The 264,574-nt window shown below is 44.0% G+C and overlaps 3 protein-coding genes across 3 annotated transcripts; 2 read left to right on the top strand and 1 right to left on the bottom strand.

Moving 5' to 3' along the window:
• Positions 1–11,849: 11,849 nt before the first annotated feature.
• lancl1 (LanC antibiotic synthetase component C-like 1 (bacterial)) lies at positions 11,850–52,763 on the bottom strand. The gene is made up of 9 exons (XM_078403775.1): positions 52,498–52,763; positions 47,494–47,611; positions 39,749–39,956; positions 34,691–34,838; positions 28,992–29,135; positions 20,462–20,644; positions 17,598–17,774; positions 16,159–16,231; positions 11,850–12,328 (listed from the first exon to the last, which is right to left on the bottom strand). The coding sequence occupies exons 1-9, from the start codon at positions 52,579–52,581 to the stop codon at positions 12,252–12,254; spliced, it is 1,212 nt and encodes a 403-aa protein (XP_078259901.1). The 5' UTR covers positions 52,582–52,763; the 3' UTR covers positions 11,850–12,251.
• Positions 52,764–91,139: 38,376 nt separating this feature from the next.
• On the top strand, positions 91,140–235,177 carry cps1 (carbamoyl-phosphate synthase 1, mitochondrial). The gene is made up of 38 exons (XM_078403776.1): positions 91,140–91,395; positions 122,521–122,630; positions 129,814–129,958; positions 135,126–135,215; positions 136,035–136,091; positions 139,809–139,901; positions 141,037–141,126; positions 141,851–141,979; positions 142,568–142,674; positions 144,199–144,340; positions 152,051–152,128; positions 155,600–155,698; positions 156,237–156,332; positions 161,123–161,312; positions 165,857–166,014; positions 169,297–169,425; positions 172,656–172,800; positions 174,157–174,367; positions 175,469–175,667; positions 182,150–182,326; positions 189,900–190,018; positions 204,917–205,058; positions 206,274–206,339; positions 206,429–206,492; positions 208,984–209,165; positions 212,500–212,694; positions 214,658–214,725; positions 218,194–218,269; positions 220,457–220,534; positions 222,065–222,172; positions 222,880–222,969; positions 225,260–225,430; positions 227,266–227,340; positions 228,713–228,811; positions 230,410–230,469; positions 231,823–231,935; positions 232,921–233,050; positions 234,965–235,177. The coding sequence occupies exons 1-38, from the start codon at positions 91,270–91,272 to the stop codon at positions 235,064–235,066; spliced, it is 4,509 nt and encodes a 1,502-aa protein (XP_078259902.1). The 5' UTR covers positions 91,140–91,269; the 3' UTR covers positions 235,067–235,177.
• Positions 235,178–250,174: 14,997 nt separating this feature from the next.
• LOC144596360 (ecto-ADP-ribosyltransferase 5-like) lies at positions 250,175–260,077 on the top strand. Its single transcript, XM_078404617.1, has 4 exons — positions 250,175–250,202; positions 250,527–250,661; positions 253,440–253,556; positions 256,407–260,077. Exons 1-4 carry the CDS (start codon positions 250,175–250,177, stop codon positions 257,336–257,338), a joined length of 1,212 nt encoding a protein of 403 aa, XP_078260743.1. The 3' UTR covers positions 257,339–260,077.
• Positions 260,078–264,574: the final 4,497 nt, after the last annotated feature.

The following is a 264,574-nucleotide window of genomic DNA, read 5'->3' on the forward strand; positions in this document are numbered from 1 at the left end:
CACAGGGTGAACGTACAAACTCTGTACAGACAGCACTTGCAGTCAGGATTGAATCCAGGTCTCTGGCACTGTAAGGCAGCAACTCTACCGCTGTGCCACCATTTTTCCTTTTCCCTCTCAGATTTTAGGCTCCACAAATGCTGCTTAACCCACTGAGTTCTTCCAGCATTCTGTTTTTTGCACGCTATCAACAGTGTAATCATAGCTAATCTAATTTTCTTTCTCAACCCGATTCTCCTGCCTTCTCCCCAAAACTTTTGACGCCCTTAATAATCAAGAATCTGTCAATTCCACTCCAAAAATACCCAATGACTTGACCTCCACAGTCGTCTGTGGCAATGAATTCAACAGATTCGCCACCCTCTGACTAAAGAAATTCCTCTTCATCTCCTTTCTAAAGGTACAACCTTTTATTCTGAGCTGTGTCCTCTGGTCCTAGGCTCTCCCACTAATTGAAGCATCCTCTTCACATCTCCTCTACCCAGGCCTTTCACTATTCGGTAAGTTTCAATGAGGTTCCCCTCATCCTTCCAAACTGCAGCATGTACCGTCAAAGGCTCATCGTATGTTAACCCAATCATCCCTGGGATCAAAAGCCTATTCTGGACCCTCTCCCATGCCAGCATACCACTCCTCAGATATGGGATCCAAAACTGCTCAAATACTCCAAATGCGGTTTGACTAGTTCCTTATAAAGCCTCAGCATTAAATCCCTGTTTTTAAATTCTAGTCCTCTCAAAATAAATGCTAACATTGCATTTTCCTTCTTACTACCGATTCAACTTGCAAATTAACCTTTTGGGAATCCTGCATCCTGTTCCCAAGTTCCTTTGCACCTCTGATTTATGAACCCTCTTCCCATTTATCAAAATGTCTATGCCTTTATTTCTACTACCAAAGTGCATGACTGCACACTTTGCTACACTGTAATTCTTCTGCCACTTCTTTGCCCACTCTCTCAACCTGTGTACGTACATCCCTCTACTGTCTCCCTACCTTGTCTACACTAACTGCCCCTCCACCTATCTTCGTATCATCCACAAATGTGGCCACAAAGCCTTCAATTCCGTCATCCAAATCATTGATATACAACGTGTAGAGTAGCGGCCCCAACACCGACCCCTACGGAACACCACTAATCACTGGCAAACAACCAGAAAAAGCACCCTTTATTCCCACTCTTTGCCTTCTGCCATCCATCAACCGTATAACCATGCGAGTATCTTCCCTCTGATACCATGGGCTCTCATCTTCTTTAGCAGACTCACGTGTGGCACCTAATCAAAGGTCTTCTGAAAATCCAGATAAAAAACATCCACCAACTCTTCTTTGTCTATCCTGCTATTTACTTCCTCAAATAATTCCAACAGATCAGTCAGACAAGATCTCTCCTTCACAAAACCATGCTGACTTCAGCCTATTTTATGCGTTTCCAGGTATTCGGAAACATAAAAATGGACACTAAAATCTTACCAAGTACTGAAATCAAGCTTACTGACCTATAGTTTTCCCTCTTTTGCTTTGCTTCCTTCTTGAACAGCGGAGTAACATTTGCAATTTTCCAGTCCTCTGGGATTCTTGACTCCTCCTGACTCTTGATGTGGCTGATGCTGGCAAGGCCACATTTATTCTGTTGAGGCCCCGCACTGGAAGTGCCTCATCTTGAACTTTGGCTCAGCCACAAATAATATGAAGTACTTTGAACCAGTTTGAAGATGTGATCAGCTCTATATAAATGAAAACTTTCTTTTTTCCAAAATAAGGGACAGGACATTGTGTACGCAGGAAGTGAGAAATGTTTCTAAATGGATGTATCTGATATAGATGTGTTTAATCATGTGTACAGCGTGGTTGGTATCTCATCTGTTAAGGGAGGGAACAGGAGGGTGAACATATGTTGGTGCAAGTTACTCTCGAGAGAACTAAATGTCAGAAAGATTTTGAGCTCTTGCAGGCTTGATGCACTTATCTACAGCATTCCAGAGATTTTAAAAGATAAATTCAATCCCCACTCCAATAAACTGAGCACTAAACACCTGTTAAACCATATGTCAGCAGTAACACATAGTGTACAAATCAGCCAATGCAGAATCTCCCTACACTGCTGCTTAGATTGAGAGCCTATTCTGGACTTAGAAATTGCTCAAGGTGATAGCATCACATGCTTATTTTTTTGTTTTAGCAGGTGTTTAATCTATTTTAAACAAAGGAGCTAGTCTGAATGAAAACAGAAAATGAAGGTCATGAGCACAGGTTAACTCTTTGATAAATTACTTAAGAATAACATAAGTAGATTAAAAATAAAGAAATTAATGAAAAACAGAACTCTTGAAGAGTGGCAGACATTTTCCCGCATATGTTCAAAGGTCAGTTTATTATCGCGTGTACCAAATAAGGTACAGTGAAACTCGAATTACTACACAGCCATACTAAAAAAAGCAACAAGTCACACAACTACATAAAAGTTAACAAGCATCCACCACAGCAGATTCCCCACATTCCTCACAGTGATGGAAGACAATAAAGTCTAATCTGCTTCCGCTTTATTCTCCCACGGTCGGGGCAGTTGAACCTTCCACAGTCGGGGTGGTCGAAGCTCCCGCAGCCGGCGATCGAAACCTTCGTGTTGGGGCTATCGAAGCTCCCGCGTCGGGGCGTTCAAAGCTCCCACGTCGGGGCGTTCAAAGCTCCTACGGCTTGGTGCTCCCGAAGGTGGTCTCTAACCAGGGTAGGCGAGCTCCATGATGTTAAAGTCCACAGGCTCCTGCGGTTGGTGCTCCGAGGTCGATTCCTGGCAAAGGGAGCTCCCCGAAGTCAGTCCCCAGCAGAGGCCACCAGCTCCTTGATGTTAGGCCGTAGTGCAGACGGAAATACGATACGGCAAAAAATCGCATCTCCGTTGAGGTAAGAGATTTTTAAAAAGCTTCCCTCAACCTCCCCCCCCCCCCCCCCCACCCCCACATAAAACAAGCTATAGAACACTATAACATACATTTAATACATACTAAAAAACAACAAAGAAGGGACGAGACACTGTTGGCGAGGTACCCATTGTATCTCACCTTTTGAGAGTTTCCAGCATTTTCAATTTGTATAACATGGGAAAAGAACTGGACCATGAGTAACCCCGTGCCAACTCTGCTACTCAGTAAGTTCATTGTTGATCCTTTGCCTTAGTGCCAATTTCCTCAACTAATTGCATATGCCTGTAAGTTTATTAGTTGATCTGAGAGTGGCTGACTAAGTGGGTTCCTATTCATCACTGCCATCTTGTGGAGAGTCTGAATTCAGTGAAACATAGATCTGCAAGATACAGTGATTGAATGTCTCAGCTGCCGAGCCTCATGACTTGGCCAAATGGCAAAATTAATTATTTGTGGATACTAGGATTTCAGTTTCTGAGTTATATGGTTTACTGGGAATTGGAAATGAGATACTTTTACTTATACTTTCCTGCATAGATTTCTCTAGTAACTGAATAATTCTTTCAGTTTAATATGGTGCACCATCCCACAGGAGCGTACGAAGGGATAATCGTAATGTAGAGAATGATTCACAATCTGGAAATACACAGTGGGGAAAGGCAGTATAAAAACATTGCAGCCTTAAAAAAAGTGAAACAGATACCAATAAATGTCAGAAAAAGACAAAGTGCTGGAGTAGCTCGGCGAGTCAAACAGCATCTCAGGAGAACATGGATAGGTGTGTCCCCGTACACACATGACTGTGTGGCCAGGTTCAGCTCCAACTCCATCATCAAGTTTGCTGATGACACTGTGGTGGTGGGCCTGATCTCCGACAACGATGAGAAGGCCTACCGGGAGGAGGTGGCTGATCTGGCACTCTGGTGTCAGGACAACAGCCTCCTATTGAATGTCACAAAAACTAAGGAGCTGATTGTAGACTTTAGAAGGGCTCAACATCCGAGGACGTACACGCCACTGGAGTTAAATGGGATTACTGTGGATAGGGTGAGCAGCTTTAAATACCTGGGAGTCCACATCACAGAGGATCTGACATGGCCGTACTGGTGAGTAAGGCAAGGCAGTGCCTTTACCACCTCAGATAGTTGAGGAAATTTAGAGTCTCTCTGAGGATCCTTCAGTGCTTCTACTCTGGGGTTGTAGAAAGCATCTTGTCTGGGAACATCACAATCTGGTTTGGGAACAGCTCTGCCCAGGACAGGATGGCTCTGCGGAGAGTAGTGCGTTCGGCTGAACGCACTATGGGAAGTACACTCGCCCCCCTGCAGGACCTATACATCAGGAGGTGCAGATCCAGAGCCAGCAACATTATGGGGGACCCCTACCACCCCAGCAACAGACTGTTCCAGCTGCTACGGTCAGGCAAACGCCTCCGCTGTCACGCTGTGAAAACAGAGAGGATGAGACAGAGTTTCTTCCCACAGGCCATCAGGACTGTTAACTCTCATATCACCAGGGACTAATTTAATTTACTGTATTAATTTATTTTTTGTGTTAAAAAATAAATTGTCTATTCTGTTTTGTAGTTTAGCACAATCCGCAGACGTTGCCACTTTCATTTCACTGCACATCTTGTGTATGTATGTGACAAATAAACTTGACTTGACGACTTGAATTGGAACCCTTCTTCAGACTGATTGTAGGGACAGGGAGGAACCTTATATCCCGATGTGACCACACCTCATATTCCACATAGGTAGCTTACAACCCAACGGTATAATCATTGACAATAGACAATAGACAATAGACAATAGGTGCAGGAGTAGGCCATTCAGCCTTTCGAGCCAGCACCGCCATTCAATGCGATCATGGCTGATCACTCTCAATCAGTATTGAATTCTCCAATTTTAGGTAACTACATAACCCTCCCCCTCTTCCCCCCTCACATGTGCCCCAAGTCTTGCACTTATTTTCCCCATCTTCTTTACCTTTCACCTACATTCCTTCCTCTAGCTTCATAATTCACAACTCTTCAATCCTTTTTCTTTTCATCTCTGGCCTTTGTCCAACCATCTGCTTATCAAATAACCCTTCTCACCTCTGTCAGCCTATTACCTGCCTGGCTTTGTCGTGCCCCTCCTCTCTTCCATCTTTCTTCATCATCCCTCCCCTTCCTCCCCCTGCAACCCACAATATGTCTGAAGAAGGGTCCCGACTCGACCTATCCACATTTTTTTGAGATGCCGCTGAGCTACTCCAGCTCCGTGTCTTCTTTTGTAAACCAGCATCTGCAGTTCCTTGTTTCTACCAATAAATATCAATGTGCCACAGATTATCATATTTCAATCAAAATCTTTATACAAAATCAGATAAATTGGGAATATGTAATTTTCTACCCAAGAAGGCTGCACACTGAGAATATTCAGAATAGATCAATCCATTTTTGGGCATTTAGGAAATGAAATGATACAGAGGTAGTATAAGACAATGTGTTTGAGATAGATCAGCCATGATCTGACTGAATGGCAGAACAGGCTCTAAGGGAGAGGAACGGCCCATTCTTGCTCCTATTTCTGTTGTTCGTATGCATTATTTTTCACAGTGGAGATCAAGGATACAGGTACTTACGTAATAGGCGGCTTATGTAAATTCACATTTACGTAAACAATTTGTTAAGCCTACTGCTGAATATCTGAATTGTGCGAAAATTTATGTTTCGGTAGCAGTGCACTCCTGCCATCCTATGAGACTTACGAGGATGTGGCAGATAAAATCGTGAGCCTTGCTGAGCAGCTGAATTTGGAAGTTGATGACAACAGAGCTATTTAAATCACACAAATTATCTAATGATCTAATGGAATTTGAAGCAGCAAAGGTTCAAGGAGCTGCTCAAACTGAAGCCTCTGATGAACCAGACTGCTTCATGGCAAAGGAAATGGCTCTTGCTTTCTGCGTCATTGGTACGGCTATGAGGTGATTCGAGAAAATGGATCCCGACATCTCTCACTTAAAAGTCTAGAGGGGTGGGAGATGTGATAGTCTATTATAAAGAGATCTACGAGGAGAAAAAAATGGCTACCATACAATTATCTCTTGATTGCTCTGTCCGGATGATCGAAAGGCCAGGACAAGCGCATTACAAGTGCATTATCAGCAATTTTTAATTCTAATCTACAGATTTTAGGACAGGTGACCAAAAGCTGAATCACAGTGTTTTGCTTTAAGGAATGTCTCAGAGGAGCAAGGGGAGGCAAAGAGTCAGAGATTGGCATCGAGAGAATTCCAAAACTTAAGGCCTCAACAGCTGAAAGCACAGCTGCCAAAGGCCAGATTGTGCAAACAACCAGAACTAATGGAGTGCAGACATCTTGAAAGTAATAGGGCTGAAATTGTTATGAGAATTTGAGGGATGCAGGCGTATCAATAGCAACGGTAAAACGATGTCATTTTGTGACTACGGAACCAAGTAAAACAGGAACCACAGTGGTAATGGGTAAATTAAAGTATGGGTAGTGGTGTTTCGAATCAATGTCTGGATTTACAGAAGGTGCTCCATGGTAGACTAGATAGGAGATCTCTGGAATGTTCGAGAGCAGTGGTGTGAAATGTACCTCGCTCGTTTCAACATAACTTTTAAACCAGTAATTGCCAATTATTTTGCCAAACAATATGCAGGTAACTTATATGAGTCAGGTTTGAATGAATAAGCAATGATCATTAAAATGATTAATAATTTAACTAATTCCACAATTAACCACATTTCATAACACTATTAAAATAGATATAACAGAAAAAAAAGAGGATGTTGCTAGGACTTGATGGCCTGATATATAAGAACAATTGGGCTAGGACTTTATTCCTTGCCGTGCAGGAGGCTGAGGGGCGATGTTACAGAATTGTATAAAGTCATAAGGTGAATATAGTACATGCACAGTCTTTTACCCAGGGAAGGGGAATCAAGAAACAGAGGATAGAGGTTTGAGATGAGAGGGGAAAGATTTAATAGGAACCTGAGGGGCAACTTTTTCAATCAGACGGTGGTGAAAAAATGAAACGAACTGCCAGAGGAGGTAGTTGAACAGATACTATAAAAACATTTAAAAGGCACTTGACAGGTACATGGATAGGAAACCTTTGGAGGGATATGGGCCAAATGTGGGCAAATGGGACGAGTTTAATTGGGACATCTTGATCGGCATGGACAAGTTTGCTGATGGGATTATACTACAGGTTTCCTGATAGACAGCAGGTTTCAGAGGAACAGATAAATAGACTGATTATGGAAGCAACTGGAAGACTTTAGTTGTCATAGTGGGTGACTTTAACTTCATCAATATTGACAGGGAGTTTACTCAGTGCAAAAGGCTTTTACAGGGAAGAATTTGTTAGAAGTATCCAAGAAAGTTTGCTGAAACTGTAGCTGGATAGTCAAACTTGAGGAGGGACCACATAGAACCTTGTACTGGGATCCGAGTCCGGCCAGGTGAGTGGTGTTTCAGTGGAGAGTATTTGGGAACAGTGATGATAAAACCATATGTTTTAAGATAGTTATAAAGCAAAGGATTAAAATACCAATACAAAATTTATTTAGATCAAAGAAACAGCACAAATCAGCGCTGTAACTGACAACCTGCTAGTCCATTTAAATGGATTAGCGTTTTTGCAATCTCTCGAAGGCAACAGAGTTAAGGGATTCCCCGAGTGCAGGGGATTTCCCCTTGCTCACAGGAAATCACAGGTACAGTGAGCACAATGCCAGGAAACAATAGCAAAGCATCCCTTTTGTCCGGAAATTTGGTAGATGGGGCGGCCTGCGAGTAAGACTGAAGATCAGGGGGCTAGGACCCGCTCCTCCTAGAATCCAACTGGCCAATTTTCAGTCCCTAAAGAATAAAGTTGAGGGCTTAATGGCAAGACTGCTTTATTAAAGAAATATGTGTGCTCTATTTCACAGAGACATGGCTCCCCACCCCCCCCCCCCCCCCCCCCACCACCACTGCTCAGACGTGCAGTCCTGTCCAACCCCTGATCTCCGGAACGCCTGGTGGTGAAGTGCCATCTCTTCTACCTCCTGAAGTAAGTCATCCCCATCTTAATGACCACTCCAGGTAAACGTCTGTCTTGGACTGGAGGAGCTGCACGCTGGGGTGGACAAACACCAAATGGCGCGCCCCAACTCCTGTCCTTTCTAAGCCAGGAATGTCAACACGTGTGCTTCAGCACCAGAGGGTCAAACACCCTCGGCCACTGGTATTCCACCATCAAAGATGCGTACCGCTTCCTCTCTCATTCTCACTTTAGGAAATCCAAACACTTGTCTGTGCTCCTTCCTGCACATAGGCAGCGACTGAAGAACGTGGCCCCAGTGATGGGGACTGCACAGAGCTGGTCAGGTAAGGCAGTGAAATGACTCTGGGATTGCTTGAAGTCATTAGACTGGATGATGTTCAAGGACTTGCCAATGGACCTGAACAAATACACCACAGTTGTTAGCGGCTTCGTAAGGAAGTGCGTTCCCACGTAAACCATCCGCGTGTTCCCTAAACAGAAGCCTTGGATGAATGTCTGCAATCTTCTGAGGACCAATCTTGGGCATTCAAGTCTGACGACGCAGTCATATAATGAGTCCAGATATGACCTCATTAAGGTCATCAAAAAGGCTAAAAAGGGACCCGCTCTAAACTGGAGGGCAAGACGGATGTTCGGCAGTTATGGCAGGGCTTGCAAGACATCACTTCCTACAAGGCGAGATCAAGTGGCAGCTCAAGTGACAATGAGGCATCACTCTAGGATAAACTCAATGCATTCTACACATGCTTTGACAGGGAGAACATTGATGTGTCTTCTCATGCCCCCATTGCCTGCAATGTTATTGCAATCTCAGTCATGGGGACCGACGACAGAAGATCCTTCAGGAGGGTGAACCCTCGGAAAGTATCTGGACCTGATGGTGTATTTGGTGATGTTCTCAAAATGAGTTGGAGTTTTTCAACTTCTCATTACTGGGGTCTGAGGTTTCCACCCATTTTAAAAGGGCATCAATAATACTGGTGTCCAAGAAGAGTAAGGTGACATGCCTCAATAACTACCAACCAGTCGCACTAACATTCGTCATGATGAAGTGCTTTGAGAGGTTGGTTATGGCGCACATCAACTCCTACCTCAGCAAGAACCTGGACCCACTACAATTTGCCCATCACCACAATAGATCAATGAGGGGTGTAATCTTGCTGGTTCTCCACTCTGCATTAGTCCACTTTAACAATATCAACACGTACGTCAGACTACGTGTACACGTACGCCATTAACTACAGCTCAGCTAATCCGGGCAGTGTTCTGGTAAACCTCCTCTGCACCTTCTCCAAAGCATCCAAATATTTCCTGTAATCGAGCAACCAGAATTGCATGCAATACTCCAAAAGCAGCTTAACCAAAGTCTTCATTTGTAAACCAGCATCTGCAGTTCCGTGTTTCTACTTTAAACATTCCCCCTCTCACCTTAAAGCTATTCCCTCTAGCATTTGGTATTTCCACCCTGATAAATGACTAACCACCCTGACTTATGCTTTTAATAATTTTTACTCACTTTTGTCCAGTTGTCCCTTAGCCTTTGGTACTCCTAAGAAATCCAAATTTGTCCAATCTTTCCTAATATCTAACATTCTCTAATCCAAGCAACATCCTTGTGAACCATTTTACCCTCTCCAAAGTCTCCTCAACCTTGCTGTAATTCAGTGACGGAAACTGCACACTGTATTCCAAAAGTGGTCGAACGATAGTTTTATTTAGCTTCACCATGGCCTTATGCAATAATGAAAATTAAACTATCAATACATAATTTCATAAAGAAGAATCAGACTGACTGAGAAAAAAAAGAGACATAAAATTATGAACAGAATTTCATTGCAGGAGCTCCCATGTGTCTTAGATGATCAATTGTGTTTTCTTATTCATATAGTTAGATGTGATTGTTCGGTTTGTCTGATAATTCTTTTGATAAACAGGCAACATATGAGATGACATTGATTGGCCAGCAACATTCACATGCAGCAATTTATCCGAATGAATTGGCATAACCAGCAAAGAGTCAATGGCATCCTACTACATCACAAGGAAATGTGAATAGTCTGCATGAACTTCAGCAACATTAATTCTGAATCCTCCCCTCAACATCCTGGATTAATTGGAAGTTGAACTAACCAGCTACATCAATGTTGTGGTTACAAGAGGGTAGAATTTGGGCAATCTGCAACCCATCTCATCTCTGGACCCCTAAAATATCTGCATTGTTTACAAGGCTCATCAATAGTGCTACAATACAATTTCGCTCAACACCTTCGCTCAGTTCGCCTTAACCAACCTGATCTCCCGGTGGCTGAGCACTTCAACTCCCCCTCCCACTCCCAGTCTGACCTTTCTGTCATGGGCCTCCTCCAGTGCCATAGTGAGGCCCAACGGAAATTGGAGGAACAGCACCTCATATTTCGCTTGGGCAGCTTGCAGCCTAGCGGTATTTTTTTTAGATTTTTGATTTAGAGATTCAGCGTGGAAACAGGCCCTTCGGCCCACCGAGTCCGCGCCGCCCAGCGATCCCCGCACATTAACACTATCCTATACACACTGGGGACAATTTTTACATATTACCCAGTCAATTAACCTACATACCTGTACGTCGTTGGAGTGTGGGAAGAAACCGAAGATCTCGGAGAAAACCCACGCAGGTCACGGGGAGAACGTACAAACTCCGTACAGATGGCGCCCGTAGTCAGGATCGAACCTGAGTCTCCGGCGTTGCATTCGCTGTAAGGCAGCAACCCTACCGCTGCGCCACCGTGCCGCACAATGAACATTGACTTCTCCAACTTTAGATAGTTCCTCTGTCCCTCTCTTCCCCTCCCCTTTCCCAGTTCTCCCTCTATCTTCCTGTCTCCACCTATATCCTTCCTTTGTCCCGCCCCCTGACATCTGTCTGAAGAAGGGTCTCGAACCGAAACATCACCCATTCCTTTTCTCCTGGGATGCTGCCTGACCTGCTGAGTTACTCCAGGATTTTGTGAAATAAATAGTGCTACAGTAATCACTGGTCACATGGATGGGAATCACTGAGACAAGACTTTAAAAACTCAACACAACTCAATAAAAAAACGATTTTGTTTTGATTTGTACCCTTGCTACTGGACTTAATATCATCACCACCAGCACTGACTGCAAATAAAGGATGGATGAGAGCATCAGCGGAGAATCCATCCCACATGGGGTGGGGAGGTGAAGGGAATTTGGAAGCATTAGTGATGCCACTGAAGGAGTTCACAAGCAAAGTGTCCACAACCCAGGATTTGCCAACATTGGATATCAAATATAATAGGTGTGGGAGCGGGTCTTTATGTCTTTGGCAGGGCTTGTCCATATTATTGGGAGAATCCTGGACATAGTTGCGGGTGAATTCCTCTGAGGCATCTTACTGTTAATTTTGAGATCAACATAGAGCTTCAGAGTCATTTTGATTTGGGCTAGCTCAGGACTTGATCCTTGAAGGATAGGGCCTAGTTTGGGACAATTTGAGGAAATGCTTGCCCAATAATATCATACCGAAGGGGAATAGGGGAATCCTATTCATCATGGGACTGAGAAATCTGCTCTCATATTAGGATTTGTGACCCAAATATTGCAAGGAACCACAAAAAGGTGAAGATAAAGAAAGCATTTTAATAAAATGTGTAAGAAGGAACTGCAGATGCTGGTTTACACCGAAGATAGACACAAAATGTTGGAGTAACTCAGCGGGTCAGGCAGCATCTCTGGAAAAAAGGAATAGCTGACATTTCGGGTTGAGACCCTTCATCCTTCAGTCTGATGGTCTCGACCCAAAGCACCACCTTTTCCTTTTCTGACGTGTCCCTACAATAACTTGCCATCGGAGACAACTGATTTTCAAAATAACTTTAATGCCGCCCGATAAATGGTAACAAAAACATTTCTTAAACATAGAAAATAAATTGTGCACTGACACTGCAAATGGTTTAATATGGAGCACTGTCAGAAATCATCCTAAACATTTGAGAGCTTATGGGATCTCTCATTGGCAAATCATTTTGTTTCAGAACAAAAGCATTTCCCTAGTTTTATCATGTAATAATAAATCCAAGATACTGTATTACAGAAAGTGATTTTTTTACTTAAGCTACATTGGAGTTTACCAGAGTAGGACTGCTTGGTTAAGCAAATCTCTCCATCAGCACTATGTTCCACATCCAAAATTCTAAACAGAAACATGCAACTTGCAAAAGAAAGTAATACATCACATCCAACGTTGATGTCATGTTCGAATTATACTTCAAATGCTGGGAACTTCGCCTTGGTAGGTTGCAACAAGTCAGCAAGGAAGTAAATAGTTCCTGCCACCCCTGAAATAAAATTAACAAAGTGATTATTTACATTTAGCAATCGATATTCAGATAAAACTAGATCGTTTATGTATTCTTACTTTTGTCCACCGACTTGAATTAACCAAAATAAGTTGTAAAACATTAATTTCTTAATTCCTTTTTACACAAATTACCATTATTTTGGGGGTCCATGCCTTCTTTTAACCTTGTGGGATACTGAGAGGAACATGCAGGTACAACAAGCAACTAGGAAGGAAAGAGTATGTTGAACTTTATTGCAAGAGATTTTGAGAACAAGAATAGAGATGTTTTGCTCCAACTTCATATGGTCCCAGTCAAGTCTTTAATTGTCATATGTACTGACAACAGAACATTGAAATTCTTGCTTGCAGAAGCATAACTGGCTTGCAAACAATATACATAGATAAACTATAATAAACAAAATTTCAATAAATATTCAAGTGAGACTGCTTCTGAAAAATTGTGTACAGGTCTGATCACCTAACCTATGGAATGATATACATGTGGTAAAAGGATGTAGTGAAGATTCACTGGGTTGGGGAGGCAATGGGAGATATCCTGAGCTCCAAGGAATAATGTTGTAGCCCGTTCAACCAGCCCAGACCCTCAAGTCCTAGCACCATCCTTGTAAATCTCTCTGCATCCTTTCCAGCTTAACAACATTTTTCCTATAACAGGGTGAATAAAAGTGAACACAATATTCTAAATGAAGTCTCACCAATGTCTTTTACATTTGTAACATAATCTTCCGATTTATATACTCAATACTCTGATTGATGATGGCCACTATGCTTCAAAGCCTTCTTGTCCACCCTATCTACTGTTGATGCCACTTTAAGGAACTATGTACCTGGACTCTTAGATCCCTCTGCTCTACAACACTCCCCAAAGACATGCCATTCACTGTGTAAGTCCTGCCCTAGTTACACTTTCCAAAATGCACCACTTCACACTTACTTGTATTAAAGTCCATCAACCATTCCTCAGCCCACCTGCCCAACCGATCAAGATCCTGCGGCGACAATTTTTGACAACCATCTTCACTATCTACAATAACACACACTTTAGTGTCATCTGCAAACTTATTATGCATGCCTTATCTGTTCTTATTCAAATCATTGATATAAACATAGCACAAAAAGTAAGGAAATTTGTGTTTGGTAGATTATTTCTTTGTTGTAACAATGCTTCTTGGCAATAAATCTTATACCGTTGGAAAGCCTGTTTATTTCCCTTTTAAATGGTGCCACATTTGTAAGGAACATGCATTTGTGGGATGAGCAGCAGAGCTGAGTATATGGGTTGCGCCCATGAAAAATTTGCCAAATCTTCTCTGCCAATGCCAAACAGCTTATTCTGCCATTGACTCTTGTTCGGTGTTGTTTGGTGGATTGGATGATTGAAGTCTGAAGAAACAAGACATATTGGCAATTTAACAATTTATTCATTTAATGAACAGGAGCCACAGTAGCGTGTGGAAGAACCATACACAGCCATAACAGCCAGGCACCTCCTCCTCATGCTGGTCACCAGCCTGGTCACACACTGTTGTGGGATGGCATCCCATTCTTGTCAGCACCTGGGGGTACCAGAAGCTCAAAACAAGAGTCAATAGCAACAGCAGAATAAGCTGTTTGGCATTGGCAGAGAAGATTTGGCAAATTTTTCATGGGCGCAACCCATATACTCAGCTCTGCTGCTCATCCCACAAATGCATGTTCCTTACAAATGTTGCACCATTTAAAAGGGAAATAAACAGGCTTTCCAACGGTATAAGATTTATTGCCAAGAAGCATTGTTACAACAAAGAAATAATCTACCAAACACAAATTTCCTTACTTTTTGTGCTATGTTTAGATGACAAACAGCAATGGGCTCAGCATTGAACCCTCAGGCACATGACTAGTCATAGCCTTGAGTCTGAAAAACAACCCTCCACTATTACCCTCTGCTGGAAGACTGGAAGGTGGCAGAGATATAGACATTGTATATGTGGATTTTAGGAAGGCATTTGACAAGGTTCCACGTGGTAGGCTGCTCTGGAAAGTTAGATCGCATGGGATCCAAGGAGAGCCAGCTGATTGGATAGAAAATTTGGTTCATGGACGGAAGAAGAGGATGATGGTGGAAGCTGTTTTTCAGACTGGAAGCCTGAAACGTGGTATGGGTGCTGGGCCCATTGCTGTTTGTCATCTACATCAATGATTTGGATGAAAATGTACAAGGCATGATTAGTAAGTTTGCAGATGACACTAACTTGTAGATAGTGAAAATGGCTGTCAAAAATTACAGTGGGATCTTGATGGGGTGGACAGGAGGGCTTAAGAATGGTTAGTGAAGTTTAATACAGAGAAAGTTTAATGCGAGGTGTTGCATTTTGGGAAGTCAAACCAAGGCAGGACCTCCACAGTGAATGCCAGGGATCTGGGGAGTTTTATAGCGCAGAGGGATATAGGAGTGCAGGTACATAGTTTCTTGAAACTGGCGTCACAAGTAGATAGGTTGGTCAAGAAGGCTTTCAGCACATTGGCCTTCAAGAGTAAGCGTTTTGAGTATAGACATTGGGAGGTCATGTAACAGATGTACAGGACATTGGTGAGGCCACATTTAGAATATTACTGGACCAAGTGGACCCGTTGGGCCCAAACTTCTCCTGCATTGGTGCAGCACCCTCTCCTCCCCCCTCCTCCTCCCCTCTCAGTATCTTTGGTGTCATAATATAGTTGCTCTTTGAAAACTAAGGATCTGGTTACATAGTGTAAGTTACTGACTATGTTTCAATTCACTCAATTCACTGTCGCACCGAACACCACAGCCCCACCCGGCTCAGACATGCCCCGCAAAGAGTGGGTCGTCCTGAACCGGCTCCGCACAGGGGTCGGCCGGTTCAATGCCAACATGCATCATTGGGGGTTGCGTCCATCAGCAGCCTGCGTGTGTGGAGCAGACCAGCAAACAGCGCAGCACGTCATTTTCGACTGCACTGTCCTCCGTCCCCCTGGTGAAGGGGTAGACCTCACGGCCCTTGACAACACCACATTGCACTGGCTACAGCGCATGGAGGGCGTTACATAATTTCTGTTGCCTCAAACGCAAGAAGAAGAAGAAGACTATGTTTGATCCATGCACCTGCACATTTCTGATGAATGGCACAAATAAATCATTATATGCTCGCACCAGGAAGTTGGCACTTGATTTCATTGAGTGGGTGTAGGTAAACAACATATTCTGTTCCCTGTGCCTGTTTAAGGGCTATCCAATTTAATCTTCATCTTGTGTTAGCAAAAATTCTGAAAAAAACACTGAGTGGGAGTGCATAATAAATATTTGTAACAAGACTCGTAGCACTCAACTTCTGGTCCATCCTTCAAATCCAACCTTGCACCAAGATCTTGTTTGTTACAATCTCTCCCAAATAAATTGCAGTTTGTTCCCTTATTCAAAGTGCTAAAATAATAACTTTTGTCCATATGAGCGTCAATTAATTCGCATCAGGTTTTTACTTTCATTTCATTTCAGAGACATAATTTAGTCAGTTATTCATTGGCAATATGTGCATGTATGAATAAACCTGTTGTCTTTGCGATGTACCCTGCAAATAGCTGTCATTTCTGAAAAGAGTACAGATACAGTGAGATAGTAGTTATGTATGGAGAAATCATTACGAGAGGTTAATTTGGCATATCATGACATTTGGAGATGGGATATATTCGGCAACATTTTAATTCCAAAATCTGTCATAATGAGCATAAAATAGCATTCTCAAACAAAAACAAAAACCGCAGAACAAGGGCTTCCAGTAGAAAGATATTCTAAATGCTTGTTACCTTCAAAGAGAGAGAAAGGAGAGTCCGGTGTTCTACAGCCATGTTTCCCAAAATCAAGACACCATTCTGCAAACTTAAAACCAAAGATCCTCATTTATAATAAATCCATCAGATATGAAACAAAATACACAATGCTTAGCAGTTGTTTCACCTCTGTTAAAACATCCTCTAATGCTGGTGATGTTTGACCGTGACCTCAAATCCCAGCATCCTCTCAATTTGCAGCATGCTCCAGGAAAATTGGGATCCTCAGTAGCAATTCATACATTGAGCAGTATGTGTAGAGCATTGAGCTGTACCAATTCCCTTGAACTAACATGTTACTCACATCTCATAGATGATAGTTACTTTAATAAAGAATTGCAGATATGAAAGAGTCTTCTATGCTCAATGAAAAGCAGATGCTTTTAAAACAGGGCACGTATAAAGGTAAACTTTCACTGCTTAACCACAAGCCCAGAACTTAATATACCAAATATCTCCTCAATTTACAATTCCCAAGAAACTCAAGGAACAAAATAGCTTGCTTTCCTGTCATTTTTCCCTCCGTTCCAAATTGACCAATTCTCATTAAACTTTCACCAGTGCAATTCTTTATTAATTATTCATGAGAGAGTGTAACAATGATAGTCCAAGGGATTTGGTGCAAGCACAATGCTCTACACATGCTGCTCAATGTATGAATTGTTACCAAATATCCCAATTTTCCTTGAGCAAGCTTCAGAGTGAGAAGCAAGTTTCATTGCTTCCCACTAACATAGTATGCTGTACAAAGCAGATCAAAGTGTGCCACATTTAAATAATGTTAACATGCCAATGAGCAACATCTTAACATAAGATGGTGCATTTGGCATATTGTCCTTCACCCTGCTGGAGAAAGGGTGCCATTAAGTTGGATAGAGTACAAATAAATTTTACAAGGACGTTGCCAGTACTCGAGGGCCTGAGATATAGAGAGATTGGGCAAAGTAGGACTTTTTCTTTGGAGCCAATGAGGCTATGGGGTGATCTTATAGAGATCTATAAAATCATGAGGGGATTTGATAAGGTGAATGCACAGTCTTTTACCAAAGGTAGGGGAATCCAGAGGACATAGGTTTATGGTGAGAGGGGAAAGATATAATAGGAACCAGAGGGGCAGCTTTTTCATTCTGAGGATGGTGGGTACATGGGATGATCTGCCAGAGGAGCTAGTTGAAGTAGGTACAATAACGACATATGAAAGTCATTTGGACAGGTACATGGGTAGGAAAGGTTTGAGGGATGAGGGCCAAATGCAGGCAAATGGGATTAGGGGATTAGTTTAGATGGGGTATCTTGGTTGGTATGGATGAGTCGGGCTGAAGAGCCTGTTTGCATGCTGTATGGTTCTATGACTATAATTATGAAATGTAAAATGTGTGGTATAGCGTCTCTAACAAATAGACATTGTTACATACCTTGCAGGCTCTGTACAAATACTTCTTATCTTGAGTAAGATTGAACATGGCTAAAAAACCATAGGCATTCCCAGAAGGACCGTGGCAGAGTCCATATCCTTTTTTTAACAACCCTCTTTGCCAAATTACTTCAGTGCAATCTACAGCGTCTTTCAGATAGTTTTCATCCTTGAAAATCTATTGCCAAATAACAGATTAAATAAAAACAGATGGATTTATAATATAACATCTGAACATAATACAAAGAAACTGAACATAAAACTCTTCCCATACATGTATTACGGCCAGCTTCTCGGCTTACTTATCAAGTCCCAAAGCTACCGTTCACGTAGGATAGTTGGAACAAGATTTTCTTGATGCAAACAATCAACAACAGAGATCTCCACAACGTTTCATTTGAAGTTAGTAGTTTATTTGAAGTCGCAATATAACATATTGGCATATCTCTTGTCATCAACTTGTTATTGATTAGTTTGGTAAAAATCTAATGTCCTACTGTATCCTACGTGACTTATACAAACTGCCAGATCTTATCTCCAGCAGATATTTCTTGCTGATCTTCTATCAGCAGGTTCTTTTAGCCGATATATCGGCAGCTTCTTCTGGCAGATCTTCTATCAGCCGCTTCTTTGCGTGAACTGCACAAATACGTCGGAGCTGGAAGCTCTCTGGCTCCGCCCAGCCCATACGTAAGCATAGTATTAACCTTTTGGTGTCCAAAGTAATACAGCAGGAAACAAAATAATATAATAAACTAAAATAACTAATAAACGCGAAATGTCTCGGACACACCGGCCCCTAATTGTTATAAGTGTATAACGCAACAATTACTAATAAACATTAAAAGCCATAAAACCATACATAATCAAAAAAGCATGCACTATATATTGGCATCTAATCTACTATAGCGATTCTTCAATCTTTAAGGCCACCAGTCCTTGCTGTACTCAGGTATCAGCTTCCAGTAGCAGACATATCTTGGTTATCGGTCTTTCCAAGGTGTTGCTTTTAGTCTGGAGCCGAACTGTACGCACATACCCTTGTTCTTCCGGTACAGTCACCAATATTCTGCCCATTAGACAGAATCTTCTTCAGTCTTCTTTTCTTCCAGCTTAAGAAGCAGTCTGCTGTCAGTCCTCTTGATGCTTCACCTGTAGGATTTTCCTTTGTGCAAACATATCTCCATTGTGATACGTCAGTAGCATCCCTTACGAAGGAGATTCTGTTTGCCATGAATGTTTGAAAGCGTTTGGTTTCCTTGTTGTGGTACTTAAGCACCATTGTGTTATCGGTCCAGAAGATGGATTTGTCTAGTTGAAGCTGTAATTCTTTTCGCAGCTTTGTGTCAACTCTGGATTTTCCCATTATGAAGTTGTGGTTGTATTGTTTGACCATTTTGTTTTCCTTAACTAATTGTCCAACTTTCCCCTAAAATGCAACTATGCTATTTGCTCCAACCATCATCCAAAAAATCCTGTCATCCACAGACTTCCTTCGTGACCATCGTTCTGATATCCTCTGATTATAATCATCCCACATTCCATCTGTACCCACTCTGTCAAAGCTTTCCATCATTTTGAAGCCTTCTCTCAGGTCACCTGAGTTTCTTTTTCTCAATCTGGTTGTCCTTTACTGATTGGCGTCCCCTCACCATTTCCCCTCATCGCTGTACCTTTCCTCTGCACCTTTTATGTCAATTTGATAATGTAATGATCGGAATTATGTGCATTATTTTAAGTGTAAATTGGCGAAGGTGGATATAGCTTCATCATGACCTCCTTACATTTCAATTCCATTCCTCCAGAAATGCACCCCAGTGCTTAGTTTGTTTTTTTGTGGCCTTGCCGATCTGTGCATAACTGTGCTTTGTATATCTTTGTGTATCTGTACTTTGAGATCTCTTTGCTCCTCTAAACCTGCTACCACATCTTCTAAGATGTAAGTCTTTTTCCTACTAAATTGTACTAATCAGATTTATATTTACCGTATTTAGAGTCAAGAGTGTTTAATTGTCATAAACACTCCCATCTAGCCCTGTGGATGTATCCATCTTAATGTTTTTCAAAAGACACACCACCATCTCCTTGGTCTCAATCTGGTTTAGCATATTCCATCCACACTGATCCCACTCTCCTCCATGTCCTCTCCTTGGTGAATATAGATACTTATTTAGTACCTCGCCTACATCCTCTGACTCCAAACGTAAATTCCTTCTCAATATTCACCCTGTGTTGTGAATGCACACTTAAAAAGCCCTGGGATTTTTGTTTCGGTTGTTCTAATTTCCTGCTTTTTTGATCTGTTCCACAAAAGTTTTATTCACATTTCATTCTTCCTTTTTTATTGATCTTTCTGTTTGCTGTCATTCTGTCATTATCCATAGGAAGCTTGAGTACTTCTGCTCCTTGTCCCATATAAATTTCCTAATCTGGTTAGGCAACTTGGACAAGCTGGATCAGAGGGCCTATTTCCGTGCTGTATAGCTCTATGGCTCGAACTCACTTACTTTTTTATTCTATGAATCTATTTAATGCTTCAACATCTATCTGTTCTTGGATAGAGGCTTCTAAAATTTCACACCACTTTTCATCTAATTTAAGTGACCCAGACTACACTCTCTAGTTCTACACCCAATAGCCAAACAAAACAGCATCTCAGCATCCATAATATTGAATCTACTTAGAAGCTCTTTTCAACCATCTGCATTTCATATACCAGTAAGTGATGGTTCACTTTCTAACCCCAGAAAGATCAGACAGCAGCAGTTTGTACATTGCAGATCTGCCTCTACCAAAACTGTAAAGATGTTAAATGTAACCAAGAAAAATGTAATCCATACTACTTGCAGGTATAAACAAGAATACCTTATAAGCCTGAATGAGCATGTAAATTACTCCAGGTGACCCATGGCACCAGTGAACTAGATTATCTCTGGATTCGCCTATAGATGGAGGATAATTGCCAGATGAAAATTTCTGTTGACAAACATAATCCACACTGGGCTTCACCATTTTAAGAAGTGTATCTTGATCAATCCCGAATTCTGGCTAAAGAGAAAAAGGAACAACAATGGAATAAATATTTTCTCTTACAATGAAAGTCAAGTCTAATTTCAAGACTGCATGCATAATATTGGATAAATCACTAAAGCATTGCCTATTGATAAGTGAACAGTTGACAGCACAGGTTCAGAAAAGGAAGGTGTGAAAAGCAGTGGGAATGCAGCTGCAAACTTGCAGCTATTCATGGGAGGACATGTCAGCATCAGATACTGCTTTCATTTACATATTAATACATTCTATGAGTGGCAGTCAACAAAATAAAAGTTTGTTACCTCTGAGTCAGAGCTCCACCTTTCCACCACTCCCCTCTGTCTTCTCTAACTTAGCCAATTTTGATTCCAACATACCATGGATACTGCAGTACTTAATCTTTTCAATCAGATTTCGGCTGAGATTTAAGAGTTGTCCTGGCTGAGATTTACGAGTCTTCATTAAATACTGGAGAGGTGCTGGAAGACTGAAGGGTGGAAAATATTCTGCCTCTATTCAAGGAGGGATGCAGGGAAAAGACTGAAAATTGCAGACCAGAAAGCTTAATATCTATGGTCGGAAAGTTACGAGAGAGTATTCTGAGGGATAGGATATAATGGCATTTAGATGGACAATGGCTGATTAGGAATAGTCAACATGATTTTGTATGTGGGAGATCGTGTCTCATGAATCTGATTGAGATTTGAAGATGTGACCAAAAAGGTCGATGAAGGAAAAGCTGTAGACGTGGTATACATGGATTTCAGTAAGGCATTCAACAAGGTTCCGCATGGTAGGCTGCTCTGGAAGATTCAAGAAGAAATAGCTGAATGGATAGAAAATTGGCTTAATGAAAGGAAGCAAAGGGTGATGGTAGAAGGTTGCTTTTCGAACTGAGCGCCAGTGCCTCAGGGTTTGGTGATGGGCCCATTGCTGTATGTCATTAATATCAATGGTGTGGATGAGAATGTACATGGCATGAAAGTCTGCAGATGACATTGAAGTGGGTGGTATTGTAGATAGTGAAGATGGTTGGCAAAAATTGCAGCAGGATCTTGATCTGTTGGGTAGGTGGGCTGAGAAATGATTGATGGAATTTAATACAGAAAAATGTGTTTTGGGTGCACTAACATGGGCAGAACATACACAGTGAAAGATAACGCTCTGGGGAATGTTGCAGAGCAGAGGGATCTAGGAGTACAGGTACATAATTGAAAGTGGCACCACAGGTAGTTAAGATGGTCAAAAAGGCTTTTGGAACATTGGCCTTCATCAGTCAGAGTATTGAGTATAGAAGTTGGGATGTCATGTAGCAGTTGTATAAGACGTTGATGAGGCCGCATTTAGAGTATTGTGTTTTGTTTTGGGAACAATGTTATAGGAAAGATGTTGTCAGGCTGGAAAGGAACCAGAGAAGATTTACGAGATTATTGATTTATTCACAAAATGCTGGAGTAACTCAGCAGATCAGGCAGCATCTCGAGAGAGAAGGAATGGGTGACGTTTCGGGTCGAGACCCTTCTTCAGACTGATGTCGGGGGTGGGACAAAGGAAGGATATAGGTGGAGACAGGAAGATAGAGGGAGATCTGGGAAGGAGGAGGGGAAGGGAGGGACAGAGGAGCTCAGTTGCTTCAGATAGCTCCTCTGTCCCTCCCTTCCCCTCCTCCTTCCCAGATCTCCCTCTATCTTCCTGTCTCCACCTATATCCTTCCTTTGTCCCACCCCCGACATCAGTCTGAAGAAGGGTCTCGACCCGAAACGTCACCCATTCCTTCTCTCCCGAGATGCTGCCTGACCTGCTGAGTTACTCCAGCATTTTGTGAATAAATCGATTTGTACCAGCATCTGCAGTTATTTTCTTATATTACGAGATTATTGCTCGGACTCAAGGGTCTGAGCTTTAGGGAGAGATTAAGCAGGCTAGGACTCTATTCCTTGGAGCACAGGAGGATGAGAGGTGATCTTATAGAGGTGTACAAAATCATGAGAGGAATAGATTGGGTATAGACACAGAGTCTCTTGCCCAGAGTAGGGAATCGAGAACCAGAGGACATAGGTTTAAGGTGAGAGTGGAAAGATTTTATCGGAATTAATGGGGTAACCTTTTCACACAAAGGGTGGTGGGTGTATGTAACGAGCTGCCGGAGGAGGTAGTTGAGGCAGGTATTATTTTTAATTACGTTTAAGAAACACTGAGACAGGTACACGAATAGGACAGTTTAGAGGGATATGGACCAAACACAGGCAGGTAGAACTCACTAGTTTCCATGACCTTCTCCACAGAAAATACAGGTGAAAAGTATAAATTTAAGACCATGCCCATCTCCTATGGCTGCACACATAGATGACCACACTTGTAGATGGGACATGTTGGCCGGTGTGGGGAAGTTGGGCCAAAGGGCCTGTTTCCACACTGTATGATGCTATCAGCCTACCATGGGAAACCCTATTAAATGATTTACTGAAATCCATGCAGACCACATCCACTGCCTTAGCTTATCAATCTTCTTCATAACCACCTCAAAAAACTCAATCAAGTTATTATGGGTAACTCGCAAAGAGTAATCCTTAAAGTTCAATGTTGCACATTAAGGGCAAATGTGGTCATCTATGTGTGCAGCCAGTGTGGGGATGTACTTAAATTTATACTTTTCACCTGTATTTACTGTGGAGAAGGCCATGGAAGCTAATGAGTTCAGATAAGAGAACAGTGATGTCCTGAAACACACCAATATTATTAAAGAGTCTTCTGGGACATTCAGGTAAATAATTTCACAAAGCTTAACCAACTATATTCTGGGACCGTGTTTGAAGCAAGGGTAGAAATTGCCCTGGCAGAGATTCCTATATCTTTGTTAGCCATGGGTAAGGTACTGGATAGCTAATGATGTGCATTTATTTATGAAAGGCTGCAAGGACAAGCTAGGAACTACCAGCTGGTCAGCCTAATATCAGCCTAACAAAGTTACTGGGGAAGTTCTGACAAACAAGATCTATCTGCAATTGGAAAGGCAAGGAATGATTAGGGTTACTCAGCATAACTTTTGACATGGGAAATCATGCCTCACAAATTTGAATGAGCTTTTTGAAGATATGAACAAGGGGATTGATGGTGGGGGTCACTTAAATAGTGGGGGGGGGGGGGGGGGGGGGTCATATTTACTACCTTCCAATGAAATGGGATCCTCTTCACAACTAATGCATCCTGTATCTCTGTAACACTTCAATCAAATCGTGGGATGCAAGTTATCAGATCCTGGGATTTATCAACATTTAGTTCTATTAACCTCTTCAATAACATTTAAAAATTATATATTATTTTCTTTCACTCCTTCATTCACGCTGTCCACTACTTATAGATTTTCCGTGTCTTCTTCCATGGAGTCAGATGCAAAACATTTAATTTCTTTGCTATTTTCTTACATCTCATTTTCTTACTGATAAGGCTTCCACATTAACTTTGTCAGTTTTTTTTCTTTTTGCATACCTATAGAGGTTTTACAGTCTGCTTTAATTGCTTGTTACAATACAAAAGGAAGCTACTCAGCCTGGTGCATTCACGTCAGCTCGCAAAAGAACTACCCTGAGTCTCACTTGACTTTTAACATGCTCAACAATTCCCCTTTGATTCTTTTGCAATTTACCTATATCAAGCAGTAATTTATCGTAACAGATTAACCTACCAGCAAATCTTTGAGATGTGTGAGCAACTGAAGCACTTGGAGAAACCCATGTGGGCACAGGTAAAACATGCAAACTCCAATCAGACAACTTTTGAGGTTAGAATTGAACTCGGCTCACTGCAGTTATGAGGCAGCAGCACTAACTGCTGCGCTACCCTGTAGTCTATTTTGGTTTACGTTAATACAGTGACATGTTCATCCTATTTACAAAACAACATTTTTACAAATTTAATCCTTGATAGGGTTACGACTGTTAAATAGAGTTAATTTAATAATTCCAATAAATTTAGGCTCCACTGCAATTTAGTGGGCTGATGCTCTGTTCTTGCCACACTTAGAAAAACAATACTAACCTTTAGATTAGTTTAGAGATACCATGTTGGAACAGGCCTTTTGGCCCACCGAGTCTGCGCCGACCATCGATCTCCGCACATTAACACTACCCTACATACACTAGGAACAATTTTTTAAAATATTGATACCGACAATTAACCTACAAACCTGTACGTCTTTGGAGCATGGGAGGAAATCGAAAATCTCGGAAAAAACCCATGCAGGTCACAGGGAGAACGTACAAACTCCATATAGACAACCACCCGTAGTCAGGATCAAACCCGGGTCTCTGGCGCTGTAAGGCAGTAGCTCTACTGCTGCACCACCGTGCCGCCCTCTGCATATAACTTTCCTCAATGAAAAACTAAAAATATCATATGGCAAACATTGAGACCATTTCCTGTTAAGCCATCAATCCAGTCAGTAGGTGAATTGACCTCTGTAAAATGCCTGTGTGTAGTGAGTGGTGGAATCTGGGAGAATTGATGAGAATAAAACAGGATAATAGGATTAGTATACACAGCCAAAGAACCTGTGTCTGTGCTCTATACCTCGAAGACTATGAAAATATGACAAGAGGAAAATAGTTAAGAGGAAACATGAAATTAGGCAGCTTTCTCTATTTTTCAAAGAATTTAAAAAACATTTTTACTTCAATTCCCTTTGTTCAATTAACTTCAAATTGCATTTGATACAGTCTGTTCCACAGCATGGTCTTGCTAAATGAAAGACATATGACCCATGCCTTATAGAGTTTTATGTATACAAATAATTAAATTGTGGTAGGCAGAGCAAAAAACATTCAAAGCACACACACCTTTAGGAAGGATTGAGGGAGGTGTTGATTTACCAGAATAATAACTTGAGTAAATTTCAAAAACTTGAAAGAAAACCAAGGCCTTTCCCTAGTGAAGTAAAAGTACATTTATGTCCACAAAACATCTACCTCAATTGTAATTAATGCAATGGCAATTGCTAATTTTAAATCTGAAATGTTAACCAAAAGGTTAACCAAGATATAACAAGAGAGGAGACTCGATATAAAAGTATGAGAAGTATAGATAAAGTGGATGACCACAGCTCTTTTCTCAAGGCAGAGGATTCTAAAACTACAGGACATAGATTTAAGGTGAAAGGGAAACGTTTTAAAAGGGACCTGAATCTAGCCATTGGGTGTGGGATATGCTTATTCTGCACCATTGTAACTATGCAGGGGAGGACAATATTTTATTTTAATCAGTCCACATTGAGACTCTCAGGAAGAGATCTGAGAAGATGCAAGTGGTCACTTCCTGTATTCCTGTCACTTAAAACATTGTTCAAGATAGACAAAATGCAGGAGTAACTCAGCGGGTCAGGCAGCATCTCTGGAGAGAAAGAATGGGTGACGTTTCAGGTCGAGACCCTTCTTCAGACATTTTTTAAGATATACTTGTTTTGTCAACTATGATTCTGGATGTTTGTATTTCCAGGAAGCCACCCTTCAACACTGTTATAAAATAATACTATTCTGGGTGACTGGGTTTTGTGCCCACAACCCCTTGGATCATCCACTGTTATTGATCTGTATCTGTTCTTATGATGATGCTTTCTGCCACAATATCTGAAGTGTCCTTCTGGAAACATGTTTCCCCTCTACTATGTTTGATGGAGCCCTCATTCACATTTCCTCCAACTCCCAGATTTCTGCTCTCATTCCCCTCCACCAAGACGGCACAGAGACCCCTTGAGCCTTAACTTTCACCCCAATAGCCTTCACATTCAGCATGTGACCCTATACCATTTCTGCCAGATGCAATGTGATCCTTCTACCAGTTACATCTTCCCCATCCCACTTCTTTCTAATTTCCGCAGATGTGATTCGTGTTGTGGCGGCACAGTGGCGCAGCGGAAGAGTTGCTGCCTTACAGTGCCAGAGACCCAGGTTCAATCCCTGTAAGGGTTATCATTGGTCGGCGCAGACTTAGTGGGCCAAAGGGCCTGTTTCCATGCTGTATCTTTAAACTAAACTAATCTTGTTTGCTAACCCCTACACTCCCACTCCTCTCCATCCCACTGCACTTTTCCCTGCAAGCACAGGAGGTGTAACACTTGTCTCTACACCTCCTCCCTCACTACCATCCAGAGATGCAAACAGCCTTTTCAAGTCAAACAAAGATTTACATGTCCATGCAAGGAACTACATATGCTGGAATCTTGGAGCAAAACACGAAGAGCTGGAGGAACTCAATGTCAATCAGCAACTGTGGAAGGAATGGACATTTCGGGTTGGGACCCTCATTCAGACAGATTTACATGCACCTTTTCCAATATCGTCTATTGCACTTGGTGGTCTCAATATGGCCTTCTCTACATTAGCTAGACCAAATGTAGATGCGGTGTCCATTTGGCGAGCACCTACACTCTGTCTGCAGTGCCCATCCTTAGTTTAGTTTATTATTATTGTCATGTGTACTGAGGTACAGTGAAAAGCTTTTTGTTGCGTGCTACCCAGTCAAAGAAATGACTATACGATTACAATCAAGCCGTCCAAAGTGTACTCATACAGGGTAAACATCACTTTCTTTACTGATCAGATTTCAGCAACTGCAGGCTCTTATGTTTCCATCCATCAGCTTCCAGCCTTCCCTCCATCTCTACTCTGCTCCACCTGTCTCTTTCCCTTTTCTCTTTCTACATAATTCTAACTTTCACCCACCAGCCACTGTCTCTGACTCTGCCTGTCCTCCTTCACTTGGCGCAATCTTCCCATCATGTCCTCCTCACTTGATTCCATCTGTCACGTTTTGAAAAATAAACCAAGAAGGTTCACGAGGACAGGGCCAAAGGTGTAGTCTATTTGGACTTTAAAAAGATCTTTGATAAGATAACACATGGTAGGTTTAATTTAGGTAAGTTTGGAGATAAGGCATGGAAACAGGCTTTTTGGCCACTGTCCACACTACCATTGATCACTCTTTTACACCAGTTCAATGCTATCCCACGTTCTCAACTCTCCCTACAACACTAGGGGCAATTTACAGAGACCAATTGATCTACAAACCTACATGTCTTTTGGGTGTGGGAGGAAACTGGAGCACCTCGAGGAACCCTACACGATCAAAGGGAGAACATACAAACTCCACACAGACAGAACCCAACCAGGATCGATCCCAGTTCTTTGGTGCTGTGAGGCAGCAGCACTACCAGCTGTGCCACTGTGCCTTCCTAGATAAGCTGCTCTGCAAGGGTAGATCACATTGGATCCAAGCAGTGCTAGCTAACTGGATACAGAATGGTTTCAAGGTAGGAAGCAGAGGGTGGTGGTAGTGGAAGGTCGTTTTTGGGCTGGTGACCTATGCCTAGTGGAGTGTCTCTGGGATCAGTGCTGGGTCCAATGCTATTTGTCATCTATAGCAACAATTTGGATGAGAATGTACAAGGCATCAATTGTAAGTTTACAGATTGACACTATAATAAGTGACATCAAGAATTATAGCGAGATTTTGATCACCTGGGCAAGTGGGCTGAGGAATGGAGTTTAATTCAGATAAGTGTGAGATTTTGAATTTTTGAAAATCAACCCATGATAGGGCCTTCACAGTGAACAGTAGGGTCCTGGGGAGTATTTGTAGAGCAGAGGAATCTAGGAATACGTAACATTATTCCCTGAAAGGTACTCCACGTAGATAGAGAGGATAAGGAGACATTTGGTTTCCTTGGAGCCCAAGAGGATGAGGGGGTGATAGTATAGAGGTATATAAAATCATGAGCATAATAGATAGGGTGAATACAGTCTTTTCTCTGAGTAGGGGTATCAAGAACTAAAGTGCATAGGTTTAAGGTGAGAGCGGAAAAACTGATAAGGAACCCAAGGGTAGATGTCCCCCAGACATGCTACCTGACCTGATGAGTTACTCCAACACTTTGTGTTCTCTGCAAGACTCCAGCACCTGCAGTTCCTTGTGTCCATATTTGGAACAAATATATATTTTTTCAGGATTCTGGCTAATGATTATATTAAGTTACAAGCAACCAGGTGCTATTATTTAAATATATCTAACAAATGAACCTAATTTGGCTCAAATAAATATATTAATATTTACAACAGTCTTTACAAAGCATGTTCCTAACATTCATCAGACTGTTTACTCAGATCTTTGCCGTTACCAATTTCACTGTCATCTATGACAACTAAAGCAAAACCTCAAGGACAGCTTAAAACCGTAAAAACATAGAAATATTAAACAAAGAATGGCATATGCACTGCTGATAATGTACACTGCATTGATATTTCTTTACTTCACTGAAATTTTATTATTTGAGCATTCACCCACTTCAAAAGATGAGGATTTAGCCACATACCTGCATCAGGAAATAATAGATTCCTGCCAAACCATGAGCTGCTCCAACGTAATGCTCCTGGTACCACTCATACATCAATGGACTTCCGGGAAAACTTTTTTTGCTGCCCAGTTTTTTTCCAGATGTTACAACGACACTACAAATCTTGAAAGATTCAAATAAGTTTTACAATATGTTTTTTGACTTTATATTTGCTGTTAATCTGTCAGCATAAGCAAAAAATTAGCAGAAAAAATACGATCAATGAATTAAAACTTTTGATTCGGTGTTTCAAGCTGAAATGGCTTAGAGACAATTTTCATCTTCTGATTGCAAACAGGAGAATAAAAAAGGCATCACTTAGGCAAGTACTGGGACTGGCATTGTGCTAAGGGTTTGGATGGGGGCGAATCTCTTAAGAGTGTTCAGGAAAAAATTATCTCCAAAGAAGTACAGGGATGTAGATAAATTAGCTTGGTAAATGTAAAAATTGTCCCTCGTGTGTAGGAAAGTGTTAATGTGCGGGCATCGCTGGTCGGCGCGGACCCGGTGGGCCAAAGGGCCTGTTTCCGAGCTGTATTTCTAAACTAAACTAAACTAAATCTATCAATGTGGAGATGACTGTACTAAAACCCAAACCAGATCTTAGGAAATATGGCAGGGCAGGTGATGGAAATATTAGTTGGGAATACTTTAGAACCAGCTACCAAAGTTCCTTTAGTTTTAAAATACCTTTGGAAAAGAATAGGACTGTCTGCAAGTTAAACTAAATTGGGGTAAGGTCAATTTTAATGATATTAGACAGGAACTTTCAACAGTTGATTGAGGGGGAAGTTGTTTGCAGGTAAAATGATTTCTGCCAAGTGCAAGGCCTTTATAGTGAGATAGTGAGGGTTCAGGGCCAACATGTTAGAGTGAAGGGCAACGTGGCCGCAAGAGAGGGGGGGAGATATAAAATGTATATTTTTCATCAGTTTCTATGTGGAGAAGATCATGGAAGATGAGGGATTGAACATATCAACTGAAATGTCTCAGATCTTATATAAATTACCACAGAGGAACGATTTGCAGTCTTATAGTGCATTAAGGTGGATAAATTGTCAGGGCCTGACCAAGTACATCCTCTGACCTTGGGGGAAGTTGAAGGGAAATTGTAGAGAAATGTGTATCATTTTTAGCCCAGGTGAAGTTCCAGAAGATTGGAGGGTACTAATGTTATAACATTTTTAAAGACAGGCAATAAGGATAAGCCAGGAAACTATTGGCTGGTGAGCCTGACATCAATGATGGGAAATTTGTTGGAGGTGATTCTGAGGGATAAGATCTACCAACATTTGGAAAGGCAGGGATTGATTAGTCAGCATGGTTTTGTGTGGGGGAAATCATTTGTCATGAATCTGATAGTTTTTTGAAGAGCTAACTAAGAGAACTCATGAGGACAGGGAGTGGATGATTTATATTTGGACTCCAGCAAGGTTTTTGACAAAGTCCGACATGTTAGATTAGTCTGGAAGGTTAGATCACATGCAATCCAAGGGGAGTTAATTAATTGGATTCAAAATTGCCTTGGAAGAAGGAAGCAAAGGGTAGTTATTCAGCGCTGTCTTTCAGATTGGAGGCCAGTGACCAGTGGAGTGCCATAGGGGACAGTGCTAGGTTAACTGTTGCTTGCTATGTAAATTAATGGTTTGGATAATAATGTAGTTAACATTGTCAGAACATTTGCAGATGACCCCAAAATTAGTGGCATGGTGAAAGAGATCTTAAGTTTATAACAATATCAAAATCAGTTGAGAAGATGGGCCAAGGAATGGAAAATGAAATTTAACTCTGTTGAGTGTGAGGTGTGGCAGGGCAGCACTCAAACTGACCAAGCAGATGTCAAGCCAGGGCAAGACTCGCACAGTAAATAAAAGAGCCCTGAAGAGTGTGAAAGAACAGAGAGATCTGGGAGTACAGGTTCATGGTTCCCTGAAAGTGGCAATTCAGGTGGACAGGGAGGTGAAAAAGGCATTTGTGATGCAACTTGACAGTATATGGAGACCTGGTTGCAAGAAGGACAGGACTGGTAGTTTATCATTCCATGGTTTCAGTGTTTCAGATGTGATAGAGAGGGAGGTCAAAGATAGGGAGGAGTTGTATTATTAATCAGGGAGAATGTCACACAGATAAGAGGATCTACTGAACAGGGTTTTGCCACTGTGGCAATAGGATCATTGTAAATAACAAAAATAAGAAAGGCGTAATCATTCTAATAAGGTTATATTATAGACTTCCCAATAGTCAGCAGATGTAGGAACAGATATGTGGACAGATTACAGTAAAATGTAAAAGCAACAAGTTTGTCACAGGAATTTAAATTTCCCGATATTGATTGGGTCTTCCTTCATGCAAAATGTCTAGGGGGAGTAGAATTTGTTAGGAGCGTTCAATAAGGTTTCTTGAACCAGTAAGTGAAAAGTCCAACTCACGAAGGGGCCATACTGGACCTTGTATTGAGAAACGCCTGGCCAAATGACTTCTGTGTTGCAATGGAGGTAATTTCTGCTCATTCAAAACTAAATATCGATAAACATAGAACAGTTCAGCACAGGAACAACCCTTCGGCGCACGTCTGAGCCGAACATGATGCCTGCATGTGATCCATATCCTTTCCACCCCTGCATATTTACGTGCCTATCAAAAGTCTGTTAAACTAGACCATTGTAATTGGTACCACCACCACCCCTGGCAGAGCATTCCAGGAATCCACGACTCCCTGCACATCTTCAAAATTTGCCTCTCTCACCTTAAAGCTATGCCCTCTGGTCTTTGACATTTCCATCCTCAAGGTTTCAAGGTCAGTTTATTGTCACATGTATCAATTAAGATACAGTGAAATTCAGATTACCATACAGCCATACCAAAAAAAAGCAACAAGACACACAACTACATCACAATCGTAATTTATTAACCAAGTATGTTTTGCAACATACGAGGAATTTGGTTTGCTATACAGTCATAACAAAAAAGCAACAAGATACGCAACTACATAAAAATTGACATAAACATCCAGCACAGCGGCTCCTCCACATTCCCCACTGTGATGGAAGACAATAAAGTCTTATCTTCTTTCCTCCTGCGGTCGGGGGAGTCGAACCATCCGCAGCAAGCGATCGAGCCCCCACACCGGGACGATCGAAACTTCTGCGGCCTGGAGTACCCGAAATCGGTCGCTAACCAGGGACCGCGAGCTTCACGATGTTAAAGTCCACAGCTCCCACAGGTTGGAGCAGCAAAGGCCGGCCCCTGGCAAAGGGATCGCCCGCTCCAAGATGTTAAAGTCCGCTGGCTCCATGGATTTGGAGCTCTAGAAGTCCCAAACAAAAAGGCCGCCAACTCCACGATGTTAGGCCGCAGTGCGGACGGAGATACGACACGGGAAAAGTCGCATCTCAATCGAGGAAAGAGATAAGAAAAAGTTTTCCCACCCCCCACCACATAATAGAAAACTAAAGATAAACTAAAACATACATTTTACAAGAAACTAAAAACACAAAGAATGAAAAATACAAAGACAAACCGTTGGCGAGGCGACCATCGTGCGGCGCCCCCTGGTGGCATGCAAAGAGGGTTCTGATTGCTTACCTTATCTATGCATTTTAAAATGTTATGTACTTCTAAATCCTCCCTTCAAAATCTGATGTTCCGGAGAAAACAATCTAAGTTTGTCCAACCCCTCCTCATTACTAATACTCTCCAATCCAGGCACCATTCTGGTAAAGCCCCTTCTACATCCTTTTCAAAGCCCTCACATCCGTCTGTGATTTGGCGATCAGAACTGTAAGCAAATCCAACCTAACCAAAGTCCTATAATGGTGTATCATGATTTCTTGACTCTTACACTCAATGCCCAACTGATGAAGGCAAGCATACCATATGCCTACTGTATCACTCTATTTACTTATATTAACACTTTCAGGGAATAAAGATTTGGATCCCAAGATTCGTCTGTGCATACTTTATCCTTACATTTGACCTTCCAAATTGCAACAACTTCCACTTGTTTGGATTACCATTACCCATTTCATTACTCTTATCTGTAACTGATCTAACTCTCGCTGTATCTTTTGACAACTTTCCTCACTGTCCGCAACTCCGTGTTGTCTGTAAACTTAATATCCAATTCATCTATATTTATGCTCAAATATGGAACACCACTGGTCACAGAGTTCCAGCCAGAATAATACCTTCTAACACTGCCCTCTGTCTTTTATGGGGTCTGAACCCAAACTATCAGGATCCCATGCATCTTAAGCTTCTGGATCAACCTACCACGAGGGAATTTATCAAAGGCCTAAATAAAATCCACTGCCCCAGCCTCATCAATCACCTTTGTCACCTCTTCAAAAAACTCAGTCAAGTTAGTAAGACATGACCTGCCGCAGACAACACCATTGTGACAGTCCTTAATTATCTCATTCTCTTTCAAATGGGAGTAAATGCAATCGCGGAGAATCCTTTCCAATAGTTTCCCTATCACTGACGTGAGTCTCACCTGCCTACAATTCCTTGGATTATTTCTACTTTTCTTACACAGAAGAACAATTTTGGCTACCTTCTGGAACCTCACCTATGGATAGAGAAGTTACAACAACAAGGAATCCTGCAATTACCTCTCTCAATGACCCAAGATAAATCCCACCAGGCCATGTGGGTTTATCCACGCTAATAATTTGAGCTCCCTACACCATCTCCTTCTTGACCTCAAACTGTCCTAGATGTCACTGTCCTCCATGTCCTTTTGCTTGGTGAATGCAGATGCAAAGTACTTGTTTAGTCCCTCACCTATATCCTCTGAACCCAAAACATAAATTCCTTCACCAACCTTCTTCATAACCACCTCAGAAAACTCAAGTTATTGAGCGAAAATGGTAACCCAATAAGAGCTGCTTCCAATTTACTCTCTCTAGCTCCTGCTTAATAATGTTGTAATTTTCCATCTCCCAATTTAATATTTTTCCCAAAGGTCCAACCTTATCCTTATTCTTAAAACTTATGGAGATGTGATCACTGTTCCCAAAATGCTCTTCTGCTGAAACACTGATCATCTGGCCAAGCTCGTTCCCCTATACAAGGTCCAGTGTTGCCCCTCCTTGAGTTGGACTATCTAGATACTGTTTTAAGGTTTTGACAATGTCGTGGATAATGTAGAGCAAAATGTAGAGGGATCATGAGAAGTATTGATGAGGTAGAGCATGGTGTTATCAAAGTGGAACTTTGAGTCATTTATTGGATGATGTCGCTAAATGGCAGCAATAAAAAATACAAATTGTATTGTAAGAAAAAATCCCATCTTGGTCGATCTTTGGACTTAGTTTAGAGTGCAATAGAACATTTGTTCAACACCTGAAATTCTATTCATTCAAACTTTTGAGTTTATTGCCCACTGGTCCAGATCCTATTTAGCCCCCATTAATGCAAATGATTAATGCTTGAGTGACTTTCAAAAACATCAGAATGGAACTGCAAGATTAATTTCTTCAAGAAATGTTCTCTATATAATCGGTATAGATCAAAATGCGGTCAAGCAGCATCTCTGGAGAATGTGGACAGGTACATATCATGCACGTTCGACACAGTAAGTCTCTTATTTTTAGAATACATGCGAGGAAAGGTAATAAGTGAGAAAGATAAAATGCTTTATTGCAGAATTACTCATTACATGAGAAGTACACTACCTCTTTCATGTGCTGCAAAGGGATCCTCTCACTGCCAAACTGTTCATTAACAAAATATAATGCATAAAGATAACCAATCCGACCATACAGCAGCTCATCAGGTAGTCTTGAATTTGATTTCACCACAGATTGATGTAGACGGAGAAGTCTGTAACAAGTATATGTTTTTTTAAATGGCAACATTTAAGAATTATAAATAAGAATGATTATTGACTTTATTTCAAGATAAGTCTGCTCAGAAGTCATGATGCATACCGTATCCATTGAACATAGAACATTATAGCACAGGAACAGACACTCAGCCCACATTGTGTATGCCGACCATGATGCCAATCGAAATTAATCCCATCAGCCTGCAGGTGGTCCATACCCTTCCCTCAATTCCCTGCCTATCTATGTGTTGCTCAATGCCTCTTAAATTATGCTATCATATCTGCTTCCATCACCTCCCATGGCAATGCATTCCAAGCACCTGGCCTCACAAACCTCTTACACTTTCCCCCTCTCACGTTAAATCTATGCCCTCTAGTATTTGACAGTCCACCCAAGGAAAAAAAAACTGACCATCTTCCCTTTGTATGCCTCGTCTAATTTTATACTTCTAACAGTTCGCTTCTCAACTTTTGACCCAGCAGAAAAAAAACAATGCACATTTATCCAATCTTAATCTGTCATTACAATGAGTCTGAAGAAGGGTCCTTACCAGAAACATCGCCTATCCATTCACTCCACAGATGCTGCCTGACCCACTGAATTACTCCAACACTGAGTTTTATTCACTTTCCTAATAGCTAATACTTTTATTCATTCCCAATACTCTCCAATCCAGCCAACATCCTGATTATACTTTTCCGCGCACTCTCCAAAGCCTCCGCATCCTTCCTATAATTTGACAGCCAAAACAGCACACTATACGCTAAATATGGCTGAACCAAAGTTTTATATAGCTGCAATATGACTTCCCACTTCTATACTCAATGACTGATGAAGATATCAATGGTATCTGACTGTATAACTTCTTTATCCTCTAGGCACGTGTTCTCACTTTCAGAAAAGTATGTGCTTGCACCAGAAGACCTCTTAAGACTTTTCTTTACATCAATGCTCTCCAGGGTCCTTGCATTACACCTCCCAGAATGCAGCACTTAATTTCCACATTAAACTCCACCAACATTCTTTCAAAACAAATTGGCTACATTTTGGTTAACGACTGCTTCTTAGACCAAACTACATTTGATCTACTTTGGGAGAACTAACATGGGCAGCACAATGAGTGGTACAGCTACAGGGAGTACTGAGGGTCAGAAGTACCTTGGTATGCAAATCCAAAAATCCCCGAGGTTGTGACATAGGCAGATATGGCGATGAAGAAGCCATATGTTTACCTTCATAGGTTGGGTTTTATAATACCAGGTAGAACTTCAGAAAACATGGAAATACTGTGTACAGTTCTGATCACCACAACAGAGGAGATATGCAACCCAAAAACAAAAAATGCTGGAAATACTCAGCAGATCTGATCTGAAAGATTGATACTGTTTTTCTTCCCACAGATGCTGCATGACCTGCTGAGTATTTCCAATATTTTCTGTTTTTGTTTTGTAATTTCCAGCATCTGCAGATTTTTTTTTTTTAAATCACTATTGGAAATACACGATTGCACAGGAAAGGGAGCAGGGGAGATTCACCAGTTTGTTGTCTGGGATTGAATGAATAAATTGTGGGGAGAGATAGATGGTTTGATTTAGTTTGAGTTGGGAAGGCTGAGGGGGAATCCAATTGAGTTACGCAAGATTATCTTATAATGTTAGACAGTAGGAAACTTTTCTCCATACAACAGGTGTTTAAAATATGAGGGCACGGGTTTAGGGTAAGAGGCCGAGATTTGAGGGGGACCTGAGGAAGATTTTTTAAATCCAGATGGTAATTGGATCTGGGACATACTGCCTGTGTGCATGGTGGAAGCAGGCACTTTCACATTTAACTCAAATTGTTTATGCATAGAAGGCTCTGAACAAGAGCTAGTCAATGTAGACAAGGTGGGTAAAAGAGCCCGTTTCCATGTTGCATGACTCTAAGTATAGAGTACAAAAATAAACATTTGGGCAAGATCATCAGGCTGCTTCACCAACAATTTAATTTTGGGAATAAAATGTCTTTCTCTCCAGTTAGCAAGGAGGGGGGGAAGGTATTTCTGCAATATCTTCAGGGCTCTGAAATAAGATATCCCAATTAAAGCTGCACCTGAAATCAATATCCTTAGCAAACAATGGGAATGAAATCTGTACAGCTATATATTCTTCACAAGAAACTTTATAAATCCAGAGCAGCTCCCTGATGCAAAGATAAAAATACAAACTTTGAAAGGCATTATATTATCAATTTACTGGTGATCTTAAATATTTTAGATTATGGGAATGGAAGTACTACTTCACATTGAAATAAATACCTTACCTTTTCTTTTAACAATGCTATTTTAATAAATACTTCAAAACTGAACAAAGTGCAATGGCCGAGCAGGCAGTGCGTAAAAGGCAGAAAGTTGTACAATTGATGTTTCTCAGAAGCTAAAGCCACAGCTGACCCTTTGTTAAATCAGAAATCTTTGAACCATTCATATTGCACCACTGCTAGAAAAGATTAACCAAATAGTACACAACCATGCAATAGTGGCACTGAACTTTCAACATTGTAAGGATTAAATCAACCAAAATCAGTTTTTAAAATTCGGATCTTTAATTCACCAAAACTAATTAAGCAAGTCACCTGCATTTTATTTAAGTCATACTGATATGGATGCCATCACGGCATCAGTAACATTGCTTATATTGGTCACCATAGATTTTAACATAGTAAAACTCACTCTTTAACTCTGGTATAGCTTCTTTAGCAATATGATAAAGTTTGTTTGATTAAACTAACATTAAACAAGTAAAGGGTTGTTGGCTTCATGAAATTAATTTTGGTCCAGGCAAACGTGGCACATAATGGGATATACAATATTTACAAGTGTTTTTAATGGTAAGGTGTTACAAACACTTGTGGAAGGGCACTAAGAAATGTTGATGAACAGAGAGATCTTGGGGTTCCAGTCCATAGTTCCCAGAAAGCGGCAAAATAGGTCCCTGGATTGATGAAGACAAATGGCATGCTTGCCATCACAGGTTGAGGCATAGAAAAGTTGGGACGTTTTTCTGCAACTTTACAAGAGGAAACAGATTTCAAAAAGTGACCGGAGAGGCAACTTGACCTCAGGTGCTGTCAGTGTAGAGTTTGCACAATCTCCCTGTGACTGCGTGGATTTCCTCTGGGTGCTCCAGTCCCACATCTCAAAGATGTGCAGGTCTGTAGGTTAATTGGTCTCTGCAAATTTCTCTTGGTGGATGAGTAAGTGCATTAACATTGAACTGGTGTGAGTGGGTGATCGCTGGTCGGTGTGGACTCTGTGCCAAAAGGCATGTTTCCATGGTGTACCTCTAAACTAAACTTTTTCCACACTAAGGGTGGATTGTATATGGAATGAGATGCCAGGCAAAGCTGTAGAGGTGGGTACAATTACAATGATTAAAATATATTTAGACAGATACATGGATAGGAGAGGTTTTGTGGGATGTGGGACGACTCCAATGGACAACTTGTCTAATATACAATATCAATAGATAATAATATCAATAGACAAGGTCGGGATGAATGAGTTGGGCTGAAGGGTCTGATTCTGTACTGTATATCTTAAAGACTCTCTAACACGACGGCATAGGCTTAAGGTGAGAGGAAGGAGATTTAAAGAGAATCTATGGGTTCATTCCAACCCCTCTCCCCCCGCGCACACACACACACACGCACCAGAATGGGTGATACCCTGAGGCAGTGGAATCAATTACAATGACTAAGTTTAAGAAGCATTTACAGATACAAATACGCACGGTGCAGAGGACACCGACCGGCCTAATGCTGGAAAATGGGTGGTGTAGTTAGGAAAAAAGGTTGGCATGGGCATGGTTGGTTGAATTACCCATTTGTGCTGTGTGACTCTGTAACTCTAAAACAAACCAACGTAGATGAATTATTCCTAAACCTACCATTTTTTGGAACAGTCATGCAAGTAGGGCTTGGCTTGAGTCCTACTTTGTAAGAACAGCACAGCTGTTATTGAGACCTTACATGGCATATCCCAAAATCTATCTGAGCCTCTATAGCCCTCTGGGGCAGAGAATTCCAAAGATTCACTATCCCATATTTTCAGCTCCAAATGACCTCTCCTTTATTCTGAAACCGTGACCCCCGATTCAACATTTCTGAATGAAGGACACTACATCCACCACTTTGGCTTATGCTGTAGGGATACAGCATGGAATTGAGCCTTACGGTCCACCGTCTAAACCATCCATCGATGAGACCATCCTTTACTTCTAAACTTTTTGCAAACAATCTACAGTAGCATGACCTCTACTCAGTAAGAGCATACCCAACGTTCCTTTTTTCCTAACTACACCACCCATTTTCCAGCATTAGGCCGGTTGGTGTCCTCTGCACCTTGCGAATTTGTATCTGTAAATGCTTCTTAAACTTAGTCATTGTAATTGATTCCACTGCCTCAGGGTATCACCCACTCTGGTATGTGTGTGTGCGTGCGCGCGCTGGGGGAGGGGGTTGGAATGAACCCATATATTCTCTTTAAATCTCCTTCCTCTCACCTTAAGCCTATGCCATCGTGTTAGAGAGTCTTTAATCATCATTCCCTCTTTAGCAAGTATATAATTTTTTACACGAGGATACCAAAACTGCTTATTGTACTTCAGAGGTGGTCTCACCAGGGCCCACCTGCAGGTCTGTAGAGTTTCAGAGAGATTATGGGTGTTAGACTGAAGATAGAAATATATGGAGGCATGGCCAGGAAGAAATGTATGCAAGATGCTGAGAATTTTTAAGGCATCAGAGGACTGGGAGTCAATGTTGATCTGCAAGGACCCAGGTAACACTGCAGATTAGGAAAGACGTCCTGGTGAAGAAAAATTAAGAAAAATCCAAATTACGATTGCCTATCAAATCGTTACTTACTGATTGATATAATTGTCCGATTCTTGTATTTGTTGCAATTTATGGTACACAACTGCAGCTACAGCCAGGGGTCCTGCATCACCGCACAGGAAGGTCACTACACGCCCAGTAAGGCATTTCATGCTTTGATTTATGTATTGAACAGCTTTTTGCAGATAATTTTGATCACCATAAACATTGTGCAGGTGCAGGTACAGCAAGGCAATCCCTGAAGGAATAAATACATTGTTATGTACAAGAAGACATTAGGCAATTCAATGGTAAAACAATCTGGCATAACTATTCCTGTGTCAGAGTTATTGGCTTAAACAGAAACAACAAACTGTCCTAACCCTTTTCATGAAAAGGGATCTTTCTCAGATAGGGTCAATGAACTTGATCAATTGTCAATCTCAGACTTTTCAAGTTTGGTACATTAAAATCTAAAGGATGATTTTTCTGCAACTTTCACACTCTTATCAGTAGTTAAAAATATTTGAAAACACGGTTTTGATTTCTGTTTTTAAGGACCAATTAAATCAAGTTATTGACAAACCCATCGATGAAACCTGAATTACAGTAATAATTAGTTTGCCATAAAAATGAATGAAATGAAAACTATTAGCCAAGAGGCTTTGTTGGTACTCCAAGGTTTCATCAACTGCTGTTAATGAATGGATTTACACTATTTAATAAGATACGATACGATTTACACTATTTAATACAAACAATAATTTCCTAACAGCATGACAGAACACATAATTAACTTGCAAGACTGAATCAAGTCATACTCGTACAATATCTTGTTAACGGCAATATTGCATCATCTAGACAGAATGGCTTTACTGAAGATGTGCCTTGCTGCATTTGCGAGCACTCAAAACCATTGGTAATGGGTTTGGACCCCATTCCAGTACTAAAAACATTTATCTCAAAAACAGCCTAAAAGCAATATTCTGAAAAAATTCAGCGTCATCTGGATGATAGGTTTTTGAGGATGCTTGGGGAGGGGGTAGGTTTTGAGAGAGAAAAATAATGAATAAACAAAGTAACACAGGGTAATAAAATGAGGGCACTTATATAGAGGGAAAATGTGTATACAAAAACTGCCAAATGCAGAGCTGTAGGAAATACCTAGGAGGTCAGGCAGTGCCAATGTACAGAGAAAGTTCAGTGTACTTGAAGCTGTAAAATTTGATATTAAGTGGTGAAGGCTGCAACATGCCCAGATGAAAGGTGAAGTATTCCTCAAGCTTAAATTGGGCCTTATTACAGTGCAGACGGCCAGACTGAATAGAAGTGGGGTGGATAATTAAAGTGGCAGGCAGCAAAAAGCTCAGGGTTACTTCTGTGAATTTATACACAGGTGCTCCACAAGCAGTTAGCTAATTTGTTCTTGGTTTCTAATATCATGAGCACAGGAACACATCATGAGCACTGAATGTAATGCACAAGACTGAAAGAAATGCAACTGAACACTGGAAGGACCGTTTGGGTCACTGGATGGTGGGAAGGGAAGATGTGAAAGGATGAGTGTAGTATATCCTGTGATGCCTTGGAAAATGCTGACGCAACAGCAGTAGCTGATGAGGACAGAGGAACAGAATGGGGTGTTGCAAAACAAAGTCCCTTCATAATGCTAAAAGTGGAGGTAAGGGGAAGATTAATGTGGTGGTGGAATCTTGTTAAAAGAGCACAAATTGTGAAGGATAATCCATTGAATGTAGAGGCTAGTGTGTTTGGGGGAGGGGGAATGCAAGCACCAGGGAAACAGTATTCTTTCTCTGTCCATCAATCCAGAAGTGGTGGTGAAAGCAGAACAAGAAATTGAAGAAATGCAGTCAAGGGTGGTGATGCTGACCAAGCCATCTCATCTAAGCTAGCTCTATTTACCCTCATTTGGCTCTTATCCCTCTCAATCTTTCCTATCGATATACCTCTCCAAATATCTTTTAAATGTTGTTATGTTCAATCCTTACGTCTCACTGCTTTTTTTCCATCTGTGGCCTTTGTCCAATCATCTGCCTATCAAAAACGCTCCTTGCCTGGGTTCACCAATGACTTGCCATGCTCTATCCTGCCCTCCTCTTCTAGCATTCCTCCACCAACCCCCCCACCCCTGCCAAAGAATCAGTCTGAAGCAGGTTCCCAACCCAAAATGTCACCTGTCCATGTTCTCCAGGGATGCTGCCTGACCTGCTGAGTAATTCGAGTACTTTGTCTTTTTTTATAGAAACCAGTGTCTGCAGTTACGTCTTTCTAAGTACAAGTGCAGTCTCACCAGCATTTTGTACATTTGTAACATAATGTCCAAACCTCTACATTCATTTCCCAGACTGTTGAGAGACACATTCTAGCCTTAGAGGGAGTACAGAGAAGGTTCACCAGATTGATCCCTGGGATGGCAGGACTTTCATATGAAGAAAGACTGGATAGACTAGGCTTATACTCGCTGGAATTTAGAAGACTGAGGGGGGATCTTATTGAAACATATAAAATTCTTAAGGGGTTGGAGAGGCTAGATGCGGGAAGATTGTTCCCGATGTTGGGGAAGTCCAGAACCAGGGGTCACAGCTTAAGGATAAGGGGGAAGTCTTTTAGGACCGAGATGAGAAAACATTTCTTCACACAGAGAGTGGTGAGTCTGTGGAATTCTCTGCCACAGAAGGTAGTTGAGGCCAGTTCATTGGCTATATTTAAGAGGGAGTTAGATGTGGCCCTTGTGGCTAAAGGGATCAGGGGGTATGGAGAGAAGGCAGGTACAGGTTACTGAGCTGGATGATCAGCCATGATCATATTGAATGGCGGTGCAGGCTCGAAGGGCCGAATGGCCTACTCCTGCACCTATTTTCTATGTTTCTATGTTTCTACATGCCAAAAATATTTTTTACCATCCTATCTATCTGCGATGCCAGCTTCTGGGAACTATTATTTGTACTCTTAGATCTCCCTGCTCATCAACACTCGCCAGGACGCTGTGAAGGTCTGCCCTGTCTGACTTGCCAAAATGCAACTCCCCACACTGCCGGGAGGAAGGCAGGAGAATGGGGTTCAGAGGAAAAGATAGATCAGCCATGATTGAATGACGGAAAAGACTCGATGGACGGAGGGGCGGCACATCGGCGCAGCAGTAGAGTTGCTGCCTTACAGAGACCCAGGTTTGATCCTGACTATGGGTGCTGTGCGTATGGAGTTTGTACATTGCTCCTGTGAAGGTGGGGGTTTCCAGTTTCTTCCCACATTCCAAAGATGTACAGGTTTCTAGGTCAATTGACTCTATCAATTAAAAAAAATTGGCCTTGGCATGTAGGATAGTGCTAGTGTACAGGTGATCGTTGCATGGTGCAGTGAGCCGATAGGCCTGTTACCACGTTGTTTATCTGAAGACCAAATGGCTTAATTCTTCCCCTTATGAACTTAATCCTGGTAAGTAGGTGATTTTTAACTTTCCTAATATGGACTGGGACTGCCCTAATGCTAAAGGCTTTGAGTGGGTGGAACTTGTTAAGTGTGTTCAGGAAATTTTCCTAGGGCAATATATAGAGTGTACAATCAGGGAGAGGGCCCTCTATATATTAATTTAATTTTGGGAAATAGTGCTGGGCAAGCGACTGAGGCATTAGTGGAAGAGCAGTTTGGGACCAATGACCATAGTTCTGTTATTTTAAAATAGTTACGGAAAAGGGCAGAACTAGCCATGTTATAGCTCTAAATTGAGGCAAGGCAAATGGTATTAGATAGGAGATTGCAAAGGTTGATTAGAGTAGGTTGTTTGCAGGGAACGCAATGTCTAGCAAGAGAGAGGCTTTTAACAGTGAGAAAGGGAAAGTTCAAGGTCTGCATATTCCATTTGGAGTGAAGGGCAAGACTGGCAGGAGCAGCAAACCCTGGATGACAAGAGAAATTGAGGATCTGGTCAGACAAATGACAGCATGGTCAAGTACATGTGGCTGGGATAAGGTGAATCAATTTCTCCCCAGGGTGGAAATGTCCAACGCTAGAAGGCAAAGCTATAAGATGAGATGGGAAAAGTTTAATGGCGATGTGCGGGCCAAGTTATTTTTACATATAGAGAATAGTGGAGGCCAGAAAAGCATTGCCAGAGGTGGTGGTGGAGGCAGATAGGATAGTGGCGTTTAAGAAGCTTTTAGATAGGCACATGGAAGCACAGGCCATAGAAGGATATGGATCATACAGGGAGATGAGATGTTTAACTTGGCATCATGTTCGGCACCAACATCGTGAGTTTAAGGGCCTTTTCCTGTGTTGTACTGTTCTATGTTCTGCGAAATCAGGAAGCCAAAAAGAGGGCATGTGATAGCTTTGGCAGAGAAGACCAAGGACAATCCAAAGAGATTTCATAAATATATTAAAGGAAAAGGAATAACTATGGAAAGAATAGGGCCCCTCAGAAACCAAAGCAGTCATTTACATGTGGAGATGCAGGAAATGGGCATGGTCCTCAGTGAATATTTCTCTTTCAAGAAACCACTCCCTTCTGCCTGCACATGATCAATGTCTGCTTCCATCACCTCCCCTGGTAGCATGTTCCATGTGCCTAACACTGTAAAAATCTTGTCCCACGTATCTCCTTTAAAAAATCACCCTCTGACCCATACCAATCCAGGTTTGCCCAACATCTTTATAGCTAATTCCCTCTAATCCATGCAGCATCTTAGCAAACCTTGTCTGCGTATTGTCCAAAGTCTCCAATCCTTGCTGTAATGGGGCGACCAGAACTGGACACAATACTTGAAATGCGACGTAACCAAAGTTTTATAAAGTTGCAACATGATTTCCTAATTCATTTTCTCATTTCCCTGACTGATGAAGGCAAACATACCACATGCCTCCTAGCAAGCTTACCACTCAATCTACTTGTGCTGCAACTTTCAAAGATCTATGGACCTAGACCCCAAAATCCCCCTGTATATCTATGTTGTTAAGGGTGCTTCCATTAACATCTTTTTGCTTTTATTTTGGGGTAGTAACAAATGGATAAAACACCAAATAAGGTAACTAATTCAGTATTTCCACTATGCCAACAAACACGGTAACTAATTGACCACTAGCAAATAGCTAATGATCTACAGAACCGAAAATTAGCGTCCTATTTTTTTAATAACAATTCTTATACTTGAAATTATCTATTAAAGGTCTTGTAAATCTAGTGCGTAACCATTGTTTGGTGAATGGCTGTTAATTAATGTCATCACAAACCAATTCCAAGGTTATCAGAAATACAGATAAGAACTAATCACATGCTATTCTTCCATCAATTTTGGGGTTATCTGAAACCTACAGCAAATAATAATGACACAAACAGTTCTCAACACTGGATCAAACTGCAGTACCTTCCAACAAGTTCCCTTACGTCCATTCATATTGACCACTGTCCTTACCAAGGCCACTGATAGTTACTGGTACTTTTCCATATAAACACAATCAATAAAATCTCAAAATCAGCAACTCTAATGAAACACTAGAGCAAACAGTAACGTGGACAAACAAATTGTGATGTTCGTAAATGAATGTACTATTCTTGAAAAACAATTCTGGAAAATTTCCATATTCAGTTCAATTGGACACAGCAATGCCCATCCATGTTCAGGTTTTACGGCACAGATTAACATAGTAGCAAAAGTAGCATTTGCTACGGGCCCTGTGCTAAATGTTTCAAATCGGCATCCCTAACTGCTTGAAATCAGCAGGGACGCTGTATTGCGCGCGCTGCTCCCCAACCGCCGCGGTTTGAATGTATTGGTGGGGCTGCGCGGACCAATGGGCAGCCGGTGCGTTACCGCTCTGCTCCGCCGGTGGCGGCTGCCCCGGGCCGGGAGGTGGGTTGCTGCGCGGCCTCCGTTGGGGGCTCCAGGAGGTCACAACAAGGTGTGGTGGTGGTCAGCGAGGTCTTGAAATCCCGGGTTTGGATGTATGGGTTTGGGCTGACTCAGTGTGGAGTTCGGCAGAAATGCCACGGGAAAAAGCTCAGCAGGTCAGAAAGAGAAACAGAATTAATGTTTCGAGTTGGCGACCGATCGTCATTCCCAAATCGCTTTAAGTCGGATAATGGAGCATTGTGACTCCTTGTGTAAAGGTCGGAAGGTGGTTTCTAAAGTACAAGTGGGGATCTCTGCAGAGTATGGGAAGGAAATACATCACGCCCTTGCATTGGGTGGCGATTGCAGTGAGGGCGAGTGCGGCCAGCTCCATGTGTATGGTGGCGCTGGAGACATCAAGGGCAGCTCTCTCGGTGTTGGTGGCGCCGGCTGCACACCATGTTCCCATCGGGGCGGCTCGGCCCCTTGGTGGCCGGCGCCTTCCTCACCCGTGAGCCGGGCTCGCCCGCTTCGACCCTGGGATCCATCGGCATCATGTGCAGGTTTGCCGGGGATGCTGCCTTAGTGTGTGGGTCCTGGGGAGGGGAAAGGAATCAGGGGGCCCGGCGGCTTCCCGCCCACCCTGTGAACCAACCAAACATGCCCTCCAGGACAGCAGAGTCTGGCTCGGTTTGCCGGTTGCCGCAGGGAATTGAGCCGGATTGTCAATGGAGGGCGATTGGTGTCTTGGATGGCAATTGGTGTCAGGGAATGGCTCGGTTTTTGACTGTTTTTTGTGGATTGGACGAATTCCTGCGGGTTTGGGCTGTTTGTGGATTGTGGCCCGCTGCGTGACTTGGAGGCACTGATTTAATGTTGCTCCCTCAGAGGGAGCGGCATTGAATCGGTGCTTCCGGGTCACGCAGCGGATTGCAGTCCACTTGGATTGCTTGAACCTGCGGGAATTCATCCAATCCACGGGAGCGGTCAGGGACTGGGTCATTCTTTGACATTGGTCGCGGGTTCCACATTGACAGTCCGGTTTGGTTCCTTGTGGCAGCCGGTGGACCGAGCCGGACTCTGCTGTCTTGGAGGGCATGTTTGGTTGGTTTGTTGGGTGGGCGGGCAGTCGCCGGGTTTTTTTTATTCCTTTCCCCTCCCCAGAGCTTGCAGGCTGGGGCAGCGTCCTTGGTAAACCTGCACACAATGCCGGTGGAGTTTGTGGTTGAAGTGGGCGAGCCCGGCTCGCGGGGATGCGCCGGCCATCGGGAGGAATGGGGGGGCGGAAAGGCCCCGATGGGAACATGGTGTGCAGCCGGCATTGTTGACACTGGGAGCGCTGCCCTCGGTGTCTCCAGTGCCATTGTATGTATGGAGCGGGCGCTGGCCGTACTCGCTCGCACTGCGGTCGCCGCCCAATGCAGGGGCGTGATGTGTTTCCTGCCCATACTCTGCAGAAATCCCCGCGGCATTTCTGTTGAATTTTGCACCGTGTTGGCCCAAGCCTGTGCATTTGAACCCTGGATTTTAGGACCTCGCTGATTGGTGCTGCATTCTGTTGCGATTTCTGCGAGCCCGTAACATAGGTTGCGTAGCAATTGCGTACTTAATTTCTGTGCTCAAACCTTTGAAAAGCAACGGACCTTTGACTCAGGAGCCTATCAACTAAGCTATAGCTGGCAAAAAAACGGTTTACTCCAGAAGAAAAAAAACATGAAGATACAGATTGTTTTCAAAATCTTTATGCAATCAGACGATTTGAATAGAAGAGAGTGTCAACAAAACTAGAAGATTGTATTGGACAGCAGAACTTTTTGCATTATATGGGTCTGATTGAATTCATTATAGTTTCTCATTTCTAAAATTACATGTTCCCTAGTTTTTGCATCTTTTTTGATAACACAATTTATCTATTTATTCTTTTCTGATATTCAGTGCTCACAGTACCTGCAATTCCATTGTAGGTGCTGCAATCAGTCCGATCAGCTTTTGAAAGCCCATTTTCCATATACTGCAGCAAATCACTGATCTTGCTCTTTAGATGCTGAATGAAGCCACTTGTTAACTGTAACAAATTAATAAAAGATGTTTTCATAGACAAGATCACCAGAATTGGAAAAAAACGATGTCGATGGTTCTTGAGAACAGTGTCAATATCAGTCTTGACACACTCCATAGCCTATAATGGAGGTCCCAGTCTCCACCCTGCCCCTTCATGTGACATCCACACGTCCGAACAACTATTTTCCAATTGACCCTCATCACCTCGCAGTTCTTTTCACTGTGCATTTCACTTTCCTGTATAGCTGAGACCAGGCCCCAGTCTTCCAGTGACCTTTACTAACCCCCTCTCAGCTTGGTCCAGTAAAGAACATTTTCAACAATGGAAGTGCTCAGTGATGGGCCCCTGACCGAACTGGCCATTAGTGCAAATCTGCGATGACTAGTCAACATACACATCTGAATACACCATCAGTTCCAAGCCATATTGCCTCTCAGTATTATTCAAAGCCCTTTGCAATAAAACATTTTCTTTTGAATGTCGAGGTTGGAATAAGAGTAGACGCCAAACTGCACACAAGTTCCCAGACACAGAGATGTAATAAATGATCAGTTGGTTTTTAAAAGCTTCAAAATCTTCTAGCTTCCCTCCAATCTTTGCAATATTGTATGCCTTCTCTTTTACGTTTATGCTACCTTTGACTTCCTTTGTCAGTCACAGTCGCCTCATTCACCCCTTGGAATCTTTCTTCTTCTTGGGGATGAAAAGATCCTGCATCTTCCGAATTACTCCCAGAAGCTCCTCCAACGTTATTCCTACTAAGGTTTCTTTCCGATCAACTCCTCCCTCATGTCTCTGTAGTCATCTTTACTCAACAGTAATACCGACACATCTGATTTAATCTTCTCCCTCTCAAACAGTAGGATAAAATTTATCAAATAACTAGACTAAGTGGACCCAGTGGGCCCAAACCTCTCCTGCATTGGTGCAGCACCCTCTCCTCTCCCCCTCCCCCTCAACACCCCCCTTATCCTCCCTTCCCCTCCCCTTTCCCCTCTCCCCCCCCCCTCAACCCCCTTATCCTCCCCCTCCCTCCCTCCCTAGGAGATAGATTTAAACTTTAAAATGTGAATAACATAAAAAATATAACACCGATTTCAATGAAACTTCTTCCATTAGCACCAAAGGGACGTGAGTAAGGTGGGCCTAAAATTGGCGCGCTATCGTGCACCGTTTTGGCTGTATTTCAGGAACAAACAAACGAGAGTTTTGGTATATAGATGGTCACTACCTCATTGGGATTGTTTTACTTTAAGCTCCCTAATCAAATCCAGTTCATTACACAACACCTCGTAGGCTCAACCACAAGCTGCTCCAAGAAGCCATCTCGTAGGCACTCTACAAATTTCTTCCCTTGGTATCCAGTACCATCTTGATTTTCTCTGTCTACCTGCATATTAAAATCCCCCATGATCACTGTCACATTGCCTTTCTTACATGCCAATTGCATTTCCTGATGTAATTTGTACCCTGCATCCTGGCTACTGTTCAGAGGCCTGTATATACAGTACAGTACCTCCCATCAGGGTCTTTTTACCCGTACAGTTTCGTAATTCTACCCACATGATTCTACATCTTATGATTCTATGTCACTCCAAGTTAAGGACTGAATTTCAATCCTTACCAGCAGACTTGTCCCACTCCCTCGCCCACCTGCCTATCTTTTCAATAAGATGTGTATCCTTGAATGTTTAGTTCCCAGTTCTGATCCTCTTTCAGCTATGTCTGCGTGAAGCCCATAACATCATACCTACCAATTTCTAACTGCGCTCTAAGCTCATCTACTCTGTTCCATAAACTTTTACACCCTACAACATCACTCCTCAGCCTCCTGAGCTTCGAGGTCCTAGCCTACCCAACTTCTCCCTTGAGGGCGCAGGCTCTCGAGTCCTAGCAACATCCTTGAAAATTGTTTCTGCACGATTTTATCTTAATTGCATCTTTACAAAAGTAAGGTGATCAAAACTGAACGCAATATTCCACGTGTGGCCTCTCTATTGTCTAGTACAACTAACATAACATCCCAACTTCAGTCTGAAGGGTCTCGACCCAAAACGTCACCCATTCCTTCTCTCCAGAGATGCTGCCTGTTCCGCTGAGTTACTCCAGCATTTTGTGTCTACCTTTGATTTAAACCAGCATCTGCAGTTCCTTCCTACACATCCCAACTTTTATACTCAATACTCTTACTGATGAAGGCCCATGTGCCAAAACCTTCTTGGCCACCCTATCTACTTGTGATGCCACTTTTAAGGAACTCCTAGAAACTTCTGCTCTACAACATTCCTCAGAGCCCTGACATTCACTGTAGAAATGATCAAGATCCTGCTGTAATTCTTGACAACCATCTTTACTGTCTACGTTACCACCACATTAATGCTATCAAGCCTTCTATATTCTCATCTAAATCACTGATATAAACCACAAACAGCAATGGGCCCACACTGATCCCCGAGGCACATCACTAGTCACAGGCCTCTAGTCTGTTAAGCACCATCACTCTCTGCTTCCTTCCCTGATGCCAATTCTCTATCCGGTTAGCTAGATCTTCCTGGATCCCATGTGATCTAACCTACCAGAGCACCCTACTATGCGGAACCTCATCAAAAGCCTTATGGACTTCAGCAAGGCATTTGATTAGGTTCCACATAGTAGGCTGCTCTGGTAGGTTAGATTGCATGGGATCCAGGAATATCTAGCTGACTGGATAGAGAATTGGCTTCATGGAAGGAAGCAGAGAGCGATTACGGCTTTGACTTCACCAACCTTTTTGGTTACTTCTAAAAAGGCAGGCACAATCTTAAAGACTCGATCTTCCATGTACAAAGGAGTACATGGGAGATTTTGATTATTTGATTATTCCAAATTAGCCCCTGCCTATCCAAATGCATATATATCTTAGAATTCACTGCAGTAACTTGCCTACCATAGATGTTATGCTCACTAGTCTATAGTTCCCAGGCTTTTCCTTGTAGCCCTTCTTAAATCGAGGCACAGCGTTAACAATCATCCACTCTTCCGACACTTCACCCATGACTAATGATAATTTATAAATCTCAGCCAGTGCACCTGCAATTTCTTCTCTAATTTTGTTCAAGTTCGTAAAGTTCATTCCCACAATGTCTTTGGATATTATCTGATCAGGCCCCAGAGATTTATCTACCTTCATATTTTTAGGATGTTCAGCACCTCTTCAATTGTAATACAGACTGTCCTCAAGACATTTCCATTAACTGTTCAAGTTCCTCAATCTCCATGTCTTTCTCCATGGTAAAAACAGAGGGGAAATACTCGCTGAGAGCTAACCGCTTTGGCTTCTGAGGGGCTCTATTCTCTCTAGTTACTCTGTTTCTCTTAATGTATTTATACAATCTCTTTGGGCGCCAGAGCCATCTCCTGTCCCTTTTTTGCTCCCTCATTTCCTTCTTCAGAATGCTCCTGTTCCCGAATGTCCTCCAGCAATACATGGTAATAATCAAAGGTTATTACAAAGGTAATAATCTCTAATCACTAATAATAAGGTTATTACAAAGGTAATAATCTCTGGACATGGAAGTGCAGGAATAGAGGGACATGAATCATGTGCAGGCAAATGAGATCAGTTCAGCTCGGTATCCTGTTCAAACATTATGGGATCTATGTCCCCATAAACTAGCCTATAATCCTGATATTCGAATCTACTTCCCCATACTTTGGACTTCTTCTCTGTAACATAATGCTGCAACACTATTCTGTACTCCATTTTTTGTTCTCTTTGCAGAACTTGTACTTTGGTGTTTACTTTGGGGATCTTATTGAAACATATAAAATTCTTAAGGGGTTGGAGAGGCTAGATGCGGGAAGATTGTTCCCGATGTTGGGGAAGTCCAGAACCAGGGGTCACAGCTTAAGGATAAGGGGGAAGTCTTTTAGGACCGAGATGAGAAAACATTTCTTCACACAGAGAGTGGTGAGTCTGTGGAATTCTCTGCCACAGAAGGTAGTGGAGGCCAGTTCATTGGCTATATTTAAGAGGGAGTTAGATGTGGCCCTTGTGGCTAAAGGGATCAGGGGGTATGGAGAGAAGGCAGGTACAGGTTACTGAGCTGGATGATCAGCCATGATCATATTGAATGGCGGTGCAGGCTCAAAGGGCCGAATGGCCTACTCCTGCACCTATTTTCTATGTTTCTATAAGCGTTTTACTGTATCTTGGTGCACGTAACAATACGAATAATAAACCAACCGACTTTGGATTCAACATCAATTTTTCACAGATCTGGCATTATATTGTGCAATTTGTATGTTGTCAAAACTCAATTTTTAACTATTAATTCTTGGGTCCATCCTCTTCCTCTCGCTCTCTGCAGTACAGAATGCCACACGAGACCCTTTTTTCCCTGTGACTATCAAACTGTACAACTCAACTCCTCCCCCTTCTGTCGAGAGGTAGATTGACTCCCCCCTCCTCAAATCTGTGCACCTCCCCAATCCTTTCCACTCGTCACTTTAACTTCATGTATCTTGTTGTGTTTTATAACTGTAGGCAGTTAAATTTTCCTCCTGGGATAAATAAAGTTTTATCGTATGGCGTCCGCCCTCCACCCTCTCTCCCTCCTCCCTCTCTCCCTCCTCCCTCTCTCCCTCCTCCCTCTCTCCCTCCTCCTCTCTCTCTCCCTCCTCCCTCTCTCCCTCCTCCCTCTCTCCCTCCTCCCTCTCTCCCTCCTCCTCTCTCCCTCCTCCCTCTCTCCCTCCTCCCTCTCTCCCTCCTCCCTCTCTCCCTCCTCCCTCTCTCCCTCCTCCCTCTCTCCCTCCTCCCTCTCTCCCTCCCTGGGCCCCTTTTCACCCCCCTCCTCCTCCTCCTCCCTTGCCACCGTTCTCTTTCCGATCTCCCCGCTTCTCGCACTCACATGTCCTGCGGAGTCGAACAACCTCTCCGTCGACGCCGGGCCCTCATAGTCCATGTAGGGGTTTTTGAAGGATCGCGATTCCATCCTTCCTTCCTGCAGATTACCGCTCTGACAGGATGCTCGGTTCCACTCGAGCTCGGGGCTGGCAGGGCGCGGCCGAACACCAGGCCTCAGTAACCACGGCAACCAGCCCCAACCGCCCAAAAGGCAACGACCCCAACGTGTCGATCACATCGACGGCTCTGCCCATCGCAGCGATAGACCAGCCCATTTGCAGGCGGGACCCATCTACCACAATGAGAAAAACAAAATAATTCTCAGTGGGGGGGGGGGGGTTAAAGGTGGAGGAACTGCAGGCAGGTGCTGATTTACACCGAAGAAAGACACAAAATGCTGGAGTAACTCAGCGGGACAGGCAGTATCTCTGGATAGAAGGAATGGATGACGGTTAAGGATGTTTATTTGCAAGCACAAGGAACTGCAATTGTGCAGGAAGGAACTGCAGATGCTGGTTTAAACCGGAGATAGACACAAAAAGCTGGAGTAACTCAGCGGGTTAAGCAGCATCTCTGGAGAAAAGAAATGTGACATTTGGGGTCGAGTTACTTCTTCAGACTCTGTGGGAACTCCAATTGCCAAATTCTTGAGCAAAATGCAAAGTCCAGGATGAACTCAGCGGATCAGGCAGAATCTCTGGAGGGAAATGGACAGACAAGGTTTCGGGTTGAGCCACTATTCAAACTGATGGAGTTGGGGGGAATAAAACCGCAAAATAGATGTGGGGGTCAGGCAAAGTCTGGCAAGTGAAAGACACAAAATGCTGGCGTAACTCAGCTTGCTAGGCAGCATCTCTGGAGAAAAGGAATAGGTGACGTTTCCAAAAACCTTCTTCAGACTGAGAATCAGGGGGAAGGGAAACTAGAAGTATGAAAAGGTTCAGAACATATCAGAGCCGGCACCGATGAGCAAGGAAAGGCGGAACTCACAATGGTCCATTGTTGGCTGTGGAACAGGTGATAACAAAAGAAAATATGGATGTGAACTGGATAGAGGTATACAAAATCATGAGATGAATAGATCGGGTAGATGCAGAGTCTTTTGCCCAGAGTAGGGGAATCGAGGACCAGAGGACATAGGTTCAAGGTAAAGGGGAAAAGATTTAATAGGAATCCGAGGGGTTACTTTTTCACACAAAGGGTGGTTGGTGTATGGAACAAGCTGCTAGAGGAGGTAGTTGAGACTGGGCACATCGTTTAAGAAACAGTTAGACAGGTACATGGATAGGACAGGTTTGATGGGATATGGACCAAGCGCAGGCAAGTGGGACTAGTGTAGCTGGGACATTGTTGGCTGGTGTGGGCGAGTTGGGCCAAAGGGCCTGTTTCCATGCTGTATCACTCTATAACAGCTAGGGGAGGGGCAGAGTGAGAGGGGATGCAGGAGTTATTTGAAATTAGAGAAATCAATATACCGCTGGGTTGAAAGCTGCCAAAGTGAAGTGGCAAAAAAATGCAGAGATTTGTGGATATCACCCTGAATAGAAAAAAATCACATATGGTTAAAGTGCACATTGTCACATTTTAATAAAGGCCATTTTTTATACATTTTGGTTTCACCATGTAGAAATTACAGCTGTATTTATACAGAGTCCCCCCCATTTCAGGGCACCATAATGTTTGGGACACATGGCTTCACGGGTGTTTGTAATTGCTCAGGTGTGTTTAATTGCCTCCTTAATGCAGGTATAAGAGTGCTCTCAACATCGAGTCTTTCCTCCAGTCTTTTCATCACTTTTGGAAACTTTTATTGCTGTTTGGACCAAAGTTGTGCCAATGAAAGTCAAAGAAGCCTTTATGAGACTGAGAAACATGAATAAAACTGTTAGACATCAGCCAAACCTTAGTCTTACCAAAATCAACTGTTTGGAACATCATTAAGAAGAAAGAGAGCACTGGTGAGCTTACTAATCACAAATGGGACTGGCAGGCCAAGGAAGACCTCCACAGCTGATGACAGAAGAATTTTCTCTATAATAAACAAAAATCCCCAAACACCTGTCTGACAGATCAGAAACACTCTTCAGGAGTCAGGTGTGGATTTGTCAATGACCACTGTCCACAGAAGATTTCATGAACAGAAATACAGAGGCTACACTGCAAAATGCAAACCATCGGTTAGCCACAAAAATAGGATGGCCAGGTTACAGTTTGCCAAGAAGTACTTAAAAGAGCAACCACAGTTCTGGAAAAAGGTCTTGTGGACAGATGAGATTAAGATTAATTTATATCAGAGTGATGGCAAGAGCAAAGTATGGAGGAAAGAAGGAACTGCTCAAGATCCAAAGCATACCACCTCATCTGTGAAACTCGGTGGTGGGGGTGTTATGGCCTGGGCATGTATAGCTGCTGAAGGTACTGGCTCACTATTCTTCATTGATGATACAACTGCTGATGGTAATAGCATAATGAATTCTGAAGTGTACAGACACAACCTATCTGCTCAAGTTCAAACAAATGCCTCAAAACTCATTGGCCGGCAGTTCATTCTACAGCAAGACAATGATCCCAAACATACTGTTAAAGCAACAAAGGAGTTTTTCAAAGCTAAAAAATGATCAATTCTTGAGAGGGCAAGTCAATCACCCAATCTGAACCCAATTGAGCATGCCTTTTATATGCTGAAGAGAAAACTGAAGGGGACCAGCCCCCAAAACAAGCATAAGCTAAAGATGGCTGCAATGCAGGCCTGGCAGACCGTCACCAGAGAAGGCACCCAGCAACTGGTGATGTCCATGAATCGCAGACTTCAAGCAGTCGTTGCACGCAAAGGATATGCAACAAAATACTAAACATGACTACTTTCATTTGCATGACATTGGTGTGTCCCAAACATTATGGTGCCCTGAAATGGAGGGACTATGTATAAACACTACAGTAATTTCTACATGGTGAAACCAAAATGTATAAAAATGGCCTTTATTAAAATCTGACTGTGCACTTTAACCACATGTGATTTTTTCTATTACAAATCTCAAAATAAATAAACGATGGGTCTTTGTCCCAAACATTATGGAGGGCACTGTATGTGTAGTATATAATTTAATTGGATCGCACGAAAACAAAAGCTTTTCATTGTATCTCGGCACATGTGATGTTTGGCATATCCCCGACAACTTTCACCAATGTCTACAGATGCGCCGTAGAAAACATTTTATCGGGATGCATCCCAGCATGTTTTGGGAACAGCTCCATCCAAGACTGCAACAAATTGCAGCGAATTGCGGACGCAGCCCAGACCATCACACAAACCAACCTCCCTTCCATTGACTCCATTTACACCTCACGCTGCCTCGGCAAGGCCACCAGCATAATCAAGGACCAGTCGCATCCTGGCCATTCCCTCTTCTCCCCTCTCTCAATCAGACAAGAGGTATAGAAGTGTGAAAACACGTACCGCAGATTCATGGACAGTTTCTTCCCAGCTGTTATCGGTCAACTGAACCATCCTACCAACTACTAGAGAGCAGTCCTGAGCTACTATTTCCCTCTTTAGAGACCCCCGTACTATCTTTGATCAAACTATACTGGATTTTATCTTGCACTAAACATTTTTCAAGTTATTCCCTTTATCATGTATCGGTACATTGTGGATGGCTCGATTGTCGTCATGTATTGTCTTTTCAGTACATCTGACGATAAACTAAACCAAACTAAACTTCCCTCCACACCTGTAAAAACTGACCTTGCCAGGCTTTGCCCCACTCATACCGTTACCAGCTTCCCCCACCCCCCCCCCCCCCCCCACCCCACACACCACTCTGGCGGCACATCTGGTTGAGCTGCTGCCACAGACCTTGGATACCCGAGTTCAATCCTGACCTTGGGTGCAGTCTATGGAGTTTGCATGTTCTCCCTGTGACTGCATGGGTTTCCTCCTGGTGCTCTGGTTTCCTTCCACATCCCAAAGACATGCAGTTTTATAGGTTAATTGGCCTCTGTAAAATTGTCGCTAGTGTGCAGGCAGTGGATATGAAAGTGGGATAGTGTGAGTAGGTGATTGATGATTGGTGTGGCGCCAAAGGGCCTTTTTCATGCTATGTTTTTCAACTAGTCTCCATTAGTCTGAAGAAGAGTCCCGACCCAAGACATTGTCCATTCCTCCACAGATGCTGTCTGACCCATTGAGTTTCTCCAGCCTTTTGTTTTTTGCTCAAGATTCCAGCATCTGCAGTTTCTTTTGTCGACAATGAAAATCTTATTTTCTGTAGCTTTACAGGGAGACTAGATGCAACAACAAAATATAAATATGCAAAATAAATATCAGTTACTTCAAGTAAACTAGACCATGTTTGTGCAAAAGCTAAAGTAAATAGCACAATCATAAATCTCATCAATAGAATCCTCATGGTGGAAAGAATCCCCTTCAATGAAAACTATACCCATGTCAATTAGTGATCATATTGGACCCCAATTTCCCAGGGCTGTTAGATGTCCTGGCAGGGCGGGAGATGTGCTGCAGCTGCAGTTTGTGGTAGTTGTTGAAATCCATGGGAACCTGTAATTCAGAGTGCAGCAAAGAAGGAATGTGTTTACCCAGAGGGTAGATGAACCTTTGTAATTTACAACTGTAAAAGGGTGCAGATGTGCAGTTACCTAAAATATTCTGAACAAACATTGATACTTTTTGAAATATTATGAGAATCAACTGCTGGAAAGTGAAACCGATTTTTTTTTTTTAATTGCCTGTCATATTATTGAAGGATAGAGAAAACAAGCCTAATCCAATTTTTATGTTCTTCTTGTCATCACAGGTTCAAGTCAAGTCAATGATTTTATTGTCATATGCACAAGTCTGGTGAGGTGCAGGTTCAAAGAAAATCGTGCTTGCAGCAGCAACCCAAGCACATAAATCAGGACATCACACAAAAACATAAATTCTGCATGAATTACACATATATTTTACAAGACAGTGGAAATAAATAGATTGCAAAACATGATATTAGTGCAAAACACCATTAAACAACGTTCATGGTAGTGCAAGAGGTGGAACATTGTGTTCTATTGCCATGGGAGGATTAGGGTTCAAGAACCTAAACATTCTAGAAAGGTAGCTGCTCCTGAATCTGGTGAAATGAACCTTCATGCTTTTGCACCTCCTGCTTGACGGGAGCAGCGAGAAAAGGGGAATAGCTTGGATGATTAGGATTCTTGGTGGTAGATGCCACTTTCTTGAGCAGTGCCTTATGTAGATGCCTCAGGTTCTCTTTAATATGTTCACCTCTCACCTTAAATCTGTGCCCTCTAATTTTAGACATCCCTATCCTGGGAAAAAGACTGTGACCATCAACCTATAATATAAGAAAATAACTGCAGATGCTGGTACAAATCGATTTATTCACAAAATGCTGGAGTAACTCAGCAGGTCAGACAGCATCTCGGGAGAGAAGGAATGAGTGACGTTTCGGGTCGAGACCCTTCTTCAGACTGATGTCGGGGGTGGGACAAAGGAAGGATATAGGTGGAGACAGGAAGATAGAGGGAGATCTGGGGAGGAGGAGGGGAAGGGAGGGACATCCTTATCTACTCCCCTCAAGATTTTATATACCTCTATTACGTCACCCCTCAGGACTGTGCTGTAGATGTATATATATAGATTTCAGCAAGGTTCCTCATGGAAGGCTGTTCTGGAAGGTTAGATCACATGGAATCCAAGGAGCGCTAGCTGACTGGATTGAAAATTGGCTTCATGGAAGGAAGCAGAGGGTGACGGTGGAAGCTTGTGTTTTGGATTGGAGGCCTGTGACTTATGATGTGTCTCAGGGTTCCTTTGCGGTTTGTCATCTATATCAATGATTTGCTTGAGAATATACAAGGCATGATTGTTAAAGTTCGATTCTACTAGACAGACAACAATACCATAAAGTGGTAAAACATTAGAGTCTTTATTACGCCAGCAGGAGTGGGAGAGCTACAACTAGGGAGTGGGAGAGCTACAAGCAGACAAATGAAATATCCAATATGTCCTCCTTCAGTTCATGTATTTTCCCACTGCTTTTAAAGATGGATCCCTCACCTATTTATCTTTGGTAATTCTGCTGTTGCTCTCATTCCTCTCAGATGGAACAAGAGTAGAATGCTCCTGGTCCCCACCTTTAATCCCTGCAGGCTCTGCATCCAACACTGTTCTCTGACATTTCCAATACCTTCAACGTAACCCCAACACCAGTCACATCTACCCATCCCCACCTTTCCATTTCCTGTAGAGATCACTTCCTCCTCAATTCCTTAATTCATTCATCCCTTTCCACCTAACCCATCCCCTCCACAGGTATTTCCCCCTACAATTGCGGGAGATATATGCCTGTCCCTTCACCTCCATCCTCATATTCATCCAGGCACAAAAGCAGCCTTTCCAGGTGAGACAAAGGTTCACATGCACTGCTTCCAACCTTGTCTACTGCATTTGGTGTTCTCAATGTAGCCTAGGCGAGACCAAAGGTAGATGAGACGATCATTTCACCAAACGCATGCGCTGCCAAGGCCTGCTGAATCTCCCGGTTGCTAACCATTTTTAACTCCCCTTCCCATTCCCATACCAACCCTTCTGCCCATGGCCTTCTCTATTGTCAGAGTGAGGCACATGTAAGTATGGGGAACAGCACCTGATATCCCACTAGGTCAATTTAGACCACAAAAATATGAACAAAGAATTCTCCAATTTCCAGTTATAACCCTCACCATCTGTTTCCTATGCCCCCCTCCACCAGGTGTGCATATATTTCTCCAACAACCCCCAACCACCCTGCTCCTTTTCTCTCCTCTATATGCTTATTTCCCATTCACGTCACCTATTTGCAGACTTGAATTAATCTGCAAAAGGCAAGAAAGATTTCCAGTGTGATCTGTTTCATGAAACACAGGAGCATCATGGACCCTGGAAAATCTCAGAAATAAGGTGATCAGCAAATTCTGGGAAATGGATATAAAATTAAATAAATTGTAAATTCTGTCTGTAAATTCCGATGTTATACCTGAATATTGAAAAACGTGCCAATGGCAAAGGCAGAAATGTGCATTGAACTCATTTCCAGGTTAACGAGAAATGCCTCTCCAATCTTAACAACTGATCCCGAGCTTGATATATTGAAGATAATTTCTCATCCAGATGCCCTAAAAGCAAGCAACAAATATTTATGTAACATCACATCCTCAAGGTTGTTGGATAATAGCTGGATGATGAACAATCTTTAACCTGCTTCAGATTGGCAGAACTAGAATTGCAAGAAATGTTCACCAATGTGCAATTCAGCAACAGAAACCAATTTATCGCACATTTGAGTGATGTGAGGCGTGGCAACCTTCCCAAACCCACACCATTCAAATAATATAATTCAGCACCCCATAATACTGGCACACTCTGGGGATGTCCTATGTGCACAGATGCACAGGAGCAGCACAGTAGCATAGCCGGTGCCACACAGTTCCAGGGACCCAATCTGATCCCAATCTTGTGTACTGTGTGTGTGGAATTTCTATGTTCTCCCTGTAACCCATAACTTTATTCGAAGTGCTCTAGTTTCCTTTCACGTTCCAAAGACAAGCAGTTTAGCAGGTTAATTATAGTCATAGTCATAGAGTCATACAGTGGAAATAGGCCCTTCGGCCCAACTTCCCTACGTCGGCCAACATGTCGCATCTACACTAGTCCCACCTGCCTGCATTTGGCACACATCCCTCTAAACCTGTCCTATACACGTACCTGTCTAATTGGCCACTATAAGTTGCTCCCAGTGTGTGGATGAATATTGGAAAATGGGGGATGCTGATGGGAATATGTGAGAAGTAATTTGGGATTAGCGTAGAATTAATATAAAAATGAATGCATAGATCAAAGGGACTATTTGCATGCTTTGTGACTTTATGAACTGTCACCTATGGTGAATAATAACATTCCTAGGACACCCATTGTGAACACTCTTGGTGACCTTTTGTGAATATTGACACACTCCTGGACTATGTCCTGTGAACAATGACACACTCTGTGAGGTGGAGGTCTTCTGATAGCAACCGAGGGATGAATGCGAGAGTAGCAATAGAAATAGTCCCTGTGGGATCCTGAAAGGAGTTGGCAGAGGGAGATTTCTTGTGACACTTTGCGTAAGGTTTTAGAACTGACAGAGGATGATTGGTTGAACCAGGGGGCTGGTGGGATGAAAGGTGAGGGCAAGGAGATCACTATTATGGTTCTATGTGAGAAAGTGATAACAGGTGCCAAAAATGGACCAAATGTGGTTTACAGTCCAGCGTGGAGAGAAAGGCACAGTTTAGGAAAGAAGAAAAACATCTCAAAAGTTCTGTAGCAGATAGACAGATCATTAGATGCAGGAGAGTCAGAGAAACTGGGAGAATGGAGTGAAGCCCTTCCGGATGGCGCCGACGATGGCTACCACGGTGTACTGCTCCTTGCTGTTTTGTATGTGTTTGTTCGTTTGTTCGGAGGAGGACCCGTGGAAAGCGCGCTGGAGCACTCACCCGACTCCGACGACGAGGATTACGCACACCGCTCCCGAGTATATTCTTTGCAAATCTATGTTCCCTCAACCACAAAGTGGACAAACTGCAACTCCTGCGCCATACAAATAAAGACTTCTCAAGTCAAGTCAAGTCAAGTCAAATTTATTTGTCACATACACATACACGATGTGCAGTGAAATGAAAGTGGCAATGCCTGCGGGTTGTGCACAAAAAGAATTACAGTTACAGCATATAAATAAAGTTAATAAGTTACTATTAATGTCGACAAAAATTTAGTCTCTGGGGTTATAAAAGTTGACAGTCCTGATGGCCTGTGGGAAGAAGCTCCGTCTCATCCTCTCCGTTTTCACAGCGTGACAGCGGAGGCGTTTGCCTGATCATAGCATCTGGAACAGTCCGTTACTGGGGTGGCAGGGGTCCCTCATGATCTTGCTTGCTCTGGATCTGCACCTCCTGATGTATAGGTCCTGCAGGGGGACGAGTGTAGTTCCCATGGTGCGTTCTGCCGAACGCACTACTCTCTGCAGGGCCATCCTGTCCTGGGCAGAGCTGTTCCCAAACCAGACTGTAATGTTGCCGGACAGGATGCTCTCTACAGCCCCAGAGTAGAAGCAATGAAGGATCCTCAGAGACACTCTGAATTTCCTCAGTTGTCTAAGGTGGTAAAGGCGCTGCTTAGCCTTACCCACCAGTACGGCAATGTGCGTTGCCCACGTCAGATCCTCTGCGATGCGGACTCCCAAGTATTTAAAACTGCTCACCCTATCCACAATAGACCCATTTATCTCCAGTGGCGTGTACATCCTTGGATGTTTAGCCCTTCTGAAGTCCACAATCAGCTCCTTTGTTTTAGTGACATTCAAGAGGAGGCTATTGTCCTGACACCAGAGTGCCAGATCAGCCACCTCCTCCCGGTAGGCCTTCTCATCGTTGTTGGAGATCCGGCCCACCACCACAGTGTCATCAGCAAACTTGATGATGGAGTTTGAGCTGAACCAGGCCCCACAGTCAAGTGTGTACAGGGAGTACAGTAGGGGGCTAAGGACGCAGCCCTGGGGGGATCCTATGTTCAGGGTGAGGGAGCTAGATGTGTGTTCCCCCATCCTGACCACTTGGGGCCTGGCAGTGAGAAAGTCCAGGACCCAGGCACACAGAGGGGTGCTAAGCCCCAGTTCCAGCAGCTTCTCAACCAGTCTGCTGGGGACTATTGTGTTGAATGCTGAACTAAAGTCAATGAACAGCATCCTCACATAGCCTCCCTGTCTGTCCAGATGAGAGAGAGCGGTGTGTAGAACCTGGGAGACCGCATCATCCGTGGACCTGTTCGGACAGTATGCGAACTGTAGTGGGTCCATGTTGCGAGGAAGGAGGGCGCAGATGTGCTTCTTGACTAGCCTCTCAAAGCATTTCATGACAACCGAGGTGAGGGCCACCGGTCGGTAGTCATTTAAACACGCTGGAGAGGCATTCTTTGGCACCGGTACAATGGTGGATCTTTTGAAGCATGCAGGGACCATGGACTTTGCCAAGGAGAGGTTGAATATTGTGGTGAGCACTGGAGCAAGCTGAGTAGCACAAGACTTTAGTACTCGCCCAGATATACCATCTGGGCCTCCAGCTTTCCTCGTGTTCACACGCGTCAGAGCCCACCTCACCTCATGCTCGGACACCGAGAATGTGTGCACATCCCCGGCGGTGGATCCCCCTCCAGCCTCGCTAGCCAGCGCCCCTTCGGTGCTGTTTTTAGACGGCGAGCTGGTGGTGTTACCCGTCTCAAACCGTGTGTAAAAAGAGTTCAGGTCATCAGCTAAGGAGGAGCCGGCACTTCCGGTTGAGGGGGTGCTGGACCTGTAGCTAGTTATAGTCCGTAGCCCCTGCCAAAGGCGCCTGGTGTCCTGCTGCTCCATCTGTGACTCCATCTTGTCCCGGTACCTCTTTTTTGCATCCTTCACTGCCCTTCGCAGTCGGTAGGACTCTCCCTTGTAGTCGTCCATGTTGCCGGATGCCAGGCCGGCGTTGTAAGCAGCGGTGCGAGCATTCAAGGCCACGCGAATAGACCTGTCCACCCAGGGTTTTTGGTTAGGGAAGATACTGACCCTTACCGTGGGGATGATGGTATCGGCTATTGTGGCAATGAAGTCCGTAACCGCTTCCGCAAACTCATTTACGTCTCTCGAGCCTCTGCCCTATGCTTCACCGAGACCTGGCTGTGTGTCGACCCCGGACAATGCGCTCCAACTGGCTGGCTTTCAACTACACAGAGCGAGGCAGAGGCAGCGGGAAAATCAAGAGGAGGTGGAATATGCTTCTATACTAACCAGGACTGGTGCAGCGACATCACGATACTGTCGAACTTCTGTTCCCTAATCTAGAATAGACAATAGGTGCAGGAGTAGGCCATTCGGCCCTTCGAGCCAGCACCATCATTCAATGTGATCATGGCTGATCATTCTCAATCAGTACCCCGTTCCTGCCTTCTCCCCATACCCCCTGACTCCGCTATCCTTAAGAGCTCTATCTAGCTCTCTCTTGAATGCATTCAGAGAATTGGCCTTTATTTTTGAAAGGCCTTTCTTTTTTAATCTTTCTTTTTAAACTGCAAACCCTGATATTCTCCAAGGGAATTTACCTCTTTTATTCTGGCTGGAGTTTACATCCCCCCCCAAACCTGCGTACGTGAGGCGCAAATGCAACTTGCTGACCAGGTATTGAGGGTAGAGAGTGACTCAATGGTCATTGTTTTGGGGGACTTTATCAAGGCTAACCTCAGTCGTGAGCTCTCAAAGTACAGACTTCATGTTACCTGCCGAGAGAACACTTGATCACTGCTACACTTCAATCAAGAATGCATATCGCTCTGTTCCCCGGGTGGCTCTGGGTCTCTCTGATCATTGTTTAGTTCACCTTATTCCGACCTACAGGCAGAAACTAAAATCTGCTAAGCCTGTGGCCAGAACAATGAAAAGGTGGACAAGCGAGGGCATTGAAAAACTACAGTCCTGCTTTGATTGCACTGATTGGATTGTGTTCAGGGAAGCAACCACAAGCCTCGATGAGTATACAGACACTGTGACATCCTATGTCAGCTTTTGCGAGGACAGTTGAATTCCCACTAAGACCCGGATCTGGTTCAACAACGACAAGTCCTGGTTCACAGCAGAACTCAGACAGCTCCGCCAGTCAAAAGATGAGGCCTACAGGAGCGTGGATACAAACCTCTACAGGCAGGACAAGTACAAGCTGAGAAGAGGAATCAGAGCTGCCAAGGAAAGATACTCTGAGAAGCTGAGGAGCACGTTCTCAGCTAATGACCCTTCTTCAGTTTGGAAGGGCTTGCAAGAAATCACCAGCTACAAGCGGAAAACCGTCCTTGGACAATCGTCAGCTGACCAACAACCTGAACGAGTTCTACTGCAGGTTCGAGAAACAGAAACATAATCCTGGGACCCCCCTCAATCACCACTTCACACGTACTCACAGCCTGACTCTGTTCTGCAAAGACTGGACCCTTCCCCACCCACTCCTCCCCAATCACCACTTCACACCTACTCACAGCCTGACTCCAGTCTGCAAAGTCTGGTCCCTTCCCCCCCACCCCTCTGCAATCCACTTCACACCCACTTACAGCCTGACTTCAGTCTGCAAAGACTGGGCCCTCGTCAACTAGAATTGGCCCTCGTTGCTGCCCAACATCAGTCTGGCCACTTCTCCATTTCCAACAATAGAAATTGAGGAGATGGAGAGGCTATTCAGGAGACAGAAAAGCCGGAAATCTCCAGGACCGGACATTGTTTCCCCATTGTTACATATGCTACATATTCATTGTAGCAGTCCCAACCTCCTGCACTACTTTGTATCAGGCACACTCACCACACACACACACACACTGTGATTAGGTATGTAAGCACTTTTCAGTAACACTACGCCACACAGGCAAGGAGCTGAATAAGGGAGTAAATTAAGGCAACTGGAACAACCTGAATTGTGTCGTTATTATCAGGACATCAAACCCGAAGACACAACATGGTGGCAGCGGTGACTTTCGAGTAAAAACCCGCGCTATTGTGAATCGCTATTGTGAATTAGGAACAGCGGCTGCAGAGAAATTGATTTTTTTTGTGCACCCGCCTAACAACACAAGATGGCGGCCTCCACAGCAGCAATGAGCCTCCACCCTACGATGAACTGGGACGCCGATGATGTGGTGGAGGCGTTCAAGAAATTCAAACAAAAGAGCCAGCTGGCATTTAAAAGCTTCCTGAAAGGAACTGCAGATGAAGAGAAGGTCAGTTATATTTTACTATGGCTCGGGGAGAAGGGTCTAGACATTTTTAACAGTTGGAGCTTAACAGAGCCTGACTGCAATAATCCGGGAATAGTCCTTGAAAGGTTTGCGAACCATATGGAGCCCAAATCAAACCACAGAATCCATCGGTATGAGTTCCAAGGGCTAAGACAAGACCCACAAGAAACAACCGACACTTTCCTTTCGAGACTAAGGAACGTGGCCAAGAAATGCAGATTTGGTGATGAAGATGACAGAATTGTCGACCAGCTAATATGGGGGTGCGCCCACCAAGAGGTCCAAAAGTCCCTAATAGGGAAAGACACCCTCAACCTAAAAGACGCCGTAGATGCTGCCAGAGCTTTCGAAGCCACAAGGAAACAAATGTCCTCCCTCTGCCTTCAAGTTGGCTCATCTCAGAGCAGCACCAGAGTGAATATAGACGCTCTCTCAAAACGTGACCCTGGCTCCACCTTAAAGGCTCCAAAGCAGACATTTTCTAGGCATGCAAACAAACAAGCAAGCCAAAGAAGCTGCTGGAACTGCGGTACAGAGCATGCATTTGATGATCGCAGGGCGTGCCCAGCATACGGGACTACCTGCAACTCATGTGGGAGGCCTAACCACTGGAAGAAAATGTGTAGGTCAACAAAATCATACAGCACCAAGCCAAAGCAGCAATGGTCAAAGAACGATAGAAATACGAGAAGGAAACAAATACACGCACACGTCCAACAGGAAGAGGAGATAACCTCAGATACCTCTGAGGAAGAATTCCTTTCCGTTGGGACCATTGACGTCCACGAAATGGGAAACAGCAAAACACATAGCAACAGAGAGGAAGCATATACTATAATACAACTACAGAAAAAAGTGGGAAAGAAAAGAACAACGATTAATCTAAGGCTCAAAATTGATACTGGAGCCCAGAGCAATATCTTACCAGTCAATCTTTACGGAAAGATATTCCCTGAACACATGACAAAAGATGGCAGCGTCAGGAAAGGAATCCTTGGAAGTAGCGATGTAGTCCTAGCTGCATACGGAGGTTCCATAATCCCACAGCTAGGCAAAATAATCATAGCAGGAACATACAAAGGGAAAGAAGTGAAATGCCCCTTCTTCATCACTAAATCGAAAGGACCTGCTATTCTCGGCCTGAACACGTGCCAAAGACTGAAGATTGTGTCAATCAACTATGAAATCAAGACAAACTCCTGCAGAATTGACAGAAACATACCCATCAAAAACCGGCCGCCCATCAGGAACAAAGAAGAATTGATGGACATGTACCCAGAGTGTTTTGACGATACCGTTGGTTGTTTTGAGGAATACGAATACCATATCACAGTAGACCCCAGTGTGAAGCCAGTGATCCACCCACCCCGCCGTGTTCCCCTTGAACTGAAAGAGAGGCTAAGGGAACAACTAAACGAAATGGAAGAAAAGGGCATCATCACAGCAATAACTAAACCAACTGATTGGGTAAATTCAATTGTTATCAAAGAAAAGCCAAACGGAAAACTAAGGATATGCCTTGATCCCAGGGATCTGAACAATGCATTGAAGCGCGACCATTATCCAACTCCAACCCTTGAAGAGATCACACCCGCACTAGCCGGTTCCAAGGTGTTCAGCAAGCTGGATGCTAGCAATGGATATTGGAACGTCAAAATAGACCGGAAGTCATCAATGCTCACCACTTTCAACACGCCATTTGGCAGATTCAGATTCAACAGGCTCCCATTCGGGCTGAAGGTGAGTCAAGATGTCTTCCAGCGGAAAATAGATGAAACATACAAAGGCTGTAAAGGGGCAATCGGGATAGCAGATGATATCCAAGTATACGGCAGAGATGAAAACACGCATGATTACAACCTCCATGAGGCTATGGAAAAAACTCGAAGAGCCGGCATAAAGCTCAATGCAGACAAATGCATAATCAAAGAAAGGGAGTGCAAATTCTTTGGACTGATTTACTCTGCAGAAGGAGTGAAACCGGACCCTACAAAAGTGGATGCTATCAACCACATGGAGGAACCCAAAGACAAGAAACAGTTAAGAAGTTTCCTAGGGCTCATACAATACATGGGAGTCTTCATACCTAAGCTTGCTAATCATACAGCAAATCTCCGTGAATTGATGAAAGACGACGCTGAATTTGATTGGTGTGCTTCACATAGCCAAGATTTTGGGAAATTAAAACAACTCATCAGCAAAGAAACGATCCTGCAGTACTATGACAGACAGAAACCTGTAACACTCCAAGTTGATGCCTCCATGAGAGGAGTTGGAGCAGTACTGATACAAAATGGCCGACCTATTGCGTATGCATCCAAAGCACTCACTCCTACAGAATCAAGGTACGCAAACATAGAGAGAGAACTCTTAGCAGTAGTCTATGGCTGCGAGAAATTTCACACTTACCTATATGGAAGGTATTTCGACATCGAAACAGACCACCGCCCTCTAGAACAAATCGGAAAAAAAAACCTCACCAAAGCACCAGCCAGACTACAGAGACTATTACTGAGGCTACAGAGCTACGACTACAACATCAGATACAAGCCAGGAAAAGACCTGCTGCTAGCTGACGCCCTATCCAGACTATCAACACATGACAAACAAGAGATGGAAGGGCTGAGCATAAAGATCCACCACATTGTGAGTGTGACAAGCGTGAAGCTGGAACAGATTAAAGAGGAAACAGCCAGAGATGAAGAACTCCAGCTCCTCACCCAAATGGTAATACAGGGGTGGCCAGAAAAGAGACAACAAGTTCAGCCTATCCTCCGCGAATACTGGACCATCCGTGATGATATTTCGGTAGAGAATGGAGTCCTGCTGGCCGGATCACGAATCATCATACCCAAGTCCATGAAAAAAGAAATCCTCGAAAAGATCCACCAAGGACACTTAGGAATGGAAAAGTGCAGACTCCGTGCTAAATCCGCTGTGTACTGGATAGGCATGTACAAGGACATAGAAAAGCTGGTATCTACATGCCACATATGCCAAAAATACAGGAATTCACAACAGAAGGAGGAAATGACACCCAGTGATATCCCAAGCCGGCCATGGCAAACCATCGGAGCAGACCTGTTCACAGAGAACCAGCAATGGTATTTGATTATGGCCTGCTACTACTCCAAATTCCCATTTGTGAGAAACATAAAGGACTTGAAAGCTAAAACAATTGTGTCAATTGTTAGAGGGTTGTTTGCAGAGCAAGGAATACCTGAGCAGATCGTATGTGACAATGGAACCCAATTCACATCTCGGGAATTCAGAGAGCTGGCCACCGAATACGGGTTCAAAATCACAACATCTTCACCACATTACCCAAAGGGCCATGGGTTTATTGAAAGGCAAGTACAGACAGCCAAGAAAATACTAATAAAATGCCGAGAGGCAAAGGAGGATCCAAACCTGGCACTATTATCCTTACGGGCAACTCCACTAAAGGCTGACATGAAGTCTCCTGCAGAAATGCTAAATGGCAGGAAATACAAAACCACCCTGCCAAGCAAAATCCAACCCCCTATCGACCAAGAAGAAACAAGGGCAAAATTGGCAGCTGCCCAGGAGGAGGGGCTGAAACAATACAACAAAAATGCACAGTACTTGCCTGAACTATTTCAAGGCCAAAACGTACATGCTCAGGATCCAATAACAAAGAAATGGACCCCAGCACAAATCACCAGTAGGGCTGGAACCCCAAAATCATATATCATAGAGACAGAACCGGGCAGGCAGTTGAGACGAAACAGAATTCACATCCGCCCGACACCTGAAATGTCAACACCTGCAACTTCAAAGACAACACCAGCAACTCCTAGGACACCACCCACAGCAACAGCAACACCTGCCATTGATGACAACACATTCTCACAAACTGCTACCAGTGAGTTATATAGTCAACCAGCACCAACCAATGGCCAGGAAACGACTCAACAAGTCACCAATACATCGAGTGCAACACTGCAGGCAACAACCAGATCTACTAGATCCAGGAGCAACATCTTACCCCCAGCGCGTTATCGCTAGCACTGGAAGGGACAAGTCACAAGTCACGCCAAGACATGACTCTTGACTGGCTACGCACTACCTGAAAGAAAACAAGCTGCCATTATATATTTTGTTGTGTAGTATAGTAGAAAGCAGAATGCCATGAATGTGGGCAGAATAATCCCACGGTATCTGCTACAGGATTGCCACCCTCGCTCTGGAAATCCTCTAGTGTCACTAACTTTTATTCTTTTCTTTTGAGAAGGGGGGATGTTACATATGCTACATATTCATTGTAGCAGTCCCAACCTCCTGCACTACTTTGTATCAGGCACACTCACCACACACACACACACACTGTGATTAGGTATGTAAGCACTTTTCAGTAACACTACGCCACACAGGCAAGGAGCTGAATAAGGGAGTAAATTAAGGCAACTGGAACAACCTGAATTGTGTCGTTATTATCAGGACATCAAACCCGAAGACACAACACCCATCTACCCTTAAGCTTTGTGCTGAACAACTGGCACCGATCTACACAGACATTTTCAACTAGTCCCTGCAAACCTGCACTGTCCCTGCTTGCTTCAAAGTCTCCACAATTGTCCCTGTACCCAAAAAGACAAGGATCACTGGTCTTAATGACTACAGGCCTGTCGCATTGTCTTCCGTAGTCATAAAGTCCTTTGAAAGACGTGCTGGCCCAGCTGAAAAATATCACAAACCCTCTGCTGGATCCTCTGCAGTTTGCATACTGGGCCAATAGATCGATGGATGACGCAGTCAACCTAGGCCTGCACTTCATCCTCCAGCACCTAGACCGCAAGGGGACCTATGCCAGGATTTTGTTTGTGGACTTTAGCTCTGCATTTAACACCATTGTGCCAGAGCTACTATACTCCAAACTCTCCAGTTGACTGTGCCTGAACCCCTCTGTCAGTGGATCATCGACTTCCTGACAAACAGGAAGCAACATGTGAGGCTGGGAAAGCACATCTCGGACCCGCAGACCCTCAGCATAGGAGCACCACAAGGCTGTGTACTCTCCCCTCTCCTTTACTCTCTCTACACCAATGACTGCACCTCCTTAGGCTCTTCTGACAAGCTTCTCAAGTTTGCGGATGACACAACCCTAATTGGACTGATCCAGGATGGGGAGGAATCAGCCTACAGACAGGAAATGACACAGCTGGAATTCTAGTGCAAACAACCTGGAGCTCAATGCTCTTAAGACAGTAGAACTGATTGTAGACTTTAGGAGAGCTCCCCCTCCCTCCCCCCACTCACCATCAACAACACCACAGTCACATCTATGGAGTCATTTAAGTTTGCTTGGAAGCATCATCTCCAAGGACCTTAAATGGGGGGCCACCATCGACTCCACAGTCAAAAAGGCCTAACAGAGGATGTACTTCCCGCGGCAGCTGAGGAAACACAATCTGCCACAGGCAATGATGGTCCAATTCTATACTGCCATCGTAGAGTCCGTCCTCACCTTCTTCATCATGGTCTGGTTTGGCTCAGCCACCAAGCACGACATCCGGAGGCTGCGACGAATCGTTCGATCAGCTAAGAAAGTTGTTGGCTGCAACCTTCCCCCCATTGACGAACTGTACACTGCAAGGGCCAGGAAGCGAGCGGGTAAGATAATCTCTGACCCCTCTCATCCTGGCCACAAACTCTTTGAAGCACTTCCCTCTGGAAGGCGACTCCGGGCTGTCAAAGCAGCCACAGCCAGACATAAAAACAGCTTTCTTTCTGCGAGTAGTAGCTCTATTCAATAACCAAAAGTCTGTAGTCTCTTTTTGCTCTGGTTTATTTCACTCACATGTTTAAACCGTAATGTTGTATTCTTAATGTTTTCATGTTTAATGCTTTATTCTTAAATTTTTACTGTATGTTTGTGTTGTTACTTGCGAGTGGAGCACCAAGGCACATTCCTTGTATGTGTACATACTTGGGCAATAAACCTATTCATTCATTCATTCATTCATTCATTCATTCAGTGGACAGATGAGATGAATGGTGGTCATGAAACATTGGGAAATTGCAGGCTTGCAGTGGATCTTAGAAGTTAGATTTTCCGCAGATTGTGAGAAGGTATTGGTGGACAATGTGGAGGTTAGAGCTGGGTGGAAACCGGCAGTGAAACAGTGAATCAGAACGCATCCACGTTGGGGATTTGGAAATGGGATTAGAGCCATGGTCATAGAGTTATAGTCATAGACACCCTTTGGCCCAATCCGTTCCATGCTGTACACAGATATCTGTCTGAGCTGGTCCCATTTGCCTATGTTTGGCCCCTATCCTCCTAAACCTTGTGCAGGAAGGAACTGCAGATGCTGGTTTAAACTGAAGATAGACACAAAATGCTGGAGTAACTCAACGGGACAGGCAGCATCTCTGGAGAGAAGGAATGGGTGACGTTCCAGGTTGAGGTTTAGAGATGCTGCCTGTCCCGCTGAGTTACTCCAGCATTTTGTGTCTATTCTCCTAAACCTTTCTATCTGTCCATCTGTACAAATATCTATACATTGTAATTGTACCTGCCTCTACCACATCCTCTAGCAGCTCATTCCGTAATATGCACTATCCTGTGTGTGAAAAGTTGACTCCTTGTCACTTTTTAAATCTTTCCTCTTCCACCTTAAATCTATGGTGAACTACAGTGAACTATCATAACTTCCTGAAAGTGGCACACGTAGATAGAGTGGTAAAGAAGGCATATGGTAGGCTTGCATTTATAGGTTGGGCATTGGGCATAAGAGTCATGAAGTCATGTTGCAGCTTTAGGCCATTAGGTTAGGCTGCATTTGGATTATTATGTGCAGTTTTGGATGGCCCATTCCAGGAAGAATGTGGAGGCTTTGGAAATGCTGCAGAGGTAGTTTATTAGAATGGTGCCTGAATTAGGGGGTTATTAGCTACCAACCTGGGAGAGGTTGGACAGACAGATTATTTTCTCTGAACTGCCAGAGGTTGCGGGGAGACCTGATAGCAGTGAGAGCCTGGAATGTGCTGCTGGGGGTCGCAGTTGAATCAGATTCTTTGGTGGCATTTAAAAGACTTTTGGATAGGCATATGGATATGCATGGAATGGAGGGATATGGGTTGTGTTATGTGTTATGAGTTATGTGCATGTAGATATGTAATGGTCTTGGCATCATGTTCGGCATAGACACTGTGGGCTGAAGGGCCTGTTCTTGTGCTGAATAAGAACTGAAAAATAACTAGTTGAGGCAAGTACAATAACGACATTTAAAAGAGTTTGAACAGATACTTGGATAGGAAGGATTAGAGGGTTATGGGCCAAATGAAACTAGCTTTGTTGGGGCATCTTAGACAGGGCAGCACAGTGACATGGTCGTAGATCTGCTGCCTCACAATGCTAGAGACCCAGGTTCGATCCTGACCTCTATGTGTGGTTTGCATGTACTCCCTGTAACCCGCATGCATTTCCACTAGGTGCTCCTGTTTCTTCGCACATCCCAAAGATGTACGTATCTATCTGTTAATTGGCATCTATAACATTGCCCCTAGTGTGGCTGAGAAGGTGGGATTACACAGAATAAGTGTGGCCATCAATGGTCGACATGGACTCAATGGGCCAAATAGCCTGTTTCCATGCTGTATCTCTAAACTAAAAACAAAATCTTGGTCAGCATTGACAAATTGGAAGGAACGGGCCTGTTTCCATACTGTTCAACAAACCAATTCACTGCTGCCATGACACCACGAGGGCGATGTGCTGGTAACATCTGGAGCAACAGGTAAGTTCTGGGGCAATGGGAAAACCTGGAAGAAAACAACTGTGCCTAGGGCACCCTCGGATGTTCGGCCGTTGGTTTTGGGCATGGCAGAGCTAACATCTCATGAGATTATCCTGGGATCCATGGGATGAAGTGGAATCCCAGATCACTGCTGTGGCAGTGAATTCTCCACAGCATGAGGGAGTGATTCTTTCTAATTTGCTTTAAGTGACATACAAGGGATCACGGAGAGTAATGGAAGGGTTGTGGGGAGTAGGAAGTAGGATTCATGGAGGGTCAGTGGTTATGGCAGGGAGGGTGAGAGCAATGAACGCCATGGAGGGACACGTCAGTGGTAGGAGGAGAGAACGGGGAGGATGGTCAGTGTAGGGGTGAAGCAGGGGTGGTGGGAGCAGCAGGAGCAGGGAGGATGGAGACAGTCATGGTGTTCCACTCCTCTCAGATTATTATTAAATACTAGACCAAGTGGACCCATTGGGCCCATTCCTCGTAGAGGGGGGACAGGGAAGGGGAGAGGGTGTCATCACTGAGTGAGCCCTATTCCCCCCCTCCCCCTCTCCTGACCCCCACCTTGCTCCCTCCCTCCTCCCACCCCCTTTCCCCTCCCTCCCCCCACCCCCAGTTTGCCCTCCCCACCCCCACTCTCTGCTGCCCCCCACTGTCCCCCTTCCCCCCCACCCCTACTGTTCCCCCCAACCACTCCTCCCCCCTGACCCTACTGTTCCCCCCACCCCCACTCTCTCCTCCCCCACCCCCACTCTAATGCTCCCCCACCTCCCCTTTCCCCACGACCCCCCCTTTTCACCACTCTCTCCTCCCCCCACCCCCCCTCTCTCCTCCCCCACTGCCACTCTCACTCTCCCCCACCCCCCCTTTCCCCACCACCCCCTTTCCCCCACTCTCTCTTCCCCACACCACCCATTCTCTCCTCCCGCAGCCCCACTCTTACTCTCCCCACCCCCCTTTCCCCACCACCCCCCTTTCCCCCACTCACTTTCCCCCACCACCAATCCCCCTCCCCCTCACCCCCACTGTCCCCCTCCCCAGCCCCACTCTCCCTCCCTCCCCCACTCGCTCCTCCTCCCACCCTCCCCGTCCCCCCACTCTTACTCTCCCGGAGCGGCATACTACTGGAGACGGGCAGCGCGGTGGCGGCTGTGGCCTAGCTGAACTGGGATTACTCGCGGCGGTTGTGGAGGAAAGAGGAGAGAGAAGCGAGGGGAGAGTGACGAGAGAAGAGAGAAGCGAGAGGAGAGGGGAGCCCCTGATTGCGGGCGGGTGGCTCCGCTAACGGCGTCCATCTTGTTTGTGCGAGTGAAGAGAGAGTCCGTGCGTGTGCTATGGTGACGTCATACGCATAGCAGCCCTTGGAAAAAGGTGTTTAGAAATTAGATTTTTGAACTTTAAAATGTCTCTAACTTAAAAAATATAAGACCGATTTAAATAAAACTTGTTATAAACAGTCGCTGCGAGAGTAGTGATTAAGGTGGCGTAAAAATTGTGGCGGTATGGTTTACCGTTTTGGCAAAATCACAGAAATACATATATTTACATACGGATATATATATATATATATAAATATATGTATATATACAAGATCTGTTTTGATAGATAGATAGATAGATAGATAGATAGATAGATAGATAGATAGATAGATAGATAGATAGATAGATAGATAGATAGATAGATAGATAGATAGATAGATAGATAGATAGATAGATATAGAATAGATAATAAGTGAATACAGATGTCTCAGTTTGTTTCATTTTGCTTCTGCCTCCAGCTGCTGGTTTTTAAAGTAATTGTTACTTTGGTAACTCGGCTCTGAATCCCATCACAGAAATCTCTCCTGTTTGTCCAGTTCTTTATGCATCTTAAATCATTGCCTGTCTTCATACTTTCCCAGCTCTGAAGAAAGGTTTTCGACCCTATTTCGCTCTGCACAGATGCTGCAGAGATCAAGCATTTCCCCAGCATTTTCTGCTTTCATTTTGGATTTCCAGCATTTGTAGTTGGTTAATCCAGTGAGTGGTATAAATCTGCTGAAAGAGCACATTCATACCACTGAAATTTGAAACTACTGTGTACATACAGCCCCTTCCGCGGGACATTTCATCAGCTGGTCATGTTTTTGCAGCTTACAATAGAAAGTTACAAAACTGACAGTCCAGAGTTATCCAATCAGATAATGCTAATTTTACTATTGGCTGGTGAGGGGGATGGGCAGATCAGGCTGGAACTAGTGTGAACAGGAGATCAATGGTTGGTGTGGAGTCAGTGGGCCAAAGGGCTTGTTACCATGCTGTATCATTCCATTTCATTTAATTCAGGATCTGGCCTGCTTGGTCTGTGCAGTACTCATACCACATAATCCAAGTAGCCAATAATACCTTTGACTTCAGTTTAGTTTAGTTTATAGATACAGCGTGGAAACAGGCCCTTCTGTTTCCACGCTGTATCTATAAACTAAACTAAACCGAGGTCATGCCGACCAGCAATTACCCCGTACACTAATTCTATCCTATACACTAAGGACAATTTGCAGAAGCCAATCAACCTACAAATCTGCATGTCTTTGGAATGTGGGAGGAAACCGGAACACCCAGAGAAAACCACGTGGTCACAGCGAGAATGTGCAAACTCCACACAGACAGCGCCCGTAGTTAGGATCGTAGTCAGGTTGGTGAAGTTGTTCGAATATTTCCCTCTTTGGCTTACACTAAGCTTTTAGTTTTTTTCCTCTGATACTGTATTTACTTTGGTGGATATCAATGTAAGTTATTGTTGCCACTGCGATAGGCTGAATTTCAAGGAAGGTACATTTTTGACAGGAGTCTGTGGCCAGATATTTCTGTTGGCCCAAATGTTAATCTGCTCCGACACTATATCTGTTTCAGTAACCTTATCCATTCCAAATCAAAGAAAAAAATATTGGGCTTCTATTTCCCAATTAAAGGAGCCCCTGGGTGTGAATGAATTGGATCACTACTTTTGAACAAAGTCCAAAAAATCTGATTTATTTTGAGGGATTTTGGCCTGACAATCCATTCAAGAAACTAAAAAAACTCTATGGAAAACTGCTGGAACGCGGAGATAAAAACAGAGGGTGCTGGAAACATGGCAAATTAGGGAGCATGAGTATAGAGGGAAAAAGAGTTATGAAGGCAGGTCTTTAACCTGAATAATCAACTCTGCATTGCCCATTCCACAGATGCTGCTCATCCAGCTGAATGTTCCAGCATCACCTGCATTTATCCCATCCATTTTGGTCTTCCTGACTCTTTCACTTTAAATATTTTGTTTTGTTCTATTAATATCTGTAATATGATAAAGCTTTTTATATCTTGAAATATTATGACACCAGATATGAATGCTGATGAAATTATTTCTGCCATCTGAATTCCAGCACCCTAAAGGAACTTCTACAACAACACTCTGTTCAATGACATTCCCAACAAGTGACACATACATCTGGCTTGGACACATAATCCAATTTGACTCTTCAGTGATTCTTTAGACTGAGACAGCTAGGTCAAGTAGACAGGAAAACCTTACTGCATTAATTCTGAGAAGATAAGAGATAAAAAATAAGAGGCGGAGACCATTTGGCCATTTTACCTCAGATAGACATTTACCTCATCATCATTTTCCTGCACTAACTCCTTGATTTCCTTAAAATATAAAAATTTGGTCTCTGACTCAAACATACTTGAATCTTCTGGACAATATTTCACTCTCAAACACCATCCCTAAAAGTGAACCATTGGCCATTTTTCTTTGTCTGCAGGATCTGGCGTGCTAATTGACTACCATGTTTTTAATAACAGTGAGAAGATTTGAAATGCATTGTGAATGTGAAGTGCTTTGGGGTGATCAAATCTTGTATGAATGCAAGTATGACTGTTTTGTATGTTCAATTTCATTAATAATTTTGCAGTGAATAAAGCAGTCATGTCTGCATTCAGCATGATCTGATCAATATTCTGTCATGGGCTGATAAATGGCAAGTCACATTCGTGCAAGAGAAGTACCAGGAAATGACTATCTCCCACAAGTGAGCCTTATCACTCTTTATTCGTTCAGTGGCACCATGATCTCTGAGGCTCCCACCATCACTCTACAGTGGTTATCATTGCCCAGAAACCCAACTATTAAATATTGTGGTGACATGAGCAGGCCAGAGATTAGGTTGTTTCACCCTCTGACACCCCAATGTCTTTCCACCATCTACAACGCACAGCCAGAAATGTGATGGCATTCTCTCCACTCGCCTGGATGAATGCAGCTTCAGCAACTCTAAAAAAAACAACATAATACTATGCAGTTCATTGCATGGTTTGGCACCTCATCCAACGCCATAAACATTTATTCCCTCTGAAAATTGGCACACCATGCATTGCTATTACTATTAGTCTGTAGAAAGGTCTCGACCCGAAACTTCACCCATTCATTCTCTCCTGTCCCGCTGAGTTACTCCAGCATTTTGTGTCTACCTTTGCTATTACTAACTCAGGGTATTGCCACTGTGCCTCCCAAACCTCCAACCTCTACTACCTGAAAAGACAAGGGCAACGGACACATGGGAACACCACCACATGCAAGTTCACCTGCAAGTCACCTGGAATTCTCTTCCCTTGCAGCACAAAGAGAGCTTCAGCGCTTCAAGAAAGTGGCTCACCATCACCTTTCCAAGGGCAATTAGGGATGGGCAAGAAATGCTGGTTCTCCAACAATTAACTCTTCTCTAAAAATGAATGAATAAAGAAAAATACAAAATAACCTCACTCTTTGTTGTTTCCCACTTGGCAGAAAGAATATTTAATATATTTTATCTTGGATCTTTTGCAATTGGTCATCACAGGTTGCCCTGAAACAGTGATCATTTCAAAGGCAGTACGCACAGGACTGGAGTCCAAGGTCAGCCTAACCTTACCCTTCCAAGTCTCATTTTCAGAGCCATTCTCGAAAACTCCCGCTGCATCCAGCTCTGAGGGAGTCGTGCCTGAGTGGGACACAATATTCCAGTGGAACATGGCCAACAGCTTTTACTTCAGTTCAGCTAGGCACATGCACTCTCTGCCTCTATTTATAAGGCACGGGATCCTATATGCTTTCATTAACTCTTTGGTTACCCGTCTTGGCAACTTCAATCTTTTATACACCTGGTTCTTTCCTTCTTATTTTCAGCATGGAATGTCACGTAGTCTTCAGAGGAAAACATAACACATACTTCCATGTTGGGGGTGGCACCCTGGTGCGGTGGTAGAGTTGCTGCCTTACAGTGCCAGAGACCCTGGTTTGATCCTAAATATGGGTGCTATTTGTATGGAGTTTGTACGCTCTCCCTGTAAAAGCATGGATTCTCTCTGGGTGCTCCAGTTTCCTCCCACACTTCAAAGACGTTTGTAGGTTAATTGACTTCGGTAAAATTGTCCCTAGTATGTACGATAGTATTAGTGTACCCTTGGAGTGATTGCTTGCCAGTGCGGAATCAGTGGGCCGAAGGGCCTATTTTCACACTGTATCTCTAAAGTAAAGTATAGGATTTTCTGTTATTTTGCAATGTATCTGGTCACTCCACTTGCTTTATTTCTTGTCTTTAAAGTCTAATATTAGTTTTCTTGCTGTTATTATCTCTGCATGTTCAGGATCATCTGCATGATTTGAAACAGTGCCCAGTACCACCAGCCAATGTTGTATATGGTGAACTAGTACAAAACCCTGGGTGATGACAACACGTATCCTCCTCCAGTATGGAAACAGCCATTTACCACAACTCATAATTGTCTTTTAATAAATTTTGTCTCCCTGCATTTACCCTATCTCTTCCTCTCATGACCTTATGCCCCTCTTTAAGATCACCCCTTATCTCCTTATGCTCAAAGGAATAAAGTCCTAGCCTGCGCAACCACTCCCAATAGCTCATGCCCTCCAGTCCTGGCAAACATCCTCATAAATCTACCCTTTCCAACCTAACAACATCTTTCCTACTGACTGATGAAGGTTATTGTGCCGAAAGCCTTCTTGACCACGTGTCATTATAAGTAAATATAAACCTGTCATAGTCTTGCTCAACTCTTGACCATTCTCCATTTCATCTCCTGGGCTCCACAGAATACAAGCTCAACTTCTCCAATGGGACCTTCTGCTGAAATCTCTCATTTCCAGACCCCTTCTGATAAATTCCCTTTGCCCTCCCTTAAAGACTTTCACATACTCCTGAAATTAGTGAATAGAATGGGGGATGCTTCTCTGGTTGTGGTTCAACTTGTATATTGAAAGGTTTAATGTAATTTCCCTGTTTTTGGTCTCAAACGAGAGGCACTGCTCTGTTTTAATGTGCTATCTGACACCCGTGCCTCACCTCACGTGCCATTCAACGTGAGGATCGCATGGTGTCCTTGGGCAAGGTTAAGGGTGGAGACATCTGTTTTGTAATTAAATCTGCATGTTGCTCGTATGTGGTGGTCCTGACAACCTGCTCCCGCGAACTGCAATATCTTACAGTTAAGTGTCATTCCTATTACCTGCTGCAGGAATTCACTTTGGATATACTGATAGCAGTCTTAATCCCACCCAAGGCTGATGCTAAGGTTGCACTTAAGGAACTACCCACTATCACTAATAGCCTTTAACCAAAGTACCCCAAGGCCTTGTTCATAATTTGACCACCCTCAGGAGTGTGCAGCCAAAATACTATCAGCAAATAGAGAGAATCCAGGGAATTATAGGATGAAGCCCCTCATGTCAGTGGTAGGGAAGCTATTGGAGAGGATACTCTGATAGGATTTACTCTCATTTGGAGCAGAATGGGGCTGTGAGGCAGCAGTTCTATCCTGGCATCACTGTGCTTCTCATAAAGATATCACTGGGACTGACTGTTATGGATGGTAGCAGTGAGATGAGAGCATGGCCAGGGTTGTATGGGTCTTTGATGGTATTAAGTGCCTTCTTGAGGCAGAGTATCCTGTAGTTCAAGAATGAGATGAGGAATTTGTGATAGGGATCAGAATGGAGTGGATGTGGAGGAAGTTCGGTGCAGGCTCGAAGGACCGAATGGCCTACTCCTGCACCTATTTTCTATGTTTCTAAGTTGCAAGCTGAATAAGGCACTTGCATGGGTCTTAGTGTGACAATGCATAACTAAAACATGGTTGTTGTGGGAATGATCAATGATGAAACAAGTTCCTCTCAATACTGAAATAAAGGAATATTCAATGGGGATTGGCGTCATCTCATGCCCAACTAACATGGAAGCATGACAACTCAAGCTGGTAAGTGTCCCATTGAATTTCTGAGAAACACCAAATTGTCTCCATTAAACCCCTGTCCCACAGGTGATTTTGTAGGTGACTAGGCTGTCGCCACATGGTCGCCTGTATGGTAGTGAGTAGTCTCCTCAGTTGCCAAAAGAGTCGTAATGTCTTTCTGGTCGCCGCTGGATTTTCAGAATGTTGAAAATCTTTCAGCGACAGTTGGTTTGACGCCAATGAGCGTAGCTTGACGTCTCCTGACGTAGGTGCTGCCGTAGGTTGTCGCCAGGTGACGTAGGTTGTCGCTGACTTTGGTGAATTCCATTAATGTATGAAGATATTGTATTTCAGAGTAGTGTCTCATGGCATCACTTTCAAATATTTTAATTTCATATATTTTGATCAATAAAACAAACACAAACACAAGCATTGTACTGCATTGAAAATTAAACTCTTTTGGTTGGATGTGGGCGGCCCTGAAAAGGGGCTTTTCTTATGGTCTGTTGTGGGCTCTCTCCTGGAGTGGTGGACTTCTGTTTGTGGTGTGGGCTGTTTGCTGCTGGTCTTCAGATCATGTCATTCTGCCATGGTACACTGCCTAGTTCGGAGTTGTAGTAAGTGCAGAGAAGGTCTCTCTGGTCCTTGGCTCTCGTTGGAGGTGTTTCCTGGCAATATCTCCAGTCCCACCATCGGTGCAGCCTGTCCTCCAGTTCTCCATGAGCCTGGTGCAATGTTGCCTGTCTGGTTGTCCACTCGGTCACCCTCCACCATGGCTGCTGCTGCTGCACTTCTGGTATGGATCAGGTTGTGGAGGACACATGCTGCGTAGGCAATGGTCTCCACATTCTTGGGCTCCTGTTCCATCGTAGTCAGCAAGCATCTGAATCTGCTGGAGAGGATGCCCCATCTTGCTGGAGTTCAGTCATCCGGTTGTCATACTGGCCCAGCCTGGGTCTCCTCAGGGACAAGAGCTTCAACCACACAGACCTCTTCTTGGGCTTCTTCTTCCCCATTTTTGTCCTTCTGTCTTGCTGATCTTTTAGCATGAGGGCCGCTGCAAGCAGCAGGGCTTCTTCTTGTGAGAGCAATGCCCTCAGATGTTGCTCCATGGTAGTCATGATGCAGAATGATTGGAAACCCAACCCTACACCCCACCCCCTTTTATAGGGAAACTGGGTGATTCCATTGTTTTGGAGGCCAAAAGGACGTGAATTGTCTTCAGTTGTGGCCGACAGGGTTGTAGCTTGTCATAGCTTGTCGCGGGTGGACGTAGGTTGACTTCGGTTGTCGTAGGTGTCGTCATAGGTTGTTGTAGGTGCAGTTGTAGGTGGACATCCTAAGTCGCAACGATTGGGTCGCCGGTTGTCGGTAGCTTGCCGTAGCTTGACGTCGACTAAGTGGTAGGTTGTTGTAGCTTGTCGTAGACATTGTCGTAGGGGGATCCAGTCGCCGGTTTTTCAGCGACCTGCTACGACTATGACAGTCGCCAGCAGTCGCCTAAAAAATGGTCTAAGTTATGACATTTCACTGGCATAATGCATATGCAATTGCATAATTGAATTTCCCAAAAGCTAAAAGAAACTATTTGAAATCTGCCACCAAATTGCCATGTGAAAGAGAATTGGAGAAGAAATGCACATACAAGTTAAAAAAATTGGTAAATGAAATGGTTTACTCCTGTTCAATGCTCCAACAGAAAGGAGAAAAAATATAATAAACACCGGAGATTTCCCAAATGATCCATGAGAAATACTTGGTAAATAGAGTGGCGGGACAAATGTTCTGAATGTAAGGATCCCACCAAGGAGCTTCTGTTGCTGGCTCTAGGAATGTGGAAAAAGCCTGCTGAGCAGAAAATTGCAAAAAACCCCATCTTGTATGCACCTAAACTGTTGAAGGCAGCTAGGGTAGAAGCTGTGTCTATGTTATTCCCCAAGACTAATCTGGAGCAATAAATGTTAGTTCAATTTAAGGATCATTAACCAGTCGAATGCTCTGAATCCATTGGAAACTGTTTATTTGACTACAAAACCTTTCCCTGAATAGGAAACATATTTATGTAGTGTTATGCTGACGTTTGTCTCGAGGGCAGACTATTGTTACACAGTCCACCTAGGTTAACGCACCCACATTCTACAGTGTTCCACACTGACTGTACTCCTTCACTTCCAACTCAGAGCTGTCCATGTTTTTTTTAAATGGGAGACCCAAAGTTGGAGCTTATGTTGTTGGGCCATAAAGATGTAAGAAGTAAGAGTAGGAGCAGACTCTTCGGCCTGACATGCCTGCTCTAGCATTCAATAAGATCTTCTACTAATTTTCTACATCAGCACCACTTTGCGGCGGAGGTGGGGCCTCACGGCGACGGTGGTGAAGCCTCGCCGGTTGACCCAAGGCCGGCAGTCAATGAGGGCGGGGGGAACCACAGTGAGGGGGGGACTGCTGGGAGGGGGGGAGAACAAAGGGGGGGCACTTTGCAAATTTGTCTGCGCCGTTTATGTGGCAACTATTTGCATACCTTGGGTATGCAGCAAAGAATTTCACTGTGCCTTGTCACATGTGACAATTAAGTATTCCACTTTCTCTGCTAACTCCACATGGCTTGATTCCTTTACATTCAAAATCTATAAATTCAAGGGAATTACGATTAGAGAACTCCCTCTGAAAATTCAGCGCCCAACCCTTCCTAGCAAGGGATTGGAAAATTGCAATAATCTCTGATCAAAAAAGGACTGAGGAGTGAAAGAGGGTGGGGAAGCTTCTGGTAAATGGTGGCATCGGTTGATAAATGAGAACTAACATGGATTTGTTAAAGACAAGAAAACATCTACCAATGCTTTCTTGGTGATAGATTTTGTGGACTTGGGGTACTTTCAGAATAGCCGAAACAAGCAACTGGAGTACATTTTATAGATGGTACACGGTGCACCAGCAGTGGAGGGAATACACCTTGAGGGTTGTAGATGGGGTGCCGAATGTGACCAAAGGGATTTGAGATGTTTTGATGAAGAAGCATGATTTTGATGCAATTGACATTGGATTTGTGGGCTTTCAAACAACATTTTACAGTTGGCACCTACAAAATAGGTACAAAATTTCAAAGAGTTGCAGGTTGTAAGTTAATTGGCTTCGGTAAAATAGAAAATTGTCCCTAGTGTGTGTAGGATAGTGTTGGTGTTAGTGGTCGGTGCGTACTCAGTGGGCCAAAAGGTCTGTTTCCATGCTGTATCTCTAAACTAAAGTTAATCCCCGCTCAACCGGATTTGCTGATTGGATCCAGGCCACGATCTTGAGGAGAGACTGTTGTACAGAACAGTCCCAGATAGTAGGTTCCCTATGTCTATATTTCTGTTTGAATACTTAAGAGGCTGCTGTAGTGGCCTGGCAGAGGCCAGAGAAAAGGCAGGACGCCAGGCAGTTTTCAGTAAGGTTCTTTATTAGGCTGTGAGCTCCTGCTCACAGCGTAGTCCACCTAGGGATGAGCCACGCCTCCCCAACGGGCTGGCTTTTAACCCCTTACGCCTGTCCGTCACGTAACGAGGGGGCTGACCCAAGGAGTGGCCTGATCTGCCACAGGACCCCCCCCCAAGAACCGGAGGTACAAAACGGACAGGAGGGCGCACGAGGCGACCAGCCCGGGTGCGCACCATGAACGGCGCAGGGACCGGCGACTGACCGACAGGTGGAGGGGTCTTAGCAGATACTGGCGGGGGTAACGTGGACGGGGGGCGACCGCGCGGGCGGGGCTGCGCAACCGGTACCGGCCGATCAATGTCCACGTGTGCCGGCTTCAGCCGTGCGACCGAAACAGTCTCTCTGCGACCCCCCATGTCCAGAACGAATGTGGCCGAGCCGTGTTGCAGGACCCGGAAGGGGCCCTCATACGGTGGCTGGAGAGGTAATCGGTGTGCGTCCCTGCGCAGGAACACAAACTGGCAGTCCTCCAGAGCGGCAGGGACGTGTGGCTGGAAGGTCCCATGACGTGACGTGGGCACAGGTGCCAGCCTGTCCACCGTCTGCCGAAGACGTTGCAGGGCGTCAGAAGGCTGCTCCACTCGACCCTGCGCCGGTGGGATGAACTCCCCGGGAACCGTCAAGGGGGCCCCGTACACCAACTCGGCGGAGGAGGAGGCCAAGTCCTCCTTGGGTGCGGTGCGGATCCCCAGCAAAACCCACGGCAGGGCGTCCACCCAGTCTGGGCCCGTGAGCCGAGCCTTCTCGGCGTCGCTGAGGCCGAACCTCCTGATAAGGAGTTCTTTAAGGCCCGCATATTTGTTAGCCGCGGGGGGGTCGTTTAGGTAGGGCTTTATTCGCCTTGCTGTCTCCTGGTCCAGGGCGCCGACGACATATAAATACTTTGTTAAGTCAACGGTTACCCCTCGCACAGCAAACTGTGCCTCTGCCTGCTGGAACCAGACCTCAGGCTCTTCGGTCCACAGGGTCGGGAGTTTGAGGGAGACGGCATCGAGGTCGGCAGGACCGGGTTGCGCATTATTGCGCGACATCACGACGCGTGATGTATGTCGAGGTCACCAATGTAGTGGCCTGGCGGAGGCCAGAGAAAAGGCAAGACGCCAGGCAGTTTTAAGTAAGGTTCTTTATTAGGCTGTGAGCTCCTGCTCACAGCGTAGTCCACCTAGGGATGAGCCACGCCTCCCCATGGGCTGGCTTTTAACCCCTTACGCCTGTCCGTCACGTAACGAGGGGGCTGACCCAAGGAGTGGCCTGATCCGCCACACTGCTTCTTTTCTTTTTTCACTTTAGCCCCACGCACTTAATCTTTGGGCACGGTGCAGAAGGTGGTCAATTTGATGGGAAACCTCCATGTCAGACTGCTCCTAGGTCTGACCAGAGTGGCCATTCATGAGACCAGGCAGCAGGCCATTGAGGGGGTCAGCCAAGCCATGTACTTGACCTTTTCTTACCATATGCCAGAGGTATATGGTATTGGTAATGTTTCATTATTGTCCTGTGTACCAAAATATAGTGAAAATATTTGCTTTATATACTCTCCAAGAACATAACACCATGCATAATGCAACAGGTAGTGCAAAGAAGAAAACAAAGAGTGTAGATATATAGAGTTACAGCTACAGAGAGAGTGCAGATTAAAAAATGCAAGGAGCACAACGAGGTAGATTGGAAGATCGGAAATTCATGCTGGGCATATGAGAAGTCCATTCCGAAGTGTTGATAACATTAGAGAAGATGATTTTGTTAGCTCACTTGTAATCTTGTAAATAACAGTCAGGATACTTTCTGGGGCTCACGTTGTCGACCTCCCCGTGGTGAGCCCTGTCAACTGACCTCAGTCAGGCGAACGACAACAAACAGAGACAGCAGAAGCAGCTTCATAACTTCTGCTGCCTCAAATGCAAGAAGAAGAAGAAGAAGAAGAAGAAGAAGAGGAAGAAGCAGAAGAAGTAGAAAAAGAAGGATACTTTCTACAATAGATAAGCACACAATGCTGGAGTAACTCTGGGACAGGCAGCATCTCTGTAGAGGGATGGGAAGGGTCTCGACCCGAAACATTACCCATTCCTTCTCTCCAGAGATGCTGCCTGTCCCGTTGAGTTACTCCTGCATTTTTTGTTTATCTTTGGTATAAACCAGCATCTGCAGTTCCTTCCTACACATATTTTCTACAGTACATCTGTCTAAATTTGCTGGAGTATTTGGACAAATAGTCATATACCACAGAAACAAACCCATCAACTCAACTTGCCCATGCTGACCCAGATGCCCCATCTACACTTGATCCACCTGCTGACATTTGGCCCCAAGCCCTCTAAACCTTTACTATCCGTGTCTATGTGGAATCTATTTAAACTTCTAAAAAAATTGGAGGCATGCATTCTTCATGATTACATTTATGTGCAGGGTCCAGGGCAAGTCATTTGAGATGTTAAGACCCAGGAAGGGAACATGCTCCACACTGCCAGGTTAACACAGGCAGTTGGGAGAGGAGGAGAACGATACGATAGAACTTTATTCATCCCCGGAGGGAAATAGGTCTGTCAACAGTCATAACACACAACAAGGTACACTAAATCAAAGGAACATGTAAACACTCTAATACAGGTCAATGTGACACATTTTTGCAGTTGGCAGAGTTGCGGCCACATACAGTGCGCTCCATAATGTTTGGGACAAAGACTCATCTAATTATTTGTCTCTGTACTCCACAATTTGAGATTAGTAATAGAAAAAAAATCACATGTTGTTAAAGTGCACATTGTCAGATTTTAATAAAGGCCATTTTTATACATTTTGGTTTCACCAAATAGAAATTACTGCAGTGTTTATACATAGTCCCCCCCTCCCCCCATTTCAGGGCACTATAATGTTTGGGACACATGGCTTCACAGGTATTTGTAATTTCTCAGGTGTGTTTAATTGCCTCTTTAATGCAGGTATAAGAGAGCTCTAAGCACCTAGTCTTTTGTATCCTGCTGTTATTTTTGGATACCAGGGGGTTGTCGTGAGAAATACTCTTACGTATATGGACTGGGAGGAGCCATGGGAGGGGCCAGAATTATGAGTATAATTCACCCAGCACTGACGTAATGCTTAAGTGACACCAGGAGTCTGCTAGACATAGGGTTCTAGCAGGCCATACAAGAGAAGCCAAGCCTACTAAACATGGGGTTTTAGTAAGTCAGTAGTGAGTCAGGATACGAAGGAGTGACAGTGAGGTACTAAGTTCTTACCAAACAAACAAGTTAACGACGGGAGATATACTAATCTGTTTGTATTTTTACTTCAATAAATGACTAACTAAACTGCAACATCGTGAAGATCTCTCTGTTGTTGTTTTTGCGTCAAGAAATATTGCTCCCCTCCTTCGTGAATGGTAAGCTTTGGGACATTATTGGGAAGACTAAAATTGCCGCTACATGTGTTAGAACGTATCTTACATCTTGGAATGGGTTGCTACCCTGAAAGGACAGTGTGAGATTGAAGAATAATAAAAACAGATAAACTCAAGATATAAACAAGCTACAAAATTGAGCTTCAAATCTCGTTCTTCATCTTGTGCATCTTGGATGCACTCTGCTCGTATGAAGGCTAAAGCAGACCTGGCTGTTCTCGCAGAACAGGCTGCCTTCATGGAAGACAGGCATAAGATTGAGGCATAGGAAGAAGAAATACAAAAGGAACGGAACAGAAGACAATTGGAAGAGGAAAAAGAACAACTGAGAAGAAAGGAAGAACAGAAAAAACAAGATGAACAATTGAAAAACAAAGAATTGTCAATTTAACTGAAGAGAAGTCAATTGGAAATGGAGCTCGAATGGAAGAAGAAGGAACAGCTGAGAAGACGGAAGGAATGATTGGAACTAGATGCTGCAATAGCAGCAGACAAGACTCAAGGTACTTGAGGCTAGGAAATCAAGATACTGCTCGACAGTAGCTGATGAAATGAACTCATATGAAAAGAGGAACTGTCAAAGGCCCTACCTTTGCTAAGGCAAGAGAAAAGCCGCAAACAGCCAAAAGCAATTTGGCAACTACAGAACCTGTAGAATCACAGGTGCAAGATCATCCTGAAATACTTCATATTGAACAAAAGGACAAGGAAAAGAAACCAGAACATACAAAACAGAATGAAAAGCCAATTGCGGGTGATGCTGCTCTCCCATCTCAAACGTGTGGGCATATCGGGCCGGTGATTAAACCTGCATCTCCTCCAAAGGAGTCCAAGCTGATCCATTGGCTGGAGAATCTGGTCCTGAAAATACTTGTCTGAGCACAGAGATGACTTAGACAGACTCTGAACTAGCACCAGAAGATCATGAATCTTCAGATCAAGAAATGATAGAACTGGTAATTTCAGGGGATCCTGCACCAGAAAACCCAGCACACCTTGAAGACGTTTCAACCAAAGTATTGCCAAAAAAACTAGTTCCACAGAGAACTCTACAATTTTTGTCTATGGTGGGAAACTAAATGAATCCATCACCAGCAAAACTGAAGATGACCATCCAGAAATAGACAATAGGTGCAGGAGTAGACCATTCGGCCCTTCAAGCCAGCACCGCCATTCAATGTGATCATGGCTGATCATTCACAATCAGTTGTGATTAGATCAGATCCACAATCATTCATGATCAATCAATAAATCTGTATTACAAATGGAACTACCCTGGATCGTGAACTGAGAAGAGATCACAGGAGGGATGTGAATGACTTCCCTGCCGCTGCTGTCAATCAAATATCCATTGCAAGCCAAGAGGAGCTTCTGGTCAAGCAATACAATCACGACTTCATAATGGGAAAATCCAGAGTTGACACAATGCTGCAAAAAGAATTACAGCTTCAAATGGACAAATCCATCTTCTGGACCGATAGCACAACGGTGCTTAAGTACATCAACAACAAAACCAAATGCTTTCAAACATTTGTAGCAAACAGAATCGCTTTTGAAAGGGATGTTACTGATGTATCACAATGGAGATATGTTAGCACAAAGGAAACTCCTGCAGGTGATGTTTCAAGAGGACTGACAGCAGACCGCTTCTTAAGCTGGAAGAAGATTGAAGAGGATCCTATCTAATGGGCAAAATATTGGAGACTATACCAGATGCACAAGATTTTGTGCGTACTGTTCGACTTCAGACCAAGAGCAACATCTTGGAGAGACCAATTACGAAGATATGTCTGCTCCTGGAAGCTGATACATGAGTACAGCAAAGACTAGTGCCCTTGAAGATTGAAGAATCACTGTAGTAGATTAGATGTCAATATCTAGTGCATGCCTTTTTGATTATGTATGAAGGTTTTATGGCTCCTTTTAATGTTTATTAGTAATTGCTTTGTTATATACTTAGAACAATTAGGGGCCGGTGTGTAGGAACCATTTTGTGCATATTAGCTATCTTAGCATATTATATTTGTATCCTGCTGTATTATGTTTGGACACCAGGGGGCTGTCGTGAGAAAATACTAGGTTTACATATATGGACTGGGAGGACCCAGATTTATGAGTAAAATTCACCCAGCACTGACGTAATGCTTAAGTGACACCCGGAGTTTGCTAGACATAGGGTTCTAGCAGGCCATACAAGAGAAGCCAAGCCTACTAAACATAGGGTTTTAGGAAGTCAGTAACAGGATACGAAGGAGTGACGATGAGTTACTAAGTTCTTACCAAACAAACAAGTTAACGACGGGTGATATACTAATCTGTTTATATTTTTACTTCAATAAATGACTAACTAAACTGCAACGTCGTGAAGATATCTGTTGTTTTTGCGTCAAGAAATATCGCTTCCCTCCTTCATCAACGGTAAGTTTTGGGACTTTAGTGGGAAGCCTAAAGTTGCCGCTACACTGCTAAAGCAACAAAGGAGTTTTTCAAAGCTAAAGAAATGGTCAATTCTTGAGTGGCCATGTCAATCACCCGACCTGAACCCAATTGAGCATGCCTTTTATATGCTGAAGAGATAACTGAAGGGGACTAGCCCCTAAAACAAGCATAAGCTAATACAGGCCTGCAATACAGGCCTGGCAGAGCATCACCAGAGAAGACACCCAACAACTGGTGATGTCCATGAATCGCAGACTTCAAACAGTCATTGCACGCAAACGATCTGCAACAAAATACTAAACATTACTCCTTTCATTTACACGACATTGCTGTGTCCCAAACATTGTGGTGACCTGAAATGGGGGGACTATGTATAAACACTGCTGTAATTTAGACATGGTGAAACCAAAATGTATTAAAATGGCCTTTATTAAAATCTGACAATGTGCACTTTGACCATATGTGATTTTTTTCTATTACAAATCTCAAATTGTGGAGTACAGAGGCAAATAAATAAATGATGGGTCTTTGTCCCAAACATTATGAAGGGCACTGTAGTTCCATTGAGCTAGGTTCAATACTGACCTTCTGTGTGGAGTTTGCACTTTTTTCCCTGTGACTACATATGTTTCCTCCGTCATCCCAAAGACAGCCTGATGGGTCATTGGCAACTGTAAAATAGACTTTGGTGCAGTTTAACGGCAAAAAAAAATTTAAAATGGAGTTGATAGACATGTGTGAGGAAATAGGTTACGGGGTTTGTGGAAAATATGATAAGGAGGACCTCCGCACCATTAAAAGCTGGCATGGGCTAGCTAGGCTGAATGGCTTATGGTAATGTGTACCGATATAATAAGATTGGAGATTTGTCACAAATGTAGTAAAATAACTGATAATTAAAACCTTTGGAAATTTTTTTTCTAAAGTTAGTAAGATTTTAATCTATAAGAAAAATCACTCTGGGACATAAAAGTGAACTTTCAAAAGATGCCGCCCAACCAACCACACCACGCCCCCTCTCCGACTTTTAACATTACGGTGTACGCATTTGCGCAGATTTACTCTAGCACCAGACTGAAGAAAAAATCGGATTAATGTTAATTCTTTTCTGGAGCTCTGGAAAGACTTTGTAATAACGCTGTCGGTTTTGTTTCATGGTGTTCATATGGTATGAATTTATTTACGTGCTCTCGCAGGTCAACAACGGTTTCATATTTCCAATGGAAATCTCCACAGGTAGAGTAAACCTGCTATTAAAAGCGCTGCTTGATTAGGAGAAATACGCTGCAGACATCTCAACGCGTGCCGAATGTCTGAACGAATTGATGTGCTCTCCGCAGCTGATACGATTGCATCTGTTGACAGGAGAACCCCCAGATCGAAGTAAAGTGAAATAACCCAACGAGACACGAGGTCGCTGCTGGTCAACTTTTAACGTCACCCGGTCACCAAACACAAAAGTACAAAAGAGGCCGGATCCTAACTTCAGTCATTGGGAGCCAGCCTGACCGTGGCTGAGTTCTGCATGGGGCGGGGCAGAAAGAACTTTTAACGACAATAAAGTAAATTTCACACGCAATTGAATCGTTTGAATCCCAAGAGTCCGATAATGAGCAAGATACTAAGAGCGGGCAACTTGTTGAAATCTATCAAGCATGGCATTACAACATGCAACCCTGTACAGCGGCCAGTCTGGAGTTTGGAAAAATCAGGAGTCAGAATGTACAGCATTAAGGTAACTATACTTAACTTGCAGTTTAAAAAATATTGCGAATAACTACTGTCGACACAGGGGTTACTTCATCCACAGCCGACTTGGGAGTAAATATCAGAAAGGAATTGACTTTTCTCGCTGCATTTTAAACTCGCCTTTTCTCTGAGAGACAAGTCAAGCCACGTAATACACAATTGGGTGGAAATACAACATCAGAGTGAGATGGGGGAGAGGGTGATTTAATCCGCCGGGTTTTGCTTTGTATTTCCATTCTGAAAGGGAGGTAATGTCTGGAACAGATTGCATTTGCCGAGCCTGGTCGCAGCGCTGAGCCGGCTTCAGTTTGCAACCCCGCCTCTGTACAGAGCGGTGACCGACCGGGCTGCCCGGAGCCGCCTGTACGCATGCACCATGGATGGCAGGCAGGCCGGCCGGCTGGCAGGCAGCAGCGCATGCGCCATTGGCCTGAGGTGTGAGGATCCCCAGCAATGGGTTCGCTGCACGTTTCATTTGTACAGAACAAATGTGTTTTTTTATGGTGCATATGCAGAAGTTTGTAAGAGACATCAGAGATATGTCTAAGAAAATAACTGTAGATGCTGGTACAAATCGAAGGTATTTATTCACAAAATGCTGGAGTAACTCAGCAGGTCAGGCAGCATCCCAGGAGAGAAGGAATGGGTGACGTTTCGGGTTGAGACCCTTCTTCAGTCTGAACCGGACCGAGCGCAGGTGTTGAGCGAAGCGATCTGCGCTCGGTCCGCGTTCGCCAATCTGATCTCCTGGTGGCCGAGCACTTCAACTCCCCCTCCCATTCCCAGCTGACCTCCTCCAGTGCCATAGTTTCTTGCGACACTAAATGGTGGTGTGTGTTGTATTTTTTAAAACAACCTTGTCTCCTCTAATTCTTAATAATAGATTCATAAAGCACAGAGTCAGGCTCTTTGGCATAACTTGTCTGTGCTGCCAAGATGTCCTGTCTAAGCTTGTCCCATTTATCCGCATTTGGCCCATATCTCTTGAAACTTTTTGTACCCATGTACCTGCCTAAATGTCTTGTTAAATATTGTTATCGTACCTGCCTCAACTATTTCCTCTGGCAGCTCGACCATACACCCACCACCCTCTGAGTGAAAATGTTGCCCCTCTATTCCGGTTGTCTTTATCTTCTCACCGTAAACCTATGCCTTCCAGTTTTTGATTCTCCTACACTGAGAAAAAGGCTCTTTGCCTTCACCCTATCTATTCCCCTCATGATTCTGTCATCTCTACATGAGCACTCCTCAGCCTCCTGCTTTCCATGGAATAAAGTCCTAGTTGGCACAAACTCTCCACGTAGCTCAGCCCTCGAGTCTTGGCACCATGCCTGTAAATCTTCACTGCATTCTTTTGTGTTTAATGGCATCTATCCAATAGTTGTGTGACCAAAACTGAACACAATACTCTAAGTATGGCCTCACCAATGTCTTGTACGACTGCAACCCAATGTCCCAACTTCTATACTCCATTCGAGTTATTGATTGCGGATGATCACAATGAATGGTGGTGCTGGCTCAAAGGGCCGAATGGCCTCCTCTTGCACCTATTTTCTATGTTTCTATTCCCTGACTGAAGACCAAAGTGCCAAAAGCCTTCTTAACCACTTTGTCTACCGTTGACTTCTCTTTCAGAAACTACAGTACAGTACTATCTATCTGCTCCACACACTCCTTTAGGTCCTATTGTTCACTGGAGGTCCTGCCCAACTTTGAGTTCCCAAACTGTAGCACTTGCATTTATCTAAATTAAATCCATTAGCCATTTCTCAGCCCACTTGCCCAGCTGATTGTGATCCCTCTGTAATTCCTGGTAACCATCTTCCCTTCGACAATACCACCTATTTTAATTGAATCTACAAATTTACTGATCATGCCTTGTACATTCTTGTCCAAATTGTGGACATAGATGACAATTAGCAATGGGCACAGCACTAATTGCGTGCCTTCAATCCGAAATCAAACTTCTTCCACCACCACCACCACCATCTGCTTCCGACCATGAAATCATCCTTGCATCCAGTTATCTATCTCTCCTTGGATCACTTTAAATCTCTGCATTTTTATTTTCATTAAGATTCATCAGTAAGAGTATTGAGTATAAAAGTCGGGAGGTCATGTTGCAGTTGTATAAGATATTGGTGAAGCCACATTTAGAGTATTGTGTTCAGTTTTGGGCACTATGTTATAGGAAAGATGTTGTCAAGTTGGAAAGGGTGCAGAAATTTATGAGGATGTTGCCAGGATTCGAGGGCCTGAGATATAGGGAGAGGTTGAGCAGGCTAATGTTCTATTCCTTGGAGTGCAGGAGGATGAGGGGTGATCTTTATAGAAGTGTACAAAATCATGAGAGGAATAGATCGGGTAGATCCACAGAATAATTGCCCAGAGTTGGGGAATCAAGAACCAGAAGACCTTTAAGTTGAAGGTAGAAAGATTTAATAGGAACCTGAGTGGTAAGTTTTTCACACAATGGATATATGGAATGAGCTACTGGATGAGGTAGTTGAAGCAGGTACAATCGCGACATTTAAGAAACATTTGAACAGATACATGGATAGGACAGGTTTAGAGGGATATGGGCCAAATGCAGGCAGGAGGGACTAGTGTAGATGGGCCATGTTGACCGGTGTGGCCAATTTGGGTTGAAGGGCCTGTAAGACTCCAACTCTTTTATTTTATTTTAATCACGTATCAGATTTCTATTCAAACAACAACAGATTTTCGGAGAGAGTATTTCCCCCCAGTCCTTGCCTTTCACCCTATTAGCTTCTGCATCCTTTGTCATTTCTGCCATCTGTAATGAGTCCCACCACTAAGTACATCATCCTCTTCCCACTCCTTTCTGCCTTCTGTAGGGACTCCATTATCTGCTTATCTCTCCCTGACCCCTAGCACTTTCCTCTGCAACCACAGTAGGTGCAACACTTATTTCTTACCCTTCCTCTCCCGCCACCATCCTGGGAACTAAACAGTCCTTAGTAGTGCGGTAAAGATTCCCATGCATCTCATCCAATTCTGTCTTTTCCATTGTGCTCCCCACGTGGCCTTCTCCACGTCAGCAAGATCAAGCATGGACCAAATGACCAGTTTCCAGAGTGCCTGCACTTTGTTCACAAAGACTATATCCAACTCCTGGTTGCATGCTATTTCAACTCCCCTTCTCATTCCTACACCAACCTGCCTGTCGCTGTGTTCTCCAGTGTTCGGATAAACTAGAGGTAGAAACACCTTTGTTCTATTTGGTTACTCAACAACCTAATAGCATGAACATTGAATTGTCCAATTTCAGGTAAACCTTGCCTCCTGTCTTGTTTCCTTGCTCTGTCCATCTGTTCAATCTTAGGTCATCTCATTTTCTTCTGCTTTCCCATACTCTGCCCACTCCAATCCTTCATCACTCATTTCATCTCCCTTCCCTCCTGCTTCCATCGAACTATTACATATTTTGCCCTCTATTCCTCCCTTATCCATCTGATTCCATCTGGCCTTCACCTCTCTGTTAAAACAGTTCTCATTATCAACTTCCTAACTTATCAGATTTCAGTTCTAGTCTCCTTTGTGATCCTGCTTATCACCCTCCAGCAGCTGACTTTTTCACCTTCCCTTGACTTGGTTCAATTTGTCCTTTTATTTTTGCTTGCACCTACCACCCATCTGCATCTGTCTCCCAACTCCACTCCCTATCTGATCATATCAGTCCATATTTTTTCCCTAAAAAAAACTTTATTCAGAATTTTTTAAAGATGAAATAGAGTGCATGGGGAGAGGATATTTCTACTAATGGGAGAGTCTAGGAATCCAGCTTCAGACTAAAAGGATGATCATTTAGTAAGGAAGTGAGGAATTTCTTTAGTCAGAGGCCGGTGAATCTGTGGAATTCATTGCCACAGACGACTGTGGAGGCCAAGTCAAGTTGATAGATATTTTTAAGGCAGAGATTGACAGATTCTTGATTAGTAAGGGTGTCGGGGGTTATGGGGAGAAGGCAGGAGAATGGGGTTAAGAGGGAAAGATCGATCAGCCATGAATAAATGGTGGAGTAGACTTGATGGGCCTAATGACTTAATTCTGCACCTAGAACCTATGAACATATACCAAACGAGAACAGTGCAAGAAAACTCTTCTGACCTTCTTAGTGTTTAGACATTAATGTGTTATATTCTATCGTGTTCTCAAACTATACATACCAAACACCCTCACATGTGCCCCCATGGGTTAATATCCATTCCCTTGTTTGAGGGACATCTTCACCATACCTTGCTCCCCAATGTCCCACCAGGGAAGGGCTCTGCACTGTGGTCTTCCCCCTAAAGCCTTGGTGTTCTTTGCACCAAGCTTCAGCGAGTCCCTCAGCACGTACTCCTGCAGTCTGGAATGTGCCAGTCAGCAACATTCCCTGATGGACATCCTTCACCTATTAGATTATTAGATCCGCACCCTCCATGCAAGAACAGCCCATCACCTGCACGTGGGGGATGACAGACTGCCTTGCTTGCGATTGCGGATATCCAGACCAGACCATCCCACACATCGTGAATGACTGCTCACTGAAGCTTTTTCCTGGAGGCATCAAGGCCATCCACCGAGCAACTGATGCTGCCCTGGCCTGGATGTTTACCCTTGACCTACAACTTTAGGCTGTGCACGCCATATGCAAGAAGAAGAAGAAGACCCTCAGTTCACCTATCACTTAATGGTTTCTGTCTCCCCCCCCTCCCCCTCTCCTCTTTATACTGACTTCCCTTTCCAGTTCTAATCCTGATTCAGGATCTCAACTCAAAACGTTGACAATTCCTTTGTTTTTTAACTCCTTTTTGTTTATGGGTAATTACACCCTGTGAAATATTTTCATAGTTTCCTTTAGGACATTTGTCAAAGCCTTCATGTTCTTGCCATAACATAGTATCTAGAATGGAGCACAGTACACCAAGGCGTATAGCACATACACAAGTACAGCATTACATTCTTGCTTTTGTATTCCAGTTGCTGTTGAGAAGGCCTGGGATCATGTTACTTTAACTTGCCTTGCCACTCCCTGAGATATATACATCTATGCTTCATGCTTGTTTTTAAATCATTTTTAGAATCTGGGTGTTGCTGATTATTGGCCTTGAGCCAGTGGGGTTTGGTCACTGCCTTGAATGGTTGCAGTCTTTCTGGTGAAGGTGGTTCTGGATTTGGGCTTGGGGAGGGAGTTCCAAAATTTAGACCCAGTGATGATTAAGGACTGGCAATATTTTTCCAAATTTAGATGGTTGCTTGGAAGGATCTTGAAGATGATGTTGTTCTTGTATGTCTGCTGCCCCTGTTCCTTTTGTCAATGGAGGTCGTGGTTTTAGAGATACTGATGGAGTAGCCTGTTCAAATAACTAATTATTTTGTGAATGATGCACACTGCAGCAGGTGGTGGAATGAATGTTTCAGGTGATTGATGGCCACTAGGAGGGTTGCCTTGCCTTGGATAGTTTTCGCCTTGAGAATATCTGGAGCTACACTCATTCAGGAAAGTCAGTAGTGTGCCAATACATTTCTAATTTCTGTCTTGTGGAAGATGGAAAGACCTTGGTGTGTCAGAAGCTGAATCAATTGCCACAGATGCCCAGTGTCTGATCTGTTCTTGCAGCTACAATGTTTATATGGCTGATCCAGTTGAGTTTCTCGACAGTAGGGACCCCCAGTAATTTGATTGCAGGTGAGGGGTAATATTGTAAATGTTAGTAAAGCATTTTAAATATATATTTTCTGAAAGGCTTGGTATTTCCGGGAACTGGCTTTAGGACATTGAACAATACAGCACAGGAATAGACCCTGTGGCCCATGCTACCCATGCCAAACATGATGCTGTTAAACCTGTCTGCATGTGATCCATATCTCTCTGTTCCATTCATATCCATGTGCCTCTCCAAAAGCTTCTTAAATGCCACTATCATATCTGCCTCACTCAGCATCCCTGGGTGCACGTTTCGGGCACTCGCCACTCTCTGGGTCTGTGTTTGTGTGTGTGTGTGTGTGTGTGTGTGTGTGTGTGTGTGTGTGTGTGTGTGTGTGTGTGTGTGTGCGCGCGCGCGCACGTGTGTGCCTGTGCGCATGCGTGCACGCTGGCCCCTCTCACTTCAAAGCTATGCCTTCTGTCTTTCACATTTGCACTCTGGGGGAAAAGGTTCTGACCGTCTACACTAGCTATGCATCTCATAATTTCGGCTCTACTCTCCGCCACTGACACTGTAGACAAAACAGTCCAAGTTTCTCCAACTTCTCCGGGTAGTTAGCGCCCTCTAATGCAAGCAGCATTCTGGTAACTACTTTTAAACCCTCTCCAAAGCTCCACATTCTTCCTGTAATGAGACGACCAGAACTGGACCAGAACTCCAAATGCAGCCAAGTTCCTATAAAGCTGCAACATGACTTCCTCACTCTTGTACTCAATGGCCCAACCATTGAAGACAAGCACACCATACCCTTTCTTTACCATTCTGTCTACTTGTGCGGTTATCATATCGTATCATATATATATACAGCCGGAAACAGGCCTTTTCGGCCCTCCAAGTCCGTGCCGCCCAGCGATCCCCGCACATTAACACTATCCTACACCCACTAGGGACAATTTTTACATTTACCCAGCCAATTAACCTACATACCTGCACGTCTTTGGAGTGTGGGAGGAAACTGAAGATCTCGGAGAAAACCCACGCAGGTCACGGGGAGAACGTACAAACTCCTTACAGTGCTTTTACTTTCAAGGAGCTTTGGACTTTGACCGCAATATCCCTATCTATCGGAATGCCGCTCATTATTTTATGTACTTCAATAAGGTAGTCAACCTCTGGCGTACTAGAGAAAACAATCCAAGTTTGTGAAATCTCTCCTAGCTAAAACCCCCTAATCCAGGCACTAGTCTGGTCAACCCTTTCTGTTCCCTCTCCAAAACTACCACCCTGTCCCTCTAGATAAATCCCCTAATCTAGGCAGCGTTTGGGTAATCCTCTTCTGCACCCTTTCTAAAGCTTTTGCATCCTTCCTGCAATGGGGTGACCAGAATTGTTGTATGTGTTATGTACATCTGAACTCCAATTCTCTTTTTTCTTTGTTCTCATTCCTATTCCTTTATTTACACCTCCAGATAGATCAGCTGCAGTTAACAAGCCATCACAACCCTTTCTCAGCACGCACCATCTCTCCTTGTCTACTTGTACCATAGGTTTCCACCCTAGGTGCAGGAAACCTAAGTTTCCTGAAGGTTTCCACCCTAGCGCAGACATTCCATTTTGTTCCTTCCCTCTTCCCTTGAAACATTTAATTTCTAATTTTTTTCAGTTCTGATGAAGGTCATTGCCCTGAAACATAAACTCTGTTTCTCCTTCAGTGCTGCCTGACCTGCTCACTATTTTTGGCATTCTTGATTTCAGATTACAGGATCTATAGTTTGTTGCTTTTTTATCATACTCTCTTGTTATCTGGGTTGTGGTCCCTTTTCTAGCCCATGATATGTAATGGTTTCCGAATCACCAATATTGGAGTATCTTATCTATGGTTTTCAGGTTTATCCTTCACTCAAACAAACCTTTGGAATCCCCTGGCACCATGCTGGTATCTGTGGAGCAGTGGACTCAATCACTGTGGGTCAATCACATCAGCATTTTCTACCCTCACTACTTTTAGCAATTTAAGACAAGATGGCAAACCTACTTAGTCACTTGCCTGACGACATCTCCTATATCTCTCTTTATCTTGTCGTATCCCAGCAATTCCTCAGACCACAATTTTGCACAGTTATTGTCTTGGATAACTATGTTAGAGAGAACTTTAGTACCTCATCAACACCATTCATTTCAACCCCAATGTATGAGGTGCACACCTGGGGACTCCAGCGGTTTGAACATTGACTTCTCCCACTTCAGGTAGTCCCTGCTTCCCCTCTCTATCCCCTCCCTTTCCCCGTTCTCCTACTAGTCTTCCTGTCTCCGACTACATCCTATCTTTGTCCCGCCCCCCCCCCCCTGACATCAGTCTGAAGAAGGGTCTCGACTCGAAACGCCACCCATTCCTTCTCTCCTGAGATGCTGCCTGACCCGCTGAGTTACTCCAGCATTTTGTGTCAACCTTTTATGATAATAGGTCTACAAAGACCTTTCTGTCAATTTATTCACATTCTATTTTTTCTTTCTGTCAGCTTCTCTGACCTTTTCAGTCTCTGACTGATTCCCCTGTGTCTCATTATGGCATTCATCAGACCTTTCAGCCTACTCCTTACCTTGGATTGAGCGATCGATACCTTCATTGCATCACAAGGGAAAACATACTTTTCTGATTAGAAGAAAAGGAATGTATGCCATGATCATGAAAATATCTTAATAAGTTGCAGTTCATCACTTTGTTTACTTATGTTGAGATTTTTCTCTTATTTAGACATGCCTTTTGTGGGCAAGCAAGTGATTAATGTTTAATTGGAAGTCAAATAAGATTGCTAATATAGAGATGGTCAGGATAACACAACATTATTTTCAAAGTTATGCATGATGAAGTGTGTTGTTGATGCTGATTTAATGTTAGTTTCGTTTTTTCAAATGATTGGGAAAATAATTTCAGTCCATGTCACAAAGAATTTTCTTTATTCGTGTTTGGAACAGCTTTCGTTTTGGTTTCCCATGGTTGTTTCACAGGCATCATGCCAAACTGTTTAGTTTAGTTTAGTTTTGGCAAAGCCAACATACAATGGCCCGCAGTAGCCTCTTTGCTTCACCTGGTAGGGGGAACACAGTTGTGCAGGGAGTTCTGTGTCTTAGATCCAGGGATGCTGAATGAATCTCCTCGTGGTTTCACATCAAGATAGGGTGTGCTCTAAAGGTGAGATTGCCAGCTCTCCTATAAAGGTGAAGGGCTTGGGAAGTGTAGTTAGGTGAGCCTGAGAGTGTAATTGCAGTGAAGTTTATTAATGTTGTATGTTCCAGCCATAATTGTTGGTGAAAGTGCTTGGTTAATGTGGTGCGAGTATCAATGGTTCAGTTCTCTTCCTTCTGCCTCAAACCTAGTAGTGTTTAGTTTAGAAATATAGCACGGAAATAGGCCCTTCTGCCCACCTGGTCCACGATGAGCGATCCCCACTCATTAACACTATCCTACACATACTAGGGACAATTTACATTTTTACTAAGCCAGTTAACCAACAAACTTAAACCTGTATGTCTTTGGAGTGTGGGAGGAAACCGAAGATCTCGGAGAAAACCCACAGGGTCATGAGGGGAACGTACAAACACCGTACAGACAGCACCCGTAGTCGAGATTGAACCCTGGTCTCTGGCACAGTAAGGCAGAAACTCAACCGATGCGCCACCATGCCATCACTAAAATTACCTTTATTTATAAAGCCTTTCTATCTGCATGCAAGTGCAGTACTAAAAAATTTAAAGGGTGAATGGATTCCTGTGTTATCTCCAGAGCTGAAAAAAAACTAGACTTAGAAGTTTCCTCCGCCTTGAATCTCTACTGCATTCAATTTTGGGTACTGTAAAATTTTGAAACATAGATGGAATAAGTATATCTTTTTAAAAAGGAACAGCAAAGTGGTTCAGGAAACAAAAGACCAATTAGCAATACTTGCAGTAGAAAAATAAAATTCTCACTCAAAATTGCATGTAGTAATTTAAAAAAATGCTGTCAGTAAGGATTTCGAAAGGGAATCTTACTCGTGATCAATCCATTGAATTCTTTGAAGAACCAACACATGGGAGATAAGGGTCATGTTGTAGATGTAATATATTGGATTTTTAAAAGGTCACTTGATAAAGTGCTGAATAGACTTGTGACCAAGGTCAGAATATATTTACTCAGGACAAATACCGGGATCAATAGTACTTTGGCCTCTAAGCAGTAAAGAATGAAGGAGAAACACTGCTATGCAAAAGGGATGAAGTATTCTGAAAGAATTGGTATAAAGTCTGCTATTCACCTTTTCAGAGTTGAAAATCTGCCATGTAATTTCACAACTTGAGGAGAACAACAAGTTGGGCAATGTAATTAGTGAGGAGACTCTTTGTGCTAATACGGCACCTGATCCTGTGTGAACTCAACTAGATAGCCTTGGGTAGGAAAAAAACTAGATACTGGTTAAAATCGAAGGTAGACACAAATGCTGGAGTAACTCAGCGGGTCAGGCAGCATCTCGGGAGAGAAGGAATGGATGACGTTTCGGGTCGAGACCCTTCTTCAGTCTGAAGGGTCTCGACCCGAAATGTTACCCATTCCTTCTCTCCCGAGATGCTGCCTGATCCGCTGAGTTACTCCAACATTTTGTGTCTACCTTAGATAGCCTTGGGCTTAGTTTGTGTTTGAATAGAAGTCTGCCCAGGATTGACAGTCATACAGAATTAAGAGAGGAATACTGTGGCAAAATACAGTTGCATATTAATAAACTTTCAGAATTGCTGTATATTACAGGTCCACCACTGATTTTCCAGCAAGTGATGGTCCAGCACCTCCTTTAATCTGGGCAAAATTACTAGAGTGCACTTGAAATCCCTCCCGGAAGACCTCCAAAAATGTGTTGCCTAGGCCGGGTAAGGCGGCTGATCTCTACCTCATTGGGATTTCAATGGACGATTAGTGGGTCAGATTTGACCCCTGCAGCCAGGGTTCTGGACTGGAGCTGGCAGTTCGCTCCCAGAGCCGATTTCAGAGCCTGACTTTACAGCTAGTATCTCTGCTCTCCGGCAGCCTTGGTAGATCGTTAGACTTCTCTGAAGCTATGACCTCTGTTGGTCCACAAAGCTGACATTCCTGCAAGTCTCTGGAATGAAGTGCAATGGGAAATTGGTGGTGCACCTGTACCAGTGAACTTCAGAGTAGATAAATGCAATGTGGCCATGTTGGTAGGCTGCTAAGTCCTTTTTAGAAAAAAATAGACTTCAATGGCAGAACAGCAGGATCTAAACACATTGGTTCACACTTTACAACATAACTTTTAAAAAAGATTTAATGAGTATTTTACTGGAGCCTTTAAAGCCAGGCTCTTCTCTCTAGGGGGAAAAAAAAGGGAGAGGGTGATGTTGTGGGTGGCTGTTTTGAGCATGGCCAATAAGAATAGTTTTAATAGAGTGAACATGAAGAAAGTACTTTAAGCTTTTTAACATAAGTAATAAATTGATACATAAAATATTAAGACTGATTAATTAGTACCTGTATGGTAGGTTGGTCTGGAAGTTGAGATTATATGGGATCTAGGGTGAGATAGCCAATTGGATAAAAAATTGGCTTGGTGGAAGGAGTTAGGGTGGTGGTGACAGTTATTATTCAGATTGGAGGCCTGTGGTGTGCTGTAGGGATTGGTGGTAGGTCCATTGTTGTTTGTCATCTACATTAACAATTTGGATGTTAATTCTGTTAACATGGTTAAATAGGTTTTGGATGACACCAACATTGGTGGTATTGTGAAAAGTGAAGAAGGTTACAACTGAATGTAGAACAACTGGGGAAGTGGGCCAAGAGATGCCAGATGGATATGAACTCTGTGCTTTATGTTGCACTTTGGTAAGTTAAATCGGGGCCGGACTCGCAGAGTAAATGATAGAGCCCTGGTGAATGTTGTAAAACGATGTGGTTGCCTGTCAGTGGTGACAAAGGCAATCATGTTTGGTATGCTTGCGTTCATCAGTCCAGGCAGTTGGGATGTCATGTTACAACTGGACCAGTAATTGATGAAACCATACTTGTGCAATTCTGGTTGCTTAGCAGAAGGAAGCATGCCATTAAGCTGGAAAGGGTGCGGAAAAAAATAGTGATAATATTACTGGGACTTCAGGGCATGTTATGAGGAGAGGCTTGGGTTTTCATCCTCTGGAGTGTAGGAGGTTGAGGGGATGACCTTTAATGTATAGTAAATCTTAAGGTGAATGGTGAGCTTTTTTCCCCCAGGGCAGCAAGTATAAAACTAGAGAGCATAGTTACCTCATCTATTGCGTTCTGTGCTACTGAAGTGACCTCCTTTTGCATCAGTGAGACGAGGCGACTGCTTCGCCAAGCACTTGCCCAGTCCTCCTCAACCTTCCGGGTTCCTAACTGTTTTAACTCCCATTCCCATACTAACCTTTTGGTCCTGAGCCGCCTCCATTGCCAGAGAGAGGCAATTCATAAGCTGGATGAAAATATCTCACAGGTAGGCTTGGGTAGTTTACAACCCATCCATATGAACATTGAACTTTCCAATTTTAGATAACATCACTGCTTCTTTGTCCACCCCCATCTTTTCTGTACCCCATCCTGGTGTGCTCTCATTTCTCCCACTATACTACCTGTATTATGCACACTGTCCATGTTACAGATATCCTGCTGGATAAGCATCCATTGAGAGCTTAAACCATAATTGTATGTTGGAAATAATTCTTTCAATTGTGTTTACTGTCCCTCCTATTTCACCTATTTCTATTCCTGAGGACAGAAATGGTTGACTTGTCCAACCTGTTTGTTCATGTTAGAATGTGGGGAGGGGGGTGGTGTCGGGGGAAACCTTTTTTCAATCTCTTACCTTGGCGGAGATGCGTTTTCCCCACTGCGGCCTAACATCGAGGAGTTGGCGGCCTTTCCTGGAGACTGGCCCGGCGCTTCATGCCACGGGCGTGGCGTGGACTTTAACATCGCGGAGCTTGCGATCCCTTTGCCGGGGATTGACTGGACAGCTCCAATTGCGAGGCCTATGGACTTTAACATCGTGAAGCCCGTGGTCTCTGGTAAGAAGAGGCCGACTCGTGAGCTCCATGCTGCGGAGAGTTTCAACTGTCCTGATGCCGGAGTTTTGATCATCCTGACGTGAGAGCTTCGGACTGTCAGCTGCGGGGCTTTGATCAGGGGCCCCGACTGCGGATGGTTTAACAGACCCAACTGCGGGAGAACAGAGGAAGATGATTGAACTTTATTACCTTCCATCACAGTGAGGAATGTGGAATTTGCTGTGGTGGATGTTCATGATATATTTTATTTTATGTAGCTGTGTGTCTTGTTGCTTTTCACTTGGTATGGCTGTATGGTAACTCAAATTTCACTGTACCTTAATTGGTACATGTGACAATAAATTGATCTTGAAATCTTGAAACCCACTTGTGTTGTCTCTTTCTTTCTAGTTCAGATTGGCCTTTTAAAATTTGAAGGAGTACTGAACTCTACTATTAGTCAGAAACCTGGACCATTGATCCAGAGAGTATACTCTAAGTCCGTTCACTGCAGTTAGGGAATTGATGCTGGGGGGAGTTGATGAGAATGTGGGCAGAAGGAAAATTGGGATTAATAAAGGATTAGCGTAATTAGTTTTGGTACAGAGGCAGAAAAGCCTTTTTCCGTGCTGTTTCAGTGACTAAACACTTGTCATGGCAATGTAACCTTGGAACTCCACTATCTACTTCATTTTGGGGTGGTGGGGAGGGAAATAAACACCTAATCCAGTATTGTCCCCTCTATGTGATTTCAGACCCATCACTGATGTGATTGGCTTTCAATTACCATCTTAGTTTAGGGGCAATTGAGAATGGGCGGTAAAAGTTGGCATTGCCAATAATGCCTGCCTGTGGTGAATAAATTAAACAAAACAATTCAATTTGTACTGTTTCCTTTCAAAAGGGGCAACCTATTTGTCTCCATCAACTTTGTTAGTGCCCAAATTCTCTTGTTGCTCTCTATGGTAAATTCTCTTGTTGCTCTCTATGAATTGTATTGTATAAGATATGTCACTGGGTTGAATGGTGAGATTTCTTGACATGTGACTAAACAGTCTAGCACAATTTTAAGCAGTGTTATAAAGGATGCAGACTAAATGTGCACAAGTTCAGGTTTTATATTGTCCCGGTTGTTCCCAAACCAAGCTGTGATGCAACCCGACAGTAAGCATTCTGCGGAGCATTTATAGAAGTTTGTAAGAGTTGTGCATACAGAATTAGAGGCATTGGTGTGTTTTCTTTGCGGTCAGTTAAATCAGGTTGGTTCATGATAAATCATTGGCAATATTTATACCAAGGAACTTGATACACTCAATGATTTCCATTTTGGCATCATTGATGCAGATTGGGGCATGTACTCCACCATGCTTCCTGCAGTTGGTCACTAGTCTCTTCATCTTGCTCATATTGAGAGAGAGGTTGTTGTCCTGACAGCATGCTACTAAGCTCTCTCTGTCTCCTTCCTGTATTCCATCTTGATATTATTTGTGATGTGACCCACCATAGTGGCATCATCTATAAACATTTAGATGGATTTGGAGCAGAATTTGGACTACTATCCTCCCTGAACACGCATAGTCATGGGTATGTAGGGAGTATAGTAGGGGACTGAGAACGCATCCTTGCGGGGCACCAGTATTGAGAATTACTATGGTGGATGCGTTGTCCCCTATCCACACTGAGTGTGCACTATGGATCAGAAAGTCGAGGATCCAGTGGCAGAGGGAGGTACTGACTCCTTGGTTCAGGAGTTTGGAGATATGTTTGGAAGGGGTTATGGTGCTGAAGGCAGATTTACAAAGAGGAATGTAGTGTAGATGTCCTTGTTGTTCAGGGCCAGGGAGATGGCCTAGCTGTGGAGCTGTTGTAACAGTAGGCAAACTGCAGTGGTTTATGGCTGTCTCGGAGACTGGAGTTTATATGGACGATTACCAGTCTCTAAAAGCACTTCATGAAGGTGGGTGTCAGAACCAATGGATGGTAGTCATTTACGCATACTCCTTTACTGTTCTTTGGCACTGTGATGATAGTCGCCTTAAAGCAAGTGGGGACCTCGGGAAGGAGTGTTGGGAGGTTAAAGATGTCTGTGAATACCACTGCCAACTGGTTCACACAGTTCCTGAGGACATGGCTGGGAACTCCATCTGGGCCAGTTGCTTTCTGCAGATTCCCTCTCAGGAAGGCCAATCTTCGGTTTGCCCGAGTAGCCATTAGTACAGGTACAAGCGAGGCTGATGGGGCGGATGACGTTCTTCCATCGACCTCTGTTCCATGCAGATGTAGAATGCATTGAGCTCATGAGGGAGGGAACCGATATTGCTAGCAGTGATGGCTTGACATCACTTTGTAACCCTTTATAACATACAAGCCTTGCCACAGTCTATGGATGTCCTTGTTGTTGCCTCAAGAATCCAGCTTGGTCTGGCATTCTCTCTTGGCATCCTTAACCTGGGAGTGGTCCTTTGGGTTCATCCATGGTTTCCAGTTGCAAAATGCGCGCATCAACTTCTTTGGTACGCAGTCCTCTACACACTAGATGATGATGTCTGTGACTGAAATATATTCATCTAGATTAGCCACAGAGTTGGACCATAACGCAGAGGAGCAGAATTGGGCCATTCAGCCAATCGAGTCTACTCTGCCATTCAATCATGGCTGATCTATTTTTCTCTCTCAACCCTATTCTCCTGCATTCTCCCGATAACCTTTGACAAGTTTACTAATCAAGAATCTATCAATCTCTGCTTTAAAAATATTCAATGACTTGCTCTCCACATCTGTCTGTGGCAATGAATTCCACAGATTCACCACGCACTGACTAATTAAATTCTTCATCTCCATTCTGAAGCTGCGTACTTTTATTCCGAGGTTGTGTTCTCTCTAGACTCTCCCATTAAGGGAAACATCCTTTCCACGTCCACTCTGTCTAGGCCTTTCTTTATACGGGACGTTCTGATGAAATCCCCCTCATTCTTCTAAACTTCACTTTACATAGTCCTTGAATATGCAGCAGTCCTGAAGGGTCTTGTGTGCTTGGCGAAAACTGCAGTCAAGAAGACCCTTGTTTGGAATACAGCAGTGTATCCAGGATGAATGCAAGTTGCACAGTTTAATGTGGCATATTTTGGTATCCTATGTTCTAACAATTTTACAATAGATACACGATTTCTATAATTACGGCTGATGTGATGCCAGTCTATTGGTAATCTGTGTACCATTTATAAATACAGTAGCAATGTTCAGGCTTCTGCCACCACTGTTGGGGTATTGGACTTTGAAAAATGGCATTGTTTGAGATATCTGGCTGGACTAACTGGTTCTATGCTCATCTGCCTTGCTTCTCCTTTCATTTGTACTTGAGAGTCCAGGCATTCAGCCGGCAAAGTATAAATTATGAAGTTGTATTCTTCCAGTTACCAGTCTTCAGACCCTCAACAATTACAACATGGGGCATAAGAGACTGCAGATGCTGGAATATTAGGCAAAAAAAAAACATTGATGGAGAAACTTGACAGGCCAGGCAACCCTATGGAGAGAAAGGTGATATTTCAGCTCGAGACTCTTCATTGGGTATGCGTGTGTATATTATCCTGGGCCTGTTTTAAGAAAGTAGGAATGCATGATCATCTTAGTGTACATCCCTGGATGGATTATCTAGAGTGTTTTATTATCATTTGTCCCAAAATGGAACAATGAAATTCTTGCTGGCAGCAGCACAATAGATATGTAAACACAGTAGTTGGTAAACACCATAATAAATTATAAAAAGTTCAGTGTATTCAAATAAAACAGCCAATATGCTTGCTCCTGAAGTACACCTGTAGACGTTCAAGAGAGTATTCATTGACAAGCAGAAACAAACGGGCGTTGATAGGCTTTCTTTTTGATTGCATCAATGCTGGGTCCAGGACAGATCTTCAAAGATATCCACCATAGGAATTTGAAGAGTTGATTCTCTCCACCATTGTCCCATTGATGCAAATAGGTTTGTTGATCCTCTGCCTTCCTAGGTAAGACCTCCCTTGCCATGTTCCTGGTAAATAATATTTTGATTTAAACAAATGTACAAATACTACATCTGCTAGTGAAATAGCAGTACAATCCCATCCCATCCCTAGCTTCAGGGTGAGGCTGTCCAAAATAATATAGTGCACTGGGAGGATGCACAAAACAGATGTTTTGGTGTTTCTGAGCCAGTATTTTCATGATATTGGGTAATTATCAACTAAATTGGGCTAAAAAATGTGAGGATGTATCGGACATAAATATTCCTTGTCAAAAGTAGAATAGGAGAATGAGAGATTACTGTCAACCAGTAGTTTAGCAAGCCCAACTATGATGTTCACTCAATAGCTACTAATTTAGGCAAAAAGATGAGTCAAACCAAACATTTTCATCTCCACAATTGCTCCAATTTTCCAATGTGGCCTTGAGTACATTGGCGAGACCAAACATAGACTCAGCTACTGGTTCACTGAACACTTGAGCTCGTTCTGCCAAGGCCTGCCAGATCTCAAGGTTGCTTACCTTTTTAACTCACCTTCCCATTCCCATGCTGAGCCTTCAGTTCTGGGTGTCCATTGCCAGAGTGAGACCACATGCAAACTGGAGGAATAATACCTCGTACTTCGCTTGCGTAGTTTACAACCCAAAGGTATGGATGATGAATTCTCCACTTTTAGGTAGCCTCTAGCTATTAACCCCCCCCCCCCCCCCCCCCCCCCCCGCTACTTTCTTCACAATTCTTCAAACCTGTCTCGCACCTTGGCTTCTTATCTCCGCTTTATTACAATTGTCTGCCTGTTAAAAACTCCCCCTTGCCTGTGTCGACCTACCACCTACCATGCTATTCCCTGCTTCTCCCCTCCTCCAGCTTTCCTCTCCCACCCCTCTACAATCAATCTCAACAAGGGTCCTGTCCTGAAACGTCAGCTATCCATGTTCTCCGGAGACAAGTTACTCCAGCACTTTGTACTTTTGTGTATTAACTAGAATCCTCAGTTGTTTGTTTCTCCAGTTGTCAGTGTGCAGTTCCCAAGCTGAGTGTGGTTAACGAGTCTCGTCTTGTTCTCTTATTTTGACCTGTTAGGGCACTTGTTCAATGAGCAATAACACTACCCATAATTAAATGAATGTAATATAAACTTTACCCAGTCATTAATGAACACTCCAAACCATTTTATTCCAACCACATCATTATTATTAGCTTGAAATATGCTTTTAAAATTGTATTGGAGGTTTGCATAGCGTTGGATTTTCGTACGTCGGCTCATTGATAATGAAGGGAGTACCTGTATATTATTAACAGTAAAGACAGGGACTTGCAAAGATTGGCCAGAGCGAGACCCCACACAAACTGGAGGAACATTAGCTCGTATTTCACTTGGATAGCTTACAACCTGTATTTGATCAGATTTAATCTACCTAAATCCCCCTTCCCCACACCCCTGTGCCCCATCAGACCCATTTCTGCCCCTCCTCCTTTCCAGCTTTCTCCCATCCCTCCCTGGCAGACAAGGTAAAGGAGGATCCTAACATATAACAGGTATAACAGGTATAACAGGTATAACAGAGCTTTATTTGTCGTTCGGTACCGAAGTACCGAACGAAACTACATAGCAGTCATAGAAAGAAAAAAAAGAACACAAGACACATAACCCCAACACAAATGTCCATCACAGTGACTCCAAACACCCCCTCACTGTGATGGAGGCAACAAAACTTCCACTATGCTATGTATATTAAGAGCAATAGGCAACCACAGAAAGAATGTGGGGTTGGCTATGTGTGGAACCACGGGAAACGGGTGAGGTGTCGAATGAATACTTCCCAACTGTATTTACATGAAGAAGGACAATAGACAATAGGTGCAGGAGTAGGCCATTCAGCCCTTCGAGCCAGCACCGCCATTCAATGCGATCATGGCTGATCACTCTCAATCAGTACCCCGTTCCTGCCTTCTCCCCATACCCCCTCACTCCGCTATCCTTAAGAGCTCTATCCAGCTCTCTCTTGAAAGCATCCAACGAACTGGCCTCCACTGCCTTCTGAGGCAGAGAATTCCACACCTTCACCACTCTCTGACTGAAAAAGTTCTTCCTCATCTCCGTTCTAAATGGCCTACCCCTTATTCTTAAACTGTGGCCCCTTGTTCTGGACTCCCCCAACATTGGGAACATGTTTCCTGCCTCTAATGTGTCCAATCCCCTAATTATCTTATATGTTTCAATAATATGTAGGTTAATTGGCTGGGTAAATGTAAAAATTGTCCCTAGTGGGTGTAGGATAGTGTTGATGTACGGGGATCGCTGGGCGGCACGGACTTGGTGGGCCGAAAAGGCCTGTTTCCGGCTGTATATATATGATATGATATGATATGATATGAAGATCCCCCCCTGAAGCTAGTGTATTCAGGAAAGAGAACAATGATATCATGAAAAATCTCAAAATTACAAAAGAGGTGTTGGCAGTCTTGAAGCAGGCGGTTAAATCCCTGGTCTGCGTAACAGTTGTGGGAGGTAAGGGACAGATTGTTGGGATCCTGGCAGTGATTTTCTTTTGTTGTATTTTCATTAGTCATTGGTGAGGAAGACTGAAGGGTGTCAAATGTTGTGTCTTTATTTAAAAGAGGTTACATGGACAAACCAGGGAACTACAGGCCGGTAAACCTTGCCAGTGGTGGGGAAAGTTGCAGGAAGGGATTCTGAGAGGCCGGATCTACCCACATTTGGAAAGACTTGGGGAAAATCATGTTTTACAAATTTGTGTTTCCTTATAGTGGCGACATTAGAGGATTGACATTTGGTGATGAATTCTATGCATATTGTACTCTCGGATGGTTCACAGTTTCCGATCAATAGAAATCAAATATAAAAAGAATCACTTACCCCAAGTTATCCCATGTTCCCTGGTGCATGGATTGCAGAGGTTTAGAGTGATATGGGCCAAACGTGGGCAAGTGGGACCATCTTAGATGGAGCATCTTGGTTGGCATCGACAGGTTGGGCCGACGGGCCTGTTTCTGCGCCGTACGAATCTCCTGAGAAGTTCTTGTGTCAAGAGTGTTTTATTGTCTCGTGTCCCAAAACAGAACAATGAAATTCTTGCTTGCAGCATATGTAGTTCAAAGACAAAAACAATGCCCCCCAAGCTTTTGTAGTGCAGAGCTTATTTGGAGGTTATTGTGTTTAATAGCCTGATGATTGTATGGAAGAAGCTGCTCCTGAACCTAGGCAGTTACAGTTTTCAATGGCAGGAGTGAAATGAGAGTGTGGCCTGGGTGGTGTGGGTCTGTGGGTGGTGTGGGTATCTGACAATGTTGGCTGCCTTTTTGGGGCAGCACAATTTGTAGATCTCTTCTGTGGTATGGAGGTCAATACCCATGGTCTGGGCAAAATTCACTACATTTTTTGTAAACTTCTTTCCTTTTGCTGAACCATGGCATGATGCAACCAGTCAATACGCCCTCGACTCTAAATCTATAGAAGTTCAAGAGAGTATTTATCGACATACCAAATTTCCTCAATCTTCTAAGAAAGTTGATGGGCTTTCTTTATGATTGCATCAATGTGCTGGGTCCAGGACAGATCTTCAGAGATGTGCACATCCAGGAATTTGATGTTTTTGTCTGAGTGTGCGTGTGACAATTGACGCAGTTGTTGCTGGTGATATTATTCTGGGACAATGAAGAATTGAGAATCTAAAAGGTTGCCATTTAGGGAATATGACTCATTGAAGCATGGAATGACGAATGTGTAAGTTTGTATCCTCTTTTCATTTGTTATTTCAACACTTGTGAAGGCAGTTCATGTGTGCAAACTAACCTTGTGGATTTTGCTGAACTTCAAGGAGAGACAGAACACACTGTAGCTGAGATAATATGAATAAACATAGAATTAAAAAAATAAGGTTGCGGCAATGTCAACTGATAGCAAAAGCATGGGTGACCTACACGGATTTGGAAAGAAAAATGTACACAAAAGAATTGATAGGACTTCAGTTTCAGTGATCAAACAAAACAAAGATGCTGTTTAGAGGGAGAACATTTGTTAAAGTTTGGGATATTTTCATGCATTTACTGTTAGCATGAAAAGATGAAAAGTTTTGAGCACATGGGGCAATTTGTCCACTAACTTTGCTTCAATGCACAACTTCAGACTTTGAATTCTTAGTGATTTTGCTTATTTGAGTAAAGTGCCAATATTAAAGAATATTTCAAGGTCAATGTGCTGAACCCTGATGGCTTTATCCTTGCAAACGTGATACCTTATCTTATTGCAATGATTCAATATCATGAATAAGTTCAAAGAAGCTGGATTCAAGTTTGAAGATTTTATTCAGGACCTGTTTTAGTAACAAAACAATGGAAGATTCACACGAAGTTAGGGCTGTGGCATTTCATTGTGCTAAAGTGATTCTTTGATAGAGGGGGTTATTTAGAAAGACTGTGTGTTGTGTGTTGTGTGGTTGTGAGTGGTGTGTGTGCATATATGAGGAAACCATGTGGATGATTGAAGAGAACTGAATCGGAGCTTGGATCCGAGGCCATGAATTGGATCAGGACACTGACATTTTTATATCCTTAATAGAAAGATGGCTGAGAAAAGGGCAGGAATGGCAGCTTAATGTTCCAGGTATATATGAGAAATAGGAGGTACCGTTCCTCCAATTTAGATGTGGCCTCACTCTGACAGTGGAGGAGGCCCAGGCCAGAAAGGTCACTATGGGAAGTGGAAGGGGAGTTGTAATGTTTGGCAACTGGGAGATCGTGTAGGCCAAGGCGGACTGAGCGTAAGTGTTCAGCAAAATGATTACCAAATCTACACTTTGTCTCTCTTTAAGATAAGAGGAGTTTTAAGGGGTACGTTTTTTTAACATCACGTGGTTGATATCGGGAACATGCTGCCAGAGGTGGTGCTGGAGTTCAATGCAATCACTGGCTGAGAGACATTTAATCAGACACTGCAAGTTATAGCAAGGTTAGAAAACTTTGGTATTTAGGAGTTTTGAGTTGCCGTATAATTGAGCACATTCTGAAAAATATTGAGTGGTTAAAAATATGAGTCATTTGAAGTTGATCAGCTTGTAGCACCTGAGTGGACATTCTCTTCTCATTTTTAGTTGCAGTCATTGGCCTTGGTCACAGATATTGTGTGCTCTTCAATTTCTGGTTGAGGAGAGTGACTTCTAAGTGGCATCCTTGGTGCTAGTTCTCTCTGGCACTTCTAATTTCCTGACACCGACTAATTCAGAAGTCTCCTTTTTTTCCAGGGTAGTGGAGGGATTGGTCTTGTACATCTGTGTACTTAAGATTTTGTTGAGGAGGCATGACTCATTGCCTCTGCTATTCATCAGGTAACTGAATGTGTGAGTGCTGAACTGGGATATTAAAATATGAATGTAACCCATAGGACTTTGGCGTATTGCGTGTGGTTCTGGTCATTCCATGACAGGAAAATGTGGATGCTTTAGAGAGGGTGCAGAGGCAGTTTACCAAAACGCTGCCTGGATTAGGGAGTTTCACCCTCAGGGAGAGGTTAGATAGACTTGGATTGTTTTCTCTGGAGTGTCTGAGGTTGAGGGGAGACTTGATAGAAGTATATAAAATTATGAGAGGTATAGATAGGATAGACAGTAAGAACCTTTTACCCAGTGTGGACATGCCCAACACCAGCAGGCATCTGGCGAGAGGGGGAAGGTTTAATGTAGATGTGCGAGGCAAGTTTTTCACTTTGGAGGGTGGTGGGGATCTTGAACGCATTGCCAGTGGTGATGGTGGAGGCAGATACTACAGTGACGTTTAAGAGGCTTTTAGATGGGCTCGTGGAAGTGCAGGGAATAGAGGAACATGGATCATTTGGGGGCAGTTAAGATCAGCTTATGTTCGGCACAAACACTTTGTATCAAAGGGCTTGTTTCCAGACTGCACTATTCGATGTGTTCTGAGTTGTAATATAGTGATATGAAATTGGTGTGGAAAAGTGGCATTGAGGTGGAGGATCAGCCATCTTCCTTCTGAACGATGAAGGAACGATGCTTCCCTTTATGGAATAGTTTTATGTTTTGTAAATTCAAATGGGTCCCTCCTGTTCGTCTGCTCTTGCATTCAGTGCTATTTACTTGAGCAAAATCCACACCCATGTGCGTATGCTGCTGTAGTTGTTGAGTACCAATATTTGGTGTCCTGTACCTTGAATCACCCTATGGCCTCCAGCAGGCATAAATGCAAGAAATTAAATATGGGATTTAAACACTGGAACACCAGAGGTTCTCATAAAAACCATTTTAGTTTGCCTTTTGGGGAAGGAAATCTGTCTTTCTTGCTCAGCCTGGTCCACGTGAACCCAAATCGATTAACATGGTTTCAAGAGAGTGAATAGTCAGAAGAAGGGACTCGACCCGAAACGCCACCCATTCCTTCTCTCCTGAGATGCTGCCTGACCTGCTGAGTTACTCCAGCATTTTGTGAATAAATACCTTCGAAGAGTCAACAGTGTTTGATTGTCATAAGCACTGGGAGCTGGACAATGAAATTCTCATTGCAGCTGTATAGGCATACTAGATGCAACAGCACAACAAATAAATATGCAATTAATTATCAGTTATTTTACGTAAACCAGACCATAATAGTGAAAGGCAACGCAGTGCAAACTCGATAGTACAAAGCCCATTGTATTTTGATGCTGAGGTAGGGCTGTGCAGGATGGTTCAAGATGGTTGCTAGGAAGAAGCTGTTCTTAAACCTGGAAGCAACGGTTCTCAGGCTCTTGTACCACCTTTCCGATCATAGCAGTGAGATGAGAGCATGGCTAGAGTGATGCAAGTCTTTGATAATAACTGCCTTCTTGAGGCAGTGCTTCCTGCAGATCCCTTCAGGAGGTCAACACCCACGAAGGACCAGTGAAAGGTTCACCACTTTTCTGCAGCCTTGTTTGTTCTTGGCCATTCGAACTACTGAATCTGGCAGCGATGCAATGTGCTTTCAGAAGTTCAGGAAGGTGTTTATTGACATGATAGTTCTCCTCCACTTTCAAGGAAGTAGATGCATGGTGAGCTTTCTTTGTAATTACATCAAGGTTTCAAGATCAGTTTATTGTCACATGTACCAAGTAAGGTACAGTGAAATTCAAATTACCATACAGCCATACTAAATAAAAACAACAAGACACACAACTACATAAAAGTTAACATAAACATCCACCACAGCGGATTCCCCATGATCCTCAGTGTCTTATTGCTTTTTTTTTAGTATGGCTGTATGGTAATTCGAATTTCACTATACTGATGAACAACAGCCTGATATGTGTGCTCCTGTTGTCCACTTATTAACTGCTCTTTGAAATAACTCTCAAGTTCCAAGTTTTATTTTTTAAAAAGCTTGAGGCTCATTGTATTAGTGTTATTTGTAATGCAGGAGTGCTGTAGTTTTTTAAAATACTGTCTTTTGGATGAAATGTTGAATGGCTATTACCTGACAATATATAGCGCGAACCACTGTCACAAAGACAGAATATCTGCTTATTATAGCACTGTTTGTGGAACTTGCCAAGCAGCAAATTAATATTGGCGCTTCTAATTATACATTTTATGAGGGAATGAAACCAAGTATGAAAAACTACAACATCAGCATAATCATCCACTGAGTGTTGATTTATGATATTGTTAGGCGGCACGGTAGCGCAGCGGTAGAGTTGCTGCTTTACAGCGAATGCAGCGCCGGAGACTCAGGGTCGATCCTGATTACGGGTGCTGCACTGTAAGGAGTTTGTACGTTCTCCCCGTGACCTGCGTGGGTTTTCTCCGAGATCTTCGGTTTCCTCCCACACTCCAAAGACGTACAGGTATGTAGGTTAATTGGCTGGGTAAAATGTAAAAATTGTCCCTAGTGGGTGTAGGATAGTGTTAATGTACGGGGATCACTGGGCGGCACGGACTTGGAGGGCCGAAAAGGCCTGTTTCCGGCTGTATATATATATGATATGATATCAGGGTATATAAGAAGAAATTTGCATGGTGAATAGTTGGGTAACCAGATCCTCAGGTAATGTAGGTTATTTTTGCAATGTTTTATAATATTCTGGAATGCACTTCCCAAAGGCGTTGCTTAAGATAAATAGCACTGTTTGGTGAAAGTATATTGTAACATTTGGAGGGGGGAAAGATTAAATGGGAACCCAAGGGGTAATTATTTTACACAAAGGGTAGTGGGTGCATGCAACAAGCTGCTGGAAGAGGTAGTTGAGGCAGGTATTATAGCACCATTTAAGAAACATTTAGACAGGTACATAGATTGGATAAGTTTAGAGTGAAATGGGCCAAAAACAGACAGGTGGGACTAGTGTGGATGGGGCATGTTGGTCGGCGTGGGCAAGTTAGGCTGAAGGACCTGATTCCATGCTGTATGACTAGCTTTAAGGCGAAAGGAGCAAATTTAAAGGAGATGTGCGGGGCAACTTTTTTTTAAACAGAGTGTTTGTGCTCTGTAACATGCTAACGATGGTAGTGGTGCTGACAGATGCGATAGTGGTGTTCAAGAAGCCATTGGATAGGCACATGGAAATACACGATTTTGAGGGATATAGATTATGTGTAGGCAGATTAGATTTTCTCTTGACATCCAGGTCGGCATTGATATTGTGCACTGAAGGGCCTGCTTCTGTGCTATACTGCTCTATATTCTAAGTTCTAAGAGGCCTATGTTCTGAGAGTAATGAGCAGGAATGGGCCACTTGAGCCTTCTCTGTCATTTAATAAGATCAAGGTTGATCCATTGTGGCCTCAGTTTGATAATATGCTGTCTCCAGATTAATAACCACATGTGACTAATAACCACATTATTCACAAAATGCTGGAGTAACAGCAGGTCATGCAGCATCTCAGGAGAGAAGGAATGGGCGACGTTTCAGGTCAAGACCCTTCAGACTGATGTCAGGGGGGCGGGACAAATCCTTCCTTTGTCCCGCCCCCCTGACATCAGTCTGAAGAAGGGTCTCGACCCGAAACGTCACCCATTTCTTCTTCCTGAGATGCTGCCTGACCTGCTGAGTTACTCCAGCATTTTGTGAATAAATACCTTCGATTTGTACCAGCATCTGCAGTTATTTTCTTACAATAACCACATTAAGCTATCCTGACTTTCTCTATTGTCCTTTTGTCCATCTTCCCTTGGTACTCCTGGTGTGCAAATCTTATGGCTATAATTGTGTTCTAAAGTAGTTTTCAAGCATGCATTCCTACATTGTAACTGGGATTAATGGATGCTGGAGGTTTTTGATAACGACATTGCATAAAATTTCATGGTTAGTTTTGGCAAGATGTTTGACTGGAAGATTATGTAGCCAATCCAAGTCATGAGGAGAAGATCATAAGGAAATAATAAAAACTGAACAGGTGTAGGCCCTCATCCTCTGAAGCCTGATCTGCTATTCAATATAACTTTGGTTGATAATCCTCAACTCGTGTATTGTTTTGCTTCCTCATAGCTCTCAATTTCCTAATTTTTCAAACATTTATATAAATTTCAAACATTTGTGTATATTTTTCAAACATTTTTATATACTTGCACTTCAAATACCTCCAATTGCCTTGACAACCCAACAGGATAGAAAATTCCAGAGATTCACCAACTTCTGAGGAAAGTTCCTATCAGTCAGTATTAAACTACCACACCTTATAATTGTGTCCTGTCATTCAAGAATCGCCCATTAGTGATTAAAAAATCTTGACATTTACCCTGTCATGCCCCTCGGGATCTTGTAGATTTCATTAATCTCTCCTACAAGCCCATTCTTCGAAACTCTAACGAATATAGAACTAGTTTAGAGTATAGTATTGTTTAGAATATAGAGCTATAGGGTGAGAATGGGCAAACTAGGCCTTTATTCCCTGGAGAGCAGGAGGCTAAGGGGTGATCTTATAGAGGTTTGTAAAATCATGAGGGGTAGATTGTGGTAGATTGCTTCCTTACAGCACCAGAGACCATGGTTTGATCTTGACTACGAGTGCTGTCTGTATGGAGTTTGTACCTTCTCCCCGTGATATTTGGGGGTTTTCCCTGGGTACTTCTTTGGCTTGGTAAAATTGTAAATTGTCCCTAGCTTGCAGTGTTGGTGTGTGGGGATCATTGGTCAGCGTGGTGGACCAAATGGACTGTTTCCATGCTGTATCGCAAAACTAAGCTAAACTAAATAAACTAAAATTGATTAGGTGAATGCACAGGAGTCTTTTACTAGGGGATATTAAGAACCAGAGGATGTAGTTGAGGTAACGGTCTGCATTTAGATCTTCTTACCTAAGTATTTATTCACAAAATGCTGGAGTAACTCAGCAGGTCAGGCAACATCTCAGGAGAGAAGGAATGGGAGACGTTTCGGGTCGAGACCCTTCTTCAGACTGATGTCGGGGGGGCGGGACAAAGGAGGGATATAGGTGGAGACAGGAAGATAGAGGGAGACCTGGAAAGGGGGAGGGGAAGAGAGGGACAGAGGAACTATCTAAAGTTGGAGAAGTCAATGTTCATACCACTGGGCTGCAAACTGCCCAGGCGAAATATGAGGTGCTGTTCCTCCAATTTCCGGTGGGCCTCACTATGGCACTGGAGGAGGCCCATGACAGGGAGGTCAGACTGGGAATGGGAGGGGGAGTTGAAGTGCTCAGCCACCGGGAGATCAGATTGGTTAACGCGGACCGAGTGCAGGTGTTGAGCGAAGCGATCGCCGAGCCTGCGTTTGGTTTCACGGATGTAAATAAGTTGACATCTGGAGCAGCGGATGCAATAGATGAGGTTGGAGGAGGTGCAGGTGAACCTCTGTCTCACCTGGAAAGACTGTTTGGGTACTTGGATGGAGTTGAGGGGGGAGGTAAAGGGACATGTGTTGCATCTCGTGCGGTTGCAGGGGAAAGTGCCCGGGGATGGGGTGGTTTGGGTAGGAAGGGACGAGTGGACCAGGGAGTTACGGAGGGAACGGTCTCTGCGGAACGCAGAAAGAGGAGGGGATGGGAAGATATGGCCAGTGGTTGGGTCCCGTTGTAGGTGATGGAAATCTAAATACCTTCGCCAATCTAAATACCTTCGATTTGTACCAGCATCTGCAGTTATTTTCTTATTCTTACCTAAGTATATGACTTCACAATTTCCCACATTAAACACCGTTGCCAAAAATATCCGTCCACTCACTTAACCTTCTGTAACCTGAGTTGGTCAGGATGAAAATGTCCCACAGCTAAGCACCCCATTTTTGATTTTTGTATCATTGGCAAACTTGTATTATACACTGTTCTTCTTGATCATTAATGCAAGTTGTATACAATTGAGGGCCAAGTACTGATCCTTGGAACATTCAACAGTAAACCCTCATTATAATGGACCATAGGGCAGGGAATAGTGTTTGTTATTGCTGATTGCCGCCATAACTCAGTAGTCTGAAGAAGGGTCTCAACCCGAAACGTCACCCATTCCTTCTCTACAGAGATGCTGCCTGTCCCACTGAGTTACTTCAGCATGTTGTGTCTGCCCAAGGTATTATCACTGCATGCAGTTGAAACAAAAAACTGCAGATGATGGTTAATACACAAAAGAACACTAAGTGCTGGAGTTACTCAGCGGGTCAGGCAGCATCTCTGGAGAATGTGCATAGCTGATGTGGGACCCTTCTTCAGACTGATTCAGTTTGCTGAGTTACTCCAGCATTTTGTGTCGATTTGCCTTAAAACTGGGTGGCGATGCAATTGGTCTTGACAAGTGAACCCTTCTTCACCAGTTAACAAGGTTGTTGTTGCGGCTCACGTTGTTGACCCGACAGGACGTGCTTTCACAGGCCGCCACTACCGACAGGATGCGCTCGGACACAGCGGCTTCCTCCCCTCTCGCCTGTCTCTTCATTGGTCCTGCCTCCCTCCGCCACCTCCTTCTTCCCTGCAGTGGCCGACATCTTCCAAGGTGGAGTATGTCGGCGACTCCAGGGGAAAAGGAGGAGGAGAAGGAAGTAGGGGGAGGAAGAAGCCGAGTGGACAGTGACGGGAGAATGAGGGGTAGGAGGATGTGGTTGTGGAAGAGAGCGGCAGAATGGACAAAGCAAGGGGACAAGGAGGAGGAGGAAGGGGGGGGGGGGGCGAGGCTAAGTGGACAACGCGACAGAAAGAAGCAGTAGCTGGTGAGAGGGGAAGGAGCCCCACCGTGAAATAGCACGTGCTGTTGGTGTCGGCAGGCTGAAGAAAGCGCTGCCGACCAGGGCTACAACGTCAGCCGCAACAACAGCCGTGTCAACTGGACTGTGCGGTGGTTGAAGAAGGGGCAGCTGGTGCACCTTGCGAGCCGGGGCTGGGGTGGTGGTGCGAGTCTGGGTAATGCCGGCAGGTCCATACGCTATAAATGATGACTGGTATAAAAGGATGAGGCAGGCATTGGCAGGCTATAGGTGAAACCAGATGAGGGGAATGATAGGCAGAGGCGACTGTCTCTCTGCTCTTTGAGCATTTGACAGCACAGGGCCCGGACTCACTGGAGTTTAGAAGAATGAGGGGGTCCTCATTGAAACTTACAGAATAGTGAAAGACTTGGATAGACTGGATGTGGAGAGGATGTTTCCACTAGTGGGAGAGTCTAGGACTAGAGGTCATATCCTCAGAATTAAAGGACGTTCTTTCAGAAAGGAGATGAGGAGAAATTTATTTAGTCAGAGGGTTGTGAATCTGTGGAATTCTTTGTCACAAAATGCCTTGGAGGCTGTCAATTAATATTTTTAAGGCAGAGATAGATAGATTCTTGATTAGTACGGGTGTCAGGGGTTATGGGGAGAAGGCAGGAGAATGGGGTTTGGAAGGAGAGATAGATCAGCCATGATTGAATGGCGGAGTAGATTTGATGGGGTGAATGGCCTAATTTTGCTCCTATCACTTATGACCCTTATGATCCACAAATGCTGCTTGATCCGCAGAGTTCCTCTAGTAGATTCCTCTAGTAGTTATTCAGCGTCAGCAGTATCTCGTGTCCTAATTTATTTTGACTCTGTGACTTCTGTGTAATGATTAGTTTTTAAGCCACATTAACCCACATCCCTCCAATACTATGTTCTTATCTCACTCACCAACCTTTTATGTGGTACCTTGTCAAAAGCTTATGAGAAATCCATTTCTCACTAGGCTAGATCTTTGTGTTCTTTCTCACTGCCAGGCCCCAAGTGGTCAGGATGGGGGAACACACATCTAGCTCCCTCACCCTGAACATAGGATCCCCCCAGGGCTGCGTCCTTAGCCCCCTACTGTACTCCCTGTACACACATGACTGTGGGGCCAGGTTCAGCTCAAACTCCATCATCAAGTTTGCTGATGACACTGTGGTGGTGGGCCGGATCTCCAACAACGATGAGAAGGCCTACCGGGAGGAGGTGGCTGATCTGGCACTCTGGTGTCAGGACAATAGCCTCCTCTTGAATGTCACTAAAACAAAGGAGCTGATTGTGGACTTCAGAAGGGCTAAACATCCAAGGACGTACACGCCATTGGAGATAAATGGATCTATTGTGGATAGGGTGAGCAGTTTTAAATACTTGGGAGTCCGCATCGCAGAGGATCTGACATGGGCAACGCACATTGCCGCACTGGTGGGTAAGGCTAAGCAGCGCCTTTACCACCTTAAACAACTGAGGAAATTCAGAGTGTCTCTGAGGATCCTTCATTGCTTCTACTCTGGGGCTGTAGAGAGCATCCTGTCCGGCAACATTACAGTCTGGTTTGGGAACAGCTCTGCCCAGGACAGGATGGCCCTGCAGAGAGTAGTGCGTTCGGCAGAACGCACCATGGGAACTACACTCGTCCCCCTGCAGGACCTATACATCAGGAGGTGCAGATCCAGAGCAAGCAAGATCATGAGGGACCCCTGCCACCCCAGTAACGGACTGTTCCAGATGCTATGATCAGGCAAACGCCTCCGCTGTCACGCTGTGAAAACGGAGAGGATGAGACGGAGCTTCTTCCCACAGGCCATCAGGACTGTCAACTTTTATAACCCCAGAGACTAAATTTTTGTCGACACTAATAGTAACTTATTAACTTTATTTATATGCTGTAACTGTAATTCTTTTTGTGCACAACCCACAGGCATTGCCACTTTCATTTCACTGCACATCGTGTATGTGTATGTGACAAATAAATTTGACTTGACTTGACTTCTCCTTTCCCTTCTGCTGCCCATACACAGCTACATCTGAGCGTGGTCCTTGGTGTATGAGTGCTGAACTTAATTTGCAATTCACCAACTTTGCATAGATTAGGAAACCAATCTGCTCTTGCAAGTTTGTTGCTGGGCACTCGTGTGGTATCTTTATATACAGAAATTTCAGACAAGGGCAGATGTTATATTTTTTACGGCATTCTTTTCTGCATGTTGTAACTGTATTGGTTGACATTTCCAGGCACAAACAGCACAACTTATTCTTGACGATGGAACAAAAATGGAAGGATTGTCTTTTGGGTACCCTCACTCAACTGCGGGAGAGGTCGTATTCAACACTGGTTTGGTTGGGTGAGTACAGCATAACCTTACTGGGTGGGCAGGACATTTAGCTTCTGCTTTCCAACATCCACGTGCATGGTTGTCTTCCTGTGGCGGAGACAAGGTTAACCTTCCACTTCATTTTCTTTAAGAAGTGGAATGGTGAATGCATGAGAAAGACATTGACAAGAGTATTTAATTGTCATATGTACTGACACCAGAACAAATAAATTCTTGCTTGCAGTTGATTAACAGGCCCATAAATGGATTAACACATAATCAAACATTCAAATAATTAAAAACTATAATAATGCAAAAAAAAACTGTCTTTAGTGCAACCAAAGACAGTCTATAGAAAATCATAGTTGCTGAGATTAATGTTGTGTAGTGTTCACAAATCTGATGGTTAGAGGGAATAAGCTATTCTTGAACCTGGTCGTCATTGTCTTCAGGCTCCTGTACCACCTTCCCGATAGCAGGAATGAAATGAGAGAGTGGGCAGGCTGGTGTGGGTCTTAGATATTGACTGCCTTTTTCAGGCAGCACCTCCTATAGATTTTTTTCAATGGTGGAGAGACCAGGCAGGGTTTACCACCCTCTCTACTCTCATATGTTCCTGGGCATACGAGTTGCCTAACTAGGCTGTGATGCAAGAGTCAGTATGCTCTCTACTGTACACCTGTGGAGGTTCGATAGAGTATTCATTGACATACTGAAGCTCCTCTATTCTAAGGAAATAGAGACATCAATGAGCTCTTTTGGTTTTGCTTCAACGTGCTGGGTCTGGTTGAGATCTTTTGAGATATGTACGGCTGTGAACTTGAAGTTGGTGACACTGCCTGCTGTATGAAGAGGGGGGGGGGTCATGGATCCATGGCCTTCCCTTCCTGAAGTCTCTCTGGTTTACTGAGGTTGAGAGCAAGATTGTTCTTCCAGCACCAGTCAGATTTCAAGTCACCCCTATGTACTGTGACTTGTATACACCTGACAACCGTGTCATCATTGGTGAATTCAAAGGCGGCATTGGAGCTGTCTAGCTGTACAGTCTTGGGTGTAATAACCAGAGAGTAGAACAGGTGACTGAGCACACAACCTTGAGGTGCTCCTGCTTTGATGGTTATTGAAGAGGACGAGGTGTTGCCAATTGGTACTGAATGTGGTGTGCACATGAAGATGTAGAGGATCCAATTGCATAGGGATGAGCAGAGATCCAGTTCTGAGTTTGATGTTGAACACAGAGCTGTAGACTATGATAGCTTGATGTATGTTTTCCTATTGACCCAGAGCAGAGAGTGAGAAAAGATCATATCCCCTGTTGAAATATAGTGGTGGTAGTCGGATTGTAGCGGGTCCAGATCATTACCAAGGCAGGAGTTGATATGCCTCATAATTGACCCCTCAAAAACATTTTGTTGCCACAGACATTAGTGCCACCAGTCATTGAACACTATCAGCTCAACACTTCTTGGAAACCAGTATTGTTGATGCCCTTTTAAAGCTGGTAGGAACCTCAGACCTGAGTAATAAGATTTTGGAGATGTGCACAAACTCCAGCTGTTGGTCTGTGCAGGTTATTAGACACCATCGGAGTCGGACACTTTCCGAGAGTTCACCCTCATGAACAATCTGCTGACATCAATCTCAGTAACTGAGATTACAGTATCGTCAGGAGCTAGGGATGTCTAAGAAGATACATTTATGTTCTCCCTTTCGAAGCAAGTGTTGAAAGCTCTTGCTCCAACATCTGGAAGTGATGCCTTGTTGTTTTTGAGCTGCTACTTGATTTGGTCTTGTAGGAAATGATGGTATGCAACTGGTGCTGGTGTTGAATATCATATCATATCATATATATACAGCCGGAAACAGGCCTTTTCGGCCCTCCAAGTCCGTGCCGCCCAGCGATCCCCGTACATTAACCCTATCCTACACCCACTAGGGACAATTTTTACATTTACCCAGCCAATTAACCTACATACCTGTACGTCTTTGGAGTGTGGGAGGAAACCGAAGATCTCGGAGAAAACCCACGCAGGTCACGGGGAGAACGTACAAACTCCTTACAGTGCAGTACCCGTAGTCAGGATCGAACCTGAGTCTCCGGTGCTGCATTCGCTGTAAAGCAGCAACTCTACCGCTGCGCCACCGTGCCGCCCCCATCTCATCCTCCAGTTTTGGTAAAAAAGTATGTCTGATTTTTTGCTCACCTTAGTTGTAGAGACATTGATATATAGCATGACAACTGGTGCAACTTGTCCACGACTACCAAAATGCCACATTTACATTAGTCTCACTGTATGGGTTAGGCCCATATTCCTCTAAATCTTTCCCATCCATGCACCTGTCAGAGTCATACTAGTCACAGGTCTCTAATCTGAAAAACAACCTTCCACAATCACCCTTTGCTTCATTCCATGAAGTCAGTTTTCTACCCAGTCAGCTACCTCCCCTTGGATCCCAAGCAATCTAAACGTCCAGAGCAGCCTTGCATGCAAAACCTTGTCAAATGCCGTGCAAAAATCCATATGTATAATAGTTACAGTCTGCCCTCAACCTTTTTGGTCACATCTTCAAAAAAACTCAGATTTGAGAGACACCATCTCCCGCTTACAAAACCATGCCAATTATCCTCAATAAGCCCCTGTTCATTTCAGTGCAAATATGTCTTATCCCTCAGAATACTCTCTAGTAACCTTCTGACGTTAGACTCACAAACCTGTAGTTACCAGGTTTTTCCCTGCAGCCCTTCTTAAATAGAGGCACAACATTTGCTACCCTCCAGTCTTCTGGCACTTCACCTGTATTTAATGACTCATAAATCTCAGCCAGGGCACTTGCAATTTCCTCTTTAGCTTCCCACAGTGTCCTCTGATATATTCGATCAGGCCTGGGAGATTTATCAACCATCATAAGCGTTAGGGCCTTGAACACCTCCTCGACCATCTTCCCCCAACACTGCCCCAGTTTCCCAGTCCTCGTGTCTTTCTCCACGGGACATAGAGGAGAAATACTCATTAAGGACATTGCCCCTCTCCTGGGACTTGACATGGAGTTGACCGCTTTGACTCCTGAGGGGCTTGCGGCGTTGGGGACTACGGCGGGTTGACAATAACTACACTGACACTCTTATTTGGGTAAAGTTGAGTAATATGGTTTATTTCAATGGATACTTCCAAGGTGGAGATTGATAGGTTCTTGATTAGTACGGGTATCGGGGGTTATGGGGAGGCAGGAGAATGGGATTGCGAGGAAAAGATAGATCAGCCATGATTGAATGGCACAGTAGACTTGATGGGCCGAATGGCCTAATTCTGTTCCCATAACTTATGAACTTCAAATGACAGACAATAGTGACGAGAAGGTCGGGGTCCCTGTGGGGTCACAGTCCCTCCTCGTCAGTGAGAAGGCACAGGCTCATATCCCTCTAAACCTTTTCTATCCATGTACCTGTCACAGGTCTCTAGTCCGAAAACCAACCTTCCACAATCACCAGCAGCTCACTCTGACCTTAAGAGGAGGAGATGGCAGTCTTGGGCTTCTTTGAGCCTGTGAAAATGCAGTTAGTAGGGAGTCTTCCAAATTCTCCCCCTTTGTTCCTGTCCAGCCTTCTCTCTCCCCCCAGCTGCAACTCCCAGGGTTTATAATGAGTAGGGATGATGAGGTGTAGTGAGTTGATCTGGTTTTTCCAAAGTAATGTGAAGGTTAGAGATGGGCATTTATGATGGTGGAATAGCAAGAGTCAAGAGTATCCTTTGGTGCTGCAGGAACACTTGCTAGTGATAGTTAGGAAGTGACTTCCTCAATAGCCCTGTTGAGATTCTAGGCTATGATGCAAAATGAGCCAGGGTACGCTGTCTGGTGTTTGTTGACCGCTGCATGCCCCTCCTCCCATGCTAGTTGAATGCCTGCCTGAGACTTGGATTTCATTCTCCTTTCCAAAAGCAGCTGGTATTTTTCCTTGATCACAGATGCAGCAACTGGAGTTAACAGTGTGGAAGCTCAAGTTACGTCCCCTCTCGCGTGATACAGTGACAGTCTCTTGTATTGCATGGTGGATAAGTAACCCTGCTGAAAGCAAATGGTCACTTTTATATTTGGCACCTGAGGTACTGGGAGAAATCACATCCGAATCATTGCCCCTCCTTCCCAGAGCAGCTGATAGGAACTTGTGAGAGGATCTTTCAGTTGTTTAGTTTAGAGATACAGTGCAGAAACAGGCCCTTCGGCCCACTGACCAATGGTCCCCGCATGCTAACGCTATCCTACACATACCAGCGACAATTTACATTTATGCCAAACCAACTAGGTCTTCGGAGTGTGGAAGGAAACCGAAGATCTCGGAGAAAACCCACGCAGGTCACAGGGAGAACGTGCAAACTCCGTGCAGACAGCACCCATAGTCAGGATCGAACCCGGGTCTCTGATGCTGTAAGGCAGTAGGTGTCAGATCAGCACTAGGGCAGGAATTGTTGATTTGCTTCTCCAAATCTTTATTCTCCCATTGGTGCCCTAGGTCTAGAATGCAATTTTCTCATTTTCACCATTCTAAAGTGTGAATTATAGAACTGTAAAATTGTTACAGGGCACTGGAGGCTTTGGGGACTTATCAAACTGTGGCAGCACCTTGTATAACTATCCCCTACCATAGTTATATTCCCCTACCCTACACGCACGAGTGACAATTTTACAAGCCAATTAACCTACAAACCTGTGCGTCTGGAGTGTGGGAGGAAACCATAGATCTCGGAGAAAACCCATGCAGGGTCACGGGGAGAACGTACAAACTCTGTACAGACAGCACCCAAAGCCAGGATCGAACCCAGGTTTCTGGTGCTGTCAGGCAGTAGCTCTACCGCTACACTGCCCTGTTGTATTCTGTGCCCTGACTAATGAAATCAAGTATCCCCATTTGCCGCCTTCATTACCTTGTCCCTCTGTATCTCAACGCTCTCTGAGACCCTTCCATACATGCGTGTATCCTGCCATAATTAGTCCTTCCAAAGTGCATTGTATTTATCAGGATGAAGCTCCATCTGCCATTGCACTGCCCATCCTGCCCATACCCTGTAGCCTGTGACTATCCTCTTCACTATCAACAACACTACTTAAGCAAGACGAAAGAACTGGGTTTTGATTTCAAAAAGCATGGTGGAGTACATGCCCCAATCAGCTTCAATGGTGCAGATGTTTAAATGGTTGAGAGCTTCATGTTCCTTGGCATTAATATTACCAATGATGTATCGTGGGCCAACGACATTGATGTAATAGCCAATGACTCTACTTCCTGAGGAGACTCAGGATATTTGGCATGTCACCAGTGACCTCGGCCTCCTCAATCTCCCAGTTGCTAAACACTTTATCCCCCTCATCCCATTCCCACACTGACCTTTCTGTCCTGGGCCTCCGCCATTGTTAGAATGAGGCCCAACGCAAATTGGAGGAACAGCTCCTCATATTTCGCCTGGGCAGCTTACAACCCAGCGGTATGAATATCGATTTCAAGTAACCCTTGATTTTGCCTTCTCTCCGTCCCTCCCCCACCCTAGTTCTCTGACTAATTTCACTGTCCATCTGGTTAATCTACCGTTTATGTGCCTCCTTGTTACCTTCCCTCAGCTAACAATGAACTATTCTACACTTCCTTAGCATTGTGTACTTTGATCTGTCGTTTTCACACTTTACCTGTCCATATCTCTAGACTCCCTCTCCACTGACTTTCAGTTTGAAGTAGGGTCTCGACCCGAAACGTCACTCTGTTCCTTTTTTCCAGAGATGCTGCCTGACCTGCTGAGTTACTCCAGCATTTTTTGTTTGTCTTCGGTGTAAACCAGCATCTGTAGTTCCCGTCAAGCTACCTGCACTCCTAGATCCCTCCACTGTACAACACCCCCAGGACGCTACCGTTCACTGTGAAGGTTCTGTCTTGGTTTGACATCCGAAATGCAACACCTCACACTTGTACGCATTCAAATTAACCACTCCCCACTTGCCCATCTGATCAAGATCCTTCTGTAATTTCTACATTATGTACAATAACACCCACTTTAGGTGGCAGAGAGGTAGATTTGCTGCCTTGCAGTGCAAGCGACCTGGGTTCAATCCTGACTATGGGTGCTGTCTGTACAGAGTTTGTGTGTTCTCCGGTGACCACGTGGGTATTCTCCGGGAGCTCCGGTTTCCTCCCACACTCCGAAGACTTACAGGTCTGTAGGTTAATTGGCTTCTGTAAAATTTGTCAATTGTTCCTCGTGTGTAAAATAGTGCCAATGCATGGGGTTTGCTGGTTGGCATGGATTCAGTGGGCCGAAGGGCATGTTTCTGCACTGTATCTCTAAAATAAACAATATTAGAGTATCATCTGCTAACTTGCTAATCATGCCTTGCTCATTCAAAGCCAAATCATTAATATAAACCATAGATCAGCAATGGGCTCAGCACCAATGCCCGAGGCATACCACTCGTCACAGGCCCTCATTCCAAATAACATCCCTCAAACATTACCCTCTGCTTCCTCTGGTAGATAATCAAGCCAAGTATCTATCCAGTCAGCAAGCTCTCTTTGGATCCCATGTGAGCAGCCTACCTTGCAGAACCTTCCACAATGCTTTCAACAAGTCCCTATAGATAATGTGATGTCTATGGCTTTGCCCTCTTCAACCTTTTTGATTATTTCTTCAAAAAAACTCAATCAAATTAGTAAGACAGTCTCCCACACCCAAAAACATCCTGATTATGCGAAACCAGTCCCTTTTATATCTAAATGCATATTTGTCTTATTGCTCTGAATCCTCTCCAGTGATGCCTGTTTGAAGAAGGGTCTCAACCCGAAACATCACCCATTCCTTCTCACTTATAGTATTAAGGTTATAATGAGTCATTATATGAGTTTCTGTCATACGAGTTACCTTCGTGTTCCCACGAGTTACCTTCAAACGTTTATTCAATTATGTTTTGAATGCCAGAATGAAATTTGCGTCCATTACATGAACAGGTAGCACGATCCAGGGTCTTACCAGCTTGTTGCATTTAAAAAAATTAATTTGAATTTCCACGACATCCCAGACTCTTCTGCCAATTCTGATAAATCAATATTCATTAGAGTACCCATTAGTTTTTCTGTATTTCCTGAACTAATCTGTCATGGTTATTTATATCTGAATACCTCTCCATTAAATATGTTCTTTTGTTTGAATTTTTTTTTTTCATTGTTTTTCAGCTATCCCGAGACCTTGACAGATCCAAGCTACAGAGGACAGATCCTGACTCTCACATCCCCCATGGCAGGAAACTATGGGGTCCCAGATACAAAGAAATTGGATGAATTGGGTTTAATGAAATACGTAGAGTCTGAATTTATCCAGGTAAAATTTATTTGCAAGTGAATGATTACTTGATAATGATGCCCATTCATTGATCTGCTGAATGAATTTTAACATTGAGAAGTTCAGTTTTTTTGATTTGCTGTTGGGTTGGTAAAGCTGAGCTTGAAATGTGAATTAATTTACAAAGATGTTACCAGAAAAGGAGGGCTTGAGTATTAAGGAGAGACTAGATAGGTTGGGGCTGTTACTCTGGAGCATAGCAGACTGAAAGGTGACATAACCAAGGTATATAAAATCATGAGGTAAATAAATTAAGGATAGTCAGCGTGGCTTTATGCAAGAGAATTTGTTTCTCACCAATTTGACCAAGAGGTGATCTAACCTTCCAGGCCAGCCAGCTGTTGGGTAAATTGGTGAGGAACACATTCTCAAGCCCAAAGCCATACTGACCATACCCCTAATCAGTCCTTGCCTGCCTAAATGCACGACATGTCCTTTCACGAGTGTGGTGTCGAGCAGACATGATTTGGTTAGTATGGGTGTCAGAGGTTATGGGGAAAAAGGCAGGAGAATGGGGTTAGGAGGGAGAGATAGATCAGCCACGATTGAATGGTGGAGTCGACTTGATGGGCCGAATGACCTAATTCTATTTCTATCACTTATGATCATGATATGCCCTGCACAATAGGCAGATTTGGGAGTAATTTGGGTCAATCCTGGGGAGATGAGAGTGATGTTGTCTCCCTCTTCACAATATTCAATTCTTTTCACAACTGATAAATGTAACAATGTGCCACAGAATTGTCAAGTAATGACTGCCTCCATATCTCCTCCCACTCCACATCCTGGAAAAACTCCATTCCATTCTTGTGATGCATCTGACTTTGTGTAAGTGATCTTTAGGCACTGCTTTGAGGCACTGCATGGTAGGCTGTTCTGTAAGGTTAGATCACATGGGATCCAGGTTGAGGTTGCCAATTGGATGCAAAATTGGTTTGAAGGTAGTTGATAGACTGGAGGCCTGTGACAATGTTGTACCACAGGAATCAGTGCTGGGTCACTGTTGCACGTTATTTATATTAACAATTGTGAAGATAGATGGCATCATTATAAAGTTTGAGGATGAAGCTAAAATTGGTATATGATTACAACAGAATCTCAATAAACTGGGCCAAAGGGCTGAGAAATGTTGGAGGAAGTTTAATCTGGATTAATGTGAGGTGTTGCATTTTGGTAAGACAAACCAAGGCAAGTCTTGCACAGTTATTGGTAGAACAGAGACCTAGGGGTGCAGGTGGCAGATACAAATTAATCTATTGTCATATCTGGTAGGGTGCAATGAAATTCCTTGAAGCTCACAAACTAAACAGTGTACACACAGTTATGAGTCATACGCATGGAAACGGGTCCTTCAGCACAATTCGTCAATGCCACAAAGATAATCCATCCAAGCTTGTTTCAATTGCCTCTGCCTGGCTCATATCCCTGTAAACCATTCCTGTCTATGTACTACTGGTCCTAAATATTGTTATTATACCTGCCTCAAGTGCTTCCTCTGGCAGCTTATTCCATGTACCTATTTGCCTCTTTGTGAAAAAGTTGCCCCTCAGTTTACAACTAAATCTTTCTTCTTTGACCTACTCATGATTCCCCAACTCTGGGGTAAAAGATTGCGTATGCATTTAACCTATCAGTTTCAATCTTTCCAGCTGAATGGCATCAGTTAATGATGTATACAAGTGACTTGCACATAAATGTAGATGAGTTGGTGAATAAGTTTGCTGACTTGGAGGAGTTGCAGACAGTGTGGAAGGCTATCAGAGAATAGAAAAATAGGTGCAGGAGTAGGCCATTCGGCCCTTCGAGCCAGCATTGACATTCAATATGATCAAGGCTGATCATCTAAAATCAGTACCTCATTTCTGCTTTTTCCCCCATATCCCTTGATCCCTATAGCCCTAAGCTAATTCTAACTCTCTCTTGAGAACATCCAGTGAATTTGCTTCCACTGCCTTCTGTGGCAGAGAATTCCACAGATTTACAACTCTCTGGGTGAAATACAGTGGGATACAGATCAGCTACAGGAATGGCCTTAGAAATGACAGATGGAGTTTAATCCGAGCAAGGGTGAGGTGCTGTACTTTGAAAAGTTGAATGTAAGGGATGATTATATAGTTAATGGCTAGCATTAACAGCATTGATGTGCAGAGGAATCTTCGAGTCTAAGTTTATAGCTCACTGAAGGTGGCTGCACAAGTAGATGGGGTGGTAAAGAAGGTGCATGGTACGCTTGCCTTCATTGCTAGGGTATTGAGTAGAAGAGACAAGAAGTCATGATGCAGCTCATTAAGACGTTGGTTAGGTCCCATTCGAACTATTGCATGCAGTTCTGGTCATCCTGCTATAGGAAGGAAGTTATTAAACTGGAAAGGGTGCAAAAACAATTTGAGGAAGTTACTGGGTCTGGAGGGTTTGACCTATAAGAGGTGGCTAAATAGATAATTTTCCATGGAGCGTCGGAGGTGGAGGAGTGACCCATTCAAGTATATAAAATCATGAGGGACATAGATAAGTGAACAACCAGACATTTTCCCAGGTTAGAAGAATCTGAAACTAGAAGGCATAAGATTAAGGTCATAGATGAGAGGAAAGATTGACAACTCTTCACTGAGAGGATAATGTGTGTACGGAATGAGCTGCCCTGTGCCCAGAATGGCACATTGGCACAACGATAGAGTTATTGCCTTGCAGCTCCAGAGAAAGGGGTTCAATCTTGACTATGGGTGCTCCCTTGTATCCCACCTGTACTCGCACCTATTTCTAGTATAAATGGGGTATCCTGTTTGGCATTGGCAAGTTGGGCCAAAGGGCCTGTTTCTCTGCTGTATAACTTTATGACCTTATTCTCTTGGTGGGGCTCTCCCATCTTTAGGTTTTGATGTCTGTTATATACTTCCCTTTGCCTGTACCTAACCCTTGACATCCAGGGCTGCCAATACTTGGCACCTTTGGTATTTAACCTTACATAACTTTGAAAGCTCTGAATTTTTGTTATTTATCCTTTGTATGCTTCCTGTAGGTGTATACTCCCAAATTGATGCTTCTAGTCGATGTTTGCCACATCCAATCTTCTTTTAACAAAATTATCTTTCCCCAGATTTAAGACCTGTTGTTCCTGGTCCTTCCCATTCTTTTTTCATAACCACTTAAATAAATGGATATTGGCCTTGTCACTTGGAAAGCCTCCACACTGGGGCATCGATCCCGTTCTAGTTTAGGTGCAACCTATCCAACCAAGTCAACATTCAATAATGCTCCTTTGCTCGTTGTTCCAACTGCAAATTGTGTCAAAATCTCTCATGATCACACCTCAAAAATTTGCCCCTTGTGAGTCTTATAAAACTGTCCTATCCATGTACCTGTCTAACTGTTTCTTAAATGTTGGGGTAGTTCCTGCCTCAACTACCTCCTCTGGCAGCTTGTTCCATACATCCACCACCTTTTGTGTGGAAAACGTTACTCCTCAGATTCCTATTAAATCTTTTCCCCTTCACCTTAAACCTATGTCCTCTGGTTCTCGATTCACCTACTCTGGGCAAGAGACTCTGTGCATCTACCCAATCTATTCCTCTTGTGATCTTATATACCTCTATAAGATCACCCCTCATCCTCCTGCACTCCAAGCCTACTCAACCTCTACCCATAGCTCAGATCCTCTAGTTCTGGCAACATCCTTGTAAATCTTCTCTGTACCCTTTCCAGCTTGACACATCTTTCCTATAACACTGTGCCCAGAATTGAACACAATACTCTAAATGTGGCCTCACTGACGTCTTATACAACTGCAACATGACCTCCCAATGTCTATACTCAATACTCTGGCTGATGAAACCCAATGTCCAAAAAGCCTTTTTGATCACCCGATCTACCTTCCACTCCACCTTCAGGGAACTATGCACCTGCACTCCTAGATCCCTCTGCTCTACAACACTACTCCGAGCCCTACCATTCACTGTGTGGGTCCAGCCCATGTTAGACTTTCCAAAATGCAACATCTCATATTTTTCTGCATTAAATTCCATCAACCATTCCTCAGCCCACTTGGCTAATTGATCAAGATTCTGCTGCAATTTTTCACAACCATCTTCACTATCTGCAAAACCACCCACTTTTGTATCATCTGCAAACTTGCTAATCTTGCCTTGTATGTTCTCGTACAATCATTGATATAGATGACAACCAGTAATGGGCCCAGCACCGAACCCTAGGCACACCACCAGCCACAGGCCTCCAGTCTGAGAAACAACCTCCCACTATCACTCACTGCCAATTTGCTATCCGTTCAGCAATCTCTCCTTGTATCTCTTAGTCATTAACAAACTCTGCAGTGCCATCTCCTCTTTAACATCCCCCATCTGTCTTGTCTGAAAATTCTGTACTCTGGGATAGCAGTTGCTGCTGCTGCCCATCTTTCAACAATGTCTTAATGATAGCAAAAATATTGTTGTTCTGTGTGTTCATTAAAGCTTTGAGTTCAAATACCTTTCCAGTTAGACTACTTGCTTTAAAATAAATTTAGCTCTGCATTCCCCTCATGTGCATTTATCCATCTGCTTTGCCTACTGGATTTACTATTATTTTTCTCTTCTGGGTGGTTGACCTCACCTACTCTGATCCCCATTCCCCTACAAATTCAGTTCCCCAGTATCACTAGGAAGGCATCCCTACTTAGAACATTAGTCTCGTCCTCGTTTTGGTCAACATGTTCCTTTTGAACAAGTTTCAACCTCTCTAGAAATGGTCCCAATGATCCAGGCACTAAAGTCCATTCACCTGCATGAATTAATCTGACCCACCTTTCTGTCCTATACTCATTAACTCGTGGCACCAAAAGCAATCCAGAGATGACAACCTTTTGAGGTCCTGCTCTTTAAAAAGCCACTTAGTTCCCTAAACTATGTTGCAAAATCTCATTCTTTCTACCCATGTCATTGGGGTGCAGTTTAGAAGTGGTGCAGTGGGTGGAGGTTTGGATGTGGGGTGATGATGCGGGGTGAGGATCAGGTGTCGGAGAATGGGGTGGGGCTGTGGGCTTGGGATAGAGATGCGTTTTTTCTTAGTAGTTGAAGTGAAAAAAGTAATCGGAGGTTACAACAATCACACAAGCAATGTGCGAATGGACTAATATCTTGTTCTGGGATTACAGGTGTCTGGATTACTTGTGCAGGATTATAGCCATGAATACAGTCATTGGAACTCTGTTAAATCACTTGGCGAGTGGTTAAATGAAGAAAAGGTATGTTTCGCATTCCCTCATTCTCAATCTCTTGTTGCTGTCAACTTCTCATGCATTCTTCATATAGCCATTCTCTTTTTTAGACAAGAGCCTCACTTTTGTTGGGAGGTTTTACTTCCCAATCTAACTCTAATCCTAAAACTGTCCGATGAGCAGAAATTGGATTATCCACATTGACACCCTCTCAAAAGGGAGGAAAGGAGACTACTTGGTGCCTGGCTGAAATCAGTTCACTCAGCTTCAAGCTGGTGGTTCATTTGCTTTTGTGTTTATCCATGTGCCATCAGAGGAACCTGTTGGTGCTGTGTGCCAATGCCTGCCTGTTAAATGGCACGAACTGAATGTGACCATGCATGGAAATCTGGAACATGGGCCTTGGAAGTTATTTTTCTTGCATCTGGGTTGATTGCTTTTTTTGAATCTGGGTTTATTGCTTTTTTGGTCACAAGCCTTGGTGTGAAGGGAACGTTGGGGTAGAGGCCTGAGGCCAACCTGGTTGGGGGATGTCTGTCTGCACCAGGACTGATCCAGAGATATGAGACCAGCTTGATCTGCATGGTCTATTGCACAATGACAAAATTAGGGTTTTGAAGGTGATGACGGTAAAATTTAGAGTATTGCCAAGATATTGTACATTGCTTGGAGCTCTGCAGTGCAAGAGCTTCATTATTCAATGCTTTATCAACAGTACTGCAGTGATTGGAGTATCCATTTGAGATTAAGGGGTGGAGTTGCAATTAGAAAGGAGACTTGGTTGGAGCTGTTCTTTACTGGTGCCATGAGTTGTTTTGTCATGGAATGTGCTTTCTTTTTGAGTAGATCCCAGCCCTTTATGGAGTAGACACCAGAATGCTTACAAAGATTGTCCGAGATAAGGTAAGTCATAGTGAGTAAGTATCATGGTGTCTGCTTTAAAATGATTTCTCATTATTTCAACCCAATCCATTACACCCTGAAAGTGTCAGATTATCGAATAATGAGGCATTGTAAAAAGGCATGGGAAATTCTATTAACTTTGGACAAAGGTGGAGCTTTTATACTTTATAGTGGATTGAATGAAAATACTTCAATAATCATTGAAAATCATAAATAGTGAAATAAAAACTAAATTAATCGTTATAAAAGAGGTAAAATGCAAGTGGAGCACCCTGGGCCACATTCCCCAGTAATGATGAATCAGTAACGAGAAAGCAAGATTTGAATGAATTGCCTGCAGAGATATTGAAGTTTAAATTGTGGCATTCCAAAGTTACCTTGACTCTAGAAAGATCCCAACTGTAGGGGAAAATACTTAATCAACAAAGCAGTGCGTAAAACCTTGGTCAAGACAGTCCAGAGAAAGGTGTCACGGTAATGAGGTGTTCTATCATTAAAGAAGATGCAGCCGGATATTGAGAAAATAAAAGATTCTGCTCAATGAACAAATTTAATGTTACTGAGAATCTAAAGATCTGTTATAAGTATATTAAGGGAAAAAAGGGTAACAAGAAGAAAAGAGGTCACTTCAGATGGCGGTAGAGCTACTGCCTTACAACGCCAGAGACCCAGGTTCGATCCTGACTACGGGTGCTTGTCTGTATGATGTTTGTATGTTCTCACCGTGACCTGCATGGGTTTTCTCCGAGATAGAGTCATCGAATGATACAGTGTGGAAACAGGCCCTTCGGCCCCACTTGCCCACACCGGCCAACAATGTCCCATCTACACTAGTCCCACTTGCCTGCGCTTGGTCCATATCCCTCCAAACCTGTCCTATCCATGTACCTGTCTAACTTTTTTTAAGGATGAAATAGTCCCAGCCTCAATTACCTCCTCTGGCAGCTTGTTCCATACACCCACCACCCTTTGTGTGATAAAATTACCCCTCAGATTCCTATTAAATCCTTTCCCCTTCACCTTGAACCTATGTCCTCTGGTCCTCGATTTCCCCCACTCTGGGCAAGAGATTCTGTGCATCTACCTGATCTATTCCTCTCCTGATTTTGTACACCACTAAGATTCCCCCTCATCCTCCTGCTCTCCTTGGAATAGAGATCCAACCTACTTAACCTCTCCCAAGAGCTCACACCCTCTAGTCTTGGCAACATCCTCAAATCTTTTCTGAACCCTTTCAAGCTTGACAATATCTTTCTTATAACATGCTGCCCAGAACAGAACACAATATTCTAAATGCGGTCTCACCAACGTCTTATACTACTTTGGTTTCCTCCCACACTCCAAAGATTTACAGGTTTGTAGGTTAATTGGCATGGTATAAATGTAAATTGTCCCCATTGTGTGCAGGATAGTGTTAGTGTGAGGGGATCGCTGGTTGATGCAGACTCGGTGGGCTGAAGGGCCTGTTTCCGTGGTGTATCCTTAAACCAAACTAAAAATATGATCATTTATGTATGGAGCTGCAAGAGGTAGGCAGTGAATATTTTTTACCATGGAGGAAGACATGAGGACGAGGGAAAAAACCCCCACAAAGTGCTGAAGTTAGAAAAATTGGGACAGTGATGGAAGTGTCTTGGGGACAGTCCGTATTACAGTCAAGGAGGTACAGGAAGTCCTAAGATGTATGAACATAGATAAATCTCCCCGGCCTGAATAGGTATATCCAAGGATGGCTGTGGAAAACGAGAAGAAATTGCAGTAGTTGTTGGCTGAGATACATGAATCATCGTTAGACACGGGTATAGTACTGGAAAACTGGAATGTGGCTAATGTGCTTGTATTTAAGAAAGGCTGCAGAGACAAAATATAGACATCTGTATGCCCACCATCAGTATGCCCAACATCTGTGGTAAGAAAGTTACTGGAGAGGATTCTAAAGGATTAATTTGGAGACAGGGATTAATTAGGGATAATCAGAATGGTTTTATACTTGGGAGATTATGTCTCATGAATTTGAGGTTTTTGAAGAAGTAATCAAAAAGGTTAATGAGAGCAGAGCAGCAGATATGGTCTATATGGACCAGGCAGGCCTTTGATAAGGTTCTGCATAGTAGACTGCTAGAAGGTTAGATCGCAGAGAGCATGTTAACTGGATACAGCATTGGCTTCATGGAAGGAAGCAGAGGGTGATGGTGGAAAGTTGATGGTGGAGGGTGGTGGACTAGAGGCCTGTGATGAGGGATGTGCCTTAGTGATTGATGCTGGGTCCATTGTTTGTCATGTATTGGTTGATAATGTAAAAGGCATAATTAGTAAGTTTGCAGATAACATTAAAATAGATGATATGGACAATGAAGATGGTTATTATGAAGTACAGCAGGATCTTGATCAACTCGTCATGGGCTGAGGAATGACCCATAAGTTTAATTTAGACGAGATTTTGGAAAGTCAAACCAGGGCAGGACTTTTACTGTGAACAGTGTGGTGGAGCAGAAGAATCTAGGAATACAAGCGCATAGTTTGACAGTGGCATCGCAGGTAGATTAGGTGGTGAAGGAGACTTTTGGCACTTTGGCCGTCATCAGTCAGGGAACTGAGTATAGAATAAGAAAATAACTGCAGATGCTGGTACAAATCGATTTATTCACAAAATGCTGGAGTAACTCAGCAGGTCAGGCAGCATCTCGGGAGAGAAGGAATGGGTGACGTTTCGGGTCGAGACCCTTCTTCAGACCCTTCTGAAGAAGGGTCTCGACCCGAAACGTCACCCATTCCTTCTCTCCCGAGATGCTGCCTGACCTGCTGAGTTACTCCAGCATTTTGTGAATAAACTGAGTATAGAAGTTGGGATGTTCTGTTACATTAGTACAAGACTGGTGAGGCTGCCCATGGAGTATTGTATTCAGTTTTATCACTGCTGCAGGAACGGTGCCATTAAGGTGGAAAGAATGCAGAGAGGTGGAATGTGTGCAGGGGTGGGGAAATTGAATGAGCACCCTGGGCATGTAGTTGATGCAACTATGGATAGGAAAGGTTTAAAGGAGTATGGACCAAAAGCAGTTAAATGGGACTAGCTTAAATGGGTCGTCTTGTTTGATGTGGACGGGTTGAGCCAAAGGGCCTGTTTCCATGCTGTCTGATTATGACTCTAAATTCTAATTTGTTCAGAGAGAACTAGAAAGGATGATTAAAATAGAAAACCAGGGAGATGAGACACGCTAATAAATTGTCAGCAGCAACTGGCTGCTGGAAGGTTTCATTGGTCCTTTGAGGGATGACATTGCAGGATTTGGAATAGGCAACTGGGAAATTACATTGATTTTGAACAAATGTATTGCAGTTGTGATCCTGTGGAATGAACTTTAATAATCGTGGATTATCATGGATAAAAAGTGAAATGAAAACTAAAGTGATATGTCCTATATTTAAAAAACACATTGTTTATAAAACACACTGTGAATTGAAGTGGCTTAAAATGTCTGTTTGGAAATGTAATGTTAAAGTAACAATCGATTTAGAAAAAATACATAATTGTGTTTGAATATGAATTGTCAGATTAAAGCATATGTTTGTACTGTATTAAGATCTGTTACATACCAATTAGTGTCATACACCGGATATTCTGGAATAACAAGTGTTCGATTATCAGATTTATTTGAAATTGTACTCTTATTTAATAAATCTGTTTCATGCAATTTTAAAAATAAATCTTCACAGGGCACAATTCTCGGTAAAATTGAGTTTGAAGGCGATCCAGTAGAATTTGTAGATCCCAATGTACGAAACCTAATGGCAGAAATATCAACCAAAGTAAGTTCTATAAATGTGTATTTGATGAATATCCTTTGTGTTGTATTAACAATCGTGCACAGTTTAAATTCCCTGCTTTGGGAAATGGAGGTTGCAGTCTGGGTAGAACCCTAATTGGGATTCAGAACTTTGTGCATACTTGTCAGCATCTCTACTGAAAGCTGGGATATTGTTCTTGGGAATTACTGAAGTTTACTCTGTTCCTCGGGTGACAAATCAATGCAAATTAAGGAACACATTTTTTTTCAAGTGCTTTCCTGGGATGGGATAATCAGCAGCTGGGCTATTATTTATGTTCCATCTGGTCGGCATTGTGGTGTAGCTGGAGTTGCTGACTTACAGCGTCAGAGACCCAGGTTCGATCCTGACTAAGGGGACTATCTGTATGGAGTTTGTACTTTCTCCCTGTGATCACGTGGGTTTTCTCCGGGTGCTCCGGTTTCCTCCCACACTCCAAAGACATACAAGGTTTGTGGGTTAATTGGCTTGGTATAATTGTAAATTGTCCCTGGTGTGTGTAGGATTGTGTTAGTGTGTGTGGATTGGTGGTTGGAGCAGACTCGGTAGGCTGAAGGGCCTGTTTCCGCATTGTATCTCTAAACTAAACTAAATGAAACGATAGTTCCCCTTGGTCAGGTTGAGGTAAACTGCTGGCTTGTCATGCTGCAGTACTTGTGGTGAAGTACTGTGGCACGGTGGCGCAGTGGTAGAGTTGCTGCCTTACAGCGCTTGCAGCGCCGGAGACCTGGGTTCGATCCCGACTGTGGGCGCTGCCTGTACAGAGTTTGTACGTTCTCCCCGTGACCTGGGTGGGTTTTCTCCGAGATCTTCGGATTCCTCCCACACACCAAAGACGTACAGGTTTGTAGGTTAATTGGCTTGGTATAATTGTAAATTGTCCCTAGTGTGTGTAAGATAGTGTTAGTGTGCAGGGGTCGCTGGTCGGTGCGGACTCAGTGGGCCGAAGGGCCTGTTTCCGCACTGTATCTCTAAAATTAAAAACTAAAAAAAGTGTATCTAGAGTGCTGTAAGGCTAACTTATTGAATGTGATGCATCTGCAGGGTGTGAGGTGTGAGAATTTTGTGGTGACATGCAATGTGTTGAAACACATTGTGTTTTTCTGTCCTTCAACAGGAAATAAAAATCTATGGCAAAGGGAATCCAATCAAAGTCATTGCGGTAGACTGTGGTATAAAACATAACATCATCCGACATCTTGTGAAGGTATTTACATATAACCTGTTTCTCAATCTTGCGCAACAAATAATCTGCTGGAGGAACTACATGGGTTGAGCAACATTTGTGCGTGTACCAGATACCAGCATTTGTGCGTGTACCAGATACCAGCATTTGTGCGTGCACCAGATACCAGCATTTGCAGTCTCCCTTGTATCTGAACCTTATTTCAATCATTGCTGTCTGGAAACCATCTGGGAGCCGTCTGGAAACTCCTGTTTCCTCAATTCTCAGGAGGATTGTAAATGGGCTCCAATATCTATCTGTAGGCATGGAATGTCAGCGTAGGATTATGAGTTGACCTGTTGACCGCAGAGAATGCTTTAGAATTCCAGCATAATTCAGAATTCCTCAATTAATGCATTTTCAAAATGGAGGAGTTTATGATCTGCCCAAATGACTTCTGTTGTGTCAGATTCCCATGAATATTCCATAATTCCTGGTACCTATCCTTGAGACAAGGGCTGTGAGTAGTGAGGCAAGGAATGATTGGATTGTGGAGGATCTTGCTACAATATCCCAGAGAGCTGAGATCATCCAACATCACTCTAATTCACACCACTCCAGTGGCTAGGCTGAAGGGAAGTGATTGTTAATGTCAAGTCAGGGAAAAGCCTTGCTTTTTTACATATGATTTGAATGTCTACACCAATTTTCAAATCGGACTCTGTCCGAGAAGTCCAGTAATGAATGATGCATTTTCTTTTCCCAGAGAGGGGTTGAATTACACTTAGTTCCGTGGAATTGTGATTTTATTAACATGGAGTATGATGGACTTTTCCTATCCAATGGCCCAGGAGATCCCACATTGGCTGGACAACTAATTGAAAACTTGCACAAGGTGAGGTCTCATCCCATTCTACATGCATGTTTTAAAGCTGTATGAAGATGTGTAAATGTTGGTGAGGATTAACAAACTTATCAGAAGGCTGGCTCTGTCCTGGGGGCGCAGTTGGATTAATGAGAGGTGGTCTTGGAGGGGAGGATACTCCTCAAACTGCAGGACATCCTGGACAATACAGCTCATCCCCTCCATGACACACTGGTCAACCTGAGGAGTACCTTCAGCAGCAGACTGGTTCCACGAAGATGCAGTATAGAACGCCATAGAGGATCCTTCTTCCCTGTGGCTATCAAACTGTACAACACACTCTGTCATGGGGGTAGACTGACTTTCCCTCCCCCCCCCCCCCCCCCTCAAATCTTTGCACATCCCCAATCCTTTCCACTCATCACTTTAATTTCATGTTTCATGTATTTTGTGTTTTATGATTGTTGGCAGATCAATTTCCCTCCTGGGATAAATAAAGTTGTATCGAATCGTATCGTTATGGTCATGTTTCTGTATTGTACAGGAGTGTGGGTTTGCCAGAGGTGGTTTGGTTCTGGAAGTGCATGTCAGGTTGTGCTGTGCTTGCTTTTTGTCTAGGTGATTAAAAGCAATCGTCCAGAGCCAATATTCGGGATCTGTATGGGGAACCAGCTGACTGCACTGGCTGTCGGCGCCAATTGCTATAAACTGCCAATGGGAAACAGGTACTGGAAATTATTTCTCTTGGATCAAACTGAAGTCTCTTGACTTTCTCTCCTCCCATTGTTCCTGTGCATAGTCACAGTAGGGTATGGCAATATAGTGCTTGTGTAGGTGAACCTTCAACCTCGCGATTAAATTTGGAAGCAATACCTGAAAATAAATTGAATATATCTGACATTTTGTGTGGAGGCAAAAATACGATTGCGGAAATATTACAAGTCATCTGATTCACTGGTGCTCACTAGAGAAGGGACCCTGCCCCCCCCCCCCCCCCGACCCAATCTAACCTCCCAGCATTCAGCCGTACATTGTGGCACTTGGTCTCAGGCTTACGGTGGCACGGCGCCAGAGACCCACGTTTGATCCTGAATACGGGTGCTGTCTGTACGGAGTTTGTACGTTCTCCACGTGACCTGCGTAAATTTGCTCTGAGATCTCCGATTTTCCCCCACTCTCCAAAGATGTACAGGTTTGTAGGTTAATTGGCTTGCTATAATTGTAAATTGTCCCTAGTGTGTGTAGGATAGTGTAAGTCTGCGGGAATCACTGGTAGGCATGGACTCGGTGGGCTGAAGGGCCTGTTTCCATGCTGTATCTCTAAACAAAATTAAATTAAAGATTACTCTCCTCATCTGTCCCTTGAACCAGACAAGTTTAAGCTTTAAGCCTCTACAGAGCCCTGACCAATTCCTCATGGAAAACTGCCGGCTCATCCTGAGCCTTCTAGGTTCACAGCTCCTTGTGAAACGTCTCTTTAATATTTCTGTGGGGTAGTGGCTCCCCATTTCTGGACAGCTCCAGCGCAATTCCACTTCAAGTCTCAAGAGGTTCATCCATGTTCCAAATTATTTTCCTACTGGCCATGTGACACGGTGGGATAGTTAGACAGTGGAGACTTGAGATTGACATAAAATAGTTATGCCTTAAAACACTAGAAAGTACTGTCTGATTTGGGAATGGGAAGATTATGAACAGTTTATTGGACCTAGCACTTGTTTTCATTTGCACATGATGGGGTGGCATAGTTTAGAATTTAAGAAATACCCTGAAACTGTCCAAAACTGCATTTAATTCAAGGTTTTTACCGAGCAAAACTCCAGGCACTTGGCCCATCCCAATCCAATGGTTTCCTCCCACATCTCAGACATGCCGGTTTGTAGGTTAATGGGCCTCTGTAAATTGCCCCTGGTGTTTTGTGTAAGTGGGATAACATAGAACTAGTGTGAACGGGTGATTGATGGTTGGCGTGCACTTGGTGGGTTCAAAGGTCTGTTTCCATACTATCAATCAATTCAGTAAATTATTCAAAATCCTGCCATGGCTTGGCCTCTTTATTCAGGAGGTTGAATCTGTGCCTTTAGTGGCCTTGTAACAGTTCGGTGTTGCCCACTACGCCTTAGGAACGGAGTAGGCAACTGTTCCAAGCAGTTTACATACTAATTGGAAAATAATATTGTTGTGAAGTACTTGGATTTTCTGATGGATATTACGTGCCTGCCTATCAAACTGTTGGTTGCTTTCCACAGAGGACAGAACCAGCCTGTGGTGAATGTAATGAATGGCCAAGCATTCATTACAGCACAGAACCATGGATTTGCCATTGATAGTTCAACACTTCCGGATGGTTGGAAGCCAATGTTCGTTAACGCCAATGATGGCACCAATGAGGTAAGCATAAATTCCGGAGTGAACATGTACTAATGCAGAAAGTGTTGTCTTACTGTTATATAATATGTTATTCATGTCATTCTGCACAGCTGGTCGGGCTTAAAGCTTCAAAGAGGTAACTCGATATAATGGGTGCAGGGATGAATTTTCCTCTGCACTCATCAGGAATCACAATCCTTGAATAAAGGGCAGACCACTTCAAACTGAGATGACGAAAATCTGTCCCCAAAATCTATTGTATTCACTGCCTGTGGAGGCTCACGCATTGCATTTGAAACACAATTTAATAGATTTGCTGGAATTAAAAGAATGAAAGGATATAGGAATGGTGCAGGAAAACAGTCGTGATTTTTTATTACCCATGATTGTGAATGGCAGAGCAGCCAGGATTGGTACCCTGTACACAGGTGTGAGCGGGCCCACAGTGCAGTGTTCTTTTGTTATTGTGTGTTGGGTGGACCTTCTTTGCTCTGTTGTTCTTTTCTTCCTTTTTTGTCCCCAGCTGTCCTCCCAACAATTCTAACTGTTCCGTGCTGGCACAGCTCTGTATTCTCTCGACACGGTCTTATCTCCAGCTGATCACTTTACCATTTAACCATAGTCTGTTCAGAGGGTGTATCTATTCTCTGGTGGTTTCGGGCTGATGGAAGTTCAAGAAATAGTTTGGGTTTTGGTCTTGGAAGGATTTGAAATCAAGAACAATAATTGAGGCATTGCCATCTTGGACCCCAAAACAGTGCAGCCATCTCAATCTATAAATTCATGGTCTGGCATATCCCTTTCTCAGTCATACCAACCGAGACAGGATCAACCCTGGCTCAATGAGGAATGCCAAATGATTTGATTGGAGCAGTACCAAGCACATCTTCAATGTGGTGTTGACAAACTACAGAGAAGCTGCAATGTAGATCTACATGCATGCTAAAAAAACAGCATGCAATAAACAGTGCAATTCATGGGTTAGATGAAGGTTCTGCATTCTATCGCCCTGAGTCATGGTGAACAGTTGGACAATTCATGGAAGAAGATCCCCATCCTCAGTGATGAGACAAAGGTGAAGCATTTGTCTAGACAGAGACAAAGCTCAAACATTTACAACCATGATCAGCAGGAAGTGCCGAATAGATGATCCATCTTGGTTGCTTCTTGAGATCCCCATCATCAGAGAAGCAAGTTTTATACACTTCACTTGATGTCAAGAAATAGCTGCGATCATTGGATATAATAAACGAGACAGCATCCCGTCTATAGTACTGAAGGCCTATGTTCCAGACTAGCTCTACCTCTGACCCTGCCATTGCAAAACACCGCCATCTACTTAGCGATGTGGAAAATTGCCGAGGTATATAATGCTCACAAAAAGCAGGTCAAATCTATTCTGGCTAATTACTGTTCAATTTCAATCATCAGCTAAGTGATGGAAGCCATAGTCACTGGTGTCAAGTGGCATTTGCTCACCAATAATTTGCTCATTGATGCCAAATTTGGCCTCGTAGCTCCGGTCCTCATCAAATCTTGATCAAATATAAAGATGAGGTAAGAGTGATTACATTTGACACAAAGGCAACATTTGACAGAATGGCAACAGCACCAAGTAGCCATGGTAAAATTGTATTCATTGGGCAGCAAAGAGAAAATGAACCCATGATAGGAGTCATAACTTGTACAAAGGAAGATGATGTAGTTGTCAGAGTTCAACTGTACCAGCCACAGGGAATTGCAGGGGTTCATTAGGGCAGTGTCCCAAATCCAATCATCTTTCACTGCTTCTTCCAACTTGAGGTCAGAAGTGGAAATATCCACCGATTGCATAATGTTCAATTCCATTCAAAACTCCTCAGTAGCTGAAGTAGCCCATGCCTCCATGTATAACAGAACAATCATACATTGGCTAACAAGTCCTACACAGAAGTAGCTCTGTATCATATATATCTTGGCAGGCAGATTTTCTTGTGTAGCGAAGGAGGGTTTAAATTAGATTGCTAAGGGTGTGGATCCAAAGCAATAGTGAAGCAGATAAGGGACGGGAACGTCAGGTTCAGTAGGTAAGACAAACAGGAACATGACAGGGAGCGAGGAAAGGCTGTTGGATTAAATTACAACTATTTCAATGCCAGAGGCCTGACAGATATGGGTGTGGATAGGTATGTGGGACTGGGAGGTTATAGTCATAACAAGGTAATGTCTAAAAGAGGGACGGGAATAGGCATCTTAATGTTCCACGGTACAGGTGCAATAGGCTGGAGAGTGGAGGAGGAAAGAGAGGAATGGGGGGGAGGGGAGGATTGCATTTTTCCATTAAGTCCATCATGGCGGTTGTCCATGATCAAATTTTCAAAGGATCATTTGGTGAGGCTTAATGGAAGGAACTTAGAAATAAGTCGATGAAAATCTTGTTGTGAAGGCAAAATTGAGGAATCGAGCAGTCGATGGGAACGAGAGGAGTAAATATGCATGAAGATTACGGAATGTTGCAAGAATAATCAGCTTGTATTTTAATAATCGCACGGTAGCGCAGCGGTAGAGTTGCTGCTTTACAGCGAATGCAGCGCCGGAGACACAGGTTCGATCCTGACTACGGGTGCTGCACTGTAAGGAGTTTGTACGTTCTCCCCGTGACCTGCGTGGGTTTTCTCCGAGATCTTCGGTTTCCTCCCACACTCCAAAGACGTACAGGTATGTAGGTTAATTGGCTGGGTAAATGTAAAAATTGTCCCTAGTGGGTGTAGGATAGTGTTAATGTACGGGGATCACTGGGCGGCACGGACTTGGAGGGCCGAAAAGGCCTGTTTCCGGCTGTAGATATATGATATGATATGATATGATAATCAGCTTGTATTTTAATAATCAGCTTGTCATAGCAAGGTATTTTAACCTCCTAATAGGGTGGGGCTACTCTACTGTTGAGGATGGAACTTTGAGTGTGTTTGGGTAAGTTTCTTCAGGCAATATAATGAGGGACCACAGTAGACACAAAATGCTGGAGTAACTCAGCGGGTCAGGCAGCATCTCTGGAGAAAAGGAATGGGTGACATTTCGGGTCGAGACCCTTCTTCAGACCCGACCAGAAACGTCACCCATTCCTTCTCTCCAGAGATGCTGCCTGACCCGCTGAGTTACTCCAGCATTTTGTGCCTATCTTCGATTTAAACCAGCATCTGCAGTTCTTTCCTCCACATAACGAGGGACCTACTGGAGATGGGGCACACCTACTCCAAGTCATGCAGTACCTCTACTAACTCCTCTGGCAGCTCGTTCCATACACCCAACACCCTTTGTGGAAAAAAAAGTTACCCCTCGGGTTCCTATTTAAACTTTCCCCTCTCTCCTTAAACCTGTGTTCTCTGGATCCCAATTCCCGTACTATTGGCAAAAGACTGCGTATTTACCCATTCTATGCCTCATGATCTTGTGCATCTGTATGAGTTCACCCCTTAACCTACTGCGCTCCAAGGAATAAAATCTCAGCTTGCTCAACCTCTCCCTATGGGTCAGGCCCTCGAGTCCTGGCACCATCCTCATCAACCATCTCTGCACCCTTTCCAGCTTGACAACATATTTCCTGTAACATGGTGACCAAACCTGAACACAATACCTTAAATGAGGCCTCACCAATGTCTTATATAACTGTAAAATGACCTCCCAACGTTGATACTCAGTACTCTGACGAATGATGGCCAATGTGCCAAAAGCCTTTGTGACTACCCTATCTACCTGTGATGCAACTTAAGGAATTAAGTTGAACTCTCAGATCCCTCTCTACAAACACTCCTCAGAGCCCTACCATTCATGGTGTAGGTCTTGCCCTTATTAATTTCCCCAAAAGGCAATACCTCACATTTCTCTGTATTAAATTCCATCAATTATTCCTCAGTCTACCTGCCCAAACGATCAGGATCCTGCCGCAAAGTTTTACCACCATTTTCACTAGCTACAATATCACCCACTTTTGTGTCAACTTGTTAATCATGTCTTGTATGTTCTCATCCAAATCATTAGATTACAAGCAGCAATGAGCCCAGCACCGAACTCTGACACACACCACTAGTCACAGGCCTCCAGTCTGAAAAGCAACCTTCCAAAATCACCCTCTAATTCCTTCCATGAAGCCAATTTTTTATCCATTCAACTGCCTCTCATTGGATCCCATGTGATCAAACTTTCCAGACCAGCCTACTATGCGGAACCTTGTCAAATGCCTTGCTGAATTCCATACATACAATGTCTGCAGCGCTACCCTCATCAACATTTGGGGTTGATGAGGGTAGATCTCATACAGATTGTTGATGAGGGTCACATATTCAAAAACTTCAATCAGATCATGAGACATGCCCTACCACATACAAAACCATGCTGACTATCTCTAATCAGCCATTGTCTATCTAAATGCATGTATATCTTATCCCTCAGAATACTCTCTAGTAACTTTCTGACCACAAATGTTGGGCTCACTGGCCTATCGTTCCCAGGCTTTTCTCTGCAGCCTTTCTTGGATAGAGGCACAACATTTGCCACCCTCCAGTCTTCCAGCACCCCACCTTTATTTAATCATGACTCGTAAATCTCAGCAAGGGCACATGCAATCTCCTCTCTAGCTTCCCAGAGTGTCCTGGGATTTCGCTGATCATGCCCGAGAGCTTTGTCTACCTTGTTACGGGTCAGGCACTTCAGTACCTCCTCAACCATAACACTGACTGTCCTCAAGATATTTCTATTGACTGCCCCAAGTTCCCTCATCCTCATGACTTTCTCCACAGTAAAAACAAAGGAGAAATACTCATTGAGTCGACTGGTTTGATTACTCAGGATTCCATCCTCTCTCTGGTTACCCTTTTTCCCTCTATGTACTCATAAATTCTCTTGGGATTTTCTTTACAATTATCTGCCGGAGCTATCTCCAGTCCCCTTTTGCCCTCCTGATTTCCTTTTTCAGCGTGCTATTTAGTTCCCGAAACTCCTCCAGAGAAACACTTGATCCCAACTGCCTATATCTGCCCTTCTCTTTCAGAGACTCTTAATTTCTCTCATCATCCAAACTTCCTTACAGTCTGAAGGGACCCAACCTAAAATGTTGCCTGTCCTTTTTCGCCAGAGATGCTGCTTGACCCATTGAGTTAGTCCAACACTTTGTGTCTATCTTCTTTATGCCTACCTGCCTTACCCTTCACTCTAACAGGAACATGCCTGTCCTGGACTCTTGTCAGCATACTTATAAAAACATCCCACTTTCCTAATGTTTCTCTTCCTTCAAATAACCTACTCTAATCTAATGCTCTGTATTGTATTGTATTGTATAATCAACGTGAGCGAGATCCCGTCTAATACAGTCAAAGTTGCCCTTGCTCCAATTTATAATTTTAACGAGAAGATAGACACAAAATGCTATAGTTACTCAGTGGGTCAGGCAGCATCACTGGAGAAAAAGCTCTTTGCACCCATTACATGGTTTTGTATGTGGGAGGGCATGTCTCCCAGTCTGAAGAAAGGTTCCAACCCAAAACATCACCTATCATTTTTCTCCAGAGATGCAGCTTGACCTGCTGAGTTACTGCAGCATTTTGTATCTATCTTCAGTATAAACCAGCTTTTGCAGTTCCTTAGAAATTTAACTCGTGGGCCTGCCCTGTCTCTATCTATAACGATCTTAAACCTCAGAATAGCAGTCGCTGGTCCCAAAAGGCTCATTCATGACACCTCGTCCACTTGCCCCTCCCAATTTCCCAAGACTAGATCAAGTGCTGCCCTCTCCCATGTGGAGCCCTTTACATATTGCCAGAAGAAACTTCCCTGAGGGGAAAGGGGAGCAGCTGGAAGTCATTGACACAAATGACATGCGTAGGAAAATGAATGAGGGTCTGCAATACGAGTTGGGTAAAAGGCTAAAAAGCTGGATCTCCAGGGTAGTGATCTCTGGATTGCTTCTAGTGCCACATGCTAGTAAGGTTAGGTACAGAAAGTTACGGGTAGATGAATGTGTAGCTAAGGAGTTGGGGCAGGAATTCAGATTTCTGAACCATTGGGATCTCTTCTGGGCCAGAGGTGACCTGCACAAGAGGGATGGGTTGCACCTTAACTGGAGGGGAACCAATATCCTGACAGACAGGTTCACTAGTGCTACACGGATGGGTTTAAACTAGATTGGCAGGGGGTAGGATTTTGTGCATGACCAAGGCAGGCGAGAAGTTGGTAAGGAGGGTGATGAGAGAAGGTATAGTGGACAGAATAGGCAGGAGAACGGCAGGGAACAAGAAGAACTGTTAGTTTCAATTGCATTTATTTTAATGTACGAAGCTCTGACATACAATTCAATTGCCTAGACCTGTCCACGGACTGGCTTTCTAAAGTTCCCACCCCTATAATGACTTGAAATTCACTTGCTGCAACCAATCAACATAGTTGCTGCTCCAACCTGCTGCTTCTGCCGTTAAATTCCCAAATTGGTAGTGGCTGAATTATTTATACTTATTCAGGAAATGAGACATTTAGTGCAAGACCAATGGTGTTCTCTCTAGACCAATTCTTCCCGTTTGCAAATTGCAAGAGTTCTAGATTGTCTGCTGTACTGGTGCAGATATGGGCCATTCATTACCAGTCTCCCGAAGGACTTCATTACAGTTGATATTTGAGCTACTGGGTTGTAGACATGAAGATGGGTTATTTTATTTTTCTTGTGGACTGGAATGGTGGCAGTATCATTGAAGTAGATGGGGACTAGACTATTGGAGTGAGAGGTTAATGATATAATTGAACACTGTGGCCAGTTGATTGGTGCACGTTTATGTTGGACGCACACTGGAACCCATTTATGGACTCCTTTCAGGCTATTGCTTTCCGAATGTTTAACTCCGTAAAAGCTGATCTGACATCTGCTGCCAAGATATATAAGACCGAGCCAACAGGGAATGGGAGGGATGTGCCAAGATGTAACTTTGGGTGCATTTAAATATGGGCTTTGACGGAATTGCGCTCATCCAGTAGAAGCATATTGCTTCCTAAGATTGCCCCCCCCCCCCTCCATTTTTGGCTCATAGCCCATGATGATAGTCAGGCCCTGACAGAATCGCCTGCCATCCGCTTGATTGAATTAAGCCTTCATCCTGTTTTGGAAATCTCTCTTGCCATCCTTGCTACCCTTAGGGAGTTCATTTATTTGCATCTTGAATAGTGTGGGATCATCCTCCATGAAAGTCTTGTATTGGATTTTAGCAGGGACTTAGTCTTCTTGTTCATTCAAGGTTTCTGATTAGGAGAGACCCTGTTGTCCACCAACTCAAGCCAGTATTGAAGTAAACTCTTGTCCTTGTCAGATCATTGCTTTTCATGGATGCCTTGTGCTCTAATCATTGTGTCTGCCAGCAGGAACAGCAGATGATCCGCTGTAATGAGCGTGAGGAATAGAGTGATAGGCTTTCTTGATGGTGGTGTTGCAAAAGTCGAGAATGTTAACACCCTTCGTTGAGCAGGATAAATGCTGATAGTTTTTGGGGAGTGTGTTCCTGAAGTTAACGATTGAAGTCACCACTGATGATGAACAGGGCATTGGAGTTTGCTGTCTCAAGAAAATAAGGTCCTTTCAAAGGGAGGTGTTCTCTCAACATATAATATGGAGGGAACTAAGGAAAACTTGTGAGTAAATTATGTAACATGTACTCAATACTGGAATGCAAATTCCATAAATGAAAACCAATAAGTTTAATTCTTCTCTTTCAGGGAATCGTTCATGAGAGCAAACCGATCTTCACTGCACAATTCCATCCAGAGGCGAAGGGTGGGCCAACAGATACTGAGGTATAGAAAACCTTTTCATTGCAGTTAGGAAGTCAAATAAAATTGCTTACTGGGTTTCAGAGTTTCAATTGTGAGTGAGAGGAAACCAAATACAAACAACTGCATGTCTTTCAGACTAACTGATGGGAAGACAAATTGACCAGCATCAGGCCTTGCCAGGGTAATCCAGCAATTTGGCTCTAAAATTAGAGCTTTAATCTTGCAGCCCAAGGAACAACTTGAGCATAGTACCAGTAGCACTGGGATATAGTACTTATAGTACTTGTATAAATAAATAAACTGCTGGAGGAACTCAGCAGGTCATGACAAACACACATTACCTGATCTTCCAGTTACGGCTATTGTCAAACTTGACCCGATACATATAATTATGTATTCTCACATAACAACTCGTTTCCCACTGACGGCACTGGAAGCTGTACATTGTCAGATCTGTCCCCACTAGTATCTGTCTCCTCTGCATCTACGGAGGGAAATAGAAAGGTGATGTTCTGGGACAGAGACACTTTGGGAAGCAGACCCTTTTTCAAGGCTTGTCACGGGATAACACTTGGATAAAGTACTTATTGCCATAACTCGAAGGCCTGAGCTATAGGGAGAGGTTGAGCAGGCTAGGACTTTATTCCTTGGAGCGCAGGAGGATGAGGGATGATCTTATAGAGGAGTATAAGCTAATGACTCAACTTCAGTGTGGAAGGGCTTGTAAGAAATCACCAGCTACAAGAGGAACCCCCCCCCCCCCCACTCCGTGGACAATCATCAGCTGACCAACGACCAATGACCCAGTGGTATGAACATCGACTTCTCCAACTTTAGATAGTTCCTCTGTCCCTGTCTTCCCCTCCTCCTTCCCAGATCTCCCTCTATCTTCCTGTCTCCACCTATATCCTTCCTTTGTCCCACCCCTTGACATAAGTCTGAAGAAGAGTCTCGACCCGAAACGTCACCCATTCCTTCTCTCCCGAGATGCTGCCTGACCTGCTGAGTTACTCCAGCATTTTGTGAATAAATACCTTTGATTTGTACCAGCATCTGCAGTTATTTTCTTATATTAAACGACCAAAATGAGTTCTACTGCAAGTTTGAAAGACAGAAACATAACCCAGGTACCCCCTCCTCCCTAATCAACACTTCACACCTACTTACAGCTTGACTCCAGTCTGCAAAGATAGACAAAAAGCTGGAGTAAACTCAGCGGGGACAGGCAGCATCTCAGACTGAAGGTCTCGACCCAGAACGTCACCCATTCCTTCTCCCCAGAGATGCTCCATGTCCCGCTGAGTTACTCCAGCTTTTTGTGTCTATCTTTGGTTTAAACCAGCATCTGCAGTTCAATAGACAATAGGTGCAGGAGTAGGCCATTCGGCCCTTCGAGCCAGCACCACCATTCAATGTGATCATGGCTGATCATTCTCAATCAGTACCCCGTTCCTGCCTTCTCCCCATACCCACTGACTCCGCTATCCTTAAGAGCTCTATCTAGATCCTTCTTACTTATCCAGTCTGCATAGACTGGGGCCTTCCCCACCCACTCCTCCCCAATCACCACTTTGCACCCACTTACAGCCTGACTCCAGTCTGAAAAGACTGGGCCCTCCTCCACTAACCACCCCTTCCCTGCTGCCCAACATCAGTCTGGCCACTTCCATCACTAACAATATAAATTGAGGAGGTGCAAAAGCTATTCAGGAGACAGAAAAGCTGGAAATCTCCAGGGCCGGACAATGTTTCCCCCTCTATCCTTAAGCTCTGTGCCGAACAACTGGCACCAGTCTACACTGACATTTTCAATCGGTTCCTGCAAATCTGCACTGTCCCTGCTTGTTTCAAAGTCTCCACTATTGTTCCTGTACCCAAAAAGCCAAAGATTACTTGTCTTAATGACTGCAGGCCTGTTGCACTGACCTCTGTAATCATGAAAACCCTTGAAAGACATGCTGGCCCACCTGAATAGTATCACAAACCTCCTGCTGGACCCCCTGTAGTTTTCAGATCAGTGGATGACGCAGCCAACCTCAGCCTGCACTTCATCCTCCAGCACCTGGACCACCAGGGAACCTATGCTAGGATTCTGTTTGTGGACTTCAGCTCTGCATTCAACACCATTGTGCCAGAGCTACTACACTCCAAACTCTCCCAGCTGACTGTGCCTGAACCCCTCTATCAGTGGATCATCATCTTCCTGTCAGACAGGACGTAGCATGTGAAGCTGGGAAAGTACATCTCGGACCCGCAGACCCTCAGCATAGGAGCACCGCAAGGTTGCGAACTCTCCGCTCTCCTTTACTCTCGACACCAACGACTGCACCTCCACAGACTCCTCTGTCAAGCTTCTTAAGTTTGCGGACGGCACAACCCTGATTGGACTGATCTAGGATGGGGAGGAATCAGCCTACAGACAGGAAGTGGCACAATATTGTTAGTAAGCCAATATTGAATCCATATGTCGTCGTGGCTATCTGTCGAGGATGATGGTCTACGTCCCAATGTCAGAACGAAGACGCCTGTGCGAGTGTTTGTTTAACGTATACTTGATGTTGCACTCCAAGAAGCACACGGTCCTTCACAAATCAATCAACTAATTCCAATGGCAAGGGAACCAAGACGATTGGAGCTGATAGATCTGTTGCAGCCTTCATCCGCCTTCACAGCCGTTGAATTCAAGATAACTGCGCCTGGTCCACCGTTCAGGTCTTGTACGTTGGATCGTTCTTCGTCTGGACCCTCATCCTTGACCTTAACGCCATGGGTGGCCCTACCAGAAGCCAGTGCTTCTGACAGCATCGCTCTCGGAATCATGGGGGCACACAAGCCTCTTCACCACAACAAGGTGAACGATCTGAAGGGAGAATCCATATGACCAAGTTGGATTAAGGAAAATCACAAGCTTTTTCACACAAAGGGTGGTGGGTGTATGGAGCAAGCTGCCAGAGGAGGTTGTTGAAGCAGGTACTGTCACAATGTTTAAAAACAATTGGACATGTACATGGATAGGAAAGGTTTAGGATATGAGCCAAACACAGGCTAGTGGGACTAGTGTAAATGAGGCATCTTGGTCGGCATGGGCAAGTTGGGCCAAAGGGCCCATTTCCAAGCTTTATGGGTCCATATCCCAAACTTTGTATATGTGGTGAAAAATGAAAAGTATGGCAACAGATGACTTGGGATGCCGTCTGGTGAGATCAACGTGGCAGATATAGTTTAATGCAGAGAGTGTGGGGGAGTTGCAATGATCTGAGGGCACAGGTTGCAAGGATGCCAAATGTGAATTTCACAGCAACGTTCTGAATGAAGTTCAATAAACAAAAGCAAGAGGATTTTGTGATGACAACATGGGACTGGGGCTAATTGGATTTGGACTGTAAGTAGGCAGGATCCATGTCAGGCTGGATATAGGATATTCAATTGGTTTTGCTCTTGTGAGTTTGCATCTGGTTTCTGACATACTCATCCTTTATCTCTCTCTTTCAGTTCCTGTTTGATGCTTTCATCTCGCTGATAAAAAAGGGTAAAGGTACCAACATTGCTTCAGTTATGCCACCAGTGCATCCTGCCCCCAAGAGATTGGAGGTAAGTTTCACTTAATTAGTGATATCATTGGAAATTAACTCATAGATTACAATTGAACTGGAGGGGGGGCGGGGGGGCAATATCCTTGCTGGAAGATAGGCACAAAAAGCTGGAGTAACTCATTGGGCCAGGCAACATCTCTGGAAAGAAGGAATGCGTGACTTTCGGGTCGAGACCCTTCAGACTGAAAGTCACGGGAAAGGGAAACGAGATATATAGACGATGATGTAGAGAGATATAGAACAATGAATGAAAGATATGCAAAAAAGTAACAATGAAGGAAACAGGCCATTGTTTGCTGTTTGTTGGGTGAAAACGAGAAGCTGGTGTGACTTGGGTGGGTGAGGGAGGGAGGGATGGAGAGAGAGAGAGAGAGGGAATGCCAGAGTTACTTGAAGTTAGAGAAATCATTATACCACTGGGCTGTAAGCTGCCCAAGCAAAATAAGAGATGATGTTCCTCCAATTTGCATCCTAATCAATGTTCTGTTCTTTCCCTACCCCTGTGATGTTTCATGATGATCTTTTACTGGTTTCAGATTTCCAAGGTCCTGGTTTTGGGCTCAGGTGGTCTCTCCATTGGCCAGGCCGGCGAGTTTGATTACTCTGGATCACAGGCGGTCAAAGCTTTGAAGGTAATGCTAATTCTATCTGCTTCAGCTGGCATAATTCAGGGCCTGCAGCTTCCAATGGCTTGCTCAAGCAGCGCCTTGTTATGTATGAGCCCAGACACGGGATGAAGGATGGAGGCAATGGCACTCACTGGGTGGAAGTGCAGGTTAAGAAACCCAGAACTTTGAAGTGTGATTATAGAATGTAGAACCATAAAGCACATAAGGTTTGTGTCAAACATGATGCCAAGACCATCTCATCCACCATCACATATCAATATCCCTCCATTTCCTGCACACCCATATGCCTGTCCAAGAACTGATCTAATCTACCTGTACATGATCCATTCCCCTCTATTCCCTACATTTCCACACACCTGTCTAAAACCTCTCCCTCGTCCCTTATTTACTCCATTACGTTTTGAAATATTTCAACTGAGGATGACATTGCTCCACATGCAGAGACCTCCTGTGGCCCCATCACCGTTTCAGATTGCTGACATAAGAAGTGGGGTAGGAACCACATGAGGCCTGTATAAAGGCAGTGGCTTAGGCAGTTGGCCCTTTGACTATTGTTACTGCCGCAACTGTTTTATTCCTGAGGACCAAGCAGTGTTCCTGGCAGTGAGCAAGAGGTATACCGTGGATATTCTTGCCAGTGGAGCCTTGGAATGACTCTTGGACCTATGCAGAGGGCTGCACTATCCAATGTCTGGCCCTGTGTTGCACATGAGCTGTATGTCACCTACGAGCACCTTCTGAGTGAGGTGAAGTTAGGGATCACCTCAATCCCGCTCTGTGCAAGCGCAGCCTCCATCAAGTTTTCTCCTTTTACACCAGCTGTTAATGCAAGGGGGAGTACGTCCTTCGACTCCAAGCATGGATTCCTTTATATCTGAGTGGCCCTGCCTTCTCCATGGTCACCTGCTTAGAGGTGTGATTGCAAAGTTTGGGTCTTTCACTGTGATTCCACCAGACAATAGACAATAGGTGCTGGAGTAGGCCATTCGGCCCTTCGAGCCAGCACCACCATTCAATGTGATCATGGCTGATCATTCTCAATCAGTACCCCGTCCCTGCCTTCTCCCCATACCCTCTGACTCCGCTATCCTTAAGAGCTCTATCTAGCTCTCTCTTGAATGCATTCAGAGAATTGGCCTCCACTGCAGTGAATTCCACAGATTTACAACTCTCTGACTGAAAAAGATTTTCCTCATCTCCGTTCTAAATGGCCCACCCCTTATTCTTAAACTGTGGCCCCTGGTTCTGGACTCCCCCAACATTGGGAACACGTTTCCTGCCTCTAACATGTCCAACCCCTTAATAATCATATGTTTCGATAAGATCCCCTCTCATCCTTCTAAATTCCAGTGTATACAAGCCTAGCCGCTCCAGTCTCTCAACATATGACAGTCCCATCATTCCGGGAATTAGCCTAGTAAACCTAAGCTGCACGCCCTCAATAGCAGTGCAGAGGCAACAAATGTTGATCTCCCTGATGAGAATTCCCCAGATTCCGGGCCTGTGGCCGGCTGCAGGGTAGAGCTATTCCTATCTACCTCGGTACCTGGGTCTGACTAGATTTCAAGAGCAGAAAATAGTGGGGTGACCCAATGACTACGCAGAAGAGACCGAGGACTCTGTGTGGGGGACGTTTTATAATTCTCACCAGAACAGCTATAGAGTAGCAGAGGGTTGATCCCACCGACTCTCCTCTGGGCCTCATGTGGTGGGACCTGGGGTTGCAGCTGTGAAGTCTAGCTGGCCATCGACCTGTGGTTGAAACTGGTGCTGTTCACGTGTTTCCTTACCTCTGTGCTTCCCTCACAGAGATAGGGAGCGGCACAAATGTGGCTCTGAATTAGTGGCTCAAGGGTCCCCACAGGGTATCACTGATGGGATTTAAAGTATTCTTTGATGTGAATGTGAACAGAGCCAGCCTCAACATCAGCAGCAGAGGGTCTTTGCACAGATTTGGCAATCACATGGCCCTCGTGGAGGAGAGGTACATATAACTACATACAGGAACTACATACGTATGAGCTTCCTGCAGAGAGGCGGCATAGTGACCCAGCTGGGGAGCATCTGCCCCATCTGTCAGCGCCCCCGATTCCATCCTGACCTCTGGTGCCGTCAGTGTTGAATTTGCATGTTCCACCTGTGACCGCGTGGGTTTCTTCCGGGTGACTTGTTTTCCATCCCTGCAGGTTTCTAGGTTAAATGGCCTATGTAAAATTTCCCCTTGTTTAGGGAATGATCAATGCGATATAGATAAGCGTAAACAGGTAATCGATGGTCGGCATGGGCTTGGTAGATGAAGAAGGGTCTCGACCCGAAACGTCACCCATTCCTTCTCTCCCGAGATGCTGCCTGACCTGCTGAGTTACTCCAGCATTTTTTGAATAAATCGACCTATATTCTATGCTCTGAACTAAACTAAACTAAATACTCTAGGCGACAGAGGCTCTAGGAGTGGCGAGGGGAGTTGTTTCCTTTCAATTTCCAGCAGGGTGCCCTCACCTGGGCATCTGGAAAGAAGACTCTTGAATCAATCATATGTATCTTGCATTTCCAGCCTCTTGGTGGCTCCGTGCGGCTGGTGCCATGCTTGGAATATCACTTGTTCATCCTGTTATGCACGTGGATAGAGTCTGAGTACTGGCCCTTTAATGAATGTCTGTCTGTTGGAGAACGAGCAATACCAGGATTAGTTCTGCCAATTCTGGGCGGAGTGCAGAGGAAGCAGGAGGACATTCCCTCCTTGAGGCTTGTGACCAGGGCATCTGTTTCTTCCGTCAGGCATACACAAAGGGCTTGACCATGAAGTGGGAGACTGAGATCGGGTATCTCGTGACGGAGATGCTTGCCCTGAAGTCCTATCTGAATTATGCCATTGAGGGTGTGGCTTTATGGCAGGCATAGAAATTGAAGAACGGCATACTGAGGGACAGCAGCACAAGGACCCCAGGCATGTAGATGCACTGCTGGCCAATGATAGTTGCTCTGTTGAATGTGGAGGGAATAGGCAGTTGAGGGCACCATTGGCTCTGAGTCCATCCAGCAACAATTCAGCAAGATGGTGTGCGTTGGCAGAGAAGGGAACTTTGACTACCCAGGTGGCCAGATGAAGGGCTAGGTTGGATGGGGGAAGAGTGAACTGCATGTCTCATGAATTTGTGGCTGAGATTTCTCCCAGTCCTGTCACAATGGACGTCAAGTGGGCCTTGTTTGTGGGGACATTCCACTAGAATTGCTCATCAAATAACTTCCTTGGGAGCTGGTCACACAGCTGTCTGACAGAAATGTGCTGTGCTATTCCATGCCTCGTGAAGATGTTTTCTTATGGGCTACTTGTGCACTTTCTTCATTTCCTCATCTTCATCTATGATCTGGGCATGCTGTAGCTGTTCATTGTGCTCTGAGGCATAGAGGGAGCTCCCTAAAATAGGTGCAGGAGTAGGCCATTCAGTCCTTCGAGCCAGCACCGCCATTCAATATGATCATGGCTGATCATCCAAAATCAGTCCCCCGTTCCGGCTTTTCCCCCATATCTCTTGATTCCCTTAGCCCTAAGAGCTAAATCTAACTCTCTCTTGAAAACATCCAGTGAATTGGCCTCCACTGCCTTCTGTGGCAGAGAATTCCACAGATTCACAACTCTCTGGGTGAAAACGTTTTTTCTCATCTCAGTCCCAAATGGCCTGCTCCTTATTCTTAAACTGTGACCCCTGGTTCTAGACTCACCCAACATCGGGAACATTTTTCCTGCATCCTCTAAGAAATTTATATGTTTCTATAAGATCCCCTCTCATCTAAATTCCAGCGAATACAAGCCCAGCCAACCCTTTCTGTTATCATACATCAGTCCCACCCTGGGAATTAACCTGGTGAACCTACACTGCACTCCCTCATTAGTAATTATGTCCTTCCTCAAATTAGGAGACCAAAATTGCACACAATACTCCAGGTGTGGTCTCACCAGGGCCCTGTACAACTGCAGTAAGACCTCCTTGCTCCTAAACTCAAATCCTCTCGCAATGAAGGCCAACATGCCATTGGTTTTCTTCACTGCCTGCTGTACCTGCATGGCAGACTGCCTGCCATTGCTGCAGCGTGAAAGAGTCTTTTTCCATGAGAAGTGTGAGAGGTTTTTGGTTATTTGAAGGACCTGTTCGTCAAGTTCTGGTTGCAGTTTTGCTCCCATTCTCCTGATCTTTGGGCGCCCAGTGTAGTGAAAGGATGAGGTTGGTGGTGGTGTGGTTGACTGGGTCAAAGGACCTCCTCGTCAGTCTGCTCCAGTGCCATCCGAGCTGACTGCTTGCCCCTCGTCTAAGGACATATCCATGCCTCTGTGTGACTGGAGAGGCAGCGTGCAGAGTCTGCTAACCGTCAGACTGGTGGTGGTGGCTGGTGGATGCTACAGACGCTAGTATCCTGGACACTATGGTAATGATGCATGTTTGTAAATATTTAACTGAAAATTACGTCAATATTACAAATATATAAATGTCTTTTTTTATATATCAAAGTCACAGAATTGACCTCCCTCTCTGCTGTCCCATCATACACCCCCAGAGCAGGAATAGCATTCACCCCAACCCGAAACATAACCTATCTATGTTCTCCAGAGATGCCTCTTGACCGCTGTTACTACAGCACTTTGCATCTTTTTTTGTAAACCAGCAGCTGCTGTTCCTTGTTTCTGATGGTGTATGTGCGTACTCATCCTTTTCTTTGTAGGATTGAACAAGGAAGCTCTTGGTCAGTTTCCTTTCCACTGTTGCACTGTTCTAACCTTTGCCTGTCTTTTCCAGGAAGAAAATATAAAAACGGTATTAATGAACCCAAACATTGCATCGGTGCAGACAAACGAGGAGGGAACAAAACAAGCAGACACTGTTTATTTCTTACCGGTCACGCCAGAGTTTGTGACTGATATTATTAAAACAGAGAAGCCTGATGGAATACTGTTGTCCATGGGAGGGCAGACTGCTCTGAACTGCGGTGAGTTGTTTGTAGGGAATAGCACCGTTCTCTTCTAAGATTATCTTCTTTCTGTAGACAATCACATTTCCCTGTCCCTTCCTTGTGCTTCACCGATCCACGGCTTCGGGAGTCTGGTTCAGTGACTACTCCACTTGTGTGCATGTAAGACAGTGGAGTATTGGTAGAATATTTGACACTAGGACAGGTACATGGATAGTAAAGGATTAGATAGAGATATAGGCCAAATGCAGGCATGAAATTAGCATCTTGGTCACTATGGGCTAGTTGGGCCGAAGGGCCTGTTTCCGTGTTGTACGACACTGTGACTTGGGCTTCAATTTCCTTTCACCTAGTGCTCACAGACACTCATACTTCTTACTGAAATCATTCACTAACAAGCTGGAGAAGGAGGAATCCAACCAGGCCATCCCTCTTCTTGACCAGCCTCAAATCCTAGCCTCGATGCCTAGCTGAAGAATAGAGTAAAAAAATAATAACGGCACCAAACACATCCATGTCACCCAAGGAACACCACTGATCTAGTCCCAATTGCTCCCGCCCACCTTACATTCCTCTAAACCTGTCTATCCATTCACATGTCTAAATGTCTTTTGGATGAGGAAGAAACGCTAAATGAATTGGTCATAAATGTATAAGAAGGAACTGCAGATGCTGATTTAACTGCAAGCTATAGAGAGAGGTTGAGCAGGCTAGGACTTTATTTCTTGGAGCGCAGGAGGATGAGGGATGATCTTATGGAGGAGTATAAGCTAATGACTCATCGTCAGTGTGGAAGGGCTTGCAAGAACCCACCAGCTACAAGAGGAAACCCCCCCCCCCCCCCCCCAACTCCCTGGACAATCATCAGCTGACCAACGACCTGAATGAGTTCTGCAGGTTTGAAAGACAGAAACATAACCCAGGTACCCCCTCCCCCCCCCCCCCACCCACTCCTCCCAAACACCACTTCACACCTACTTACAGCCTGACTCTAGTCTGCAAAGACTGGAGCCTTCCCCGCACATTCCTCCTCGATCACCACTTCACACCTACTTACAGCCTGCCTCCAGTCTGCAAATATAGACACAAAAAGCTGGAGTGACTCAGCGGGGACAGGCAGCATCTCTGGGGAGATTCTTTGTCTGAAGAAGGGTCTTAACCCAAAACGTCACTCATTTCTTTTCCCCCAGAGATGCTGCCTGAACCGCTGTAACTCCAGTTTTTTGTGTCTACCTTCAGTTTAAACCAGCATCTGCAGTTCCTATATACACATCCAGTCTTCAAAGACTGGGCCCTTCCCCACCCACAAGATGAGTTATTAGCTTATACACCTCTATAAGATCATCCCGCATCCTCCTGCGCTCCAAGGAATAAAGTCCTAGCCTGTTAAAACCTCTCCCTATAGCTCAGGCCGACATCACTGTCTATATCTCTCGTTTCCCTTATCCCTAACTTGTCCGAAGAAGGCTCTCGACCCGAAACATCACCCATTCCTTCTCTGTAGAGATGCTGCCTGTCCCGCTGAGTTACTCCAGCATTTTGTATCTATCTTTGGTCATAAATGTTGATGGGTTAGTGAGTACGTTTGCTGACGCCACCAAAATTGGAGTTGTGGATGGTGAGGAATACTGTCAGAAGTTACAGCAGGATGCAAATCAGCTGCAGAAATGGGTAGAGAAATAGCAGATGGAGCACAATCGAGCAAGTGTGAGGTGTTGCACTTTGGGATGGTGAATGTAAGGAGAGAAAGTACAGTTAATGTCAAGACCCTTAATAGCAGTGATGTGAAGAGGGATCTTGGCATCCCCGTTCATAGCTCACTGAAGGTGGCAGTAGATAGAGTGATAAATAAGGCACATGGTATGCTTGCCTTCATTGCTATGGGCATTGCATATATCAGAAAGTCCTGGTGTAGGTCAATTAGGCCGTATTTGGAGTTTTGCGTGCAGTTCTGTTTGCCTCATTACAGAAAAGGAGTCTTTGGAGCGGGTGTAGAGGAGATTTGCCACAATGCTGCCTGGATTAGAGGATTTCAGTTACAGGAAGAGGCTGGATAGGGACGGATTGTTTTCTCCGGCATGTTGGAGGTTGAGGGGAGGTTAAATAGAAGATTATGAGAGGCATAGATAGGATATACGGTCGGAACATTTCCCAACGTGTAATGTCCAACACTAGATGACATAGCTTTCAGGTGAGGGAGGGAAAGTTTAATGGAAATGTGCATTTTTACACAGAGAGTGGTGGGGGCCTGGAACACATTGCGGAGGGTGGCGGTGGAGGCAGATTCCTGATAGCAGTGTTTAGAGGCTTTCGGGTAGGCACATGGAAGAGCAGGTAATCGAGGGATACTGATCATGTACAGGCAGATGAGACCAGGTTAACGGCATCATGTTGGGCACATTGCGGGCCAAAGGGCCTGTTCCTGTGCTGAACTGACCAATGTTCTGAATATACTAAGGGGAGAATGAGTCGACCGTGGCTGACAAAGGTAGTCAAAGACAGCATTAAAGCAAAAGAGAAGGCATATAATATGGCAAAGATTATTGCCTCATCTTCCTTTGACAAAGCAGCCTTTTCTTTAAGTCCTCCACTTTATTCTCTAGGGACTGTACATTGGTCAGTAGAATGGTAGGGAAAGGAGCTCATTGTCCCTTGTTCAGTCCTACTTGCAAGCGTGCTCGCGGGCCATGTTTATAGGCCTACGTGATGTTTCCTCGCACTGTATTAACTGTAGCAGCGATCTTCCACGATTGTCTTGCTATGAGGTGTTTCTCTTACACCCTGCAGCTCCATTACTGTCACCACATTGTAATAGCACAAATCCGTTTAAATGGACTAGCAGCCTGTCATTTACAGCACTGATTTGTGCTGTTTATTTTATCCAAGTAGGTTAAAAACGGCTACATTTGATAAATTGCTGTCGGGCTGCATGCAAAATGTTACCACAGAAAGGCACCATTTTGGGGGGAAAAAAATATTATAGGCCGGTTAGCCTGACTTCAGTGGTTGGTAAGATTTTAGAGTCCATTATTACGAATGAGATTTTGATGTAGTTGGAAGCACTTGATAAAACAGGCCAAAGTCAGGATGGTTCATCTTAGGGGAGATCTTGCTTGACAAATCTGTTGGAATTCTTTGAGAAAGTCAAAGATCTTTCTTTCCCTCTCAAATCCATTCTCCCACCTTCTCCTGTCCTTCTATCCTTCTAGACTAGAAAGGCGATGGGAGACTGTCTAAAACATTCAGGTCCATGGGATCCGGGGAAAATTGGCACATTGGAAACAGAAGGTGGAGGATTGTTTCAATGATTAGATTCCTGTTACAAATAGTGTCACTTTAAGATCAGGGCAAGAACCTTTGCTCATTATAATAAACAAATGATGTGGATGTAGGAGGCATGATCGGTAAATACGCAGGTGGCACAGAAATTAACAAAGTCATGGATGGTGTGGTGAGTAGTCTTAGGCTACAGGGTGATATTCATGTGTTGGTGAAATGGGCTGAGAAGGGCAGGTGGAGTTCATTCCAGATAAATGTGAGGTGGTGCATTTAGTAGTGCAAATGAGACTAAGACATGTGCCATAAATCATAGGATCTTAGCAAGCAAGGATGAACTAGTCATTGAATGTGACATTGCAAGTACAGTATATAATGTGGTTATAAAGGCATATAGAATATTGCCCTTCATTGGGTAGACACAAAATGCTAGAGTAACTCAGCGGGACAGGCAGCATCTCTGGAGAGAAGGGATGGGTTTTGGATTGAGACCCTTCTTCAGTCTGAAGAAGGGTCTCGACCTGAAACGTCGCCCATTCCTTCTCTCCAGAGGTGCTGCCTGCCCCGCTGAGTTACTCCAGCAGTTTGTGTCTACCTTTGATTTAAACCAGCATCTGCAGTTCCTTCCTACACTTTGGCCTTCATTTGTTGGGACAATTAATATGAAAGCAGGAAGGTTACGCTCCAGCTTTATAAAATTTTGGTTTGACCTCAACTAAAGTACTGCTTGCAGTTCTGGGTACAACATCAACGTCAGAGAGAGGATGTTGAAGAGAATCACATGGATGTTGTCTTGGTTGCAGCAGTTCAGCAGTGAGGAGAGACTAGAGAAGATACGCAGAGTAACCTGCAATAAACATTTCGCTATATCAAAGGCAGACGAAACAAAAGACATAGCTTTAGGATAAGGTGGAAGAAATTCAGGAAATATGAGGGGGACCATTTTTACCCAGAGAGTGGTAAGTACTTGGAATGCATTACCCGTGACAGTGGTGGAAGACGGATGACTAACAGCATTTAACACGAGATGAGTATTTAAATTGCTTAGTTATAGAAGGCAAAGTGCCAGGAGATGGGATTGGTGTGCAGGGAAACCTGCTGGTAGGCATGAATGTGGTGGGCTGAATGGCCTGTTTCCATGTCGTCAACTCTGATTTTATATGCTGCATCACTGTTATTTCATTGTCTTTATGGAATGATAGCTGGGAGTGATTCCAAGTAGTTGGTGTGGATGGAAGTGATTCTGAGATAAATGCTTAGTGTGATTTGTTTTCCTTTTGCGACAGGTGTTGAGCTTTACAGGAAAGGGGTGCTGGAAAAGTATGGAGTCCATGTGCTGGGAACCCCCATCACCTCTGTCATGGCCACCGAGGACAGGCAGCTGTTTGCAGACAAACTGCTGGAAATCAATGAGAAAATAGCTCCAAGCTTTGCAGTTGAGACGGTGAGAAGCAGATAGAAATCACTATCTACCTCCTCTGTCATCTCCTTGCTCCGAATCCTTTGCTGATTCTGTCGCCCATTTAACTGTTTAGACAATAGGTGCAGGAGGAGGCCATTCGGCCCTTCGAGCCAGCACCACCATTCAATGTGATCATGGCTGATCATTCTCAATCAGTACCCCGTTCCTGCCTTCTCCCCATACCCCCTGACTCCGCTATCCTTAAGAGCTCTATCTAGCTTTCTCTTGAATGCATTCAGAGAATTGGCCTCCACTGCCTTCTGAGGCAGAGAATTCCACAGATTCACAACTCTCTGACTGAAAAAGCTTTTCCTCATCTCAGTTCTAAATGGCCTACCCCTTATTCTTAAACTGTGGCCCCTGGTTCTGGACTCCCCCAACATTGGGAACATGTTTCCTGCCTCTAACGTGTCCAACCCCTTAATAATCATACGTTTCGATAAGATCTCCTCTCATCCTTCTAAATTCCAGTGTATACAAGCCTAGTCACTCCAGTCTTTCAACATATGACAGTCCCGCCATTCCGGGAATTAACCTAGTAAACCTACACTGCATGCCCTCAATAGCAAGAATATCCTTCCTCAAATTTGGAGACCAAAACTACACACAGTACTCCAGGTGCGGTCTCACTAGGGCCCTGTACAACTGCAGAAGGACCTCTTTGCTCCTATACTCAACTCCTCTTGTTATGAAGGCCAACATTCCATTGGCTTTCTTCACTGCCTGCTGTACCTACATGCTTCCTTTCAGTGACTGATGCACTAGGACACCCAGATCTCGTTGTACATCCCCTTTTCCTAACTTGACACCATTCAGATAATACTCTGCCTTCCTATTCTTACCACCAAAGTGGATAACCTCACACTTATCCACATTAAACTGCATCTGCCATGCATCCGCCCATTCACACAACCTGTCCAAGTCACCCTGCAACCTCGTAGCATCTTCCTCACAGTTCACACTACCACCCCGTTTTGTATCATCTGCAAATTTGCTAATGGTACTTTTAATCCCTGACAAAGCTCTGATCTGCCTTAATTTTGCTCAGGAATGTTGTTTTATCTCCCGCTCATACATCGTACCAGGCAGGTCAGAGTGTGTGAGTTGTGATATATAAAGCCTCTTGCTCCCGAGAAGGCTTCCATAATAAATATCCTGCATGGACTGAACTACTCGGGCACAGAGAAGACACAGGATCTTTTCATCAGTTTCAGCAAGGTATTTGGCATGGTATACTGCTATAGAAGGGTTAAATTGCATGGGATCTAAGGAGAGCTAGCTGACTGGATAGAAAATTGGTTTCATGGAAGGGAGGTTTCATGATGGTGGAAGGTTGTTTTTCAGACTGATGGCCTGTGATGAGTGGTGTGCCTCGGGGTCTGGTGCTGGGTCCATTGCTATTTGTCATCTAGACCAATGATGTGGATGAGAATGTACATAGTATGATTAGTAAGTTTGCAGATAACACTAAAGTGGGTGGTATTGTAGATAGCGAAGATGGTTGTCAAAAATTGCAGCAGGCTCTTGATTGGATGGGCAGGTGGGCTGTGGAATGGTTAATGGGTGTAATACAGAGGAGTGTGAGGTGTTGCATTTTGAGAAGTCAATCAAGGGCAGGACCTACACAGTGAATAGGCCACCCCTTGCCCCTCCCCCATCCCCTTCACTCCTCTCTCCCTGCCCCATCCCCTTCACTCCCCCCCTCCCCTCTCCCTCCCCCATCCCCTTCACCCCTTCCCCATCCCTCTAAAATTTTAGAGTCCATTATTAAGGATGATGTTTCAAGGTACTTGGAAGCACATGACAAAATAGGCCAAAGTCAACATGGTTTTGTTCAGGGGAGATCTTGCATGACAAAACTGTCAGAGCTTTTTGAGGAGGTAAAAAAGGACGATAGATAAAGGATAATCAGTGGATGTTGTTTACTTGAATTTTTAGGTCCTTTGATATGGTGCCCCACGAGAGCCTGATAGATAAGATAGGAGCCCATGGTATTAGAGGCAAGTAGTAGCATGGATAGAAGATTGGCTGACTGGCAGAAAGCAAAGAGTGGGAATAAAGGAGGCCTTTTCTAATTGGCTGCGGGTGACTAGTGGTGTCCCTCAGGGGTCGATGTTGGTTCCATTATTTTTCATGTTACATGTTAATGATCTGGATAATGGAATTGATGGCCTTGTGATTGATAGTTTCTTGATTAGGGCATCAACGGTTACAGGGAGATGGTGGAAGAATGGGGTTGAGAGGGGTAAGTAGATCAGTCGTGATTGAATGACGGAGTAGACTCAGTGCGCTGAATGGCCTAAGTTTGCTCGTATGTCTTATGGTCTTAAGGAGTTCCTGGTTGCGAGTCATTCTAATTCCCTTTCCCTTTCCCATACTGACCTTAGCTTGCACTAGGCCACATGCAAACTGGAAGACAACACCTGATATTACGCATGGGTAGTTTACAACCCATTGGTATGAATATTGAATTCCAGAATTTTCAAGTAATACCCCCACTATAACCCTATAGTGCACACATTCCTCCTACCAACTCCCTTTACTCCAGTAACCAGGCTATTTTCCCTTCCTCTGTACACTCCTCTCCCATCCCTAGTCCCAAATTTTCCTTTTATTCCCCTCCTCCGTCTCCCCTTCCATCCACATCCCTCTCTCCAGATTAACATTTCACTCCACCTCTGTTCTTTTCAAACATCCCTCTCTCCAGATTAACATTTCACTCCACCTCTGTTCTTTTCAAACACCCTATTGTCTCCTTTTCATGTCTCACCTTGGTCACTTACTCTACCCACCTACCAATCACCACCCCCCTCACTTGTATCTGCCTATTACTTGCCAGGTTATGCCTTCCACATATTTTCCAGCTTTCTCTCCCCTGAAATCTGAAGAGGTTCCTGAGCGGAAACATTGTCTATTCATTCCCACCAGTGTTGCTTGACCTGCTGATGTTCCCTAGTATTGCATTTTTTATTCAAGATTCTAGGATCTGCAGTTTCTTGTGTCTCCAAATCATTCTGTTTGATTCTTTAAGGCACTGTGTACAATAACTGCACTGTTTGCAGTTCAGATGGCTGCTGTGAAGTGGATTGATGGTGAGATACAGTGGCAAACATGGCTTTTTTAATAAGACTAATGTGTAACCTAGGGACTGTCAGCTGAGTATGGCTTGTTTTTTAGAGTTAAGCTGATGCCATACAATGAACGAGTTGTATCTAAAGGCAAAAGGCAACTATTTGGTTGACTAAAAACTCTCTAAACTTACAGCTGGAGGATGCCTTCATAGCAGCAGAGAAGATTGGATATCCTGTCATGGTGAGGTCTGCTTATGCTCTTGGTGGCCTGGGCTCCGGTTTGTGCAATGACAAAGAGAAACTCAAAGATATTGGTGGAAACGTAAGTAAGAATTCTTCATATTGGGTGATCAAAATCTGTCCTGCGAGCCTGCTGGTGAACACTCTGTGTTTGGGGAGGAATGGTTTGGGTGGGAAGGGATGAGTGAATCAGGGAGTTGCTGAGGGAACTGTCACTGCGGAAAGCAAAAAGGGGTGAGGATGGGAAGATGTGGCTAGTGCTGGGGTCCCATTGAAGGTGGCGAAAATGTCGGAGGATGATGTGTTGTATGCGATGGCTGATGGGGTGAAAGGTGAGGACTAGGGGACGCCCACACCAACCAACATGCCAGTCTCTACATGCATCTCTACCCCCAACTTCCTAGTCTCTCCCTCTCTCCCCCAGTCTTTTGCTCTCCACCCCATGTCCTCGCTCTTCCCCCAGGCTCTCCCACACCCACCCACCCTGTCTCTCCCTCTCCACCCCCACGCCTCTCTGCTCATCCCCGTCCCTCCCCCCAGTCACTTTGCCTAGCTGTTTTGGCTCCTCCCCCTGTCTCTCCTCCCACGTTTTTGTGTGGGGCCATGTCCTGTACTTGGATGAATTTTTTCCAGTGCATATTGTGTGCAACCATGCCACAATGGCTTGAAATGTTGGGATTGTTACATGTGGGTTGGCTGGTAACTCGACCGTGAGCAGCAGGCTTACTTGTTGTGCCATTTGTGGATAGGCTGTAATATATCAGCTTCTCCTCATGTGCAGGAACATTTGTTTAAAGCTCCCTGAAAATGTAGTTTATCTTGTCACATTTACATATTTGTTGCTGAACTGCATTCTTTGTGGCAAACTTTAACCAGGGATTGAGGTGCAGTAAACATGGGCTAAGCTTTGAGCGAGTTTTTGAGCTGTTAGCTTGACAGTTGCTGTAATGGATTGGAGTTGCAGTCTCACTGTCTCGCACTTCAGTGCAATTCAAACCACATACTGAGAGAATCATGAGCATAGATATTTGCCACATTATCTGAGAACTACTGGGGAAACTTTCTCTGGAGCAAGGCCTGTGTAATTAATGTACTGTGTATGTGCTAGTCATTGAGATGTGGACAATGGCACAGCCAGGTGGCGCATGTTCAAACACTTTTTTTCCGCGGCCTCAAATCTCAGTTTTGAACAGTGAAATAGACAAAGCACATGTAAGGCAAAGGATTGCATAGTGATAAATGAGAGGCAACTCAAACTAAATAGCCAAATTTTAAATTGTGCAGGAATGGAGAGCAGTGACTTGGATAACTCTTTTCAAAATGGGATGTAAAAGCTTTGGTTTTATTAACAGAGTAAAAAAGCCTTTGGTTTTCTTCAGAGACGCTGAGTTATTCCAGCTTTTTGTGCCTGTCTTCGATGTCAACCAGCATCTGCAGTTCCTTCCTACACAAAAAAGGAAGAATGTTATGTGGAATTGTGAAAATCATTAGAGTAGAAACGAAGAACTGCAGATGCTGGTTGACAGAAAAAGTAAATCAGCAGGTCAGGCATGTCATCTTTGTAAAATTCATTGGTTAATGCACTGCTGGAGTATTGCTGGCCAATTGCTGGCAAATTCCAAGTGTTGGGATGAATAGCAAGCCCTTGGAGATACATGACATTTCGGTGCAGAGGGTGATCATTCAATCCGTCGTTCATTTGAGCTCCGTGCAAGAACAATTCAGCCAGTTCCACTCCCCTACCTTGTCCCCAAAGCTGTGAAAAGCTTTCCCTTGCTGATATTTTTCCGGATCTCTTTTGAGCCAATCCACCCCTTCGTGATTTTAAACACCTCTATCAGATCCCCTTGTAATCTCCTTTGTTCCAAGGAGTATAGCTCCAGTTTCTCTAAACTCTCCTCATCAACAAAGGCCTTTTATCCCTGGAATCTAAAACCTTCCATTTTTCTCTAAGGTTTGGCTTCCAGAACTGGCCGCAGTCCTCAGATGTAGCCGAACCAGTGTTGTATAAAGGTTCACAGGCTTTTATGCTCTTTGCCTCTACTTAACGCCCAGGATGCTGATCACTTTCCCAACCGACTGTGCCATCTTAAATGAACCATGTGTACATAGGCAGTCCCAAGCTCACAAAAGGGTTCTGTTCCCGAGAATTGTTCATAATCTGAATCTTTTGCCGGTTGGAATGAACTGATTCACTGAAATGGCTGTGAAGGGAGTTGTAGTGGGAAGAGCAGCAGCCAATTAGCCTCAGTGACTCAGTGAGCGAGTGAGTGAGTCTACTCACCACGCCCACCCCTGCTTGGCTCGACCCAGTCCTGAATTGTAGTGGTTGAGTGGTGTGGGGATGGTACAAAGAGGAAACAAGGGGAAATGCCCGTTCCCATCTGGCAGGTAATGCCTGCAGCCTGGCGGCAGCTGACACTCCATCCGGTGGGTCTTTCGAATGCGAGAGGAGATGACCTGAAAAAAGACAACTTGAACACTGTAAAAGACCCCAAATCCATCCCCATACAGTCCTCTGAATAACCAGCATAGCGGCTCAAGAATTAATTTAATTTATTGCAGAAAATATCATCTCAGTCCTGTCAGCATATGACTACAAAGTCAGGCTCCGACCACACAAGCTAACTCAAACTCACTTGATTCGACTCACAGACCTGCCTGTGAAGCTGAGCTATAAAGTTACGTAAGCTTAATTTGTTTCAAAAAATGGTTTAAAAATTCATCAAAACATAGTTAGACGAGATTAGCCTTTCACAAACCTGTGCTGGCTTTTTCTAATAATTATACTATTTTTTTTCAAATAATTTACGTTTTTTTAAAACTCTGGACTGATTTTTCACAGAAATAAGTTCAAATCCTTGCATCATGCAATTAAATAATGCTGGAATCAAGAATAGTGATCTTGAGATGGAAAGTATTGATTGTCATAAAACCCTATCTGTTTCACTGATGCCTTTTATGAAAGTGCTGTTTATGCACATCTGATTTATTTGTCATTCCAGACCCACAGATAAGTGAATCTGTGTTAAGGACAATGGGAACATGCTCCCCAGAGCCATTGCCTTCTCAAGAACAACTGGGGATGGGTAGTAAATGCTTATCTTGGCAGTGAATCTTATGTTATGTGAATGAACTATGGATGTATGATCCACCTTCTCTCCCCAAAAGTCAGAGCTTGATGCAGTTGAAGTCTGACCGATGATTTTGAAAAGTTGGTATGGTTCCCTTGCTTTAGTAAACCCTGCCTCAGGTTACAAAGCCAGGTGTAGTTTTGCTGCTATACATCGAATGGTGCTTTTCTTTCACCAGGCTTTGGCAATGACGACTCAGATCCTGGTGGAGCAGTCACTGCTGGGCTGGAAGGAGGTGGAGTATGAGGTTGTGCGAGATGTTGTTGACAACTGTGTGACTGTGTGCAATATGGAGAACTTTGATCCCTTGGGAATCCATACAGGTAAACCTATCTGAGAGATTTGTTGTGAGTCAAGAGAGCTTAATTGCCATATGTACTGGTAACAGAGCAATGAAATGTTCTATTTGCTACAGCTTTACAGGTCCATTAATGCAATAAGATACAAATAAATATACAGTAATCCGTAATACAATTAGTTAATAATCAGTAATACTTGGTAACAAGACCATGACAGTGCAGAACCAAGTACTTAGTGCAACCAAAACAAAGTCCAAATTTGACGAGGTAGAGTTGTGATTCGTGTTGTGCAGTTTTCAAAAGCCTAATAGTTGCTTGGAGGAAGCTGTTCTTGAACCCGAAGGTTATGGTTCTCAGTCTCCTGTACTTTCTCCTTAATGGTAGTTGGGGAGATGAGTGCATGATCAAAGTGGTCTGGGTCTTTTAAGATATTAACCGCCTTTATGAGGGACCGATTCTTGTAGATCCCTTTGATAGTGGCGAGGTTGGTATCTGTGTGGATTGGGCAATGGCTACCACTTTCTGCAGCCTCCTTCACTCCTGGTTTGAGTTATTGAACCAGGCCATGATGCAACCTGTCAGTATGTTCTCTATCACACATCTGTAGAAGTTCAATTGAGTATTCATCAACATACTGAATCGTCTCAATCTTCTATGGAGTGGAGAGATGTTGATGAGCTTTCTTTGTGATTGCATCAACATGCTGAGCCCAGGAAAGATCTTCAGAGATATGCACACCCACGAATTGAAGCTGTGGACTCTCTCCACTGCTGTCTTGTCAATGAATACAGGTTCAAGATTCAAGATTCAAGATAGCTTTATTGTCATCCAAACTCAGACTCTGGGATGTTGCCTGATGTTTTCCTTTGCAGCATGTTTTCTTTGGTCTTTTCACTCCTCTGTGAAGACTCTGTGCATTCAGTCCATCTATTCCCTCGTGCTTTGTTATAACATCACCCCTCAGCCTCCTGCACTCCAAGGACATTCCAATTAGGGACTATTAATGCTGCATCCTGCCTGATAGATTCAGCAAGAGGCTTAATACAACTCACAGATAGTGGATAAAGGGCCAGATTCATGAATCAAGAGGCATTCCATTTCTCACATGTCAGTTAGAGTTTTGCTGCTGATGTCCGTGTGGAGCAGTTGTTATCCAAACACCAGCTTCTCTCCTCGTATCTCTATGCAAAAAAACATAAACTTGGGATAAATACTGCTGTGGAACCAGGCTCAGATTTGAGAGGATGTGGCTTCCATGAGGAACGAATGAGAGTGGGTGTCTCTATTATGAGTAAAGATTCCTTGGACATGCTGTACATGAGTTGTTCATCCTTGGATTCTGTGATATTCATTGTCCATCTCCTGTGCCTTGTGTTTTAGGAGACTCTATCGTCGTAGCCCCAAGCCAGACCTTATCCAATGAAGAGTACCACATGCTGCGTGAAACTGCTATCAAGGTGGTGCGTCATTTGGGCATTATAGGAGAGTGTAATATCCAGTACGCCTTGCACCCTTTATCCCTTGAGTACTGCATCATCGAGGTCAACGCCCGATTGTCCCGCAGCTCAGCTCTTGCCTCCAAGGCTACAGGGTAAGGAGGGAATGTACTGGTCATTGAGCCCCACATGTGATGGCAGAGTATCTACCTCATCTGTGTTGCCTCTTCTAGTCCTCCTTTTCCTTTCCACCTCATTTTCCTCCAGTTTCTCCTTAGCTGCCCTTTTTCTTCACCTCAGAAACTATTCCTTCCAGTAGCTGTTCCCAACTGTGCCAGTTAGTGACTCTTTTTCAGGCGCAAAGTTCTGGATGCCACTTCGTGGAATCATTTTTTCAACATTTTACATTAACTGAGAAAATCACCATTGCCTCACCCTCACAGTGCTGTTTTCTAGGAAAAATTGGCCAGCTTGTTGTCAGATGAGTAAAAAAATATGACCTTGTCAGCAATGGTCTGATCCCTCCAAAATATGAATAAATAGAATATTGTGAAGTGCAATACCTTTGCATCTTCAATGAGCAGAGGTGTTGACTATGCTCCCAAGTGTCATCTTCCGAAGGTCCTACACAAGCTCAGTGTGCTTCCTAATTTATGAATTCCTTCTCTTTAGATGTACAGAATAATGTTTGTTTTGCTTCATTCATGGCATTGTTAATCTGTGCTGCTTCTTTACTCTGGTAAAGGGACACTTTACTTTATACCTCTGTACTCTCAGATTTTTCTATTTGGATAATTGTTTTCTCAGATTCTTGATTGTGTAATTAAGATTCTAGACAAAAAAGAGCGAATCACTGCAGGATTTTCTATAGAGAAGGTGTCAAGGATCAAGAGTGTTTAATTGTCAAATATACTGGCAACAAAACAATGAAATTCTTCCAGATTGGAGAATATTAGAACAGAACAGCGCAGCACACTCTTGTCAACCTTCTCTGGACCTTCTTCCTGTTATCCATCTCAGCATTGGTTGTATTTCGGCCCACCTCAGTGGTGTCATCTGCAGATTCGTAGATGGAGTTGGAGCCAAATTTTCCACCAAACCATAAGAATGGTTTCTCTACATTGATGAGCTATGCAGGCTACTGGCTCTTGTTTGAGTGCATGCGTCTGTGCATTGTCACCTCGTGGCTGGGAATGAAAGCTCCTATTCTCTGTGTTGGGCTCACAAGCCACTTACTCTGATCTGTTTCTCTGCAGTTATCCACTGGCCTTTGTGGCTGCTAAGCTGGCCCTGGGAATTCCCCTGCCGGACATCAAGAATGCAGTTTCTGGGAAGACCACAGCATGTTTCGAGCCCAGCTTGGACTACATTGTAACCAAGGTTCCTCGGTGGGACTTGGACCGTTTCCACGGGGCTTCTCGTGAGATTGGCAGTTCCATGAAGAGTGTTGGGGAGGTGAGAGGCTGCACATTAACTAACTACTTGGCAGGTTTTTACATGTCTACTTTCCACGGGCCTTTGCAAAAGAAGAACTGTTCATTCTGGATAGACTTAACATTTACTTTATGGTGCTAGAGGGCCTTTCTTATGAACTCAGGCTCAAGAATGATGATTATTCAGTTGATCCTTATATTTGAGTGAATATAACTTTATAGGTAGTCCCTCTGGTTCAAGGATGACTCACTTTCCACTCCATTTCTATGATTTCTGAGGTAGCTAATGAGACTAGTGGGAACCACTGGCTTCACTACTGATTGGGCATGAGGGTCCTGGGTGGAGGTGTGAGATGGTGTGTTCCTGCCATTACTTTCACAATGCTTGCATGTGTTTCTGGTGCTTGGACAAGATACCAACTGAGGAGTTATGGTGGAGGGGTGTTTCTCTAACCTGAGGTTTGTGATCAGTGGTGTTCCGCTGGTCAGTGGTGGGATCTCTCTCTCTTTCCCTATAGACATTGACGAAAATGTAGATGGGCTGATTTGTAAGTTTGCAGATAGCACAAAAATTGGTGGTGTTGTAGAAAGAGAAGAAGGTTGTAAGCGGGAAATTGATCAGTAGGAAATTTGGGCAGAGAAATGGCAGATGGAGTTTAACCTGGACAAGTGTGAGGTTTTGCACTTTGGGAGGTTGTATGCAAAAGAAAGTATACAGTAAATGACACAACCCTTTGGAGCATTAATGTAGAGCGAGATCTTGGGTTGCAAGTCCACATCTCTAAAAATCACAACACAGCTAGATAGTATTGAAAAGAAAGCTCACCGCATGCTTATTTTTATGAGGGAGAAGATGTAAGGAACTGCAGATGCTTGTCTACAAAAAAAAGACAAAGTTCTGGAGTAACTCAGTGGGTCAGGCAACATTTTTCTGGAGAACATGGAAAGGTGATGATTTGGGACAGGACCCTGACCTGAAACCTCGCCCATCGTTAATAATATGCTGATTTTCATGTTTGGGGCACGAGGTAAAAAATCAGGGAATCAATGTTGCAGCTGTACAAAACTCTGGTTTGGCCACATTGGTATATTGTGTGCAAATCTGGTTACTACATTACAGGAATGATTAGCTTTAGAGAGGGAGCAGAAGGGGTTCAGCAGGATATTGCTTGGATTGGAGAGTATAATGAGAGGTTGGACAAATTTGGATCGTTTTCTCCGTAGCTTTGGAGGCTGACGTGAGAATAGGAATTGGTGCTGTTGTTTGTTATCTATAGTAACAATTTGGTTAATTGCAGATAACACCAAAATTGGGGACAGTGAGAAATAGTATCACATAAGGAATGATAAATGGAATGTAACATGGAGTGACAAACCAGGGCAGGACCTACACAGGTAGACCCCTGGAGAATCTTGCAGACAGATCTGGAAGTACAGGTGCATGTTTCCCTGAAAGTGGTGAGTCAGGTGGGCAATGTGATGAAGAACGCATTTGGCATGCTGAATTTGAAAAGTCCGGGAGCAGAGCAAGGACGCCCGTTGGCTGAGCAGAAAAGTAAGTGCTAATTACAGTTGAACAGGCAGTTTAAAAAGAGCGCCAAGAGGAAGCTAGTAGTCAATTTGAAAAGTCCGGGAGCAGAGCAAGGACGCCCGTTGGCTGAGAAGAAAAGTAAGTGCTAGTTTAAGTGAGAAGTCAGGTAAATTGGACAATCAGGCAATTTAATTGGTGATATAAGCAATACTTGCAAAGGGGTGCAGCCCAGTGAGGGAAGTGCCCAGTGAGGGAAGTGCCCAGTGAGGGAAGTGCCCAGTGAGGGAAGTGCCCAGTGAGGGAAGTGCCCAGTGAGGGAAGTGCCCAGTGAGGGAAGTGCCCAGTGAGGGAAGTGCCCAGTGAGGGAAGTGCCCAGTGAGGGAAGTGCCCAGTGAGGGAAGTGCCCAGTGAGGGAAGTGCCCAGTGAGGGAAGTGCCCAGTGAGGGAAGTGCCCAGTGAGGGAAGTGCCCAGTGAGGGAAGTGCCCAGTGAGGGAAGTGCCCAGTGAGGGAAGTGCCCAGTGAGGGAAGTGCGAGTCTTTGGCTGCGAGTCAGAAAAGTGCGAGTCTTTGGCTGCGAGTCTTCGGCGAGGAGGCTGAGGTGAGGAGGATACAATTGTTTTAAGCCAGAGCTGGTTATAGGCACAAGGTGATGGTGGAAAAGTTGGTGCAGTGTGTTTCCTGCAGGATGTGGGAAGACAGGGACGTCGCTGGAGCTTCTGGGAGCTACACCCGCAAGAACTGTGTCCAGGTGCAGCTCCTGAAGGGACGTGTGGTGGAGTTGGAGAGGCAGTTGGATGACCTCAGGGCCATCCGGGAATGCGAGAGTTTCCTCGACAGGACCTATTGTGAGGCTGTCACGCCAAGGGTCCAGGTCGAGCGAAGGTGGGAGACTGTTTCAGGGGGGAGTGGACGTGGACGTGGACTACAGGAGACCCCAGTGGCTGTGCCTATTGCAAATAGGTATACCCTCTTGGGAACTGTCGGGGCAGAAGACGTTTCCAGTCCTGCCTCCCTGGTGCCAGGGTTCAACACATCACAGACCGGCTTCAGAAAATCCTAGTGAGGGAAGGCGATCAACCTGAAGTCGTTGTGCACGTGGGCACGAATGACGTCGGGCGGAAGAGGAAGGAGGTGCTACAGCGGGAGTTTAGAGAGTTGGGAAAAACACTGAGAAGTAGGACGTCGAAGGTGGTTATCTCTGGACTGCTACCGGTACCTCGTGCTGGTGAGGCCAGGAACAGAGAGATAGAGGGTATGAATTTATGGCTGAGGGACTGGTGCAGAGAGCAGGGATTTAGATTTCTGGACCACTGGGATCTCTTCTGGGCTAGGGGTGACTTGTACAAAAGGGACGGGTTGCATCTTAACAGCAGGGGGACAAACATTCTGGCAGGCAGGTTTGCTAGTGTGACACCTGTGGCTTTAAACTAAGTAGTGGGGGGGGGAGGGGTTAACAAATTGTGAATATGAAGATGAGGTAAAAGGGAATACAGGAGATATTGCAAAAGACTCTCGGAAGAATGGGAACAGAAGTTCTAGAGGGGAAAAGAAATTAAGGGCAGGGCCAATTGTGAACGATGTGAGAGGGGAGGTAAATACAGAAGTTAAAGTGTTGTACTTAAATGCGCGTAGTATAAAAAATAAAGTGGATGAGCTTGAGGCTCAGTTAGTCATGGGCAAGTATGATGTTGTAGGGATCACTGAGACATGGCTACAAGAGGACCAGGGCTGGGAACTGAATATTCAGGGGTACACAACGTATAGAAAAGACAGACAGGTGGGCAGAGGGGGTGGGGTTGCTCTGATGGTAAGGAATGATATTCATTCCCTTGCAAGGGGTGACATCGAATCAGGAGATGTTGAATCAGTATGGATAGAAATGAGAAATTGTAAGGGTAAAAAGACCCTAATGGGAGTTATCTATAGGCCCCCAAACAGTAGCCTCGACATAGGGTGCAAGTTGAATCAGGAGATAAAATTGGCGTGTCAAAAATGTAATGCTACGGTGGTTATGGGAGATTTCAACATGCAGGTAGACTGGGAAAATCAGGTTGGAAATGGACCCCAGGAAAGAGAGTTTGTAGAGTGCCTTCGAGATGGATTCTTAGAACAGCTTGTACTGGAGCCTACCAGGGAGAAGGCAATTCTGGATTTAGTGTTGTGTAATGATCCTGATCTGATAAGGGGACTAGAGGTAAAAGAGCCATTAGGAGGCAGTGATCACAACATGATAAGTTTTACTCTGCAAATGGAAAGGCAGAAGGGAAAATCGGAAGTGTCGGTATTACAGTATAGCAAAGGGGATTACAGAGGCATGAGGCAGGAGCTGGGCAAAATTGACTGGAAGGAGGCCCTAGCAGGGAAGACGGTAGAACAGCAATGGCAGGTATTCCTGGGAATAATGCAGAGGTTGCAGGATCAATTTATTCCAAAGAGGTGGAAAGACTCTAAGGGGAGTAAGAGACACCTGTGGCTGACAAGGGAAGTCAGGGACAGCATAAAAATTAAGGAGAGGAAGTATAACATAGCAAAGAAGAGTGGGAAGACAGAGGATTGGGACTCTTTTAAAGAGCAACAAAAGTTAACTAAAAAGGCAATACGGGGAGAAAAGATGAGGTACGAGGGTAAACTAGCCAATAATATAAAGGAGGATAGCAAAAGTTTTTTTAGGTACGTGAAGAGGAAAAAAATAGTCAAGGCAAATGTGGGACCCTTGAAGACAGAAGCAGGGGAATTTATTATGGGGAACAAAGAAATGGCAGACGAGTTAAACCGTTACTTTGGATCTGTCTTCACTGAGGAAGATACACACAATCTCCCAAATGTTCTAGGGGCCGGAGAACCTAGGGTGATGGAGGAATTGAAGGAAATCCACATTAGGCAGGAAATGGTTTTGGGTAGACTGATGGGACTGAAGGCTGATAAATCCCCAGGGCCTGATGGTCTGCATCCCAGAGTACTTAAGGAGGTGGCTCTAGAAATAGTGGAAGCATTGGAGATCATTTTTCAATGTTTTATAGATTCAGGATCAGTTCCTGTGGATTGGAGGATAGCAAATGTTATCCCACTTTTTAAGAAAGGAGGGAGAGAGAAAACGGGTAATTATAGACCAGTTAGTCTGACATCAGTGGTGGGGAAGATGCTGGAGTCAATTATAAAAGACGAAATTGCTGAGCATTTGGATAGCAGTAACGGGATCATTCCGAGTCAGCATGGATTTACGAAGGGGAAATCATGCTTGACAAATCTACTGGAATTTTTTGAGGATGTAACTAGGAAAATTGACAAGGGAGAGTCAGTGGATGTGGTGTACCTCGACTTTCAGAAAGCCTTCGACAAGGTCCCACATAGGAGATTAGTGGGCAAAATTAGGGCACATGGTATTGGGGGTAGGGTACTGACATGGATAGAAAATTGGTTGACAGACAGAAAGCAAAGAGTGGGGATAAATGGGTCCCTTTCGGAATGGCAGGCAGTGACCAGTGGGGTACCGCAAGGTTCGGTGCTGGGACCCCAGCTATTTACGATATACATTAATGACTTAGACGAAGGGATTAAAAGTACCATTAGCAAATTTGCAGATGATACTAAGTTGGGGGGTAGTGTGAATTGTGAGGAAGATGCAATAAGGCTGCAGGGTGACTTGGACAGGTTGTGTGAGTGGGCGGATACATGGCAGATGCAGTTTAATGTAGATAAGTGTGAGGTTATTCACTTTGGAAGTAAGAATAGAAAGGCAGATTATTATCTGAATGGTGTCAAGTTAGGAGGAGGGGGAGTTCAACGAGATCTGGGTGTCCTAGTGCATCAGTCAATGAAAGGAAGCATGCAGGTACAGCAGGCAGTGAAGAAAGCCAATGGAATGTTGGCCTTCGTAACAAGAGGAGTTGAGTATAGGAGCAAAGAGGTCCTTCTACAGTTGTACCGGGCCCTGGTGAGACCGCACCTGGAGTACTGTGTGCAGTTTTGGTCTCCAAATTTGAGGAAGGATATTCTTGCTATGGAGGGCGTGCAGCGTAGGTTCACTAGGTTAATTCCCGGAATGGCGGGACTGTCGTATGTTGAAAGGCTGGAGCGATTGGGCTTGTATACACTGGAATTTAGAAGGATGAGGGGGGATCTTATTGAAACATATAAGATAATTAGGGGATTGGACACATTAGAGGCAGATAACATGTTCCCAATGTTGGGGGAGTCCAGAACAAGGGGCCACAGTTTAAGAATAAGGGGTAGGCCATTTAGAATGGAGATGAGGAAGAACTTTTTCAGTCAGAGGGTGGTGAAGGTGTGGAATTCTCTGCCTCAGAAGGCAGTGGAGGCCAGTTCGTTGGATGCTTTCAAGAGAGAGCTGGATAGAGCTCTTAAGGATAGCGGAGTGAGGGGGTATGGGGAGAAGGCAGGAACGGGGTACTGATTGAGAATGATCAGCCATGATCACATTGAATGGCGGTGCTGGCTCGAAGGGCCGAATGGCCTACTCCTGCACCTATTGTCTATTGTCTATTGTCTTTTTTCCAAGGCAGAGGGTTCTAAAACTAGAGAGCACAAGCTTAAGATGAGACTTGAGAGATTGAAGAGGAACCACAAGGGTAACTTTTTCACTCAAAATGTCATCCATTTCTTGAAAGAGCTGCCAGAGAAAGCCATTGAAAGACAATTTTGTCTTTTGAAAGTCGTATTGTGTCTGCTTCTGTAGCTTTTTCAGGCAACTCTTTCCTGATATGAATGACCCTCTGAATGAAAAAAGTTGTCCCTGAGGTCCCTCTTTTAAATATCGCAGAAGGGATTAGGGGAATGTGGGCCAAATTCAGGTAAATGTAGAATGCCAACTTGTTTGGCATGGACAAGGTAGGCTGAAGAGCCTGTTTCCATGGTAGGTTCAAAATCTTAAATGGCATTGCATAGATAGACAAACAATCTTGGTGTGAGTTCATTTAGCTGTGTTCTCTAAACCATGTGCTTTCATTGTCCAGGTGATGGCAATTGGTCGCACGTTTGAAGAGAGTTTCCAGAAGGCCCTCAGAATGTGTCATCCATCTGTGGAAGGTTTTGTAGCCCGCCTCCCAATGAAGAAGCCTTGGTCTGATGATTTTGACCTGCAGAAAGATCTCTCTGTTCCAACCATTAACCGTATCTACTCCTTGGCAAAGGTAACGTCTTCTCACTGAAACATGTCTACAGCATGCCATCTGGAAATTGTAACACAGTTAGATGTTTGCGGTTTTCTTTGTTCTGATCCCCGGAGCCGGATTTTGGTGCCTATAAAATCTGAGACATTGTAGGAACGATCTGCCAAGCCGGTGCCTTCAAATAAACTGCAACTGTGGTCAATGGTTCTGGATGCACTCTTCCAACTGGGGGTGGATGGGTGGTGCTAACGTGAGTGCTCCCTGCTATCCATCGTGAAGCTTAGTATCCATTCCTCCAGGGGAGACTGGAAATCTGTACATTCTCTCCTCAAGAAGCTGTGGCAGCTAATGGTTAATGAACATTTTAATCGGAGACTGATAGATTATCGTTGTGCACGAGTATTAGATGATTACAGAAACAAGTCAGTGAAATCCATGTGCATCAATCAAATTCCAGGCAGTGGCTGCACCAGGTGCTCTGGTTTTCCACATACACTCCAAAGACGTGCTTGCTTATCGGTTAATTGACTGGTAAAAATTTGTATCTTGTCCCAAATATGTAGGTTAGTGTACGGGGTGATCGCTGGTCGGCACGGTCTCGATGGGCTGAAGAGCCTTTTTCCGCGATGTATCTCTAAAGTCTAGTCTAAGTAACAGATGATTTGATGATTCACTTACTACCTGGACAGAATGAACAGAAAAATTACTTTTGTGTGTTTGCCACTGCGATCGTTGCCAAAGGCCATCTGTACCTTTTCATTAAAAAAAACATGAACTGCTGGAGTAATCTTGCGGGACAGGCAGCAACTCTGGAAGACATAGATAGGTAACATTTTGGGTTGAGACTCTTGAAACTGTGCAAAATGGTTGCAGTTCGCTGCAGTTACAGATGATTGCACTTTCTCTCTTCAGTGAGGCTGCTTACATGTTCAGATTAGACTTAATTCCCTGATAGAATGACTTGTTTTGGAGGTGACGTGGTAAATGCAGAATTCAGGCTAACTCCTTCCACTTTCCCACAGTCATTCCTTTAAAGAACAGCAATGCTAATTGAATCACCTTTAATTACACACTTGTTGTAGCAAGCTGGCTTTCTCTCACTCAGCATGTGACGCACATGAGTTCCTCCTTCTCAGAAATGCAACGCTGCTCATGTGGTCTCCCGTGTGGCAACAGCAGGGGTCAGCCATTCTCCATGTGAAACCTTCCATTGCACATGTCAGCTCAGCCACAGCCTTAAACTTTTATTCTATTGTCATAATCTATTGCACTCTGTGCAATAAGAACATAGAATAGTACAGCACAGGAACAAACCCTTCAATCCACCATGTCTGTGCTGGTTACAGTGCCAGTCCAACTAATTCCATCTGCCTGCACGTGGCCCATATCCCTCGATTCCCTGCCTGTCCTGTCTGTCTAAATGCCTTTTAACATTGCTATCGTATCTGCTACAACCATCTCCCCTGAAAGTGTCCCTCTCACTAAGTGTGTGTGAAAATAGCAAAACGTGCCTCGTACATCTCCTTTAAACTTTCCCCCTCTCACATTTGAACTTTTGCCCTCTTGTATTTATCATTTACTCCCTTGGAAAAACACTCTATCTACCCTATGCATGAATCTCATAATTTTATAAATTTGTATCGTCCCCTTCACCCTTCGATGCTCCAGAGAAAACAATCCACGCTTGTCCAATCTTTTCTCACAACTAAAAAACTAATCCAGACATCTTGGTGAACCTCTTTCTTTTGCACCCTTTCCAAAGCCACCACATTTCCAAAGAACTGCACACAGTATGCTAAATGTGGCCGAACCAAAGTTTTGTACAGCTGCAACATGACTTTTATACTCAGTGTTCCAACTGATGAGGGCAAGCATGCCATACAGCTCCCTTACCAACATACCTACTTGTGTTGTCACTTCCTGGGTGCTATGGACTTGCATCCCAAGATCCCTCTGCACATCAATGATTCTGAGTGTTCTGCCATCTCACACTTGTGTGGATTAAACTCTTATCTGCCATTTCTCTGCCCATATCTTGAACTGATCTTTATTTGTCCATATTCTTTGACATCAGTTCCACCCTCAGTTTGCTCTGTCTGTGCTGCTGAGATTGCTTGTTCTGTTTAACCATGTATGCTCAAAGCTGTTTGCGATTTGCATGAAGTAAAGGGCCTGGATTTCAGGGAGATTCCAATGTGAATGCTTCCGGTGACCAGTTGATTCTTTGTGGTTTTCTTTTCAATTCTCATGACCAGGAAAGGTTACATCTTGGTATTATTGGTTTATTATTGTCATCTGTACCGAAATACAGTGAAAAGGCGATTGTTTCTGTGCTATCCAGTCAGTCAAACCATACAATATATGAGTACAATCCAGCCATACACAAATACAATAGGTAGTGCAAAGAGAAACATACCAGTGTGCAGAATATAGTGTTACAGCATTACAGTTATGAAGAAAAAGTCCAAGACCCGCAATGAGGTGGCTTGGAAGATCGGGACAACACGCTAGAATAAAGGAGGATTAAAAGATGAAACGCTACTTTTCTCACTGATAGAAGTCTAACAGAAAACTCTAGAAAAATCTGTTTGAGCCATTTCCATTAATTGCAGAATTCCTGGATGGCTTGACTGAGGAAACTTCAATTCATCTTTTAAGCACCACTGATTTGACTGTTCCCCATAAGAAAAGATGTGAGGATATCTTGGATGCTCTCTGGAAAGGGATGTCCACTACAACATCAGCTACAGAAATGGTAGAGAAATGACAGATGAAGTTTAATCTGAGCAAGTGCCAGGTGTTGGACTTTGGGAGATAGAAAAAAAGGGCAAAGTATAGAGTTCATGGCGAGACCCTAAACATCATTGATGTACAGAGGAATCTTAGGGTCCATGTCCATATCTCCCTGAAAGTGGCAAGCAAAGTAGATGATTGGTTAAGAAGGCATGTGGTATGCTTACCCTCATCAGTCAGGGCATTGAGTACGAGTCATGAAGCCATGTTGCTGTTTGGGTAAGGACTTCGGTTCAACCTCATTTGGCATATTGTGTGCAGTTCTGATCGCTCCATTACAGGATGGATGTGGATTCTTTGGAGAGGATACAGATGAGGTTTACCAGGATACATAAGATGTTTACCAGAATGCTGCCTGGATTAAAGGGATCTACAAGGAGTGGTTGGACAAACATGGTTTATAGTCTTTAGAGTGTTGGAGGTTGAGGGGAGATTAGATAGAAATATATAAAATTACGAAAGACATAGTTAGGGTAGACACTTTTTCCCTGAGTGGAGATGTCCAAGACTAGAGGTGCGAGCGGCAAAATTTATTGGAGATGTGCGGCCCAAGATTTTTTACTCAGAGGGTAGTGGGTTCCTGGAATACACTGCATGGGGTGGTAGTGGAGGCACATACAATAGTGGCATTTAAGAGGATTTCAGATAGGCTTATGAATATGCAGGGAATGGATGAATATGGATCATGTGCAGGCAGAGATTAGTTAAATGTGGCTTTATGTTCTGCATGGACAGTGTGGGTCAAAGAACATGTTCCTGCACTGTATTCTATGTAGGAAGGAACTGCAGCTGCTGGTTTAAACCAAAGATAGACACAAAAGGCTGGAGTCACTCAGCAGGGCAGGCAGCATCTCTGGAGAGGAGGAGTGGGTGATGTTTTGGGTCAAGACCCTTCTTCAGATCTTCCACCTCTATCACACCTGTAGCATCTAAAATGTGGAACATTGAGCTGCCAGTCCTGAACATCCTTCAACTATATATCCATAATAGCCGTGGTACCCCAGAACCTACCCATGCTCATCTGCCTTAACAGTTAGGGTTTTGGCATTAAAATAAATGCAGTTTGGATTATCAGCCCTTTGATATCTATCCTGTTCCTCCGTGTACTGCCAACTGAATTTGCTTGATTTAACTTTGGTACTTGTCATAACTTTCTCATCTCCATACTATTTGATTGGGTCCCATCAGCCTGCAGTGCCCAAGCACAGACATCAAGTAGGAGCAGATTCTGAATGGTGGGGCGGTGGGCGAAAGTGCAGAGTTTAGTAATTAGCTGATGATGTGGCTGTTTTCACTTTCATTTGTTCCCCTTGCCTTGTGTTTTAGAAGTAGTTGTTCCATGAATGAGTTCAAGTGAAAGAGGAAGTATTTCAGTCTTTCGGCTCAAAAGCTATTCCTCTTTTCCAGTTCTATTTCACAGGGTGGTCATTTCACTTCTCTTCAGTTTTCAGGAACTGTGTGAGATTTTCTTTCTGCATGGCTATCTAATTCCTGACTCAGAAATGTTCATGTTCATTGGTCGTGGGAACAGAATTAGGCTTTTCGGCCATTGAGTTTGCTCTGCCATTCAATCATGGCTGTTCTATCTTTCCCTCAACCCTATTCTGCCTTCTCCCTGTAACCTTTGACACCCGTGCTAATCAAGAACCTATCAAACTCCGCTTTAAAAATATCCAAAGACAGACTCTACAGCCACCATGCAATGAATTCCACAGATTCACCAACCTCTAGTTAAAAAAATTCCTCCTTGTCTTCAATCTAAAGGTATGTCCTTTTATTCTGAGGCTGTGGTTTTAGACTTTCCCATAACTGGACACTTCCTTTCCATGCCCACTCAATCTAGGCCTTTCATTATTCTGTATGTTTCAATGAGATCCCCCTTGTCCTTCTAAACTCCAGCGAGTACAGGCCCTGAGCCTTCAAACGCTCATCATACATTAATCCAATCATCCCTGGGATTATTCTCGTAACTTCCTTTGGATGCGTCTCCAACGGCAGCACATCCTTCCTCAGATGTGGAATCCAAAACCACTCGCAATATGCCAAATGTGGAGTGACCAGTGCCCTATAAAGCCTCTGCATTACATCCCTGATTTTATATTCTAGTCCTCTCAATAAATGCAAACATTTATTTTGCCTTCCTTACTACCGACTCAATCATCAACTTTTTGGGATTTCTAAATCCCCATCCCATTTAGAAAATAGTCTGTGGCTTTATTCCTACAACCAAAGTGCATGACTTTGTTGCTATGTTGTATTCCATCTGCCACTCTCTTAACGTGTCCAAGTCCTTCTGCAAACTCCTTGCTACCTCTACACTCCCTGCTTCTCCACATCATCTGCAAAGTTGCAGTTTGTACCCTATATCCTTGCTACTGTTTGGAGGCCTGTCGGTAACACCCATCAGAGTCTTATGCCCTTGCAGTTTCTTAACTCTACCCATGAGGATTCTACATCTTCTCATCCTATGTCATCTCTTGTTAAGGATTGAACTTCATTCCATACCAGCAGAGCCACCCCACCCAACTGCTTGTCTTTTCAATAAGATGTGTATCCTTGGATGTTCAACTGTGATGCTCACTACGTCGTACTTACCAATTTCTAACTGTGCAAGAAGCTCATCCACCCAGTGCTGTATATTGTATGCATTCAAATATAACGTCTTTATTCACCACATCTCTTCTCAAATTGGTCCCCATTTTGCCTGACATTTGACTCTTATCCATTTATTTAAATTTCAGAACTATTACTTTTTCCGGAGGCAAGTGACCTCTCTAAATGTTATAGCATACAAGGAGGCCTGGGGCTGATCAAATCTTTGCTTGCTCTTTGTCACTCCCTTCAATGCTTTTTTCCCAATGGTCCATCAATTATTTATATATTTCCCTTCTGAAAGCCCAGTGGAATCTGGATCCATTGCATTCTCAAGTAGTGTGTTCTGTATTGCTGTGCAGGTTTTTTCTCACAATACTGCTGCATCTTTAACCCAACGCTTTAAAGCTCTTGCCTCAATCTCCCTCTGTTTACCTCAGACCAGGCATGATGAGCTTGTACAAATTCATCAAATCTATTCCCCACCTTCCAAGCCAGGGAACTGCAGGCCGGTGAGCCCAATGTCTGTGTTGGGAAAATTACTGGGGAGGGGGATCTACCTGTTTTAGGAATAATGAGGGATGGCCAGCATGGCTTTATTCATGGGAATAGGGAATTGTCTCACAAATTTGATTTAATTTTTTGAAAATTAAAAAAAGTGCTCGGCAGTAGGTGATGTTGTCTATATATGACCCTTAGCAAGTCCTTTGACAAGATTCCACTTGGTAGGGTGGTCTGGAAGATTAGATTACATGGGATCCAACCTGAGCGAGCCATTTAGTGGAAGGCTATTTTTCAGGTTGGAGACTGTGACTGGGATTGGACAAAGATAGCTGTTTAGACTGTGGAGGCATTAGTAGTGATGTTGAAATGAGAGTCAGGAATGATTCCAGAAGATAATGGGTTTTACAAAGTAATATGTTTACTTATCTGTTTTGCTGCTGCAAGTAAGAATTTCATTGTTTCGTTTGGGGTAGATGACAATAAAACATATTGTCTTGAAATGACTTGAAATGCATTGCGGAAGACTTTTGCTGCTTGATGGTCCCCATTAAGGTGGATTCCCCTGTGATGACTGCATTTCTACCCTTTGTTTTTGCATGGTGGCTCAGCAGTAGTGTTGCTGCCTTACAGTTCCAGAGACCCGGGTTGGATCCTGACTACGGGCGCTGTCTGTTTGGAGTTTGTACATTCTCTCTGTGACCTGCGTGGATTTTCTCCGGGATATCCGGTTTCCTCCCACACTCCAAAGACGTATAGTTTTGAGGTTAATTGGCTTTGGTAAAATTGTAAATTGTCCCTAGTGTGCAGGATTGCATTAGTGTTTGGGAATCGCTGGTCAGCGCGGACTTGGTGGGCTGCAAGGCCTGTTTCCGCGTGGCATCTCTAAACTAAACTAAACCCTTTATCCCATGGTGCCATGTTTTGGACTAAACTATCGCTCCTTGTCACTAATTATTTGGTTCCGAGAATCCTGCACAACCTGAGGATCCCTGTATTTATCCCCATTCCTTTTCTTCCAGATGGTCTTCACAATTACTATCCTCAGATTTATTTGACTGCCGGTCACTTCATAAAATAAATCATCCAGAGAACTCTCAACCTTCCTGATGTCCATGGTGACACCAGTTGCCCTTCAAGGTCTGAGGGCAGCATTGTGGTACAACAGTTTGTACTACTCCTTCAAATTCCAGGGACCAAGTTCAAACTGGAGCGTGCTGTCTTTGTGGCATTTGCGTGTTCTCTGAATCTCCGTGGGTTTCCTTGTGTGTTCCAAAGATCTGCTGGCTACTGTAAGTTACCTATTAATGTAGGTAATGACAACAAATAAGGTGCGGTTGATGAGCATTTGAGAGAGAGAGAGAGAGAGAATAATTTGCAGGTGTACATGGAAAGGAGAAGATTGGGATTGATGAGATTGCTCCCTTGGGGCTGGCATGGACCTAATGGGCCGTGACCTCCCTGTTACATTACAAGTCCTTGAGCCTGATTACACGTGACAGTCCCAGCATATGTAAAACATCATGAAGTTCCCACATGGCACAGGAATTGCAGGCAATAAGACCCAGAACGTTGCATCTTTCCACTACTTTTAAAATACTGATTATTAATCTGTTATCATGAGCCTTCAGTCATTCTCTTCCTTCTCATGCTGTTCTGACTAGGCCGTTTGCTTACCATTGTGGTCTTTTTCTCCTTCTGCTGCCAGGCATTGCACAGTGGTATCTCGGTGGATGAGATTTATGACCTGACTTCCATTGACAAATGGTTCCTCCACAGACTTTTGCGAATCGTAAGAATGGAGCAAGAGCTCAGCAAACAAAACAGGTAAGTGCACCATTGATGCCATATCTATCAGCTAGTGGCGTCTGCTGACGTGGAATTTAATGCATTGTAATGACTATTGATAGAGGGTAAATAATGATAAGATGACAAGACGATATAATGATCGATCACAATATGGGATTTGTCGGGATCACTCCGTCTAGGTCTCATTATTTGATCCAAATATTGCCAAAGAGCTGTTCCAGAGGTGAAATCTGGATTCCTCCCTTTGTTATCAAGACAGTGTTCGAGTGTGTTTTAATATAGAGCTGTGGACCGGCAATATATTCCCAAGTCAGGGCGTTGGTCATCTTGGTAAGGGACCTGCAGATTGTGGTATTCCCGTGCACCTGTAGCTTCTGTCTTTCTTGTTGGGAGAGGTCACGGGTTGGGAGGTGATATTGGCGTAGCCTGGGCAAGTAATTGCGAAGCATTTTGAAAATGCCATCATGTGCCAGTGGTGGTTGATACGGTGTCAGTAATGCAGTTGTTACGCTAGGATGGTGTCAAACGCTGATGGGGCTGCACACTTGCAGGCAAATCAGACTGGAGGCCCGAGACTAGTGGTGTGCCTTAGGGATCAGTGCTGGGCCCATTGATATTTGTCATTTTCTATCACTAATTTGAATGAGAATGAACCAGGCACATTTAATAAGTTTGCAGATTACACTAAAATAGGTGGTACCATAAGACAGTGAAGGTGGCAATCAAGAATTATAGTGAGATCTTGATCAGCTGGGCAAGTGGACCACGGAATAAATTAAATGGAGTCTAATTCGGCATGTCTGCGGTGTGGCATTTTGGGAAGCCACACCAGGGCAGTACATTCACAGTGAACAGTAGGGCCCTGGGAAGCAAGCAGGTGACTTGCAGAGCATCGAGATCTACGAGTACAACTACATAGTTCCCTCAAAATGATATTGCGGGTAGATAGTGTAAGAAAATAACTGCAGATGCTGGTACAAAACGAAGGTATTTATTCACAAAATGCTGGAGTAACTCAGCAGGTCAGGCAGCATCTCAGGAAGAAGAAATGGGTGACGTTTCGGGTCGAGACCCTTCTTCAGACTTCAGACATTGCGGGTAGATAGGATGAAGAAGGCTTTTGGCACACTGGTCTTCATTCGCCAGTAAATTAAGTATAGAAGTTGAGATGTTCTGATACAGTTGTGCAACACCTTGATGAAGTTGCATCTGGAGTACTATGTTTGCTATTAGTTAACATAGTACTCCAAATGCGACCTTAACAGCTGTAGATAAGATGCTATTAGATGGAAAGGGTGCAGAGGATTTACAAGGATGATGCCAGGACAGTATAAAGCCACTGACTCGCACAGCTATCTGGACTACACTTCTTCCCACACAATCCCCTGCAAAAAGTCTATCCTCTACTCCCAATTCCTCCGTCTACGCCACATGTGCGCCCGGGATGAGGTGTTTCACACTAGGGCTTCAGAGATGTCCTCGTTCTTCAGGAAACGGGGCTTCCCCTCCTCCATTATAGATGAGGCTCTCACTAGGGTCTCTTCTACATCCCGCAGCTCCGCTCTTCCTCCCCCTCCCCCCACTCGCAACAAGGACAGAATCCCCCTTGTTCTCACCTTCCACCCCACCAGCCAGCGGATCCAACAAATCATCCACCAACATTTCCGTCACCTACAACGAGACCCCACCACTGGCCATATCTTCCCATCCCCTCCCCTCTCTGCGTTCCGCAGAGACCGTTCCCTCCGTAACTCCCTGGTCCACTCGTCCCTTCCTATCCAAACCACCCCAACCCCGGGCACTTTCCCCTGCAACTGCACGAGATGCAACACCTGTCCCTTTACCTCCCCCCTCAACTCCATCCAAGGACCCAAACAGTCTTTCCAGGTGAGACAAAGGTTCACCTGCACCTCCTCCAACCTCATCTATTGCATCCGCTGCTCTAGATGTCAACTTATTTACATCGCCGAAACCAAGCGCAGGCTCGGCGATCGCTTCGCTGAACACCTGCGCTCGGTCCGCATTGACCAAACTGATCTCCTGGTGGCCGAGCACTTCAACTCCCCCTCCCATTCCCAGTCTGACCTTTCTGTCATGGGCCTCCCAGTGCCATAGTGAGGCCCACCGGAAATTGGAGGAACAGCACCTCATATTTCGCTTGGGCAGCCTGCAGCCCAGTGGTATGAACATAGACTTCTCCAACTTTAGATAGTTCCTCTGTCCCTCCCTTCCCCTCCTCCTTCCCAGATCTCCCTCTATCTTCCTGTCTCCACCTATATCCTTCCTTTGTCCCGCCCCCCTGACATCAGTCTGAAGAAGGGTCTCGACCCGAAACGTCACCCATTCCTTCTCTCCCGAAATGCTGCCTGACCTGCTGAGTTACTCCAGCATTTTGTGAATAAATACCTTCGATTTGTACCAGCATCTGCAGTTATTTTCTTGTACTATGATGCCAGGACTCGAAAGCCTGAGTTGTAGGGAGAGGTTGGGCAGATTAGGGTTTTATCCAAGGATTTTAGGAGGCTGAAGGATGATCTTATAGATGTGTATAAAATCATGACGGGAATAGATAGGGAATAGCCTCAGGGAGTGGAAATCAAGAATTAGAGGAGTTAGGTTTAAGGAAAGAGGGAAATTTTAACATTTTCACTCAGAGGGTGAGTATATTGAATGAGGAAATAATTGAGGCAGCTTCAATAACAACATTTAAAAGGACATTTGGACAGGTACATGGATAGAAAGGGTTTAGTGAGATTTGGGCCAAATGTGGGCAAATGGGACTAGCTTAGAGGGGGCATCTTGGTCGGCATGGGGGAGTTGGGCTGGGCAGTCGGGCCTGTTTCCAGTCTGTGGGACTCTATGATAAAGAGCCTCCCTTCACACTACTTGCAAATGGTAGAAAGACCTTTGTTGTCGGGAAGTGAGTTACCCAGCCCGCTCTTGCAGCTTCAGTGTTTGTGTGGTTAGTCTCTCTGAGTTAAATGAGTTGCCCAGCCTGCTCTTGCAGCTTCAGTGTTTGTGTGGTTAGTCTATTTGAATTTCGGAACAACAATTAGTTTACTTTAGTCACATGTTCCGAGGTACAGTCAAAAGCTTTTGTTGCATGTTAGCCAGTCAGCGGAAAGACAACACATTATTACAATTGAGGCATTCACAGTACAGATACATGAAAAAGGGAATAATGTTTTGCATAAGATAAAGTCCAGGAGAGACCGATTATAGACAGTCTGAAAGTCTCCAATGAGGTAGATAGTAACTCAGAACTGCATGCATCAGTGGCATAATTGCTATTCTTCATCCCATGCCTGAATGTCGTTACATGAACGTAGAACTGTACTTCACTTGAACAGGCCCAATGTCTGCCGAGCATGAAAGTGGGTGGTAACGTAGACAGCGAAGACTGTTATCAAAAAGTTTATATACTTCTGTCGGGTCTTGCCTTGTAACTCATACCCCCTTATTCAGGCATCATCCTGGTGAACCTCTTCTCCACCCTCTCCAAAGCCTTCACATCCTTTCTGTAATAGGGGCAATAGAACACTAAGAGGAGGCACAGTCTTGCAGCTGTAGAGTTGCTGCCTTACAGTGCCAGAGACCCGGGTTTGATCCAAAGGGTGTTGTCTGTATGGAAATTGTCTGTTTTCCTGTGACTGCCTTTATCTCTAAAGTCTAGAAGTATAAGTTGGAATGTTATGTTATAGTCATACAAGACATGGGTGAGGCCATAGTTGGAGTAACGTGTTCAGATTTGGTCCCTGTGATATAGGAAAAATGTTGTTAAACTGGAAAGGGTGCTGAGAAGTTTTACGAGGATCTTGACAGGACTCAAAAGGCTTGCAGGCTGAGGAGGTTGAGCAGGCTAGGATTTTATTCTTTTGAGTGCAAGAGGATGATGGGTGATCTTGTAGAGGTGTAAAAGATCATGAGGGGAAAACCTAAGGTAAATGCACAATCTTTTACCCAGAGTAAGGGAATCAAGAACCAAAGGACACAGGCTTAAGGTGAGAAGGGAAGCATTTAATAGGAACCTGATGGGCAACTTTTTCAATACAGTGGATGGGGAGTATATGGAACCAGAGGAGGTAGTCAAGGTAGCTATTATGACAATATTTACAAGACATTTGGACAGGTACATGAATAGAAAAAGTTTAGAAGGATATGGGTCAAAGGCAGGGACTAGTGTAGATAGGGCACCTTGGTCGGCTTGGGCAAGTTAGGCCGAAGGACCTGTTCCATGCTGTACAACTCCATGATGATCAGAACTGCATATGGTACTCCAAATGTGGCCACACCAATGTTTTGAACAGGTGTAACATGATGGTTTGTACTCCTGTACCCAATACCCTGATTGATAAAGCTAAGTGTGCCAACCTTGTTCTGCACCACCAGGTCAACCTGTGTTGCCACTTTCATGTAACTATATACCTGCATCCCTTGATCTCTCTGTTCTGCAACATTCCCCAGGGCACTAACATTTACTGTGTATGCCCTGCCCTGGTTTATTGCTAATAATCACCCCGCTCTGACTTTCACGGGGGGGTCATCTCTGACTTTTCTGTTTTGCAATTTTGCTGTTGCCATCTCAGGGAGTAGATTAGCAACCAGAATCTACAAATTCAAGGGCCAGCCGAGTATCATCGCCTTCACCCTGCCTCCAAATTTGACTCCAAATGTGGCTGAGAAAGGAGAGGGATTGAGAGCAACAACACAAGAAGTGGAACAGACCTAGCCGAGATGCCTCTCAACAATGGTGCCAAAGTAAATAAACCCTGTTGGAGGTAAATGGAAACCATCTTAGAGGCACTGAGCTCAGGTGGCATTATCAGCATTAATGTAAGAGAATGAAAAGAAGCACCATAAGAGGCAGGGTGAAGGAGTGTTTACATGATGCCCTTGAACCTGTAGATTCTGGTTGCAAATCTACTCCCTGAGATGGCGACAGTGAAATTGCAAAACAGAAGAATCATAGATGATCCACTTGAAAATCAGAGAGGAATAAATATTAACAATAAAGTGATGACATTTCCGAGGTGAATATGAGAGCTGGAAGCAGCACTTTTGCTTTTCAAAATACGGAAAAGGGTATGTGGATGGGGATCCGAGGAGGACTGGAGCTTACAAACCCGGCAAAGAGATGGGCCATCTGTGACCCATCTATAGGATCCCCTACCTTTGATTTGGAGTAAGTAAGTACAGTACAGAAGTTGTTGAAAGTGAGAACAGGTTCAGCCAGGCCAAGAGGGGTGGTGAAGCAAAGAGCATTGCAAGAGTTTCTGTTCAAGTTGCTTCTTATTAAGTATCTGAAATGTTGAGCAACTGTTTGTTGACATTGCCAATTTTGGATTGTGTCACAGGCTGATTCCCTGGAATAACAACTTTACAGAATAGAAAGTTAACGTACATTATCTCATACATGGCAAGCTTGCAAAATAGTTTTCACTTCTTCATCTTCTTACTCTGCCTATTTTTACATTTCCTTTTTTTCATTTGCACTTCAATGGTTTTGCAGCTTCTAGTCCTAGAATTCAGACTCATAACTAATTGCTTTTGGTAATCGTAAATGAATGTTCCGTGAATACCATCTCTTATTTTAAGGTCATAAGGAATAGGAGTAGAATTAGGCAATTCTGTCCATCAAGTGTACTTTACCATTCAATCATGGCTGATCTATCTCTCCCTCCCAACCCCATTCTTCTTCCTTCACCGCATAACCTCTGACACCTGTACTAATCAAGAATTTATCTATCTCTGCCTGAAAAATATCCATTGACTTGGCCTCCACAGCCTTCTGTGTCAAAGAATACCACCGATTCACCACCCTCTGAGTAAAGAAATTTCTCCTCATCTCCTTCCTAAAAGAACTTCCTTTAATTCTGAGGCTATGGCCTCTAGTTCGAGACTCTCCCACTTTTTTCCTTTTTTTATTATCAAAAAATAATTTATTCAAGAAATAAATATATACAAAACATGTTCCTTCCAAAACTCCATCTGACATTCTCGGAGGCTACACCAACATTGAATACAGATATTCAATACACCAATTACACAAAATTTCCCCCCACCCTTACCACTCATGTGGCCCACTGGCATGGAATCCCTTCCCTTATTTTGAGGGGCGTCTCCACCACATCTTGCTCCCCATGTCCGGCAGCGGAAGGACCCTAGACTGAGGTCCTCCCCCACAGAGCTTTGGCCTTGGCTTCACCAAGCTTCAGTGCGTCCCACAGCACATACTCCTGCAGTGGACCAGTCGGCAACATTCTCCGACAGACAACAAAGCTCGGGCAGACCAAAGAGCTTCTTTCACTGTGTTGATGACCTTCCAGCAACACTTGATGTCAGTCTCTGAATGCGTCCCTGGGAACAGTCTCACAGAGTCCTCTGTGATGGAGCTGCTCGGAATAAATCGTGACAGGGACCCCTGCAAACCTCTCCAGACTCTTGGCAAATCCACACTCTGCGAAGAGGTGGGCAACCGTCTCCTCTCCATAGCAGCCATCCCGAGGGCAGCGTGCGCTGGGAGTGAGTTTCCAGCGGTGCAGGAAGGATCTGACTGGGAGGGCTCCCCTCACCGCCAGCCAAGCCAGGTCTTGGTGCTTGTTGGTGAGTTCTGGCGATGAGGCATTTCGCCAGACAAGCTGGGCAGCCTGCTCTGGGAACCACAGGATCCATGGAGTCATTTCCCTGCAGTGCCTGCAGGACGTTCCGTGCTGACCACTGCCCGATGGACTTGTGGTCAAAGGTGTTGGTCCGGAAGAACCTTTCCACAGATGGTGTGGCAATGTCCAGCTCACTGGCACATTGCGTGGTATCTGCACCAGGCCCATCCTTCGCAACACCGGGGACAGGTAGAACCTCAGCAGGACGTGACACGGTGTCCACGTGCCTTGGCCCTATGCTCCGCCTGATGCAGCCACACATGAAGGTGGCCAAACCTATACAAACCTTTCAGTATTCTGTGTGTTTCAATGAGGTCCCCCCTCATTCGTTTAAACTCCACTGACAGCAGGGGGACCAACATTCTGGCAGGCAGTTTTGCTAGCGCTACAAGCGTGGCTTTAAACTAAGTAGTGGGGGGGAGTGGTTGACAAATTGGGAATATGAAGATGGAGTTAAAGGGGAAGCGAATAGAGGAGAAACTGTAAAGGACTCTCGAATGAATGGGAAGGGAAGTTCTAGAAGGGATATGAGAGTAAGGTCAGGGCCAATTGTGACCGGTGTGAGAGGGGAGGTAAATACCGAAGTTAAAGTGTTGTATTTAAATGCGCGAAGTATAAAAAATAAAGTGGATGAGCTTGAGGCTCAGTTAGGCATTGGCAAGTATGATGTTGTGGGAATCACTGAGACATGGCTACAAGAGGACCAGGGCTGGGAGCTGAATATTCAGGGGTACACAACGTACAGAAAAAACAGGCACGTGGGGAGAGGGGGCGGGGTAGCTCTGTTGGTAAGGAATGATATTCACTCCCTTGCAAGGAGTGACATAGAATCAGGAGATGTAGAATCAGTATGGATAGAGATGAGGAATTGTAAGGGTAAAAAGACCCTAATGGGAGTCATCTACAGGCCCCCAAACAGTAGCCTCGACATAGTGTGCAAGTTGAATCAGGAGCTAAAATTGGCATGTCACAAATGTAATGCTACAGTGGTCATGGGAGATTTCAACATGCAGGTAGACTGGGAAAATCAGGTTGGTAATGGACCCCAGGAAAGAGAGTTTGTGGAGTGCCTCCGAGATGGATTCTTAGAACAGCTTGTACTGGAGCCTACCACGGAGAAGGCAATTCTAGATTTAGTGTTATGTAACGAACCTGACCTGATAAGGGGGCTTGAGGTAAATGAGCCATTAGGAGGCAGTGACCACAATATGATAAGCTTTACTCTACAAATTGAGAGGGAGAAGGGAAAATCGGAGGTGTCAGTATTACAGTATAGCAAAGGGGATTACAGAGGCATGAGGCAGCTGGCCAAAATTGACTGGAAGGAGGCCCTAGCAGGGAAGACTGTGGAACAGCAATGGCAGGTATTCCTGGGAATAATGCAGAAGTTGCAGGATCAATTTATCCCAAAGAGGAGGAAAGATTCTAAGGGGAGTAAGAGGCACCCGTGGCTGACAAGGGAAGTCAAGGACAGCATAAAAATAAAAGGGAAGAAGTATAACATAGCAAAGAAGAGTGGGAAGCCAGAGGATTGGGACTCTTTTAAAGAGCAACAGAAGATAACTAAAAAGGCAATACGGGGAGAAAAGATGAGGTACGAGGGTAAACTAGCCAATAATATAAAGGAGGATAGTAAAAGCTTTTTTAGGTATGTGAAGAGGAAAAAAATAGTCAAGGCAAATGTGGGTCCCTTGAAGACAGAAGCAGGGGAATTTATTATGGGGAACAAAGAAATGGCAGACGAGTTGAACTGGTACTTTGGATCTGTCTTCACTGAGGAGGATACAAACAATCTCCCAGATGTTCTAGTGGCCAGAGATCCTAGGGTGACAGAGGAACTGGAGGAAATCCACATTAGGCAGGAAAAAGTTTTGGGTAGACTGATGGGACTCGAGGCTGATAAATCCCCAGGGCATGATGGTCTGCATCCCAGGGTGCTTAAGGAGGTGGCTCTAGAAATTGTGGACGCATTAGTGATTATTTTCCAATGTTCTATAGATTCCGGGTCAGTTCCTGTGGATTGGAGGGTAGCTAATATTATCCCTCTTTTCAAGAAAGGAGGGAGAGAGAAAACGGGAAATTGTAGACCAGTTAGTCTGACATCAGTGGTGGGGAAGATGCTGGAGTAAATTATAAAAGACGAAATTGCGGAGCATTTGGATCGCAGTAACAGGATAGTTCCGAGTCAGCATGGATTTAGACAATAGACAATAGACAATAGGTGCAGGAGTAGGCCATTCAGCCCTTCGAGCCAGCACCGCCATTCAATGCGATCATGGCTGATCACTCTCAATCAGTACCCCGTTCCTGCCTTCTCCCCATACCCCCTAACTCCGCTATCCTTAAGAGCTCTATCCAGCTCTCTCTTGAAAGCATCCAACGAACTGGCCTCCACTGCCTTCTGAGGCAGAGAATTCCACACCTTCACCACCCTCTGACTGAAAAAGTTCTTCCTCATCTCCGTTCTAAATGGCCTACCCCTTATTCTTAAACTGTGGCCCCTTGTTCTGGACTCCCCCAACATTGGGAACATGTTATCTGCCTCTAATGTGTCCAATCCCCTAATTATCTTATATGTTTCAATAAGATCCCCCCTCATCCTTCTAAATTCCAGTGTATACAAGCCCAATCGCTCCAGCCTTTCAACATACGACAGTCCCGCCATTCCGGGAATTAACCTGGTGAACCTACGCTGCACGCCCTCCATAGCAAGAATATCCTTCCTCAAATTTGGAGACCAAAACTGCACAGAGTACTCCAGGTGCGGTCTCACCAGGGCCCGGTACAACTGTAGAAGGACCTCTTTGCTCCTATACTCAACTCCTCTTGTTACGAAGGCCAACATTTTATGGGGCCTTCATTTACGATGGGGAAATCGTGCTTGACTAATTTACTGGAATTTTTTGAGGATGTAACTAGGAAAATTGACAGGGGAAAGCCGGTGGATGTGGTGTACCTCGACTTTCAGAAAGCCTTCGACAAGGTCCCACATAGGAGATTGGTGGGCAAAATTAGAGCACATGGTATTGGAGGTAGGGTACTGACATGGATAGAAAGTTGGTTGACAGACAGAAAGCAAAGAGTGGGGATAAATGGGTCCCTTTCAGAATGGCAGGCAGTGACTAGTGCGGTACCGCAAGGCTCGGTGTTGGGACCGCAGCTATTTACAATATACATCAATGACTTGGATGAAGGGATTAAAAGTACCAGTAGCAAATTTGCCGATGATACAAAGCTAGGTGGCAGTGTGAACTGTGAGGAAAATGCTATGAGGTTGCAGGGTGACATGGACAGGTTGTGTGAGTGGGTGGATGCATGGCCGTCACTGGACCCACATCAATTTGCATACAGGGCAAATAGATCCACAGAGGACGCCATCTCTCTGGCTCTTCACACTGTCCTGACTCACCTAGAGAGACAGGGCACGTACGTGAGGATGCTATTTATAGACTATAGCTCCGCCTTCAACACGGTCATCCCCACCAAGCTCATCACCAAACTCCACCAGCTAGGCCTCAGCTCGTCGTTATGCAACTGGATCCTGGACTTCCTGCTGGAATGACCGCAGGCAGTGAGAATGGGCCCGCACCTGTCCTCCACTATCACCCTGAGTACCGGCACACCACAGGGCTGTGTTCTGAGCCCCATGCTCTACTCCCTCTTCACACACGACTGTGTTCCTGCATTCAACACCAACACCATTGTCAAGTTTGCAGATGACACAACGGTGATCGGGTTGATCACCAACGGGGATGAAACAAACTATAGAGCAGAGGTGCAGAACCTAGTGGACTGGTGCTCGGATAACAACCTGTCCCTAAATACCACCAAGACCAAGGAGCTGATCATCAACTTCCGTAGGTCACATAATGGGGAATATGCCCCGATCTCTATCAACGGGGACAGTGTGGAGAGAGTGTCCAGCTTCAAGTTTCTGGGCACTCACATTTCGGAGGACCTAACATGGTCCAATAACACTGCTGCGCTGGTCAAGAAGGCACAACAAAGACTGTTCTACTTAAGAACACTGAAAAAGTCTGGTCTACCCCAACAGCTGCTGACGACCTTCTACCGCTGCACCATAGAGAGCATCCTAACGCATGGCATCCCTGTGTGGTACCTCAGCTGCACGGAGGCAGAAAGGAAAGCTCTACAGCGGGTAGTCCATAGAGCTCAGAGGGCCATCGGAACACAGCTACCAGACTTGGAGGGCATCTACAACACACGATGCCTCAGAAAAGCCACCAGCATCCACAAAGACTCTTCACACCCCTGTAACAGTCTGTTCGAACTCCTTCCATCGGGCAGACGATACAAGGCCTTCTACGCCCGCACCTCCAGACTCAGGAACAGCTTCATCCCCAGGGCCATAGCTGCTATGAACCGGTCCTGCTGAGCCGGATGGCCACAACGCATAGATCAACTTGCACTTTACCCTGTCCAAAACTGTTACAACTGTTTCGTTTCGTTGGGTTGCTGCTGTCTAAATTACTTAAATTATTGCATCGTATGGGAGGCGCATTCCCAATCTCGTTGTACCCCTGGGTACAATGACAATAAAGATATATTGTATTGTATTTAATGTAGATAAGTGTGAGGTTATCCACTTTGGTGGTAAGAATAGGAAGGCAGATTATTATCTGAATGGTGTCAAGTTAGGAAAAGGGGACGTACAACGTGATCTGGGTGTCTTAGTGCATCAGTCACTGAAAGGAAGCATGCAGGTACAGCAGGCAGTGAAGAAAGCCAATGGAATGTTGGCCTTCATAACAAGAGGAGTTGAGTATAGGAGCAAAGAGGTCCTTCGGCAGTTGTACAGGGCCCTAGTGAGACCGCACCTGGAGTACTGTGTGCAGTTTTGGTCTCCAAATTTGAGGAAGGATATTCTTGCTATTGAGGGCGTGCAGCGTAGGTTTACTAGGTTAATTCCCGGAATGGCAGGACTGTCATATGTTGAAAGACTGGAGCGACTAGGTTTGTATACACTGGAATTTAGAAGGATGAGACGGGATCTTATCGAAACGTATAAGATTATTAAGGGGTTGGACACGTTAGAGGCAGGAAACATGTTCCCAATGTTGGGTGAGTCCAGAACCAGGGGCCACAGTTTAAGAATAAGGGGTAGGCCATTTAGAACAGAGATGAGGAAAAACCCTTTTAGTCAGAGAGTTGTGAATCTGTGGAATTCTCTGCCTCAGAGGGCAGTGGAGGCCAATTCTCTGAATACATTCGAGAGAGCTAGATAGAGCTCTTAATGATAGCGGAGTCAGGGGGTATGGGGAGAAAGCATGAACGGGGTACTGATTGAGAATGATCAGCCATGATCACATTGAATGGCGGTGCTGGCTCGAAGGGCCGAATGGCCTACTCCTGCACCTATTGTCTATTGTCTATACAGGCCCAATGGCGACAAATGCTCTTCATAGGTTAACCTACTCATTCCTGGGATCATTCTTGTAAACCTCCTCTGAACCCTCTCCAGAGCCAGTCATTCTTCCTCAGTTATGGTGTCCAAAATTGCTCATAATATTCCAAATGTGGCCTTGCCAGCGCCATATAGAGTCTCAAAATCACATCCCTGTTTTTCTACACAAGCCCTCTGGAAATAAATACTAGCATTAAGTTTGCTTTTGTGGATTACTTGTGGCATCATTTATAAATTAAATATTTCCATTGTAAAGTATGACTGCAGAGGCTGCAAATATGGTGAAGACGCAAAATGCTGGAAATGATCAAGAAGCCAGGCAGTGTCTGTGGAAAGAGAAACCGAGTTATTTCATGTTGATGCCTCGCAGCAGACATTGACTTTGTTTCTCTCATTGACATTGTGCTGTGTGCTTCTAGAAATTTCTGTCTTAACATAGAAACGTTGAAAGCATAATAAAGTGCAGCACAGTAATAGAAGTTTTGACCCACCGTGTCAGTGCCGACAAAATGTCAATCACACTAATCCCCATCTTTTGCACATAGTCTGTATCCCACTATTCCTTGCCTGGCCTGTCTAAATACAACTCAAACGTTGCTTTTGTATCTGCTTCTACTAAACCTCTGGCAGCGCGTTCTAGGCACCGACCACTCTCTGTGTTAAAGAGAAGAAGAGCCTTGCACATCTACTTTAAACTTTCTCTCTCAGGTATTTGATAATCTCCCCTGAACTCGCCTGGTTCTCTTGGCTGTGCTTTCTTGCACTCATCGGAAAGGCTAAAAGGGACCTTCGCTCTAAACTGGAGGATGAGGCTGCCGTTCAGCAGCTGTAGCAGGGCTCGCATGCCATCACTTCCTACAAGGCAAAACCAGGGGGCAGCTCATAACAGCGAAGCATCCTCCCAGACGAGCTCAATACATTCTACGCATGCTTTGAACGAGAGAGTACTGATGTGCCTTGCCGGGCCTCCATAGCATAGTATGGTATTACAATCTCAATCACAAAGGTCGATATCAGGAGGGTGAATCCTTGGAAAGCATTTGGACCTGGTGGGAAACCTGGCCCTGTTCATAAAACCAGTGCGCACCCATGGCTGGAATATTTGCAGACATCTTCAACCTCTCTTTACTGCGGTCTGAGGTACCCCAATGACTGTGGTGATGAAGTGCTTTGAGAGGTTTTTTAGGCGCATACAACTCCTATTTCAACAAGAACCTGGACCCTCTACAATTTGCCTACTGCCACAACAAGTCAACAAAGGATACGATCTCGCTGGCACTCCCCTCTGCATTTGACCATAGAGTCATACAGCGTGAAAACATGCCCTTCAGCTTCACTTGCCCAAGCTGACCAATATGTTCCAACTACACTAGTCCCACTTGCCTGCGTTTGGCCCCTATCCTTCTAAACCTATCCTATCGATATACCGGTCTAATTTTTTTAATGTTGTGATAGCATCTGCCTTGACTACCTCCTCTGACAGCTTGTTCCACAAACCTACCACCCTTTGGGACTCGTGGTGGGATCCCATTGGAAGTGGCGTAAATGTCAAAGGATTATAATCACAAGTCACATCTTCCCATTTCCACCCCTTTCTGCCTTCCGCAGAGACCGCTCCCTGGTTAACCCATCCCTTCCCACCCAAACCACCCTCTCCCCGGGTACCTTCCCCTGCAACCGCAGGGGATGCAACACCTGTCCCCGTACCTCCTCCCTTGACTTGGTCCAGGGACGCCGACAGTCCTTTCAGGTTAGGCAGAGGTTCACTTGCACCTCTTCCAACCTCAGCTACTCTTTCCGTTGATCAAGATGTGGACTCTTTTAGATTGGCAGGACCAAACGTAGACAGGGCGATCGTTTCGCTGAAGACCTTCGCTTAGTCCACCTGGACCTGCCTAACCTCCCAGTTGCCAAACACTTTAATTCCCCTTCCCATTCCCACACTGACCTTTCTGTCCTAGGCCTCCTCCATTGTCAGAGTGAGACTAATCATAAATTGGAGGAACAGCATCTCGTATTTTCTTGGGCAGCTTACAACCCAGTGGTATGAGTATTGTTTTCTCTAACTTCAAGTAACCCCTGCACTCCCTCTCTCTCCATCCCTTCCCCACTCAAGTCGCACCAGGTTCCCATTTTCACCTAGCAAACGGGTAACAATGGCCTGTTTCCTTTAATATCGTTACTTTTTTTGCATATCTTTCATTCGTATGTTTTATATCTCTCTACATCATTGTCTACATCTCTCGTTTCCCTTTCCATTGACTAGTCTGAAGAAAGAGCTCGACCCGAAATGTCACCCATTCCTTCTCTCTAGAGATGCTGCCTGTCCCGCTGAGTTACTCCATCATTTTGTGTCTATTTTCGGTGTAAACCAGCATCTGCAGTTCCTTCCTGCACATAGACTTGGGGGCATTGTTTTGTCTTTGCACTATCATTGTTTTTATGTACTCCATTTTTCTTGTTGTTTATTATGATGTTTACAGAGTACTATGTTTGCATATCTGTTGTGCTGCTGCAAGTAAGAATTTTACTGTCCCATTTGGGACATATGATAATTAAACACACTTGACGACTTCTGTTGGCTCACAATCTCCTGGTTGCACTCTTTTGAACTCACTTGGTTCTCTTCGCAGACTCTCTTGGCTGAATCTTGAAATGACACTAAAACTTTTTTTAAAAATTGAACTAGAAGTGTATTGGAATGAAATACATTCCCACTCTGCCTAATAACACGGGCATGGTGATGGAAGGTTTCATCAACAGAGTGTGTGTGGTTTAGGAGTTAATGATAGACCTAGCATGATGCAACCACTGTGATCTCTCTCCCACCAGTGAAACCATCACTGATGCACTGCTCTTAAAGGCAAAACAAGATGGGTTTTCAGACCGACAGATTGGGGACTGCATTGGCCTAAGTGAACTAGATGCGAGGAAACTGAGGATAAAGAGGAACATCAAACCGCAGGTTAAGCAGGTCAGTGACTCGACGTTGTCTGCTGCAGCAGAGCTGTATCTTTCACTGTAGAGTATTGTTCTCAACATTGCAGAGTCATAGAGGTAGAAGGCTCTGGTTTCAATGCACTCCAGCCAGCCGATCCCACAAGTGGTAATGTATGGAGCCCAATGAAGGAGTCCTTCAGATATGGTCCAGACTCCCAGTTTATCACCTTTTGACTTTTAAAGTTCATACCATGGATTTATTCCATCCTATTTCTTTGCTTCTTCCATCCGACAAGCTGCCAAGACCCTTGCCCGTCACTATTCTGACCTGCATAGTCAGGATTTTAAATGTTTTTACTCAATTCCTGACCGGTGAAGACAGGAATGCCGTACACATTCTTCACCATTTTATCCACTTGTATTGCCACTTTCAGGGAGCCATGTACTTTTACCCTCAAGATTTCTCTGTACATGAATGCTCTAAAATGTTTTGCCATTTACTGTGTACTTTCCTCTTGCACTTGACCGCCCAAAATACAGTCCAACACTTTATATATGTCCAGATTAAACTCCCATCTACCATTACTCCATCCAAAGTTGCGACTGATTTGTATCCCACTGTATTCTTTGATAATCTTCCCGGTTACACCAAACTTACTAATGTCTAGATTTTCATCCAAATCACTGAAATATATTATAAATATCACCTTGTGTAATTGCACCTAATTAATGGATTGATATTGGGGGAGCACATCAGCACACAATATTGTCAATGATTGTGCAGATTTAAGCATTCATGGCATCTCCACTAGCAATTATTGATGATGCTGGTTGATGGGCTTGAATATGGGAGGTTTTACTTTCGTGGTCAGGGTAGCAATTTTCAGGTTAAACTAGAGTGCAGTTCCACCTGGGACAGATGGGTTAGTTTGCAGAAGATTTGGGTAGAATATTACTATTACTAATGATAGTATTAATGGAGGAAAACGATGTGAAACCAAAGTTTGAATGATGAGGAATTACTGGTAAAGTGTTTTTTTAAGTTTTGAAAGGATGTGATGTTTGGCAGTTTCATGCTGGCCAATATACTAAAGCTGGTGAAGGTTTGGAAGAAGCTACACACAGTGATCAGCATCTTGTGGATAAGTGATGGAGGCACTTAACTTAGACTGATTCCAAACAACCACAACGCTGTACATGACTGCCCATTTCTGGTTTATTCACTCCATGTTCTTCTCCCCTTTACTAGATTGACACACTAGCTGCAGAGTACCCAGCTGTCACCAATTACCTCTATTCCACTTACCACGGACAGGTGAGAATCATGGAGGCTCTATTGGTTTTTATTTGTGGCGTTTCTCTAAACCTGTGACCAAAAATGGCTGAACTCTATTTCTCTTTCAGGAGCATGACTTGGATTTCAACGACCATGGAATAATGGTGCTGGGCTGTGGACCATACCATATTGGTAACTCAAACAGAGTTTAATTGCCATTCTCACAGCTCCATACTTGACCTGATCCCCTCGTGCTTCTCCCCTTATCACAATAGTAAAGTAGCTTAATAACCACTTGACAAATGATGTGAAGGTGATAATGCAATATCCCCTCTACTCATATCTCTTTTAAGTTCAGTGCACCCAATAATATGGTCAAGCACACACTGCACGACTGGCACCTCTCCTACTGTGTCTAGTCGTGCAGCGTTGTGGTTGTTTGGAATCCATAATGGCCAGCGGTGCCTTCTATTCCCATCATTACCTCTGGAAATGAAAGGGAGAGCAACTGGAGGAAGTCATTAGCTCAGGCTGCATTGATGGAGGGAAGTCGACAATTTGGCTTGGGATCCTTTATCTTGCCAGAAATACCTCTGGAAGCCCCAGATACTGTCCTGCTGTCCATCTCCTAACAATCCCTCACCAATATCATCTTAATGGTTATGACCAATGCTCCCAAGCGCTAGCTTCTCATTAGCTTCTAAAACATTTCAGCTTTCGATCACCTATATTTTTGAATCCATTCTTGTCAGTCCCTGCCACAACTTTCATTCTCTTGTCCTACTTTTTTTACGTAGGGATTGGATGAGCCCAACTGGCAAAGGTAATGTAGAAAAATAATTTGTGGAGTGCATCAGGTATTGCTTTTTAGCAGAGTATGTTATGGAACATACCTAGGAACAGTCTGAAGAAGGGTCCTAACCCGAAACGTCACTTATCCATGTTCTCCTGGGATGCTGCCTGACCTGCTGAGTTACACCAGCACTTGGTGTCTTTTCTTTATACATCGAACAGATGATTTGGGGTTTTATCAACAATAAAGATGGATTAACAGGATATCTTAGAACATTGAACAGAACAGAAGATGGCCCTTCAGACCAAAATGTTTGTGCCTAACAAAATGCCAAGTTGAACTGATTTCATCTGCCAGTAAATGATCAATATCCCTCTATTCCTTGGACTTCCCTGTGCCTATTTAACAGCCTCATAAATGCCACTATCATATCTGCCTCCACCATCACTATCCAGAATCTCCTGTCTGTCCTCCTAATTGACGAGTCTCCTATCACTATCGATCTCCGTGACTTCACCCTACCCCGCTGTGCCTCAGAGCTTGGCCCGGTGTCACATACCTGGCTGCTGCTGCTCTCCCCTGAACAGTCATCCCACCTCAACTAGTAGCTAAAGGTGTGTAGCTGTTTTGCAGTGGAATGGCCACAGGAGATTGCTGAACTCTCTGCCTACTCCCATTCCTAGTGATCACCAATCTATTATCTGCCTGCACTTCGGCGTGACCACCTCTCTGTAACTCCTATCTATGACTTGCTCACTCCCCTGGATGAGCCCGAGGTTGTCCAGCTGGACAAGGATGATGTTCACTTCTTGGGTAGTACCTTATTGGCACCCCTGGTGGGTTTGGCAGTAATTTCTTATTAGCTGCCTTAAGCAACCCCCCCCCCATCACATATACACTCTCTACGCATATGAAGTATCTGCCTCGGTTTCAGCAATATATAGCCATACAGAAATAAAGTACAGAAGCAGCCCCTTCTCATCGAGCCTGCACTGATCAACAACTATTATTTACTAATGTTACGTTACTCCCATACACCCCCCCCCCCGTGATGACGTCACTCCATCCTCCTGCTCCACTGAGGACTGCCCACCCACCATCTCCCTGAGGACATAATTCCCTCATTACATGAAGAGTGCTCTTCTGCCCATCCCTCCCCCACCCTGGTAAGGACATCTCTCACCTCACCATGTTCTACACTTCACACATCCCTGTCCTGCCCGAGCGTACACCCCATCCCTGTCTGAGGACATCCCCCCCCCCCGGGACTTCATCCCTATCTTGTTCCCCATCCGGGGACTTCGCTTCCACCCCAGCCCACCCTCCTGAGAACTTTGCTGCCTAATTTCCCCTCAAGAGGACTTTGCCTCCACCACCCCCCACAGTTTCCTGAGGACATCATTCATCCTCCTGCCCCCTTGTCCCTCTGAAGTCTTTATTTCCCCGAGGACATCACAATCCCGACTATTACCCTGATGGTATCGCGCATCATTCCCCAACCCACCAGTGTTCCATCCTCCTACGGTTTTCACGCTGTCCTCCTTGGCCTTTGCATCTTCATGCCACTGTGATAAGGACTTCTGTTTTACCTCATTTATCTCAGCCAGTTTTCAGCGATAGTTGGTTGATCTCTTGCCTTTAGCACAAGTAAAAGGATGTTCTGGGTAAACCAGCTGAAGTCTTTGTAGGGGTATCTTGTTGCAGATGAAGTATTTAGTTAACATGGCTTGTAAAAGCTTATAACGGTCAAACTGACAGCTGAATTGGGTGTATTATTTTGGAGATGGAATCTTCACCCTAGGTTCTTGACTATAATGTCCTGATTGGTGGTGCCTCTGTGTGCACTGACTCCAGTGATTGCCACAATACATCAGGGTTTTTTGTCTGCAGGTAGCAGTGTGGAATTTGACTGGTGCGCCGTTTCCAGTATCCGAACCCTACGGCACCTTGGAAAGAAGACGGTGGTTGTCAACCACAATCCCGAGACTGTCAGCACAGATTTTGATGAGTGCGACCGGCTCTACTTTGAGGAGCTCTCACTGGAAAGGATCCTGGACATTTACGAACAGGAGGTGAGACAGTAACTCTTCTTTCACAGTGTTGTCCCATGCGACTCTTGTTGCTGCAGTTGATCCGCACAGTCTCAAAGAGTTCCAACATAAGCTTGAGGAACAACACTTCACCTTCTCTGGACTTGCACCTCATCGTCCACACACATCGTCAGATTCTCCAAATTAGGCAAATCGCTCTTCTCTCTGTATTGGTCATTTCTGCAATTGTTGGGTCAGTTTTTCTATCTCTTTTTGTTGGTTAGTCTGGCTAGTTGGTCATATCCCACCGCTCTGCTGTTAGCAACACAATACAAAAGCAAAGCAACATAATTTAAATCTAACTGCCTTAATTGTCTTTTGGTTTCAACCCATCAGCAATATCCCCTTTGTTCTTCCGATCTCTTGTCCCCCTTCTCTGTGATAGTCTGGTTTCCTCTAGTGCTGTATCCCAGCGCTATGTAGTGACAGACCTGTGTAATAGCGTGCCCGAGTATAATACAGATATAGTCCTATCTCCACTAGTAGTGTCCCACTAATTCATAAAACATAGAACAGTACAGCACATGAATAGTCCTTTTATAGACTCTTAGAGTCAACGAGTCATACAATGTGGAAACAGGACCTTCGGCCCAACTTGCCCACACCAACCAACATGTCCTATCTACACTAGTCCCACTTGCCTGCATTTGGCCTATCTATATACTAAAACTCATTTGTTTGTTTGTTCCTGAACTACAGCCAAAACGGTACACGATAGCACAACAATTCTAGGCTCACCTTACTCACTGTCGCCCCTTTGGTGCTAATGGAAGAAGTTTCATTGAAATCGGTGTTATATTTTTAAAGTTATTCACATTTTAAAGTTTAAATCTATCTCCTAGGGAGGGAGGGGGTGGAGGGTGGGGAAGGAGGATAAGGGGGGTGGAGTGGGGAGAGGGAGGGGCGGGGGGAGGGTGAGGGATGGGGAGTGGAAGGCAGGGGGGGAGGGGGGAGGAGAGGGTGCTGCACCAATGCAGGAGAGGTTTGGGCCCAACGGGTCCACTTGGTCTAAACCTGTCCTATCCATGTACCTATCTAATTGCTTCTTATAAATTGCGGTAGTCCCTGCCTCAACCTCCTCCAGTAGCTTGTTCCATACACTCAACACCCTTTGCATGAAAATGTTACCCCTCAGATTCCAATAAAATCCTTCCCCATTCACCTTAAACCTATGCCCTCTGGTTCTTAATTCCTCTATTCTGGGCACGAGAATCTCCACGTCCACCTGATCTATTCTGCTCATGATTTTATATACCTCTATAAGATCATTCCTCATCCTCCTGCGCTCCCAACTTCTATACTCAATACTCTGACTGATAAGGCCAATATGCCAAAGGCCGTTTTGACAACCCCATCTACCTGTGATGTCACCTTCAAGGAACTATGTACCTGCACTCCTACATCCCTCTGCTCTACAACACTTCCATGAGCCATACCATTCACTGTGTATATCGTGCCCATCTTAAACTTTCCAAAATGTAACACCTCGCATCTCTCTGTATTAAATTCCATCAACCATTCCTCAGCCCACCTGTCCAACCATTCAATATCCTGCTGCAATTTTTGATAACCATCTTCACTATCTGCAAACCACCCACTTTTGTATCATTAGCAAACTTGCTAATTTTGCCATGTACTTTCTCATCTCAAATTATTGATATAGATGTCAAACAGTAATGGACCCAGCACCGAACCTTTTGGCACACCACTAGTCGCAGACCTCCAGTCCGAGAAGCAACTTTCCACCATCCCCTTTGATTTCCTTCCATGAAGCCAATTTTCTATCCATTCAGCTATCTCTCCTTAGATCCTACGCGATCTAACCTTATGGAGCAGCCTACCATATTGGACCCATGTTGAATGCTTTACTGAAATCTATGCATACAACATCAACAACTTTGACCTCATCAATCGTTTTGGTCACGTCTTCAAGAAAGCTCAAACAGATTCATTTGGAACGACAATGTCTTTGCTGAACATGATGCCAAGACCATCTCTTAACTACTTGCACATAATCCATATCGCTTCACATCCTTCATATCTATATGCCTATCCAAAAGTCTCTTAAATACCACAATGGTATCTGCCTTAACCACCACCCCAGCAGTGGGTTCCAGCTCCCAACACCCTCTGTTTAAAAAAAAAGGTCTCCTTTAACTTTTGCCCCTCTCACCATAAAGCTACGCCCTCTAGTATTTGTTTTTTCCTTCCTGGGAAAAAGGTTCTGTGTCTAATCTATTTATCTATGTCTCTCATAATGCTATATACTTCTATCAGATCTCACCAAAACGTCCGGAGTTCCTGAGAAACCAATCCCAAGTCTGTCGAACCTCTATTTTTAGCTAATACCCGTAATCCATGCATCAGACCTTTTCTGCATCTTTTCCAAAACCTCCCAATCCTTCCTGTAATGGGGAAAAGAGAGCTGCGTGCAATACTCCAAATGCAGCCTAACCAAAGTCCTGTAAAGCTGCATCATGACTTCCTGACTCCTACACTCAATGTCTGACCTATGAAGACACGACATATAATATGCCTTCTTTAGCACTCTACTTGTGTTGCCACTTTCAGGGAATTATGAACTTGTACTCCAAGATACCTCTGTACATTGGTGTTATGGGTCATGCCATTAATTGTATATTTTCCCCTTACATTTGACCTCCCAAAGTGACACATCTCACACTTGCTTGGATTAAACACCATCTGCAATTTTTCTGCCCATATCCTGATTTACACCCTGCAGCTTACCTTGAGCAGCTTTCCTATGCAACCCGAGCAACATTGGGCCATGTGCATACGTATGAACCAATCCATCTCTTTTTATGTTCGTCATTGATGAGTGTCACAAACAGCACAAATATGCAAAATTCCACTGGTCACGGACCTCCAGCCTTCCATTTCTTCCAGCCCAATCCTCTGTTTTCTACCAGTCAGCTAGTCCTGAATTCATTGAACCATGTCAATGTTAATCACGTGTATCTTAATCTTCTGCATCAGCCTACCATGGGAACATTATCAATTGCCTTACTAAAATCCGTGTAGACAACATCCACCCTACACTCATCGATCACCTTTGTCACCTCCTCAAACATGCAATCAAGGTACTAAGACTAACTTCTGAACTCATTCGGAGCAGATCAGATTGATTTGCTCTGAATTTTATCTGCCTTAAAGAAGCATCCCGTGATTTCCTGTCGCCAATTGCCTGTCTGATCTGCAATTCTGTATGTACGTTTACAGTAACGTTTTGAGCCGTGGATTATTGTGTTCTTGCTGATTATGTTGAGTCATTGCATTGTGATTTTTATCCTCTCAGGGCTGCACAGGAGCCATTATTTCTGTGGGTGGCCAGATTCCAAACAATTTAGCCCTCCCCTTGTACAAGTACGGTGTGAACATCCTGGGCACCAACCCAAAGCAGATTGACCGGGCTGAAGATCGCTCCATTTTCTCTGCAGTACTTGACGAACTTCAGGTTTCGCAGGCCTCATGGACAGCCGCCAGAACCCTGGTAATTAACTGCCATGTCATAGCGGCAAAATGTGATGAAGAATGTGGGCTGGGTCCACAGTAAGTTAGGCTCTCTGGAGAAAATGCCCTTCCTATTCCTGATACCCTAATCTAATAACAACCCATTCACAGGCCATTGAATGCAATGGGTGCATGCTAGCTCTCAGGACAGTAGTGCCAACCATCAACTCTCCTTTTATTCAACAATCCTGCAACTCATTCCCTCGCATGTGCCGTCAACTCCTCTTCAATTTTTTTTGCCACTTATCTACACAAAGGATCACTTAGAGGCCATTTACTCTATCGACACACACATCATTAGGATAGAGGCATACAGCATGGAAACAGGCCCTTCAGCCCAACCCGTCCATGCTGACAAAGATGCCCCATCTCAGCTTGTCCTATTTGCCTGCATTAGGTGCATGTCCCTCTGAACCATTCCTATCCATGTATCTGTCCAAGGCGCTTTTTAATTTTATTGTACCTCTTCTGGCATTTCATTCCATGAGGGAGAAAGCCACAGTTCCCAGACAAAGTCTACTCATTCACAGGGTAAATGTGCAAATTCCACACAGACAGTACCTGAGGTAGGATTGAACCCAGGTTGACCATGCTTTGAGGCAGCATCTCAACAAGCTTAAGACTGTGCCGCTGTTATCATTCATCCACTAATTTCATTGCACCTCCGTTCCTGAATCATTAAATTAATTGCCCATCTGTTCCTAATCTCTTTGCACCAGATTTCCCATCACTGCTCCCATTAGTAAATCTATTATTTCACTGATCCCCATTCTTGAATCCCGAAACTCGCCGCCACGAGGCTTCCTCAAATTCTAAAGTGAGGTCACATGCAAACTGGAGGAACAACACCCAATTATCTGCTTTGGTAACTTTTAACCTAATAGGATGTAAATTGAATTCTCCAATTTTAGATAACTACAAACAAACTCCACCCCGCTACCACTTTCCCGCTCCCCTTTCTTCCTTGTGCTGGATTCGTACCCATTTCTCTTTTTCTCCTCTTTTTCTCAGTCTGAAGAAGGGTCTCGACCCGAAACGTCACCCATTCCTTCTCTCCCGAGATGCTGCCTGAGCTGCTGAGTTACTCCAGCATTTTGTGAATAAATCGATTTGTACCAGCATCTGCAGTTATTTTCTTGTACTCTCTTTTTCTCCTGTCCCATTCCACCTATATTCATTCCTCTGGCTTCACAGTTCATAGCTCTTCTGTCCTTATCTCCAACTTTTTGTCTTTTCATCTCAGGCCTTTGTCCAATATCTGCCAATCAAAAAGAAACCCATAGCTGCATCCACTTATCATTTGCCATCTTTATCCTGCCCCCATTTCTCACCCAGCATTTTCTCCCTCACCCACAACACCATAATCAGTCTGAGGATGGATTCTGACCCGAATCATCACCTATTCATGTTCTCCAGAAATGCTGCCTGGCCCACTGAGATACTCCAGCATTTTTTGTCTTGTTAAATACTTGGACTTTGGTCCTGTCCAAAACTAAGGAAAAATAAGGTGATGTGCTAGAAAGGCACAAGGTTCTGGATAAAGTTTCAGAAGCAATGTTATATAAGAAAATAACTGCAGGTGCTGGTACAAATCGAAGGTATTTATTCACAAAATGCTGGAGTAACTCAGCAGGTCAGGCAGCATCTCGGGAGAGAAGGAATGGGTGACGTTTCGGGTCGAGACCCTTCTTCAGACTGATGAAGGGTCTCGACCCGAAACGTCACCCATTCCTTCTCTCCCGAGATGCTGCCTGACCTGCTGAGTTACTCCAGCATTTTGTGAATAAATAGAAGCAATGTTATGATCAGAGTAGTATTCCAATGAAATTTATACTTGCCTTTTGTCAGACTGGTGATGTGAACCATGCTCTACTCAGTGTGAGAGTAATGCTTGGTGCTAAGCAAATGAGCTTTTCACTGATGTGGTGTCTTCTCTCTACTAGGACGATGCACTCAAATTTGCGGAGACTGTGGGATATCCCTGTTTGCTGAGACCATCCTATGTCCTAAGGTATGGATCTGTTATGTTTGTGCTTGGGGTTCCATGTGGCGTCTGAGAAATATCAGCCTAATTTAATAAAGAAACCAAACATCGAAACTCTGGTATACAAAACTGATTTTGCAGGGATTGTTGCACAGTATTTTTGACTCATTCCTGGGTGTCTTTTTCTGAAGATTGGACTTGTTCCCCCAAATGACTTTAGTTTTATTTGAGTGTGGACATGCTGTGGCGTGAATGCTAGAGTTGAGCATTATCCTGCCTGTCATCACCTGAGGTATCATAGCGTGCCCGTAGCAGCCAGCTGTACAGTCTGAAGGCCATTTTGTTTCCTTGGAGATTCTCCCTGCTCTTTCTCTTATAGGATCTGAACAGCTGGTTTTGGACAAGATCATCCTTATCATTGACTGGAGCAAATGCAAAGAATAGTGGTTGGAGCTTTATATCTGCGTGTCCCACGGTCTCGTACTAGTTTAGTATCTCACCTACATCCTCTGTCTCTGAGCGTAAATTCTTTCCCTTATCCTTGACTTTTCAACTCATGGATCTGAGGTTGTGATCTGATAAACAGGACTTACACTATGTAAGAATAATTTAATGGTACCTATGTAGGTCGTAAGGTGAAAGCTCAAGGATAAAGGAAGGAATTTATGCTTGGTGTCCAAGGATGTAGGCGAGCTACTAAATATGTACTTGGCATCTGTATTCATCAAGATAAAAGACATGGAGGATAATGAGATCATTGTGAGATATATTAATATGTTAGGGCAGTTTGTGATTAAAGTGAGGGATTCTTGAAAAGCATTTAGATCAATAAATTCCCAGAGCCTCAGGATATTGATCCCAGGTTATTGAGGGAGGCAAGAGAAGATAGTGCAAGGTTTCAATTAAGATCTTTTTTATCCTATTAGCCATTGCAGAGATCCAAGAGGACAGGAAAGTAGCCATTGTTGTTCCTTTGTTTAAGGAGGGAAGTAGATAGTAGGCCGGTGAGCCTCACTTCATTGGTAGGGAAGCTATTGGAGAGGATTTTTCAGGATGGGCTTGCAATTGGGAAGAGAATGGGCTAATTAGGGGCTGAATATATGGCAGGTAATGTCTTACTAACTTGATTGAGTTTTTTGATGAAGTAACAAAGGTGATTGATGAGGGTAGGGCAAGATGCTACATCCATTTTAGTATGACATTCGACCAAGTTCCTCATGGGAGGCTTAATCCAGAAGATTAAGGGAACCACAGTGACAGTCATTTAGATTCTGAACTGGCTTCCCCATAGAAATCAGAGGGTTGTGGTGGAAGGTTGTTACTCTGGCTGGAGATCTGTGGCCAGTGGTGTTCTGCAGGGATCCGTGCTTGGTGATCTGCTGTTTGTGATGACATAAACTTATGGAGCCATAGAGTTATACAACATGGGAACAGGTCCTTTGGCAGCCCATGCTGTCCAAGTTGGCATATTAGGCCAAATGTAATAATAATAATAATAATAATGCATTTTATTTATATAGCGCTTTTCATATACTCAAAGACGCTTTACAGAGATTTAGAGAACATAGGGAAATGAATAAACAGATAAATAAGTAAATAAGTAAACGAACAGAGAAAGGAGACAGAAGGTGAGGTGACCTTCAGTGGTTGAAGGCAGTACTGAACAGGTGAGACTTCAGCGATGTTTTGAATGTGGTGAGTGTGGAGGAGTCTCTAACGGTTTGGGGTAGTGTTCCATAGGGTGGGAGCAGCGATGGAGAAAGCCCTGTCCCCCCAGGATCTGAGTTTGGTCCGGATGTGGGGGGATAGGAAATTGGCAGCAGCAGAGCGGAGGGTGCAGGTGGGAGTGTGCCTGTGCAGGAGGTCGGTTAGGTAGGATGGGGCCAGGTTATGGAGGGCTTTGTAGGTTATGAGGAGGATTTTGTACTGGATTCTCTGGGGGATGGGGAGCCAGTGGAGTTTGTAAAGGACGGGGGTGATATGGTCACGGATCGGGGTGTGGGTGAGTAGACGGGCAGCGGAGTTTTGAATGTATTGAAGTTTACTGATGATTTTTGAGGGTGCGCCATAGAGGAGGCTGTTGCAGTAGTCCAGACGGGAGGTGATGAAGGCGTGGATGAGGGTTTCTGCAGCTGTGGAGGAGAGGGATGGACGGAGACGGGCAATGTTTTTGAGGTGGAAGAAGGCTGTCTTTGTGATGTGTTTGATGTGTTTGTCGAAGGAGAGGGTTTGATCAAAGATGATTCCAAGATTCCGGATGTGAGGGGAGGTGGATACTGGGAGACCATCAATGTTGAGGATGAAGTTTTGGGTGGATTTGGTGAGCGTTTTTGGATGTAGATGGGTTGGTTTATAAATTTGAAGATGACACCAAAATTGGTAGAGTTGCAGATAGTGAGGAAGACTGTCAAACAACACAGCGGGATTTAGATCAGTTACTGATATGGTTGGAGAATTGGTAGATGGAGTGTTATCTGAGTAAGTTTGAAGCATTGCACGAATGTGTTATTGGCAAAACTACTAACAATATTGATGTACAGAGGGACCTTGGGATCCAAGCCCATAACTTCCTGAAAGTGACAACATAAGTGCAAGGAGTAATAAAGAAGGTGTATGTTAAACTTGCAGTCATGGATTGGGCATTGAGTATAAGAGTCAGGAAGTCATGTGCATATTGATAGGATGTTGGTTAGGCCACTCTTGGCGTAATGTGTGTAATCTGGTCGTTCCATTACAGGAAGAATGTGGAGTCTTTGCAGAAGAGGTTTATCCTGGATTAGAGGATATTAGCTGCAAGAAAGTTTGGGCAAACTTAGATTGTATTCTCTGGAGGTTGAGAGGTGACCTGATGCAAGTATATAAAGGTTTAGATAAGATTCTGCAGAGCCCAGGGTGGAAGTATCAAAGACTAGAGGGCATAGCTTTAAGATCAGAGGGAGATTTTTTAGAGATGATGTGTGGGACGTTTTTTACACAGAGAGTGGTGGGTGCCTGATATGTGCTGTCCGGGTAGTCGCGAAAGCAGATATGATAGTGGAGTTTAACAGGCTTTGAAATAGACATATGGATATGCAGGCAATATGGATCATGTGCAGACAGAGGAGATTAATATAACTTGGCACTATATTCAGCATGTCATTATGGGCCGAAAGGCCTGGTCCCCTGTTATCTCGTTTCATGTTCTCTGTTGCTGTTATGGACAACTTCTGAATGGATCTGAGATATTGCCTTTAAGTCCGAGATCATGTATCTTCTGATATGTGTACGTAAGGCTAGCTGTGCTCCACGTTATTCAGTGGTGGACACAGTCAGTCATCATAGACCATTGAAAATCATAGCTGGGGTTGGGGTTTAGAGGCTTTGTGCCAAATTTGGGGGTTTGGGAAAAGATGCTTTGTGGTGGTGCTGAGCACCATGTAAGAGCAGCATGTAAGACCTTTGAGTGCAATGCTAATGTGAAGACACTTGATGAAGGTATGATTCTATCTGTTCCAGTGGGTCAGCCATGAACGTGGCTCACGATGCCGAGGAGATGAACAGGTTTCTGGCAGAGGCGGCCCGTGTCTCTCAGGTACCTGTTGCCAGTCTGGCTCTTTAAGTCTCCTCATATTTCTGTTTTGTTTGTGCTCTTTGCAGTGCTCCTATTAGTCAGCAAGAACAACCTGCAGCCTTGCTTTCTTTGTCTAGAATGTGATGGAAAGCATTTTGATACGTGGAAGTGTTCATTCTCTTCACTTTCCATTAACGGAAGCCTACTCCTACAATACACGAGACAAGGAACTGCAGATGCTGGTTTACAAAAACAAGACACAAAATGCTGGAGTAACTCAGTGGGCCGGGCAGCATCTCTGGAGAACATAGATAGGTGTTGGGACCTTTCTCAGACTGATTGCAGTGGGGTGAGAAAGCTGGAAGGGAGGTGGGAGCAGGACAAAGTCTGGCAAATGATAGGTGAACACAGGGTGGGTGGGTGGGTTGATTGGCAGAAGGTTGAACAAAGGCCAGAGTTGAAAATACAAAGAAATGGGATATGGGCCAAACGCAGGCAGGGTGGAACTTACGCGGGGCATGGTGGTTATTGTGGGCAAGTTGGGCCGAAGGGCCTGTTTCCAAGCTGTATGACTATTATGATCTCATCTGTCTGGACTTGATCCATATCCCTCACATGCACTTCCATGTGGCCATCTAAAAGCCTCTTAAAAGTCACGATTCCATCTGCCTCCAGGGGCATTCCAGGCGCCTACAACTCTGTGGAAAAAAAAATTGCCCCCCACATCTCCATTAAACTTTTCCCCTCTCACCTTATAGCTATGCCCTCTAGTGTTGGATATTTCCACCGTGGCAAAAAGGTTCTGACTGTCTACTCTATCGATGACTTTCATAATTTTATATACTTCTCTTGTCTCCCCTCAACCTCTGATGTTCCAGAAAAAACAATCCAAGACTTTCCAACCACTCCCTGTAGCTGAAACCCTCTAATCCAAACAGTGTTCTGGTAATACATAGGAAGGAACTGCAGATGCTGATTTACCCCGAAGATAGGCACAACATGCTGGAGTAACACAGTGGGTCAGGCAGCATCTCTGGAGAAAAGCAATGGGTAATGTTTCGGGTCGAGACTCTTCTTCAGACTGAGAGTTAGGGGAGAGGGAAACTTTCTGTCCTGGGCCTCTTCCACACCAGAGACCCTTCTTCAGACTACTTTTTGCTTTTGATATGTTTTATAGATTTTTCTTTCTAACTCTTGCTTCCTCTCAGATGAACTTGTTGTGTTTCTTTTTTTGGTGGGAATGGACACAAGGCCACTCTCCAATTCAATAATTTGTGTAGCTGTTTTTACGCAACAATCTTGTGTGGAACAAAGGAAGTTGGCCGACCAGCAGGAACGGGCATTTTGAAGACCTCTTAGTTGAGCACCTGGGACGTGATTGTGTGTGTGGTGTGGGGGGGGGGGGGGGGGGGGGGAAGAGGGGAGAGGGGTTGCGGCTGAGTCTTAGCAGGCCTACTGATCAACTGACCAGGGAAGACTCCACAGCTCATGTTATGCCAGTGACTCAATGGTGAAGGTGAATGGTGGACATGGATCAACACAGCGTGATGCTTTGTGTCCATGAAATCCTTGGGTTTATTTTCCCTTTGTAGTTCTAAGTGCTTCTGAAATCTGGATAGATTTAGCAGATAAATGTTTCTTGGTGAATATGCTTTAAAGAGGGCAAACCAGATGCATTCTGGTAAACCAGGTGATATCCTTCTTCCTTGGCCCTTCAAATCTGACCTGTTTGACTTACAGATAAATAATCTCAGTTAGTGACCTTATCTTGGTTTAGAAACGGGGCATCCATCACACTGCTACTTATTGGGACTGGTGGAATCTTGAGCGAGTGTTATGAGTGCAGGAAGAAAAAACGGCAAACACCGTTCTGTCCCATCCAAGCCCATGACCTACCGCATAAGAGAAGTGTGCATTGCCACTGGCAGTGGCCATGGCTTTCTATTGGTTTTCTCCTCTCTGCTTGCTTGTTAATTGTGCTTAGCTAGATATTCTTCCTGAGTTGAGACTTGGGATTACTGACACTCGCAATTTGTGCTTGCACATGGCTGAGAGACTCGTGGCAGTGTGTTCTTGAGGAGTTGGAACTAAGGAGGACTCTGAACTTGGCACCATCAGCAAGGCACTCCTGGTACCAGCTGCTTGTGTGGGAATGCACAGTAAAAATGAATGTTCCTCACACACAAATATCTCTCTTGTTTCCTGCAGGAACATCCAGTTGTCATCACTAAGTTTGTTGAAGGAGCCCGAGAGGTTGAAGTTGATGCAGTTTCAAAGAATGGGAAGGTAAGAAAGATACTAACTGCACCAATATATAATGTATAGAGCTGCAATTACAGATCAGCTTGTGGTGAATGTGTAAACTGTGGAGCTAAAATGGCAGCTTGGTATGTGCTGAATGTGCATTATCTCAAGCTATAAAGGCAGCTCAGTGTGTGGACTGTTTATAATATGTGGTGTAATGGCAGCTTGGCATGTGGTCAATGTGTAACCTGAAGAGCTGTAACAGTAGTGCTTCATTATGGTAACTGGGTAATTTGTGGAGTTGTAATGGCAGTTTAGTCAGTAGTCAGTGAGTAATCTGCAGAGATGTATCAGTCGCTGTACGTCTGACTAATGTATAATTTCCGGATCTGTAACGAAAGCTCAGTGTACAGCCAATGTGGAACATGTAGAGTTTGAATGACAGTATACGGGCAATGTGTCATTCATGGAGCTGCAAAGACAGCTTAGCGTGTGGAGGATGTATAATCTGTGGAGATGAAACTGTATCTCAGTGTGTGACCCATGTGTAATCTGCAGTGCTGCAAAAGCAATTTGGTAGGCAGTGTTGAATTTCTGAACCTGTAATGGCATCTCAGTGTATGGTCAATGTGTAACCAGTAGCGCTGTAACAGCAGCTCCAGACATGATCATTGTGCAGTTATGGAGCTGCTACAGCGGATCAGTGATCGGTAAATATATAGCTGCAATGGCAGCCCAGTGTGTGATCAATGTAACCTGGGCAACTTGACATACAGTCTTAGTCATACAGTGTGGAAACAGGCCCTTCAGCCCAACTTGCCCACGTGGACCAACATGTCCCACCTGCCTGCGTTTGGCCCATATCCCTCTAAACATGTCCCCTCCATGTATCTGTCCAATTGCTTCCTAAACATTGTGATAATCCCTGCCTCAAGTAGCTCTCCCAGCAGCTTGTTCCATACACCCCCCATCCTTGGTGTGAAAAAGTTACCCCTCAGATTCCTATAAAATCTTTTCCGCTTCACCTTAAAATTATGCCTTCTGATTCTCGATTCCCCTACTCTGGGCAAGAAATTCTGTATGTCTACCTGATCTATTCCTCATGATTTTATACACCACTATAAGATCACCCCTCACCCTCCTGCGCTCAAGGGAAAAGAATCCCAGCCTGCCCAACCTCTTCCTATAGCTTGGATCCTCGAGTCCTGGCAACACCCTTGTAAATCTTCTCTGCACCCTTTCCAACTCAACAACATATTTCCTATTACATGGTGCCCAAAACTGAACACAATACTCTAAATGCGGCCGCACTAACATCTTGTATAACAGGAACACGACCACCCATCTTCTATACTCAATGTATGAAGAGTAAGTAACAGCAATTCAATGTATGGCCAGTGTGCAACTTGTGGAGCTGTGCTGGTCATGTAGCATATGGTCAATGTATAACCTCTTGCTCTGTAATGACAACTCAGTGAAAATGTGTAACCCTGGGATTCTGGCGTAACTGCGCTTCTGTGCTGTGTTCTTGGTGACACTGGATGGCTAGTGCTATTCTTCTTTCCCTGACAGGTACTGGCTCATGCCATCACAGAGCACGTGGAAGATGCTGGTGTTCATTCTGGGGATGCCACGCTCATCCTCCCAACCCAGACCATCAGCCAGGGAGCCTTAGAGAAGGTATGAAGCAATGTATCACCGGACCTTGATAAAAATATATTTGAACACATGTTTGGATGGGATTGGTACAGATGGGTACAAGCCTAAAGCAGGAAATTTGGATTGGTGTAAATGTACGTTGTGGTCAACATGGATGAAGTTGGGCCGAAGAGCCCATTTCTGTCCTTTGACTCTGGGAGAGGGGGTTGGGAGCATTTTGCAGCGATTGATGGTGGTGCATAGATTGGTGGTGTCATAAGTAGTGAGGAGGCTATAGAAGGATATAAATCAGCTGGAAAGTTAAGGTGGCACAATGGCAGATGGAACTTAATTCTGTTAGGTGCAAGGTAATGCATTTTGGGAAGGCAAACAAAATAAGGACATGGAGTAAATGATAGGCCTTGCAAATTGTTGATCAGAGAGACATAGAACCTAGAATAACAGAGCACAGGAACAGGCCCTTCGGCCCACAATGTTTGTGCTGAACATGATGCCAAGTTAAATTGATCTCATCTGCCTGCACTCAGGTGGAAAGGCTGCAGCTGGTTGCCAAGTATGGCCATGACCCACAGTAATACACTTTCCCCAAGCAACACATTACTCTCTCTGATTCAGCATATCCAATGTGCTATACTCAGCTGGGGGATCCTAATCATTCGACTCCTAGGAATTATCAAGTGCTTGTGAATTATCTAGGAGCATCCATTAACAATTGTGTTCTTTTTCAGGTGAAGATTGCAACCAGGAAGATATCTAAAGCATTTGAGATCTCTGGTCCATTCAATGTACAGTTTCTTGTGAAGGGAAATGACGTGATGGTGAGTTAGCCTGTGTCATGCTTAAAGTTTGAGACAAAACGGAGGCCCAACCATCTTCAACTGCTTCATCAATGACCTTCCTTCCATTGTAAGGCCAGAAATGATGGATGTTCCCTGATGACTGCACAGTGTTTAATTCAATTCACGCTTCTTCACCTTTGTGAAGTAGCTCATGGTTGCCTGCAGTAAGACAGAGACATGGGCAATTAACATTTATGCCATCGAAGTACCAGGCCTTGACCACCTCCAACAGGCAAGAATTCAACCATATTACAAATTTCAAACATACTACCATCAATATCCTAGAAGTTTCCATCACTAAGCAAATTAATTGGAGTAGCCACTAAGCTACATAGGCTGCAGCAGCTTTTAAAAACATGTTATCCCACAGTGAATAGCACCATCTTTCCAAGGCTTTTCTATTATCTACTAGTCAGACTACAACAAGGCCTGGATAAACAAGGCCTGATTAGAAACAGTCAACATGGATTTGTGCCTGGAAGGTCATGTTTGACTAATCTTCTTGAATTTTTTGAAGAGGTTACCAGGGAAATTGATAAGGGCAAGGCTGTGGATGTTGTCTATATGGACTTCAGTAAGGCATTTGACAAGGTTCCACATGGAAGGTTGATTAAGAAGGTTAAATCGTTGGGTATTAATAGTGAGGTTGCAAGATGGATTCAACAATGGCTGAATGGGAGATACCAGAGGGTAATGGTTGACAATTGTATGTCAGGTTGGAGGCCAGTGTCTAGTGGAGTACCCCAAGGATCTGTGTTGGGTCCACTGTTGTTTGTCATTTACATTAATGATCTGGATGATGGTGTGGCAAATTGGATTAGTAAATATGCAGATGATACTAAGATAGGTGGTGTAGTTAATAATGAAGTAGAGTTTCAAAGTCTACAGAGACTTGGGCCTTTTGGAAGGGTGGGCTGAAAGATGGCAGATGGAGTTTAATGCTGATAAGTGTGAGGTGCTGCATTTTGGTAGGACAAATCAAAATAGGACGTACAGGGTAAATGGTAGGGAATTGAGGAATGCAGTGGAACAGAGGGATCTGGGAATAACTGTGCATTGTTCCCTGAAGGTGGAATCTCATGTGGGTAGGGTGGTGAAGAAGGCGTTTGGTATGCTTGCCTTTATAAATCAGAGCATTGAGTATGGAAGTTGGGATGTAATGTTAAAATTGTACAGGGCATTGGTGAGGCCGAATCTGGAGTATGGTGTGCAGTTCTGGTCGCCAAATTATAGGAAGGATGTCGACAAAATGTAGAGGGTACAGAGGAGATTTACTAGAATGTTGCCTGGGTTTCAGCACTTAGGCTACAGAGAGAGGTTGAACAGGTTGGGTCTTTATTCTTTGGAGCGTAGAAGGTTGAGGGGGGACTTGATAGAGGTTTTTAAAATTTTGAGAGGGACGGACAGAGTTGACGTGGGTAGGCTTTTCCCTTTGAGAGTGGGGAAGATTCCAACAAGGGGACATAGCTTCAGAATTGAGGGACAAACGTTTAGGGGTAACATGAGGGGTAACTTCTTTACTCAGAGGGTGGTGGCTGTATGGAATGGGCTTCCGGTGGAAGTGGTGGAGGCTGGCTCGATTTTATTATTTAAGAGTAAATTGGATAGGTATATGGATAAGAGGGGATTAGAGGGTTATGGTCTGAGTGCAGGTAGATGAGACTAGGCCAGGGAGAATGGTCGGCGTGGACTGGTAGGGCCGGACAGGCCTGTTTCCATGCTGTAGTTGTTATATGTTATATGTTAACAGTGCAATGGAATGCTCACCACTTGTCTGGATGAGTGCAGTTCCATCAACTCCCCAGAACCTCACAAATAAAAGAACAGCACACTTTATTCCCTCCAGCACTGGCACAAAGTGACTGCAGTGAGTGTCATTTACAAAATCCACTCCTGTTACTTGCCCAGGCAACTGTGATAGTATTTCCTAAAACCACAATCTTTATCGCAAAGAAGGATGAGGACAATATGGGTGTACCAGCATATACTGGTTTCCCAATGATACTTAAGCCTCCAATCTCTAGCCATAGGGTAAACAGATGAGAAACAGAATCAGACTTGCTTCTAGTTCAGTGGAGAGAATGTGCAGCAATCAGCCAGTCTCCACAACCTTTACCTGGGAGACAGTTAGGCAAATTGTGGGTATCAGTTCCTGTGGGTATCAATTGTGGGTATCAGTCCCTGAAGGAGCTCCATCCAAGTGACAATTCTGCCATTGACTGTCTCTACCGAGAGCAGCTTCTAACTTTTGCTTCTTACTGGCTACCAGGTTATTGAATGTAACTTGAGGGCATCCAGGTCCTGTCCCTTCGTATCAAAGACCATTGGTGTTGATCTCATCAATGTGGCCACACGAGTGATGATTGGTGAGAGCTTGGATGAGACCAGTCTGCCATCGCTTGAGAACCCCATCATACCAACTGACTACGTGGGCATTAAGGTACCTGCAGTGGACAGTGCGGCTTTTGACAGAATGCCCAGCATGGGGTTCTGCTGTTTTGTTCCTCAGGTTGCCATCAGATGGCTTCTGATTCCTGTGAGAATGGTGCAAGTACTGTGCACACAGCTGAGTAATTAATGGAAGAGTTTTGCTGAGTTTTAATTGAATGTATGCACTATTATTCTAAATCTGTGATTTAATTTTCTTTTCCTAGGCATCCAGATCATGATACTGTAGAATCCTCAGTAGCATCACATTGAGTTAAAACCGAAGTCCCCAATTAGAGTCACGCAGCACAGAAGCCGAAACAGGCCATTCAAACCACGATGGCTGTGCATAGAAGAGTACAGTCATAATGCAGGCATATGCGACTAGATGGGCAAAGCAATTGGCATGAATATGTTAGGCCTTGGGCGTATTATGTGCTGTACAACTATGTTCTAATCCATTCCTCTAGCCATACAGTTATTTGACATATCCGCCTATTCCTATACTCAGACACACATGACACCAGAAGTAATTAGTCAGTTTAGTTTATTGTCACATGTGCTGAGGACAGTGAAAAGTTTTTGTTCCAGAGGTTACAATCTTAAAGATCCTGTGTTAAGCTGTGACTGCTTTCTTAATTCATGCTACAGGACCCCATTCGTCTTTTTACCAGTCATTAGTAACATTGTGAGCCATGACCTTTGGCTGTTAACCCTCCCCTTTTAGAATGACATAGCCACTCTAAGACATCTTGACCCTGGCACCAAGGTGCAACGTATTCTTATAGAATAGTGTTTGCAACCACCTATTCATCTCTCTCCTTCCCATACAAATGAATCCCACACTTTCCCAGTCTCTCCAATCCCCCCCCCCCTCCACCTCATGCAAAGAGTAAGCTGGGTGCTACAAACTTGGACATTGCTGCCCATTGTTGGGTGGCCAACAATTGACTCTCTGAGTCAATACCGATTGACTCTCTTATGCTGGGCTCAGGTGTTTCCCTACAATACACATGTTAAACAAATGCACAGTGAAAGAAGTTGGTGAATGTCTTTCTTTCAGATTCCAATTGTCTTGGCAGCAAAATTGCCATGACAGCAGTGTTGTTTGCATGATCTAGTGACATAGTGCAGAGCTATCTCAACTCACTGATGGTTAACCCTGTAAGCATTCTGAATGTTTAAATTAGATTTTATATTGTTTTAACCAAAATTTTAATATGTTACTACCTCCTCCATACCGCTTTTATTGGTGAAGCCCAATGTCCTCCAGGGATGCTGCCTGATCTGCTGAGTTACTGCAACACTTTGTGTCCTCAAATGACATATTTTGCATCACACTGACATTTGCACCAGCTATGGACCCAGCTATTGATAGTTGAATATAATGGCCTAGGCTCAAGGGATCTCCAGCATTCCCTCAGCACTGAATTAGCAAATGCCTGAATATTAAACCTAGCTCTCTGCAATGGGACTTGATCCCACAACATTTTGACTTGGGCAAATGAGTAATCACGGAGACAGAGAATTGCATCAGCAATATACAAAGTGCTGGATGCATAAAGTGCTGACTCAGTGGGTCAGGCAACATCTGTGGAGGAAATGGATAGGCAAAGTTTCAGGTCGGGATCTTTCATCAGACATTTCAAAAATGTTGCCTACATAAATGCAATGTTTTGGGTTTTTCTGCTTTTCCTGCAAAGTTGTTGCTTTAAGTTATATACTTTCTCAACAGTTAAAGCCATGTTACACTCATGAAATTACCTCAACAGATTTGTACTAGGTTGTTACTGTTTATGAAGCATTGATGAGAACAGTGCTAAAACATTTTGTTTTGGGCATTTACAGGCTCCCATGTTCTCCTGGCCTCGCCTGAGAGATGCAGACCCGGTCCTGCGCTGTGAGATGGCTTCCACTGGAGAGGTACCGAGAACAAGGCATACCTTTAATAGAGTCGTAGATCATGGAAACAGGCCATTAATCCCCTCTTCCAGCACTCAGTCCCATGGCCTTCCATGCCCGAGTGATTGAAGTCCTGGTACTTTTTAAATGCTATCATTGACTACTTCCACAGCTCTCTACAGCACTGTATTCCAGGTACTCACCACTCTCTGGGCACTAAGATAATCATCAGATCCCCTCTAAATCTTGTAGCCCTTACTCTAAATCGTTGTTCCTTAGTTTTATTCAAATTTCCTCCAAACACTTGACATATCTGACTACCTTTTACTTGTTCATCTGGTTATCAAACATTGCAGCACGATCTTGAACAGGTGGGCAGGTGAACTGTGGAATGGTTAAGTGTGAGGTGTTGCATTTTGAGAAGTCAAACCTGGGCAGGACCTTCACAGTGAATGGCAGGGTTCTGGGGAATGTTGTAGAGCAGAGGGATCTCGGAGTGCAGGTACATAGTTTCTTGAAAGTGGCATTACGGATAGATAGGGTGGTCAAGAAGGTTTTTGGCACATTGGCCTTCATCAGTAAAGAGCATTGAGTATGAAAGTTGGGTACAAGTTAATCCAACAGTCATTCCTGGCTCTCTGGCACGTTCTTGCGTATTCTGTCTATAAACCTGCATTGCATCGACTTCCAGCCTCTGAACTGCCTCGCTCCTGCTTCCCGTCCCCCTGCCAATCTAGTGTAAACCATCCCGATTAGCACTAGCAAACCTGCCTGCCAAGATAATGATTTCCCTCCAATTCAGGTGCAACCTGTCCCTCTTGTACAGGTCACCTCTGACACAGAAGAGATCCTAATGGTCCACGAATCTGCATCCTGGTGCAGACTGCTGTGGCATGCTGGTAAGGAAGTAGTTGGCACCCTTTTTGCCATACAACTGTACTGAGAAGAAATCTAAGTTTCTTTCATCCCAAAAAAATCAGCATTATCTTCCAAAGGTTTGCCCAAAGCTGCCCTCGGGACGAGAAAGAAAGTGTGTAAGAGGGTGGAATAAAATAAATGTTAGTTTTTTAAAAATATGTTGTCTTTGGAAACTGAGATGATGAAAACTGATTATTGTTGGTGTTGATTTTTGTTAGTGAAAAATAGGGCCCACTGCAATCTTGAGACACGCAGACTCCCCCCGAGAAAGATCAGCGGCTTTAGTGATATTGGATGGGATGCGCAGGAAAACCGATATGTTGTGAAATATTATTTGCAGTCAATGCTGGCTGCCACGGTTCTGCGAGTTCCACCACTGACAGGAATACAGCTAATTTTATTTACGTAGAGGTATGTGGGTCCTAAATATTTAATATTTGCAAACTAATGAGATTTGTGTGTTTTTTTTAAACAGGTTGCCTGTTTTGGGCCAGATATTTATTCTGCGTTCCTGAAGGCAATGTTGTCCACTGGCTTCAAAATGCCCCAGAAAGGGATCCTAATTGGAATTCAGGTGAGCCTTAAATACTGGATCTACTCAAAGTCACCTGAATACAGTGGCATCACAGTACACACAATACAGAATGCCACAGGAGACCCTTTTTCTCTGTGGCTATCAAACTGTACAACTCCTCCCCCCTCTGATGTGGGGTAGACTGAAGAAAACAGCATTCTATTCCACACGTCTTGAAAGAACTATTCAGTGCAAGGTGCTACAATCAAACCAAATACTCCAATGGATGCAGAATGATCAAATAAGTCAGAAAAGATAGTTTAGAACATGTTGTTTGGGAAAGTGTCCATTGACCCAACTTCCTGGAGCCAGGTTTTGCATTGACCATCTGCTAAATATGCTCTAGTGCATGTAAGTCAATGCACATACAGAACTGGCCTCTGATAACACAAGAAGTAGCAGTATTGAGATTGTGTGACAAAGCTCTTGGAAATGGTAAAACAACTGGACACACAACAAATTAAAAACTGTTCCTCTCGCTCTTTACCATTCAATAAACTGAGAGTGGCTCTTTTATTCCATTTTTCTGCCCATTCCACGTATCATGTGATTCCTTTAGTAGCATTGTCGATTCATGCAGCATGAAAACTGTCCCATCAAGTCCATCCGATCATCAAGTACCCATTTACACCAAAATGCACCCATCCATTTAATTCTCCCCATATTTCCATCAACAATGTAGGTAGAACAAGGAAAAAGGTTCTGCTGAGGAAATTTGAGCAGCTAGTGTTGAGGATGCAGAAGCATTTGGACAGGATGGTAGGCAAATAAGTAGAAAATAGAATAGAGCATAGCAAAGTGTATGGTCATGCACTTTGGTAGAAGGAATAACTATTTGACTAGATTCTAAATGGGGAGCGGATTCAGAAATTGGAACTGCAAAGTGTCTTGGGACTGTTGGTGGGTGCAGGATTTTCAAAAGGTTAATTTGCAGGTTGATTTCGTAGTCAAGAAGGCAAATGCAATGTTGGCATTCATGTTGAGAGGACTAGAATGTAAAAAATAAGGATGTAACACTGAGGCTTTGTAAGGTGCTCGTCAGATCACATTTGGAATATTGTAAGCAATTTTGTGCCCCATATGTGCTGGTGGTGGAGAGGGTCAGAGGTGGTTTACGAGAATGATCTTGGGGTTGATTGGGTTAACATATGAGAAACGTTTGGTGGCTCTGGGCCTGTACTCACTGGAGTATAGAAGAATGAGGGGGGATCTCATTAAATGGATGTGGAGCAGATGTTTCCAGTAGATAGTTCCACCCTTCTTTCTCCACTGAACTAATCTGGATCCACCTATCACTTGTTTGCTTTTGCCCCACTTCCCCTCACTTCCACATAGAAGCTACCTCCTCCTTACTCCCAGTCTGAAGAAAGGTCCCAACCCAAAACAATGTCTGTCTGCTTGTTCCTGCAATGGTTGCCTGACCCACTGAATTCCTCCATTATTTTGTTTGTTGTTCAAGATTCCAGCAGCTGCAGTTTCTTGTTTTCCCATGATATATTCCTGGCTGGGAAACTGTTCACTGTTCACTGATGCTCAGAATAATCACTTCACAGGCCTTCATTCAGACTGATTGACCTCTCTCTCGGCCTTTCTTTCAGAGCTCCTTCCGATCAAAGTTCCTGGACACGGCGGAGCAACTACATGAGCAAGGATACAAGGTGAGTCATCCCCGCAGCAGATGGAACACTCCGTTTCTTAAAGTGTTGAATGGGAATTTGTATCACTGCCTCAGTCAGACTTCAGGGATTATATGGTTGAGATGTTTGTGAATTTTGGTACACCTGAGATGAAGAATGTCTCTATTGGGAAGGAGCGTCAAGCATTCAAGCACCCACTGGGTTCAGCCCTGGTCAGTGGATTAAGGGGCTCCATCACTGGCTGTGTTGTAGGGTCACTAATGAGTCGTGGCTTGGCGAGTTGCACTTGCTCCAATAAATTAGGCTGTGACTACGAAGAGCCTTGAGTTTGGAATGAACCTTTTCCTGAACACCATTTCTTGTAAGTGGAGCGATACTCTTGTGCTCAGGATATTGTGATTTGGACTTGTGGATATGATCATGGTGAGAACACATGTTGAGAGATGGTTCAAGAGTCAGGAGCACTGAGAATCAGCAGGTGCTTCACTTAATTTAGCTCCTTTCTTAAGGAGGAAAGTTTTGTGCACTGTGGAACGGAGCCATGTAATGAAGCCATGTGTCATCTTTGATTCTGCTGGTGCCCTGGTGAGATTGTCTATTCAGGATATGACTTCATCTCCAGACAGATTCCTGGAGATCTGACTGATTGCAGGTTTCAGCCCGATCTGAGGAATGCAAGGCTGTCACAATTCCTCTGCTCTACATCTCTGCCCATGCCAAAGGGAATATCAGAGTACAATTCCTGAGATTCGGGGAACAACAAAGTAGTAGGACATGACAACATGCCTGCTTTGTATGCTGGGAATGCTGGATTAGGTTCACACAGCACAGAGAGGCTCTATGGCTCATGTCAATGCTAACCATGTATCCATCAGTATTCGTCCCATTAACCAGCACTTCGTCTATAGCTTGTCGATTTAATTGCTGATTTAGATACTAAAGTGTTGTGAGGGTACCGCCCACCATTACCCACTCGGGCTAATTCCAAATTCCAATCATTCTTTGGGTGTAAAAAAAATCCTCAGATCTCCTCTGACCCTCTTACTCCTCACCATAAAACTATGACCTCTGGTTACAGATAGTTCTGCTGTGGAGATAAGTTTTCAACAATCTACCCGATGTAAACCTCTCATCTTTTCATTTATCTCTATCAGGTGCCCCTTTGGCCTCCTCTGGTCCAAGGAAAACAAACCCAGCTAATCTACTCTCTCTCCTAAAATGTATTCTTACTCAGTGACTCAGGCAGGAGAGTAAGATGTGGAAGTCACACGACCTGTGCTTCGTAGCAAATCTCCATTATGAGTATTGTTGAGTGGGTCTGAATGAATGAAGAGTCCCATGTGTGACATGAACCTTATTGTCCTTGTTTTGAAGCTTTATGCTACGGAAGGCACGTCGGCCTGGTTGAACGCCAATGATGTCACCACTGGTCTCGTGTCATGGCCCACAGCAGAAGACCACAATTCTTCCATCCCTTCATTCACCAAGTAAGTGATTCTCTGTTTAGCCTCGGTGTCAGAGATCCAATAGTTGGGTCCCACATCCATGTGACGAATCATGATGGTGCCTTAAAGGGGGAGAAGGTATATTGGGGAAAGACATGGAGCAGACAATCAAGGGGTTCAAACACAGGGAAGCAGGCACGCATCACCTTCTTTGTTCCTGTCTCTTACGTACACAGTGTTAAAATTGTGGGAGTTGTTTTATGTTAACTGCTGTTCTATTCTCATATTCCCCTCAGCTTGGTTGGTTTTGGTTCTGGTTCAAAATTTTTCATTTCATCTGCTCTACTTTGGCTTTGGCCCAACTTGCCACGTCGACCAACTGCCCCATCTACACTAGTTTCACCTGCCTGTGTTTGGTCCATATCCCTCTAAACCTATCCTACCCATCAGGATTGTCATTCAGGCTCCGATTCCCTTTTGTGGAAATATACCTTGTTGAGTTGAACTGACGATCATAAACAGAAAGTGAATAAACTGGATGCTGGGATGATTGGAGGGCTATGTTGGTGAGTGAAGGGAGGGGTCGGGTGAAGGATGGGGTCAGACTTGCTTTACTTTAGACTTTAGAGATATGGCGTGGAAACAGGGCCCTTCAGCCCACCGAGTCCACACCGACCAGCAATCCCCATATACAACCACTAACCTACACACTCGGGACAATTTATAGAAGCCAATTAACCCACAAACCTGTATTTCTTTGGAGTGTGGGAAAAAAACAGAGCATCCAGAGAAAGCCCATGCAGTACCAGGGAGAATGCGTAAACTCTGTACAGACAGCACATGTAGTCAGGTTCGAACCTTGGATCTCTGGCGTTGTAAGGCAGCAACTCTGCCGCTGTGCCACTGTGCCGTCTTGAGCATGGAGTATAACATTGCCACTTCACATGTTGCACTCTACACTTCTATATGATGTGTGCGCTAAGAAGACCAGTAACCCCCCCCTCCCCCCTCTCCATTTTCCTTTCAGACTAATTCATGATGGAGTCATTGACTTGGTGATCAACCTGCCCAACAACAACACGCGCTTTGTGAGGGAGAATTACCTGATCCGAAGAATGGCCATCGATCATGGAGTGCCCCTCATTACCAACCTCCAGGTAATATGCTGACCGCTGGCAGTCTGGGGGTACAGGCAGAGTGATGGGAGGGGAGGGTTAACGGCTGGCATCGTGGTTGTGTGGAGCAGAAACCATGCATGTGCAGTGGGGAGAGGCAGTGGCTGGGCCTTTGCAAGCGTTATGTCGTTTTCACAGATCATTTAATTGTTGCCTTGGATTCTGCCAGATGTGATGTAGAAGAATTGGTTCACCCTGAACTTGAACATTTTCCCTAAGGCAAATCCAAACAATGTTCCACATTGACAGGTAGATGCCATTGTTAGTCACGTGGCACAGAAACAGCCCTATCAAGCTGACCATCTGCCAACTATCAAGCAACTATCCACATTAATCCCATTTACCTGCACTGTCCATTGTCTTCTTTGCCTTGGTGATTCCAGTGCTCATCGAGGTGGTACTTCAATATTGAAAGAATGCTTTCTTCCACCACCTGAATGTACTTACTGCAGGTGTTGTCCTCAGTAGCACTAGAATGCCCCTGACTCCCAACACGCAGGAGGACCATTCCACTCTCCCACCTACCATCTCTATGACACCAAAAACCTAGGAATACAGACCATACCTTAACCTGCTATTGCACTTTTCTAAGCTCTCTTGCAGAAGCCTCTTGAGCCGAAAGAATCAGTGCTCCACTGACCCCCAACACAGCCTCACTCCCAATAGGCTGCTCCGCTAAACCTTCCCCGCCTTTTATTGGCTGTGTGTCTCTTCCTCAGCCAAACGCCTGCTTTTCTAATGAAGAACATTGAGGTTCCCATCGTCGTTTATTAAAGACATGATCCCCGTGTCCGTGTGTGTCCATGTGTGCACTGGTGTGTATAAGTGAGAGCATGAGAAAGCAGTGTGCATGTTTGTTAAGAGCTCCACATAACAGGTGAGCTTCTGAAACTATCCTGAGGGGAAGGTGTGTAGGAAGGAACTGCAGATGCTGCATTAAACCAAAGATAGACACAAAAAGTTGGAGTAACTCAGCGGGTTAGACAGCATCACCTATGCCTTTTCTCCAGAGATACTGTCTGACCTGCTGAGTTACTCCAAGTTTTTGTGTCTACCTGAGGGGAAGGTGGACATCTGGCTGGCAACATCTCCTTCCAGTCTCCCAATTCTGGGGGCCTCCAGGCACTCCAAGCTTCAGTCTCCTGCAGTACGTCTGTTGGGTGAAATGTGGGTCCCTGTCCCAACTTCAATCCCCTCCCTGGCAACCAGAAGGGGGAATTCCTGGTGCCTGGTTGGCATAGAAAGCTGTGACACGAAAGCTGAATGCCCTCATGACGGGTGTGATAGCATCCCATCACGAACCACGCAGGTCTTGTTTCAGGTCTTAACCAAGCAGACATCTTATTGATTCCTTCTGGATTTTGCAAGAGATGTAATTGGGTACCAGCAGAAGAACAGAGCCAGTTTAGTGATCTACGCAGGGCATATTCCAGTTTCTGGACACTAAAAACGATCCAGTGACCTTCATAAACTCAGCAATGGACCCAGGTGGGGGCAAGGCTTTGCCTATACTGAGCCTTCTGTTTGGCATTTTGGAGGCTGGGCTCCAGGTGGAGTTCTGGCACGATTCACCTGGCAATAGAAATCCAGAGTAGAAAGGCTCAAGTGTGGGAAATCAGAATTGTGCTGCATGAGGCCAAGAGAGTCTGGTGAATGGGATGTTGATTTATTTATTTTTGCCACTGCCCTGCGCACAGTGGAGCACCTTATTCCACTCTCCAGCTCAGCAATCCTTGTCCATTCGAGGTGCCTGCATGAGATTTCTCAACCAGCTGGTCAGGGAGGCTGAAGCCAGTGCTTTGGCCTTCCTCACAGTCCCTCAACGGCAGTTAAGCACACTCTCTCTCATCAGAATATCTTCCAATGCCGGAGTAATATGGTACCAATTCTTTCCAGGTCGCCAAACTTTTTGCGGAAGCCATTAAGCACTGCGGGAAGTTGGACACTACCAGCCTGTATCACTATCGTGAGAACAGTGTGATCAGAGGATTGCAGTGAGCTCAGCACAATCGGCAGTCCACCCACCACACCTGTACAAAGCTGGTTCTCTGACAGAAACTGCAAGGGGCATGTCTCTAACCTTTTGAATAAAGAGAGATTTCATTGTTACTTGGACTTTCACTTCATTCAGCTCTCAGAGGTTTAAGCACTATGTAATTAACTTTTTGTTGTCTTGTTTACTGCGGGTAAGAAGTTTGCAACCCCCGAGTGCACTGAGTTCCTGCCTGTCACCGATATTCTCGTGCTGTTTAGCCTCTTGCCTGCTTTGCACAGCACTGACTGAGTCATCCGTAAGACTGCAGTTACTCACTATCTAGCAATATCTTCAATCTATTTGCACAACTCCCCTGATGCTGAGCTAACCGGTGGTGTAGCAGGACACGTCTGTCGTGTGCCCATTGATAGATGATGGATTGGAAGGCCAGGACCTGAGGCAGTCTGAGCCAGTCTGAGTTCTTGCATCAAGCCCATCAGGCCATCAGGGGCCCTGTTCACATGTAAGATGGGGATTGATCCAGCCTGACACGGCCAGCCACTGCACAAAGTCTGGAAATGGTGCCCAGGTTATCCCTGCCATTCTATTTCCTGGGTCATTTGTAGATTTGCAGCATTCTTTCTCTCTTTCCCTCCTATCTCCAGTACCCTGACAGCTTGTATTAGGGCAACCTTCACAAATGCCATGGTTGATAACCATAAGGTGGGAATAGTCTCACTGGATCCAACCGTGGAGAATGCTGCTGCTGAACATCCACTGAGTCCCGGCTGCCCTCACTAACTCCCCACTGCAGTCACTCTGTCACACATAACTACAACCAATGCTGTGAGCAGAGCCATCAAATCAGGTCTTTCCATAGTGCTTTGGGTTTTGTTTATTCTTACAGTATGTAAACCATGACAATTCCTTGTAAGCCAACCCAACACAAATAAACTGTTCTTTAATTAAAATTAATGTTCTGTAACTTGTGAGTGAGGGGGGTTGTCGACCATGTCCATCTCACAAACACAGTGTGAGAAATAGAAAATGGTGCAAACATCAGCAAATCAGGCAGAATCAGGAACGAGAAGCAATCAAAGTTTCAGTCCCGAGGCCCATATCAGAACTGGGAACAAGAGATACCAAGTTAGTTTTAAATTGCAGCGAAGATAGAGATTCAACTAAGGGAATATACCTGCTAGGGTAAAAGACCAAATGGGTTGATGGGGTCAGTTAGATCAGATTATGGAGATAGAGGAGACTAGAGGCTGGAATCTTGAGCATATGAAGACGGTGCTGAAGGAACTCAACAGGTCAGGCAGCATCTGTGGAGGGAAAAAATACAGATATTTTTCAACCCGAAACGTCGACCATTCCTTCCATCAAGAGATGCTGCCTGTCCCAGTAACTGAGTTACTCCAGCATTTTGTGTCTATCTATTTTTGGTCGCAACCCTTCTTCAGACTGATGAAGGAGAGGGGAGACATGGGTAAGGTGAGAAGGGTCAGGGCAAGAACTGCCAAGTGACAGATGGTTTCAGATGAGGATGGATGATTGGTGGATGGGTGGAGATAAAAACCAAGGCTGGAAGTGGAAACAAAAGGGGGCAGATGTTGAATTTGATAGGAGCGAAATTGAGGAGTGAAATATCGAACTAGAGGAAGGGATAATGGGTGAAATCAAATGGGGGAGGGGGAGGGAATGTTGGAAAAGGGAAAACGTGGGAGTCAGGAAGGGTGGGAGATGAATAGGAGTAGAGGAAAGGAAATGAGTGATGGGGCCAGGGTGAGTGGAAAGGCAAGTGTCTGCTGGTGTGGGGAAAAAAATTGGTATATGAGAATGGGGTGGGGGGTTACCTGAAAATGGAGAATTCAAAATTCATGCTGTTGGGTTGTAAGCTACCTAAGTGGAATATGAGGTGCTGTTTGCATGTGACCTCTCCACACCTCCTCCCTCACCACCATTCAGGGACTCTGACAGCCCTTCCTCCACCCTTGTCTACTGCATTTGGTGCTCCCAATGTAACCCCCATTACATCTGTGAGATCAGGTGCAAACTAGTTTTGATGAACACTTGCACACTGTCCACCAGAGCCTCCTGGAGATCCTAGTTGCAAGCCATTTCAATTACTTTACCCATTCCTATACTGACTTTTCTGTTCTCGGCATCCTCCATAGCACAGGTATAGGCCCTTCAGCCCACCATGAAGCCAAATTAAACTAATCCCATCTGCCTGCACATGGTCCACATCTGTCAATTCTCTGCATGTTCATCTGTTTCTCTTAATGCCTCTTAAATATTGCTATCAGATCTACTTCTCTGCTACCATCTACAATCGTAGTGTGCTCCCTCTGTTTAACCAAAAACTTGCCTCCCATATCTCCTTTAAATCTCCGCCCCGCCCTTAATCTTTTAGCATTTGACATTTCCATGCTGAGAAAAAACATTCTATCTGCCCTATCTATGGCTCTTAAATTTATGACCTTCCAAAAGGTCTCTTAGCCTTTGATGCTGCAGAGAAAACAATCCAAGTTTGTTCAACCTCTCATTATAGATAATATACTCCAATCTAGGCAATCCTCGTGACCTCCTACATCCTCTCCAAAGTCTCCACATCCTTCATATTGTTATTGGGGGGCACAGTGACGCATTGATGAGTTTCTGCCTTACAGCGCCAGAGACCTGGGTTCGATCCTGATTACGGGCTCTGTCTGTGCGGAGTTTGTACATTCTCCTTGTGATCGCATTGGCTTTCTCCGGGTGCTCCGTTTTCCTCCCACAACGTCCCCAGGCAGTGCATTACAGACTTGAATTACTCTCTACATGAAAAATGCCTTTGTCAAATCTCCAGCTCCTTAACTTATCTTAAAGCTATGCTCTCTGGTATCAGTTGGCTCCATTGGAAGAAAGGTTTTGAACCATCAAACTTTTTCATAATTTTGTGTACCTCTATCAAGCCATCTGTCAGCCTCCTTTGCTCAAAGAAGATCAGCCCTAGTCTATCTAATCTCTGTATACAGCTGTAGTGTTCCATCCGAGGTGACATCATGTTAAATATCTCCACCCTCGCCAGTGCAATCATGTCCTTCCTCTAGTGTGGTCACATAAACGGCACATAATTCACCAGCTGTGGCCTTGCCTAGTTTAATAACATTGTAAGATGACCCTGCTCTTCAGTTCAGTTCAGAGATACAGCGTGGAAACAGGCCCTTCGGCCCATTGAGTCCGCACCGACAAACGATCCCCACACAGTGACACACTATCAAACTCTAAGGACAATTTTTACCAATCCAATTAACCTACAAACCAGTACATATTCGGAGGAAATTGAAGTTCTCGGAGAAAACTCATGCGGTCATGGAGAGAATGTACAAACTCCATTCAGGCAGCACCCTTTGCCAGGATCGAACCCGGGTCCCTGGCGCCGTAAGGTTTGTAAGGCAGCAACTCTACATCTGCACCACTGTGCCACCCTTTCTAGTTTCAATGCCTGGGCTAAAGGAGGGCAGCATCCATTTGCTCTCTTCATCACCTTACTACTTACATGTGCTACTACTTTTGACACGCACCAAAGTCCATCTGTTCCTCACTATGCCATTGGACTTGATTATTAGTAGATAATGTAGGCCATACACTAATTGGCCCGCCAAAAAGTGTCATCTCACATCAGGATTAAATTCAATCTGCCATTGCTCTGTCCAATTTTTTTGTTGATCAATATTTCTTTAAGCTAAGAATGCACTTCTCACTGTTGATAACGTCACTAATTTTGATCTCATTGTAAACCTGCTAATCATAACTCCTTCAGTCAAATCCAAATCATTAACATTGACGACAATCAGCAAGGGTCCCACTACTGATCCTTGAGTAAAATCACTGGTCATAGGCCTTCATTAACACCTTCTCGTTCCTGGTCCAAGTCATAGAAATATAGATAGAAACATAGAAAATAGGTGCAGGAGGAGGCCATTTGGCCCTTCGAGCCAGCACCATCATTCATTGTGATCATGGCTGATCATCCACAAGCAGTGCCTGCCTTCTCCCCATATCCCTTGATTTCACTAGCCCCTAGAGCTCTATATAACTCTCTTTTAAATTCATCCAGTGAATTGGCCTCTACTGCCTTCTGTGGCAGAGAATTGCACAAATTCACAACTCTCTGGGTGAAAAAGTTTTTTCTCACCTCAGTTTTAAATGGTCTCCCTTTTATTTTTAGACTGTGACCCCTGGTTCTGGACTCCCCCAATATTGGGAACATTTTTCCTGCATCTAGCTTGTCCAGTCCTTTTATAATTTTATATGTTTCTATAAGATCCCCTCTCATCCTTCATATGACGGTCTCGCCATCCCAGGGATTAACCTCATGAACCTATGCTGCATTGCCTCAATAGCAAGGATGTCCTTCCTCAAATTAGGAGAACAAAACTGCACACAATACTCCAGATGTGGTCTCACCAGGGCCCTATACAACTGCAGAAGGACCTCTTTACTCCTATACTCAAATCCTGTCGTTTTGAAGGCCAACTTGCCATTAGCTTTCTTCACTGCCTGCCATACCTGCATGTTTACTTTCAGTGACTTTCAGCACAAGGACACCCAGGTCTCGTTGCACTTCCCTTTTACCTAATCTGACACCATTGAGATAATAATCTGCCTCCTTGTTTTTGCCACCAAATTAGATAACCTCACATTTATCTACATTATACTGCATCTGCCCACTCACCCAACCTGTCCAAGTCACCCTGCAACTTCCTAACATCCTCTTCACAGTTCACACTGCCACCCAGCTTTGTGTCATCTGCAAATTTGCTAGTATTATTTTTAATTCCATCATCCAAATGATTAATATATATTTTAAATAGTTGCGGCCCCAGCACCAAGCCTTGCGGCACTCCACTCGCCATTCTGACAGGGACCCCTTTATTCCTAATCTTTGTTTCCTGTCTGCCAACCAATTCTCTATCCACGTGAATACCCTAGAGAATTTCTTTCAGTTCCTCTGTCTCCCTAGGTCCTCCGTGCTCTTGTTCATCTGTGAGATTGTTTGTGACTTCCTGAGTGAAGACAGAACCAAAGTACCTGTTCAACTCTTCTGCCATTTCCTTGTTCCCCACAATAATTTCACCTGTTGGGGGGCGTGTCCAATGCTTGGCTGAGTAGACATAACTTTTCAGCACTCCCGAAAACAAAGTCTTAAACTGCTAAAAAAAGACGAACTAAAGGAATCAAGTACTTTAAATTAAATCAGAAAGAATACAGAACGTACGGATGCCTTCCAAGAAAGTAAAAGGAGGAGTACAACTGCCACAGAAGCAAGCAAAGGAATCAAGGAAAAAAATCGAAGGTAGGCCCTCAGCTCTGATGGAGCAGGGGACTAGATTTGGTGACCCCTCGGCGGGCAGTGAGTCTGGGGAGGGCTCCGGTATGAAGCTGGAGTCTACTACTCCCAGCAAGCGCTCTTTGACTCGGGTCAAAATACGAGGGAGTCGCCGTGAGTTACCAAAAAGGCCCACTGTTTGCCAAGAGGCTGCTGATGTTGTGTCTGGAGTTTCGGACTCGAGTGACGATGAGGTAACGGGAGACTCCACTAGCAGTGGAAGTGGAAATGAGGAAGAAGGAGAAAAGCAAGAAGATACAGAGACTAATATGAAAACGATGCTTCAAGAAATTATTAACAGGCTTAAGAAAATTGAAGGAGATAACAAATTAATGAGGAGAGATAACAAGAAATTTCATAAGACTTTGAAAAAAATGGAGGAGAAATTTCAAACAGTGACAAATAAAGTGGATAATATGCAAATGGAAAATGAAATGTTAAAATCTAGAGTGGAAAAAAATGAAGACAGTATTACTGCAGCAGCAATTGAAAGCAAAAAGATGGCGGAGAAGTTGGATGCCTTGGAAAACTATAGCAGGAGAAATAATGTTAAAATTGTTGGTTTGCCAGAGGGAGTGGAGGGGGAAGACCCAATTAACTTTTTTCAAGATTGGATAGTGACCACTCTGGGAATAGATAAACAAGGTCGGATGGAAATAGAAAGAGCACATAGGGCTCTAAGACCGAAACCCTCGGCTAATCAAAAGCCAAGATCTGTGTTGATTAAATTTTTAAGATGCCAAGATCGAGAATTGGTTTTCAAAACAGTCGGGAATAATATAAGAGAGGGAAAACCAATAGAACATGAAGGCACTAAAATAATCTTTTACCCAGACATCAGTAATGCCTTGTTGAGCAGAAAAAAAGAATTTAATAAGGCCAAAAATATTCTATGGAAGAAAGGCTATAAGTTTACTTTACTGCATCCGGCTACTTTGAAGATTGTGATCAACACTGGAAAAAATAAAAATTTTAAAGACTTTGTCAAAGCAGAAGAGTATGCGGAAGAATTGCCATCGAGAAATGCTTAAGAAGATTCATGAATGATTGATTATTAATAATATCTGTACACTATAGAGGGGATTAACTGTATTAAGGATTGTTAATTTTTAGAAGTACTTGATATATCGGGGGGGTTGGAGAATGTGGATGCTCCACCATAATCATGGGCACAAGTGTGGTGCGGACCACACCTCGTATAATAGAGGGGGGTAATGTTGCTAATCTATTTATTGACAACATTAGAGGGAGGGTCTATTTCTCTATCTTTCTTATTTCTTTTCTGTTTTTATACCTGGACTATGGAGGGGAGCACACTGAAATACGGCACAATGTAAATACCGGAAGAGGTATCAAGGTAAGGAAAAAGGAAAAAAAAAAGGAAAAGGAAAAAAAAAAAAAAAGGAATGAATGGATAATACATTAAATTTTTTAAGCTATAATGTGAATAGGTTAAATGGACCGATAAAAAGGAAGAGAATTTTAACACAGATGAAAAAATTGGAAGTAGATATAGCTTTCTTGCAAGAAACACATCTAATGGAAAAAGAGCATCAAAAGTTAAAGAGAGATTGGGTAGGAAGTATGGTCGCATCTTCTTTTAACTCAAAAGCAAGAGGGGTTGCTATCCTATTTAAGGAAACGCTACCAATTATGATACAAAATATTGTAAGTGACCCAGTAGGTAGATTTGTAATGGTACATTGTCAAATTTTCTCAGAATTGTGGACCTTAATGAATATATATGCACCAAATATAGATGATGAGAAGTTTGTGCAGGGTACCTTTTTAAATCTGGTGGAAGCACATGAAAATATATTGATAGGGGGAGATTTCAATTTTTGTTTAGATCCAGTAATGGATAGATCATCAAGGACAACGACAAGGACAAGAGCAGCGAAGACAACCTTGAATTTAATGGAAAATTTAAATTTAATAGATGTTTGGAGGAAAAGCCATCCCAGGGAAAGAGACTACTCCTTTTATTCCAATAGACATGATACATATTCTAGAATAGATCTATTTTTGATTTCAGCTCAATTAAGGGGTAGAATAATACAAATAGATTACAAGGCTAGATTGTTATCGGATCACTCACCATTATTAATGAAATTTACGATGCCAGATAAAGAACAGTCAGTCTATAGATGGAGACTCAACTCTTTACTATTGAAAAGGCAAGACTTTTGTGATTTTATTCGAGGACAAATTGAATTATTTTTGGAAACAAATTTAAATTCAGTTGATGATAAATTTATTGTATGGGATGCAATGAAGGCTTATTTGAGAGGCCAAATTATAAGCTACTCATCTAAGATAAAGAAAGACTATAGGAAGGAATCTGAAAGATTAGAAAAAGAAATCACCGTTTTAGAAAAAGACTTACAGAAAACTTCTTCAGATACGAAAAAAACACAACTTGCAAATAAAAAATTTCAATACAATACTTTACATACTTACAGAACAGAAAAACTAATATTACGAACTAACCAAAGATATTATGAATTAGGAGAAAGAGCGCACAAGGTATTGGCATGGCAACTGAAAGAAGAACAAATATCAAGAACAATAAATTCAATTAGAACAGATCAAAACATTATTACTTATAAACCTAGAGAAATCAATGAGGTATTTAAGCAATTCTACACTAATCTGTACCATTCTGAATCTGAAAAGGATGAAATTAAGATAAATAATTTTTTATCCAAGATACAATTACCAACAATCTCTAATGAGGAGCAGATGGGACTAAATGCCTCCTTTACTTTGAGAGAAGTGGAGGAAGTATTATATTCTTTACCAAGTAATAAATCTCCAGGGGAAGATGGTTTCCCGCCTGAGTTCTATAAAAAATTTAAAGATTTGTTGTTACCAGTATTTATGGAAGTGATACATCAAGCGGAAAAAACTTCTACATTACCAGAATCCTTCTCACTGGCAATTATAACCGTAATTTTTAAAAAAAGGGAAAGACCCTTTAAATGCATCTTCTTATAGACCAATATCATTGTTGAATGCAGATTATAAAATAGTTGCTAAACTTTTGGCAAGGAGATTGGCAGAATATTTACCGAAGCTGGTTAAAGAGGACCAAACTGGATTTGCCAAAAAAAGGAAAATATCTGATAATGTAGCAAGATTTATAAGTATTTTACATTTAGCACAGAAAAGAAAGGAATTGAGCGTAGCAGTTGCTTTAGATGCTGAAAAGGCGTTTGACAGGTTAGAATGGGATTTTTTATTTAAAGTATTAGAGAAGTACGGATTGGGAAATGGTTTTATTAACTGGGTAAAAGCTCTTTATAAACAACCTAAAGCCAAAGTGGTGACAAATGGCCAATCTTCTCAATCATTTAATTTGGAAAGATCTAGTAGACAGGGATGTCCCTTGTCACCGGCTTTATTTGTATTGGCCATTGAACCTCTGGCAGAGCTAATAAGATCAGATTTAGACATTGAAAGTTAATCAGGAAAATCACAAAATTACTTTATTTGCAGATGATGTTTTAATTTGTCTTACTAGACCATTGGAATCCTTAAGAAAATTATATTTCAGACTGGAAGAATATGGGAAAGTATCAGGATATAAAATTAATAAAGATAAAACTGAAATAATGCCTCTTTCTGAAGGTAATTATGATCAATGTAAAAGAGAACGTCAGTTTAAATGGCAAAAAGAAGGCATGAAGTACCTAGGGGTTAAAGTAGATAATAAGTTAAATAATCTGTATAAATTAAATTATAAACCACTAATTAAAAAAATTGAGGAGGACTTGAAGAAATGGATGAATCTTCCAATTACATTGCTAGGGAGAGTGAACTGTATTAAGATGAATATTTTTCCGAGGTTACAGTATTTATTCCAAACACTGCCTATAACTTTACCAAATAATTTTTTTCAAGAATTGAATAAAATTGTGAGAAATTTTCTTTGGAAAGGTAAAATGCCAAGAGTGTCTATGGAAAAATTAACATGGAAATTTGAATTAGGTGGACTGCAATTACCAAATTTTAAAAATTACTATCTGGCAGCACAAATGAGTTTTATTTCATCCTTTTATCAAGAGGGTGGAAAAACAGCATGGGTTAAAATTGAAATGGATAAAATAAAAGAACTATGCCCAGAAGAATTTATCTATAAATGGGAAGCGAAGCTATTAGTTAAGGATCAAGAGTCACCTTTGCTAAAACATTTAATTAATATATTGTTGAAAACAGTTAAAACTAATGATAAAAGATTTTTTCTAACAGCTAAAACTCCATTAGTAAAAAATAGATTACTGCCGTTTGCTTGGAATAATCAAATATTACAAGTCTGGGAAAAGAAGGGTATTAAATATATGGGAGATTGCTACAAAGGAAATAATTTTTTGACATTTTCTCAATTGAGAAACAAATATCAAATTCCAGGGAATAGTATTTTTTTCTATTATCAATTACAATCTTTTTTAAGGGAAAAGTTAGGTAATTCAATGTTTTTATTTCAAATTAAAGGAATTGAATCCCTGATTCAGGGCAAGGGAATTAAAAAAATTATATCTTCAATGTATAAATTGTTACAAAAATCTAGTCCAAAGACAGGAATTCAAAAATCAAGACAAAGATGGGAAACATCTGAATATTAGCATTGATGAACCAAGTTGGGAAAGATTGTGTTTAGAAAGTATGAAAAATATTATTAATGTGTGATATAGTTTAGTACAATACAATTTTTTACATCAACTATATTTAACTCTGAAAAAATTAAACAATTTAAATCCAAATTTACCTGAAATTTGTTTTAGATGCAACCAGGATGTGGGTACTTTTTTACACTGCACAAGGGCATGTCCTAAGGTAACTCCTTTTTGGAAAGACCTAAAAAACTTTTTGGAACAATTGATGAATAAGACCATACCATTGGATTCAAGGTTGTTTTTATTGGGAGATAACTAAAGGAATATTACCAAGATTAATTTTAGATAAATATCAGGAAAGATTTCTCAAAATAGCAATAGCAATAGCAAAAAAATGTGTGGCGGTCACTTGGAAAGATCACAATGAAATAAGAATTGCAAGATGGTATGCAGAAATGCGTAGTTGTATCCCATTAGAAAAAGCTACTTATAATCTGAGAAATAAATATGATTTCTTTTTGAAACTTTGGAACCCATTCACTTTAAAACTAGGATTAAGAATTGGAAATATTTAATTTTAGGATTGTTTTGATACCCCTAAATAGAATTTAATAAGAAATTAGCCGGAAGTGTTTCCTTCTTGTCTCCAGGTTTCCTTCTTTCTTCTTTCTTTCTTTCTTTCTTTCCTTTTTTAAATTTTTTTATTTCTTTATCTTTCTTCTTCTCCTTTTTCCTCTTTTTTCTAACTGGGGGGTGGGGGGGAGGGGGGTTGTGGGTGGGGAGATAATACAGAACAATACAGGTATAATCGAATTTAAAATGTATAATCGAATTTATAATGTAGGTACCATCGCGTACTATGAGTTCATACATGTATTTGTTTTGTTAAAATTTAAATAAAATTAATTAAAAAAAAATAATTTCACCTGTTTCTGCCTTCAAGGGACTCACATTTGTCTTTACAGTACGGAAACAGGCCCTTCGGTCCACAAAGTCCGCACCGACCAGCGATTACCGCCCATTAACACTGTCCTACACACACTGGGGATAATTTACACGTACACAAAGCCAATTAACCTACAAACCTATACGTCTTTAGAGTTTGGGAGGAAACCGAAGATCTCAGAGAAAACCCAGGCGGTCACGAGGAGAACGCACAAACTCCGTACAGACCACCCGTACTCAGGATCAAACCCGGGTCTCCGGCTTTGCAAACGCTGTAAGGCAGCAACTCTACCGCTGCGTCACTGTGGCACCCCTTTGTCAATCCAATTTGCCAATTTCCCTTGGATTCAATGAGTTCTAATCTTTAGTTCAGTTTAAAGACACAGCATGGAAACAGGCCCTTCACCCCTCCACTTCTTTGCGATGTTGGAGGAAACCCATGCGGTCGCAGGGAGAACTTGAAGACTTCACATGGCCAACACATGAGGTCAGGATCGATCCTGGGTCTCTGGTGCTGCGAGGCAGCAGCTCCACCAACTGCTCCACTGTGCCGCCCTTTGTTTCCAGTGATCAATGTGAGGCTGTCAGGTTTCTCTGAAGACCATGTAGACAAATGCAACTATATTGCCCTCATCGTGTAGTTTGTTACTTCCAGAAACTCAATCAAAATAGGCAAGCAAGATTTACGCACCCTCTTAACTTGCTTGCTGTTCCATTCCCTGAAACGCTCAATTGCATTGGCCTTCTACTTGGTGAATAGAGATGAGAAATATACATTTAATAACCAACTCCTGTCCTTTAACTCCCCTCTTGCTCTAAATATACGTATGAAAAGAAGAACATGTGACCAAAACTGAAGACAATATGTGATCTCACCAATCTTTTGTACAACTGTAACATGACCTCCCTACTCTTAGCGATGAAGGTCAATGTGTCGAAAGCCTTCTTGACCACCCTTTCTACTTGTGATGCCACTTTCAAGGAACTACTGTATGTACCTGCATTCTTAGTTCCCTCTGCTCTACAACACTCCCCAGAGCCCTGTCATTCTCTGTGTAGATTCTGCCCTGGTTTGACTTCCCAAAATGCAACACTTCACTCTTTTCTGTATTAAACCATTAACCATTCCTCAGCCCACCTGCTTAACCGATCCTGCTGCAATTCTTGGTAACCATATTTGCTCTCTACAATACCATCCACTTTAGTGTCATCTGTAAATTTACTAGTTTATGACACTTTAGTGTCAACTACAATCTTCCATCGTTACCCTCTGCTTCCTAACAGGGAGCCAATTTTCTACCCAGTCAGCTACCTCTCCTTGGATCACATGTGATCTAACCTTCCAGAGCAGCCTATCATGCAGAACCTTGTCAAATGCCTTGCTGAAATCCATATATACAACATCTACAGCTCTGCCCTCATCAAACCTTTTTGGTCACATCTTCAAAAATCTTAATCAGATTTGTGAGACATGATCTTCCACATATAAAGCAATGCTGACTATCCCTAATCAGCCCCTGTGAATCTAAATGCATGTATACACCGATCAGCCAAAACATTATGACCACCTGCCTAATATGCTGTTGGTCCTCCATGTGCCGCTAAAACAGCGCCGACCCTCTGAAGCATGGACTCAAGAAGACCCCTGAAGGTGTCTTGTGGTATCTGGCACCAAAACATTAGCAACCGATCCTTCAAGTCCTGTAAGTTGCGAGGTGGAGCCGCCGTGGATCGGACTTGTCGATCCAGCACATCCCACGGATGCTCAATCGGATTGAGATCTGGAGAATTTGGAGGCCACGGCAACACCGTGAACACTTCATCATGTTCCTCAAACCATTCCTGAACAATGTGTGCAGTATGGCAGGGCACATTATCCTGCTGAAAGAGGCCACTGTCATCAAGAAATACCATTGCCATGAAGGGGTGTACCTGGTCTACAACGATGTTTAGGTAGGTGATACGTGGCAAACTGAAGTCCACATGAATGGACCCAGGGTTTCCCAGCAGAACATTGTCCAGAGCATCACACTCCCTCCACCGGCTTGTCGTCTTCCCACAGTCGGTTCGGACCAGACGGGATAGCCTTTGAGCCTTGGTTGCCCAACACCCTGTCACCGGTTTGTGGTTTGTCCCTCCTCGGACCACTGCCGGTAGGTACTCACCACTGCTGACTGGGAGCACCCCACAAGCCTTGCCGTTTCAGAGATGCTCTGACCCAGTCATCTGGCCTTAACAAATTGGCCCTTGTCAAAGTCGCTCAAGTCTTTACTCCTGCTCATTTCTCCTGCGTCCAACACATAACGTCAAGAACTGACTGTTCACTTGCTGCCTAATATACCCCACCCCTTGACAGGTGCCATTGTAACAAGATAACCGATGTTATTCACTTCACCTGTCAATGGTCATAATGTTTTGGCTGATCGGTTTATCTTATCTCTCAGGATACTCTCTAGTAACCTTCTGACCACAGATATCTGACTCGACCTCCACTGATTTACTGCCTCCAATACATTTGTATGTTTCACTGTGAGGTGTGATAAAATGAAAATGATTCCCTCAGGAGTCCACTGTGTAACTTCTGCCTTATTTATGAGAGAGGTATAATGGATTATCATAGTTCACTATGTTTTCCTATGGGCTCTCTCTGACTCTTTTTGTTAGGGGTTCATTTCAAACAGGATATGACATTATTGTGGTAGTGGAAGTGGACGGATTGGTGCCAAGAGCTCCGGGAATATACTAGGTGGCAATCATTAGGATTAGAGTCATAGTGAGTCATAGAGTGATATAGTGTGGAAACAGGCCCTTCGGCCCAACTTATCCACACCGGCCAAAATGTCCCAGAAACACTAGTTCCACCTGCCCGTGTTTGGTCCATATCCCTCCAAACCTGTCCTATCCGTGTACCTGTCTAACTGTTTCTTAAATGTTGGGATAGTCCCTGTATCAATTACCTCCTCGGGCAATTTGTTCCGTACACCCACCATCATTTGTGTGAAAAAGTGAGCCCTCAGATTCTTATTAAATCGTTTCCCCTTCACCTTGAACATATGTCCTCTGGTCCGCGATTCCCCTACTCTGGGCAAGAGACTCTGTGCATCTACCTGATCTATAATTTGTAATCAGTGATCAAGATTGTTCCCTGGAAACGACCAGATGGATGAAAATGGAAGAGGTCCAGAAAACCCCTTCTGCAGGGCCGTGGTGGAGAGGGGTTGAGTGGGCACTCCATCAGAGCCAGCAGGAATGCAAGAGGATAAGTAGGCTGGATCAGTTTGTCAGGATGCTGTTCGTGACTTTGAGCAGCAGATCAAGGTGATGAAAATTAAGAGGTGTCATCATCCAGAAAAAACACTGATAATTCTAGACATTTGCAATAAGAATAGGAAATGCTGGAAACAATCAGGTCAGGTTTGGTTGCAAAGAGAGTACTGGAGTTAATGTTTCAGATTGTTGACTTTGACCCCAACTGGCCTTCATTTTGTTCACAGGCTTTGGAGATGATGTCACACCAGGGCACGATCTTTAGGTCCTGGGGGGTTCTGTACAGCAGAGGGATCAAAGAGTACAGGTCTGGGATGGGTCTCATTCCAAACATTCCCTCTTCTCCCCTCTCCCATCAGGCAAGAGGTACAGAAGTGTGAAAATGCACACCTCCAGATTCAGGGACAGTTTCTTCCCAGGCAACAACCTTCGTATCACCAACTAGAGGGTGGTCCTGGCCTCCCATCCACCTCATTGGAGACCATCAGACTATCTTTAATCAAATGTTACTGGACTTTATCTTGCAATAAACGTTATTCCCTTTATCCTATTATTTGTACACTGTGGACGACTTGATTGTAATCATGTATAGTCTTTCCTCTGGCTGGATAGCATGCAACAAATAGCTTTTCACTGTACCTCAGTACACTTGTCAATAAACTAAACTAAACTAAATCTCTGGAGGACATGGATAAGTGACATTTTGGGTCGGGACCCTTCTTTAGACTGAATACAGATTGAGTCTGAAGAGGGGACGCGACACAAAACATCACCTATTCTTGTCCTCGAGAGATGCTGCCTGACCCATTGAATTACTCCAGCACTTTGTGTTCTACACAAGATTCCAGCATCTGCAGTTCCTTGTGTCTACATTAATAATGCTTGTGCTACCACTGGCAGGGAATAGGTTCGGCGGGGGGGACATAATGGAGGAAGTGGAACTGAGGCAGAAGAGTACAAAGTGAACAGAAAACGAAATAAATGTGTTTCTTTCACAAAGCACTTTAGTGGTTTAAATGGATACTTTTGCATATGGTCGGTGTGGGCAAGTTGGGCTGAAGGGTCTGTTCCCACACTATGTGACTATGACTTTAAACCATCATCTGCCTTTTGGAACTGACATCCTGGCCAAAGATAAGTTTCTGTCTCATGAGGAATCATTCCCAAAATTGACACCAGCCTATCAGCACTGCTTCAATGAAATGAATACTGAAAACTCTGCCTGCCTACGTTGAGGCAGGGTGCTTTCACTTCTTTATTTTTAAACTTGGCCTCTAGAATATTCCAACAGAACAGCAAGTGGTTGGGATCAGCCAGCAAATCAGCAGGAGGACAGACACGGATTGTGTCCCAGAGAAATTCGGTTGACTGGGACCGTGTGTAGAATACCTGTCAGTTTACTCCCCACAACAGGTAGGATTACTTGCATGAGACTCAAGTGGCTCAAAACATCACGAGACATTAATTGTTCAGTGTGTATGTGTATGAATGCGAGCATGCATGTGTGCCTGTATGTGTATGAGTTTGTAAGCGCATGTGACGTGTGTGTGCACATGCCCGTGTATCTGTGCGTCCGTGTGTGTGTGTGTGTGCGTGTGTATTTCCATGCATCTATTTCCAGGCATCTATATGTCTTTTTAAAATTAATTTTCCAGGATGTGAGCAACTTGCAGTGCCACCCTTAATTGTCCCTGGGAAGATAGAGCAGGCATGAGTTTGATACTATATTAAGTGTGAATCTATTTTAATGGATGGAATATGTACCTGGACTTTGGCCAGTGCATATTACAATCATAGAGTGGTTGGTAGGAAATGTAATCACAGGTGGAAAGAAAGGCAGGTCTGGAGCATTAAAGTTGTTGAATATTGAGGCATGACAGGGGGGGGTTGTAAAAGAGGGGGTGTTATAAAATTAACCAAGAAGTCCTGTATTGTGGTAATAAGTCATAGCCAAAGAATCATATAACAGATAAACAAGCTCTTTGATCAACCATCAAGGTGATGGGAGAAGGTTGTTTTTCAGCCTTGAAGCCTGTGCCTAGTGGGGTGCCTCAAGGTCAAGTGCTGGGTCCATTGCTGTTTGTGGTTTTGGTGTGCTTTGAATGAGAACATGCAAGGCATGCTTAGTAAGTTTGCAGATGACACTGGCGTTGGTGGTAACATAGACAGCGAAGATGGTATAAAAAATTACAGGATTTGAAGGCCTGAGCTGTAGGGAGAGGTTGGACAGACTAGGACTTTATTCCTTGGAGTGTAGTTGGCTGAAGGGTGCTTTGTGAGAAGTGTATGAGATCAGGAGTAGAATAGTTAGGGTAGATGCAGTCTTTTACACAGAATAGGGAAATCAAAAACTCGAGGCCATAGGTTTTATGTGAGAGGGGAAAGATTTAACAGGTACCGAAGTGGCAACTTCTTCACAGAGAGGGTGGTGAGTATATGGAACAAGCTGCCTGAGGAAGTAGTTGAGGCAGATACATGACACCATTTGTGCAGGTATGTGAATAGGAGAGGTTTAGAGGGAAATGGGTCAGAAGCAGACAGGTGGGAGTAGTGACCATTTGAGCCAAAGGGCCTGTTTCCATGCTTACGAGTCTCTGACTGTGACTCTATGATTCCTTTTTCACTGTCCAATATACAACCACTTTTAGTGTCATCCATAAACTTACTGAACATGCAACCTGTGTTATCATCCAAATCATTAGTATAATTGACAAATGACCATTCACACAATGAACACAGGCCTCCTGTCAGAAAATCAACCCTCTACCACCACACCCTGGCTCCTGCCATCAGGCCCATATCCAATTGGCTATCTCACTCTGGATATCATGTCATTTAACCTTCTAGTCAAAAGGCCTTGTGAAAGTCCATGTAAACAATAGTTACTGCCCTACGCTCATCAATCCTCTTGGTTATCTCTTCAAAAAACTCAATCAAGTTACCCTTCAGATTCCCATTAAATCTTTCCGCTCCCACCTTAAACGTATGCCCTCTGGTTCTAGATTCCCCTACTCTGAGCAAGATACCCGATCTATTCTTCTCATGATTTTGTACACCTCTATAAGATCACCTCTCATCCTCCTGTGCTCCAAGGAATTAATCCCTGGCCTGCTCAACCTCTCCCTACAGCTCAGTCCCTCGAGTCCTGGCAACATCCTGGTAAATCTTCCCTCAACCTTTTCAAGTTTGACAACATCTTTCCTGACATGGTGACCAAAACACAATACCCTAAATGTGGCCTCATCAATGTCTTATATTACTGAAACATGACTTCCCAACACCTAGACTCAATATTCTTGACTGATGAAAGCCAATGTGCCAAAAGCCTTCCTGACCACCCTATCCCCTTGTGAAACCACCTTCAAGGAACTATGCACCTGCACTATTAGATCCCTCTGCTCCACAATGCTTCCCACAGCCTGTCTATTCACTGTATGGGTCCTGCCCATGTTGGACTTTCCAAAATACCACACATCACATTTCTCTATATTAAATTCCATTAACCATTCCTCAGCCCATCTGCCCAATCGATCAAGATCCAGCTGTAATTTTTGAAAACTATCTTCACTATCTGCAATTCCACCCACTTTAGTGTAATTTGCAAACCTGCTAATCATGCCATGTACATTTTTATCTGAAGCATTGATATGGATGACAAACAGAAATGGGCTCAGCACCGAACCCTGAGGCATACCACTAGTCACAGTCCTCCTGTCTGAAAAACATCTTTCCACCATCACCCTCTGCTTTCCAAGAAGGCAATTTTCTATCCATTCAGCTATCTCTCCTTTGATCCCACGCGATCTAACCTTCCTGAGCAGCCTACCATACCGAACTTGTCAAATTCCTTACTGAAATCCATAGATCCAAATCTACAGGTTTGCCCTCATCAACCTTTTTGGTGACATCTTCAAAAAACTCAATCAGGTTCATGAAACACGACCTCTAATGTACAAAACCATGATGGATTTGAGATGGAAAATCTTAAATAAGCAACCTCTAATTTAATCTAGCAACACTGAATGTTTTAAAATCAGTGACATACCCAGGAACTTTGGTTGTGTAAATGGGGAGAGGCTGGAATGGTGATGCATGTCCTTGTGTCCTGCATGTCACCTTTTTGGATGGCTGTAGGAAAGCTGGCTGCTTGAGAGGAAATTAAAATATAACATAAACCTCTTTCCATTACAGGCATCAGAAAAGTTCCTCCTGTAGTGTCTCATCACAGAAACATAAATGTTGCACGATTCCAAGAGACTACAATGAGGTTTCTCGGTTTCGTTCTGATTTTTATTCTGAGTTATTGTCGTAAGTATGAAATTCCTTACAATGCACATTTCGGGCCTGTTCTATTTTAGTGCCAGTAATTGTTTGTGATTTTACATGTAACTAACATGTAAATAGGAAGTGGTGAATGAAATCTGAAAAACCTGGAAACGAAAACGTACTTGAACATTGGAAATGTGAAGACAAGCCCAGGACTGATTAGCTGAGGATTCAATCCTGACCACAGGTCCTGTCCATGTGTATGGAATCTGCATATTCTCCCTGTGACCATGTGGGTTTCCTTCAGATGTTCCAGTTTCTCCCCACATCCCAAAGAGGTGGATTTTCAGAAGGCATTTGATAAAGTGCCACACTTTAGATTGATAAACAAGATGAGTGCCCATGGTCTTAGAGGGAAGATATCAGCAAGGATAGAAGATTGGCTGAATGGCAGAAGGCAAAGAATGGGAATAAAGGGGGCTTTTTCCTGTTGGCTACCGGTGACTAGTGGTGTTCTGCAGGAGTCGGTGTTGAGATTGCTACTTTTCACGTTGTATATTATTTATTTGGATAATGGAATTGATGGCTTTGTGGCCATGTTTGCGGATAATGTAAAGCTGGGTAGAGGGGCAGGTAGTGTGGAGGAATCAGGGTGTCTGCACAAGGACGGATAGATTGGGAGAACGGGCAAAGAAGTGGCAGATGGAATACAGCGAGGCAAAGTGTGCAGTCATGCACTTTGGTAGTAGGAATAAAGGCACAGTCTATTTCCTAAATGGGGGGAGAATTCAGAAATTAGACAATAGACAACAGGTGCAGGAGTAGGCCATTCGGCCCTTCGAGCCAGCACCACCATTCAATGTGATCATGGCTGATCATTCCCAATCAGTACCCCGTTCCTGCCTTCTCCCCATACCCCCCTGACTCCGCTATCCTTAAGTGCTCTATCTAGTTCTCTCTTGAATGCATTCAGAGACTTGGCCTCCACTGCCTTCTGAGGCAGTGAATTCCACAGATTTACAACTCTCTGACTGAAAAGGTTTTTCCTCATCTCCATTCTAAATGGCCTTCCCCTTATTCTTAAACTGTGGCCCCTGGTTCTGGACTCCCCCAACATTGGGAACATGTTTCCTGCCTCTAACGTGTCCAACCCCTTAATAATCTTATATGTTTCGATAAGATCCCCTCTCATCCTTCTAAATTCCAGTGAATACAAGCCTAGCCACTCCAGTCTTTCAAGATGGAGTCTTTCAATTTTTACAAATTGGAGGTAAAAAGGGACTTTGGAGTTCAGGATTCCCAAAAGGTTAATTTGAAGGTTGAATCGGTAATAAGGAAGGCAAAGGCATGTCTTGCATTCATTTTGAGAGGACTAGAATATAAATACAGGGAAGTAATGCTGAGGCTTTATAAGGCGCTAGTCTTTCAACAGTTTTGGGTCCCATATCTGATGAGGTTTATGCAAATTATCGCGGGGATGATTGGGTTAACTTATGATGATCATTTGATGGCTCTGGGCTAGTACATGCTGATGTTTGGAAGAATGATAGGGGATCACATTGAAACTTACCAAATATTAAAAGGATTGGATAGAGTGGATGTGGGGAGGATATTTCCACTCATGGGAGAGTCTAGAACCAGAGGGCACAGCCTCAGAATAAAAGGACACACCTTTAGGAAGGAGATGAGGAGGAATTTCTTTAGCCAGAGGGTGGTGAATCTGTGGAATCCTTTAACACAGATGGTTGTGGAAGCCAAGTCTTTGGTTATTTTTAAAATGGAGATTGACAGGTTCTTGATTCGTCAGGGTGTCAAAGGTTAATGGGAGAAGGTTGAGAATGGGGTTGAGAGGGAAAGATAGATCAGCCATGATTGAATGGCGGAGTAGACTCGATGGGCCGAATAACCTGATTCTGCTCCTATGATTTATGATCATATAAACTTACGACCACGTTGGTTGAAAGATTAATTGGCTGCTGCAACTTGCCTAACTGTGCAAGTGAGGGCTGGAATCTCTGGGGAAATTGATGGGATTATGGTTGTATAAAATTGGATTAGTTAATATGGGTGAATGGACTGCAGGACCTGTTTCTGTGCTGGGTGAATCAGTATCTATGGCTGTTTTGAGTGACCCTCCATCCTGTTTCCACTCTCATCCTAATGTGAGCCCAAGGTACAATGATGGAGGCTGCACGGTGCAGGGCACGGTGGTGCAGCAGCAGAGTACTGCCTTACAGTGCCAGAGATCCGGGTTCGATCCTGAATACAGGTGCTGTCTGTACAGGGTTTGTACGCTCTCCTTGTGACCTGTGTGGGTTTTCTCCGAGACCTTCGGTGTCCTCCCACACTCCAATAACGTACAGGTTTGCAGTTAATTGGCTTGGTATAAATGTATAAATATAAATATATAATTGTCCCTATAGTGTGTAGGATGGTGCTAATGTACAAGGATTGTTGGTCGGTGCAGACTCGGTGGATCGAAGGTCCTGCTTCCACAGTACCTCTAAACTAAACTAAACTAAACTAAACTAAATAGACAATAGACAATAGACAATAGACAATAGGTGCAGGAGGAGGCCATTCGGCCCTTCGAGCCAGCACCGCCATTCAATGTGATCATGGCTGATCATTCTCAATCAGTACCCCGTTCCTGCCTTCTCCCCATACCCCCTGACTCTGCTATCCTTAAGAGCTCTCCAAACTAAACTAAACTAAACTAAACTAAACTAAACTACACCACAAGACTCATAAAAAAAAAAAAGTAACCAGATAGTAAACTAGAAAGGCAATAGGGTTTATACTCAAATAACTATTTCGTGTGGGAATGAGTGTTGATGTGATTTGCCTCTCAGAGTACCCCCTTCTCTCACATTGCTGCTTTGTTTTTTCAAGGGGTAAATGGCTTTTATCAAAGTTCAGAGTACCACTTGTGCCATGTTGCTGAGAAGGAGGGTGTCATCCGAATGGATATGGCAGCGAATTCTGCTGATTACCACTTCATTCGCAGCCCAGAGTCGGACAAGATGGCAATTGACTACATTGAGGTGGAACGGAAGAATAATGGCACATTCTACAATGCAGCCTGGCTCCGGGCCTCTGAGGAATGGCAGCGCAGAAAACTGAAAGTCAGCATTCCAGAGGGATTGCTGGAGGAGCACGTCATAGCAGTCTTGTGCTACACCTTAGACCAGCCACCTCTCTACAGAAACTTCAATAAAGCCATCAGAAACTACGGCGTGAATGATGAAATATATTCTAAATGCTTCCACTACAAAAGTCTACATTATCTTCTGTCAGTCGCTCTCAGCATATTACAGAAAAGTACTTGGGGCCCTGATCCAGGAACAGCTGTCTACAGAGGGATGGACAGGAAGGTTCAGGTCAGCGAAGGAATAAACATTCGTTTTGGGCAGTTTGCGTCAACGTCTTTGGATATAATGCAGTCCATTTCAACGTTCACCAATGAGGAGATAAGCAGCAACACTCTCTTCAACATTACCACAGCCCACGGTGTCTCCATCCAGAACCTTTCCTTCTTCCGCACTGAGGAGGAAGTGCTCATCCCACCTTACGAGGTGTTTAAAGTTACAAAAGTCTTCGACTGGGAGGGGGGTCTGGGTGTCAACATAATTCTCTCGTCCATCGGGACCCAGCAGACAGAGGTCCGCCTGCAGTCCGATGGTCCTGGCCACCTGCGGGTGGTGAGAGTGCTGGAAACTCCCTCTTTGTGGTGGCTCTCCATTCTGATCATTCTGCTGATTTTGCTGCTTGCTCTTTGCATCGTGTTTTTGAAGAAACGGAAGTTAATTGCCTGCAGAATTTGAGAAGCAGAGACAGTCTCTCACAAGGTGGATGATGCCACCCACTTCTATTTACTTCCCAGTCTTCTGCAGAGTTGCTTGGCTTCATTGGCTGTTTTGGATTCATCCCATTTCAAATGTAAAGATCCTGCTAAATATCATTCAAGAGTAGCAATTATCAATTTGTAGCTACAAGGCCAGAGATTTCAGGTGAAATAATCATCACTGAAACACAGAGAAAGGGCAAGATATTTTTTGACTGCTCCAGGGGAAGTACAAGGCTACACGTTTTCTTTATTCATAAGACACAGCAAAAGATAAAGCTGTAGGTGGAGCTGTAGATAGGGTTATAGAGTCATAGAGTCATGCAGTGTGGAGACAGGCCCATCGGCCTCAATTTCCCACACCTGCCACCATGTCCCATCTACTCTAGTCCCACTAGTTTGGCCCCAATCCCTCTAAACCTATCCTATCCATGTACCTGTCTAAATGTTTCTTAAATGTTTTAAAAAATGTTTCTTAAGGTACTACCTTGCATAGTACCTGCAAGGTACTATAAACAAAGTGATTGTCAGATTTACTGGAGCAGCAATGGAGAGGATTTTGTTCCAATTATCATTCAGAACTGTAAAGCTCACTGGATTATAATTTCCAGGTTTATCAACATTGCCACCTTAAACAAAATAACAACACTGGCTATTCTCCAGTCCTCTGCGACCTTGCTTGTGGCTAAAGAGGATACAAAGATCTTGTCAAGGTCACAGCAGTCTCCTCCCCTGCTTCCCTCTCCACCCTGTGATCAACTCCATCAGTCTCTGCGGACCTATGCATCATAATATTTTGTAAGACACCCAATTCGTCCTCCTTCTTAATATTGACATGCTCTAGAATGTCATCTTTCCTTAATCTTAGCCTCCCCATTTTACACCATCCATGCCCTTCTCCTTGGTGAAGACTGATGCAAAGTACTCATTAACTCACCCATTTCCACTGGTTCCATGCTTAAATCAACCCTTTTGCCCCTGACAGGATTTAGCCTTACCCTGTCTCTCCTCGTGCTTCTAATATAAAATTCCTTGTGATTCTCCTTAATCCTAATTTCCAAGGACATTGCATGGCCCCTCTTAATTTCTTATTTATGTAATTTCCTGCTTCTTTTGTATTTCTCAAGGGCCTTTAGCCTTCCAAAACCTTACATATGCTTCCTTTTGCTCTCAGTCAGTAGTGGTGAATACCTACCGATAGTGGTCTGAGGAGGGACAAGCCACAAACTGGCGAGAGGGTGTTGGGCCCCCAAGGCTCATCAATGCACGAGGGCAACGAAGGCCATCCTGTCTGGTTCGAACCAACAGAAGGTCTACAATGGCACAAGTCACAGAAAATTTGAATGGTGGTCACGGGAGGAATGTGTCACAATACACAGTGCATCGCACCCTGCTGTGTATGGGGCTGCGTAGCTGTAGGCCGGTCAGAGTGCCCATGATGACATAATGTTTTGGCTCATCAGTGTATGTTAACCCACTCATTCCTGGGATCATTCTCGTAAACCTCCTCTGCACCCATGCCAGCACATCCTTCCTCAGATATGGGGGCCAAGATTGCTCACAATACTCCAAATGCGGTCTGACCAGTGCCTGGCAGAGCCTCAGCATTACATCCCTGTTTTTGTATTCTAGTCCTCTTGAAATAAATGCTAGTATTCTGCTAAATCTTTCAGAGTGTTTGCCTACTCTCACATTTGCATGTCTAACTTTCCTTTAAATATTTCTGTAAAGTTCATTTCAACCCCTCCGAATGAGAGCAAGGTCTAACACAGATTACGCAAAGAAAGCACGTAACAAAAGCTTTTCCCTGTACCTGGGTATACATGACAATAAATTAATCTCAACTAACCTCAAATGTCTTCTGAATCTCTTAGCCATTTTGCACTGGTTATTCACTGCCCACAGACGGAGATATTGTCACTGTATCCATTCTGTCAAAACTTTCTTTCAGAAAAACAAACTGTTGGAGGAACTGCTGGGCCAGGCAGCATTCATAGAGGGAAATGGACAAATCGGCATTTTGAGTCTGGACCCTTCTTCATTATTTTGAAGGCTTCTCTTTGATCACGCTCTGTCCTCTTTTCTCAGTCTGCTTGTTTTTTACTGACCTGTGTTCTCTTGCCACCTCATACCATCTTCCCACTTTATACCCTCTGGCATGTTTCTCTGCTTTTTGTATAATGTGACCACCAGAATTGTATGCATTGGCTTACATGTGATTGACCCAGGCCGATACATGTTCAGCATAACCTCCCTACTTTTCAATTGAATTCTTCCAGAAATAAACCCCAGTGCTTGGTCTGTTTTCCATACCTTGCAAACCTCTGACACAATTTATAGACCCCTGTGTATTGTAATTCAAGATTGCTTTGTTCCTTCACACCTGCCAATGCATGTTCAAAATAATAATTTTATTTCTCAGCAAATACACATTTATATTTACTTCACTTGCACATTACTTGTATATTAATAGTTCGGTAATTTGTTGCAGTCTTCTTCAGTGCTGACAGTCCCCAACCAACTCCTGAATTTGGTATCATTCGCATATTGAGCAATTGTGTTTTTGGCCCAGAGTTTAAGTGATTGATGTAAATTGTAAACAGTGGTGTCCCCAGCCTTCATCTTTGTGAACCCTTGCTTCCTCCTTTGTGAACAGCTAATCTTTGCTTCTGTTCACTGCTTACAATGCATTCTGCAACCTGTCCACAGTAGACTACAAAGGGCATCTAATAAAGGTCTTTGAAAAATCAGCATGAACTACTCCATCATTGCCAACCGTAGGTGAGGATGGGCTGGTGGTCCCCGATGAGGATTGTCACAACCGACAGTCACAGTGATATTCTTTGTTTTGCATACCCAAAGAGATGCTACGTAAAGTTACAACTATTCCATTTTGCCCAAACCATCTTTAACACATGCCATTTGTGGTCCCCCTTAGTTCTCAGTAGTTCCCCCAAGCTGGGTCCTCCTTTGTCCTCCTCAGAGCGGTTCCCCCACTCCGGGTCCTTTGTTCCCGGCGGCACGTCTGTCTTCCAACACCCATGTGGCCCATCCTCGCCCGCCGGCCCAACCTCGTCGGGGACCACCGGCCCATCCTCACTTTTTCACACTACTAGGCACTGGCCCCTTTATTGCCACCCTTTCCCTTCTGCCATTCAGCCAACCTGCTATCCATGCTAGTACCTGCCCTCCGATTACCATGGGCTCTCATCTTCTGTAGCAGCCTCACGTGTGTAGGTAAACAACATCCACTGACTCTCTTTTGCCTGTCCTGCTATTTACTTCCTCAAAGAATTGCAACAGGTTCATCAGGCAAGATCTCCCTTTCACTAAGCCATGCTGACTGACTTCAGCCTATTTTATCTTGTTGCTTTTATGTACTCAGAAATCTCATCCTTTATAATGGACTTTAAAATCTTATCCACCACTGAAGTCGGGCTAACCGGCCTATAGTTTCCACTCTTCTGTTTTTCTCTCTCTTCTTGAACAGCAGAGTAATATTTGCAAATTTCCAATCGCCTGGAAACACTCCTGAGTCTAGTGATTCTTGAAATCAAACCCTGTCCATCCAAATGCATATATATCTTAACCTTCAGAATCCTGCAAGTCCTCAAAAGACTGTGACCAGAACTTCATGAAGCGCATAGAACATAAAGCATTGCAGCACAGGATGGAGTTTTTCAAAGAGGTGACCAAGAGGGTTGACGAGAGCAGAACAATGGTCATTGTCATTGTGGACCTTAGCTAGGCTTTTGACATGGTAGGCTGTTCTGAAAAATGCAATTGCATGGGATCTAGGGTGAGCTAGCTAACTGGATTCTAAATTGACGTGGTGTAAGTGTGTGGTAGTGGAGGGTTGCTTATTAAATTAGAGGGCTGTGACTGCTGGGTTGCCTCAGGGATCGGTTGCTGGTTCTCCTGCCAATTGTCAGATATATTAACGATTTGGATCAAAACATAGTGGTATAATGAAGACATTGGTGCAGGTTATCTAAGGTTATGACAAGATCTGGATCAACCAGGAAAAGGAATGAATGATGAAATTTAACTGGGTCACAGCCCCAGGTTCGATCCTGACTATGGGTGCTATCTGGACAGAGTTAATAAGTTCTCTCCGTGACCTGCATGGGTTTTCTCCGGGTGCTCCGGTTTCCTCCCACACTCGCAAGATCTACAGGTTTGTAGACTAATTGGTTTGGTAAAATTGTCCCTAATGTGTAGGAGAGTGTTACTGTGTGGGATCACTGGTCGGCAGGGTCCTGGTGGGCCAAAGAGCCTGTTTCCACGTTGTATCTATAAGTTAAACTAAGCTAAAAGAAAGGTTGACATCTCTTTCCCCTTGCCTTAATCAATGTCCTCTAATTGAATCCACCTCTGATGGGGGTAAAAATTCCCACAGTTTACCCAATCTATATAATTTTATATACCTCAATTATGCCTCCTCGTAACTTTGTTCGAGGAGGCTGAGGGAGGAGGTCATGCCAACAGTTGGAGAGGGTGAGACAATATAAGGAAATGATAGGTAAGCTGAGTCAGTGTGATGTTTGCAGGATGTGGAAGGTCAGGGAAGCCGTTGGTGCCTCTGGCTGCTACGAATGTGGTAAGTGTGTCCAGGTTCAGCTCCTGAAGGGCCGTGTTGGGGAACTGGAGAGCCAACTGGATGACTTCAGGATCATCCGAGAAACTGATATGTTCCTGGACAAGACCTTCAGTGAGATTGTTACACCGAAGGTACAGGAAGAGAGAAGGTAGGTGACGGTGAGGAAGGGAAGGAAGCTTGGAGTACAAGAGACCCTGGGGGTTGTAGCTCTTGAAAACTGGTTCACCAGCTTAGAAGCTGTCGGGACAGAAGACACTGCCAGTCTGAACGGCGAACAAGTCTGCGAGGCTAATCGTGGCGCTGAGCCAAAGCCGAAGAGACCGACATCAGGCAGAGCCGTGGTAGTAGGGGACTCCATCGTGAGAGGTACGGACAGGGGTTTCTGTGGCAACAAGCGGGATAGAAGGATGGTGTGTTGCCTCCCAGGTGCCAGGATCCAGGATGTCATGGACTGAATGCAAAGCATCCTCAAGGGTGAAAGTGAGCAGCCGGAAGTGATAGTGCATCTCGGCACTAACGACGTCGGGAAGAAGCGGAAAGATATTCTGCAGCGTGACTTTAGAGAGCTCGGCTGAAGGCTGAAAAGCAGGACCTCCAGGGTGGTTATCTCCGCTTTGCTTCCAGTTCCTCGTGCCGGTGAGGGTAGGAACAGGGAGATATGGGACCTGAATGTGTGGCTGAGGAGCTGGAGCCGGGGGCAAGGATTTAGATTCTTAGACCAGTGGGATCTGTTTCGGGGTAAGGGTGGATTGTACAAAAGGGACGGGTTGCACCTCAACAGGCGGGGAACCAGCATTCTGGCAGGCAGGTTTGCCACGGCTACATGGGTGGTTTTAAACTAGATAGTGGGAGTGGGGGGGGGGGGATTCAAATGGGATAGATAAGGATGGAGTTAAAGGGAAAGAGAGTTTAGGAAAAATTAAGAAACACCCCAGAATTAACGGGACAGAAAGCTCACGAAGGAATAGGAGAGAATGGCCAAGTGTAATAGGAATTGATGTGGAAGCTGAGGTGAGCAAAGGATTAAAAGTACTATATATGAATGCGCGAAGTATAAGAAGTATAAGAACTAAAGTGGATGAGCTTGAGGCTCAGTTAGAGATTGGTAGGTATGACATTGTGGAGATTACAGAGACGTGGCTGCAGAAGGATCAGGACTGGGGACTGAATATTTAGGGTTATACGTCCTATAGAAAGGACAGGCAAGTGGGCAGAGGAGGTGGGGTAGCTCTGTTGCTGAAGGATGGAATTCAGTCCCTTGCGAGGGGTGACATTGGGACTGAAGGTGTAGAGTCACTGTGGATAGAGTTGAGGAATTGTAAAGGTAAGAAGACACTAATGGGAGTTATCCACAGACCCCCAAACAGTAGCCTGGATAAAGGGTGTAAGTTGCAGCAGGAGTTAAAATTGGCATGTAACAAAGATAATGCCACTGAGGTTATGGGGATTTCAATATGCAGGTAGACTGGGAAAATCAGGTTGGTTCTGGAACCCAAGAAGGGGAGTTTGCAGAGTGCCTCCGCAATGGATTCTCAGAGCAGCTTGTACTAGAGCCTACCAGAGAGAAGGCAATTCTGGATTTAGTGTTGTCCAATGAACCTGATTTAATAAGGGAACACAAGGTAAAGGAACCGCTTGGTGGTGGTGACCATAATATGATTAGTTTTAATCTGCAATTTGAGAGGGAGAAGGTTAAACCAGGAATGTCAGTGTTGCAGTTAAACAAAGGGGACTATGAAGGCATGAGAGAAAAGCTGGCCAAGGTCGAATGGAAAAGGATCCTGGCAGGAATGATGGTGGAACAGCAATGGCAGGAATTTCTGTGAATAATCCAGAAGATGCAGGATCATTTCATTCCAAAGAGGAATTTTGGAATGAAAATTTCATTCATTCCTAAGGGGAGTAAGAGGCAACCGTGGCTGACAAGGGAAGTTAGAGATGGAATAAAACTAAGAGAAAAGATGTATAAGATAGCAAAGAGTAGTGGGAAGCCAGAGGATTGGGCAACTTTCAAAGGACAACAGAAGATAGCAAAAAGGGCATTACGGGCTGGAAAGATGAGGTGTGAAGTGAAGCTGGCCAAGAATATAAAGGACAGTGAAAGCTTCTTTAGGTATGTTAAGAGAAAAAGATTACTAAAGACAAATGTGGGTCCCTTGAAGGCAGAAACGGTTGAAATTATTATGGGTAACAAGGAAATGGCGGAAGAGTTGAACAGGTACTTCGAATCTGTCTTCACTAAGGAAGACACAAAGAATCTCCCAGATGTACTAGTGGACAGAGGATCAAGGGAGACAGAGGAACTGAAAGAAATTTGCATTAGGCGAGAAATAGTATTGGGTAGACTGGTGGGACTGAAGGCTGATAAATCCCCAGGGCCTGATGGTCTACATCCCAGGGTACTCAAGGAGGTGGCTCAAGAAATCGTGGATGCATTGGGGATCATTTTCCAATGTTCAATAGATTCATGATCAATTCCTGTGGATTGGAGGGTAGCTAATGTTATCCCACTTTTCAAGAAAGGAGCAAGAGAGAAAACGGTGAATTATAGACCAGTTAGCCTGACATCGGTGGTGAGGAAGATGCTTGAGTCAATTATTAAAGAGGCAATAATTA

This window comes from Rhinoraja longicauda, chromosome 8 (genome assembly GCF_053455715.1).
Source record: "Rhinoraja longicauda isolate Sanriku21f chromosome 8, sRhiLon1.1, whole genome shotgun sequence".
Lineage (NCBI taxonomy): Eukaryota > Metazoa > Chordata > Chondrichthyes > Rajiformes > Arhynchobatidae > Rhinoraja > Rhinoraja longicauda.

Excerpts from the sequence above, each read along its gene's own strand:
- lancl1 (XM_078403775.1), bottom strand. The coding sequence starts at position 52,581 with ATGGAATCGCGATCCTTCAAAAACCCCTACATGGACTATGAGGGCCCG. Across the intron at positions 34,839-39,748 it reads TCGGACAATTATATCAATCA|ACTTCTCCGTCTACATCAAT; the intron begins GTAAGTAACGAT and ends TACTTGTTACAG. Across the intron at positions 20,645-28,991 it reads TCTATTATTTCCTGATGCAG|CCAGAATTCGGGATTGATCA; the intron begins GTATGTGGCTAA and ends TTTTCTCTTTAG.
- cps1 (XM_078403776.1), top strand. The coding sequence starts at position 91,270 with ATGAGCAAGATACTAAGAGCGGGCAACTTGTTGAAATCTATCAAGCAT. Across the intron at positions 136,092-139,808 it reads CAAAGATTGTCCGAGATAAG|GGCACAATTCTCGGTAAAAT; the intron begins GTAAGTCATAGT and ends AAATCTTCACAG. Across the intron at positions 161,313-165,856 it reads GCAGACTGCTCTGAACTGCG|GTGTTGAGCTTTACAGGAAA; the intron begins GTGAGTTGTTTG and ends CTTTTGCGACAG.
- LOC144596360 (XM_078404617.1), top strand. The coding sequence starts at position 250,175 with ATGGAGGAAGTGGAACTGAGGCAGAAGA. Across the intron at positions 250,662-253,439 it reads CAGTTTACTCCCCACAACAG|GCATCAGAAAAGTTCCTCCT; the intron begins GTAGGATTACTT and ends TTTCCATTACAG. Across the intron at positions 253,557-256,406 it reads TTTTATTCTGAGTTATTGTC|GGGTAAATGGCTTTTATCAA; the intron begins GTAAGTATGAAA and ends TGTTTTTTCAAG.